We start from the raw sequence: 217,055 nt of genomic DNA, 5'->3' as shown, positions 1-217,055 counted from the left end.
CCAGACCCAGACCAAGTTGGGTGGAATGCTGAATTGACAGTATACAGGGAGCAGAAGGACAAAAAGAGAGGACTGCAGACTTCCTCTAAGGAAGGAGGGTCCCCTGGGGCTGGCGGGGCAGGGGGGAGGAGAGAGGGGTGGGCTGGGATGGGGGAAGATAGGTTCTGAGTTGTGCTAACACCTAGAAACAGACCCATTAGCTAAAAAGACTTGTTTTTCTTTAAGCAAACTTGCTCTGTCAAGGTCTGGAGTCATGGCAAAGGAATTACCCTTTCATTTAAAAAAAAAAAAAATTGTTCTTTCAATGCTGTTATCCATGAGTGTGTTTGGAGTAGGATTATGTTAAATAAATTAAAAAAAAAAGTTCACGTACAAACTGGCTGGGTCTGGCCTGCCTTATGAGATGTAGATAAGACTGTTTGGATTTCACAAATAGGCATTTTGGATAAGTGCAACACCTCTCCTTTGATTTCTGCAAGCTCTCAGGGGCTGGTATTTTCCTGACCCCCTCACTCTCTAGACTTTAGAGCTTTTGAGCATGTTTCTGTTTTATATCCCTTAATCACCTAGATTATATGCAGACCTTCCCTTGACATCGATGATCATACAATGCATTCCAGAGTGATGTGGGAGAAGATGGGAAAGGGATGGACAACATTCCAAGCAAGAAATCTCAAACGTAACGTTGGGTGTCCTCTGGCTAACCCACTGGCCAGCCTCCCAGTGGGAATACTTCATGTGGTCCTAGCCCATCTCTTTGGCTCAACTTCTCCTTGCCCTTTTTTGGCCTCCTATTCTGACTTCCCAGCTCTCTATCAATGGAGAACACATTTCTACTATTTCTATTTGCACTTGTTTAAACATTCTCTGTGTGCTTGGTCTCCTGCAGGGCCTGGATCTCAGCTCACCTTTTACCTCCCCCCAAAAAAGAATTTCCATACCAGCTGGCAGATATTTAAATTCTCCTTATTACCGTTGTAAAATGCCAAACGCTCAAACAAGCAATGGTGGAACCTAAGGGTTAGCCCTCAGACCTGAGTACTGTCTGTTATAGGAAGAAAAAAAGCTGAGGGTCAAGGAAATAGGACTTCAGTATGTATTTTTTTTCCCCTTTTTTTTTTTTTTCAGTATGTATTTTTGAATAAATGAGTAAATGAACCAATGAGCTGGGGGGACAGATGTTAATTGTAGTTCATTTATTTAATAAATAGATTCATGCTATTTGTCACTTCATTCCTTCGTTGAACAATCATTTCTTGCACCCCTACTTTGGGCCAGGTTACTTGAGGATTTGGGAATACAAAGGTGAACAAATGCATGTGCCATCTCTGCATTTACAGGACATAGAGTCTGGCCAGAGCAATAGAGGTAACCAAAAACTCCACAGTTCAAAGTTTAACTATAGACAGTGCTTCTAAGGAGCATGAGCTATTGCAGGATGTTCAGCACATCTCCCTGAACCAAGGCTGAGCCCAAAGAGCAGTCCACGGGAGCAGAGACAACTGAGATGAGAGCTGGAGGATAAGGAAGGGTTAACTGGGGGAAAGGTAAAGTTGTAGGGGAAGAAAGTCCAGATAGAGGGTCCTGGATGGGGAGAAAGCTTGGGACCCTGGGGGAAGGCTTTTGCAAGGGTAGAGAGGGGGAGATAAGGCTAGAGGGCTGGATGGGGGCAAGACCCTGTGGGGAAGAGGTGGGCCAAGTTAATGATTTTGATTTTGATTCTAAAAGAATTAAGTAGACCTTGGAGGATTTTAAGGAGGAGGAGGACATGGTCAGATTAACACTGAAAAATTCCTGAGAGATGTGGCCAGGTGGCAAGTAGAAAGACCTTGAGCTCACCTCCACCCTGGGGCACACTAAAATTACTATTACATTATTACAATAATATTATTATTACTATTTACAGAGCAACTATCTATGAGTACAACCTGAAGACTAGCAGAAAAGATTTTCCGAAACTAAAAATATAAGAAGGAGCAATGACATGGGTGTGAGGGCAGAGATGAGTATAGTTAAGACTCACATCTCTGGATAGGTGACCCACAAATGGAGGGGTGATAATCACAATTGCTGAGGTTCTCCCCAAGTTGTGAGGGGTTCAAGTCCCACACTGGGCTCCCCAATTCAACCCTAAATTGGGAAAACAAGAATGTCTGACTTTGAAGGCCAGTGGGGCTGGCCTAGGGGAGAGCCAGAGGACTGTAGAAAACAGAGACTCCACTCTTAAAAGGTGCGCATAAAATCTTATATGATTTGAGTCTCAGCACAGAGGCAGTCATTTGAAAAGACCCTGGAGCAGACCCACTTGCTGAGCTTAAAGAGCCTCCTAGAGAGGCAGGAGGCCACTTGGACTTCCCCTTGAGATTGAAATGATGGCAACAACCATTGTTGTGAGTTTGTCCTACTGCAAAAACACTGGCACTTGCAAGCACCATTTTGGAGTGCTCTACCCGGCTTGGGTAAGTGCTGGGAGCTTACCCACCAGCAGGACAAGGCCCCATCCACTGGGGGCTGGCAACAACCCCAAGATCTCACTGAGTCACGCAGCTAACTGCCCTAGGACCTGGCCCTGCCCATCAGCAGGCTGGTCGCCACCATGCAAGGCAGATCCTTGCAGTCAACTGGCTACCAGAGTCCAGACAAGCCAACCAGCTTGCCCATGGTAGTTGATCCCACCACAAAGAAGGGTCCACACAGCACACATGGGGGGCATCCCTACAGCATCTAGCTCTGGTGACTAGAGGGGAGCGTGGTGCTTAGCCGCAGAGGCCATCTCCTACAGAAAGCTCCTTCTCCAAGATTGGGAAGCATAGCTGACCTGTTTAATACGTAGAAATAAGCACAGAGAGTTAGGCAAAGTGAAGGGACTGAGGGATATGTTCCCAATAAATTAATAAGGTGAAACCACAGAATAACATAGCAAAGTGGAGATAATCTGATATCTCCACATATCTGATAAAGAGTTTCAAGTAAAAACTAAAAATGCTCAGTGAACTTGGGAGAAAAATGGGTAAGCCGTGAAAACTTTAACAGAATTAGAAAATATAAAGAAGAACCAAACAGAGCTGAAGAATATAATAACTGGAATAAAAATATACTAGAAGAAATCAGAAGTACATTAGATGATATAGAGGAGTGGATCAGTGAACTGGAAGACAGAGCAGTGGAAATCATTCATACTGAACAGGAAAAAGAAAAAGAATTTTTAAAAACGTGAAGGTAGTTTAAGAGACCTATGAGATAACATCAAGCATGCTGACTTTATAGGGGTTCCAGAAGGAGACGAGAGCAAGTGACAGATAACTGGAAGAAATAACACTTCCATACGCTGTGAAAGGGAACATACATTCAGTTCCAGGAAATACAGAGAGTCCTAAACAAGAAGAATCTAAAGGGGTCCACATCAAGATACATTATAATTAAAATGGCAAAAATTAAAGAGGGAATCTTAAAAGAAGCAAGAGAAAAACAATTAATTATGTACAAGGGAACCCCCATAACACAGCCTTTTCAACAGAAACATTACACCCCCAAATAAGTGGCATAATATATTAAAGCAGTGAAAGGAAAAAACTCTACAACCAAGAACAGTCTACCTAGCAAGGCTTTCATTTAGTTTTGAAGGAGAGAGAGATTTCTACAGATCAACAAAAGCTTAAGAGTTCAGTACCACTAAGCCAGCTTTGCAAGAAATGTTAAACCATGTTCATGCATGCTCAATTATGTCCAGCTCTGTGACTCCATGGACTGTAACCCACTGGGATCCTCTGTCCATGGAATTTTCCAGGCAAGAATACAGGAGTATTCTTACCTGGAAAGACAAGACTCCAGGGAATCTTCCCAACCCAGGGATTGAACCCCCATCTCTTGCATCTCCCGGGTGGGCAGGTGGATTCTTTACCACGGTGTCATAAGAGATGTTGAAGGGGCTTTTTTAAGCAGAAAAGAAAAGACTACAAGAAATATAAAAATTATGAAAGAAAAAATTCCATTGGTCTCATTGGTGAAAGCAAACAAACAGTATAGATAGTAAATCAATCCCTTATAAAGCAAGTAAAATGATCTAAAAACAAAAGTAATAGGATAATCTATATCCACAATAAGTAGTTAAGGGATATGCAAAACCAAAATTATAAAATATAACATCAAAATAATTAAACATGGAAGGGAGTATAACAGTAGGGTTGTTAGAATGTGTTACAACTAAAGAACTCAGTAACTTAAAATAACTATATATTAATATATATGATCAGTATCTATTTCTATTATCTGTTTATCTAACTATCTATCTACCTACCTATCTATGTTGTTGTATATGAACCACAGACCATGGTAACCACAAACCAAAAACTTAAAATAGATACACAAAAAAAGAAAGGAATATAAACGTAACACTAAAGGTAGTCATCAGATTCCAAGAGAAGAGAACAAAATGAGAAGAAAGGGAAAACTATAAAAACAACCCTAAAACAATGAACAAAATAGCAATAAAAACATCTCTCTCAATAATTACTTTAAATATAAATGGACTAAATGCTTCAATAGAGAGACATAGAGTGGCTGAATGGATACCAAAAAATCCTACCCTATTCCATCCAAAGCAACAGGATACAGAGATGTGCTCTAAGGGGTTTTGCCCTTGACAATGGGTGTGTATGTGCTTTTTGATCAGGTCAGGAAGAAGAGTGGTTGGAAATGGTGTGGGTTGGAGCCACCTTGGCTGGAGAATGGGGGGCGGGGGGGAGGTGGACTTGGAGATGGGGTGAGGAGGAGAGAGTCTGCAGGCCTGAAGGAGGGATTAGGATTGGGGGTGACATGACCTGATTCATTCGTAAGTAAAATCCCTCGGGCTGATCTGAGCAGTGTGGATGTGGGGAATGGGGGCAGAGAGCAGGAGTGGGGACAGAGTTTGCCTAAAACGTCCGCAGGAACATTTCAGTGAAGCAGGAAAACCACCGATCTCATATCACTCCATCACCCGCCCTGCTCCCAGAATAGGAGGTGGTTCATTTTGAGACACAGACCAGCTGGTACCCCGAATGAGAAATCAGGGACACGTGGTGGGTAGGGGGCCATGGGAGGGGCCAGGGCTGCCAGAAGGAGCACTCCTCTTCTTGCACTTGTGTATGCTCTGCACCCTCAACACACACTTATAATTCACTCATTCACTCACTGTTGCTTGAGTCGTGTTCAAGCAACTCTGGATAGGCACTGAGGATACACAGGACCTCCTGGGAAGGATCTGTGTCTGGTGGAAGAGAGAAGGCATTGGGCAAGATTGAGTTTTTGCCCTCATTCTCAGCCCACACTGTGTCCACACACTTTGTTATGTAACTTTACAGCCCTGGACACTGGGCTCAGACATGTGCATTGTTTTGTTTGGCCAAAGATGTTAGCAGATGTGATGCAAGTAAAGGCCTCAAGTGCATTTGCCTTGTCAGGGTGGCCCTCCTGCCCTTTGATCATGGCCGTGAGAAGAGAGTTCCCTGGGCAGCTGGACCCATATAGGGTAGGCCTGTCCTAACTACGTTCAGCCGGTCCTGTAGCTGAATGCAGAGCTGAAGTTGAGACCAGTGTAGATGTTACCCCAGTTGAGCCACAGACATGTGAGATAAAATGCTCGTGCCACTGAGATTTTTGTGGTTGCTGTGTAGCAAGAGCGGACTGGTATCGAGATGCAGACTTCAGCCCGTGTCAGAGTGGACGAGGGCTTTCACAAGGAGGGCACCAGGCATGTTAGAAAACAGAACTTAAGTTTAACTGTAACTCGGGTTTCCTGAGAGGGAGGTTGGGTCAGATTACAGAGGACCTCCACCGTCAGCTCCAGGAGCTCCAATCCCATTAACACCAAGGACATTTGTTATTCTTTTGGCAACCCCACATCTGAATGCCCTTCCAAAGTTTGAGGAGAGCACAGCTCCCAGTGTAAGAGTTGAAAACGCCAAATCCTCATTTTCCCAGCCTCCTTTCCAGCAAGGTGTGGGCACACACTTAGGCTCAGCCCATCAGATGTACAAGCCCCAGACTCTGAATTGGCACAAGATGGCAGTGTCCATTGTGGCCCAGAATCAGTGCCAGTGGGGTCCTTACCCCGCCACAGGACCTCAGGCATCCTTCCAGGGTGCGGCCCCTAAGCATGGGTCTTAGCCCTCTGGAAAATCCTGAAACTCCTCCACCCCCTTTTGCTTTCACATAAATAATTTTTTCACCTTAAACTAGCCAGTGTTGATTTCTATTGCTTGCAGTCCCGCATCCTGGCTGATTAAATTTGGCTGCACTCAGATGTAACTGAGGTTTTTGAACTGGACAGTGACATGACCAAAGACAAGCTTTAGAATTGATTCAGCCAGCAGGGGGATATACTTGAAAGGGGAGGCGCCTGGAGCAATGAGATCATTTTGCATGTGTGTGAGAGCATGTGTGTGCAAGCATCATTTGTGCACACGTGCCAGGGGTCAATGGGATAAACAGGCACCTACTTTATTCAGATGGAGAAGGAAATGGCAACCCACTCCAGTATCCTTGCCTGGAAAATCCCATGGACAGAGGAGACTGGTGGGCTGCAGTCCATGGGGTTGCAAAGAGTCGGGCACGACTGAGTGACTAGCACACTTTAATCAGAAGTCCCAACAATCACCCTGTCTGCCCTGCGTGTCAGCTTTCTGAATTAGAGTGCGGATGTACAAGACCATGTTCAGGGCCTCATGCTAAGCCTAGGTTGGAGGAGGTGACTGGCACTGACCCTGGTTCTGCCTGGGATGGAAGGGGGGTCTGCGCATCATGCCCTGAGCACTTTTTCCATCAATCACGTGCAGGTCCTCCCACCAAAGGGCCTGGCGTTGAGTCAGTAGCCAAAACTGCACCACATAAGCTTTCATAGTGGAAGACAGCAGACAAGGCTGGCCGGTGAGAGACACAGTGGAGTCTGAAGCCAAACACTGCCCCCTCATCCTCCCTTCCAGTCAATGCCTTCCCCTCATGCCTGCCCCCTACAACCACTGGGCTAGTTTCACCACTTCTAGAAGGTTGAGTGCAAATGATCAGACAGCATGTAGTTCATTCTGACCGGTTTCTTTCACTCTGAATAATGCTTTCAAGACTCATCCATATTGCGGCATGTGTCACCTCGTCTTCCTTTATTTTAATGGCTGAATAGTCTTGGCCAGTCATTGGGCATCTGAGTTGTTTCTAATTATTATCAATAAAACTTCTTTGAATGTTCAAATGCAGCTTGTTTGGACATATATTTTCACTTCTCTTAGGTAGATATCCATAAGTGGAAATTTTGGGTTGTGTGGGAAGTGTCTTTACAAGAAAGTGTCAAACTCTTTTGCAAAGGGATGGTACCATTTCACACTGCCACCAGCAGCGTGAGAATTCCAGGTGCTTCACACTCCCGTCAACACTTGGTATTGTTTCAGATTCTGCTCCCTTAGTCATTATATTCTAGGGACATGGGATGCTCTAAAAATATTTGATTTCAGTTTTTTGAAAAAAATTCCAATAAAAATTTATTTTTTCTTGAATGGGCCCTCAGGCAAAATGAACACTTGGTTTCATTTTTTTTTTTCTCTGAATGGATCCTCATGCAAAATGATATTTCCCTAGTAATTTCCCAGTAATCTTTAAGGTCCCAAAGACCTCCTAAAGAACCCAATAGGAAATTAACAACAGAGGTCAAACCACACAGTGCCAGCAGGGGGCGTGCGTCACCTACACTTAAACTCCACTCCTCTTTCTCATTCAGATTTTGAGGTGACTCAAGGGCCGTCCTACAGCAGAACTAAGGTGGAAGAAAAGTTGATCTTTCTTGAGTGATAATGTTTAGGGCCAGAGATGCCTTCCTGTGGTAAGGACGTGTTGTTCAGTTGCTAAGTTGTGCCTGACTCTTTTGCAACCCCATAGACTGTAGCCCACCAGGCTCCTCTGTCCATGGGATTTTCCAGGCGTTAATACTGGAATGGGTTGCTATTTCCTTCTCCAGGGGATTTTCCCCACCCAGGGATTAAACCTGTGTCTCTTGCTTGGCAGGTGGATTTTTTACCACGTGAGCCACTTGTGTGTGTGTGTGTGTGTGTGTGTGTGCGTGCTTAATTGATCAGTCGTGTCCAACTCTTTGGAATCCCATGAACTGTAGCCCACCAGGCTCCTCTGTCCACGGGGATTCTCCAGGCAAGAATACTGGAGTGGGTTGCCATGCCCTCCTCCAGGGGATCTTCCCGACCCAGGGATGGAACCCAGGTCTCCCACATTGCAGGCGGATTCTTTACCAGCTGAGCCTCCAGGGAAACAAGCATTTATTTATTTTCTTTTGATCACGCCAGCACATGTGGGATCTTAGTTCCCCAACTAGGAATGGAACCTGTATCCTTTGCATTGGAGGCCCAGAGTCTTAACCACTGAACCACCTGGAAAGTCCCCTTGAGCCACTTGGGTGGCTCCAAAGCACAAAGCCGTCTCAGGGTCTGGTTAGGGATGTGTGTGCTGACTGCTGTCGGATGTCCTGCGTCACCCGGGAGCTTTGAGGACTCGACTGCCCAGGCTCTGCCCCAGGCTGAGTAAATCAGGGGCTCTGGGACAACCAGGCAGCAGTCTTTAAAAACTCTCCAGGTGACTCCAGCGTGCCGTGGGGGCTGAGCGCCCCTGGGCTGGAAGCTTGTTAAACCTAGCTGGGTGGCCTGGCGTGGCTCCTCCACACCCACAGGCACCTGCCACTCCGTGTCACAGAACGTCGCAGCTACTGGGCTGAGAGTCTGCCAGTCCAAACCCCCAAGGCTCCTGGAGTGCCCCCTGCTGTCGGTAGACGAGCAATGCCAGCCTGCCCTCACATCTCTGCGACTGTCGCCCCAGGCCGCACTCAGCGTCCCATCCTTCTTTCTGGATTGAGTTGAAACCCGTCTTTAATCACCACCTGCACTTGTAAGACCGCCCTTTCAGCCTTAGTCTAGACAATCACTCACATTTGTAGAACCTCAAAATGTCCTCTTCTCCAGGCCAAACGTGCTCTCAGAACGGTATTGGTTCTGGAACACCCACTTTACCAATATGTCATGTAAAGTGTGTTTTCTTTTCAGCCTGTTCGGTTTTCCTCATAGCTGCTTTGTAGATCTGCCTGCTCTTTGTCCATTCATGCACTGAACATCCATTCATTCAGCGAGCAAGCGGGTACCAAAGCCGGTAGTGTGCCAGGCATCTTATAGGTACTGGGAGCCCAACAGTGAGCAAGGGGGCATGAACCCTGCCCCCACAGAGCTCAAGGCTGGGAGGGGCAGGGGAGGGGCATCAAGTAGACAGGGCCTTGCAGGACGGTCTTCAGGAAACCGGCTGTTTCATCTGTTCGTTTAGTGTCTCTGATGTGTTACTGTGGGCCGGGACCCACAGAGGAAGGAGGACACTGGGGTTCGTCCTTGCATACGGGACCTGAAGGAGAGTTTCTGGGACAATCTGAGATGATAACGAAGCATTACTGAAACCCCCACTCCCCACCCCCATTCCTGCCATGCAAAATAAGAGAGAATTCCTGAGTCATGAATGTTTATTAAGCTTCTACTGTGTTCCAGAGGCTTCTGCTGAGTGAGCACTTTCCCCAAGTATTCGATAGATTTTAATGAGACATGCTCCCCTTTTTACAGATGGGGAGACCGGCTTGTCCAAGCCGCACAGCCAGGAGGTGGTAGGGAGACCAGTTTTGTCTGATGACCTCAGTTTTATCTGATGACCTCACACAGCCAGAGAAAGGGATGGAAGTTCCCAGTGGACTGAAAACTTCTAGCATTTCAGGATTTACGTAGACACTTTACAATTCAGGCTGTAAGAAATCTTAATAAAATCTTAATAAAATCAGCAAGGAAGAGGAGTCTAGTGGCCCTTAAGGAAAATTTTCTTGCTGACCAAGGGTGGGGAGGGGCCTCTGGTCCTCTTGCGCTGACTCAGAATCCCCACATGGGGCTGCAGGGAAGGTAAAGGCTGAGTGGGGCGGGCATCTGAGTGGGTGCTCAGGGTTTCTACTGTTTCACTGCAAAGCGCAGAGGGCGATATGGGCAAATGGAAAGCTCTTGTTAGAACAGATGCTGGTTAACTTTACTGGCCTGTCGGGGCGCAGTGGGGTCACCTAGGACTCTGTGGGCTTCCCCAGCATCCTTGGCTTCAGCTGTAGGAAGTCAGGACTCAGGAAGCACCTTGCGGGTGGTCTGAGTGTTCGTCAGAGCAGCAGCTCTCTCCTGGCTGAATGGCCTCTTGCAGAGTCTCAGGGAGATGGAAGCGGAGAGGTTGAGAAGGACCCAGTTAGAACCTTGCCTGCCTCGTAAGGTGAGCAGAGGTCATAAATAATAGAGAGAAACTGAGTCCTCTGAGTCTGGGGGCCCAGCTTATTTGGGGCCCTGGGTGCCTCGGGAAGGTCCCAGGTCCTGGGGGGCATCTTTTCACAGCCCTCGAGGCTGTGAGGCTGGGGCATCTTTAGGGCGGAGGCCCCACCTGTCCCTGGGGTGAGGGGGGGCCCTACTGTGAGGCCAGGTAGGAAACAGATGCCAAGGGCTCATGTCACCTGATTCTCCATGAAAGGAAGAGAGGGGGGCGGGCAGGGAGAGGAGGGGTAAGGAGGACAGCCTGTCCTCGGTCCCCGTGAATAAGTCATGAGGCTCAAGGAGAACCCACGGCAGGTACAAAGGAGGTGGAGGGGGAGAGGGAGCCAGAGACAGGGGCTGGGGGCAGGAAGGGCTGGGATAAAGCCCCGAGGTCCTGCTCAGGGGCCAGCGAGGAGAAAGGAGTGGTAGGGCTCTGGACACGTGGGCTTTGACCCACCCGAACGTACACACGCGTGCAGGAGCACAAGGAGAGGGGGGTCCCAGGAGGGGCCGGGGAGTGGGCACGCTGAGCCAGGAAGGACCAGGAAGGTGCAGCCGGCGCAATGATGCCCCAGAAGAAAAAGAGGAGAAAGAAAGACATTGACTTTCTAGCCCTGTATGAGCAGGAGCTGCTGAACTACGCCTCAGGAGACGACGAGGAGGAGCTGGAACACGAGTACTACAAGGCCAGAGGTCTGCCGGGTCCTGGCTGTGGGGTGGGGGGCCCGGGCAGGGGCAGAGGGGCCCATCCGATCCTATCCCTCACTTCGAGAGAGGAGTGTAAGGTTCCGATTTGACCCCTTTCCCATGGACTATCCTGTTGGGTCTGTACTGCATCCTCTTGGGGGTACACGAGGGCCCCACTGTACTGAGGGTCACAGGGTCGCAGTGGGCCAGAACAGACGAGAACAGAAGCACCCACCCTCTCCAGCTCCTGGGCCTTGAGGGAGCCACGCTCCAGCCTGCTCTCCGAGGATCAGCCGCCTGAGGCTGTGAAGGAACTGTGGAAGGAGACCTGGGTGCTCATCACATGCTCAGCAGGGGCTTGGGGCTGCTGCCCGCTGTGGCCGATGGAGAGGTGGCCCTGGGGCTTTGCTAGGCGATGCTGTAGTCCTCGGGGAGGGCAGTTGGTGCTTTGGACCCAGGGCCCTAGCCTTTAACCTTACTTTCCTCTGGGGTGCGTGGCAGCTGCTTGGAAATACTGTACCTTCATGTCAAGTAAACCAGAGAAGGGGTGAACTAGGGACCCAGGAGCCAGTTTTGGCTTAAAGGGGGCTTTTGTTTGCTTTGGTGTTTTTTTGTTTTTTTGTTTTGCTTTGCTTTTACAATTTAAAAAAATGTTTGACTGTGAATGCCTCTATGCAGTGGACTTTATCACTCGTGTGTGTGTGTGTTCGCTCAGGCGTGTCTGATTTTTTGCAGCCCCATGGACTGTAGCTTGCCAGGTTCCTCTGTCCATGGAATGTTCTAGGCAAGAATGTTGGAGTGGGTTCCAGTTCCTTTTCCGGGAGATATTCCTGACCAAGGGATCTAACCCACCTCTCTTGCATCTCCTGCATTGGCAAGCAGATTTTTTTTTTTTTACCATTGTGCCATCTGGGTTTCACGCATCAGTGTTGCCTACCGGGTCCCTGAAGACATTAAATTCTCAGTGCTTCCTCTAAACTGGCTCACTACCCCCTGTAAGCACCAGATTCACCCATTCATTCACCAAAGAAGTACTGAATGCAGGCTTTGTGCCTGCTGTGGGCTTCTGCTCCTCCTTAATCCCTGTCTGCTGGGAGTTCCTTGATTATACCACATCTGTAGAGCTTGTTCCCCAGCCAAACCTGACCTCTGTGTGGGTGGGCCCTCTATTTTTCTGACTCCTCACCCCACTCCCAGCGCAGACCCAAGCTTAGAGAAGGAGGTCACCACCGTGGCACCATGAAGGCTGTGGCTCGCCTGGGGCCCCTTTCCCGGCTCCGTGTCCCAGGCACCTCCTGGGGTGGAGGCGGGGGTTGTGGGGAGGGAAGAGGAGCCTAGAATGAGTGAAGCATTGCAGTCTTTTCTCAGGACGTGTGGTCCAAGCTCTGACTGTCCAGTGGCGGGGAGGAGCATTGAGGCTAGGTGTTAGGGCAGCACTCTTGGTAAGTACTCTTAGCTTTGGGGTGATTCACCCTGGCCAGCACAACTGCTGGTGAGAACATTTGAGAACCTTTCATAGCTGCCACAGTGTCCGCTTCTGTTCATGGGCTCTGCCTGCCTCAGTGTGACTGTCTTCCCTCTTCTCTTTATCCTTCTCAAAGCGTTTTCACTCCCATTCTCACTTTTAATCCTTGCGATCCCTGAGCACAGTCCAGGCAGGTGTGATTAGTCTCAGGGTAACGACAGAGGCTCCGAGAACTGAAGTGATTTCAGCAAGGTCACAGGCAGGAAGGACAAGAGCTTCAACCATTCCCAAGACAAGTCCCCACTTCCGGTCAGGATGCTGTTCAACAGAATCATGGATTTAAAGCATCAGGCACCATGCTGAACACTTTACTCACCTGGATTGGTTTCATCTTCACAACAACCCAAGGATCTGGGCTGGATTCTCAAAACCTTCTTTTTCAGATGCGTCAAGTGAGGCACAATGAAGCTAAATAACATGCCTAAGATCACACATCTATTAAGTAGCAGAGTTGGGATTTGAATCTTGCTGGTTTGGCTGGTCCTTGCCCTTGTACTGCCCCATCTTACTGAGCTAAAAATAGCTGGAGAAGAGAAAGCCAAGGTGAGGGCCCCGGTGACATTCCTAAGAGACACGGACCCACTGACTCTGCAGTCAGCCGCAGGACGGGATGATAAATGTGGATGGTTCTGACCGTAGGCACATTCTGAGCTTTGCCCGCACTGTCATGGTTACCCTCTCAGCTTTAGAACAATGTGTCACCTACGCCCTTTGAGCACTGGGTTTCTCCATTATGCGGAGAATCTTGCTGAGTGTGATGGGGAAGAAGAATAAGGAGGGGGAGAAAGGCCTAGGTTTCCTTCTCTGTTCCTCGGGTTGCCTCCAGGCTACCCTGAAATTCACCAACAGCTAGAGGAAGCAGAGCAGCTCTCTTGATGCTCTGAGGGTACAGGCTGAGCCTGGTGCACTGGTCTACCCCCTGACCGACCGACCTAGGGCCCATGAGGACAAGAGAGTGACTCCTCCAGAATCTGGGTTTCAAAGAGACCTCAGAGGCCGTCTTGCCCACGCTTCCAGCCCCGGGGCCCTTTGTCTCTCCTGTGTCTCAGACAGGGGGCTGCCCAGCATCTGTGGGAACACAATTTCCCAAGGCGGCCTTCTTGGGGATGTTGTTAATGAAGTCGATGGTAGTCATGTTGAAGATGATATTGATGTCGATGATGACAACAATGGAGATGATGATGGTAGTGATGTGATGAGGATAACAGTTTATCACTCATGGAATGCATATCTTTCATCCAACTGAGGGAGTATCTGTAAGATAAATTCCCAAAAGTGGAAATAGGCCAGGTCAACGAGTATGAAAGTTGAAGATTGTTTTATTTGGTTTAGTCCTTATAATCATCCTTCAGAGAAGAAATTATCTCTACTTCAGCGATGAGGAAAATGAAGCTCAGTAAGAAATTTGCTTGAAATCATAGAGGCAGTGATGGTAGAATTGAGATTACATACTGGTCAATTTATTTCATAGTCCACATTCATTTCATTGATTGTTTCATTCATTAATTTGTCTTTCCATTCATTCATCCGTGTAATTATTTATTGAGCACCTTCCATTTCTCATGTTCTGTGCTAGGAGAAGCCTTGTTGCTGTTGACAGTTCTTCTTTGTGCTGATCAGGGGATTTTACTGTTTGGGATCCTCCCTCCAGACCAAACAGAATTTTGTGTCTTCCATGAGATATTTGTCTTCTCTAAGACAGTTCTTCAGCTGTTTGAAGAACTTTTAAATTAAAATTTTTAAATTGAGGAAACACACACATACATATGGGCTTCCCAGATAGATCAGTGTCAATGGTAAAGAATCTGCTTGCCAATGCGGGAGCCTCAGGAGACGCGGGTTCAATCCCTGGGTCAGGAAGATTCCCTGGAGAAGGAAATGGCAACCCAATCCAGTATTCTTTGCCTGGAAATCCCATGGACAGAGGAGCCTGGCAAGCTATAGTCCCTAGGGTCGCAAAGAGTTGGACATGGCTAAGCACACACACACACACACATAGAATATTATATATATATTCTATATATATAGCACAAAACTCATAAAGGTATAGCATGTTGAATTTTTACAAATGTGCATGCTTGTGTAACCACCATTCAGAACAGGACATGGAACATTTCTAACCTCCAGAAAGTTCCTTCACTCTCCTTCTCAGAGGTAATAGCCCTCCTAATTCTATCTCCATACTTTAGTTTTTTGCTCTTGAACTTCAAAGAAATGGAATTATATAACACATTTTTGTGTGTCTAACTTCTATTTCACTCAACATTATATCCAAGAGATTTACCTATTTGTGACTTGTTACATAGTTTGTTCGTTTTTATTATTTGTGTATTATTGCATTTTATAAATATATCACTCTTTGTTTAACCATTCTATTGTTGATGGACTTTGGCGTTATTTCAGTTATTATGGATAAAGATGCTACAGATCTTGTACATATCTTTAGATGAACACATGCGCTCATTTCTCTTGGATTTATAACTGAAAGTAGAATGACTGAGTCATAAGGTGGGCTTATGTTTAGTTACTAGGGCTTGTACCAATTTACACTCTCAGCAGCAATGTATGGGGCTTCCCTGGTGGCCTAGTGGTAAAGAATCGCTTACAATGCAGATCGCCTGCAATGCAGTAGACCCAGTTTCGATTCCTGGGTCAGGAAGATATGCTGAAAGGGCAGCCCACTCCAGTATTCTTGCCTGGAAAATCCCATGGACAGAGGAGCCTGGCGGGCTCTAGTCTATGGGGTTGCAAGAGTTGGACAAAACTTAGTGACTAAACTACCACCACCACCAGTAATGATGAGAGTGCCAATGGCTCCACTTCTTGAAAATACTGAGTATTTGTCCATCCTTTTAATTTTAGGCATTCTGGTGCATATATGGTAGTGTCTCATTGTACTTTAATTTGCATTTCTCTTATGAATAATGACCTTGAGTCTTTTTCCATTTGGATATCCTCATTTATGACATGCCTATTTAAGTGTTTTGTCCATTTTTCAACTTGTTCAGTTCAGTTCAGTTTGGTCGCTTAGTCGTGTCCGGCTCTTTGTGACCCCACGAATGGCAGCACACCAGGCCTCCCTGTCCATCACCAACTCCCGGAGTTCACCCAAACCCAGGTCCATCGAGTCGGTGATGCCATCCAACCATCTCATCCCCTGTCATCCCCTTCTCCTCCTGCCCTCAATCTTTCCCAGCATCAGAGTCTTTTCAAATGAATCAGCTCTTCACATCAGGTGGCCAAAGTATTGGAGTTTCAGCTTCAACATCAGTCCTTCCAATGAACACCCAGGGCTGATCTCCTTTATGATTGACTGGTTGGATCTCCTTGCAGTCCAAGGGACTCTCAAGAGTCTTCTCCAACATCACAGTTCAAAAACATCAATTCTTTGGTGCTCAGCTTTCTTTAGAGTCCAACTCTCACATCCATACATGACCATTGGAAAAACTATAGCCTTGACCAGACGGACCTTTGTTGGCAAAGTAATGTCTCTGCTTTTTAATGTGCTGTCTAGGTTGGTCATAAATTTCCTTTCAAGGAGTAAGCGTCTTTTAATTTCATGGCTTCAATCATTATCTGCAGTGATTTTGGAGCCCAGAAAAATAAAGTCAGCCACTGTTTCCCCATCTATTTGCCATGAAGTGATGGGACCAGATGCCATGATCTTAGTTTTCTGAATGTTGAGCTTTAAACCAACTTTTTCACTCTCCTCTTTCACTTTCATCAAGAGGCTTTTTAGTTCCTCTTCACTTTCTGCCATAAAGGTGGTGTCATCTGCATATCTGAGGTTATTGATATTTCTCCTGGCAATCTTGATTCCAGCTTGTACTTCCTCCAGCCCAGCATTTCTCATGATGTACTCTGCATTTAAGTTAAATAAGCAGGGTGACAATATACAGCCTTGACGTATTCCTTTTCCCATTTGGAACCAGTCTGTTGTTCCATGTTCAACTTGATTGAGACGTCATTAACAATAAAATGAATATACTTTACGTGTGTTGTTTGATGCATATTGACAAATGTATACATCCCTGTAACCTCTTGCAACATTCATATACAGGGTATTTAAATTATCCTACAAAAGTTCCATATACCCCTTCCCAGGGAGTTCCCCCTAACTTCAACCCTAGACAACCAAGATCTGCTTTCTGTTAGAACAGATTAGAGTTCGCATAACTGTCATTACTTACTGTGTAGTAATTTTTGTCTGATTTCTTTTGCTCAGCATTATGTGCTTGAGATTCTTCAGCATTGCATGTCAGTTGTTCATTCCTTTTTATTGCTATCACAGAGTAAGATTTCACTGTAGAGACATACCACATTTTTAAAAATCCATTCACTTTTTGAGGTATTTAGGTTGTTTCTAGTTTAGGGTTATTATGCATATAGTTGCTGGGACCATTTGTGTGCAGGTCTTTGTATGGACATGTTCTTATTTCTCTTGAGTGAATATCTAAAAGTTGAATTTCTGGGTCTTATGGTAAGTGTATGTTTACTTTTAAAATGAATTGTTGCCCATTAGAACAATCGTGTGGTCTTTCTTTTTCTTATTAATTTGTGTAATTCTTTACATCTTCTGAACATCTGTTCTTTGTTGGCTACAGGTAAACTTCAGAGATATAGTGGATTTGATTTCAGAGCCCAGCAATGAAGCAAATATCACAGTAAAACAAGTCAAACCAGGTTAATGGTTTCCCAGTGCCTATAAGTTACATTTACCACTATAGAGTCTGTTAAGTGTACAATAACGTTATGTCTAAAAAAAGTGCACATACCTTAGTTTAGAAATACATTTTGCTAAAAAAAAATTGCTAGCCATCAACTGAGTCTTTGGCAAGTCAAAATTTTTTTGCAATAGTAACATCAGAGATTACTGATCATAGATTATCATAACAAATATAATAATAATGAAAAACATTTGAAATATTTTGAGAATTACCAAAATGTGACACAGAGATGAGAGTGAGCAAATGCTGTTGGGAAAATGGTGCCAAAAGACTTGCTTGAAGCAGGGTTGCCACAAAGCTTCCATTTGTAAGGAAGAAAATATCTGTAAAGCACAATAAAGCAAATTATTATAAAAACAAGGTATTATGGTGGCATGCCCGTGTGTGGATTCCAAACATCTTCTAGTCTGTGGCTTGCCTTTTCATCTTCATGATGGCCTTAATTTTTTATGTTTTTGAAATTTTTATTTGCTTATTTTTACTTATTTATTTATTTTGGGCTGTGCTCATTTCTCTAAACCAGGCAACTCGAGGCCTTTACGTCATCTCTCATGAGGTGTGGTTCTAGAATTTCACTGTGCTCCTCATTTTCCTATTGACTCAGTTTGAAAACATCCTTGCATAAGTGCAAACCATACGGGCAATACTTCAGGTCCTGGAGTTATCTCGGGAGGGGTCTAGGAGCCGTTTGCAGATCAGAAATCCCTGTGGTGTAGACTGTGAAGAGTGAAGGCTTTGGTTATCACAAAAGACAGGGGGTCACACAAATGTACTGCTTCCTTTCTCCCCATCACGGGGATTTTCATCAGAACCAGGAACATCAAAAGAAACCACATCAACAGCAAAGAGAACAAGCTTCAATGGCACAAAGAGAGGCGACATCAGTGTCTCTGCCTGAAGGGACTCACTGGCAATTCTGCTTCCCCCATCCCTAGGATGGGTTAGCCTGAGATCGCCATGGCAATGCCCAGGGGGTCCCAGGAAGTGAGGACTGCGATGCAGGTGTAGAGGGCAGAGAGGAAGATGAGAAATAGGGGCAGGCTCTGAAGAAGATCTTGGCTAGGAGGGCATCCATGTACTGTCTTGGAAAGATCACAGATGGGCGTTGGGAGCCTGGGGCTGGGCTCTGGTGCTGGCATTGTGTAGTGTGTGACCGGGGCTTGTCCCTTTGCCTGCAGGTTCCTCGCCTAAAATGAGCATGCAGCATCAAGTGGGAGACTGCGGTTTCATGGCAGGATTTGATGTGGGTCTGACCCTGGCTTGGAGTCTCGGGGGTTGCAGCAAGTGTTCCGAGAGTCCTCTGCGCTGGGTATCCCTGGTGGAGTTAGCAGGAACCAGGCTTCTCCGAGCCCAAGTAGGATTCAGGATTCTCTTCTGAGCCTGCCCCCAACTTCTCCTTTCTTCCTCCAGTGTACGAGGTGGTCACAGCCACGGGGGATGTTCGTGGTGCAGGAACAGACGCCAATGTCTTCATCACCATTTTTGGAGAGAACGGGCTCTCTCCCAAGCTCCATCTCACCAGCAAGTGAGTACTGACTCAGCCTTGGTGGGGTCCCGGGTTGGTACTTGGGGTTGATGCAGTCCTGGAACCCATGAAGGAAGACACATGTGTCCACAGGTATATGAAGTGGCGTGGGCCTTGCTAATGACAGACCATGTGCCAGCCAGGTCTCAACCAGGGAAGCTTCTCTGTTGATTTTTGTGTGTATAGTCATGCTTACTTTGGACCCCAGAATTCCAAGTATTCATATCAGCTGTCCTTTGGTGTGGGAGAATAAATACTCAGGACCAAGAAAGAAGGTCTAGGTCCAGCTTTACCATTTAGTTGCCATATAAGTTTGGCTAAATATCTTTGCAACCAAAGCCTTGACTTCCTCATATAGCATCCGGAAATGATAATCCACCTTTTACCAAACTCATAGGACTTTTGGGAAGAGAAGAGAAGGTCATGCATGAAGGTCATGCATGAGCTTAAATGCTCTACCTATGTCTCAACCAGGACCAATATCATACCAAACCTTGCCCACTAACGCACACTCAAGTCAGTGCGTGTGTTTATATAAATGTGTGTGTGTGTGTGGGGCGGGGTGATTGTGCTTGTGTCCTCCATGTCATTGTGGCCCACTGACAGCAGAGACTGCTGTATCTTTTCCCTCCTCTCCCCACACCACGCAAGGGCACACAGGGTTACTACACACGGTAACACTAGAGTGGAATCATGGAATTCCAGAGATGGGCGGGCCTTACCTGGGCAATTGGTTTTCACGCTGTGCTAAATGGAGCAGGGTATGGGTGAGCTGGTTTGGGGCTCCCAATACCCTATCCCCCCTTTCTTTGGAGCAGCTTGGCTTATGCTTCTCTTATCTGCTGAGTTTCTCAGTCAGATTCTATTTATACCAAGGATGCTATAGCCAAGAAAGATTTGAAAGTCACTAAATCTATTCCACCCTGCTCCTGGGAAATCTGGGGTCTAAAGGAGAGAGGTGAGCAGCTTTGGATCATGGAGCTTTTGATGGTAAAGCTGGCCTCGAACCCCAGGGTCCTGATGCAGATATTCCCTCAAAAGCACATGACCCCGTGGCCCTGGAGGGTGTCCGGGAGTCTCCCCCCGCAGTCCTCCTGGGGCTCCAGTGTGTGATCTCTGGGCTTCGGGGCACCACACCTCCAGGTGTGGTGGGGAAAGCGATAAAAGAATGGGGTCCACAGGCCAGGAGATCCATAGACTCTGTACTTAGCAGACCGGCCAGGTCCAGCAGAACACATTCACCCTGAAGGCTGACCTGGGTGTAAATGCGACTGTGTCGAGGCAGGCGTAACGTGCTATTTTGTCCATTTCCGCAGAACAGGGTACCGCCTCCTTGTACTGCTTACCCTGCTGAGTGGCTCGCTTGTGGAAGCCCTTTGCTGCAGTGCTGTGGGCACGGTAAAGAGAATACATGAAAATTCCATCCTTTCTGCCACGTGTCCACCCGGAACGCAGCCCTCTAGGGAGAAGCTGCTGGACCCTGGGGAGTGGGCTAGCTTGGCTTCTAGAGTCCCCAGCCTGTCTTTTTCTAAACAAAGAGAATCAGCCCCCTTTTGTGGCGGTTCCTCACCATCTTTCCTCCTCTCATGCTTCTGCATCCTCAGACTCTCCCCTCTCACATTTTTCCTTTGTCAAAACGCCCTCTCAGGAAGGTCCCTGGAGTCAGCTTTTATAGCCGTGTGAAGGTTTGTCACCCTCTCCCTGGGAATCTGAGTTCCAGCCTTCCTTCTCAATGGGGAAGACAGACCGCATCATGGGAGAGGGTCTCGGGTAGCACCAAGCCGGCAGGACCAGCAGGTCTCAAAGCAGTGCTGAAACTGCAGGAAGGCAGCCAGCTTTTCTGGGATAGCCCTGCATGTAGGAAGCAACGTCCCCCCACTACTATGTGGGTCTGCTGGTGGGGGGGGGTGTCCCTCCTGTATCTGTGTCCTGATCCAGGCTGGGCACTGGGGGCAGAGATTAGACCAGGACCCCAATCTGGCTGGGGCAGAGGGTTCTTCAGGAGCTCACGGGAAGTGGGTGGTTTCTGGGATACAGACACTTTTTGCAGCATCAGCTGTTTGTCTTTGGAGAGGCTAGAGAGGTGATGCCTAGAGGGATGCTAGCTGGAACCGGAGGATGATGGGAGATCTGCCTTGTACCTCCAGCATCTATTGCAGTTCTTTGTAAAGAGAGGTCCCTCGATGATTTGGTATCAGTGTGGCTAGATTAGGACTTTACAGGGAAGGACATGTAATCTGGACCTCAAGGGGTGAAAAGGACTCTGATGAAAAAGGATCAGAAAGAGGGTGCTTTGGATGAGGGGGGACAGCTTGCAGAAGTATGGAGGCCACAAGGGGAACTGCAGGCCAGTGGGGACTGCATGGAGGGGCAGGGAGGAAGGAGGCAGGAAAGGCAGGGGAGGACTAGACGGGAGAAGGCCTTGCCTGAAAGTCAGTTAGTGGAGATTTGACGTACTGTGCAGCCAAGAAGGATGAATCTGACCATAGTGAGCAGGATAAATGGGGAAGTAGGAGACCAGAGTCTGGCAGCTTTGCAAGGGTGCTTTCAGAGTTTGCAAGACCTGAAAACTTGTCTACAAAGAAAATTGCAAAGACACAATCCTCACCATCTGAAACCCTTCTGATTCAAGATGGAGAGCTCAAGTCCGGGTGGGAGCGTTGCTTTCCAAGGAAGTCAGGTTGCCATGTGACCCAGATGCAGGTGGCTGCAGAGGTCACAAGCTCTGCGAGGTTCAGATGCAGCTAAGTCCTGCCCGGCTCGGCCCTCCCCTTCCACCATCCCTAGGGTCTGGATCAGAATGCCTGCTGGTCTCAAAACTCTCTCCTTTCATTGTCTAGGGCTATTCTCTCCTCTTCACACTGTGTCACCCAAAACCCACATGCACACCCACTTGTCACCTAGAACTGATCTCTTTTTCCTTGTTTTATGCCCACAAGCACACACACATATGTGCACACATTTGCACATGCACACATACGGACAAAGTACAAAGCTTCCCTGATAGCTCAGTTGGTTAAGAATCCGCCTACAGTGCAGGAGACCCCGGTTCGATTCCTGGGTCAGGAAGATCCCCTGGAGAAGGGAAGGGCTACCCACTCCAGTATTCTGGCCTGGAGAATTCCGTGGACTGTATAGTCCATGGGGTTGCAAAGAGTCGGACACGACTGAGCCACTTTCACTTCACGAGGCATCTTGGGGTGCATCAGACTTCACTGATAGTTTGGGGCACAAGAGTTCACATGGAGGGAACATGAACAACTTAAAACAGAACATTAGACAGACCCGCCCCCCAGTTTTAAAACTAAGCCACCACCCTTCCTGGAATTTCTCCTCGAACCCTTTCTCTGCAGCCTCTGGCCACATCCCTCACCCCACCTGCTTCTCCTTCATCCTCTTCTCTCTCTCCTCAGTTCTGCTCTTTTCTATGGCTTTTCTCCTCTGCCCCAGGCCTTACCTTCTACTCTCCTGTGGCTTATCAGGATTTTTTCATCTCCAGTACAAAGTAATTCCTGCAGCAGGAAGAACCTTGCTGCCTATTGTTAACACGCTGGTTGTTCTCACCCTCACGGTCTGGGGTCTAAATTCCTCGGCACACATCAGACCCTCTCTTAGGCAGCCAAGAGTGTGACACCCTCACTCCGATTCCCCTGCTAGCTGACCTCTGCCCTGCCCTCCACACCAGGAAAGTGACAGCAGCTCTGGACCCCAGAGGAAGCCCCCTTCTCTGTCACCCAGGACCACCCCCCAGCACGGGGTCCCATGTTCAGGATACGGCAAAAGGATGGAAATCTCATGTATCTTCTGGAACACGGTTCTCTTGTTGAGAATTCACCACCCGAGAGTGTGGGAGAATCCTGGCATCTTAGCCTGCCCGGCAGTTAGCTAAAATGCCCTGTGCGCGGCTGGAAAGGGTGGGTTCCCTGCAGAACAGCAGGCGCAGGTGGGGGGCTGTGTTGGGCTTTATCTGAGGATCGACCAGCAACCGTGAAAAACATGTCATCTCCCACAAGGAAATGTGAAGAGGTCTCTATTGTTTCTGATGTTTCCTTTGACCAGGGACCCTCTGCCCTTTGCTGTCTCCCCTCCACCTTCAGTCAGATTTCTGACTTATTGGAAGCAGGGGATTTGGAGTCTGATTCCAAGTGGGTTGGGGTTGGGGCTCATCTGGGATTGTCCCGGCCCCTCCCTGAGAGGAGGGTGTCCATGTAGCCCAGTCTCTACAATCCTCTGTTCCCCCTCCTCTGAACAGACTCCAGCAATACAGAAGGCCTTGCTCTTTTTTTTTTTTTTATTCTTGGTTGCACTGTGTGATTTGCAAAATCTTAGTTCCCCAACCAGGGATTGAATCCAGGCCCCCCTTGCAGTGTAAGTGCAGAGTCACAACTGCTGAACAGCCAGGGAATTCCCCAGAAGGCCTCGCTCTTGTCTGCCAGGATGCTGGTCTCCGTTCTGTAAACACTGTGGGTGATTGAGTCACATCCTGCCATGCCCTAGATGCTCCAGTGTGGTCCAGGGACAGCGAGGAGGGTGCCCTCTGCTTACCCCAGCAGATCTTTCTCTCCTTGTTTCCCTTCTTCTATCTCCATTTTTAAATTTTGTCTTTTGAGCGACTGTAAAGCAGCAAGGAAAAGTATAAACACGCTGGAAAGTACGAATCCACCTTCCACCTGGTTGTATGCACAGGCCCTTTCTGAAGACGCAGAGCTCTCTGTGCTGGATGCAGCTGCTGGGGCCAGAACACTGTGAGAAGCACCCCGGAAAGCCAGCCACTTTCTTTCCAAATCACCCTCCTCTTCCCCTGCTAATCGGCACTGGTTGTTCCCCAAATTCCATGTACCCTTAGCAGATGACACTCGGCAATCTTCAAATTCATTCCAAAGAATTTACCATGGGCAGCTAAAATAGGGACTGTGCTTTTTTCATAATTGCAAAAACAAGATGTGCTCCCTTCAGGAAACTGAAAAAAAATACAGACAAGAATAAGTAACCAACACTTCATAACAGTCTTATTATGCAATGTTTTTGGATAAATCTTCCCCCTCTATTGTTTTTAAATTAACTTGGTGTTCCTTATGGATTGGTTGTTCTGTTTGTATATTCTATTTTTAAACTGTTCTTCCTTTTATGCCCATTTCATAAACCTGTTTCTGCTTCATTAAATATTTTTCACAATAGAATTTTTGATGGCTGCCTAGTATTCCATCATATAGCTTCCCAGGGTGACTGTTTCATGGGATATTTATATGATGTGGAGACTCCTGTCTAGTCAAAAAATCAATTTCTTTGTCTCATATACTGAAACAGAAAATACCTCTTATTTCCTTGTTTTTCATTCACACAGTCCTGATGCCCAGAATCAATATTCACAGAATGCGGGTGGTGTTACTATTCACCCTTGGAGGTGAGATTCCAACAGGTTCAAGCCGCCAGCCTGGGGACAAACCATTTCACTCCAGCACAACCCAGAGTTCCCACCTCTCTCTCCTCCTCTGGCCCCGTGCCCAGAGTAAACCCCTTGGGCTCTTCTCCCTGACAAGGTGACCTCGGTGTACATTTTCACCTGATTTTGTGACCTTTGCACTGCTTTAGGAGGGCCCCGTGTCTCACAACATGCCCACCGAAAGGAATTTTCTCCCCAGACCAGACTGTTTGCCAACTGGGTCTGTGTGCAGAACCACAGCTTCTTTGTCTCTAGAATCTTAAAAGCTTTTGGTTACTGAGAGAGTCTGAGCCTTGTTGCCTTGGGAAGAAGGCCCTTCACCTCCCTTTTTATTTTGAAACAGGTGATGGCCAATAAAAAGGCATGTCTTCTTTATTTTTCATTTCCCATGGGCTGTATGCTGCTGCTGAGAGCCCTGGCTGGGGGCACTGAGGGAGATCCACAGCTCTCAGTCCTGCAAGGCCTTCACCCTGGGGGCAGGAAGAGAGCTGCGAGCAGGCCTGGACTCAAGCAGAGGGGGTCCTGGCCCACACAGAAGACAGAGCAGATGTCCACGTGAGATTCCGGCTTCCACTCCTGGAGGACTCGGTTCCTGTGTCTAAGCTGATGGATGCTAGGATGCTCCCAAGTCTGGACTTGTTTGGGCACCTCATTGAGAAACATCTCAGGTGTACTTGCTTCTGTTTGCACCGTCTGTGGGATGCCAAATATGCATTCCCTCATTGCCTCCACTTCCTTGATTGCTGGTTTGGGTCAAGTGTTTCCTTTCTTGTTGGAATAGCAGGACTGTGGGCCACCACCCAAGGTTTGCATCCGCTTGGGGCTGCCTTTGCAACTGTTTCAGCAAGAGCAAGGCAGGTGGGGAGGAGGGGCCAGGAGGCCTGCAGATCCAAGAGCACCATGGCATTATCACACATTCCTTCCTCCTCCATTCTCCCAACCCAGAGCAACCACAGAGGATTGGATCATAACTTTGGAAAGCCAGTTTCTAGTCCCAGCTTTACAACCAACTAGCAATTTACTTGTTTGTGAAGTGGGGCTAAAGTTGCTCACCATCCTTGCCTTACTGACACGCAGCGAAGATCCCATGAGAACCTGGGTGTGAAAGCAAGGAATGAATACTAACCATCCTTGCCTTCCACCTCTCCAAACCATGTCAGAAAGGAATCTCAGAATGGAACTGACTGCCAGCAGCACTTCCTGGAGTGGGACGGTGGAGGAAGTAGGGTATGCCAGCCCTTGGCTCTCCTCCTGGGACTCTGAGCCAAGTGCTGACCTGTGTTAACTGTCACACCATTGCAGGAGTGAATCTGCCTTTGAGAAAGCCAACGTTGATGTGTTCCGAGTAAGAACCAACAACGTGGGCCTCATCTACAAAATCAGGTGAGAGTTTGGCCTCTGACAGGGCGGGGTGAGATGAAGGCAAGTAGAATAGGAACTGCTTTCATTATTGACACTTTTGGGTGTTGACTGCTTTCCTGGGGTCATCTGAGTGGTGACCAAAGGTGACCACATCTTCCCCTCTCACCCTGAGTCATGGTGCTTGTAAACTTGCCCGTTAGAGATTCACTTCTTTGGGTTGAGACAACCTGAGACAATTTTTCACACACTTGGGGGAAATAAGCTCCGAGAAATTCTAGCACAGTGGTTAGTAGACTCTGCATCCAGATTGCCTTGGTTTTCAAATTTCTGCCCTGCCATTTACCAGCTGTGGAACTTCAGGGAGATTTCCTCTCCAAGCTTCAGTTTCTGCATCTGTAATAATGGTGCCCAGCTCCTAGGGCACCATCAGGGTTAGTGAGGACTCAAGAGTCTGTGTTTAGAACAGTAACTGGTACACAGTAAGCACCCAGTGAGTGTTAGCAATGCCAGGTCATATTGCAGGGTGCCTTTTGACAGAGATCTCCCCTGACTTTGTTCTCCGGGAGAATTTTTATGAATGTTTGGGGAGGGATAAGTCTGCCAGCCTGGTTGCTGAGCAAGAGCTTCAATTGCCCTCTTTTGCCCCCCTCTACCTATTACCCATCCCCAATCAAGTTCATGCCCATCTGTCAGCATGTCAAGATCATCTATGGTCTGACTGTACCCAGACTAGAAGGCTTGGACAGGAGTGAAATGCTCCAATCACTCCTTGTTTTTCTTCTTCCCACTGGGAAATATAGGACCGTGAACTCTTTTTACTGGGAAAATAAGAGATGTATAATAGGTTCTGGCACTGGTTGTGTCAGGGGAAAGGGGTTATGAGCAGGAAAGGGGTTCTTACAGGGGAAGACTGGGAAGAATGTGTCAGCGTGTGGGAAAGACAATCACTAAGCTGAAGTCCTACTGTGTGCTGGGCCCCGTACCAGACAGAGGCACAAATTCTGTGTATATCATGTGTGTTAGGGGCTTTCCAGGTGGCACTAGTGGTAAAGAACCCACTTGCCAATGTGGGAGACACAGGAGACACAGGTTCGATCCCTGGGTCAGGTAGATCCCCTGGAGGAGGGCATGGCAACCCATTCCAATGTTCTTGCCTGGAGAGTCCCATGGACAGGGGAACCTGGCAGGCTATAGTCCATGGGGTCACAAAGAGTCAGACACGATTTAGTGACTGAGCGTGCGCGCGCGCGCACACACACACACACACACACACACACACACACACACCATCTGTTGGGGTGTGTGCTGTCTTGAGCTGTGGTTGTCCTGTTGAGATCTGCAAGTGTAAGGCCTGACAGTAATGGAATGCTTGGTGCAGAGTGAGGTCACCCAAGGATCAAGTTCTGGGGAAGAAACTGAGCCTCAAAGAGGAAAACTAGACTGCCAAGGATGGAGCGGACTACAGGAAGTGGAAGATGATAGGGGCCAGATTTTGAACATTCTGGATCTCTACAGTAGCCCCTGCCCCACGTAGTATTGATTACTTAAAACATGGATAACCCAAAGCAGCTGCAAAACCAGGTGCAAAAACACTTCAGATCTTCGAAAAGCTAGCGCAAGATAAAGAATGTAAGATATCTCATTAATAAATGTTTACACGGTTACCCACTGAAATGATAAATGGATTAAATGAAATATATTATTAAAATTAATTTCACCTCCCCTTTGTTTTCAGTGTGGCTACTAAAAAATCTAAATTACCTATCCGGCTTGCGCATGAAGCTCATGTGGGGCAACACCAGTCTATGTGGCCATGGGGGCTCCTCTGGGTGGTAGGACTGAGTAGCTGAGTGAAGGGTGTGTTTTGGGAGTCATGGTGAGAGGGAAAGTTCCAGACAGTCCTTCTGCAAGCCTTGGTGATCCTCAATTTTCCATGGAAGGCAATATTTCCTTATGGGCAATGTAGCAATCCACATTCATCAATAAGCACGTCCACCTTGCAAGGAATCCCAGTTTTTCAGATGAGGAAACTGAAGCCTCAGAGATAAAGAAATAACAGAATCACAACGGTTGAGCCTCTGTTCTGAGAAAACATGGGGGGTGTGTCAGTATGGAAGGGGCATTGTCTCTGTCTTACCAGTGATGGTGTGGGTGTCTGCCTCTGGCCCAGGATCGAGCATGACAACACAGGCTTGAACGCCAGCTGGTACCTGGACCGTGTGATTGTGACCGACATGAAGCGGCCTCACCTCCGTTACTACTTCAACTGCAACAACTGGCTGAGCAAAGTGGAGGGTGATCGCCAGTGGTGTCGTGACCTGCTGGCCAGCTTCAACCCCATGGACATGCCTCGAGGTCAGTGTCCACAGGCTGACTTGCCTGCCATCCCTCCCTGCCTGCGCTGGGCTCGCTCAGGCTTCTGCCTTGTTCTGGGTGGCCCCATCGCTCCTTGCAACCTCTCCAGGGTCTTCCTGTTGGCTGGGGCACAGGTGAGGCCCCAGAACTTCCTGGTGACCTTTTCGAGAGCAAGTTCTGGGGGCTCATAGAAGCGGAAGATGCAGGAGGCCCTGAAGGCACGGTGGAGGAACAGGCACAGACCTGAGCATACCCTGTGTTTTCTTGGTCTTGGTGGTTTGTTTAGTCTCTAAGACGTGTCTGACTCTTGCAACCCTATAGACTGTAGCCCACTAGGCTCCTCTGTCCATGGGATTTTCCAGGCAAGAATACTGGAGTGGGTTGCTGTTTCCTCCTCTAGGGGATCTTCCTGACCCAGGAATCAAACCCAGGTCTCCTGCATTGCAGGCAGATTCTTTACTGAGTTACGATCAGCTCCTACCTATGGGAAGTTCCCTCTGAGTTCAAAAGCAGCTCTCCCTGGCTTCCTATTCCATAGTTTTTCTTCCAACTCTTGAGGAAGATGAGTTCAAGCCAGGGCATGATGGATCTGGATCACAGCCTGCCGCTTCCAGAGTTCCCCAACTCCTTCCGGTTTTATGAGGAGTGAGGCAACTTATGTCAAATGCATTTCTGGCCCAAAGAGTTAATTCAGTCATTTTAGCTCTGCAGGAACAATGAGAGGCAGGGAAACAAAGCGTGTAAAAACACATCTGTATTCTCTGTCCTATTTTATCATCCCTTTGTCTCCTAAAATCCTGACCTCCTCCCCAACCCCGTCATTGATATATATATGCCCTCCTTTCCAAAAAAGGAGACCTCACCTGTGGGTACCATCATCAGAGTATCCTGCCTACATAGAGTCAAGGGCCACCAGAGGGAAAAGGAACTTGATGGCCAAAGAAAGAGAAGTGACTTTCCCACGGTCACTCAGTAGAACAGCAGAAGGCTAACACACTCCTCCCTCCAGCATGTCCCCAGTGGTTTCCAAGTGCCACCGGCTCTTGCAACTCAGCTGGGCACGTAAACATATCTGTTATTCTAATGATGATCTCGCAGCTTGAAAACTCCCTCTTCCTGTGTAGCTCTCATCATAATAACTTGCAACTTTGATTCTTTTTTTAAAAAAGATATGTTATCCATCTTTTATTACAAAATAAAAATTTGATCATTGCAGAAAATTTAGAAAATACAGACATACAAAAAAAAGAATACCTATAATTCCTATAAATATCACTGGTGACATTTTTGAGCACTTATTTCTGGTCTTTTCAGTGTATGTAGTTTGAGAGGATGTGCTGGTACAACACCCCCTGTTTTAGAGCATGTTTATTTCTAAGCCATTAAATGTCACTCAACCCCCCTACTTATAATGGCTGTGTAGCATTTTGGTGTAGGGAGATACATACCATCATTTATTCATTGAATACTTTATAGTTGGATATTTATATTGTCTTTCCCCTCTAGATTTTTTGTTATTATGAAGAATACTGTTATAAAGAGTATATCTAAGTCTTGCCACAGATAAATTATTCTTTCCCTAAGATCATTTCCTAGGTGGAATTTCTAGGTCAAATAGAGTACATATGGTGAAGACTTTTGATGGGCATTCCCGAAGTGTCCTACAAAGGACCCATCAGTGCACAGTCCCACCAGTTGTGAAGAGCACCCAGTCAACTTGTCCGTACAACAGCTGGAAGTAGTGATTCGTTTCCCAATTGGATAGGAAAAAGGGCTTTTCAATGTTCTCTCTTTGGTTAATGGTGGGGTTGAATATTTTCATACGTTTTATTGGTCATTTGAAGTGTGTGTGTGTGTGTGTGTGTGTATAAATTGTCTACCTCATGGTCCTTGTGTCTGTCTTTTTGATTGAGGTGAATTTCCCCAATTCTCCCATAGACCTAAAGCACTCTTAATTCTTGATCCAGTGTCATTATCAGGATCAATCCTTAGCAAATTGTCAAGCTTGCCATCTTTCTTTTTTGTTCTAAGTTACCCCTTTCTTGGCCTTTCCCCTCCTTTTAGCTCATAATCCAACTTCTGCTCTGGTCACATGAAAAATCAGTGTTCTGCTGTTAGGAGAAGAGCTTCTGAAAATCACTGTTGAGAAAGAATGAATGTAACTCAGTGATTCCTCAACTTTCCATGAGAACTATCCCAGGTAGTGTTTCCTTAAAGTTTCTGAGTTAGGTGCCTGACTGGGCCCTCTGTCCTTACATGGGTTGGAGGGCATTGGGATTTTTAGTTTTTCCAGGCTAGATTCTGGGAGAAGGAATGAAAAACATGATCCTCAAATAGTCAAGGGACTGCACTGGTAAACAAAAGGTTAAGTTTCTTCTATTTTCACCTGGAATTATATTAATTTGGTGTTTAGAGGTCTTTAATCATCAAAATGGGGAAGATAATTATTTCCTTATTCATGCAAGTTTTCCGGTAAAAATATTTAAAAACATGGGATGAAGGGTATAAAAGAGGAGGAGAGAGGAAAGGGGACATTTCCTGTGTATAACCCATGCACCCATCTTTGTTCCCCTCTCTCAAACCCCTTTTGTCCATTTTTTAAAAATGATTTAAAATTTATTTTTAATTGGAGGATAATTGCTTTACAATGTCATACTTGTTTCTGTCATACAACATTGTGAATCCGCCATAAGTATACATATATCCCCTCTCTCCTACCCCTCACCCACTCCTCTAGATTGTCACAAAGTCCCTGGCTGAGCTTCCTGGGTTATACAACAATGATAGCTATCTATTTTACATATGGTAATATACATGTTTCAATGCTACTCCCTCAATTTGTCCCACCCTCTCCTTTCCCTGCTGGGTCCACAAGTCCACTCTCTATGTCTGCATCTCCATTCCTGCCCTGCAAATAGGTTCTTCAGTACCATTTTCCTAGATTTCAGGTATATTCATTAATACATGATACTTGTTTTTCTCTTTCTGACTTACTTCATTCTGTCTTGTAACAGGCTCTAGGTTCATCCACCTTTCAGCTGACTCACATTCATTACTTTTTATGACTGAGTACTATTCTGTTGTATATGTGTACCACAACTTCTTTATCCGTTCATCTGTCGATGGACATCTAGGTTGCTTCCATGTCTTAGCTCTCTTAAATAGTGCTACAATGAACTTTGGGGTACATGTGTCTTTTTCAATTATGGTTTTCTCAGGGTATATACCCCATAGAGGGATTGTTGAATCATATAGTAGTTTTATTCATAGTTTGTTAAGGAATCTCCATACCTGTCTTCCATAGTGTCTGTATCTATTTACATTTCCAGCAATAGTGCAAGAGGATTCCCTTTTCTCCACACTCTCTTCAGCATTTATTGTTTGTAGATTTTTTTTTGGATAATGCTCATTCTGACTGTTGTGAGGTGATATCTCATTGTAGTTTTGATTTGTATTTCTCTAATAAATAAATAGCACATTGAGCATCTTTTCATATGTTTATTATCCATCTATATATCTTTGGAGAAATGTCTGTTTAGGTCTTCTGCCCACTTTTTGATTGGGTTGTTTGTATTACTGGTATTGAGTTGCATGAGCCACTTGTATATTTTGGAAATCAATCCTTTGTTATTTCATTGGCCATTATTGGAGAAGGAAATGGCAACCCACTCCAGTGGGTTGCCTGGAGAATCCCAGGGATGGCGGAGCCTGGTGGGCTGCCATCTATGGGGTTGCACAGAGTTGGACATGACTGAAGCGACTTAACATGCATGCATTTCCTCCCATTCTGAGTGTTGTCTTTTCACCTTGTTTATAGTTTCCTTTGCTGTGCAAAAGCTTTTAAGTTTAATTAGGTCCCACTTGTTTATTTTTGTTTTTATTTTCTTTACTCCAGGAGATGGGTCATAAAGGATCTTGTGATTTATGTCATAGAATATTCTGCCTATGTTTTCCTCTAAGAGTTTTGTAGTTTCTGGATTACACTTAGGTCTTGAATCCATTTTGAGTTTATCTTTGTGTATGGTGTTAGGAAGTGTTCTAATTTCATTCTTTTACATGTAGCTGTCCAGTTTTCTAAGCACAGCTTATTGAAGAAGTTTTCTTTTCTCTGTTGTATATTCTTACCTCCTTTGTCAAAGATAAGGTGCCCATAAGATGAGGTATGTGGGTTTATCTCTAGGCTTTCTATCTTGCTCCACTGATCTATATTTCTGTTTTTGTGCCAGTGCCATACTGTCTTGATGACTGTAGCTTTGTAGTCTGAAGTCAGGACGGCTGATTGCTCTAGCTTCATTTTCTTTCTCAAGATTGCTTTGGCTATTCAGGGTCTTTTGTGTTTCCATACAAGTTGTAAAATTTTTTGTTCTAGTTCTATGAAAAATGCCATTGGTAATTTGATAGGGATTGCATTGAATCTGTAGATTACTTTGGTAGTATAGTCATTTTTACAATATTGATTCTTTCAATCTAAGAACTGGAGAAGGAAATGGCAACCCACTCTAGTATTCTTGCCTGGAGAATCCTGTGGACAGAGGAGCCTGGTGGGCTGCCGTCTATGGGGTTGCACAGAGTCAGATAGGACTGAAGCAACTTAGCATGCATGCATGCATTGGAGAAAGAAATGGCAACCCACTCCAGTATTCTTGCCTGGAGAATCCCAGGGACAGAGGAGCCTGGTGGGCTGGCATCTATGGGGTCGCACAGAGTTGGACATGACTGAAGCGACTTAGCAGCAGCAGCAGCAGCAATCCAAGAACATGTTATATCTCTTCATCTATTTGTGTTGTTTTTTATTTCTTTGATCATTGTCTTCTAGTCTTCTGCATACAGGTCTTTCGTCTCCTTAAGTAAACTTATTCCTAGGTATTTTTATTCATTTTGTTGCAATGGTGAATGGGATTGTTTCCTTAATTTCTCTTTGAGTTTTCATTGTTATTATATAGGGATACAAGGGATTTCTGTGTACTAATTTTGCATCCTTTGACTTTACTAAATTCATTGATTAGCTCTAGGAGTTTTCTGTTGGTATCTTTAGGATTTTTCTATGTATAGTATGATGTCATCTACAAACAGTGAGAATTTTACTACTTCTTTTCCAACCTGAATTCCTTTTATTTTTTTTTTTCTTCTTTGATGGCCATGGGCTTCCAAAACTATGTTAAATAACAGTGCTTTGCTTATTTTAAAATCAGGTTGTTTGTTGTGGAGTTGTAAGAGTCTATCCAGAATATGTTTCTGAATATAAACCTCTAATCAGAATTGATTTACAAATATTTTCTCCATTCCATGGGAGGGCTGCCTTTTGTACTGTTTGTGTCTGCTGGTGCACAAACTATTTCAATTTTATGAAGTCTAATTTATCTAGTTTTCCTTTTGTTGTTATGCTTTTGTGTCATATCCAAGTCATTGCCAAACCCTATGTCATGAAGTTTTTGTCCCATGTTTTCTTCAAAGAATGCTGTATCTTTAGCTTTTACATTTTGTTGTTGATTCATTTTGAACTAACTTTTGTATATGATGAAATGTAAGGGTCCAGTTTCATTCTTTTGCATATGGATATTCAGTTTTCTCAGCACCATTTGTGGAAAATACTGTGCTTTCTCCATTGAATGGTCTTAGCACCCTTGTTGAAAATCATGTGACCATACATACAAAGGTTTATTTCTGGGCTCTCTGTTCTGTTGGTCTAAATGCCTATCCTTATGTCAGTATCACATCGTTTTGATTACTGTAATTTTGTAGAAGTTTTAAACCAGGATGTGGTAGACCTCCAACTTTGTTCTTGTTAAAGATTGTTTTGGCTATTCAGAGTCCCTTGATATCCTGCTTCTTTTAATGCACCTTAAATTCTCATTAACTGTTTTTAACAGTGACACTATGCCATATTGACTTTGCTGTCAAAGGGCTTTTATTTACTTGGAAAAAATTATGAATAGTCTCTCTCAATCCCAAGTCCTCAGTCCTTGCCCAGGACTTCAAGATTGCTGGGGAAACCTCAGAGATTCTCCTGACTCATCCCCTACGTGAGTCAGCAGGTGTGGGTGTCCCAGTCTTGGCTGGCTCTCCACCACATCTCAACAAAATGATCCAGGCAGACATCGCACCTCCTAATTAAGCATCTCAGTCATACATGCAGCCTGAACAGGGAGTTAGCAGCCATCTCTATGCTCATTTCCTTCCTGGAATGGGTGTCAGGGGTCCTGGCGCTTTCTGGGGCCTGGGGAAAGCCGGCAGCCACTTTTTCAGCGTATCTGTGTTGATTATCCCTGGAAACACAGTCTTGACTATCAAATCGCTCTAGAAATTTGGCGAATTTTCCCTCCTGCCATCTGCCTTTTTGTATCCCTGCCTCATTGCCTTGGACATCTGACTCACTTCCTGGAGGATTTCTTTCATCCTGTCTGTAATGGCTCACCCTCTTGACACCCAGAACCCAGAGGAGACATTGACATTTACAACTGATGAAAGCCCTTGGCCAGGATCTAAGTACAGTCTTCCAGGCTTTGAACCAAAGCATCATCATTAAAAACTAACAGCTTCCATCAGTGATGCCCTCTGAGCTACTGTTAGATTCTCCAGGTAGAGGTAAAGACACAGTCTTTGCCCACAAGGTGCTCACAGTCCAACGGAGGACAGAGATTGCCATAGTGCAAATACCCACATAGAGGATGGAGGGCACAGTGGTCCAGAATGCCAGTCTCAAGTCACAGAGTTCTAGGTTCAGATCCCAACAATGCTACCTACTGTATATGGACAAAATCCTATGGTAGCCTGTGTCTTCATGGGCTCACACCTTACAATTAGAATCTTATTTAAAATTCACAGCACCCTGAGAAGGGAAGTTCTATTATCTGCAAAGAAGGTGGAGCTGAGCATCCATGACCTTGAATAGCCCCCTCCTCTGTTTCTTGGTCTCAGGCTAGCAGCTCCCCTTTCTCAACCTGCTTGCTCAGACTGTGTTGGCTCTAGTGTCTGGCAGGCAGTGCTCTGAAAGCTGTTCTCTCCGGCACTAATAAATCATGAGGAGGTTTCAAGGGACCCACACAAAATGGGGATGAAGCCTGAGGGACAGGATGAGACATCATCTCCCCACCTGCTCCCACAGTCTGGGATGGAAGCCAGACAATGTACAGCAGTCTTTAGAGTTCAGTCTGCACCCTATCCACCCCAACAAGGACCCAATAGGACTGCTCTCCTTGGAGCCCCCATGCCTGCCTGCCTGGGATGGTGGGAGGTTCTCCGTGCTTCCAGACTGCTGTCTCAAGTTGGTTAGACAGAAAATTCTGAATCTCCCACTGAAACATATAGCAGGGTCAGAGGAAATGTTAGGGCCCACACCTCTGCCCCCTCATCGCTCTTCTACCTTCTCCTTCAGTTTTCTCCAGGCCACCTAAACACCGTTGCATCTAAAGCCCCAGCCTCTCCGGAAAGGATTACCTGTTCCCTGGCCTTGGGTTTTTCTCTCCCTGCAAACTCTGGAGAAATTGAAGTCTGTACCTTCCACTGTAGTGCAATGATTCTCAGTGGAGTCCCGCCAGTCCATCAGCAGTTAGGGGATGTGTAGGGAATCCTATGGGCTTCCCAGGTGGCTCAATGGTAAAGAACTCTGCCTGCCAAGCAGGAGATCTGGGTTTGATCCCTGGGTCTGAAAGATTCCGCTGGAGAAGAAATGGCAACCTGCTCTACTAGTCTTGCCTGGGAAATCCCATGGACAGAGGAGCCTGGTGGGCTACAGTCCAAAGGGTTGCAAAAGAGTCGGACACAACTTAGGGACTAAACAGTAACAGCAAGGAATCATGGGGAGAGAGGAAGGAATTTCTACCTGTTCCCAGAGAGTCAGATACCTCCTGGCCAAATAGCAGAAGGAAACACTGTGGCTACTGGGGCTGGGGTGAAGCCCTTGGATACATGGCTGAGAAACAGCATATCTCAGAGACTGCTATTTGCCTCTTTGGACCCTAAATCCTTAATCTGCTTCAATCTGGTCTCTCCAGCTCAGCTTGGGTTTCTCTGAGGGTAACACTTTCACTTGTGCCTGGACACTTGTCCTGGGACTTAGGGGCCTGAGTGAAGGTCACTGGGACACGGGCTCATGTGTGCAAACACATGTACTCACGAAGACCAGCAGCAGAGACGGGGGCAAAGAGCTCTAGTGGCGGGAAGAGAGCGGGCTGCTAGGCTTGCCCTCAGTAACGGCGCAGCTTGGGCAAGTTACTTGTCCCCTGGGCTGCCTGCTCATCTTATCAGAGGTCCCCTGTGCCTCTGGCTTCCTCTGCTAGCTCTGGCTTTACTCTGCTAGCTAAGCGTCTCTCAGCTCCCTCAACTGGCTCCAGGCGTCTGTCCACCCCTCCACCTGCCAACCTTGATGTCATTTTCGGTGTCACACTCATGGGGCACAGTGCCCAAATGCAGTTGATAAACACACTGCAGAGTTACACAGGCTGAGAACACGGGGCTACCTACCCATGCCTTGCTGGCCCCAGGGAGGCTCGGGGTGCATCCCTGCGGCTGGAGCTGAGATGGGGGCAGCACTGAAAGATCGAGGGTGGTGACAGAGGTGGACAAGGCAGGACATGATGGAGTAGAGTTGGAGCGACGCGGTGCTGGGTCTTGAAGGAGCGTGGGCTGAGGGCTGTCACCAGTAGGGAAGCGCGGGTATGACCTGTTTAGAGCAGACATAGCTTTCTCACTGCCAATATGATGTCATTTCCTGCTTTCTGGCCAAGCAATTGTCCCCATCCCGGTGCCAACCCACAAATCCTCCCACCTTGCAAAGCACTGAGTTGATCACATGGCTTAAATCAGTACCGAGCCCACATCGCATTAGGAGAGCCTGCCAGCTTGGCAGTGAGACAAGCCTGTGAAGCCAGGATCTGAGTTCCAGCTGGCCTGGGGGCTGCACACACCCTGGGGCTGGTAGAGCCCAGGCCCAACAGCGCATCAGGGTTTCAGACCCAGGCCTCGCTGACAGCTGACAGGACCCCTGCTTTCAGAAGGGACCCCTTGCTCCCAGCTGGGACCAGTTCATTAGGGACAAGCCTACTTCTAAGGAGCATTTAGTCTTTGGTGGAATAATAATAAACATGACTGCAACCGGTTCTGTGTTGTGCTTCAAGACTGAGGGGCTGGTTGTTGGAGGAAAGAGAGCCCGCAAGGAGAATCGACAGCTTGGGCAGGTGGGCTGGAGCAGGCAGGCGGCAGAGAGGGTGGAAGACAGTCTCCCGTTTCCAGTCTGGAGCAAGGACTGGCTTTTCTCCCCCCTATACCAAATGGCACAGCAAGCGCAGTGCTGGGAGCCCAAAGCTGCCCAGAGCTGGGGACTGGGTAGAATGGTGCTGGGTTTGTCTGGCACGGTCACTGTTTCCACTCCTGGTTATTTCATCAGGTTAGATCATGCTGTGCTCAGTCGTGTCTGACTCTTTGTGACCCTTTTGGACTATAGCCCTTCAGGCTTTTCCGTCCATGGGATTTTTCAGGCCAGAATACTGGAGTGGGTTGCCATTTCCTCCTCTAGGTGATCTTCCTGACCCAGGGATCAAGCCCACATCTCCTGTGTCTCCTGCATTGCAGGCAGATTCTTAACTTGCTGAGCCATCGGGAAAGCCCATTTCATCAGGTAACGGGGTTGTAATTTTCAGCCCATGCCGGGCTTCACAATAATTATCACACAGCTCCAAATGCTCACCTGGTCTTGGGAAGATAGTGTGGGGCACAGTGCCCAGGGCACCTTTGAAGAAGGGATGGGGCAAAAAGGGATCGTGATTAATGTCTTAGGGGCATATGGAGGTCATGCTGACCTGCAGTGGATTCCAGACCAGCCGGAGAACCACATGGTGGAGGAGAAAATGCAAGCAGCCTGGGTGACTGATGCAAAACACCGCCATCATGAGAGCTCTGCCAATAAACCCGAGGTCCTAACCTACTCCCAGATTCTCATGGAATCATGCAGTAGTTAAATCTTTAATGTTAACATACAACTCTCTGGATCAGAAAGCATACAGGGCTGTGTACCGAGTCCTCACTCTGGCTCTGCCCTCAGCAGTCATAGGACTTGGGCCAGAGCTCAGTTCCTCTCCTTGGGGGGGCACTAGTTGGCCTCTTGGGTTTTTTCAGGACTGTTGTTGTTTAGCCGCTAACTTGTGTATGACTCTTTAGCGACCCCATGGACTGTAGCCCACTGGGCTCCTCTGTCCATTGGTATTTCCCAGGCAAGAATACTGGAGTGGGTTGAGACCCCATGGACTATAGCCTGCCATTTCCTCCTCTATGGGGTTTTCCAGACCCAGGGATCGAACCTGCATCTTCTGCTTGGCAGGTGGATTCTTTACCACTGAGCCACCTGGGAAGCCCCTTTTCAGAACTAGAAGAGGGTTTCCCTTCACAACCCAACAGAGACGGATGGCCCAGGGCTAGCCCTCTTCTACGGCAGCAGGAGGAGATTGACTTTTGGCCCCTCCCTTCTGCAGCGGATACCTCTTCCCCATTTCATGCCCCTCCCCTGACCTTCTATTCTGCCCATGCCAGTCTTCCCATCACAAGGTCAATCTCTGGACTTCCACTCTCTGTGGTCAAACCTGGCTCTGCCTCTCTACCAATTAAGCATGAACAGATGCCTTAAGCTCTGTACCTCTATTTCCTCTTCTATAAAATGGGGATAATGTGAATTCCCACTTCAGGAAGTGGTTGAGCTAGTTAACTGGGGGAATGAACATTAAAGGACTTAGGGCAGTGAGTGAGTGTCCAACTCTTTTCAACCCCATGGACTGTAAGTAGCCAGGCTCCTCTGGTCCATGGAATTCTCCAGGCAAGAATACCGGAGTGGGTTGCCATTTCCTTCTCCAGTGCAGTGCAGAACATAGAATAAATTGCTCAGTCAACGAGGCAAGTCTGGTTGCTGCTATTGTTACAAAGCAGTTTCTCCCCCTGCGTCTTCCTCCGTGTCTAGGCTTGTTCTGACTCTGAGATGCACAGACTCAAGATTCTGGCCTCGAGCTCAGAAAGGACTTTGGAGCCATGAAGTGCCTGAATCCCCTTTAGAATCCGACAGGCTCATCTAGACCGCTGGGTATAGGCTCATGACCTCGACCACAGCAGAAACCTTTGGGGAGCACTGCTCTTCCCAACCCCCTTCCCTCTCCCTGACCTTCCCCTTTAACCCAGCTCAAGTGTTACTCAGGGTCCCCTAGCTCTATTTGCTGTGGCTGCAGCATGGGAGTCGTGGTTCTTTGAAACCCTGTGGAGGTGATCCTGGGCCCCAGGACTCACAGCCTTGAGGGCTTCCGGGTGGGGAGGGCAGGGCCAGCCCCGCAGCCCTCTCCTCCTCTGAACTTCACAGCAGCTTCCCACCCACCCCATCTGCTGCCTCCTAGCATTGCAGAAAATCATCTCCGGAAAGAGTGGGAAGAAGAGAACTGCTTTGAGTGAGGCCCCAGTGAAGAGTCTCAGATAATTTGGGGGCCATAAAGGACCTTATCTACCCTCCTCCGTATTATAGAGAGGAGAACAGAAGCTCAGGGAAGCTGAGCCACCTGGTTGTGGTCACACTGTAACTACAGGCAGAGCCAGATCCCTGGGGACAGGACACCAGCTCATCTCCTCCTGTCATTCAGGGATCCAGTGGGCAGTGGCAACTTATTGGCCTTCTCTGCACCAGATCCTGGACTCAGGGTAAATACGTAAGGGCTTTTCTCTAGGAGCTTAGAGTCTAGAGGGAGGAGAGTCAGGCCAGTAAATAACCACAGTACAAAGAGATAGAATGTTCTAGGGAGGGGGATAGAATATTCTTGGGCCCTAGGCCCAAGGAAGCATTGAGGAAGAGGGAACCAGGAGGGTTCATAGAGGAGGTGATGATGTTCAAGCTGTGACTTCATGGGTGAGAAGGAATTCACCAGGCTTTCAAACAGAATGAGGGCGCTTTAGGAGCCGATGGGTCCTAATGGCGCAGTGTCTCATTCACAAAGCTGGGGGTAGACCCTCAAATTCACAGCCTCACTGTGGCCCGAGTTTCCCGGGACCACTGCCAGCCATACTCTCTTTCAACCAAGCAGACCGAACCTTTGGGGGAATGCATAGAATTGTATATTTGCCCCATGCTTGGTTATTTTGATTCTCAAATAGGTGTTTGTGATAACCTTTGTAATTTGGAAACTATACTTTTTGGAGCCGCATCCGGTATTTGTGAACTTATGAACAATGATACAGTTATTGCTTGGGCCATGATCCTGGTCTGGGTGTCCCTTCCAGCCACCATGGTCTCCTGCTGGGTCCCTGCTGAGAGATCCAAGTGCTTTTTGGATCCTTTTCCATTACAGGTTATTACAAAATATTGAATATAGTTTCCTGTGCTATATAGTAGGTCTTTGTTTTTCGTCTATTTTACATACATAGTAGTGTGTTCATCAGTTAATCCCAAATTGCAAATTTATGTCTCCTCCTCTTTCCCCTTTGGTAACCATTTGTTTGTTTTCTGTGTCAATAAGTCTATTTCTGTTTTTTAATTAAGTTCATTTGTATCATTTTTTTTCAGATTCTGAATATAAGTGACATCATATGATATTTGCCTTTCTCTGTCCTACTTCACTTAACATGATAATCTCTAGGTTAATCCATGCTGCTGCAAATGGCATTATCTCATTCTTTTTATCTGGCTAAGTAATATTTCATTTTAGATATATACCACATCTTTATTATCCGTTCATCTGTTGATGGATATTTAGGTTGCTTCTATGTCTTGGCTACTACAAATAGTGCTGCTATGAACACTGGGGGGCATGTATCTTCAAATTAGAGTTTTCATCTTTTCTGGATATATGCCCAGGAGTGGGATTGCTGGATCATATGGTAACACTATTTTTGTTTTTTTTTAAGGAAACTCCATACTGTTTTCCATAGTGACTATTCCAATTTACCTTCCCATCACTAGTGCAAGAGGGTTCCCTTCTCTACACACACTCTCCTGCATTTGTGATTTGTAGACTTTTTTTTAATGGGGCTTCCCAGGTGGCACTAGTGGTAAAGAATCCACCTGCAATGCAGGAGCCGAAGGAGATGTGGGTTCGATCCCTGGGTTGGGAAGATCCCCTGGAGGAGGGCATGGCAGCCCACTTCAGTATTCTTGCCTGGAGGATCCCATGGACAGAGGAGCCTGGTGGGCTACAAATCCATAGGATTGCAAGGAGTCAGACATGACTGTAGTGATTTAGCATGCACAAGTGGACTTTTTGATGATGACTATTTTGACTGGAACGAGGTGATACCTCATTGTAGTTCTGATTTGCATTTCTTCAATAATTGGCAATGTTGAGCATCTTTCATGTGCCTATTGACTTCATATGCCTGCATGTCTTCTTAGGAGAAAAGTCTATTTAGGTCTTCTGCCCGTTTTTTGATTGAATTCTTTGTCTATATATATAGGCTTCCATCGTAGCTCAGTCGGTAAAGATTCTGCCTGTAGTGCAGGAGATCCAGGTTCGATTCCTGGGTTGGGAAAATCACCTGGAAAAGGAAATGGCAACCCACTCCAGAGTTCTTGCCTGGAGAATTGCATGGACAGAGGAGCCTGGCTGGCTATAGTCCATGGAGTTGTGAGAGTCAGACATGACTTGGCAACTAAATCATCATATATATGTATGTGTGTTTTTGTGTGTGTGTATGTATATATAGTGAGCTATATAAGCTTTTTGTATGTTTTGGAAATATACTCCCATTTTGAGGATGAAGGAAACAGAGGCACAAAGAGGTTAAACAATTTGCTTATAAGCAATGGAGCCAAAAGTGAACCTAGATGGACTTGAACTTAATCACTGCGTAGGACAGCCTTAGAGACACCTCTGTTAACATTTTGGTGAATTCCGTTTCTATTCTTCTTTTGTGCATGAATGTATTAAAGACTATATATTGATGAAAATGGTATTGTATTTTGGTCAAATTTATAACCTGTTTTTTTTTTCCAGTTAATAGCATTCACTAATATTCTAAATCATTATTTTTAATGGCTGCATGGTATTCTATGAATTGGTGAATACTATAATTCACTCCTAACAATCCCTTGTTTTGGATGTTTTTAAGTTGTTCTCACTTTCTCATTATTACTAACAGTGCTATGATAGACATCTTTTTAGGTGGTCTGTGAACACAAGGATTTCCTAGCATTAACTAGTTGCTATGCACAGGGATGGAATTGTTGGTCCAGGGGGTTGCAGAACGATAAGTCTTTGACGCACATTCCTCACCTCCAGCAGCACCTGAGAAGTGCTGGCTTCCCAGCCCTGTGGGGAATAAACTCTGGCAGTGGAGTGGAATCCGGGTTGGAAAGAGAAGAAACGGAGCAACAGTTGCTGAGTGCGTGGGTAGAAGGGAAGGACCTTCTGCAGACAGCCAGAGAGGGGGGCTGAGTCTGTGGAAGTAGCTCCGCGGGGCTTGGCAATGAGGGAGGTGAGCATTCAGAGCAGTAAACCCTTCTCTACACCATACTGTTAAAACACCCCATGGTATTCAGGCTGACATCACAGTTTCTTAGGAAATATACAGGTTGTATATTTTTTTGTGGAGGATGAAAAGAGCAGAGTGTTTTTCTTGATTACCACCCAGGAGTGCCTATTAATGACTGAGTGATATTTCAGTGCCGGTGTGTAACCAGCTCAGCTGGGTTCAGCCCAGGGCCTGTGTTCCAGCACGTGGGAAGTGCCGACAAAGTGATACAGACCCCAGAAGTTCTGGAGTGCAGGACTGAGGGCTCGGAGATGGGGGCCTTGGGAGAGAGTCTGGGGTTTAAGCTAGGCTGGGCAGGGAGCGTGGAACCACAACTAAGAGACAGCCTTCTTGCCCAGGTCCCTTGAGTTCACATCTGGGATTCAGTCCTTTCCGACTGTGAAAGCTTGATTAAGTATCTCAGCCTCCTGCTTCCACTGATCACCTCATCAGTGAATGGTGACAATAGCCATTGTGAGGATTATCTGAGATAAGAGGTGTGCTGCCCCATCTAGGTTCTCAGCAAGCCCTGGGTGCTCTTACTTCTTGATTAGTGGGTGTGCCGGCGAGGGCAGAGAGGTTGAGGGCCCTCTGTAGAAAGCAGAGATATTCCAGTCCTGATTAAAGAATAGGGTGAATCTGGGTGAGAAATTTGGGCCTCTGGACCTGAGGGTAGAAAGAGGAAACCGTCTGGGGTCAGGAATGGGGAAGGACCACTCGAGTCCATGGGCTTGGGAGGCCATCCACTGGTCAGTGGCCGTGACCCAGCGTGGAGCCTTGCTGCCCATCCTCGGGTTCTATGGACGATGTCCTCCCCACACCCATGCGGGCTGGAGTAGTTAGGGGTGTTCCCTGGAGAGGGGAGAATGTTCTTCCTCGGCTCCCACCCCCAAGGCAGCTTCCCCCAACCCCTGCCATCTTCCGCTCCCACACAGCCCCTGTGAGATCTCACTTCTGCATCTTGGCATCTTGGCTCTGGGTGAGCGGAAGTGCTGGGTGTCAGGGTGTGAGGCTGGCAGATGCGGTTGGGGGTGGGGTAACATCAGGTCCAACCATCCCCCTTCTAACCCTCCTCCCCAGTCTCACCTGTGGGAACAAATAAAGCCACGTTCTAATTAGACAGGATCTGGGGATGGGCAAAAGCTCCGTTCCCTCAGCTCATCCTCAGCTCATTCATGATTCTCTGCTTCCTGAGAAAGCCTGGACCACGTGAGCCTCTCCGAGGCTCACACCACGCTGGGCGTGGGATGGTCTCTTCCTTGGCAAGCGGGACAGAGGCTTCCTTATGGGGTCTTTTGCTAGGCTTCTGCTGTCGGGCACATTGACGAGCAGCTTCGCCCGCTCAGCTGGTCACCGGGCACCAGGACGTGGGGCTTCCGGCCCCCTCAGGGCTGTGCCTCCTCCTCCTGCCGCCCAGGATTGCTCTCGGGAGATGTGTCCCGTCACTGCTGTGTGCCGACTGTTCCAGACGGCACGCCGGGGAGGCTGCGGGGGCAGCTGGCGCACCCGGCGGAGCAGGAGGCAGCTGGGGCTTGCCAGTGCCTGCCTTTTCTGGAAGCCCACGCAGGCAGCTTCCGGCTGGTCTGCAGGGCACATACTTCCTGTTTGGAAGGAGCAGCCTTGTGCCTCTGCCAGGAGCGGGTGCAGAGGGGGAAAAAGGGCAAGGGCCAGGCTGGACTTGTGCATCCCCTACGATGTGACCTTGAGGCAGCCAACTGTCTTTTAAGCTACAAATAAAATTCTCTGTGCAAGACCCCGGCTCAATGCGGTTGGGTTTTGGAAGGCGTGATGGGATCAGCACCCTAATCTGTAGCTGTGGTGTATTTGTTCAGGTCAATGTTTCAATTAGTCTGTTCTCCTTGAGCTCATGCTGACCTTTGGAGGAAGGAGGTTACTACCTGGTTTCAGGTGTGCGGGCTGTACCCGGCTCCAGGGTGACTATGTAAAAGAGAGCCCTTTCACAGCATAGGGACTGTGGGTTTATGCATTTATTATGACAGTTATCCAACAGATGGCAGTCAAGTGTCTTGAGGAAAGGCTCCCTTTATCTCATCTGCACACAGGCACTGTGTGGGCTAATGGTAACCCTGATGAAAGGTCAGAGAGAAATAGTTCTAGGGAAAATTTTATAACAGATAATATGCCAAACAGGTAAACCACAGGCCAACTCCAGGGCTGGGGCAGGCCATCTCTAGTCCCCATTTCTCCCATGCTGCTCAGGAAGAGCGATGAACTCAGCTTGCCAGCTCCTCCTCCACCTTGACCTTCCCCTTTCTTCTCATCTCTACTCCTTGCTCGTTCACAACCAGGCAATGAGCTGAAAGGCACGAGGCCTAAGTTTGCAGAACTGGACCTGCTATTGTCCCCACCTTCAGGAATCCCCAGATTAGACTAGCCCCTCTTCTCAATCGGACTCAAAGGAATGGCAGCTTCTGCCCAGTCACACAGCACTGTGAGGGGCAGGGAAAACGGAGCACCGTTCATGGTCCTTTTCATTCCCCACCCCGGCAGAGAAAGGGCAGTCATTCCCCAACCTTTAGAGCCCTGAGCTGCTTAGCTAGTGGTGAAAGTGAAAGTGAAGTCACTCAGTCATGTCCGACTCTTTGTGACCCCATGGTCTGCAGCTTACGAGGCTCCCCCATCCATGGAATTTTGTAGGCAAGAGTACTGGAATGGGTTGCCATTTCCTTCTCCAGGGGATCTTCCCCACCCAGGGATCGAACCCGGGTCTCCCACATTGCAAGCAGACGCTTTTACCATCTGAGCCACCAGGGAAGCTAGCAGTGAGGATGCCCTATGATCATCCTGTAAATAACTGACTCCCCTGGGCTAGGTAGCACTGCTCCCATCCAGGCCCCAGAGAGCAGAGGGGTCTGCAGTCCTCTGTCCAGAAACACACAGGATGGTGCACAAGATAACATAGAGCAGGGGATGGCCACACCTGGCCTGTCACCTGTCTTTGTGTGGACTCTGAGTCTAGAAAGGCATTTACATATTTGGAAGACTGAGAAGAAATCAAAACAAGAAGAGTATTTCATGACACAGGAAAGTTCTGTGAAGTTCAAGTGTCCATGTCCATAAATAAAGTTTCCTTGGAACGCAGCTGGGCCCATTTGCTCATGTAGCATTGACATAGGACTGTGGGCCGCTGCTTGGTGCTACAGTAGCCGAGCTCAGGAATTGCAGCAGAGACCGGGAGGCCTGCAAGGCCGAGAATATTTAATATCAGGTACTCAAAGAATAACGTTGCCAGCCCCTGGTCAAGAGCCTGAGAGCCCATGAAGTATTCTGGAAGCAGCCCTGGATTTGGAGACAAAAGACCTGGTTTGAGCCTTGCTGGCAACATTTAGCAGCTGTGTGTCCTTGCTCTCTGAGCCTCAGTTTCCTCATCTGTCAGCGAGAATGTCCTCGCTACCTGCCCACCTCATGTGGCCCTTGCATGGATCACAAGGACAGGCAAGTGCCTTGTGAACTGCAAGGCCCATATGAATGTTTAGTATTATTTGCCCAAGAAGGTGGGTCATTCTGGCCCCTTCTTTCCACCTTTCTTCTCATTGTCTTTCTCCAGGCCGCCTTGCTCCCTTGGCCTCTGGGGTGGGGGTTTTTATTGGCTCTTCCCCTTTCCCCCTGGCTGAAACACCCACCTGTAACCAGAATGGAAAGCCTGTGCTTGTTGAAACTCTGATTGCAGGAAGTTGGGGGGCTCTCATGCGACCACTGAAGAGGAAGTCTAGCTGTACCACACTGGCCGTTTGCCACCTGTGAGGGGATGAAGGCCTGCTTTTATACTTTTATCACAACTCAGGATGGACGCTGGGCCCTGGGCTTTGCTTGGAAAATGGGTAATCAGATACTAAGGGCTTCTGCTTGAAGAGGAAATATGGGGAAAAGAGAACAGTAATAAAATAAGCTTCATTGTCTGTCTATGGGGCCTTTAAAGAATGGATTTAAAAAGCAGTTCTTGGCCCCTCCTCAGTGTGATCAAAGGCCACAGGCTCTCCATTCAGCCAACTGCATGGGGGCCCCGGGTCTCATTCTGCTGCAGAAGTCCCACAGAGTTTAGGACAGTCTAGCAGTCCATGAGGTCGCTAAGAGTCGGACACGATTGCGCGACTTCACTTTCACTTTTCACTTTCATGCGCTGGAGAAGGAAATGGCAACCCACTCCAGTGTTCTTGCCTGGAGAATCCCAGGGCCGGGGGAGCCTGGTGGGCTGCCGTCTATGGGGTCGCACAGAGTCGGACACGACTGAAGTGACTTAGCAGCAGCAGCAGCAGTTTTGTTTCAGAATTGACTTCCCCCTGCATCCTGTTCATCTGGCTTCCTGACCCCTGGGCATTAGCCCCTGGTCGCCTCACCTGGAAAGGCCTGGAAGCTTTCTCTGGCCTATTGGTCCCTGACCCTTGGCTTGCCGCCCCTGTTGCCTCACTTCAGCCCTGGTTCTCTGCTTCCCTGGGCTTTCCCAGGACTAGGATGTGTGTTCCCTAAGCCCTTGGTGGGTTCCTGCTTCCCTGGCCTCATCTTTGTGGGTCCTGGTTACCTCTCCCACCCTCTGAGACGCCTCCCTGTTCTCCTGGCTTCCCTCCACAGTCTGCAAGGCTGCCACTCCTTGTCAAACGTCACGGACTTGCAGACCACAGAGGACCCAGTGTTCTCACATCCCTCACCTCTGCCATTTTCTCCAGAGTCCCTGACATACTCAGTGAGATGCTCATATGTGCCCAGCACTATGCAAGGAGCTGTGAGATGTCTCCTCACTGTGTGCTTGGCACAGAGTGAGCGCCTAGGGGTCTCTGGGGATGGGAACTCACTTCCTCCAAGGGTATCCCAGTCCTTGTTGACGAGCCCTAGAAACTAGAAAATGTTTCTTTTGGTGAGCTACAATATCCCTCTTTATACTTCATCCCACTAATTCAAATTCTGCCTTCTGGAATGACTCAGAGTGTCTGTACTCCTTCAACAAACATCCCCCAGTCCCCTCGTCCTTTCTCCTGCTTCACTGTGCCCAGTTCCCTTTGGGGTCCTGTTGCCCCTCTGATGCTCAGCAGAGGCCTTCAGAGCCTCTCCCTGTCCCCACACCATCGTGGTACCTCCAGCCCAGCAGAGGGGTCTTGTCTCTTTGTGAGCTCTGACTGCACCTGAGAAAGGATGTGAACCAAAGCGAGTGACTCTCAGAGGCCCTCCCAGCCAGAGGAGGAAAGAACCACCCCTGAGGGAGGCCTCTGGCCCTGGAGGATGACCAAGAGCAGGATCTGCTGATGACCCACGTGATGAAGGGTGCCTGGAAGGCAGCCATGTAAACAGGCTCCCCAGGGAGCCCAAATGTGGCCCAAGTTTCAAGTCACTGAGCCAGGGTTTGCATGTCTGAAGGCTTGGCTCGGTTCCCATCTCAGAAGTATCTTTGTGGTGAAGCAAGAGGGGGTGGGAATCTGAGAACAACTGTCCTACTGGAGCCTACATGTGGGGACGAGGATTGGAGGGTCTTCTCTCCCCTGGATGGGTTTTGCCAAGTAGAGATTGAGGAGAAAAAGAGAAGACATTGCTCCCTCTGAGCTCAAGGTCCTCAGCCGGTCAAAGCTCAGCCTTCAGGACTGTGTGGGTGGGGAGTCCTCCACGGATCCGCTGCAGAATTCTGCACTGTGCCCTCTTAGAGGGCAGCCCTGTACTGCTGGGCAGGCCTCAAGGTGTGAAGGGAGAAAACTGGCTTTGTTCTCACCTCCACACCTCAGTCCTTTGCCCTGAGCAACTTCACCAGACTTTGAGATTTAGGAAATTCAATGAGCTTTTCAATATACTCAGTGAGACAAATAAGTGCCCAGCACTGTGCTAGGAGCTATGAGAGAAATCATATGAGAGAAGGAAGTCCTGCTCCCAGTCCTCTTTTAAGTTCTTAAGGAACTTACAAGCCTCACCTGCGGGAAACAGCAAACAGAACAGGGAGGAGATGGTGAAACTGGGAAATCATTGTCACCGACTACATGGCAGAGCCAAGGAGCACAGGGAGAAAGACCTCTGGGGCCTGGGACACTGAGGAAAGCTCTAGGGAGGAGGCAGGCAGAGGGGCTAGGATTCGGGCCTCAGTTAAATACCTTTTATTGGCTTCATATACTAGGCATGTTCATGTGTATGTGCTAAGGTGCTTCAGTAATGTCCAACTCTTTGCAAACCCTAGGGAGTATAGCCCGCCAGGCTCCTCTCTCCATGGGATTTTCCAGGCAAGAATACTGGAGTGGGTTGCTATTCTCTCCTTCAGGGGATCTTCCCAACCCAGGGATCGAACCCATGTCTCTTATGTCTCCTGCATTGGCAGATGGCTTCTTTCCACTAGTGCCAACCGGGAACCCCATATATTGGGCATAAGACATCTAAAAAAAGATTCTGGAACATAAAAATAGAAAGCTATGGCAGCAAGGGGAAAGATAAGGGAAAGTTGCCTCAGCCCTTAGAATTGTTGGCCCACAAAGAAAATCTAGAGGAATCTCCCTTTTGCAGCACATAGAAACTCCTGGCTTTTGCTCCCCACTCTAAGGCAAGATCTGGTTGGGAAGATTTAGGTATGGCTTAACATGCTGTCAAGTTTACATTGAACACCACCCCCTCTTGAGGCCATGGCGAAAACTGAAGCATTTTGGGGTTACAGAGAATGGATTTCTGTTTAAAAAAATGGAGCAAGATACAGGAAGCAGATATAGGTCTTTAAATGAAATGATGCCAAAATGTGTATTTGTTGGCTCTTATTGGTTCCACTGGTCTTTGCATTGGTTATGGCCTTGACAATTTATATATAAATTTGGTTTTTATTTGCATAATCAGTTTTCTCCAATGAATTTTTATAACCTGAGGCAGTGTAGAGAACAGATTGGCAAAAATAGCATAGAGGCAGTGGGCCCAGCTGGAGTCATTTCAGTATCCAGGGGAGATATGCTGGTGGGCTAGTTGCATTTGGATTGACTCATGCATCCCAAGGCAACAAGTTAGTAGGTGAAAACAGAAGTCCCCTCTCCCCCTGATTTGTGCTCTGCATGCACATATCAGCAATGTTGAGCAATGACCACTTGAAACCCAGTCAGGTGACTTGAGTCTTGCTCAGTTATTGACAGTAACCGTGACAATTCATGTGCTGCTGGAAAGAAGGGTGGATGGTGTGGTAGCTACTTTGAGGCCTCTGTTCTTCTCTGCTCAGGATCGGAACGAGCTGACACTTTCTCTGTCTTCATTTCCAGGTAACAAGTATGAAGTCAAAGTGTACACTGGTGATGTCATCGGTGCAGGGACTGATGCTGACGTCTTCATCAATATCTTTGGAGAGTATGGAGACACAGGTAATAGATTTAAACTCTTCTCAAGCCACTCCCAGAACTTCTTCTTAAGTGGGCTGTTTCCCACCCTCCTGGCAGAGGAAGGCAACTCCAGGCTCCTCTAGGCTCTTCTCTTGAGCCTCTCTCTTCTTCTTGTGATACGCGTTGTCATGGCCTTCCTCGGGCAGCATGGTGCCCTTTGGGTCAAGTTTATGTGAATGATGTGTTTTCAGAATAAGCTGCGCTTGGCTTTTGAATTGATTTTAAGCCTTCCTGTATCCTAGAATAGACCCAAGCTCCACATTTCCAGGGGATTCATTCTCACTCACTCTATCTCCCTAAGCTCCATGCCCATCTTGAATTATATTTTGGGATGTGACTGGGCACGGCCTGACTCACTGCAGCAGTTTGGGGCAGGTAAGAATGGGGCAGGGGGAATATTGCTCTTGGCCTCATAGGTGGACCAGGAACTGAGGGCACAGACCCAGCTGTAGGTGTTGGAAGGAGGTTCAGGCCAGTAGAACTACTGAGACAGGTGGTTCGCTCCTGCTTCTGCCAATTTAAAGGAATACTATAGGAATCAGAAAAGCTTCAGAGACACGAATTTTGGACATAATCTATTAAATAATTTAAAATGCATTGCTGGAATTATAAGAAAAAAAAGAGAAATCTCCAAGTGTCAGAAATGAGAGAATTTAAAACCAAAATATTAGCTACAAATGGATGCTCTGAATCTTGGAAGAAGGAAACCTTCATGTTTAACAATCTATAGGATAAATTTCCATACACATTTGGGGTCAGAAATTATATTCTGGCTCTGTATGAGGCAAAATATACAAAAGAGCCAGGATCCCTAGAAGTTCACAGGAACATCTTCAGTGAAACAATAGACTAGGAAAAAAAAATTGCTCCTCAGTACAGTAAGCATATCTCTGTAAGAACTGTATATTAAAAAGACAATTGCTGGGGAATTGATAACTTAGGCTTATATATAGGTGGGCTTGAGGTGTCATTTTACACTGCAAATGTGACTTGGGAACTCTACCCCTCAGGTAGAGAAAATTTGTTCCATGCCAGTGGTTTAGTTGCTAAGTCATGTCCAACTCTTGTGATCCCACGGACTGTAGACTGCATTGGCAGGCAGATTCTTTACCTTGAGCCACATGGGAAGCCCCCATGACCAATATAGGAAGCAAAAATACAGGAACTGAAAATACAGTTACTAAATATAAACACTTAGTGGATGGGTTAAACAACACAATTAGAAATTGTTGAATAGATAATTAGCGAACTGTAGAAAAATATAAACAAAATATACAGATGTGTCAGAGACATAAAAGGTTGGAAAAATACCAGTAAGAGGTCATGAGATGTGGAGGAGGGAATACGCCTTGACGTGCTGAACAGGAGTTTCAGAAACAGAATACACAGAATAGGTGAGAGGAAATATTTGAAGAGATAATGGCTGATCATGATTTTTTCAGAATTAAGCAAAGATATGAATCTTCAGATTAAAGTAACAAAAGACACTGACCAGAATAAATAAGAACAGATCTTCATTTAGATACGTTATGGTGACCCCAAAGGTCAAGAGAAAGATCTTAAAAGTAACCAGATTTGGTGGATTATCTTCTATAAAGACAATTAGATTGATATCAAATTCCTATCAGCAGCCTATTGAGGATATAAGTTCATGGGATAATATTTTCAATCCTCTGGGAATTCCCTGGGGTCCAGTAGTTAGGACTCCATGCCCTTACTGCTGAGGGCCTGGGTTCAATCCCTGGTCAAGGAACTAAGATTTCTTACAATCCCACAAGCTGTATGGTGTAGCCAAACCTAGAATTCTATACTCAACTATTCCAGAATGAGGGCAAAATTAATGGATTTCCAAGCAAACAAAGAGAAATAAGACTTACCACTCATAGACACATGCTTAAACATGAGTTTTTCATAGACTCATGCTTAAACTCCTGAAGAATATACTTTAAGAAAAAGAAAATTGTACCCAGAAGAAGTGTGTGAGATCTAAGAAATAAAGGTGAGCCAAAAAATGATAATTATGTAACAAATTTAAGGAAGCAATAACTGTACAAAATGATACTATTAATAATAACTATTATCAAGACATGAGAAAATGTGGATGTGGACCCTAAACACTAAAACACAGTGATATTTGAGAAAGAAAGGAGATAATAAGAATTAAAGCATATCTTGGTTGCTGTCCATTCACTAACTTCAAAGAATAATTAACTTTAGACTTTGATACATCAAGTATGCATATTAAAATTGTAAAACTAAGCACCCCAAAGAGAAATGCATAAGTTCTAAACTAGGAGAGGAAATAAAAGGGGATAAAGACTCAATCAATCCAATAGAAGTCAGGAAATGAAGAAAGAAAAAGCATGCTAATGGCAAAAAGTAAGATAAATGTGTAAATAATACAATAAATAGAAATAAACTAAATTCATCCACTAAAGAATAAATGTTCTCATATTAAATTAAAAGAAATAAAATCCAGCTTAAATATATGAGACACAAATTTCTGAGAATACATAAAATGAAAGTATACCAAGAACATACCGTCTACAGGAAAGAAGCTGGTGTAGCTATATTAATACCCATCAAATTAAACTTTCAGACAAAACACTTCATTAGAAATAAGTATCAGAATGACAAAAAGAGCAATTAACCTGGAAGATAGGATAATTCTGAACTTGTATAGATTTAGCAACATATTTTCAATACATGTGAAGCAAAAAGTAATAAAATTCTTGGAGAAACTTGACAAGTACATAATCATAGTGGGAGATTTTAATACAACACTCTCAGTAATTGATAAGTCAAATAGATAAAAATTTAGTATGGTTGCAGATTTTAACAATGGTTAATAACCTTGGTCTGATGAAAGTATGTAGATTCCTAAATCCAGTGGGTAGAGAATATACATTCTTTTCAATTGCATAAAGACAAATGCAAATGAATCAATAACAGAGAGACAACATTCTTTGATCATAAATCAATAAAATCAGAAGAAACTCAAACCTTTTACCCCATTTAGAAACATTTAATTTTCAAAAAAATTAATGATCACCTATAAAATCCAAGAGAATTTAAAAAATCATTAGAACCATGAGAAAGTTTAATAAAGGTTCTGGATATAATTAATACAAAAATATTAATAAAAACAGTAAGCAAACATATTATTTAAAAATATGTGATTTATACTAGCAATTTGGTATCTAATAAAAACTCTGGAAAAAATAAAAATTTCTACTTAATAACATGCAAGAATACCTAAAAAAATGGAAAAATATATTATACTTAGGGATGAGAAAAGACTTAAACTCAGTAAGATGTCCAAATTTCTCAAGTTATTCTATAAATGCAATGCAGTTTCAGTCAAATTCCCAAAAGGCAATATTCCATGGCTTAAACTGCTATTAAATTCATGTCCACAAGGGCTAAGTGTTGCCAGGACAATTTTGAATAATGAAAATAATATTGACAATATTAATAATATGAAGATATTTGCCCTCCAAATGCTAAAATATTCAAATCTCCAAAAACTATAACAATGTGATATGTATAGAAGGATAAACAAATAAACCAATAGAATAAAGAGTCTAGAAATACACAGACAGTGTCATTATAAATCTGAGCAGAAAGGATGAAATATTAAATTACTGGTGTTAAAACAGTTGTCTAGCCATATGAGGAAAGATAAAAGTCAATCTTTTTACCTTTCACCACACACAAAAATAAGTTCCAGATGCGCTAGAGATTTAAATGTGAAAAAGCAAACTATGACTTTTTAGAAGAAACTTTAAGAGTGTGTCTTTTAAAAATCTCAGTTTAGGATAGAGTTTCTTGAACAATTCAGGAAAAGTACAAACAAGAAAAGGAAATATTGATAAAGTCCATTAAAACAAGAAAATGTCTGTATGAAAAAAGGACGGACAAAAACAATAGACAAAGACAAAGAAAAGGAAAGACCACAGACAAAGGAAAGACAATAGAAAAATATAATAAAGTAAATGAACAGAAAAATTATGGACAAGCAAAGCCTGAATGGCCAATATATATATGAACCAATCTCAAAATATATGTATATATATGAACATCTTTCAATCTTTTCAAATAGTGAAAGGAATGCAAACTAAAACCGTAATTAGACACCATTGTCCACACATGAAACAGAGGTTTAAATACATATGTTAACAATGATTACGGGGAATGGGAACCCTCAAGGGCTGCTGGTGATAACTGATGTAATACAACCATCTCTGAAGGTGCTTTTGCAATAGCTAATACACTGAAGATGAGCACATCTCAATATCCAGAAACTCTGTAGATGTCCAGTCAGATCAGTTCTTACAAATGTACGGCAGAAGTTTAGTACTAGAGAGTCCATTTCAGTGCTATTTACAATAGCAATCAAATAGAAACAACCCAAATGTGAAAGAATGAACACAGAAGTGTGTTTTCTTCATTCAATGACTGTTATACAGCAGTTGGATGAATTCGGTTACTAGCATCAACAGAATAATCTCAAGGAGTGATATTCTTAAGAAAAGTAAGTTGCACAAGGGTGTGTGAGGATAGGATGATGGTAACACGAGCAACAGTAAGAATCCCAGCTCCTAACATGGCACCTACCTGCCACACTCCGGGCACTACCCTAAGGGCTTTGCACACCTTCATTCAGTTAATCCTCGAAACAGCTCCTATGAGGTGGAGTCCTTATCATTCCTACAGTACAGACAAGGAACTTGTCAAGACAGAACGATGTTCACTGTGATGTTATTCATGTAACATTCTAAAACATGCAAAAATAGCATATGTTCTTTATGGATACATACATGCACAAACAAAAATTCATGAAAATAATGGATGCCAGTTGATGATATGTTTGCTTGTGGCAGGGTGTGGCAGGTGAAGGGATGGGCCATGAGGCTTTAGACCTACCTGTTGTGTTTAATTTCCTTTAAAAAAGAGAAAGGCCTATGTTAATTACACAAAATGTTAATATCTGTTATACCTCTTATATCTGAGTGGGGAGTACATGAATGTCTAATATTTTCTATATGTGTGAGTTGTGGCAATCTAAAATTTAGAAAAATTTAAGGAATCAACTTCTGGAAAAGAAAGAAAACAGGATGGAGAAGCAAAAATCTGGTGCTTAAATGGGCTTGTAAGGGTTAACATGACTGGTAGACTTGGGAAGGTGATCATGGAAAACTCAAAACTAGAAGGAACAGGTTAGCTCAAGCCCTAACTATGTGCTTAATACCTGTGTGACTTCTGGCAAGTTGTTTCACTTCTCCAAGTTTCAGTTTCATCATCTGCAAGACAGAGTTAATAATACTTCCCTCTTAGATTGTGAGAAGGAGCAAGTGAGGGGGAAAAGAAAAAGTTAAACACGCAGCAGAGTCTGGTGATAGTTCTCACTGCCGTTTTCCAGAGGAGTCAAGCCTAAGGCAGCCTGCTGGCTGATGTTAGGGTCCCAGCCACAGCCCGTGGACCAATGACCATGGTTGTGCTCCTTGTTCAGGTAAACCAAGGCAAGGCCTCAGGTCCAGGGGCTGGGGTGCAGATGGGTTTGCTAGGGTGGGGAGCCAGGCTAAGGCAGAACTCAGAAACCCAGTTATGGGTCCTGGGCACAGGCCACACGCAAGGTGAGCCTCGGCCTTGACTGGCAGCTGGAGGGATTTAAGGAGTCTGTAGATCTCGGGGTGAAGCTACCCTTTTAAAAAAATTAATAAACTCTATTCTTTAGAGTAGTTTTAGGTTCACAGCCAAATCGAGTGGAGTACAGAGAGTGTCCACATACTGCCTGTCCCCACCCACAGCCGCCCACATGGTGACTTTTGAGACCATTCTGCAGTGGGCGGCCCATTAAAGTTTGGAGCCGGTTCTCTCTCCTCCTCTGGTCTCCTTCATACAAATAACTTTCTTGTGTGTCTGTGCATACAGGTGAGCGTAGGCTGGAGAATGAAAAGGACAACTTTGAAAAGGGGGCTGAAGACAAGTTCATGTTGGATGCCCCCGATCTGGGGCAGCTCATAAAGATCAATGTTGGCCACAACAACAAGGGGGCGTCTGCAGGCTGGTTCCTGTCCAAGGTGGGTTCAGCTGCCTGTTTGCAGTCCCTTGGCCTGGGAAGGGGGAGTTCTGGCTCCTCAGAGGCTGTACTTCAGACCTAGATTCCCTCCTTAGGTCCATCAGCCTCCACCCTTCTACCTAAGCCCCCGGTCAGCCATGCTGCTCTCCCCACAGCCTCCCAGGCTTTGCCTGTGTTATCTATCACCTTCCCAGAAGGACCGCTTCTCTCATCTGCACCCATCCAGGGTCTGATCCTCCTGCAGGGCTCTGTCACTAAGCCTTCCCTGACTCTGACCACCAGAACCTCTCCCTCCCACGAGTGTCTATAACCCTGCTGGCTTGTAGCATTCATTTCACCTTAATCATAAGCTACCTTGTAACTTATCTTGGGTCATTGCTTTGTACCTCAAACTTCTGGATCTCAGGTCCTCATAATTTTACCTAACCAGGACAAAGTTAAGAGTCAAGAAGAAAACAAAAAGGCTTCTGAGAAGCTGAGATCTATCTGGCTTAAATTTCACAAGAAGAGCTCATGCCCCAGGTACTACCTTACCCTGCCCTGACTTTGAAAGCAAGACCCCTCAGATTCTCACTCAGTCTAATGCTTGCTTATAATCCCTTCTAGCAAATTGCTACTCGTAATTTTAAATCTATATAGCAGAATATTAGAGGTAAAAAGAGACACTGAAATTGGTGGGATTATTGAGAACTGCAGTGGAGAGACAGAGAAGACAGAAAAAGTCAAAAGAATATTGAACGATCATGGAAGTCTGAGGTCATTTAGAAAATTGGCTACCAGCCTTTGCATGTGTTTTCCTTAGTCATGAGGCTATCCACATCTTTCAGCTCATCATAGAATGATAGGAAAAAATGGATGTGTGACGTATTTTGAAAAATATTTTGAAAAGGTCTTACTGCTTAAAAACATAACACTCTTGGATTTATAATAATCTGACTACTGAGAATGAGGCTGTCTGAATAGTTGAGGTTTTGTTACTCCTTAATTTCGTATACCATGCTGTGGCAGTTAGGAATGTGCTTGGCTGCAAAGATCAGAAATTGAGGTGCAATCAAGGGCTTATTTTTCTCATCTCACGTGAAATCCAGATGTGGCCAGCTCAGGGCTGGTGCAGCAGCTTTCTGAGACCTGCTCTCTCGCTGGGTCACCATCCTCAGCACAGTGGCTTTCATTCTCCAACTTGTCTCACGATCACATGTTGGCTGTTGAACCTCTAGGCATCTTATCTGTGTTCCAGGCAGGAAAAAAAGAGAAGACCAAAGGGGAAGGACTTTTTTTTGGTGGCATGCCTTGCCTTATTTTGAGAGAAACATAACCCTGTTTGGAACCTCTGCATGTGTCATGGGCGACCCTAACTGTACTGGAAATTGGGACTTCAAGTAGGTTTTCCAGCCGTTATGGCAGAAGTAGGCTAAGAAGGTGATTGGAAAGGGTGTTGAGTAAGAATCCTTGCGTGTCTGCCACATGTCTCTCCATAACTAGCCTGAAATTTCCTTGAGGGCACCTCCCCAGCTCTTGGCATGGGACAGGGTGCTGAATCAGCAAAGCAAGGAATGGCCAAGTTTCTTTTGGAAAGAGGGGGCTTCCTGGCTGTAAGAGCAGCCAGCCTGATGCTGAATAGGGTTCCCGCAGGTTAAGTGGAGCTGCTGCTTGGATTGGAGAAGAAAGGGGGCAGGAATCCAGAACCTAGAGAGCCAATGTCCAGGCAGAAGTGTGTCCTCAGCACAGAGGAGGCAGTGTGCTTTATGACCTCAGCCAGAATGGGGCACAGAGAGATACCTTGATGAGTCCCTTCATCCTGGGAAAGAAGATTGTCAAAGTGAAAACGCAGGAGTAGCTGAGGGAGCTGCAAAGTGCACCCAAGGGCCTGAGGGTGACCTTGACATAGTCGTTCAGCTGTACCTCGTGAGGTCAGGTTCCTCCTTGGTCACCTGGACCCTAATCCCTTGTGCTTTCCTTTGAAACATGTCCTTTTGTCATCTTCATGCTCAAAGGAAAGGGCAGCACAACAACGTGTGAGATACAGGGTAAGAACACTTTTCCTTTCAAACGCTGAAAATCTTGTTCCATTACCTTTTGAAATTCGATATGGAAGTCGCACAGACTTTTGTTTCTTTCTGGACAGCCTCTTTTGTGGGGTGTTTGTTTCAGCTAGGATGCTTGTAGGATTTTTTCTTTTTATTTATAATTTAAAATTCTTGCCAGATAATGTCTAGGAGTAAGGTCTTTGTTAGTTCATTCATCTCCCCCCACCCCCTCTCCCTTCCCTTCCCTTCCTTCCCTCCTTCCTTTGTTTTTAAAAGATAAGTGAAGTCTCTCAGTTGTGTCCGACTCTTTGGGATCCCATGGACTATAGCCTGCCAGGCTCCTCTGTCCATGGCATGTCCCAGGCAAGAATATTGGAGTGGGTTGCCATTTCCTTCTCCAGGGGATCTTCCTGACCCAGGGATCGAACTTGGGTCTCCCGCATTGCAGGCAGACTCTTTATTGTCTGAGGCACCAGGGAATCCTTTTTAACTTCTCTATAACGTAAGTCTTTTATATGATGCCTAGGATATTTTTTGTTTGTTTGTTTACAGCTCAGAAAAGAGATCTAGTAAATATACTAAGAGGTCAGAAAATATACTAGATTCTTTCTTGGCTGGCTTTATTCTGATCTCTTCTTCAGGAAACAATTATCCATTTACTGGATCTCCACTCTCTGTTTTCAAAAGCTCTCAGCTTCCCTTTTATTCTTTCATCTCTATTTTCTTTGCATTCCATAAGAACTTGTCAAATTCCCTCCCACCTATTATTGACTTGCTTTTTCATACCACCAGTTCCATTTCTTTCTCCTATTAATATGCATTTTAGTTTTGAATATTTCTTCAAATTATTTTTTCTTCTCACAAAAGTAATATATATATTCATTGTTAAAAGTTTAGGAAATACAAATAAGCAAAAATGAAATAATCTGAACCACCATAATTTCACCACCCAAAGGTAACCAATGTTAATGTTTTCATACCTATCCTCCAGGCATTTTTCTGTGAACTAATACACATATGTCATTTAAAATAATGGGGTCATAATAAGCACAATGTCTTACAAACTGCTTTGTCTTCATTTTCAAGTGTAATATACATACTTCCTCATGCTATTTAAATAGAATAATATTGATATTTCACAATGCAGTTTTTAATGACTATAATACTTCACTACCCAGATATACCATGAAATATTAAACCAATTCCTGTTTGTTGAACATTTCAATCTTTTCCCTCAAACTTATTGAGGAAATAAACTGTGCTATGACAGACATTCTCATAGCTTATCTGCACACACATTTATGATTACTTCCTACAAATAATTCCTAGGAAATACTTAAAGGTCATGCAGAATTGTAAGAGCACTGATGAATTTGCGGCTACGCAGTTTTGCTTTCCTTGATATGTTTCCTCATGTGATCTGGTTCTCTTTTCATATCATCTTACTGCCTTTTTGCTGCAGCCCCTCCTATCCTTAAAGATGTTCACTCCTATTTAATAAAGACTGTATTTTGTTGTATTCTATTAAGCAAATCAGTTTCTTGTAGGGCTTCCCTGGTGGCTTAGATGGTAATGAATCCGCCTGCAATGCAGGAGACCTGAGTTTGATCCCTGGGTTGGGAAGATCCCCTGGAGGAGGGCATGGCAACCCACTCCAGTATTCTTGACTGGAGAATCCCTGTGGACGGAAGATCCTGGTGGGTTACAGTCCACAGGGTCACACAGAGTCAGACACAACTGAGCAATTAAGCACAGTTTCTTGTCTTCTTTTTCTGTATCCTTTATCCTTTATTATACTTTATACTTTTTTTGTATTCTTTATCCTTTATTCAGTCTTTTCCAGATTCCCGCTCTTCTTTTCATTCTTCAGAACGATTTTTCCTTCTTCCCACTCTCCTTCCTTCCTTTGCTTCTTTTTCTCTTCTTTCTGTTTGCTCCTCAGACACTGTTTTAAACCAGAAGCCAAGCAGGCTACTTTCAGTGTGAGGTAGGTTATTCTCTTTGGGGCCAGTATTATGTGTAGGGGTGAGTTCAGGGCCTGGCAGGCAGGTCCTCAAGGGAAGTGTGCCTCCAAATGTTCACTGGCTTCTGAAGAGCTCCTAACAGTCTGTTCCTTTAACTTAAGCCAAACCGAAATACTCCTTGGGAATAAGACATAAAAATAAGTCTAGTATTTTGTAGGTCGGAACACCTGGATTTACTAGGTATTTTCTTGAAGGAGGAATTCTGGTGAGGAAGGAAGAAGAGGATTTTAGGTCCCAGGCAGAGTGAGTGCAACCTGAAAATCAGAGGCTACCTCTCATCACTGTGACTACACAGTGCGTAGCCAGCCCTAGCCTCCTGCCTCCCCATGGAGACTGGGTCTCCACACTGCCCTTCCTCACCTCACCTCCACAGAGACACCAGTTAAAGTGCCGTGAGATTGCCATCATCTCCACATTCGACAACTGTACAGCAAGTGCTCCCATTCTAGAAGTGGCCTGGTTGATTGCCTTGGACATCACGTGACAACTGCTCCTTTGGTATTTCTGTGTAGGGGCTTGGAGGGATAAATCTGACAGCCTTCATAGGTCGCCTCCCTCCTCTTCTTCGTTAGTCAGTTGTCCACGTGTGCTCCTCATCCCCCCGTTCTTCATTCCTTCCCTGAGGCTGGCATCTCCCTCCCACAGGCTTTGAACATGGCTTGGGTCCCCACGTCTGCTTAGTCCAACAGTTGTGATTAATTCAGATGATCAGTTCAGCTCAACCACCAGCTCCAAAGAACAAGAGTCACAAGATGGAACATCACACTGCCAGTGGGCGTTGCCTTTGGCCCATCTGCTTCGGGAGAGGATTTGCCCAAGGTCCTGTAGCTCTTTGGGACAGGGGTGGGACCTGTTCCCAGTCCTCTGGACTCCAAGTCTGGATTCTCTCCACTGGCCATGCATTAGAAAATCCAGAATTGGGTAGGTCCCCTGCCACATGCCTTAGGGAGCTTAAGTTCAACCAGTACCACTGACTCTGACAGGAAGCGGAGACAGAGACTCATGGAGCAGATTTCAGGGACCTCAAGGAACTCAATGTGGCCTCATGTCACCAATTTATACTTGACATTCAACAAACATTTACTGAGTGACTATTACATCCTAGGCCCTATGTTATGAATGACTGTTACAATGGACATGGTTCTGCCTCTAAAAGAGATAAGACAAGTTCCTGAATACTTACAGTAAGGTAGGTTATTTACTGTAAAGCAGGTTACTTACTGAAACCTTATATCCCAAAACTTTAGGGAAAGTCCAGCTTTCAGTGAATGAACATTCTGTCCTAAGGGTCCTACAAGTGTTGATCAATCCAAATGTCCTGGTTTATAAATCAGAAAACAGAATCACCCCAACTTTAATACAAAGCTGGATGAGGCAAGCATCTTTCATGAGGTGCAAACAAATGTTGGGGTGAGTAGCGCCTGACTGGGCGTCAGAGGAGGCTCCAGGGAGGGTCTGTTGGATCTGGGCCATGAACACGGGCAGGGCTTTGCCAGGGAGGGCAGGGAGGAGGAGGACAGATGAGGGGCAGTTGGAAGGTGGCCCCGGAATACTGAACAACTCAGGGCCAGGGCACAGGGCTCAGAGAACTGAAGCACGTCAGGGGGTAACTGAGGGCAGGACCACTGCAGGCATGATCAGAAGAAGCCACTGAAAGTCTTTATTGAATGAGGCAGCCTGAGGCAGTAATGAAGGAATGGGTACGTGGACGGGCTCAGAAGAGAGGAATGAAATGTAGAGGAAGGGGTCAGAGCGTTGGAGGTGATGCCACTCAAATGCTGTTGCCTGCAGTTACTCGCGTTGGTGGTATGTTACCTAGCAATTGGCACAGTACTGCAGTGTGATGAGTGAGGCATAGGGCGCAGGGGGCAGCAGGAGGCCACCAACCCCTCTTCCTTTGCTGAACTTCAATTTCTCTCGTAGACCATTCCCTCTTTCTTCCGTGAGCCCAGGTCTCCCTTACTAACCCCTGGAAGCTGAGATTTATTTCCAAGTGGGTTCATAAGCTCCAAAGTCTTCATCTTTTTTTTTCTCTCCTGTGCTAAAACTTACCTGTCCCTTGCCCTATGATCTAAGAGTTAGAGATGTAAACCACAGTTCAATAGTGGATCTTAGGGAGTGCTCTGGTGGCCCAGTGGTTAAGAATCTGCCTTGTAATGGAGAGGATGCAGGTTTGACCCCTGTTTGGGGAACAAAGATCCCATATACCATGGGGCAACTAGCCCACGTGCTCCAGAGCCCCCATGCCACGACTAGAGAGTCCATGTGTGGAAATGAAGATCTCAAGTGCTGCAGCTAAGACCCAGTGCAAACAAAAAGAAAAAATAATGGTTCTTGGAATGTGGCATGGCTGCTTATGAGTCAAGCAAGTCACCTTGACTGGATAACAGATGTGCATTTTCAAACAGAAAATTGGAAACACGGGTAGGTCTTATGTTCATTTCCTGCTCCATGACTGGTGCAGAGAGGGAGCATTGTGGATCACCCAGACTGTCTGCATCTCAGGCACCTTGGCATGTGGGCAGGAGGAAGAAGACCCTTCAGTCTCCCTGGATTGCCCTGCGTGTGGAGGTTTCATCTCTTCTGCCCAAAACAGGCCTCTTCTCCAACCAGGCTATGTCAGGTTGGTGGATGTTATTCCCACGTCAAGGAGGAGGGCTGCTCTGGGTCATGGTTGACTCTCTACATCCACCTACAACGTACTGACTCTAAGACCAGCTCCATGTGCTTGCACTGAGATGTCTAACCCAGGCCGGAGGAAATCAGGCCCCTAGGCTCTGGGTTGTGTAGGGGTGTCTGTGAACAGTCTGGAAAGATCCAGAAAGAAAGAAACCCTTCTTGTCAGCTTCATCTTTGGCGCCCCATTTTTTGTGGGTGGTTTATCCTCTTTGCTTCCTTTGTGGCTCAGATGGTAAAGAATCTGTCTGCAATGTGGGAGACCCAGGTTCGATCCTGGGGTTGAGAAGATGCCCTGGAAAAGGGAATGGCAATCCACTCCAGTATTCTTGCCTAGAAAATTCCATGGACAGAGGAGCCTGATGGGCTACAGTTCAAGGGATCACAAAGAGTCAGTTACAACTGAGTGACTACGCTTGCAGGCTTTCACGTTTTTATCCTTTGTGGGGCTTCCCAGGTCATGCTAGTGGTAAAGAACGTGCCTGCTAATGCAGGAGACATAAGAGACATGGGTTCAAACCCTGGGTTGGGAAGATCCCCTGGAGGGGGGCATGGCAACCCACCCCAGTATTCTTGCCTGGAGAATCCTATGGACAGAGGAGCCTGGCGGGCTAGGGTCCACAGGGTCACACAGAGTTAGACACGACTGAGGTGACTTAGCACTAACCCCTTTGGGTTTTTGTAATGGGTGGTTTCATTGTAACTTCTTGCAAGACAGAGTGGGCCCCGCCGTGGACAGACCCCTTTCTCTAGCTGCCATCTCGCCTCCCAAGGCTCATGACCCCTGGTTTCCCACTTGCTTCTTGGAAGGTCAGCCCAGCCTGTAGACTTGTCTGCAGGTGGAGAATATTCCTCCAGGAGATAATGGTTCTTGTTTGCCATTAGGTTATTGCTTCTGTCTTTCACACACACTCATGTGTGTGCTTCTTTATCATTCATGGTAAGGTTGCTTCTATCTTTACAGTCTTATTTTACTGTTGTCTCTGCTAAAACAACAGTGGTCTGGAGGGAGCACCACCATTTCATTCTGTTAGCAAAAACCACTCCTGAGCTGTCTTGAATTCTTAAAAGGAACGTTATGGAAACGCAGGCATGTCTGGGCAACTCATGAACTGAAGTGGGAAAGCTGTTTGTTCTTCTCCAGAGAGGCCCTCAGTAATGTCCCTTGAGCAACCAGGCTCATGGGTCCCGGGCCACAGGACCCTTATTAGCAGAGACCAGAACGCCTTTGGGAGAACCGTCAGCCCCATCTCGGGGACAGTCTTCCTGCGGAAGTGCTGGCATCAGCTCCTTCTATATCTCACTTCTCTACTCCTTCCCACCATGCTCACCACTTGCTACCAGATATGTTCCAAAATGTTCTACCCTCTGGGAGCCAGCTTCCTCTAGCCTCATCCTGCAGACTAAATAATTGTCTACATTTTTCAATATATTGTGTTAGCCGAAAAGTTCATGATGGAAAAACCTGAACAAATTTTTTGGTCAACTCAGTATATCTGGAAGTTTTCTAGACCTATCCATAGGCTTTCATCCTTTCTACACCAGTGTTTAAGTCTTGGCAGTTACTCAAACACTCATTCATATGTTGTCTCTTTCCTTTGTGGTTCAGCTGTGCAAGCTAGTTTTACTCTATATAGATGTTCAATGGCAACACATTCTGTTTTTCAGATTAGCTAAGCTTATTAAGCCAGGAATTTCCATCAGACACCAGGTCAGGAGAAGGCCCTTTATTGATGGCATCTCTGTGAACTGCGAGGGTGGCTGTCATTTGCTCTTGGAATCATGGCTGGCACTCCATTCTGTGAACGTTTGAAGACAGAAATGGTCAATCGGTACATCTAGATTTATGAGTAGACTTGACAGCTTATCTGATAAGCTAAGTCCTTTCTTTCTTCACCTTGCTTTTCCAACCTTGTAAAAGTCAGCATGAAGCCAGTTAAGAGGTATAGCCCAGATTCTTGGCTCCCCAATCTCCCCCAACCCCAGTCCTCGGAGATAAAAGCAAAAGCAGAGAAATGCACAGATAGATGAATCGATAGAGTCTAGACTTTCTTCAGTGGCAGAACCTGCTCTGGACAGACCACAGTGGTCATTAAGCATTCACCTCTGTAAGTACAGATACTTGATAAAATCAGCAAGCTCTGAAGGGTGACTCTTACCAACCAAACTTACAAGGCACTGATTTATAAACCTGAGCTTGAATGCCAATTTACTTGGGGAGAGAAGGCTGGTCACTGGCTCAGGCCACTGCCGCCCCCTGGTGGGTAGTATCCTCAGGAGGCCAGTCGTGAGCCCAGAAGTTTCCTGAATGAACACTGGGTTAGAACTAGGTGAGGTGCCCTTAGGTAGGTCAAGACGTGCCCTGTTTCCACATTACAGGTACTTTGATCTTAGGAAGTGAGTTTTTCACTAAAAATCAGCCCTATTCTGTCAGGCAGCCCTGGGAACACTCACCCTGTCTGTCACCAGGTATGTCTACCTTCTCATTATGATGGAAGACTCGACCTGGTTATTGACGATCACAACTGACAATCACAATTACCTTAGAGTGAGTTTTCAGTTGGATGTTTCTGGGACATTTTGAGAGGGCCTCTCAGCATCTTGGTGAGCTTGAGAAGACACATTTATCTCAGCCTTGCTAACCTAGCTCACGTGTGAGTCTCCCCAGGGGCTTCGTGAACGCCCAGTTCCCCTACCGTCACTGTCCGTGGCTGACATTTTCTGACCAGCTCACCAGATCCCAGGATTCAGTGCGCCAGAATCAGGGCTTCTAGCTCCCTTTGCATGGACTCTCCTTCTCAGTAAGAAGGCCAGAATCCCAAGCTTCAACAGGTGAGGAAGATGATGATCTTGGTGCTGTCTGCAAATCCAAGCTTCCAGTTCTGGCTCCCCAGTCTCACTGGGCACCTCCTGCCAAGTTTCTTGCATTGCATTTTTAAATGGTCATCAACAGAAGAGGGAATAAAAGCTCAGTAATTCAAGAAGGAGGTAACTCTCAGTCATGCCCGTGTGACTCTTAGCGCTTTGCAAGGTTTTCCTGACAACAGGTGTGTCCTTGTGATAAGCTCTCCTTGGGCCACTAAGAAGATGAGAACATATCCTTAGAGTTCACTCAAGTGATGGAGGAATGGATTCGGTCACCGCGTGTGACCTCCATGACGTTTAACATTCCCTCTCACTGTCTCTTTCCCAGATTGTCATTGAAGATATTGGGAACAAAAGAAAATATGATTTTCCTCTTAACCGCTGGCTGGCCTTGGATGAAGATGATGGCAAAATCCAGAGGGATATCTTAGTGGGTGGAGCTGAGACCACAGGTAGGACTGAAGAAAGGGGAGGTGCAAATTAGCTAATATTTCACTTTCTGTCTGAGGGTCGGTGTTCTCATCTGTGGACCTAGAGACTTTCAGTCAAGAGGGAAGCAGTTGTGTCTTCAGACAACATTCCTCCTGCCCCTGAAAGTGCTCTCCGCTCCTCTGGGCTGAAGTCTGGGCTCTGCTGACGCCAGAGGAGATGGGGAAGCGCCCTTGAGTAGATGCTGACTTCCCAGGGAGAAGAAATTATCCATAGGATGGAGCCAGGATGTGAACATGTGTCCATTTACCAGGATCTTGACTCACTCTTCCCTCCTCCTACTATGAGTGTTTTCTATAAGTCAGGCTTTCTCTAGGCACCTGACCCATGTCATCTCCTCTAGTCTTCACAGCACCCCTACAGTATGGAACAGTTGTTCCCATTTCACAATAGAGGGAAACTGAGTCACAAGTTAAGGCACCTGTTCAAGGTCACACAGCTGGTAAGTGACAGATCCGGGATTTGGTCTGCTTCCTAAATCTCTGCCTTGTAGCATTGCCATGCACAACTTGAAACTCCCAGCACGGAAGTTCATAGATGTTCCCGAAGATTGATGTTGGTGAATACGCGCAGCTGAGAATGTGCTCTGGGGCAGACCTTCCCATGGCTCCCGCTGCTCACAGGATGGGGCCAAGTTCTGGGGTATCAGGCAAAAATTGCTCCACGGCTGGGCTCCAGTTGACTGTTTCAGCAGCATCTTTCAACACCTTCTCCCACCACTCCTACACACGCTCCCTCTCCCCGCCCCATCTGCCCACCGTCCACTCTGTCCTGCACCTACAACCCTACATCTCATCCACATGCCTTCCCTCTCCCTCCTCTGAGCTGCCGGCCTTCCTCTTTCTCTGCCTCTCTCTTTGGAACATGCTTTCTCCTCAGCCCGTGAGGCCATTTCTCTTCCTTCTTCTCAGATTCCTGCTTCCAGTCACTTCCTCTGAACCCCACCCTCCACCCCTCTAAGTGGGACCATTTCTCCTTCTTTTGCTCCAGACATTTTGAGTAGAACTTGATGGCTACTGTTTAGGAAGCCACATATGCTCCTCTGCTCTAGTGCTTTTCTATTTTTCTTCTTTTCATAAAAATATTTTTATTTGTTTATTGGTTGTGCCTGGTCTTCATTGCTGCTCGGGGGCTGCTCTCAGTTGTGGTACGGGGTCCTCTCACCGTGGTGGCTTTTCTTGTTGCAGGGCATGGGTTCTACAGCGTGTGGGCTTCAGTGGGCCCCTGGCTCTAGAGCACAGGCTCAATAGTTGTGACACTCGGGGTTAGCGGCTCCATGGCACGTGGGGTCTTCTTGGACCAGGGATCCAACCCTTGTCTCCTGCGTTGGCAGGTGGACTCTTTGCCACTGAACCACCAGGGGAACCCTCCAATGTTTTTCAACCTTGGCATTGCGGTGCCTTGTCCTTACCTGACCATTGTTGGGTGTGTCGTAAGTGTATTACTAGAGTTTGCCAATCATTTACTTAAAAACATACACTAGGGTTTCCCAGGTGGGTCAGTGGTAATGAATCCACCTGTCGAGGCAGGAGACATGGGTTCGATCCCTGATCTGGGAAGATCCCACATGCCACGGAGCAACGAAGCCAGAGTGCCACAATTATTGAGTCTGTGCCCTAGAGCCTGGAAACCACAACTACTGAAGCCCACGTGCCCTAGAGCCAGTGCTCCGCAACAAGAGAAGCCGTCGCAATGAGCAGCCCGTGGTCACAACTAGAGAGTAGTCCCCCGCTCAAGGCAACTAGAGAAAAGCCCAGGCAGCAACGAAGACCCAGCACAACCAAGAGTAAAAACAAATAAATAAAAAATCACTGAGTTTTATGCTTGAAGTGGGCATGCATAAAATATACCGCAATAAAGTTGTTAAAAAAAACATCCATGAGAGTAGATTTAACATGTCCCCTTTACCTGTGTTACTATTACTTGCTTGCAGTGGCAGAGGAGGAGGAGACTGGGATGAGTCAGACACTGGGATTGCTCACAGCCTAGGCCATGGCAGTCTGTCTAGAGTGAGAACCTCTCTGGCCACACGTTGTAAAGCTGGAGGCCCACTCTTTGAGGGTGGTAGCTATTCCTTTTTATCGTCACATTCTCCCAAGGCCTATTATATAGTAAGCATTCAGTAAATGTTTGTTGAGCAAGGGAAGGTGCAAATGTATGAATGAATAATGAGCTATCTTCCCAGAGATGTTTTATTTCTCTGAGACGAGGAGATGAAGTTAGGATGAAAGGGAGGTGGAGGACTAGCAAGGTTCAAAGTACCACTTAGACTCCTGGACAGAGTGAAAAAAATGCAGACCCAACCTTAACAGAATTTCCTGTAGTTTCCTGTTCAAATGTTTGTCTTTGGTGTTCTCCTTTACCCTCTCTCATCTCGAGTTTAATCCCCCTTGCTGAGTCTTCTCCAGAACTCTGTGTCCTCACATTGCCTCTGACCAAACCCCAAATGGCCCAGGTCCCTCCTCAGTCTTCTGACATCGCACCAAGAAGGCCATCGGTGCCCTCTATTAGAGTTATACTTTTAAGTTATGAGCAAAAGAGCAAGCTCCATGAGTCAGAGAGCCCCGAATATAAATCTCTATTAATCGAGTTGACTATTATAATTAAATGAGACATAATAGAATTCATCCGGCAGCTATTAATAATATGCACATGGTAATTAGCATTCATAATAAGCACTATTCTGAGCCAACCCAAGCTCTTCCTTCTCTTTGTTAGTTTCCTATAATCATGCCTGACAGCTTCCTATAACCTGCAGTTTGTTCCTAAAGTCAGAGGCCCTGGCACACCCCAACTCTGAAAAAGATAAAGTGAAGGGCCTGAATTCCAGCAACAACCCAATGAGCAGGAAATGTTTCCTCCCCTACAGCTTCCAGAAAGGACAATTGATGTTACTCAAATTTTAAAATTATAAAAATAATAATCAAGTTCAGATAAATAAAGGCCTATATCAGCAACAGTAATGAAAATATAATTCTTTCACATTCTTTGGACAGAATTTTTTGTTTGGACATAAGGTTTAACCCAATAAAAAATTATGATTCTTCAAAAAAAAAAAAAAGAAAAAGATAAAGTGAGGTGGAGAGGGCACTGGATGTCATCCAGAGGAGGAGGATTTGGGTGTATGGCAGAGGTATGGCTAGGTGCGGGAGGAGGTGGGTAGGACATCGTTACCAGCCTGCACTGATCCCTCTCCCTCCCCCTGTTGTTTCCATACCAGCCATCTCATACGTTGTCACCGTCTTCACTGGGGATGCCCGGGGGGCCGGGACCAAATCCAAAATCTACTTGGTCATGTATGGGGCCAGAGGGAATAAGAACAGCGGGAAGATCTTCCTGGAGGGCGGTGTGTTTGACCGTGGCCGCACAGATATCTTCAACATTGAGTTGGCTGTCCTCCTCAGCCCCCTGAGCCGGGTCTCCATTGGACACGGCAATGTGGGCGTCAACAGAGGCTGGTACTGTGAGAAGGTAAGGGAGACCCTGGCCTGATTCAGACACTCTCTTTACTTTGCAGGCTGTTGTTTTGTTGTTTTAGTCACCAAGACGTGTCTGACTCTTTTGTGACCCCATGGAATGTAGCCCACCAGGCTCCTCTGTCCATGGGGTTTCCCAGGCAAGAATACCGGAGTGGGTGGCCATTTCCTTCTCCAAGGGATCTTCCCAGCCCAGGGATTGAACCAGAGTCTCCTAAATTGGCAGGCAGCTTCTTCACTGCTGACCCTTAACACAGTAAGATGCACTTTACCACTGAGCCACCAGGGAAACCCCTCACTTGCAGCTACAAACTCTACTGTGAATCCTATTTCCTACTGCCTTTGGACGAGTTACAAAACACATGGGAAATCCCTTTCATGGGTCGCTGGGATGGTAACATGACCATCTGATGTCTAGCTGATGGTCGGGAATGGGGGCTGCTCTGTACATGCAACCAGGGACCCGACACAGGGTAAGTGATCCGGGTGTTCAGCTCATGGTTATAGTCTGTCCTGATTCCTGATGCAGTGTTCCACTTTAGTTTTTAAATGGCTCCATAACAAGTATTTTTAAATACATGATTTTAATTGTGGAATACTTATGCTTTAAAGAGTATACATAATAAAAGTAAGATATAGAGAATGATTTAAAAGCTCAAATGTTAATTTTGCCTACCACTTAACTTAAAAGAACATTTCCAATGCTTCTGAAACTCCTCTGTGTCTTTCCCCAATCATATAATTCTCTCTCTCTCAAAGAACATATACTACTAAGAACTTTGTCTAGGTGTATATTGTTGGTTACTGGCAGTTTTCACTCAACATTATGCTTTAGAGATCATCTGAATTGACAGCAGAAGCTGTAGACCATCCTTTTCCCATCTACTCCACTGCATGATTCGATTTCAACTTATTTGTCTTTTCTTCTACTGATGGACATTTTGGGGTTGTTTCTTGATTTTTGCTACTATAAACAATACTTCCATGAAATTGTTGTATGTACATCTTTGTACAAATATGCAGGAGTTTCTCAGGATGGAAGTTCTAGGCTGTAAGGTAAGTGAATCTTCAGTTCTGAAGCTTAATTGTTTCCGAAGAATTCCAGTTTGTTTTCCAAAGTAGTTGCACCATTTTATTCTATCAGCCATTTATATGACACATTTTGTTCCAGACATCCTTGTCAATGCTAGATATTGCCTGAATTTTAAATTTACACCATTTAGGGTGTATAAACTGGTCTTCATGTGGTTTTAATTTTTATTTTCATGATTACTACTGAAGTTGAACATCTCTTCATTTCTTTACTGTCCATTCATATTTTTTTAATGGAAAATGCCTGTTCATGTCTTTTGCTGATTTTTCTGTTGAGTAATCTATTGCTGGATTTATTTTTAGGAGTTCTTTATTAAATCCAGATAGTAATTCTTTATTGATAGTATTGTTGTTGTTGTTCAGTCACCAAGTCATGTCCAGCTCTCTGTGACCCCATGAACTGCAGCATACCAGAATTCCCTGTCCTTCACTATCTTCCTGAGCTTGCTCAAACTCATGTCCATTGAGTCAGTGATGCTATCCAACCATCTTATCCTCTGTTGCCTCCTTCTTCTCTTCCCCTCAATCTTTCCCAGCATCAGTGTCTTTTCCAATGAATCAACTCTTCACATCAGGTGGCCAAAGTACTGAAGCTTCAGCTTCAGCATCAGTCCTTCCAATGAATATTCAGGGTTGATTTCCTTAAGGATTGACTGGTTTGATCTCCTTGCTGTCCAATGGACTCCCAAGAGTCTTCTCCAGCACCACATTTTGAAATCATCAATTCTTTGGTGCTCAGCTTTCTTTATGGTTCAACTCTCACATCTGTATATAACTACTGGGAAAACCACACCTTTCACTCTGTGGACTTTTGTTGGTAGATTGATGTCTCTGTTTTTTACTACACTGTCTAGGTTTGTCATAGCTTTTCTTCCAAGGAGCAAATGTCTTTTAATTTCATGGCTGCACTTGCCATCTGCAGTGATTTTGGAGCCCAAGCAAATAAAATCTGTCACTGTTTCCACTTTCTCACCTTCTATTTGCCATAAAGTGATGGGACTGGATGCCAAGATCTTTGTTTTTTTAATGTGGGATTAAGCCAGCTTTTTCACTCTTCTCTTTCACCCTCATCAAGAGGCTCTTTAGTTCCTCTTCGCTTTCTGCCTTTAGGGTGGTGTCATCTGCGTATCTGAGGTTATTGATATTTCTTCCAGCAATCTTGATTCCAGCTTGTGCTTCATCCAGTCTGACATTTCACATGATGTACTCTGCATATAAGTTAAATAAGCAGGGTGACAATATACAGCCTTGACATACTCCTTTCCCAATTTGGAACCAGTCTGCTGTTCCATGTCCAGTACTAACTGTTGTTTCTTGTCCTGAATACAGGTTTCTCAGGAGGCAGGTAAGGTGGTCTAGTATTGATAGTATTGTTGATAGTATATGTTCAAATATCTTTTTGTAGTTTGCCATGTTTTTTGAAGGAGAGGAGATTTAAATTAAAAGTAATCTGTCTTATCTTTTCCTTTATGGTTAATGCATTTTGAAAGAAATTTTACTTCTCCTAAAGTTCTAAAGACATTTTCCTACATCCTCTTCTAAAATTTGTAGAGTTTGGTTTTCTTGTTTATATGTTTACATCTTTAATATATCAGGCATTGGTATTTGAATGAGTGGGGATCCAACTTTCTCTTTTTCTATATAGATATTTAAATGCCCCACCAACATTTATTGAAGGACTTCAAGAATCACTTGGAATTATTTTTAAAAATAGAATCTTGGGCTCAAACCCAAACCTACTGAGTCAGAATTTCCAGGTAATCTGGGTATTTATACATGCTTTAGGTAATTGTTATCATTAAAGAAGTCTAGGAAGCCCTGGATAACTAAATAATAATCCTTTCCCCACTATTCTGAAAGAGCAACTGTCACATGTCAAATTCCCCAAATGTATGATTTGTTCTGAGCTTTCTAGGCTGTTCCATTTATTGATTTAGTTTATTCCTGCACTAATGCATTACTCACTATCTTCACTTTACACCTTTACGCTAAGTCTTGGTATCTGCTAGGGAAAATTTGCCCACTTTATTCTTCTTTCTCAGGTATATATTGACCTATCCATGAACCTTTATCTTCCATAATTTTAGAATTTTTTTTGCCAAGTTCCATGAAGAACTGTTGAATAGAATGCAACTGGGTCTGTAGACTTATTTGGAAGAACTGACATTGTTACTTTACTAACTTTTCCTACTTATGATCATATAGTACCCCTTAAAATTTAGGTCTTTAATAATTCTCAGCGTAGTTTTATATTTTTCTTAATAAAGGTCTTGTGTGTCTTTGTAAATATATTCATAGAGACATTTGTTGCTATTGTAAGTGATATCTCTTTAAAAACTGCTTATATTTTTTTTTGCTGGGGTAGACAGATATAGAAGTACTTTTGTATATTAAGTTTATATATAGTTATCTTGCTAAACTCTGTTATTAAGACTGATCATTTGTCTATAGTTTTATCGTTAAGAGTTTTTATTCTGAGTTGGTGTTAAACTTTATCTACTGCTTTTTATGTACTTAATTAGATTGTCAAATGGTTTTTCTTTTTTATTTATTATGGTGAATTACCAGTTCTTATGGTAGACCAACTCTGAATTTCTATAAGCCAAACTTGGTCATAATGAATTTTAATTTTACGTTTCTGAAATTGATTATCCAACATTTTATATAGAATGTATTATGTATTAATGTCCATGAGTGACATTAGCCCTTGATTTTCCTTTCTCGTACAGTCCTTGTGAGGTAAGATCTTAGAATAAAATGAGAAGCATTTTTTTCTCCTGAAAGAAGGTATAAAAAAATCCAGTGATCTGGTCAAGATAGTGTGGGATTGTGTGTGCACACCTGTGAGAGAGAGAGAATAATTACTGATTTAAAAAAAGAAAGTTGTGTTTTTGTTTTCTTAGTTATAAAATTGGGGCTTCTGCAGTGGCTTAGTGGTAAAAGAACCTGTCTGCAATGCAGGAGATATATGAGTCACAAGTTCGATCCCGGGTTGGGAAGATCCCCTCAAGGAGGAAATGACAACCCACTCCAGTGTTCTTGCTGGGAAAAATCTCGTGGACAGAGAAGCCTGGCTGTTATAGAATTATTCAAGTTTTCCATTTTCTGTTGAATCTGAATGAGCTATATTTTTCTTGGAATGCGTGTATTTGTAGACTTCAAATGTCCTGATATAAAGTCATGTACAGTATTCTCTTACCTTTTAACCTCCACTACATCTGTAATTATAATCTTATTTTCATTCCTAACATCATCTATTCAGATATTCTTGCTTTTTTAAAATATAATTCTCATAAAAGTATATTTAGTCCTTTCATATAACCAACATTTTTCTTTGTTTACATTCTACTATATCTTTATTTTCTATTTTATTGTTCTTTATTAGCTCTTCTAAGTTTCTCTGGGTTTCAGCTGTTGCTATTTTTTAAATAAATTCTTAAATTGTATTCTTAGTTTATTCAATTTCAGCCTTCTTCTTTTCTCATAGTATAAATGTTGATACTATAATTTTCTCTCAAAGTAGTGCTGTACCTGTGCCCCTCATGTTATATTTCTGCTATCATTCAGTTTGATTGTATTGTTTCACTTTAAAATTCAACTTTGTTGAGTTATAACTAGCATAAATAAAAACGCATTATTCTGAACTGTACTGCTCTGAGTTTTGAATACTCTATGAGTACATGAATTCATGTATACTCATGTAACCATTACCAGAATTAATATATGAAATATTTCCATTACCCAACATGTTCCTTGTTCTCCCTCCCAGTCAGTTTCCACAATTCCACCAATCCCATTTCAGTCATTAAAGATTAAATTTGTCTTTTCTAGCATTGTCTCATGTATTAGTACTTCTTTCTTTTTATTGTTAAGTAGTATTCCATTGTAAGGGTATACAACATTTTGTTTATTTATTCAATTATTCATGCATGTTTAGGTCATTTCCAGGTTTTTTGTTGTTGTTGTTATTATGAATAAAGTGCTATGAACATTCACGTCCAAGTCTTTTTATGGGCATGTTTGTAATTTTGTTGGGTAAATACGTAAGAGTGGAATTTCTGTATTCTATGGTAAATATACATTTAACTTACAAAAGTCTTTTAGAGTATTTTCAAAGTGGCTATACAATTTTGTATGCCCACCAGCATTGTATGAAAATCCCAGTTGTTTTATAGCCTCACCATCATTTAGTAATGCCATCTTTAAAATTTTTAGATATTCTTACAGATATTTAATGGAATTTAATTTTGTTTTAATCTACATGCCTCTGATGACCAATTACATTGAACATTATTTTTTCATATGCTTATTGATCATTTGTATATCTTCTTTTCCTTTTACCGCTTTTAAATTTTTTATCTTTTTATTGTTGAATTGTGAGTTCTTTCTGTATTCTTGATACAAGTTCTATGACAGAACTATCTATAGCTATGTATGAATATGTAAATGTAATATATAATTGTGATAAATAATATGTATCTTATATATGATGTTCAACTCTTTGGGATCCCATGGACAGTAGCCTACCGGGCTCCTGTGTCCATGAAATTCTCCAGGCAAGAATACTGGAGTGGGTGGACATTCCCTTCTCCAGGGGATCTTCCCGACCCAGGGATCAAACCTGGGTCTCCTGCATTGAAGCCAGATTCATTATTATCTGAGCCACCAGGGAAGCCCATGATATATATTATATATAAACAATCTCCCAGTATGTGAGTTGCCTTATCATTTTCTTTTTTTTTAATTTATTTTTTAATTGAAGCCAAATTGCTTTATAATGTGTTGGTTTCTGCCATACAACAACACTAATCAGTCATAATTATATATGTGTGTGCTCAGTTGCTCAGTTGTGTCCAACTCTTTGCAACCCTATGGACTGTAACCTGCCAGGTTCCTCTGTCCATGAGATTCTCCAGGCAAGAATCCTGGAGAGGGTTGCCATGCTCTCCTCCAGGGGATCTTCCCAACCCATGGATCAAACCCACATCTCCTGCACTGTAGGCGTATTCTTTACCACTGAGCCACCGGGGAAGACCCAGTTTTATATATATATACCCCCTCTCTTTGGAGCCTCCTTCCCTTCCCCCACTCCCACCCCTCTAGGTCAGGCTGGGCTCCCTGTATTTTACTGCAGCTTCCCACTAGCTAGCTATTTTACATATGGTAGTATATACATGTTTAAGCTACTCTCTCAACTCAACCCACCAGCTCCTTCCCCTGCTGCATCCACAAGTCCATTCTCTACATCTGTGTCTTCATTCCTTCTCTGCAAATAGGTTCATCCGTCCCATTTTCCTAGATTCCATATATATGAGTTAATATACAATACTTGTTTTTTCTCTTTCTGACTTACTTTACTCTGTATGAGAGGCTCAAGTTTCATCCAACTCATCACAACTGACTCAAATTCATTCCTTTTCATGGCTGAGTAACATTTCATTGTATATACGTACCACAGCTTCTTTATCCATTCACCCATTGATGGACATCTAGGTTGCTTCCATGCCCTGGTTATTGTAAATAGTACTGTAGTGAACATTGGGCTACATGTGTCTTTTTTTTCATTATGATTTTCTTATGGTATATGCCCAGTAGTGGGGTTGCTGGGTCATATGGTAGATTTATTCCTAGCTTTTAAAGGAATCTCCATACTGTTCATAATTTGCCTTTTCATTTTCTTAATGTTTTAGAAGAGCAGAAAATTTTAGTATTGATGAAAGTCAATTTATCGATTTTTTCTTCTATAATTTGTGCTTTTTTGGTTCTTCTTTGTCATTCCATTTGAAATTCTTTCATTACCCATTATTTGTTTTGAAATGTAATTTTTAGGTTCCAAATACATATTGCTTTCTATGTTTTTGTTATTTATTTCAATATTGTTTTAATCAGGAAACATTAATGATGCTATTTAAATTTTTGAGATTTACTTTACAATGCATTTCAACCTATGCACATGTTCCAAGAGCTGAATTTAATTTTGATTTTAATTTAATTTTAATTTTAATTTAATTTAATTTTGATTTTTTTTATAAATTCAGTTTGCTACTTTTGTTATTTGAATCTTCTGTCTCCTTAATAGCATTTTGTCTGTTTGATTTATTAACTACTAAGACAGATGTGTTGAAATTTCCAATGTCAATGATAGATACTTAAATTTCTTACTATAGAACTAACAATTTTCGCTGTATATGGTTTGAAGCTACATTATGAAATATAGAGTTATTTTAACCTTCTGGTGAATTGGATCTATGCCACAATCCAATCTGATACTATCTTTTTCATAAATTTAGTCCACTTGTATTTATTATAATGACTGACATGTCCGTTTGTCCTGCTTTTACTTTTCTTCCCTTTTTTTGATAAATTGATTGGTTTCCTTGATAGTGATTTGGAAACTATACACTATTTCTGGTTTTTTAGTGGTTACTATTGAAATTTTAGCATACATACTTACTGTGAAAAGACCTAAATTTAATCACCGTTTCTGTTTCTCTCTTAGACAATTCAAGAATCTCAGAAATTTCTAATGATAATAATCCTGCATCTAGGTTGTATGCTATTTTTGCCTAGTATTTTAGTTCTATTTTAAATTATTTTTAAATCCACACATTATATGTTGTTTTGTAGAGTCATTATTTGCTCAGATTTGCCAGTGTGTTTGCTTGCCAATTCTTCTTGCACTGAAGACCTCTTTTCTGGTGTCAGTTTTCTTCTTCCTGCTAAACTTCCTTTAGAAGTTCCTTTGGTTAAATAAGGTCTATCAGTGGTAAACTCCGTTTTAGTTAATCTGAAAATTACTTTCTTTCATTTTCATTCCTGAAAGAAGTTTTGGAATATAGAACTCTAGACTGAATTCTAATTCCCTTATCCCCTAATATCATCTGGCTTCTGTTAGTCCAGTTGTCATCTGTTTTTTTTCTCTTGATGTTCCTAAGATCCCTGTCTTTGGCATTCTGATGCTTCTCTTCAAAGCATCTAGGTGTGTCTGGGTTAGATAGACTGGCATGTTCTAAACCTATGATTTCAGAATGTGAGTAGAGATGGACAAGGCGTGGGGGAGAAGGTTGAATAAGGATCAAGCCCTGAAGAGGGTAGTTCGTTTTTGTATTAAATTATAGATATTAATTATCTTTTATGTGATTGACTTTTTCCACAAGACAAATGTAGGGTATTATTTTAGTATTCTAGTTGTTTGGTTCAGACTGAGATTTTAGGATGCACATAAGGAAATATGGTGTTCAAAAACAGTGTGTGTATAGAGAAAAATGTTTGATATTTGTGCTAGTAAATTGGAACATGGATGATACCTACTTGGGAAGATTTCCTAGAGGAGGTATTTCTTGATCCAAAATTTAACGAGATAGGCTATATGACCCTAAAGGTGGGGCTAAGGAGGCTGTTGAACGTTGCAAGGAAGTCCCGATCAGGGGACTTGCTGCAGAAGATGTCATCCTCTCCCCCAGGTGGTGATTCTGTGCCCCTTCACTGGCATCCAGCAGACCTTCCCTTGCAGCAACTGGCTGGATGAAAAGAAGGCGGATGGACTGATCGAGAGGCAGCTCTATGAGATGGTGTCTCTCAGGAAGAAGAGACTGAAAAGTAGGTGGAGGGGCCTGGAGCCAACAAAGGCCAGGATGTCAAACCAATGGGTACTCCTGCTTCTCAATTTTCTTCTGGAAAGGAAAGGGTCCCCCAGGGAGCTCAGTTCTCCAAGGTACAGGCCACACAGAGTTATATTCATGGCACGGAGGCTGATACTCCAGCAGCCCCAAATTGATACGCTGCTGTGATGGGCTAGTTGTTGAACTGAATGGTCGAACAGAGAGCTCTCTGAATGTACTGGCCACAGTCTGGGTGGAGTCTATTCTTTCCCCTACTTAAAACTTACTAACTGACTCTCACCAGGAGACACAGACATAAAGAGCAGACTTTTGGACTCAGTGGGAGAAGGCGAGGGTGGGATGATTTGAGAGAATAACATTGAAACATATTCATTACCATATGTGAAATAGATGACCAGTGCAAGTTCAATACACAAAGCAGGGCACCCAAAGCTGGTGCTCTGGAACAAGCTAGAGGGATAGGGTGGGGAGGGACACGCGAAGGGGGTTCAGGATGAGGGGGGCACAGGTATACCGATGGCTGATTCATGCTGATGTATGGCAAAAACCACCACAATATTGCAAAGTTTTAATCTTCCAATTAAATTAATTAACTTTAAAGAAAGGAACATTAAGGCATACACTTTCAAATAGCAAGGAACCCTTCATTTCCCAAATTTGGTACTTGCTATTATATAATGGGAGAGTGAGACACAACTGCATTTCAGTCTTGATCACCTTTGATGTGCTCATTTTCCCCACTGGAAGCATGAAAATCTTTTCACTTTTTTAAGTTTATGATGCAATTGGACCTATCTCTGCAGAATTCCCATGGTCCCTGTGGGTCTGGACGACCGACTTGAAGAAAGCTGGTTCCAACTCTCCTATCTTCATCCAGATTTATGGGCAGAAGGGGCGGACAGACGAGATCCTTCTGAATCCCAACAACAAGTGGTTCAAACCCGGCATAATTGAGAAATTTAGGGTAGGAAGGAAGTGTGATGGGGTGGGATGGAGGAAGGATGAAGGGGTGTAAGACGCATTTGTCATGGGATTCTGGTTTTCGAACCCAGGTTTGGATCAAGTTTGAAGACGAAAAGGTGAAATAGAGTCCCCAGACCCTTGCAGGAGTGCCACATTTAGTCTACAGGCAATGCACTGGGGTGCAAAGATCTGGCCCTTTATCTGAATCAAACAGTTCCAAACCAAGCACGGGAGAAGAAGCAAGTATGGAATGGCTTTGGACATCCAGGAGCCTGGTGACTTGGGGAATCATTGTGGAACAGAGACCCTGAGCACAGTTAGGGTCAAAGAGCCCAACCTGGACTGAAATAGAGTGAGCAGCCAATTTAAGGGAAAGTATACATTTTAGAACATTTAAAAATAAGTTCAGCTTTAAATTTTCGATATGTATATAAGTAGAGCAAGGCTTGTTTGCCAATGGAAGTGCTGCTCTGACCTTTAGGTAAGAATAATTTTGTAATTTGCGGCTCTCTTTTCGGAGCACCCTGTTGGAGCTTCTATTATACCTTCAGTTCATTGCTCGTTATGTATTTGTCTTCTCAGTTAGACTTTGAGCCCCTGGGAGAGGGCATGACCACCTTATTGATCTTTTTGTCTGTTTCAGTGCCCAGCAGAGTCCTGGGGCTGTGGGCCTGTGTTAATTTGCAGGGCTGCCATATAGATTTTGTAACTGAAAGCTTATCATTTGGAAGATTTCCTTTAGTCAGGATCCTACTGTGGGTCAGTTATTTTTGTTCAGTTTCACCGGCCCCGGCTGAACCCTAGATCTGCAGCTGTCTCTCCCTCATGTGCCATTGGTTAAAGGAGCACAAGAAGATAGAGTATATGAGGGTGGTTTGAAGTAAACCCTACCTTGATGCTGAAAAAACAACTCAAAGCAGATGCCCTCCTGGCAGGGGCTCAGCTATGAGGATAAATTCATTTCACTTGATTCTGTCCATTCAAACCTTGTTATTTCTCACCATAGATTGAGCTCCCAGACCTTGGCAGGTTTTATAAGATTCGGGCATGGCATGATAAAAGGAATCCTGGTTCTGGATGGCATTTAGAAAAGGTGAGATGACCATTTTGGGGTTGGACGGTGATTGGGAGAGGAATCAACATGGTTTCTTTCTAATGACCTTGTCTTATTAGTTTGCCTTTATCTGTTGGGAGTGTGGATGGGGAAGGGTTACAGTGAGACCTAAAATTGGACACATGACTCATGGAATTCCTGATGAGGACAGGACTTCCAAAGTAGGCTAAAAAAATGCTTAGGTTTCAAGAGACTTGCCTTGTGTCCCAGTCACCTAGCTGCCAGGCAACTGTGGGTCTCCGGGGACCAGAGGGATAAATATTAATCTGGCACTCCATCTTCCACAAGAGTCTTCTCTCGGGGGATGGCCTTGTCCTCCTTGAGATGACCTAGCAGAACAGGAACCTCAAGGCATGGATGAATATCTCTAGTACACCCACTTGCTCACCCTAGGACTTCATTCCAGATGACCCTGATGAACACTCTGACCAAGGACAAGTATAACTTCAATTGCAATCGCTGGCTGGATGCCAATGAAGATGACAATGAGATCGTTAGGGAAATGACTGCTGAAGGCCCAACAGTACGGAGGATAATGGGCAGTAAGTACTGACGGGCTCTTTTCCTGGGGGAGGTAGTGGAACGGGGGTGTGTGTGCCAATAGGAGTCTGACTCATGAGTTGTAGTCTTGTCCGCTATGCATCATCAGGCTCCCTCGGAATGAGGAATGAGTTTATAAGATCCTATACTCAATATAGGCTTGTAGGAACCATCTCCAAGACATGAAGCTAAAGCTCTATGAGGATGGGTATGGGTGAGAAGGGGGAGATTTCTGCATCTTCAGGTTGGCTATGAGACGACGTGAAGAATCCACACTGAACAATATTTCTCCAGACACTCCCTGAAATTAAAGGAAGCATCCTCTTCAAATTATTCATGAGATGCTCTTCAAAAAAGGAAGGCTGGACCTGGGTTCTTACAGCCATACTTGGCTGCTCCCTTGTGACCCTCTATTTCTATTTGAAGCTAGTAGGAGAGAGCGGAGCTTTTAATCTGGAGTCATCCACAGTCAAAGAGGTAAGCGAGACCATTTTGCCTCTAGGTTGTACCACCAGAATGCTGGCAAATACATGGCATATGTCCTATCCTTTTTCCTTGGCAGACATTACTGAGCAATCACATCATTCTTTCCCATTGAGTCTGAAGCGAGCTTTATGGCCCTCAATATGGCACTGCAAGCAAATATTAGCAATTGGTCAGAATTAGCACTTAAGATAATTAAGTGCAAAATTAATTTGAAAAATCATAGAAAGTTAAGACTATATAGAAAACAACATCACCCATCGTTCCTGAAGTCCTTCTAAGTATTTGGATAATGTCACTTCTCAGGCATCTGCACATCCAGTAGAAGCTCTCTGTCTCTCTATATACATGTAAAGAGGGATCACCCTGTTAGTTCAATTAGGCAATGCTTGTAATTAGTACTATTTTAGGATTCTTCTTCAATTTTAATTAAAATATATGACTATGGAATATTTGTGTTCAAAGGTCCTTAGAATAGCTTGATGCAGATAAGGAAACTGAGGCAGTTCTTACCCCGATTATACAGTTAGAGGCAGAGTGGGAGCTAGAACAAGATCTCTTACCTTGTCAGTGACCATACTTGGCCTTTTCACATTCAGTAGTATTTTCTTTGGCAGCAAGGCAGTCATCTCCCTGAAAATATGATAAATAACATGATCCCTGCTCAGCCCCCAATTAGGACTTTATATAAAATGTAGCCCAAGGCAGAAATACACCGACTGTTACCTGGCCTGCCCTCTTTATGTGCCAGAATTGAGCCTGTAGATATGAACAATTGAGGACAGGGTCTTGAGATCTGTTTTCTAAATCCTTCCAACCAGTCCTCATGAGATTAGCTCCTCACTCCCTATTTCTGAAGTTACCTGGTGCTGTCATTCCTGAGACTTTTTGCAAGGTTGCTTCGTGAATTTCACAACTGACTGCTCTAATCAATTCTCTCCGTCTGTTAAGTCATGGGATCTCAAACTTCAGCATTATCACCTAGAGGGCTTCTTGAAACACAGATTGCTGTGCCTCACCCATGGATTTTCTAATTCAGTAGGTCTGGGGTGGGGAGCTCAGGAATTTGTTTATCCAACAAATTGCTAGGGGTCCTGGTGAGGACCCCCTGTGCTAAGGCATCAGTCACTTTTCTAGCTGTGCTCCAGCTTCTGAGATTTGGTTGCTGTTGTCTATATGCAACCCTCTCCTCAGGCTTTCTTGGTGACAATTTTGTGTTTGGTTAAATCTTTAAAATACCAGTGTGCTGTCATTCTAGTGAGATATTTTTTTCAGAAAGAAAGCTGCCACTTTTACTTAAATGCCCAGGCTGTTCTTTTACCTCCATCTCTTCCTTACCTTGACTAAAGCATGACTCCCCTTCTCCCAAAGCCCAGTTTTCTGTCCTCACAGCTGTGGGGCTAGCGAGAGGGGGCGTTCTCCTGACTCTCTCTGCACTTCCAGCCTCAAAGCTCACACTGCTCATAGGGGGCCTCTGTCCCAGCTCATTTGCATCTTCTGTTGCCTCTGTTCACGCTCCTCTTTTGCACTGTGTCCCCTAGTCACTCTCTAGATCCCCCACTTCTACCATTGCTCTAGAATAGCAATTAGTCTGCTTGGGCTGCTGTAACAAAATACCATAGACTGGGATTTTGAAACAATGGAAATTTATTTTCTCATAGTTCTGGAAGCTGAAGTTCAGGATCAAGGTGTTGGCAGGTTGGCTTTCTCCTGAGACCTCTCTCCTTGCCTTGGAATTGACCATCTTCTCACATGAACTTTTCTCTGTTTGTGCTCCTATCTGTGTCCTAGTCTCTTCTTAAAAGGACACCCATCATACTGGATGAAGGTCCACACATATGACTCATTTTATCTTGTTTACCTCTTTAAACATCCAACCTCCAAAAACAATCACATTCTGAGGTCCTGGGGGTTGTGACTTTGTCTTATTGATCCTGTTCATTGTCTTGATGTATCTCACCGTGCACACTGTTCGCTGAACCCAGGATAGGCAAGGCTCGAGCTAAGAGACTGGAGAAGACTCGAGGAACTGTAGGAACTGGAGACATGTTTATTCTCTCCTGGCTGGCATGGCAGCTGTAGCAACAGATACAACATAACCCAATATAACCACACCCAACCCTTCAGGGCCTTTCCTGGTGAAGCTCATATAGGCCTACCGCACGAAGTAGCCTGTGACCAAGTTGAGTACCTCATGACGCACATTCACAGTGCTATCAATGGTCTCGGATGTTACAAAGCCGTGCAAAGTCATTGTTTACAGAACATGGGGCCAGAGGGCATGAGAGCCTGGCGGGGGGAGGGGAAAAATGAGACAGCCTGACTGGCGCCATCTTGTTTATTCCCCAACAGACTTCAACATATGGATTTGAGGGGGACACAGTTCAGCCTGCATCAGATAGTATCTCTCAAAGTGTGGTCAACGGCCCATTTATATCAAAATTGCCCAGAGTGTTTGTTAAAACGAAGATTCCTGGGCCCAATCTCAGATAATACCGACTAGACTCTCTGAGGACTATGCCTGGTAATCTGTATTTTTATCAAGCACACCAAGTAATTTTTGCACATATCAAAACTTGTTCCACTTCATCAATGTCCAAATGGAAAATCCATTCATCCACATGCCAGTCCTCGTCCACTTTGCTGCCCTTCACCTCCCTCCCATGCCACTAGCCACTCCTCAGTACCTCACTCGGGCTCATCCCACAAAGCTGCTCCTCTGAGCTCTGACTCAGTCTCCACCTCCAGCTCGGGCTCCTGAGCTCCTCAGCTGCTCATGGCCTTGAGGACACACACACCACCCTTCAACTCGAACTCCACCCAGCCCCTTCTTCCCTACATTTCTCCTGCTCTGTCAAGGACTTGTGGGTGTGTGGAGGATATGTTTTAGGGACAGGCCTTTAAGAAATTATCCAGTGGGAAGAAGAAGCGATCTTGAAATTGGGCAAGGACCAAGTTGACTACAGAGGAGAACATAAATTCAAGAAATACTTCGCAGGTGGAACCAGCAGGATCTGAATGAATGCTGTGGACACAGTGGGGAGATGAGCTTCCTGCTGAGGAAGCTGGGAGTTGGAAGTAGGGATTTGAAACATTAGAAGAGATCATGGTAGGAGGGGTGGGGAGGAAGAGCATTTTCATAGGTTACATACAAAAACACACTTGTTTGTTTTTGCCTTCTGCGATACTATTACAAGACAATGGCAATTAAAAAAATTCTCTGTTGACTAGTATTGGATTGAAGTGAACTAAGTCGAGACCTGGCACCCTTCACTGGCGCGCTTGCACCTGTAGCAACATGATACAAGGAAGCTACAAGGGACTAAAAATAACTGCACAGATACAGCAGTTGGGGCAATTATGAACCATAGATACAAAAGGGCCACAAACCAACTGCCATTTCTGAATCGCAGGGAGCAAAAGCAGGATGCTGCGTGTGACCCCTGCACACAGCACCACCAAGGGGGTGGGCAGACCACCGAAGCCACTCCTCCAATCAGAGCCATGAATCTGCCACTACCCTCATCCCGCTTAAGGAACCAGTTGCCCTCCTCGAGAGCGAGCAAGGGCACTTGTAAAGCCTTGCCTGAATTTCTTTTCTGGCCTCTCACCAATTTCTATTGATTAAAGAGTCCCAGGACCTGGGTTTGTAACAGAAGAGCTGTTTGTTCTGGCTATAAAGGCATTTTAATGTCGTCTGGGGGTCCTGGGCAGTACTTTGGAGCCCATACCAACTTGAATTTCTTTCCCTCAACAGTTCTTTTCGGCCCACATAAATTTCTCTTGTTCTTGGAACATACCCATGTCCTCATTCACCTCTACAGGAACTCAGATCTCCTCTTCTGGTCTGGATGCTTCTTTGTAACAGTAAACAGAGGTGGTGGCAATGTCTCACTCCCCCAGTTGGTACCCTGATCTTGTGCATGATATGCAGGGTTTCCTGGAAATCCCTTGGGGAGAGCCTTGGGCTCATGTAAGATGAGTAAATACCAATTTAAAACCAATTCTCTAGGTTTGAATCTATGTGCTCCAAGTTTACTTAAAAAACAAGGGCCAGTCAAACAAGAAATTAACACCATGTCTGAGAGCCAGGATGCCACCAGGGGTGATCGCACTGATTAATGCAGACCAGGAAACACGGACAAAACACTCACCAGCCCACAATTTATTTCCACCTTGCCTTTCCCCCAGGAGCTATGTGAGATAGTAAAACTGATGAGATTAGCATTCTCCAGTGCGTGCCCAGCAGAAGTGATTTTGTACCACTGATGAGCGGGCAAGAGACCACTGGACTCAAGTGCTGAAAATTGTAGCTTCTTGCTAATCAGGCTGAGCTGTAATTTTAAAATTAAAGTACAAGAGGCTCCAGTACTTACTGTCTGTTTGAAGTCTTTCACTGCTGATAACTCACAGTTAAAATCATCTTTAATTGCCCACAGGCTTCTCGCCAGGAAAGAGCTTGAAACCTTAGTGGCAGGTGGGCTGGGAGGGCCCCCTCCCCTAGAGAGGATTGGGACCCCTGACAATGTCCAGGCAAACAGACCTTTGAGCTCCTGAATAGAGGGGACTGGAATTCCCAGGCACAGGGATTTCTGAATTCCCTTATCAGCTTGCTTCTGGGAAGGGCCTAATATACAACCGGAAAAGGCAAAACGACCTTCATCAAAATTTAGAATGAAGTGAGGCACGCCCCCTCCCCTTTTCTGCTTCCACGTTTCGTTACTCAATCCAGTCACCGCTATTTGTTCTGATCACTGTTAACAACACCTATCGTTGGGAGCTTAACACAAAAGCATCAGCTTCGTTTATATGAAGGCTGAAAGTTTAAAACACGTAGCTTCTGTATTTTAGCAGAGTTGATTGGAGAGACAGCAATGGTTGAATGCCAGGTGCTGTCCCCCAAAAAGGCAGTGTTGGAGGCAAGACCTTTCCCCCTCGTTGGCTTCAGTGGCTGCCTCTGCCAGCCCCAGTCAGGCAGGTCTTCAGATAAGCTTCTGTCCTTGACCTTTTCTTCTAACAAGTGCTTTTGCTCAGACACTGTATCTTCAGATTCATATATTTAAAGGTCAAATTTAATTTTCAGATGTCTTCATATTGCCAAGTAAAATTGGTATATGACCAAAAAAAAAATCGTGCGTTGAAATCAACTTACTGGTACATCATTCCTGATGTACTTTATCTTCATTTTAGATGGACCACGGATGAGTGGTGTTCATTTTAAAAAAACAACAGCTATATTGAGGCATGATACATGTTCATACAAATCATCTATTTAAAGTATTGAGTGGCTTTTAGTATATCGATAGAATCATGCTTCATGACCACTATCAACTTTCAGAACATTTTCATTGCCCCAGAAGGAAACCACATGCCCAATAGAAGTCACACCCCCGCACCTCACTCCTTAGCTCTGTACTTACCCATCTGTTTAAACCAATAATCTATTTTTTGTCCCTAGATCTGCCTGTTCCGGACATTTCATATAAGTGGGATCACTTAATATAAGGCTTTTTGTGCCTGTTTCTTTCACTTTGTGGTTTAGTTACTACATCGTATCCAACTCTTTGAGACCCCAATGGACTGCAGCACTTCAGACTTCCTTCTCCTTCACTGTCCCCTGGAGTTTGCTCAAATTCACGTCCATTGAGTTGGTGATGCTATCTAACCATCTCATCCTCTGCCGTCCTCTTCTCTTACCTTCAATCTTTGCCAGCATCAGGGTCTTTTCCAATGATTTGTTTCTTCACATCAGGTGGCCAAAGTATTGGAGCTTCAGCTTCAGCATCAGTCCTTCCAACGAATATACAGGCTTGATTTTCTTTGACTGGTTTGATCTCCTTGCAGTCCAAGGAACTCTTAAGATTCTTCTCCAGCACTACAATGCAAAAGCACCAGATATTCGGTGCTCAGTCTTCTGTCACTTAGCATAATGTTTTTAACATCAGTTCACCTTGTACCAAGTATCAACATTTCATTTATTTTAATTACTGAATAGTATTTCGTTGTGTAGATAGACTACATTCAATTGTTGATGGACATTTGCATTGTTTCCACTTTTTGGCTATTATGAATAACGTGACTATGAACATTCATGTGCAAGTTTTTGTGTGGACATATGTTTTCAATCCTCTTGGATATATATCCATGAGTCAAACTGCTGCTATGTGGCAATTCTGTTTTGAGAAACTATCATACTGTTTTTCAAAACAGCTGCACTTTTTGCATTTCCATCAGCAATGTATGAGAGTTTTAATTTCTCTACATTCTTGCCAACACTTGTTCTTCTTCTTTAATATTCTTTTTCAGTATTGTTTTTGGCTATTCTGGGTCCCTTGAAATTCTATATGCATTTTAGAGATGGCTTGTCAGTTTCTACAAAGAAGTCAACTAAGACTGATAGAGATTCGTTTTTATCTGTAGGTCAGTTTGAGAAGTATTGCCTTAATGATGCAATTGGAGCTTAATGGTGAGACCCCAATGGACTGCAGCGATGTTAAGTTTTAATGATGTTAAGTCTTCCAATTCGAGAACATGGGATGCTTTTCCACTTATTTAAAACATCTTTAATTTCTTTCAACTGTTTTTTAGTTTTCAGAGTGTAAGTTTTACACATTTCCTTCTTTTTTATTGAGGCATAATTGACTCACAAAGTTATATTTAGTTTCAGGTATACAACATAATGATTCAATATTGGTATATATTGTGAAATGATCACCACAGTAAGTCTAGTTAACATCCATCACCATATGTTGCTACATAATTTTTTCCTTGTGATGAGAACTTTTAGGATGTACTGTCTTCTTATTGTTTAGTTGCTAAGTCGTGTCTGCCTCTTCGTGACGGCATGGTCTGCAGCACGCCAGGCTTACCTGTCCTCCACCACCTCCCAGAGTTTGCTCAAGTTCATGTCCATTAAGTCAGTGATGCTATCTAACCTCATCCTCTGCTGCCCTCTTTTCCTTTTGCCTTCTACTGTCTTCACAATTTTCAAATATGCAGTACAGTATTATTAACCTTAGTTGCCAAACTGTACATCTCCATGACTTATTAATTTGTTTTCACTTGATTTCTTAAATTATCTGTTAAGGGACTTCCCTGGTGGTCCAGCGGCTAAGACTCCACACTCCCAATGCAGGGGCCCTGAGTTTGATCCCTAGTCAGGGAATTAGATTCCACATGCCACACATAAGACCCAGCACAGACAAATAAATATTTAAAAAATAATTATCTGTTAAGTATTTAATCTTTTTGGGCTTCCCTGGTGGTTCAGCTGGTAAAGAATCCACCTGCAATGCGGGAAAGCTGGGTTCAATCCCTGGGTTGGGAAGATACCCTGGAGAAGAGAACAGCTCCCCACTCCAATATTCTGACCTGGAGAATTCCATGGACTGCAGAGTCCCTGGGGCTGCAAAGAGTTGGACACGACTGAGCAACTTTCACTTTCATTTATTCTTTTTAATACTATTTTGAATGGAAATGTTTTATTAATTTTATTTTCAGATTATTCATTGCAAGGTAATAGAAACACAGTTGATTTTGCTATCTTGATCTTGTACGCCATGACTTGGCTGAACTCATTTATTGGTTCTGATCATTTTTAGTAGATTCTTTGTGATTTTCATTATACAATGTCATGTTGTCCATGAACAGAGATAGTTTTACTTCTTCCCAACCTGCCTGTTCCCAAAGACACATGTACCCCAGTGTTCACTGAAGCACTATTTACAATAGTGAGGACATGAAAGCAACCTAAATGTCCATAGTCAGATGAATGGATAAAGAAGACGTGGTTCATATATACTATCGAATATTATTCAGCCATAAAAAGGGACAAAATTGGGTCACTTGTAGTGATGTGCATGAACCTAGAGTCTGTCATTCAGAGTGTCTGTCTCTTCCTGAGCCATCCTTTTATTCTCAACCTATTTGTGTCTTTGAATCTAAAGTGTGTCTCTTCCACATGTCAGATAGTAAGATCCATTATTCATTCTGTCAATCTCTGTGTAATAAGGAGCATGAATTAGTTTTGATGTTTGACTTCTGACAGCTTTCCAGCTACATCAATCTCTCTCATTTTCTGCCTGATACCTGGGCAATTTGGTGAGAAAGCCTGGATGCTCCCTTCCTTCACACTGGTGGAAAGTTCAAGCCATACAAGGACCCATGTGAAGAAATTCCCACCTCCTAACCACTATACCCCAAGCCAGTCATCCCCCCCGCTATCTCAAGCCATTTTTGGACGTGCTTGAGGTTTATCATGCTCTCCCCAGAACTCCTCATTATATGAAAAATCATCTTATGTTCACTCTTGGTACATATGTGGCATCATTAACCTAGATTTCTGATCAAATGTGGAGTAGGGGGATCCATCCTATCTCTGTCAGATTATCATCACATTTTGCCTTTGGATTAAAATATTTAGTCCATTTACACTTAAGGTAATTACTAATAAGGCAGGATTTAAGTTTGTCATTTTGCTATTTGCTTTTTATATATCATAAGTTTTTTTTGTTGTCCCTTTATTATTCTTTCCTTTGTATTAGTTTCTAAAATATCATTTTAGTTCCCTTGTTTCTTTCTATTTATATAAATTATTTTCTTATTGGAAAGAATTATACTTGGGGAATTATACCAGGGAATTACAATTAACATCTTAACTTACAACATTCTAGTTCAGATTAATACCAACTTATTTTCAATAATATACAAAAGCTCTGCTCTGGTGTAGGTTTGTTTCTTTCTCCTCCTTCATGCTATATTGCCATACAAATTAAATTTTCATACATTATAAACCCACCAATGCAATTTTATATATATATTGCTTTATGCAGTTGTCTTTTATATAAAATATGAGAAGAAAAGGGTACAAACAAAAACTAAAATATACTGTCTATAAATATACCTCTATCATTGCTTTTCCTCATTCTCTTTATGTCTGAGTGAGTTCAAGTTACTGTTTAGTGTCCAATATGAAGGACTCCTTTTTTTAAAATTTTTTCATTTATTTTTATTAGTTGGAGGCTAATTACTTTACAATATTGTAGTGGGTTTTGTCATACATTGACATGAATCAGCCATGGATTTACATGTGTTCCCCATCCCGATCCCCCCTCCCACCTCCCTCTCCACCCGATTCCTCTGGGTCTTCCCAGTGCACCAGGCCCGAGCACTTGTCTCATGCCTCCAACCTGGGCTGGTGATCTGTTTCACTATAGATAATATACATGCTGTTCTCTCGAAACATCCCACCCTCGCCTTCTCCCACAGAGTCCAAAAGTCTGTTCTGTACATCTGTGTCTCTTTTTCTGTTTTGCATATAGGGTTATCATTACCATCTTTCTAAATTCCATATATATGTGTTAGTATGCTGTAATGGTCTTTATCTTTCTGGCATACTTCACTCTGTATAATGGGCTCCAGTTTCATCCATCTCATTAGAACTGATTCAAACGAATTCTTTTTAATGGCTGAGTAATATTCCATGGTGTATATGTACCACAGCTTCCTCATCCATTCGTCTGCTGATGGGCATCTAGGTTGCTTCCACGTCCTGGCTGTTATAAACAGTGCTGCGATGAACATTGGGGTGCACGTGTCTCTTTCAGATCTGGTTTCCTCAGTGTGTATGCCCAGAAGTGGGATTGCTGGGTGAGGGACTCCTTTTAATAGTTCTTTTAGAGCAGGTCTGCTAGTGATGAATCTTTTTAGTTTTTGTTTATATGAGAATGCCTTAATAGCCCCTTCATTTAAAAAGAAATAGACTTTTTAGAGCAGTCTTAGATTCAGAGCAAAATCCCTCTGCTTCACTGGCTGCTGCTTCTCATCTGAGTTTCTAGCTTCTGGGCTTGACCTCTAAAGTGGGCATTCCTCTACAGTCCTCATCTGCATCCTCTCCACAGAGGACCTCATCTGGCACTGTGACTTTCAGTGGAATCTACATGTCTATGATGACGAAAGTCATGTCAACAGTCCTGACCCTCCACACATATTCAACCTACATCTTGACCTCTCTTTATGATTGTCAAATGCAGCAGTCCCCATCCATTTTGGGAGCAGGGACTGATTTCAAGGAAGACAGTTTTTCCTTGGACTGGGGTGGAGATGGTTTGGGGATTATTTAAGCATATGGGTACATAGTACATTTACTGTGCACTTTATTTCTGTTATTATCACATTGTGATATATAATGAGATAACTATACAACTCACTACAATGCAGAATCAGTGAGCCTTAAACTTGTTTTTCTACAGCTAGTTGGTCCCATCTGGGGGTAATGGGAGAAAGTGACACCCAAAGTGTGTTGGCGATGTCCAGTCTACCCTGTAATTTTCATTTTGATTGCTGTCACTGCAGAAAACCCTGCTTCACAAAGATAGGATGTTGGAAATGGAAGCAGGCTTTTCAGTGCTTTTTTGGCAATCTCGTGATATTCCACCTTGACTTTAATCCAGAGTGTATGGAGATTTGAAGTTGTCCCAAGCACACTTTTAAGGCCACTGTCATTTGTGATCTCAAGTAGTTGATCCTCTTGTAGCACAGACAAAGTCAACTCACCTGGCTTATTCACAAATGGTTTACGGATCAGTTCCTTCCCAGTTTGTGAGTCTTTTGTGGTTGGAAAGTAATGCTCCAAGTCTTTTGAAAGCTGAGATAGGTGATCATGCACAAGCTAGGAGAAAGAAGGTGCTGGCTCAGTCTCTTTCAAAATCTCTGCTGATGTTTGAAACATGTCAAAAATCCCAATGTTCACTCATCAGCAGCATAATTCCAGTTTGGCTTTGAATGCAGCCACTTTATCTGCTGACTTGGAAACAGTGTCATTTTCCCATGTGACAGACTGAGTTTGTTGAGCAGGTTGAATATGTCACGCAGTAAGCAAGTTTTGCAACCAATTCTGTGTCACTAAAATATGCTGGCCGATAGTGACTGCTTTCCTAAAAGAAATCTCTGGAGTGGCCCTTGTAACCAAAGCCCTCTGGTCCGTGATCTTCCTTTAGAAAGCCATCTCATTTCTGTGTATAAGAGAAGGCATGTGATCTCTGTGTCCATCTCCTCACAGAGCTGCGTAAACAGACATGAATTAAGGTCACGTGCTTCAATGTGGTTGATAATTTTAATCACAACCTGCAAAACATTGTTAAGTTCAGGTGACATTTTTCAGCTAACTGGCATTTCTCTGTGGATGACACAGTGTGTAGGTTTACAGTCAGAAGCAACCTCTTTTACCTGAGTAGTGAAACTAGAAAGCTGTCCAGTCACGGCAGCTGCTCCACCCATGCATTTACTGACACAGAATGACCAGTTCAGTTTTCCTGATATGTAGTCATTCAAAGACTTGAGCTCTGGTGTTGTTTGGCAACAAAAGGGCACAGAACATACCCTCATGCACATCCTCCTGAAAAATATATCGCACAAAAACAAGCATTGTTGCCTTGTTGTCATCATCGGTAGACTCATCAACCTGAGTTCCGTATCATGGTGACTCTTTAATCCTAACAGTTGCGCTTCAATGTCCCCTGCTGTTTCATCCTCATCTAGTTCAGGTGCTGGCCACAGGAGGAACGTGTGCCACCTTCTGAGCTGCAGTCTCTCCTTAAAGCTCACAGCAGTGTCCTGAGTAACAGGCAGGATCAGCTCGTCACCAATATTAAAGGGCTTCTAGCTCCAGCAATGCGATAGGTGCTAAGAATGATGCTCTCAGTGCAGACATGTTCGATAAAGTGGTGGCCTTCAGTAATTGCTTCTGTTCTTCGTGTTCACATTTCTTTTTTCTTCTGAAAAACTCCAAGGGCTTATCTTTTAATGCAGGGTGCTTGATATCCATGAGGTGAAGAAGTTTAGAAGGTTTCATGGCTTGTTGGATAGCTGGTTGCCACATATTTTACCAAACGGGCTTGGAGAAGTTGAATCACCTGTTGAAATGAATGTGCAGTTTAAGTAGGACTCTTGGTATTTTCTTTGAAGTGCAGCCTACTTTTTGTGAAATGAAGTGAAAGTCGCTCAATCGTGCCCGACTCTTTGCAACCCCACAGACTATAGCCTGCCAGGCTCCTTTGTCCTTGGGGATTCTCAAGCAAGAATACTGGAGTGGGTAGCTGTTCCCTCCTCTAGGGGATCTTTCTAACCCAAGGATCGAACCCAGGTCTCCCGCATCGCAGGCAGATTCTTTACCAGTTGAACCACCAGGCAGCCTTAGAGTCTTCTGCTGTCTCATCACTGGGTCTTCACCCATTTCCAAAGAAACTCCCCAGTGATGTTTATTTTTTACTCATTTTGGCTAGGATTAGCTTGTGGGCCTGCCGAAACTGTGACTGAGAAAAGCGTGCAGGGTGAGAAAGAGGCATGGATGGAAGTGGTAAATAAAATAATGGGTGGGCCATGCATGGACTAAAGTTAAGTGTTGGATTCTGACTTAAAGCCTGCCACCAGATGCAGCTTGTTATTTTCCACTCACTGATAGGGTTTAGATATGAGTCTGCGAGCAATTGATTTTTTACGGTCTCTGTTCAGTCAACCTCTCTGCTAATGTTCATCTGATCTGCAGCCTCTCCCAAGGACTAGCTTCACTGCCTCAGTTCCACCTCAGATCATCAAGCATTAGATTTTCATAAGGAGTGCACAATCTAGATTCCTCGCATGCTCAGTTCACAGTAGGGTTTGCACTCCTACGAGACTCTAATGCCATCTCTTATCTAACAGGAGACAGAATTCAGGTGGCAATGCAAAGCAAGGGTGAGTGGCTGTAAATACAGATGAAGTTTCGCTTGCTCATCTACCACTCACCTCCTGCTGTGTGGCCCAGTTCCTAACAGGGTACAGACAGGTACCAGTCTTTGGCCTAGGGATTGAGGACCCCTGATCTAATAGGCATCTCAGATTTATAATGAACAAACAGAACTATTGAATTTTTACCTCCAAACTTATCCTTCTTCCCAAATGTTCCTACTTCTTGGCAATGCTATTTACCTCTTTGCCCAAGCCAAAAACCCAGGAATCATCCCTGGTTTCTCTTTCCCTTAATTACCTATCTACTCTATCACCGAGTCTTTTATTTCTACCTCAAAAATTTATCTCTAATCTACCAATTTCTCCCCATCTCCACTGCACCCCCCACCTTTTCTAGACTACCGTAATTATTCCACTAACTATCCTCTCTGATTCTCTCCTTCATCCCCTACAACTGGCTCTCCACATAGCAACCAGCTGCTCTTTAAAACATAGATCAGGCCAAGTTACTTCCTTGCTTAAACCCTATAATGGCTTTCTGTAGTACTAAAAACAATAAGCAAAGGAAGCCACATGTCTTACCTTGACCTGTCACTCATCATGGGCCCCTTTCTGGCCCCTGTTCAGTTCTGGACCTCACATCATCCCCTCCTGCTTCCTTCACTCCAGCCACACCAGCCTTATTCTCTCTGCTCCTGGAACATAGCTGCTCATCCCCACTTTATAGTCTCCGTACCCACACTGGGGCTTCACAGTTAGCAGCACCCTCTTCTTTCACAGCACCAGCGGCTGGCTCCTATCACTAATATCTTAGTCCAAGCCTTGCCTCCTCACAGCAAGCTTTTCTGCATCTCTAAATCATTTTCATCCCTCACTGCCCTTCTCTTCACTTCTAGCACACTATGTGGCATCACTTCAAGGTATTATCTTTGTTGTAGATATAACTCAGAAATTTCCCTGTTCTCAATTTATGATTTTACTGTCCATCTCTCCTCCCCAGTTTTCCATTCTCAACTCTAATGCAAGTGCCACAGAGCAAGAGTTTGTCTGTCTTGCTCATTACACCTGTCATAATGCCTTCCACCTACTAGGCTTAGGTTAACAGATAGGGGACAAATGAATTAATGAATTTCACTTTGAAGCTTATTTTAAGTGGAAGCAAGGCTGTGATGTGCAGGATGTGGGCTGCCCCCCACAGTATATTTTCAATGTGGGAAGAAGCTTCTGCCCTTTCCTGAGCGGCTGCACTTTGTGGCTTTCTTTCTGCTTCTCTTCCTGGCATGTCCTTGGCACTGGGGAGTTCTGAAGAGAAGAGGAGGCTCAGTTCTTGTTCAAAAGAAAAGCTATCTTACTTTTCTTAGGAAGACAGGGCACATATGAATTGGAGAACAACCTAAGGCAAAATAAAGTCTAGTGGGCTGGAATGGAATCAAGTGCCAAAATGTTTGAATTAGACCCATGGTCCCCAAACACTGCCAGCTTCACCGGAGTCCCCTGGGGGAGCTTGTGAACAATGCAGTTTTAGGGGTCCAGCTCAAGAACTAAGATTTGAGAAGTCTGAGGCAGGGCCCAGGAATCGGAATTCTTATAAACATTTCCCATGGAGTTCTGATGATTAGCCAGGAGCAGGAACCTCTGAACTGTCTGGGACAGAGATTCGCAGCTGAGCTGGCCCTTCATTGTCCTGAGGCAGCCGAGGGAAGGAGCAAGGTCAGCCCTGGATGAGAGCTGGATGGAGGAGGGGAAAGCAGTGCTTAAGAGTGGGGAGCAGCAGGGCCAGCGCTGGGAGCAGGGGGCTGGCAGTCAATGGGCTCCCCGTCTCTACCTGCCAGTGGCCCGGTACCGCGTGACTGTGTGCACTGGGGAACTCGAAGGTGCGGGAACGGATGCCAACGTCTACCTCTGCCTTTACGGTGACGTGGGGGACACAGGGGAGCGGCTGCTCTACAACTGCAGAAATAACACCGACCTGTTTGAGAAGGGCAATGTAAGTTGCAGCGATGCGACGCCCCCTCCCGGTCCCACCAGTTCTTCCTTGGTCTTCCCTGCTCTGGGTAGAGCTGCCCGCTGGTACTGGGGCCTCGGCCATCAGAGGGGCTGGCTCTGGGGGAGGGAACCGGGAACCACATGCCTGCCACCCACCAGGTTTCTAGGACTGGTAGCTGGAGAGCTACCCTAAAGGGATCACAGTCCTCTTCCCACCCCTGAGCTTTGAGAAGAGGGCAGAGCAGGAGGACTTCGGGGCGGGCAGGCTGGGCACCTTACGGTGACCTGGAGATCCCAGACCTACAGGAAGCTGGGGCGTCTGAGGGCCCGCTAGAGAACACTGCCTTCTCCACTAGGCGTGACCACTGGAGGCACCTTGTTGATTTCCTTTTTAAGAGAAAAACCAAGAAAGATACTAAACGTGGAAGTGGGAGAACTAGGTTCTCCTGTCAGCCACATGACCATGTGCTGGGCATTTCCTTTGGTTTCCCCAGCCATCAGCTGGGTTTACTGGGGAGGCTGTGTGAAACAGGTGGGAAAGAGTCAGGCAGACTGGGTTCAGTCCCTCCGTTCCCTGAGCCTCTAAAGCGGGTGAAGGGAGTCTACCTGTGGCCGGCTGTTGGGAGGATGTCGGGTGCACTGCCCTAGCCGATCTGGCCTGCAGTGCAGCGTGTGTGTGTGTGCTAAGTCACTTTAGTCGTGTCTGACTCGTTGCGACCCTACAGACTGTAGCCCGCCAGGATCCTCTGTCCATGGGGTTCTCCAGGCAAGAATACTAGAGTGGGTTGCCATGCCCTCCTCTGTAAAGAGCTGTGTGGCTGCAAAACTGTGAGGCCAAGGTTGGTCATCAGATGCAGACTTGATAAGCCTTGGTCCTCTCTTTCCTCTGCCATCCCTTCCTCAGCGAGGGCAGGGCAAGCCCCAGAATGTGAGTGGAGGTCTCCTTCCATCCTTTCTCATTCTTTTCTTGCTACATCTTCTGACGCCTGCCATGAATCCTACCCTCGAGTTCCTGTCCCCAGGGTATGCTCCTATAGACTTGGCGACTTTGTAGCCCCTGCTGCGTTGGAGAGAAAAAACTGAAGTTAACAAGACCACTGGTTCCCCCCAATCATTCCCTTTCTCAAAAGGGCCCAGTGTCTTTCTGCAGCAAAGCGCTAGAGGAGATTAGCCAAGGAATGAATTCACAGTGAATGGTTAGTCACTGATGACAGCTTGATGTGTTAATCCTCCTGGGGGATTTGCCTTTTCAAAGGAGATGACAGGGAATGGCTATTGCTCAGCCAAGAAATGCAGATCTCAGTTGTTGAGAACTTGACATCAGATGATGTTTCAGTGGGAGAAATTGGGGTGCAGTGCAACCTGTTCTTTATGGGTAGCTCCTGGCCCACCAGGGAAAGACCAATAGCCCAACCCATCAGCTATGGCTTGTAGGATTTCTGGGCCTGTATCTTCCCTTGGGGTTTGGGTCCCAGGGGAGTCACCGTCCATCTGGCCCTGCTGTCTCCCCTGTAGGCCGATGAGTTCACCATCGAGTCTGTCACCATGCGGAAGGTGAGGCGGGTGAGGATCAGACACGACGGCAAAGGCAGCGGCAGCGGCTGGTTCCTGGAGCGGGTGCTGGTGAGAGAGGAAGGGCAGCCGGAGAGCGACAACGTGGAGTTCCCGTGTCTCAGGTACACCAGACCCGCCAGCTTTGATCTTCCCCAGCTCAGATTATAGGCCTTGGATTCTCTGTCTTGCTGAGGTGTGGAGTTATGGCATCTGCTGTCAGAACTTCTCTGCCAGGATCAGGGAGTGGTGAACGTCTTAGCTATGGTAGATGTGTGTGTTTATGGGTGAGTGTGTATATGTGTGTACATGTGTGTGCATAGTTGCACACTTTTGTGAGCCCGGAGAAAGAGTAATAAAAGCTCCAGCAGACTGGCTTATCTATTTCACAACATCTCACCCTGAAACTGGGTTGAAGTGTCTGAAGCTGAAAGAAAGCGGCTATATTTGGAAATACGTGTTAATATCCTGCAAGCATTTAGGTGGAAACTGAAATGACAAGTCACGGTTTCCTGTGCCGCTGGGGAGGGCCTGGGGATGGAGAAGTGGTGGAGGGCAAGAAGGGAGAGAGATGGGGCTTTGCGATGGCTGAGGATGGCTGAGGATGGTGGTCCACCCTCCCGGTTCGTCCCCATGAGCGCTTGGCCAGGGCTGCCCCGCAGCGGTCTCCAGGTCTGTGGGAAATGCCGCAGTGACCTCAGCAGGACAGTCAGAGGTTGATTGAGGGGCTCTGACCAGCACTGCTCACTCCCCCAAGTTTCTCCTTTCCTGTCATCAAAGCCAAGAGTTTGTATCTTCATGTCTTAGATTCACAGTGTGAAAGCTCATGGGAGGCATAACAACTTAGTGGTCAGCTAATTTTTTCTTAATTGAAGTATAGTTGATTTAAAATAGTGTGTTAATTTCAGGTGGAGAGCAGTGATTCAGTTATATTCTTTCAGATTATTTTCCATTATAGGTTATCAAATATAGTTCCTTGTGTTATACAGTAGATTCTTGTTGCTTATCTATTTTACATGTTGTAGTTGATGCTAGCTAACAGCCAACTGATAGCAAGGTCCTAGAGGTCATGTGCTTGGGGAGGCAGGGCTTGAGAGAGGGATGGGAGAGACCACAGGGTCACCCGCATTGACTCGGGAGAGGGGGCAGTGTATTGATAGAGCGGACCATGGTTTAGGGAAGCCTGAGCTCCATGTCAGGAGAGCTGGGGAGAAGGCAGTGCCTTGGCTTCATTTGAGGTTATCTGAGGTTATTGATGTTTCTCCCTGCAATCTTGATTGCAGTGTGTGCTTCCTCCAGCCCAGCATTTGTCATGATGTACTCTGCATATAAATTAAATAAGCAGGGTGACAATATACAGCCTTAACGTACTCCTTTTCCTATTTGGAACCAGTCTGTTGTTCCATGTTCAGTTCTAACTGTTGCTTCCTGACCTGCATGCAGGTTTCTCAAGAGGCAGGTCAGGTGGTCTGGTATTCCCATCTCTTTCAGAATTTTCCACAGTTTGTTGTGATCCACACAGTCAAAGGCTTTGGCATAGTCAATAAAGCAGAAATAGATGTTTTTCTGGAACTCTCTTGCTTTTTCAATGATCCAGCAGATGTTGGCAATTTGATCTCTGGTTCCTCTGCCTTTTCTAAAACCAGCTTTAACATCTGGAAGTTCACGGTTCATGTTTTGCTGAAGCCTGACTTGGAGAATTTTAAGCATTACTTTACTAGCGTGTGAGATGAGTGCAATTGTGTGGTAGTTTAAGCATTCTTTGGGATTGGAATGAAAACTGACCTTTTCCAGTTCTGTGGCCACTGCTGAGTTTTCCAAATTTGCTGACATACTGAGTGCAGCACTTTCACAGCATCATCTTTCAGGATTTGAAATAGCTCAACTGGAATTCCGTCATTTCCACTAGCTTTGTTCATAGTGATGCTTCCTAAGGCCCACTTGACTTCACATTCCAGGATGTCTGGCTCTAGATAAGTGATCACACCATTATGATTATCTGGGTGGTGAAGATCTTTTTTGTACAGTTCTTCTGTGTATTCTTGCCACCTCTTCTTAATATCTTCTGCTACTGTTAGGTCCCTACCATTTCTGTCCTTTATTGTGCCCATCTTTGCATGAAATGAAATATCAATAACCTCAGATATGCAGATGACACCACCCTTATGGCAGAAAGTGAAGAAGAACCAAAGAGCCTCTTGATGAAAGTAAAAGAGGGAGTGAAAAAGTTGGCTTAAAGCTCAACATTCAGAAAACTAAGATCATGGCATCCAGTACCATCATTTCATGGCAAATAGATGGGGTAACAGTGGAAACAGTGGCTGACTTTATTTTTCTGGGCTCCAAAATCACTGCAGATGGTGGCTGCAGCCATGAAATTAAAAGATGCTTACTCCTTGAAAGGAAAGTTATGACCAACCTAGATAGCATATTAAAAAGCAGAGACATTACTTTGCCAACAAAGGTCCATGTAGTCAAGGCTATGGTTTTTCCAGTGGTCATGTATGGATGTGAGAGTTGGACTCTAAAGAAAGCTGAGTGCCGAAGAATTGATGCTTTTGAACTGTGGTGTTGGAGAAGACTCTTGAGAGTCCCTTGCATTGCAAGGAGATCCAACCAGTCCATCCTAAAGGAGATCAGTCCTGGAGATCAGTTCATTGGAAGGACTGATGTTGAAGCTGAAGCTCCAATACTTTGGCCACCTGATGTGAAGAGCTGACTCATTTGAAAAGACCCTGATGCTGGGAAAGATTGAGGGCAGGAGGAGAAGGGGTGGCATCACCGACTCGATGGACATGGGTTTGGGTGAACTTCAGGAGTTGGTGATGGACAAGGAGGCCCGGCGTGCTGCAGTTAATGGGGTCGCAAAGAGTTGGACACGACTGAGAGACTGAACTGAACTGAACTGGCTTCCTTTGATAGGTTCTGTGGCCGGGAGTTACCTCCCTCTTGGGAGTATAATAGGAATGACTGCAAAGATAAGCACCAAGACACAGACATATGTGGTGACATCCTGGACAAGAAGCAAGTATCTTGGTTTCCCTGTTGCCCTGGAGAACATAGAGAGTGTCTCTTCTGTTGCCATCAGCCCAATATCACAGACCATGTTGAGTACTGGGGCCTGGATCACTCCTACTTGCACAACTGTCTGATTTCTCAGGCTGGGTCTCTGTGCTCAGTGGAAACAGTGCTTTTCAGGCAAATTGGTCCAATGTCTTTCCTGCTGGCATCTACTGTGGCTCACTCCAATGTACTGATGAGTCATAGCCATCAATCCCCCTCCCTTCAGGGTGCAGACCCAGCTTCTCCTTGTTGGCAAATCTCATTCATCCTTGAGAAGTCAGATCAGAGTCTCTTCACATGAGCCTTTCTCATTTCTCTAAACTTCTGTTGCACTTGATTTGGTCCAACATTCGTCCTTGTCTTGGTCTCCATCCAGTACCTTGGCCAGTCTGTCCTGCCTTCTTCTTTTCTTTTAGATTAATTTTTATTGGGGTGTAGTTGCTTTACAATGGTGTGTTAGTTTCTACTGTACAGCCAAGTGAAATATATATAAATGTATCTCCCCATTTTTTGTGTTTCCTTCTCATTAAGGTCACCATGGAGACTGAGTTGAGTTCCCTGAGCTAGACAGTAGGTTCTCACTAGTTCTCACTAGTGTACATATGTCAATCCCAATAAAGTCACTCAAGCCTTTTTGGACTCTTCCAAATGCCTAGCCTTGGACTAGGTGTGATGGAGACACTGTCCTCAAAAATTTCATTGTCTAGTGGGTGATGTAGTCACAAAGAGTCAGACACGACTTAGTGACTGAACAACAAGTAGGTAATACCAATTTATAGATAGACAACTATAAAAATAAGCTAGTTAAGTGATGCCCAAGAAAGAGTTATTTATCCAATAGAATTAGTACTTATTCTATGCCCTGTCTCCTTAACTAGACTGCAGGTTCTCTAGGGCCTGGGCTATCTCTTATTCATCATAGTATATCTTTTCTGCTCCCCCCCCCCAACACCACAGAGCGCCCTCAGCACAGTGCCATGCACATGATGACCTTTTAGAAAAAGAGGTAGGGTTTTCTTTTTATGATAATGACAGGTGTTCAAGGCTTTTAGGACAGACTCTTTACCATGACAACTGAGGTCACATCAAGTGACCCTGCCCCTTCTCCAGCCTCATCTGCCAACCCTGCAACATCTGCTCGCTCCATTCCATTCCACACTTGCCTTCGGTCTGCTCCTGGAGGCTCTGTTCTGTCCCAGCATAATGTTCACTCCGAATGCACCTCCCTCCTCTCCTGGTTAACTCCTCATCACCCTCCCAGACTTACCCAGTTATCACCTCCGCAGGGCAGCCCTCCCTCCCAGTCTGGGTTGAGATCCTTTCTTCTGAGCTCTGGTAGAACCATTTTCTTTTGCTGAGTTCAGAGCTCCGGCCTCCCGGTGAATTGTGTGATGGTTGGTTGTCAGGCTGCCCCACTCAGGGAGCTAACGGCCCTCGTTTGCCCACAGGTGGCTGGACAAGGATAAGGATGATGGGCAGTTGGTCCGGGAGTTGCTGCCCAGCGACAGCAACGCGACATTGAAGAGTGAGTGGTTCAGAGGACAAGTGGTGGGTTGGCCTGGGTGGGACTTCCCTGGCTACCTAGAAACCAGCCCTTGGAGAAAGCACACACCCTTCACTTCTCTCCGTGAAGGCAGCACTGCAGAGGGTGGGGAGGAAGAGGCTCTGAGAGAGTGTCTGGAACCCTCTGTCTGAGCTGTGCACTGCCTCTTTACGGGCCTGGATGTGGGGCCCTGGACGCCTGTGAACTTCTGTCAAGAGTAACAAGGGTAGTAACACTGGCTAATGCTGCCCGGCCCCGGGGTGGGTACCTGTCATTCAGGACCTGGAGAGGATAAACACGTTTGGCAGGGGCTGTACAATGAGGACCCTGTTTTTCGATGCTGATAATTATCCTAGAGATCTTACAATTTTCCTTACTGGTATTATTTCTTCAAAAACCTTGACTTGTTCATGAGTCTTAGACAAAATTTAAAAGAAATATATCCAGAATCCTCAATAATACCAACTCCTGGTTTCTTTTCCAAGGCTTCATAAAACTGTTAATCTCCCAGCCATGTCTGACTCTTTGAGACCCCATGGGCTGTAGCCCACCATGCCACTCTGTCCAAGAGTACTGGAATGGGTTGCCATTTCCTTCCCTAAGGGATCTTCCCGACCCGGGGATCGAAACTGAGTCTCCCTCATTGCAGGCAGTTTCTTTACCGTCTGAGTCACCAGGAAAGCCCCTAAGACCTCATATTTATCACTTATTATCTACAATTTGCTATCTGACCTCAGGAAGATACTTAGCTCCACCAGATCTGCATCCTCACCTGACAAATGGGCATAATGACATCAGCTCCGCCGACCTTCCAAAGTTATTTCTGGGCTCACATGAATAATAAGACCTCATACTTATCACTTTTTATCTCATGTGAGCCCAGAAAGAACCCTGGAAATCAGCAGAGCTAATGTTGTTATGCCAGTTTGTCTGGGGGGACCCACATCTGGTGGAGCTAAATATCTTCCTGAAGTCAGATAGCAAATTGCAAAATTGGAATTCTGCATTCTGAGAACACTGAATTACAGAATTTAAGAGCTGGAGCAGTTCTTAAGAGATGAAAAAATGCCTCCATTGGACACAAGTCTCATGCTTGTGGCAAGGGGTGCCCCTAGGATAGCCAGGTCTGCAGTCAGCCATGGAGCTGGGCCCAGCGCCCAGGCGTCTCCATCTTCCTGCCCATCCTTCCTACTCCAGCAAGCCCTGCTGTTCCACAGGGACGGGGTCCTTCAGGCTCCCTCTTCCCCAAGTCAGAGCTTTTGAAAGGATTTAGATGAAAATGGCATAAGGCAGTGGTCTTTTTCTCAGGTCCTGCTGTATCCTTACAGCCAGGACAGAAGCCACCTCTTCAGGGCCTTCAGGTGTGCCCAGGGGAGCTGACCTGGACTGTACCCACAGGTCTGGCCTCCTCCAGGGCCTGACTGGTCTGTGGGGTTGTCACCCAAGAGCTGTGCTTAGCTGCCTCTCTCCGAGTCTTTCTTGCCAGCACCAGAAGGCCCTGAGATGGCTGTGAACCGCAGGCCTTGGAACTAGCATCACTTGACTTTCCAGTGCTTCCCTTCTCATTCCCAAGACTCATGCCCTGGAACAAAGCTATCGGACCTGGGCTCATGGCTCAGACTATCCTAGGCCTTGCCTTTTATCCTCCCTTGTGGACAGATGACACAGACCTTTCTGGGTCATAAGACAGAGTAACATCTGCATGGCATTTTGGGTGAGAACAAGACTTCGGGTTCACATTAGGGATTTACTCATAGCTGATTCTTTTTTTTAATATCTCCAACTATTTTACTTTAATATATAAACCTTAATACATAATAGTTCAGAGAAAGCAATTGTGATTATTTCAATATCATGCCAGAAATATTATTTGATAAAACTCAGCTTCAATTTCTCAACTAAAAAAAATGTATACAAGCTTACTTTATTAAATGATTATGTGAAAACACCACTCTCAAATTTAAGGACTAGTATTTAAGGATGACTGCCTAGTGTTTAATGGTAGGCTGGCTCCTTCTGAACTGTTGCCATCTTGGGCCAAAAACATCATCTTCTGAGGCTCAGATTCCTCACCTGTAAAACCGAGGTCAGAACACCCAGCAATAACACCATGTAGGTAACGTGCTATATGTTTTCTGCCAGGCGGTAGAGGCTTCCTTTGCCTTGGTTTCTTCATCCATCAGACAAGAAATTGAATGCGTATTTGCTTTAAATCCTCGTCTCTTACATTTTAGTATTCTTTGCATGCCTTCCTGTTCTCAGCGCATTCACACCCTATGGGGCAGATGAAGCAGGAATCAGAATTCTGATTTTGAGATGAGGGGACTCCAAAAGATGGTAGGAGCACCACCCCACACCCCAGTCTCAGGGCTATGTGAGGAGAGCAAGAGCCTGGGCCCCCGACCTCCAGCTGAGCATCCAGCCCTGGCCGTCGACCTCCTGCCTCGAGCTCCCTGCAAGCTCACCCACGCTAACCCCTCCCTTCCCGCCTCCTTCCCTGGACTGTTCAGACTTCCGCTATCACATCAGCTTGAAGACGGGGGACGTCCCTGGGGCCAGCACAGATTCCAGAGTCTACATCAAGCTCTACGGGGACAAATCTGACACCATTAAGCAAGTTCTTCTAGTCTCTGACAACAACCTGAAAGACTATTTTGAACGTAGCCGAGTGGATGATTTCACCCTGGAGACCCTCAACATTGGAAACGTAAGTCTCTTTCCCAAGACCGTGTGAAGGTGTCTCACCTCTTTCCCTGTGTGTATCTCCACTTGGGTGCACACACACACACACACTTGTGCACACACACTCACACATACACACACATGCACACACACATACACAGACACACACTCAAGTACACACACACTCACATACATGCACACACACACACTTGCATGCACGCACACACTTGCATACACACATACATGCACACACATACACACACACTCACATGCACACACACATATACACATAGACACACTCACACACACACACATACATGTACACACACATATACACACTCTCACGTACACAGGTGAACCCATTTGAAGGGGAAAAGCGCGCACTTGGCTAGTGCAGTACACTGTTTTCCAGCTATGACCTAGAGCAGCAGGAGGCATGTGAGCAGTGGTCAGGCTTCCAGACTCTCTCTGGGGCTGGAACTCATGTTCTTAGTCTGGTGTTTCCTTTCCCTCCGAAGCCAGGATCAGAGGGACCTGGGCCCTAGACACTGGTGTGCAGGAAAGGAGGAAGAAGGAAGGAGGGAGGGCTGTAAGGAGGGGCTGAAAATGCTTCCCCGTTCCAAACTGGCGTGTCTGTCATGGTGACACCCAGAAAGCCTGTTTCAGTGTGAATTCCCAGGCCACACCTGAGAGATTCTGCCTTAGAGAAGAGATGGGTCCCCACCATCACCTCTCGGGCTGACTGTGCTCTGAGGGGCCTAAGCATTCACCTGGAGAAGTGTGGGTCTGACCGCCTGCACTCAAGTGCTGGAAACTTTTCTAGAAGTGTCTGAGCAGGGCTTCGTGTTACCACCTGTCCCTCTCGGGGTGACTTGTGGAAACCGAGAGGGTTACAAGCTCCCCTTTGCCGACCCCTCCCCTCTTGGTGAGCCTCACCTGATTTCAGGGGCTCTGGGGAATGATTTCATGTCAGTCATTTACATCTTGAAGCTCCTTAGCTTAAATCAAGATTTTCCTTGATCAAGCTGTATTTACATTTTAAGCTGAATTAATAATTGTAGACTGAAATGCTGCTTCCTTAACTAAGGATTTCTGGCAGCAGCCAGCAGATAAATGAGACATCTGAGTGGTGGGGAAGGGCATTTGGGTCCTTCTTGTGTTTCTGAAACGTGCTCAACAAGCAGTGTGGCCAAAAGTTGGGGAGTGTGGGCTTGGGCTCCTGACTGCCTGGTCTGAGGCCCAGTGTTTCCACTTACCTGCCATGTGCAAGTTACTTCGTCTCTGTTTGCGTTGGTTTTCTCATGACTGTCGAAAGGGATCCCAGTGGGACTGTTGTTAGCCTTAACCGTGTTAGTAACACCCACACGCAGGTATGCACTCAGTAAGCTCCAGCCTTAGTGACTGAACGATTGCCCAGGTCAGGTTCTGGCCGCTTCGCGACTGACAGATGATCCCTGCTTTCGTGGCATCTTCTGTCACATCAGGCAGAAAACACCTGTTCCTGTCTTTCCTCTGTCACAGCGCCAGCCCCACAGAAAGATGACGAAGCTCTCCCGTGCTCCTTGGCCCACATCGTAAAGGCTCTCAGACTGTGTCTGTAGACGTAGCTGGATTCCAGGGGACTGGCCTCCAGGCGCTCAGCTGTGATAGGTTTTCATTAGTAGCAGCAAACAGGAGCTCAGGATGCAGAAGAGTGAGAGCAAGGCTTACAGGAATAATTTTCTAAATCTGGCCTTTGGGCAACAGACTCACAACTAGCACCACCCCTCCAAACCATCACAGAGAGAATCCAGGGGGCTGGAAGGGATCTCAAAGGCCATCTGAGAATTCCATCTGATGTTAGAATTGGCCTGGATGTAGCATGTCAAAAAAACAAAAACATAAATGTCATTCAAACACTGAAGAACGAGGTACATTTAAGGATGATAACGTGCACATTTATGTGCTCATCTATGACATCTGTGGGCAAAGATTAACATAAAATATAAAATAGCAAAGCAACTGAACTATAGCGTTATTGAGAAAAATACACCTTGATTCTAAGAGTGGGAGGAGGCACTGGACACAGAATGACAGAGCCCCAAAAGGTTGTCTGCATATTGTCACCTGTAGGATGGCTGTGCCAGAGGAGACGTGCAAAAACATGTACAACCGTGTATGTTGTAAGACAGAACAATGCCAAATCACCGACATGGCCACCAGAAGCCGATGGTTAATAGTTTGAACGTTTGCTTTCTTGTGCAGCCCCCACATTCTTAGGACGTCCACTGCCTAGCATTCAGTACATACTGGAGCTTTCAAAGCTCCGCTCACACCTGTCCCCCCACTTGCTTCTCACCACGTCCCTGGGAGGTGGGCTGAACTAAAGACAAAAGGACAGAGGCTCCAGGCTGGAGAGGTGGGGCCCTGGTCTCCTGGCTTGTTGAGGGCAGGCCGACCTGGGACCCAGCCCTTCCTGCTGAGCCTGTATCTTCTCAAGAGCTGGAGACCCGGCTGAGGGGAGCCACTTGCCCTGGTGTTTTGGGGGCGTAAGGATGGAGGCTTCTACACCGGCCCCTTGCTCACATGTATCGCGTGTTTCCTTCCAGATCAACCGGCTGGTGATCGGGCACGACAGCACAGGCATGCATGCCAGTTGGTTCCTGGGCAGTGTCCAGATTCGCGTGCCCCGCCAAGGCAAGATGTACACCTTCCCTGCCAACCGCTGGCTGGACAAGGACCAGGCTGACGGGCGCCTGGAGGTGGAGCTCTACCCCAGCGAGGTGGTCGACATCCAGAAATGTATGGAGGCAGCCGTGACGGGACTGTCAACACTGCTCCCCATGGGGTGGGGCAGCGGGGAAGGAAAAGGGATTGTGGGTGACTTGGATCTTGTCTCAAAGTGGGAAGCTTCCAGTTGCCCCTGGTAGGGTTCTGGGAGGGAAAGGAGGCTCCTTCTACAGATGGGGAACCTGAGGACTCGGTGGATGAACCATTGTTTTCTGGGAGAAAGGCAGCAGATGACTTTATTGAGAAATATACCTTCTTGGCCTTGAGTACAAGAGGAACTTGAGAAATAGTTTTCCCCCTGGGAAGACTAGTGAAGAGATAAGCTGTTTGTGCATTCATTTATTCAATATGTGTACGTTGACTGTCTCTCTGTGCCGACACTGCCTTAGGCTTTGTAGAGACAATCATGAGAAAAACAGATCAAAGCCTTTTCCTCATGGACTTCACGCTCCATGATGGGAGACAAAAAATAAATCCATAGTATAATGTCAAGTAAGAGCTAGGAAGAAAAGGAAGCAAGATAAGGGGTTAAAGCAAAATAGGGAAGAGGGAACTATGTGGACAGGGTGGTGACCTCTCTGAGTGGAGGTGAAATTCAGTGTGATCTGGCTACCTATTGTACATGATGTGAGAGCCATCGATTAAGTAGGGGTTAAAGAAACAAGAGGTTATCTACAGGATCATCAGTCCAAACCTGGTACAGATAATGTCCCTTCCTTCACCTCTGCATTTTTGTGTCTGTCCTGAAAGCAGCCATCCTAGACTCGCTGCCACAGGAAGCTGCTCTGAGAAAGAACCCACTATGAACTCTCTGCTTCCTCTTCCAGAAAGCCTTGTGTCTTCTCACTGTGTCCGTCCTCTCTCCCCACGTAACCTGTAAATTCTCTGAGGACTGTGTCACATACACAGGCTTTGTAGTGGTACCCGCTAGTGTGCAGAATCAAATCCTTCCCTCTTTTTATGAGTTAAAACTTGATTTCCATCAGAGCAATACAGGTACTGGGCTTCCCTGTTGGCTCAGATGGTAAGGAATCTGCCTGCAATGTAGAAGACCCAGGTTCAATCTCTGAACCCAGATTGAACCCAGGTTCAATCTCCAGGAAGATCCCCTGGAGAAGGGAATGGCAACCCACTACAGTATCCTTGCCTGGAGAATCCCCATGGACAGAGGAGCCTGGTGGGCTACAATCCATGGGGTTGCAAAGAGCCAGACACGACTGAGCAACTAAGCCCAGCACAATACAGGTACTACAAGATAAAGATTAAAAAGGCAGCAGTTCCCTTACCTACCTCTTTCCCCAACCCATCTCCCTTCTTCAGAGGTAACACATTTTTAATAACTTTAGCTTTTTCTTCAGAAATCTATCTCCATATTTTCAGTAATATACTTATCAATTGCTTGATTTTTTTTCAGTCATTAAGTTGTGGTTCAGTCGCTCAGTCCTGTCCGACTCTTTGTGACCCCATGGACCGCAGCATGCAAGGCCTCCCTGTCCTTCACCATCTCCTGGAGGCTGTTCAAACTCAGGTCCATTGAGTTGGTGATGCCATCCAACCATCTCACCCTCTGTCATACCCTTCTCCTCCCTCCTTCAGTCTTTCCCAGCATCAGGGTCTTTTCCAATGAGTCAGCTCTTCACACCAGGTGACCAAAGTATTAGAGCTTCAACTTCAGCATCAGTTCTTCCAATGAATATTCAGGACTGATTTCCTTTAAGATTGACTGGTTTGATCTCCATGCAGTCCAAGGGACTCTCAAGAGTCTTCTCCAACACCACAGCTCAAAAGCATCAATTCTTTGGCACTCAGCTTTCTTAATAATCCAACTCTCACATCCATACATGATTACTGGAAGAACAATAGCTTTGACTAGATGGACCTTTGTTGGCAAAGTTATCTCTGCTTTTTAATATGCTGTCTAGGTTGGTCATAGCTTTTCTTCCAAGGAGCAAACGTCTTTTAATTTCATGGCTGTAGTCACCATCTGCAGTGATTTTGGAGCCCAGTCTATCACTGTTTCCGTTGTTTCCCATCTATTTGCCATGAAGTGATGGGACCAGATGCCATGATCTTCGTTTTTTGAATGTTGAGGCTTAAGCCAGTTTGTTCACTGTCCTCTTTCACTTTCATCAAGAGGCTCTCTAGTTTCTCTTCACTTTCTGCTATATGGGTGATGTCATCTGCATATCTGAGGTTATTGACATTTCTCCCAGTAATCTTGATCTGGTTTGTGCTTCATCCATCCCAGCTTTTCCCATGATATACTGCGCATATAAGTTAAATAAGCAGGGTGACAATATATAGCCTTGACGTACTCCTTTCCCAATTTTGAACCAGTTCATTGTTGTATGTATGGTTCTAACTGTTGCTTCTTGACCTGCATACAGGTTTCTCAGGAAGCAGGTAAGGAGTTCTGGTATTCCCATCCCTTTAAGAATTTTCCACAGCTTGTTGTGATCCACACAGTCAAAGGCTTTGGCATAGTTCATGAAGCAGAAGTAGGTATTTTTCTGGAATTCTCTGGCTTTTTTGATGATCCAGCAGATGTTGCCAATCTGATCTCTTGTTCCTCTGCCTTTTCTAAATCCAGCTTGAACATCTGGAAGTTCTCGATTCATGTACTGTTGAAGCCTTGCTTGGAGAATTTTGAGCTTTACTTGGCTAGCATGTGAAATGAGTGCAATTGTGGGGTAGTTTGAACATTCTTTGGCATTGCCCTTCTCTGGCATTGGAATGAAAACTGACTTTTTTCAATCCTGTGGCCACTGCTGAATTTTCCAAATTTGCTGGTCATAGACATTAACTATTTTCAGTCATAGACATTAACTATTAACTTCCTACTATGGAATAGGAGGATTTAGCTTTTTTAACACATGCACACATACATTTATACACACACACATATATGCCCTCCCTCCAACCGTCAATAATCAACATTTGATTTTTACATTATTATAACCATGTAAATATTATTATTCACTGCTGAGATACCGACTCATAAAAATTATGCCTCATTTTTTATACAACTTGTTTTTTCTGGAGTTAATAATAACCTCATTTATTCGTTAGTAGAGTTTTCAATATACACATATATATTTCTATATACCTATCTGTATACCCACCTATCTGTATTAGTCTGCTAGGGCTACCATAACAAATTACCACAGACTAAGTGGCCTAAGCAACAAAACTTTGTGTTCTCCCAGTTCTGGAGTCTGCAAATCTAAGCTGAAGAGTCAACAAGTTGGGTTTCTTCTGTGATCTATGTCCTGGGCTTGCAGAAGGCCACTGTCTCACTGTCCCTTACAAAGTCTTCCTATAAGCATGGGCATATCTGTGTCCCAATCTCTCTTTGTAAGGATATGAGTCATATTGGATGGGGACCCACCTTAATGGCCTCATTTTAACTTAATCACCTCTGTGAAGGCCCTGTCACATTCTGAGATACTAGGGACTAGGGTTTCAACATACGAATTTTGGGAGGACACTGTTATTCCATAACACCATCTTATCTCCCTCTCTCCAACAGAACTAAAGTTCTTTTCATAGCTTCAAATCCAACAGGAACTCTATTTCCTTCTCTCCAACTCCTGTCACAAGGGAAACTCTTGTCTTGTTCTCTGGGCTGCAATGAAGCTTTCCTTTTGAGACTTCCTTTCTACCATCTTTTGGACATTCCAGTCTTTCTCCTCTGGGTTAGATCTCCTGTTTTCTGAATGTCATGTCTTCCTCTTCTTTGGTTCATTGTCCACTGCAATGGAGAATTAGAATGTGTGCAAATGTCTCTGGTCTACTCTCTCCATTGATCCATAATGTGGCTTGCTAGAGAATTCTGATCTAGAACTCATTTTCTCTTAGAGTTTATAAGGGATTTTCCTACCACCTTCTGGCTCCTAGGGTTACAGCTGGGAAGTCTGATGCCATTCTGCTACCCAAACCTTTGGGTTTTTCCTCTCTAAGACCTGCAGGATCCTATTTTTATTCCTAGCATTCTGAAATTTCATGATGTCTTCAGTATCTTTTGTGATTTTGGTTTCATCCAGTCTTCTGGGAACTCAAGAGCTCCTTGAATTTAGAAGTGTTTTTTTTAGCTCTGGGACCTTTTTTTTGTGTGTGTGTGTGTTTATTTATTTGACAATTTCCAACTCTCTGTGTCTGCTGTTTTCTTTAGAACTGAGATTTGCTAAGCTTCCTCTGATTTTCTTATCTTTCTATCATTTTGTTCTTGGGAATTTTCCTTTTTGTTCTTCCGTGCTGTCCTTGACTTTACCCTTTCTTTGGAATACTTTATTTCAGCGACCACATGTTCATTTCCAATAGCTGGCTCTTGTTCTTTGCATGCTAATTTTTATCTCTCCTAATTTTGTTTAATCCTGGTTGTTATTGAAACCAGAGAGAGGGAACAGAGACTGGGGTTCTCCCCATTAAGAATGCTGGCTTTTACTGGGTCTCCTTTCTGTTCATCAGCTTGCCCAACCTCACCCCCAGCTAAAGCTATATCTCTAGTTCAACTTCTTTCGGCTCTCAGCCAGTCCCGTCGGTTTCAGCAGCCAATTTCTCACATTGCTGTGGTAATGGGAGACCCCTTATCTTGTTGAAAATAAGTCTTAACTTGAAAAAATTATGATTTCACCTTACAGCATTGCTGAGAGGACAAGTCTTGTAATAGCCACTCAGAAAAAAAAAATATGGTCCCATAGTTCTTGGAGACATTTTGCTCTCCTATAAGAAGCGCCCTCTAATGGTGAATACTTATAACACATTTCCACCCTCTAACAACTTAACAGTATTTCTTCAACATAGAGACAAATTCTTTCTGTGTAGCTCTGTTGGTATCATCTGAAAGATGCCTATATTTAAATGAAGATTACCATTTCAACCATCCTCCTTTACTGAAAATAAGGGAAAAAGACAAACACATAGCCTTTTGCTTCTTTCTGCCCCACAGTATCTACCCAGGGGTAGGCACACAGCAGAGGGTGCCAGCTGGTGTGCTGACCTCATTCCTGGTTCCAGAGGACACATGCGGCACAGAGGAGAACTGAGCTTGAGCTTTGGAGTCTGCTTAGGTTTGCCATTTCCACAACCGACTCAAGTCCTCAAAGCCTCAGTGTGTCAATCTGCAAAATGGCAATAATACTGCTTATGATACTGAAGGGAGGATTGGACGAGATAATGCCTAAGAAGCAGCAGACACATGGCATAGGTTTGGGAAATGTTTGCTTTGTAACCATGGTTACTGCTGTTGCCATTACTGAATGTCCTGCTTCTCCTCCGTGTGCCCGCCCAGTGACCCACTACGAGGTTGAGGTTTGGACCGGGGATGTAGGCGGAGCAAGCTCCACTGCCCGAGTTTTCATGCAGATTTATGGCGAGGAAGGCAAGACAGAAGCGCTCTTCCTCTCCAGCCGCGCGAAGGTGTTTGAACGGGCGTCCAAGGACACATTCCAGGTGTGTGGGGGTAAAGCCATGGTGGTGGAGGGAGGGCCAAGAGAGGGCTCAGCATATGTCTGAACACAGAGGGATTGGTTCTCGGCCCTGGCTTCTTATTAGAACCGTCTGAGGAGCTTTAAGAAACGAGTGCCGCCTAGTCTACACCTGGATCGATGAAATGAGAACCTCTATGGTTGGATATGTTTTCTGTGTGTGTGTATGTGTGTGCCCAGTTGTGTCTGACTCTTTGTGGCCTCATGGACTGTAGCCTGCCAGGCTCTTCTATCCAGGAAATTTTCCAGGCAAGAATACTGGGGTATGTTTCTAAAATCTCTACCAGTGATACTAACATGCTGCCAATTCTGAGAACGGCTGGAGGGTTGATTCTAATTTAGCAAAATATGGCGCTAGCCTTGGTCACTGCATTCATTTCCAGCCTTGTCCTCTGATTCGACAGCTCACTCAGCCTAAGAGTAGGGCCATGCCTCCCAACCAGGATACTGGGAGGCTCGGGGTCTCGTGGCTCTGTTCTGAGTGCCCCAGGCCACCTCACTTCCCTTTGAGTAGCAGAGAAAAAGAGGTGAGAATGTGCGCATGCTGTTGGCAGGAGAGGAGGACCCAGGTTGGTGCCTTTTAAAGGGCACGTGAAGGTTTTATGTGGGACACAAGTGCATGCGTGCATATGTGTACGTCTGCAGATCCGTTCTGCAGTAGCATCTTCATGCTGGCTGCTCTGCGTGTGTGCCATAAATAGCCTGGCCTTCAGCAAAGAGTCCTAACCCAGTGCCCAGCAGAGAGGGTCCTGGCTGAGCTGGGCCCGGGTCATGGGTGTCTGGAGTGTCAGCGGTGGAGGAGGCCTCCTGGAGTCCAACCCTCTCCTGACACGGCTGAGAGTGCAGAGGCCTGATCGGTTCACCTCCCTGAGCCTCAGCTTCTGTATCAGCTCAAACCTAGTTTTACAGTAACTACCTGGCCTGCTTCACAGCCCCTGGAAGGATGAAAATGGCCAGTGTCAGGGAAAGTTCTTAGGAAACTGTGACCAGTCATGGAGGTGTTAGGAGCAGAGCGTCTTCTGGATGTGAGTGGACTGCGTGGCTGGGTGTGGTGGTGGCCTCCTTCATAGCTGGGCAGGTTGATGGGGGAGCAGAGACGGCGACGGAGCCAGACTGCGAGGGTGCTGTGACCTGGAAAATACTGGAGAGGAGGAGATGGGGGAGAGAGATGGCAAGTGAGCCAGACTGCGAGGGTGCTGTGACCAGGAACCACTGGAATGTGCTGAAGAAGGAACTTCCCATATCCAGAGCCCATCCCTACAAAGCTGAGAATACACTCCTCTTTCAGGGGGTCCTGGGCTCCATTTTGGCTGCTCATTTTCTCACAGAGGAGTTCTGGCTACATTGTGGCTTCATGAACAGTGAGTCAGGAGGCCCGATCTCTCCTGCAGGTCTGAGCTCCACTTGTGGGGGGACACTGAACAGCTCATGGGGCAGCCCTGGGCCTCGGTCTTCTCAGCATGGGGGCCGTCCCCTGAGCCGGGGCCAGACCTCCCCTCAATGTCAGGCTCAGACCAGAGTGGCAGATGGCAGGTCGAGGACCCATTTCTCTGAAGCAGAGCTAAATCCCTGCCCTTTGAGCCGGCCGTGTGCTAGGCCCAGTGCGGGAGAGAGCTGAGTGCACAGACAGTAGTGCCCGTGGGCAGAGAGGGCATCCAGGCTAGGCCGAGACCTTGCCAACCTCCGGGACCCCCCTGAGCACTCGGGGAGGGGAGGGCTGGGTGTGGAGGGGGGGTGCTGGGGCCTCTTGGGGGTGTGGGGGAGACTTCTGTCTTTGACAAACAGCACATTTTTTTTTTCCTTCTTGGAAAAGTTTTATATGATTAATTCTGGGGAAAAAATAATGCTCAGAAAGAGAGCACAGAAAGTCACAACACTAAAAAAAAAAGGTAATAATAAAGCTCAGGAACTGGAATGAATAGGTTTAGTTAGAGGCAGAGGAGGGAATAAAAACATTCTGCAGGAGGGAGCAAAGATACAGAAATAAGAAAAACAGGAGTGATTGTGACGTGCCGTGTGTGTGTGTGTGTGTGTGTGTGTGTGTTTAAAGTGGAGAATGAGAAAGAGAGGGGGAAGAAGCCCATCTTGACCCACTGTACCAGGGGTTCAGAAGACATCAGTTTGGGTGGAGGGGGGTCCTGCAGGGAAACCAGCCTTGGGCGGGCGGGGGGTGGGCGAGGAGGTGCGCGGGCAGCTTTGACTCAGAGGCCCCAGCCCCTGGCTCCGCAGAGCCCTGGGGAGGATGCCGAGGGCGCCCCCCCCAAGCCACTGTCCCCGTGCTTCGTGCAGCTGGAGGCGGCGGACGTGGGCCAGGTCTTCAAGATCCGACTTGGCCACACGGGCGAGGGCTTCAGCCCCAGCTGGTACGTGGACACCGTGTGGCTGCGGCACCTGGTGGTGCGGGAGGAGGACCTCACGCCCGAGGAGGAGGCGCGCAGGAAGAAGGAGAAGGACAGGCTGCGGCAGCTGCTCCGGAAGGAACGTCTGAAGGCCAAGCTGCAGAGGAAGAAGAAAAAGAAGAAGAAGAAGGAGGAGGAGGGCAGCGACGAGGGGGACGAGGAGGAGGAGTCCTCATCGGAGGAGGAGTCCTCCTCCGAGGAAGAGGAGGAGGAGACCGAGGAGGAAGAAGAGGAGGAGGAGCTGGAGCCCGGGATGCAGGAGGTGATCCAGGAGTACAAGTTCGATGCCCACCGCTGGCTGGCCCGGGGCAAGGAGGACAACGAGCTGGTGGTGGAGCTGGTGCCCGCGGGCCAAGAGGGTCCTGAGCGTAAGCCTGCAGAGGGGTCACTCAGCCCCCAGGGTTGGGGGGGTGCCGAGAGGGGAGGATGCCCAGCCCACCTTGCAGGTGGGGCCCCCCACGGCTCTCCTGACCTGGGCTGTGCTGAAATGTCACCACGGACTGTTCTTTGCTGGGGCTGGCATTGCCCTTGCTCTGAGACTCTTGGGAGGAGCCCTGGTATAATGCGCCGTGACTCATCATGGGGACATCAGCAGGAGGGTTGCTGAGGACCAGCGCCTTGCCAGAACTCTCAGCTTCTTGGCCTTCGTGGTGAAGGGAAGTCTTGGGTAGGGAGGAGGAACCGGTTTGCCTCCATGTCAGTGTAGACGTGGGTGTACCCCGAGGTCTTTCCTGCTTCCACCATCTGGCTAGATCTGATGGGCTGAGCCTCAGGTCCACCCCGAGGCCCAGGTGTCTTCAACACTGTGCCTTTCTGTGTCCCCCAGCCAACACCTACGAGGTACAGGTGATCACGGGAAATGTGCCCAAGGCTGGCACTGATGCCAACGTCTTCCTGACCATCTATGGGGAGGAGTACGGGGACACCGGCGAGCGGCCCCTGAAGAAGTCAGACAAGTCCAACAAGTTTGAGCAGGGACAGGTAGGGTGTGGGCTCCCCCAGGGGGGGCTGGTGGGTCCCAGATGGAGGGAGCCCTCTGCTGATTCCCAAGGCAGGCCCAGCCTGCACGGCAACTGCTGTGTCCAGCCCTATGCCCTGTCCAGTCCAGCCGGGTAGAAGGGAAGCACCTCGTCCACAGCACCGGGGCTTTGTGGTGGGGACATAAGGAAAGGCACAGGTGGGGTCTGGTGCCAGGAAGCGCCCAGGAACTAACTGGAGGCGGCATAGGTACCAGACCCTCAGGTGCTGAGTGGGGTCACGGGGTTCGGGGAGGAAGTGCTGACCAGAAGATGGGCTTTGGAGGAAACTTGGAGGGGAGGAGGCGTGTGAGCTGGGCCATGGTGGAGGAATATGGTATTGATCTGACGATGACAGTGAGAGGTGTTCCCTGAAGACGGAACCACACGAGGGAGGTGTGGGGTGGAAGTGCGGAAGGCCAGTTGGAGGACATTGGACGGTGGGTCTTCTCACTCTGCTGTGGTTACTGCCAAGCCATGGTGGGTGCTGCCTCTGAGAAGCTTGACATGACCAACTGAAGGGGTGGGGGCGTGAGAGCCTTAAATGACAGCTGAGAAGCTCAACCTACATCCTGAGGCAGTGATGCCACAACGGCATTTGAGCATTTAGAGAAATGCAGGATCCTCTCCTTCCAGGTGTAGTAGTAAAAGCATGGAAAAATGCAACTGTCATTCTTGTCCCTTGAGATTTTACAGGGTCCTCTGGCTAGAAGACTGTCTCTCATGTCACCTTTCCCATTTCTGCCAGCATCCCAAAGCCAGCTTCCCTCGTCAACAGAGGAGAACCAGAAATGTACAAATCCATTAAAAATATTTCTGGGCTCATTGCTTGATCTATTTTGGATGTCCCTGCTTTTTTCTTCAACACCACCTTCCCATGACTTGAAGATCAGGATTTATTTCTGTGTTTCCTTTAAAACTTGCAGCCACTATGATGACTAGAATTGGAAGGAAATTGCTGCAGAGGATGTAATTGGTACAACTGATGAAATTTGAATGTAGACTACATGTTAAATAATATTGTGTTGACTTTGTTTCCTGAATTTGGTAATTGTACTGTCATTGTATGGGCCTCCTTGGTGGCTCAGTGGTAAAGAATCCATCCACCTACAATGCAGGAGCTGCAGGAGACGCAGGTTCAATCCCTGGATCGGGAAGACTCCCTGGAGGAGAGCATGGCAACCCACTCCAGTATTCTTGCCTGGAGAATCCCATAGACAGAGGAGCCTGGCAGGCTACAGTCCATAGGATCGCAAAGAGTCAGACATGACTTGTTACTGAGCACACAAGCACTGAGATTATATGAGAATATTATTCTTAGAAAATCCATGCTGAAGAATTCAAAAGTAGAGGATCACGATATCTGCCAAATAGTTTCAAATAATTCAGGCAAAAAATAGAGAAAGGGCAAGAGAGAGTGAGAGAGAAAACAAGATCTAAGGGTATACAAAATTTCATTGCTCTGTTTCTGCAAATTTTCTGTAAATTTAGAATGCTTTTCAATAAGTAGTTTAAAAGTTATAGTCAAGAAGATCTCATTCACTTATCGGGTTCACTTCTCTGGCCCTAGTGTCATCTGCTTCCTCCAGTGCATATACGTACACTGGTATCATATATGTACAGTAGTATCATATACGCACACTGGTATCATATATGTAAAGTGGTATCATATATGTACACTGGTATCATGTACGTACACTGGTATCATATACGTGCACTGGTATCATATACGTGCACTGGTATCGTATACATACACTGGTATCGTATACGTACACTGGTATTGTATATGTACACTGGTATCGTATACATACACTGGTATCGTATACGTACACTGGTATCATATATGTATACTGGTATCATATAAGGCTTCTCTAGTGGTCTCTCTTCCCACTTGAATGGTGAGCAGTCTAGGTCTTACACTTTACCTTCTGTCAATTACTTCGGATTTGCACTTTGACTCATAGTAGATACTTAATCAGAATTTGTGGTTGAAGGAGTTTATGCACATACGTACACACACAGCATGTAGTATCTGCATACATACATGCAAGCAACAGGTCCTAAACATACACACACATCCCCCACAACACAAATGCGGGCATTCAGTCAACCCATTTTCCCTACCCCTCTCTCACAGTCACTTCTATCACCCTCTTACCTCCCTCCACCTTCCGGACACAGTGAAAATGAGAAGACCTCCCTGGCAGGGGCAGGTGAAAAGACAGTAGCGCAGTAGGTGAAGGGAATGAAGAGGTGGAGACTTCCAGCTATAAAATAAATAAGTCTCAGGGATGTAATGTACACGTAGGGAACATAGTCAATAATGTTATAATGACTTTGTATGGTGATGGATGATAATTGGTCTTTAACTGGTCATCGTTTCATAATGTATAAAAATATTGAACCACTATGTTGTACACCTGAAACTAATTTAATGTTGTATATTAATGATAATTCAATAAACAGAAGCCGGTAGTGCAGACCAAACCCCAGATGGCTGGCTACATTTTCCATGCCCCCTCCTTCCTGATGCTTTGGATCTAACAATTGGCCTCAGGCTGCCCCAGGTCCTGGGAGGGTGAAGCTGATGGCGAGGTGGGGAGGGCTGCCCCCACCCCATGAATGCTACTCTGATCTTTCCCAGACAGATACCTTCACCATCTATGCCATTGACCTGGGGCCCCTGACCAAGATTCGGATTCGCCATGACAACTCAGGCAACAGACCGGGCTGGTTCCTGGACAGAATCGACATCACTGACGTGAACAATGAGATCACGTGAGTGGGACTGGAGGGGAGGGAGGGGAGGTCGTGCCTGCCACTAAGACAGTCATGGAAGGAAGGGTAGGGCGGGCTGGCTGTGATGCGTGAGGAGGGCGGGGCTGGGATGCGGGTCTGGCCCGAGGAGCTGGCTAGGTGGGCATTGCCTCCTAGAGACTCGGGCTGCCCCTCAGCTGCCTGGCTTGTCAGGTGGGCACTCTAGTAGAAGATCTAATCCAGTTCTTTATGTCCATCATTTCAGGAAGTCAGGTTTTCTATTCCTGCCATGGCCCAATCTCTGTGCCCAGACTTACTATTCATAAGTCTCTCCATGTATAAAGTGACTTCCAGGACATGACTTTAACATTCTAGACCAGGAATAAGGAAACTTATTCTGTGCAGGCCAGATAGCAAATATTTTAGGCCATTTGGTCTCTGTTTCAATTATTTGGCTTTGCGTTTGCTGCAGAAAAGTAGCCATAGGTGATACCTAAGTCAATGGATTTTATTTAAGCTATTTTTTTTTAAGTTAGAGTAGTCAGGAACTGGACCTTCCTGGTGGGCTCAGCAGCTAAGAATTTTTCTGCCAATGCAGGAGATGTGAGTTTGATCCCTTGGTTGGGAAGATCCTCTGGAGGAGGAAATGGCAACCCTCTCCAGTATTTTTGCCTGGGAAATCCCATGGACAGAGGAGACTGGCGGTTCTACAGTCCATAGAGTTGCAAAGAGTTGGACACGACTTAGCAACTCAACAACCACAACAACAAAGTAAATGGATGTGTCTGTGTTCCATGAAAACTTCATTCATGGGCACTGAAGCTTGAATTCCATGTAATTTTCACATGTCACAAAAGCTATTTTTCTTTAGACTGTTTTCAACCATTTAAAGATGTAAAACCTTTGCTTGGGTTGTGGGATGTACATAAGTGGGTGGTGGGCCAGATTTGGCCCACAGGCCATTGCTTGCTGGCCCTGCTCCAGATTCATAGCTACCCCCGGGAGCTAGAGTGGGAAGGGGGTCTTGTCCTTCTGACAGGTGAAGGGACCACACCCCAGGGAGGTGAGGCTGTAGCCCCAGCACCAGTTCGTGCCAGAGTCAGGACCAGAACTCCAGACCATCAGAGATGAATCTGGTGTGTTTCCACCATGAGGCCACATTGCCTTTTGGGCAAGAGGAGTCAAGGGGCAATAGACATGAAAGAAGGCCTGGAGCTGTTGGGGGCGGGGACGCAGAGGTGGACAGAGAAGGAAGCAGGCAAGATCTTGAGGGGTTTGTGGAGCTGCTGAGGGCCTGCCAGTGCCCAGAATGTCGAGGGCACTTAAGAAATAAATGTTTGAATTAAACAACATCTTGGCCTGCAGGCTGGTGTCTCTTGAAACATTCCCCTCTCTGTGCAAGGTAGGGGTTGATGGAGGTCACCCCATCTTCCACCTCAACCCTGCCCCACCAGCCCAAGAGATTACTCCAGATGGGGACACTAAGGGACAGCTCACATATAGCCCAGTGTCATGGATATCTGTGAAGTCACATGAGGTCCCTGTGATGGCACAGAAGGGCTGTGGGACAAGCCCACGCTGGGAACCAGGGTCCTCAGCTGGGGTAGGTGCTCTGCCAGAAACTCACCAGGTCACCCTGGACAAGTTACTACACCATCTTTACAGAAACTTTTAATTTTATATTGCAGTATAGTTGATTAGCAATGATGTAGTCATTACAGGTGTACAACAAAGTGATTTTGTTATACCCATACAACTATCCATTCTTTTTCAAATTCTTTTCCCATTCAGGTTAGTAGACTGAGTTTCCTGTGCTATACAGTAGCTCCTTATTGGTTATCTATTTTAAATATAGTAGTGTGTACATGTCAATCCCAAACTCCAACTTTATGAGCTTTCATTTGCTCTTCTGATAAATGGGTTTAAAGATAATAGCCCACCTTACATCTCAAGATGGTCTCAAAATCTAAAGAAAACATTTAATCTTGACAAGGATAAAGTGCTCCAAAAAAATGTAAGGACAGGGACAAACTGTGAACATCCCATGCAGCCTGGTTAGGGTCGGTGAACTCTGTTCAGTTGATTTGGCATCTCTGGGCCAGCCCAACAACTTGAAAATTATTGCAGCTCTATAATCTGTTTTAATTTCTGTCCATACTTGTCTTCTTTCATTATTAAAAATATTAGTTGTTCTTACCTTTTCAAATCAAGACATTAGGTGACTTTTTAAAAAACCCTGTTGGAATTATGATCGTTTTGCTGTTAAATGTATGTGCAGAGAATTGCACATTTAGACCATGAAGTGCTCCCCCAGGCACTCATTTCTGTCTATCCAGGTGCTCCTTGAGTATCTCAGTCAGGCCATTTTCTACACATTTTCTACACTTACTACACACAGGCTACACGTCCCTGTTACATTTGCTCAAGTGTCTTATATCTTGATCACTCTTGTGACTGGAACCTTCTCATCACTCCCCTCTCCTTTTCCCCGCCCTTTCTCTCTCCTTCCTCCACTCCACACTCCGCTCGTCTCCCCCTCTCGCCCCGCCATCCTTCCCTGTTGGTGTTTCATGGTTTCTTTACTTTGTTTCGTTGCTACTGAAGCAGCAGTAAGGGCTCTGTGCTCAGCTGGCTCCAACCAGGGGCAGGCAGAGAGCGACTCTGAGCAAAGCCTGCCCTGGGAGAGAGATGCAAAACCGTGGCCGTTCGTTGGAAGCAGAATGAGAGCAGTGAATCTTTCTCTCAGAGAGGCACTGTCTTCTCAACAGTGCCACGACCTTCTATGACCTTTGTTAGCTCAGGAATAAGACCTTTGCAGCCAGAAGGGTGAATATACCCTGAGCTGTCCCGGATGCAGTCACTGGTCTCCTTGCAAACTGGGTGCCCTTAACTCCTCTCTGCCCTTAACTCCCCCCCGTCCATTGGGCCTTCTGTCAGAAAAGCTGTCAGACGCCCCTCCCCATCTTCAGCACCTCCTGGTCAAACCTCCTGGCTGGCCCCTCTGCCTCACCCAGGCCCTGCCTGTGTCTGCAGCTGTCCAGACCCTCAGGCCATGTGTCTCCTCTGCTCACACCATGCAGAGGCTCCCGGGTCTGTCAGAGTACGAGCGAGAGCACTTCCAGGGGCCGGTCCCACCCCTTTTGCTCCCTCCTTGCTATTCCTTGAAGCCAGCAGACGCGGTCCCACCTCAGGGCCTTTGCACGTGCCGTCCCCTCCTGCTAGCACTCCTACCCAGATGGCTTGCTCATCCTTTGTCTAGGTAGGTCTCTGCTTAGGTCCCGTCTGCCTAGCAAGACCCCACTCCCAGCCCTGGACCTTTTATTCCTCCTCCTCTGTTTACTGTCCCCACATCACTGACTTACATAAACTGCTCTATTTAGTCATTCTTCCTCTCCCTGATGTAGAATATGAGGTCCCCTGAATGAGGAAATGACTGCTTCCATTTTGTTCACTGCTGTGTCTGCCCCCTCACCACCCAGTCCCTAGAAGAGGGCCCGGCACATAATAGGCATACCATAGATACTTATTAAGTCAACTAATAGATAAAATTATGCTTGATGTGTTGATTCATTCATTAATTCAACAAACACAAGCCATGCTAAGTGCTACCAGCTAAACAACTCGCTCAGACACCACCTTTGAAGAGCAGAAACCTACGATGGTCTGGGAGGTAGTTCCGGTTCAGTTCCTTTCTCTTCCACTCTTTGCCTGTGTGGCCTGGGCAGTCACCTCATCTCTCGAGTCTCAGTTCTTCCATCCATACAATGGGCATAAAGAAACTCTTACACAAAATCATAGCAAGGAAAACAAACAAACAAAACAAAACAAAAATCATAGCAAGGACTAAGTGAGGTGCTGTGTGTCAGGGGGCCCAACACCCAGTAAAAGGCAGCATCAGTTCTTTCCCTGGGCAGAAAGGTTCCAGTGAGTCAACATCTAAAAGTGGCCGGACAGCTAGGAAATGGGGCAAGAAAATGTGCAGGGTGGTTGAGGAGCTGACAGCCAGGGAGGCAGGGAGAGCACAGGGATTGCAGGGTGAGCAGGTGCTGGTGGTCTCCGCGTGGTAACGTAGAACACTGAGGGGACCAGGGAGGAAGGTGTGATGGTAGGTGATCAGGCTGCTCTTTTGTCCAAGGTGGCATCGAGATGTGCCTTTATGAACAGGCAGCCCTTGGATGTTTGAGTGCTTGAAACAGAGAGCATTAAAAGCAGTTGAAAAATGTGATTCAGGTGGCACAGAGGTGGAGAGCCAGGGGGCACATACGGGATGCAGTGGGTCACTGGGTTTTTCTTGGGCATGAAGATCATGGAGGATAGGAAACAGGAAAAGAACACTGGAGAGGGTGGTGAGACAGGGTGAAGGGGCTCCAAAGCCACATTGCAAACACATCCAGGCTCCTGACTGGCTGCATTTCATGGGCACCCTTCCAGCTGAGCATGGAAGATGGGGAGGAACAGGGAGATGTCAGCTGCTGTCAGGCCCCCTCGGGAGATGCTGTCTGAGTAGAAAGGCTCAGGAGAGGGTGTGATACCCAGAGTCCCTGCCATCGCCATGTCACCCAGACAGAGCCACAGTGGCCCCAGGGTTCGGATGTCCAGAGCTGGACAGATTCAGCAGCACCTCAAGCAGGACCCCTTGGAGCCCTTCTGGCCTCTGAGACAGTTGCTCTAGAGGGCAGCTGAGTCTGAACTCGAAACCCCAGGAGGAGGGGACTGGGGGGAGTGGGGACCGAAGATTTATTGATCTGCAACTCAATTGCAGAAAAAAAAGGATTAATTATTTTCCAAATAGAGAGTGCTTGAGGTCTTTTAGAGGAGTCTCAAGCTGTCAGGGTCCGTGATCGAATGATGTGGAAAGTCTTTTTAATGGTGGTTTGCAGCTGTGAGTGGCTCTGAGTGCATTGTCCTGGGGTCTGAGGTCTCCCGTGGGTTGACCAGGCTCTACCCACAGACTTACATCCTCTCATATAAGGAGGCCGCTAGTCCCTTGGGCAGGGAGAAAATTGTGAAGTTGAGACAGTTTGTCTGGGGACTCTAGCCTGGGAGGCTCCACCACTGGCCTCTCTGGAAAAAAAACGCTTTAAAAGTGTCAGGTTGATGTTCACGTTGACAGCCCTGTCACACTTGGGATGAGGAGAGCTGGTCCTCTCCTCTCACCGGCTCTGCTCAGACAGTTCCTGGAGCCTTGGAGTGACGTCAGGCACCACATTCTAAGGGGGCTGATGGAAAAGAGAAAATGCATCTTCAAGAAAAGAATAGTGGCTGATTAAGAAACCTAGGAGTTGTGGCAGGAATTCTGAAGGAGGAATTAAGAACGTGTCACCTGAAGAGGGCACGATGCCTTTTGATTCCATTGATTCCTGTGGTGCCCATGTATGCCAGGGACTGTGGATGGCAGCGGGCAAGGAGACTCTGAGCTCGTGGGGTGTGCAGTTTGCCTGACTTCTGGCAGAGACACTTTAAATACATGCTTCTGGGCAACCTCTTCCTTCCTCATCACTTCAGCGACCATTTATTTGACAATCATGTCCAAGTGGTATCCCAAGTTGTATCAGTCAGAACAGGCTAAGTTCTGCTAAATAACAAGTAGCCCTAAAATGTCAGTGGCCTCACACAATGGAAGCTTAGTTCTTGCTCATAACATATGACGTGGGCGGAGGGTGGACATCAGGGGGGTATATGTTGAGAATCATTGTGATCTCTCAGGCATCCAAGCTGATGGAGGCTTTTCCTCAGTGTATGTTTCCATGCTCTTCCTTGCAGTGGAAGGAGATGTGACAAATTGTGCACTGGCTCTTAAAGACCCCTTACAGCCCAGAGATCCCAAGTACATTAGCAAGGACTTAAAAATTCAAAGTCCTCCTCACCTCTAAAGCTATGAATCTCTGATGTTTTAGTTTCTGAATACATAACAGAAATGGGCGGACATTTGGGAGTGTGTTGTCTTGAATTAGTGTGTCTTTGTTAAGTCCTTCTCTCTGCTGCTTCCTCGCCCCCGTCCTTGTTGACTAAATGAGGTTTGCCACATCTTCCTTCCTCCCTTAATACTTTAGCTATCTTTTTATATAGATCTGCAATAAAATCGAATCACTCAACTTCAGAGAGGAAGAAGCAAATGCCACACAAGTTAGGAATATATTTAGTGTTCTGAGCTCTGTCCACACTCAATCAGGTAGCCTTTCTCCACCTCTGTTTCCAGTCCTAAGACATAGATTCCTGTTCTGATTGATGCGGGTCTCTTAAGACCCTGAATCGTGACAGACAGATGTTATTCTTGAATTCCATTACAGGTGGCAAATGTGTTGGGTGGGCTTTCCAGCAAGGGTTGAACAAAAAGTTTCTTGAATTATTTTTCCCTGTAAGTTTCACCTAACAGGAAGATATTCTCTGAAACCCCTCACTCCTCCAGGATTTGGGGGGGAGGGCGGTTATCACAGAATGTTGAGACAGAAAAGACCTGACAGATGATTTCATCCAGCCTCAATGCGACGAAACTTGGGGTGCAGGGGCCATCTTGCGTGTTAGGGGAAGAGCAGAGGCACAAGCCCAGAGTCCCTGAGACCCAGACCCACTCTGGTCACACCACTCTTCCCGTACCACCGGTGGGCATGAGCTTCAGCCTTTACGCAAAAAATGGGAAAGGCCATGCATTAAACACATTTTACAGCTTTCAGTATGCAATCTGCTCGTTCCAGTTTTACTTTCAAGTGAAACTCATCCTTTTGGCAGCCCGAGTTTTGTTTCCCATGCTGAGTTTAAACCTCCTGCTGACCCCAGCCCTGCCGCTTCCTTCCACTGCCCTGGCAGGAGTGGTGGACACCCGGCCAGAGCACCTGCCTGCCTCTCCTCCGCTCCTGAGGAACAGCCACCTAGCCCCCTCCCCAGGCCTCCTGGAGCAGGATTTACTCCCGTGGGAGGAAGGGGAGGGTACTGGCCCAGAGGCCCAGTCCTCCGCTAGACCTCCTGTGGTGCTTGTTGGCACTGTTGGGGATGGAGGCTAAATGCCCGGCGCTCAGGCCCGTCCAGCCTCTGCCTCCGGTTCTCCACCGCCAGGGAGCGGGATCCGGGGGCTCGGGGCCCGCGACACTGCCGCAGTGGGAGTGCTGAGGACCTCTAACTTCCCCGAGCAGGTATCTCAGGGACCACATGGGTGGTGCACCCAGAAGACAGGCGCTGATGCCTTGCGCATGCGCTCTTCGCGGGTGTGGGAGCGCTTGCGCCCTCCCTTTCTGTCTCGCTGACGGTTCTGTCTCCCAGTATTAGGCTCTCCAGCTCCTTATACCTCTCTCTCCTCCCGTCTCTGTCCTCCTCCAGCCGCCCACACTCTGATTACTCCTCCGCGGCCCCAACCCCGCTCTTTTATTTCCGTCTCTCTCCCTTAATTGGCCATAATTTAGAACTAAAAGCCTATTATTCATAAATTATTTGGTTGAAGAAAAATTTAACTTTTCCATTCATACATTTTAAAGGCTTAAAAGTGGAACAATATGCATTTTTCACTTAAACACTAATTTCAAAGCAGTCTAGTTTGTCTCTCTCAAGGCTGAGGTCCTCCCACCCGTTAAATCCATGTTCCTCGGTACACAGATATGGGGGAGCTTCCCTCATAGCTCGGTTGGTAAAGAATCTGCCTGCAATGGGGGAGACCTGGGTTCGAGCCCTGGGTTGGGAAGATCCCCTGGAGAAGGGAAAGGCTACCCACTGGCCTGGAGAATTCCATGGACTGAGTAGTCCATGGGGTCGCAAAGAGTCGGACAGGACTGAGTGACTTTCACTTTCGATGCACAGTTGCACCTCCATGCCCCTGGCCCTGCTCCTCTCCCATGCTGATGGGAGGCAGTAAGGACTGCAGGAGGGTGTGGGGCCCAGAAAGGGATGAGACCCTCGGTCTGCACTGTTCCCAGCATCTCCAGACTTTGACCCATCTCTGAATACATCTTATGCACCTGGACGGCAGTAGGGGTGGGGTTCACCAGCCCCAACTTAGAGATGGTCTGTCCCCAAACCCTCTGAGTTGTTCTGGGAGCCCAGGAGCCCAACGGTGAACTGTCCAGCCCATGGCCTCCAAAAATCCCAGGCTTGGGGCTGAAGACAAAGAAAGGAAGTATCACCATCACTGTCATCATCATCACCACTACCAAAGTATTAGTGAATTTTTAACCAAGAATTTACCAAGAGCCAGGCAATTTAAGCACTTAAAAATGTTTAATTCATGTAATTCTCACCACTGCCTTTGAAATAGGCAGCATTATCCTCATTCTATAGAGGGTTTTGCCAAATAAAATGTAGAATGGCCGCTTAAATTTGAAAGTCAGATAAGCAAAGAATAATATTTTAGTATAAGTGTGTCCCAAATATTATTCCTTGCTTTTCTAAAATTCCGATTTAACTGGGAGTTCTGTGATTCTGCAGGCTAAATCTGGCAACTCTCGCAGAGAGTTGTAAAGAGACTTGTTCAGTCTCACAGGACTGTAGGTGGTAGAGCCAGGATTCAAACCCAGTCTGGATCTAGAGACGAGTCCTTAGTCCCCACTCTCTGCTGCTTCTCCTGGCCCTCGTCCTGTCTTCCCTTCCATCCCGGCTCCTCCCTTGCCCTGGGTTCAGCCTCTCCGCTGGGGAGTCTGACTTGGACCTCCCTTCCCTGGATGGTGTCTGCTGTCTGCTGTGCCAGCTCCTTAAAGGTCATACTCTTTGTATCTTCCAGAAGCTTAAGTGGGTCATTCCATTTCAATCCCTTAGGTATGAAGCACCTCCTATGTACAATATTCTCTGCCAAAGTGACTCTGGCTAATAGATTGATTCTAGAAAAGGCCAAAACAATCCCCAGAAACACCTCTTTCTCTAGATTCCTCCTATGTGACCCTGATTCCAGGCACTGTTAACACAGCCTTTTTCCATGGGGTGTATGGAAACCACATCCCATATTTGTTGTCTACTCCAGGCAAGCGTAGACTTCCAGGCAAACTGGATTCCCTCGTAGCTCAATTGGTAAAGAATCTGCCTGCAAAGCAGGAGAGCTGAGTTCGATCCCTGGGTCGGGAAGATCCCCTGGAGAAGGAAATGGCAACCCACCCAGTATTCTTGCCTGGGAGATCCCATAGACAGAGGAGCCTGGCAGGCTACAGTCCATGGGGTCACAAGAGTTGGACAGGACTTAGCGGCTAAACCACCACCAGGCCAGCAACTAGTGGGGTGATTCCGAGCCTAGGTAGGATGGGAGGGCGGTGCTGGGGGGTGGGGACAGACAGGGGAGCATTTGGGCCCCATGAGGGCCTCTAGTGTCTCCGCCATGACTGCTCTCTCATGAGACCTTCTCAAAGAGACATTCCCAAACTCTCGCCATTCCCCTCCCGCACAGGTACTTCTTTCCCTGCCAACGTTGGCTGGCCGTGGAGGAGGACGATGGCCAGCTGTCCAGGGAGCTGCTGCCAGTGGACGAGTCCTATGTGCTGCCACCAAGCGCGGAGGAGGGCGGGGGAGGTGGTGACAGCAACCCCCTCGACAACCTGGCCCTGGAGCAGAAAGGTTTCCTAGACTAGAGCTGATTTCTTCCCCCGGGCAGCCCTCTCCTCTGTCTTTCCCCAACTAGGTCTCCATCTTCCTCTCCACTCTGGACTCTGAGCACGTCCTTCTCTGGGAATCTAGCTGTGCTACCCTCTCAGTCTTCCGTGGCAAGAATGGGGAGGTGACAGGGGTGTGTTCTCACATGTCTAGCGTATGGCTGGCTGTAAAGTACATGGCTTAGCATGGAGTTATTGTCAGGAATGGAATGGAATAGAACAGAATAGTTACAGCTGGTTTTGACTTGGTCTTGTGTCCTCCCCTCCAGGCTCGTTATAGACTCCCAATGTGAATATTTTTGTCAAGGGGAAGAATGAACTTTCACAATTCCTGTGATGCTTGTGCTCCCTTCCCTGAAACTCGCATCCCTCAAATTTCCCAACCTGGAGGAGTCAGACCAGGGTTCCCGGCTGAAGAACCTTTGAACGTCACAGTCACCCCAAGTCTTCCTTAGGCATCCTACAACTTTATTGGTTGAGGGTTTCCTGTGTGAGTTGGAAGTAGGGGTGGCGAGCCTCGTCTCTGCCTTCTGGAAGTTTCCAGATTAAAGGCAACTACAGAACAACACGTACTGCAAGGAAAGTGACTCATAGAAATAGTCAACCTAAGCAGAGAAACGTGCTTAGTATGTTGTCTCCCTCCTCCCTTCATGGGAGGTGCAATCTACCACTCACTTCTCCACACTCTTCTCCTGGCAGATAAATCTACCACATTTTCAGTGACCATAAAGACTGGGGACAAGAAGAACGCTGGCACCGATGCCAATGTCTTCATCACACTCTTTGGCACTCAAGATGACACTGGTAAGAGAGCAATGTAAGGCCACATTCACCCGTATTCCTCTCGAGGGAGACCGGAAGAGGCAGTGGAACTTTCCAAAGACATCCTGGTCATGTCTCTCACTTTCTTTTTTAAGAAATCATTTTAAAAATTTTCTTTACTGTTTTATTGTATTGTGGGAAGACTACTTAACATGCAATCTGTTTTCCTACCAAATTTTAAATGTACATTATTGTTGACTATTGGTTCATGGTGTACAACAGATCTCTAGAGATTGTTCATCTTACTAAACTGAAACTATATGCCTATTGATTAATAACTCCCTATTTCCTCCTATGCCTTGCTTCTGGTAACTACCAATCTGATCTTTGTTTTTATGAATTTGACCTTGATATCTCATTTCAGTCGAGTCATGCTGTATTAGTCTTTCTGTGCCTGGCTTATCTCACTTAGCATAATATCCTCAAGAACCATCCACATTGTTGCATATTGGAGAATCTCCATTTACAAGGCTGAGTAATATTCCGTTACATGTATATACCATATCTTCTTTATCCATTCATCTGTCAATGGACATTTAGGACTTTTATCCCATGTCTTAGCTATTGTGAATAGTGCTGCAGCAAATATAGGAGTGCTAATATCTTTTCAAGAACCTGATTTCATTCTTTTCAATATATACCCAGAAGTGAGACGGCAGGTTCTTATGGTAGTTATATTTTCAACTTTTTGAGGAACTTTCATACTATTTTCCAGAGCAACTACATCATTTTGGATTCCTACCCACTGTATGTAAGGATTCCAATTTCTCTACATCCTCACCAACACTTGTTGTCTTTTGTGTTTTTTTTTTGATAGTAACCTCCTGACAGGTATGAGATGGTATCTCATTGTAGTTTTGATTTGCGTTTCCCTAATAATTAGCTGGGAGGGATTGGGGGCAGGAGGAGAAGGGGACAACAGAAGATGAGATGGCTGGATGGCATCACCAACTCAATGGGCATGAGTTTGAGTAAACTCCGGGAGTTGGTGATGGACAGGGAGGCCTGGTGTGCTGCGATTCATGGGGTTGCAAAGAGTCAGACACGACTGAGTGACTGAACTGAACTGAACTGAATAATTAGTGACAATGAATACTTTTTTCATATATTATTGGCCATTTTTACGTCTTCTCTGGAGAAATGTCTATTTAAGTCTTTAGCCCATTTTTAATTGGGTTATTAGATTTTCTTTGTTATTGAGTCATATATTTCTTTATATATCTTGGTGATTAACCCCTTATAGATACACGATTTGCAAATATGTTTTCCCATTCTACAGAATTCTGTTTCTTTTGCTGTGCTTTTAGTTTAACGTAATCCCACTTGTTAATTTTAGTTTTGTTGCCTGTGTTTTTGGTTTCATATTCATGAAATCATTACCAAGACCAATGTCATAAAGTGTTTTCCTTATGTTTTTTTTCTGGGAGTTTTACAGTTTCAGGTCTTACATTTAAATTTGTAATCCATTTTGAGCTGATTTTTGTGTATGATGTGAGAGAAGGGTCCAAATGAATTATTTTACTGTAGACATCCATTTTCCTAACACCATTGATTGGAGAGGCTTTCCTGTCCCTATTTTGCACACTTGCATGCCTCTGACTCTTGAAAGATTACATGCAACTGACCCCAACAGAGAAAGGCAATTCCTTGTTCTTTTAAAATTCTTTTTATATCCTTCTAAGTCCTCTCTCGGGCCTCATTGCTGCCTCTACACCCTACAAGTGTTTGGAAGCTGTGAGAATCATCTTCCCTGCAGCATCATCTCCCCAGGTAATGGTGCCCAAGTCTTTGTCCCCCCTTCCTGAAAGGTGTTTTTTTTTTTTTTTTACCATTTCCTGCACCCTTCTTTGAGGCGTCACTATGGTGGCTTTCAAAACTACAGTGAAGGAGCTCCTCAGTCCACACAGTGAGAAGTCTCTGCTCTCTGTCTTTTGCCAGCTTTTCCCTGCTATTCTAAATGCAGAGGTAGCTCTAACTCTATCTCAATAACAATCTGGGAAATGGTGGCTCTTCCCAACCTCCAATAAGATTCAGCCAGTGGGTTCCGTGGTACTCTTGATATGAGATGCTCAGAGAATCCTGGAGTCATTCTGGAGCCTCTGTCAAGGCCATCACAGAAGGTGGCATATGCACTGGAGTCAGCTGTCCACTTGGGCCACCTGTCCAGCCATTCTGAGATCAGAGAGGAACCAGTTCCTCAAATATGTAGTCATCACATATTTTCTCATTATCCCTAAAGCTCTATTCCAAGCATTGCTGCAGAATGAAGAGGTAATCCCTGACTTTGCAATCACTGACCTTGAGATGCTCATCTTCTAATTCAGTCATGTGTACTCGAGCTTGACTAATTGGTTTAAATTTCTCCTATACCACTTACTAGCTGCATGACCTTGGGAAAGGTGCTTAATCTCTCTTTGCTTTAGTTTCCCCCATTTGTAACATATTCTGATGGCGCAGTTGGTAAAGAGTCTGCCTCTCAGTGCAGGAGGCACAAGAGACATGGGTTTGATCCCTGGGTTGGGAAGATTCCCTGGAGTAGGAAACGGCAACCCACCACAAAATTATTGCCTGGAAAATTTCATGAACAAAGGAGCCTGGTGGGGTACAGTCCATGGGGTCACAAAGAGTTGGATATGACTGAGCACACACAAGCACTTTTGTAAAATGGAGATTAAACTAGTAGATACCCCCTAGAGTTGTGGATTTAATGAAATTGAACATGTAAAATATTTGAGACAAAATGACAATAAAGCATTTATTATTAGTATTATTATTACTTAATAAGTTAAATAATGCAAATATAATGAATGAATCAGGTTGAAACTTACAAATGTATGTCATTGCAATAGTTACTGAACCATGGTCAATGAAATTGAGGGGACCTAATGGAGTGCTTTTATTTGCCAAGGGATTTCTATGTGTTTGGCACATTCTTCAACACTGAACAGTCATCATCTTATTAAATAGTCACAACTTTTCTATGGGAAAGGCACCAAAGCCACCCCTTTTGACATTTGAGGAAACCAGATCCAGAGAATTAAGTAATTTGCCCAAGGCCACTCAGACAGTAACCAAGGTCTGTCTGATTCTTTGTGCACTTAAATCATTTGCAATAAGTCTGTGATTATCAAAAGACTTCCTACATGAGGCAGGACTTACAGGGATAAGGAGACGTGAAGGCTGAGGCAGGAGGGGATTGTGATGACCCTGGGACCACCTTAAATTTCAGACCGACACTGCAGTCAGAGCCCTAGGACAGAGCATGTATGTGAAGTGGCTGGTGAAGGGCGCTGGAATCCAACCCTCCTTCTGTCATCCAGAGAAGAGGGTCCGGAGAATTGCCACATGCCCCATCCTGCAGGGATGCCCCTGTTTCCCCACTCCAGGGAACATGGGAGGGTGGCCTCCTCCCCACGTGGAGAAACCTGAGGGGTGTGTCTTAGGGCCCTAATGCTTTCTCCCCGGTGATCTTGGATAAGGTCCTTAATTTGTGGTTGTGTCTCCTTTTCTTCAGCAAAACTGGTAATAAAAATACATATGTCAGGCTGATTCATGTTAATGTATGACAAAACCCACTGCAATGTTGTGAAGTAATTAGCCTCCAACTAATAAAAATAAATGAAAAAAAAATACATATGTCAAAGGGTTATTGCAAAGCTCCATAAAAGGACATACATACACACACACACATACAAAATGCCAAAAATGCCCCATGGATGGTAACTGTATAGTCCAAATTTGATAGAAGTTCAGAAATTTGCTCATTAGGAGAAGAGACTGAAAGGGGTAGTTAGACTAGGTTTGAAGGTCTCAGGCCTAGCCAGTCATGTTGGGGCCATTTGGTTGCAGGAATGACCCTCCTGAAATCCTCCAAGACCAACAGCGACAAGTTTGAGAGGGATAGTATTGAAATCTTCACAGTGGAGACCCTGGACCTGGGAGATCTGTGGAAAGTCAGGATCGGTCATGACAACACAGGTCTGGCTTCCCTCCCTTCTGTTCCTGGCTGAGAACATGAAGACCATGGGCAGGTTCCCATGGGTGACTAGGAAAGACTCTAGGGTAGACTTGGATGTCATCTGCTTTCCATAATGACACAGCTTCCTTAGTCCCTTCACGGCTGCACAGAGATTCTGGTCTAATTGATCAGCGTGGGGCCCGGACACTGGTGATTTTTAAAGCTTTCTCCCCAAACCCCACAGTCAGAAATTTCAGTGTGCAGCCAGTCTTTGATTTAGTAGGCCTGGGATGGGACCCAAGAGTTTTTATATCTCACAGGTGATGCTGAGGCTGTTGTTCTGGGAGCTCCACTTAGAACCACGGATGGAGCCAGTTCTTCCCAGAACCCCCTAATACTGTGTCCAAGTTTGTTCTCTCAGTAAAGCAGGACTCATTTTCTTGGTCTTCAAACCATATCCTGTGAGCCTGAGGAAGGAGGCCTTTCTCCTTGCCTCTGGGACTGAGGGACAAGGTCTCTGCCTGGCTGGCTTCCATTTCCTTATTTAAACCTGAGCACTCATTTTCCCAGGGAGAAGCATCAATCCTTCACTGGCTTCCCTTCCCTTCATGCATCATAAACTGAGGCCAGGGAGCCCAGCATGTTACCCTGCCCCTGGATGAAAGTGTGGAGTCCTCATTAACACAGGCTCTCTCTGGGATCTGGGTTCCCTTTTTGGAATACCTTCCACCCTGGATGGTTCTTTGCTTCCCTCCTCTCAGACTCTGCCTCCTGTCATTTCTCCCCCATGTCCCTTCACTCTTGTTCATTTCACTGACAGCAGCCCAGAGTAGGATCTGGTAAGATACACAGGAATCAGTCCACACTGCTGTAAGCAAAAGGGATGATGAGTCCACGCTGGTGCCTATGGCTAGGGAAGGATGCTTGGAGTCCCTGAAGTTGTATACAGGAAGCCATCTGTGTAGAGGTCCTTGAGAGGTTCTGTGTCTCCTTCCCTCCAGGCAAGGCTCCAGGCTGGTTTGTGGACTGGGTAGAGGTGGACGCCCCATCCCTTGGAAAGTGCATGACGTTCCCCTGTGGCCGCTGGTTGGCCAAGAATGAAGATGACGGCACCATCGTCAGGGACCTTTTCCACGCGGAGCTTCAGACAAGGCGGTACACACCATGTAGGAGTCCTGCAGGGCAAGGCTGGGCCTCCTCCTAGACCTCTTCATCCACCTGCCAACTCCCAGTCCCTCATCTGGGGTTGACCCTTGGCCAGGCCTACTTTGGGAATTCCCTGGGCCCTGTGCTGTCTGTGGACAGAGCTCTAGATCCAGGGAAAGGAAATATAGGATGTATTTCTACTCCAAACTAGCTGGTGACAACAGGCAGAGAACCTGACTTCTCTGGAGTTCAGTTTCCTTGTCTGCAAAATAGAGATAATAGTGTAGGGTGGCTGTAAGACCCAAAAAGGAGAAAAGATAAGGGCTAACATTTGTGGTTGTTTCGTTGTTGCTCAGTTGTCCGACTCTTTGCAACCCCATGGACTGTAGCCTGCCAGTCTCCTCTGTCCATGGGATTTCCCAGGCAAAAGTACTGGACTGGGTTGCCATTTCCTTCTCCAAAGTCTAACAGTGAAGGGTCATTATCAACCCCTTAACCAGTCCTCACTCCAGTCATTAACACACCCAAGAAATCACTGTTGTCTTGATTGGGGGGGGTGGGGGGAGAACTTGAAAAGAAGCTAAATGTAATTCCTTTCCCAGCTAAAGAAAAGGAGAAAATGGAACAATTAGGTGGATTTTTGACACTTCATTTCCTCTATCATCATCTGAAAGTCTGTGTTGCTGGGGAGGGGCAGGGCAGTGTGGAGCCAGTGGATGAGTAGTAGAAGGGGTGAGAAGAGAAGAGAAAGGACTCTTGCCACTGTAGACTGGCTGATCTGATTGGCAGTTGTCCCCTGAAACATAATGCTCCTGTGTATAGGGTGTCTGCAGCCAAGGACTGCATTGAGGATGCTGTAACAAGTGAGGAAACCAAGGCTCCTCTAGGTGACTTGCACAGGTCACACAGTCAGGCTAGATAGAGTCTGTGCTTTCACCCAATCTGTTGTACTAGCTCTGTGATGGGAGAGGCATGGAGACCCTAGTCTGAGGTGACAGCGGTTTTTGATGGACACTAGGCATGTTGGGATACCTCCCTCCACCCTGGGTTGCTAGGCAACCACATGAAGGTTCAGGCCCCTGGGTAGCAGCTCCCAGTGAAGGGACAGATCCAGAGTGGTGGTGCTGGTGAAGAACTTGACCTGCCTGCATTTATTTCCTGTTTTCACTTCCCCTCTGACTTTGCCCTCTGTCCCCTCCCCTCAGTTGTCCCTTATGAAATCACTCTCTACACCAGTGATGTCTTTGCCGCTGGGACAGACGCCAACATCTTCATCGTCATCTATGGCTGTGATGCCGTGTGTACCCAGCAGAAGTACCTGTGCACCAACAAGAGGGAACAGAAGCTGTTCTTTGAGAGGAAGTCTGCCTCCCGCTTCATAATGGAGGTACCAGCATCCAGCAGGCTTCCGGGGAGCCAGGACAGGGGTGCGGGCTGGACCAGAAGGCAAGGAGATGGAGTCCTTGTCCAGAGTCTGGCATGTGCCTTTCATTTGATGGGCTGTTATGAGTGAGGGAGATGGCAGTTCATCCAAGCTCTCTGAACCTCAGTACCTCTGAGGAGCCAGGAGGACAGTGACCCTCCCTCTCCGGGACCAGTGTCTGAGTCAAAGGTGATAATGAGTGGACAGGGTTTAAGGAAGCTAGAGGCACAATTCCACTGGGGCCATCTCCAGTGCCACCAACAGCAGAGCCACAGAGAGAGCTGGCTTCCAGACTTCCTCATCACATTATTGTCTCCTGCTTATCTGTCAAGCTACAGCCAATACAAAAGAGCATCCCATGTATTCCTTGGTTCCCCCTCGGCTCCGGCCTGAGAGTTTTGCTGTCCGATGCTTATTGTGGATGTATGTCACCACGTCCACACCTGGGTATTCTGTACACCCATCCCGTGCCTCCTTGTGCACCCCACTCTGTGCCAGGTGGGGTGGGAGAGACCAGGGACGCAGAGGACCCAGATCATGCCTGCAAGGGGCTTGCAGTCCAATTGGGGAACCCCAGATCTCACACGAGGCTAAGGAGAGGGTCTAGTGATCATCATCATAGCTGCTCCTGGGGGTAAGAAGGCGCTGTCATAGGGTCACTTAGCCCCCGGAGCAACTCTGCACTGTGATTATCCATGTTTAAGTACGGGGAAACCAGGCACAGAGAGTTTAGTAGCTTCCATGAAATCACACAGCCAAGGCAGAGTGGAAGCAGGATTCAAAGCCAGAAGGATTGGCTCAGAATATGTGCCCTTAGCCCCTGCTGTCCACTAGCCTATGAGAGCAAACGGTGGGGCTGGCTGAGTGTGCTATAGGTATTCAGAGACCAAAGAGGGCTCCCTGGAAGTGGTAGCTTTGAGCTGGACCTGAAAGTGGGCATATGAGGGACCAAGGAGGGAAGGCCTTCCTAGCAAGGGGGACATCATGGCTGTGGGCCAGAGGTGGAAGGGAACACAGCGTGTGGCTTGAGGTTTGACAAGAGGGAATAGGAGATTGATGTAACTTGGCTATAGGATGTGTGGAACAGGATTTAAAGGGGATGACTCTGAAGGACAAGGGGTAGGGGCTTGGGCTCTCCAGGTAGTAGGGACCTTGGGAGATGTGCCCCTCATTTTCTGGTGGGAGACAAAGCACAGAGCCCCATCTTGCTTCCTCGGGTCGTGTCTGCCCCAGGGAACTCCCTTTCCCTTCCCCACCTTCTCCGGGAGCAGTCAGCACTTGTGGGAAGGTTCCCACCTTGGTGGAGATTTTTTAACATGGAGAATTCAAGGGTGATTCATCTACCCACAAGAAGCAGCATCTCACCCACAGAGATGTCCCGGTGTGTGCGTCATCCCAGCCGGATGCTGTCAGAGGCCTGAGTGTGATCACACCTTGGCTTCCGGGAAGTTCCATCAATGAAGTCTGCCTAATAGGCAGCTATAATTTGCCAGTGATTTGTTGCAATTTTTTTTCTTTCCAAATCTACCTGGGTGTTGGGGGGAGTATGAGAGCTTAGACACAAATGAGCTCGCGTTGTGTCCCTGTCTCTCCATTTCTCTTTTCCCACTGATCTTCGGGTAAGAGGAGGAGTGCTGGACTGTGCGTGAGCCCATAACCCTGGATTCTGGCTCTGCTCAGCCTCTGACTCAGGGGCAAGCCCACCCTCTCTGTGGCCTCATCCTCAGACACACGGATCTGCTGGGAAAATAACAATAGCTAATATTTACTGGGCACTCCCCATGTGTCAGCCTTGTTCTTGGCACTTGGGGTGTATCACCTCATTTAATCCTCATCACCATTCCAAGAGTCAGATGGTGTCATTGTCCCCTTTGCCAGCTGCCTGGCAGCTCAGTGTCCTTGAGTGCAGATCCTGTAAGTCACGATCTCGCCCAGAGCTTCCTGTTTCTCGTACTGTGAAAGGGTGAGGCCCCGTGCATTCATTGGTCTCTGTTTAATGATTCAGAAAGTCCAGGAGCTCGTGGGGGACACCACGTCTCTGATGAAGTGTGGGTGAGCTGGCTGGTGGGGAGTTTGTTAACTCAAGGTGTCTCCGGCAAAGTGACGCCATATTGGTCACTTGGAAGGAGAGAATTGGTGACAAAAAGAAGCACGTTATCTTAGACCCAGAAGTGACCTTGAAGGGTTGTCCTGCCCATGTCCCTGCCTTCGGCTGAGCAATCTCCCCATTTGATAGATGAGGCCTTTAAGGCCTAGAAGGTCAAGAGACTTGTCTAGATCATGCAGCTTGTAGGATCCTGTAGGATCCTTCCTACAGCTGGGAAGGATGGAGGTGGGTGGGAGCAGGGGGACATTCCTCAGGCGGTGCTGATGGGCTTGCCCATGGCTGTCAATGGTGGGGGTGTGTGTGTGTGGAGGGTGTGCAGTGCTGGGAGCTCTTCCAGTTCATCCCCAGGTCATATCTGTCTAGGCTTATAGAGGTTCCATGTTTGGTGAATGCTCAATCACTCATTCAGATGCCATTCACTCATCAGGAGTCTTCATCCACCCTGGAGCTGACTGTGCCATCTCCTTGTAGCTCTGAGTCCTTGATGGAGCAGGCCAGGCAGAAAGCTCTGCAGAGGGGCTGCCAGGAAGCTCAAGTCTGCACACCCTCCTTAACCTCGACCTGTCAATGCCAAGGGCATGAGTTGCATGGACCAAGCATGAGCCAGCATCTGGGTATTACTGTGTTTCCCGGCCCTCTCTTCCCTTTACCCGGACTTCCTTGTCTGTTTCCACCTGTGATTGCCCAGATCCCCACTGGGATGAGGCAGGGCGTGAACTGACACATACAGCACCATTTCAGGGGAGTACATGACACATGAGACGTGGGAGAGGCCCCTGAGGCTCCCAGAGCCCTGGAGTGGGACCTGGTGGAGGGCAGCCTGACAGAGAGAGCCAAGGAGGCAGGTGCCAACTGTGTGGATGCCTTGCCTTGTGTCTGGCCACCTTGCTGCCTCTTTCGAAGACTCCAAGGAAAGGATCAGGGAGTCAGTCACTCCTAGCTGAGTCCCACTCTGGCCCTGTGTGCCCATAGGCTCCAGGCAGGAGAGATGAGAGATGGCACCTCCTGAATTTCAGGGACTCACCATGTCTGCACGGATTGCTGTTTCATTCAAGGTGACTTTCATGCACACCTTGGTGGCTGAGGTGTGAGAGAGCCCAGCTGACTTTGTCATACTCATTTCACAGATGAGGAAGCAGTCTTCCATCCTTTCTGCCATTAGGTATTGAGTACTGAGGTCAAGGGCTCTGTTCTGGGTTTTGGGGATGCCGTGATGAGCAAAACAGACGTGGTGCCTACCCTTATGACTTTCAGTGATGGAAGAGAAGGTTTCACACAAGTCAATGCAAACTTCTGACTGTGAGAAGTGCTGGTGTGTTTGTGTGTGTGTGTGCATGTGTGTGTGATAGGATGCTGTCAGACCCTATCATGAAGAGATTTGAACTTTTTAAGGTGATCAGGTCCTTATCGATCAGTTGATAAAGAATCTGCCTGCAGTGCAGGAGACCTGGGTTCAATTCCTGGGTCTGGAAGATCTCCTGAAGAAGGAAATGGCAGCCCACTCCAGTATTCTTGTCTGGAGAATCCCATGGATAGAGGAGCCTGGCAGGCTACAGTCCGTGGAGTCGCCAGAGTCAGACATGACTTAGTGTCTAAACCACCAAGGTGATCAGGGGCTTTCCCTGAGTAAATATCCTTGAGCTGAGTGAGACCTGAATGATGAGGTTGGGCAAACACTAGTTGGGCAAACCTAGGTAAACACTTTACCTAATTTAGGTAAAGAAGAAAGGGAAGGGGCAGGCAAAGCTGATGCAGAGGCCCTGTGGCAAGAAAATGTCAGGCTTGAGGAACTGGAATTTGACACAGAAGAGGAGTGGCTGGAGATGGAAGCAGCCCTTAGGGGTCTAGGAGAAGGTCAGACTAGCAAGACAGGGCTTGGGCAGAACCAGAACGCATCTTCAGGTCTCAAGCCTCTGCTAGTAGCAGAAGACTGCAGGCTGGGCTTCACCATGAAAAGGGGGAACAGCCTCCCAGAGCTTGATTGAACTGAGTTCTGGAGTCTAGGCTGGTGTTAAGTCGGGGGGAGGAAGGGAGGTGTCAGCACAGCGTGTGTAATGAAGGGAAAGCAGGGGCTGGTTTGACCAAACAGGAAGGACTGACTGGGAGAAAGTGACCCCTGGAAGTTCAAGGGGATTCTAAGGTAGATGCCCTCAGGAGGCAGGGTTCTGCTGAGGTTGTACTTTCCTGGGCTGTTCAGCCAACATCTGGTGTGTTTTCTCCTTCCCCAAGTTAGAAGACGTGGGAGAAATCATTGAAAAAATCCGGATTGGCCATGATAATACGGGCATGAATCCTGGCTGGCACTGCTCCCACGTGGACATCCGCAGGCTCCTCCCAGATAAAGATGTGAGTTTCTGACTCGTCCGTCCTGCTGTTTCTTTTGTCCTTTTTCAGAAGAGATTCAAGTCAGATTTCTTATAAGAAACTGCAGCCTTTTTAAGTTGAGATAAAAATCATCTAAGGAAAATTCAGCTAGTTCACGCCAAGTGCAGGAACTAAAGCAGGCCCAAGGCACAATCTTTTAAAACCTTCAAGAAGAAGGGTCTGGGCAGCCGTGTCTCTGCTCCTCACCCCCAAAGCCATGCTACTAGTGAGTGACCAAGTGTGTCTTTCCTGCAACTCAAGGTCAACTCAGAGAAAGAAAGCCATCCACACAACTTGGAGAACATTCCTGAAACCACAGAATTCTAAAGCTAGGAGGCAGTGGTCAGTCATGGCTGTGGTATGAGTGAGCTGGGAGAAGTTTAAAATACAGACTCTCCTCCGACGGCCAGCTGAGTCTTAGTCTCTGGGATGGGGTTTGGGTATCCATTTTCAAGTGACCTGGGGAATTCCACCTTCCAGAGCCTCCCCCTGACATGGTTTGGAAGTGCTTTAAGTAAGACTGGATCTGCTGGAATTGGGGCAGGGCTGGGGGCCTCCCCTGGGGCTTTAGCATTATCAGCGGGGCTCCATCACCCTCGGGCTTGGTCCCCGTGAGTGTTGACCCGGGTGATGAATGACTGAAGTTGGCAGTTTCCACATGAAGGGCTCAGTTTCCTCCTTTCTCCTCACCCCAGGGTACAGAGACCTTGACTTTCCCTTGTGATCGATGGCTTGCCACTTCAGAGGATGACAAGAAGACCATTCGAGAACTGGTCCCTTATGACATCTTCACCGAGAAATACATGAGAGATGGGTCTTTAAGGCAAGTCTACAAGGAAGTGGAGGAGCCTCTGGACAGTAAGTGTGGGGCGATCACCCTCATCACCATCGGCAGAACCCCCGCTTGTTGGACACTTGCCCTGTGCGGGGCGGAGCCTTTGCACCTCAGAGGCAGAGTCTGTAATTACCTTCACTCCATATCGAGGGCAACTGAGGCTCACAGAGGTTACACAACCTGCCAGAGTTCACTCAGCTAATAAATGGCATGGCTGTTCTTCAAAGTCGCAGCGCCCTCACCCTGAGTCTTGTGCTCAAACCCTCCCTGGTCTGACAGTGTGATCAGACATCCACATATGTGCTCTCCTGTGGCTGGGCTCAACTGGTCCTCGTTCTCTCCCTTTGCTTAGTTAATTTGGCTTCTAATCCGCAGGACTTGGTCCTCTCTGCTCTTGCTGGATCCAGCTGTCCCTACTGAGTGTGAATCAGATAGCTTTCCGGCTTTGTATGGAACTGTAACTCTGGTGTTTGTTCTCCGGGGCTGGGTGTAGCTTGCGCGGCCAAGGCCATGGGTTTCTTTTCTGTGTGTGCCAGCCACCTTTTCCTCATTGATGAGGCTCTTTCCTGCAGAATTTGCACCAGCCTGAGCACACACTTTCCTTTGCTTTGGAACCACCATTTTCTTTCCTTTATTTATTTGTTTTTTTTAATGGAAGGATAATTGTTTTACAGAATTTTGTTGTTCTCTGCCAAATATCAACACGAATTAGCCATAGGCATCCACATGTCCCCTCCCTCCCGAACCTCCCTCCCACCTCCCTCCCCATCCCACCCCTCTAGGCTGTTACAGAGCCCCTGTTTGAGTTCCCCGTCACACAGCAAATTCCCATGGGCTATCTATTTTACATATGCTAATGTAAATTTCCATGTGACTCTCTCCAAACATCTTCTTACCTCTCTGACTGGTCTCTGAATGCTCTTCTCCCTTCCCTTACTGGGTGGCATTGCTCCAGGCTCAGACCTCAACCTAAACTGAGCCTCTGCTGTAGCTGTGACATTTCTTTTCTTCTGAGTTGCCACTTGCTTCGAGATAAAAACAAGTGTTACCTCAATGACATGCCTTTCCCTGCCCACATCCCTTTCTCTGAATGTGTTTTACTTTGAATCTGGGGGATCATTTGCTTTTCTACTTGGATCCCAGAGGACGTGCTGGAAAGCTGTCCTCATGGCACCCTTGGCTGTTCTACGTTAAAAGCATGCCACGAACCCCTCTGCGCTGGGTGGTGTTTCTAGGGAAACATCTTTTCACGGAGAGCTGGGTGGCCTTGGTGGGATGGGGAGGGAGGAGGATCCGGAAATAGCAGGATTTGACTGCACGACCGCACTGCTCAGCACCCAGAAGCTGAGTCGGTTTTGCTAATTCCCAAAAGGACTGGAGAGAGCAGTGAGGGGCAGGAAGTCCATTTAAATCACAGCCCTGGGGACATCACACTCCACTCTGGGACAAGGGCCGCCTTTGAAAAGGTTCCGCCCAGGTGTGGAGCAGGTCTGAATGAACAACCAGGAAATAGGTGGGGAGGACAAGTGAGGAGGGTGGGGACAGTCAACTGCTGTGTCCAAACTCCGGCAAGATTCCTAGTGTTACCTCATGTCATATCAGCCAGCCAGGTGTGGATCACGTTGACTCCTTTAGACAAAAGAAGATGTTATTAATGTGTATGTGAAGTGCTGACTGGATTCTGCGCCGAACTGAGCAAGTTGGGGGCCAGGGGGTCAGGGTTCAAGTGTGGCCAGTGCTGGATCCTGCTCTCAGAGGGGACAAGCATCTAGGAGCAGATCTCCTGGTGCACCAAGGAGGTGTGGCCAGCAGATGCTGGGTGGGGTGATGGAGAGGGGAGGATGGGAAAGGGGGCGGAGTTCAGGACTGGATGTGAACTTGTGGCCTGTGGTCCAGTCCAGGTGGACACAGGGATGTGGGTTCAGAGCGCAGAAGGGACCTGGGCTGGAGATACAGCCTGGGGAACTCACAGGCGAGAGCTGTGGGAAGCAGACAGAACTGGAAGACATGGGCATCTAGGGCAAGGCAGATGTTTAGGAACCTGTAAGGCTGCTCAAGGAGCAGAGAGAGGCAGAAGAAGAGCAGGGAAGAATAACGCTATGGATCCAAGGGAAAATGAGGATAATAATAGGAACCATGTTGTGGGCGTGAGTGTTTTCCATACCCACGGGTAGAGCAGCTCACATCACCTGACTCTCCTGCATTTAGTTACATGTGGTTCTGAGCCCACTAGCATGGGCTGGTAAGAAAGTCCATCTCAATCACTGCAGGGAGGGGGCATCCCCTTTTCTAGGGTCTTATAAAAATCCTGAGGCTCACAGCAGGGACCTGGCCTTCAGTTCAGAGTGAGAACAACCTTTACTTGTGGCCTCCTGCTGTCTGGTGAGACTGTGGCTGCTGGCTGTGGGCCAGCACACAAGTTTCATTTCTCTGGGAGCCAGAAAGGCTTCTCCAGGGAGCCCGGCTTTGTCAAAAGACCCTGTCTTCACCCTGAAGGCCTCCTTGCTTCAAGGCTTCAGACAGGCTTGGCAGCTGTCTCCTTGGGTCCCTGTGGGCAGGTGGGGAGTTCCTACCACCATAGGCACTCTCAAACCCACACCTGCTCCCAGGCTGGAGAAACTGAACTTCTTCCCAGTTGGGCCATTTTCACCTTCACCTCAAAGCCACAACTTCCATCCATCCCCTTGGGGATAATCCAGCTAAGTCCCCTCTTCCTTGGCCTGAAACTCCAAAGCTCCTGGCACAAAGGACTGTGGAGAGGGGACACAAAATGCTTAACCATCATAGAAACAGATGCATCTTCCCCCCACCCAGGGTGGGGGGTTGTGTGAGTGACTACTTTATTCTTCCCTGATGAATGCTTAGCAGCAAAACAAAAAACAAGACAGCGTTTGGTTTTATTTTCCTTAATAATCTGTAATAATTGTCACACCAAGTATTTTTTGAGCCCTTTAAAGGCCGTGGGAGACCAAAGAGTTGGTGACAGTGATTGCGGCTTTGGTGGGGGGTGGTTCCCTGGAGCATTGGGGCAGCTTGGTTGAAGAGTAAATGCAAATAAGAGAAGAGACACTGAGGGGAAGCTATTCTTTTAAATATACTTTTTTCCTATAAACTGTTTAGAAGGATTTGGCATTGATACTGGTCACCCTCCAATGGGAAGGCACATTTTTGTCAATGTGTCACGCCAGGTGCATTTAGTGACCATGGTGTGCATGCGTGGCAGGCAGTTTCCTGGGGGTGGTGATGGGTGTTTTGAGGGATGCTGGAAAAGTCTCCATCCCCTGAGTCTCTTAGAGGCAAACGTCCCACTGCTGAATCCAGCCGGACTTGTAGCAGAGCATGCATAATGGAGCAGACAAGAAGGACACAGAGTTCTCCTGGAGGACTGGGCCACAAGCTGAACTCCGCCTACAAATCCAGTTCCCCCAAACTAAACAATGCCGTCCCTTTCTTCCCTTTGTCTGTGTGTCTGTCCGACTGCCCACCCAGTTGTGCTGTACTCGGTGCAGATCTTCACAGGAAACGTTCCTGGGGCTGGGACGGACGCCAAGGTCTACATCACCATCTATGGGGACCTCGGGGACACCGGGGAGCGGTACCTGGGCAAGTCAGAGAACCGCACCAACAAGTTCGAGAGAGGAACGGTAGGTGGGGCCCCCAAGCTACCGCACCCCTCTCCTCTGGTTCTCTGTTCCGGGGGCCAGCTCCTCTTGGTCCCTGAGGCTGTCTGGGACCTTTGTGGGGTGTCATTGACCCTTGGGGTGGCATCTGCCTCATGCATCCCCCAAGGGCATCTGGTCCCCATCTCTCAGCCTATGCCCGAGCCCTGGGTCCTGTATGTGCAGTGGGGGTGGGACTTGAGCAGGCAAGAGGCTGTGTGAGACCCAGGTTGCTGGCTATATGGAGCTGGGTCGTCTTCAGAGAATGCAGCTCACTGCCCAGGGGCTCATGAGTGTGGAGGTGAGCACCGCAGAGTTGGGGGGCTGCCTCGACAGAGGCTTGAACGAGACAGAGGTCTGGAGGGCTGGGTCTGCCATCCACTCCGTCTATGGCTGAGCATCTCTGGACTCAGTTTCCTCATCTGTGAAAGAAGGATCCTGATGTGAATCAGCTCAGCTGTGTTGTGCAGAACTCTAGACAGCATGGAGGCCCGAGGGAGCCATGGAAGAGTGGGGGTAGCAGATGGGCATCCCCCTCCTCCCACATGGGACCACTCTGACCTGGCCTATCTACTATCAAGCAAGCCTTGATTTAATCAAGGGGCTCTGTGGCTACCAAAAAAGCTTGAAAACCATCCAATTGGATAGTGGGATCCGAGGCCCTACCAGCTCTGACCTAACAGTGGTTTTACCAAAGGAAGATTTCTGTTCACACTTGCTTCCCATCGGCCTGGCCCCTCTCCCTGCCAGAGCACCCCTCTGTCTGCCACCTTGCCCCTTCCTTGCTTCTCAGGCTCCCTTCTTCCTCTCCATTCACCTAACTCTGCTAGAAGCCCCACAGGCCAGGCTACAGCCTGGGGAGGAGAGCCAGGCAGCTGGCTCCTAACCCGTCTGCGGTCCTCCTCGTAGCCGCATGTCTGGGGAGATAGATTCCCACATCAACCAGCTTGTGTTCACTGGGGTTTCCTTAAGCCCAAGCCTCAGCCAGGCATGACCTTTAGTGCTGAAACGTCCGCTACTTGGTGAACAGGAAAGTAACTCCGGGCTAAGGACAGCAGGTGTCAGCTAAGCGGGTCTGCAGCTGGCTGGTGACTCCAGCAGCCAGGCTGCGGGAAGGAGCCCTAGCCTGGACTCGAGATCCCAGGGGAGTCGGGCCCCAGGGCTCTCTGAGAAGGTGGGAAGGGGAAAGGGAGTCCCCTGGAGCAGGTTCGACCTGAGGAAGAACGAAGGGGCTCTTGACTTCGTTTCCCACCAGAAATCTGTTGAATGAATAAATGAGTGAAAGTATAAATGAAGGTGATGCAATCCATTCTCCTCGGTGTTTAGGTTCAGATTTTTTCTCTGTTAGTAATTATGACATTGCAAGAGAAGTCTTTGCCCCATTCTGTCTCGTACTTCTCCTCCTTCCCTCCCGTGTTGACATCCCGTTGGGGAGGCTGGAGCTTTTGGCTTAGTCACTGATGATTTCGGACTTTGTTCACTGCTGAGTATGTGAAAGCTCCCACTTCTCTAATCGTTTGCTCCAAATCTAGGAGTCACCTTGACACCCCTCTCCCTGTCAGCACTCCCTCCCACCCATATCCAGTCAGTCACCTGGTCTTGGAGAGTCTCTCTCTAAATGACCCTCAGATCAGCTCGGTCAGCTTTGTCACACCTTCCTTATCGCACCTTGCTTAGCGAACCCTGTGCCAGACCTCTGAAATCCAATCTACCCTCCAGGCTTCCCCAGTTAACCCATCCAAAGATGGCAGAGTCACTCTCTCACTTGGACTCATCAAGGCTCCCCTCCGACCCCAGATCTGGCCTGAACCTTTCATGGGATTCCCAGATCTTCACTGCCTGCCTCGCCAGCCTGCATAGAAGTTCTCTTGGGCCCCAGTTTCTAGAATGGTCCACACTCTCTCCTGTGTCCAAGTCTTTACAAGCCTTTTCTCTGCATCCATGTACATATGCCCATAGGAAATACATAACACTGCACTGAAGTTTTGACTTTTTACATAAAAGGTATCATTCTATATGGGTGCTTTTTGCAGACAATGGGGTACCTTTGACATCTTTCTGTCAAGATAGTCAGACCTGGGTGTCGTTGGCCTGTTCTTTGTAACCACTGCACACATAACATTCCACCTACAACATTGCCATGGTTATTTACTGTAGCCCCAACACTGGACACCTAGGTGGGTCCTAACTTTCCACTGTAAACAATTACCTGCAGTAAGCATCCTTGTGTACACATGAAGGTGTCCCCCCAGGACAGATGCAAAGTGGAATTGCCATGTTGTAGGGTGTGGGTTCAGCCACTTGCCAGCACTCTAAGGACTGACAGGTCCACACCTGCTGTCAGCATCACACCATTCACCTGCACTTGCCTCAGCCCGCAGTCTGACCTGCCCTGGCTGCTTAGAAGGCCCAGCTTCAGCTTAATGCCACCACCAAGCAAGTCTTGCCAGCCCCGGCCCTAGTCCTCACGCAGGTGGCTGCTACCACCACCTGGGCTGTCCTGAGGAGGGGCACAGGGCATCCTATTACCCCTGGGTTCCCAGGTCTCAGTACAGTGACTTAGCATATCTTTTGGAAGGAAAGTGGTTGTCATTGGGGTCACCTCTCCCACCTCTCCTTCCCCAAGCTCCTGCCAGCTGTTTTGACCTCAGTTCACCCGAAACCTAGACCTCCACATCTCACTGAGCAATCCTAAAGGAATGCAAGCACTCAAGAATACAATGTCACATCACGAAAGGTATAATCAGGGACACAGAGGAGGGCCTATGTCACACCCCCCACAAAATCCCTCATGAACCCACAGTCCAGGTGTTGGGCCTTGTGCATCGCCTGACCTGCACCATATCCTTTCCCCTCTCTGCTTTCCTGCAGCCCGGACTGGCTCCTCCAACTGCCAGCTTTCCCCTGGGAATTTCAAGCCCTCTCTCATTATTCAGAAAGATTTCAGCTCTTCCATAGCTCCTACCATCCAGCCTCCTAGCTGACCTCAAGCCAATACTCTGCATAACTCAGCATGTCCAGAATGTCCTCTTATCCCAAGAGGAGCTAGACTGCAAAACAGGGCAATTGTGAAAGCAAGGCCTTGGAACATCAAACTCTCTGTGCTAGGGATTTGGGCCTGGAGGGCTCCGACCTGGAAGGTCTGTTCAGCCCAGCAATTAAGGGGGATGAAAGGTACTAGATGGATGGGGTGGGAGCAGGTGGAGGCGGGGAGGGGCCCCCACCCCAATTCACCAATCTGGACTCCCAGGCCGACACCTTCATTATCGAGGCTGCGGACCTGGGCGTCATCTACAAGATCAAGCTCCGCCACGACAATACCAAGTGGTGTGCAGACTGGTACGTGGAGAAGGTAGAGATCTGGAACGACACCAATGAGGATGAGTTCCTGTTCCTGTGTGGACGCTGGCTGTCCCTGAAGAAGGAGGACGGGCGGCTGGAGAGGCTCTTTTATGAGAAGGTGCGTGAAAGGCAGGTGGGGCACCCGGGGTGATTCCATGGAAAACAAGGTGCCAGAGGCGTAACTGGCCTGGGTTGTGCTCCTCCTGACAGGAGTACACCGGGGACCGGAGCAGCAACTGCAGCAGCCCCGCTGACTTCTGGGAGATCACCCTGAGCTCCAAGATGGCCGACATCGACATCGCCACCGTGACGGGGCCCATGGCTGACTATGTTCAGGAGGGCCCAGGTAAGCCAAGCAGAGAGCTCATCAAAGCGTTGGCAGGCACATGGAAATGTGTTTAAACTATTCCTGGACAGGCCGTGTATTAACCTCACCATCATTTCACTTACATGTTAACACTTTGTAGTTTACACACAAGTTCCTCACATGCTATTTCCATCCCCACAACAGCTCTGTGAACTGAGAGACATTGACCAAAAAAACAAATAGACTGCAAGTTATTTCTCTAGTGAAAATGAGCTTATTCGGGATCAGCAGAGAGTTGCAGCTTGGAGTCTACAACCAGGTCAAGCTACATGCAAGTCCCCACAGAGCAAGGGAAGGAGAACTCTTTCATAGAGGAGAAAAGGAAGTTGGGAAGGCTGGAGTAAAGCAAGAGTCCACAGCTTTTCATTGGCTGAGTTGTCGCCAGGAGAGAAGAGTCTTTCCTGGGCTCTGTCTGTTGTCACACCCCCCCTTCTGGTCTCCTGACTATTTAATTGAAGTTTCTAGTTTTTTGTTTGTTTGTTTTTGTTTTTTTATTTTCTCCTCTTGACGGAGTTCTTTTTATGAAAGCATCACTGATGAGTCAGGTTTTCACTTCTCAGCAGCTTTTTGTCCCTCAGTGCAGGAGGGACATTTCCTGGGTATAGTGTCCCATGTTGGAGAGAAAGTGCACAGATTGGAAACCTAATAAGATCGCATTTGAGTAACAAGGAAGAAGGGAGAAATCTCAGGCATTTTTTAAATCCAAAGTCCATGTTACCAAGATAATAGACTCTGGAGTTTACCTGAAACTTTATATCTCCATCAGAGGTTTGGAAGCACACTTCTGACAGGCCTGATCTGGATATCTTGGGAAAGCTGTTTCATCAGATGTTGTATGCTTCAGTTCCAGGAAATATTTTCTTTCATGTGACTGGATGATGTATGCGTCCAATTGGGATTTAACTGCCTTCTTTGTCATATGAATCCAAGAGTCTATTCCTTGGAGTTTGATAGCACAAGTGTTGGTTAGCAGTACTTCCCAGGAGCTTTTCCAGCATGATTGAAGATAGTCTTTCCCAATAAATAAAATATCCAGGCCGCAAGGCATAATGCTTAAGATCTTTGTCTCCAAAGAGTGTACCAGGAAAAGATTGCTCTACAAATAACATGATTATTTTCAGTAGAAATTGTATTAGAGTATCTCTCCTTTTATCAGTTGTGGAGCAGAAAAAGCAGAAGCCAAGTACTTTGGGTGTACTGTGACTATCTTAAAGGGTATGTGTTGGTGAGTTCCAAAAGGAGTGGTTCTAAGATTTAGAAGAATCAATGGCAGTGCTTTTTGCTAAGGTATTTGGAGGTTTTCTACAGAAATTGCCATTGAGTCTTAATAATACTGTTAATGCATTTGACTAAACCAGAGGATTGAGGGTGGTTAGCACAATGAAAGTGTATTAAAACCAACCAAATAATGCAGACTTGTCAAAGTACCTGGGCTTCCCTGGTGGCTCAGGTGGTAAAGGAAGCTGCCTGCGGTGCAGGAGACCTGGGTTCAATTCCTAGGTTGGGAATAGCCTCTGGAGAAGGGAATGACTACCCACTCCAGTATTTTTGCCTGGAGAATTCCATAGACAGAGGAGCCTGGTGGGCCACAGTCCGTGGGGTTGCAGAGTCAGAAACAGCTGAGCAACTTAGCATTCACTCCCATCAAAGTACCTGACTAGTGAAATTAGTTCTTCAATCACTATGAAGTTTGAGAGGAGTTTCTCAAGTAGGTATAATCTTTTCCAAAAGGGCTTTGTCCAGAGAAGAGGCAGTAGTCTGTCAATAAGGAAAGGCTTCCTTTCAGTGTGAAAACATACAGACCATGACTGAAAGATATTTATCTCCATGAGACATAGGAAGTTGTATTAAATCCATTTACCAGACCTCAAATGGTCCATTAGTAAGTTTACAGTGTCCAGGAGCAGTGCAAGCAGATTTTCCTGAGCTGTGTTTCAGAGAAGTGGAATAGTGAGGTAAGCACTTTTGTGGCCTTGCTAATGTTTCCTCACTAATATTGATTCATGGATGCTATCATCCATGAATAGACCAATGGTTTGATGCAGGTACAGTGGTGAGGAGTGGGGATTTTACTCTCTGGTAAGACTGGGTAGTTGTTTGGTGCAAACCAAATGGCTTTCTCTTTTTTATCAAACCAAGAATTGTTGAATTTCCAATCTTGTTTTTCTTTTTTCTGAGGCCAATTGTTGGGCTTTTCTAGCTAGTTTTGCCAAGTAATCATTTGGGGGAAATATCCCTTTGGACCGTGACAGAAGTCTGACTGCTATCAGTTCCTTTAAGGTCAGCATTCCTTGCAGAAATGTCAGCAAGGTGATTTCCCTTAGCTTCCAGGGAGTCAAGTTTAGAATGCCTCAGAATCTTATTAATAGCTAAAACTGTAAGTGAAAACATTGCATCCTATAATTCCTGAACATAGAAGCCGTTTAAAATTTTATTTCCACTGGAAGTAAAGAAGCTGTGCTGTTTCCACAACATTCCAGAATCATGAGCTATTCCAAAAGCTTATCTACCATCAGTATAAATATTGGCAGTTTTGTCTTTGGCTGAAGTATGAGTCTGTGTAGGACTGGAAACCTCTTGAGATCACTCGTGTAACCATGTTTACCACGGGGCTGAAGTAACAACATCAAAGGAGCTACAGTAGCATACCCAGCAAAATATTTCTCATTGTCACCTTTTGAATAGGAACCATCAGTGAGCCATGAGAAGTCAACATTACCCAGAAGAGTTTCCTGAAGATCATCAGGAGAGTTAGGAGGTGACCATCAGCGTTAATTGGTAGGGAGGGACTTCATCATGGAGAGAAAAGTAGCCTGGTTAAGAATATTACAATGTAAAAGAGTTCTCTAAGGAGAAGTTAACAAAAGGACTTCATGGGAAGTGAGGCAACTGACTGAGAAATGTTGAGTGTGATGAGAATTCAGGAGGGCTTCTACTGCATGAGGCACAAAAATGGTTCAAGATCTCATAAGGATTTTTTTTGGTAGCCCTTACCCAAAAGGGCAGTAGCTACAATGGCAAAGGGTGTATCCCATTGGCACAGGCTCCAGTTACTGGCTGTCATACCCTGTGGGCTGATGGTTCTCACCATGTTTTAGGGCATGTACCCCAAGGTATACACATGCCTCTTCCTTTTCATATGCCAAAAGGGAAAAGGAAATATGATCTTTGAGATGCCCAAGGACAGGTGGATTCATCAAACTCTCCTTTAAGGCCTTAAAAGCTGTGTCATCTACTTCTTCCAATAATATTAGGTCAGTGTTATTATTGTTTAGTAAAACATACACAAGTTTGACCATAAGAGAGAAATTTGGAATTCAATTTTTGCAATAACAAAGTAACTCTAGAAAACCTAGCAGTCAGCCCTTAGTTTGGGGTTTGGGGAAATTTAGGATACCATGAAGTCTATCTGGAACTAGGTATAACTCTTGTTCTGATATCAGATGCCCTACATGTGGAAACTAGGGATTGGGGCAAGCTGCAACTTTTCTTTGTCAGTCTTATGTCCCTTCAAGGTTAAAAGCTTTAGCGAGTGGATACTGTCTTTTTATAAGGAAGCTTGAAAAGGAGGGCAAAGAAACAAATCCTCCACATAGTACACCAAAGTAATCCCTAGGGAAATTTTTATCATCCAGATCAGGCTTCAGGATTTGTGAGAAATAGGGAGGACTCCTAGTAAAATCCTGAAGCATTACTGTTCAGGTGAATTTTTTTTCTTCCAGAATGAATGCATAAAGGTACTGACTAGCTTCGTCTACTGGAATACTAATTGAATGAACTGCATAAATAAGCTACAGTAAAGAATTTGCTCCAATTGAGGTTGGATAGTAGTAACACGTGAGGGTTAGGAACAATAGGGTGTTGAGGGATAGCATTGTTTTTATTGCTTGAGGTTCAGGAGAAACCTCTCTACCTTTGGCTCTTACATTGTCTCATGGCAAAAATGAGAGAGTTACAGGAGCCAGTACAAGAGATAATGAAGCCTTGAGCCTTGTAATCTTCTGTTATTAACTTTGTGCCTGGAAGGATTCTTCATTTACAGGACATTGATTAATTCTGAGAAGATATTTTGAGAATCTATTTGAATCTTGGTTGGAGGTGCACTGTGAATTTTGCCAGTATTGGTTAAGGATTTTGCTCTTAAGGCGGGTAGTAGCTGATTCAACTGGGACAAAGAATCAGTGTTTCCAGAACCATCTCTAGTACTGTCAGACACAGAGCAAATAAAAGATGTCATTTAACTCATCTGGTGGGCTGCTTTGTGACTACTGTCAAGTCCTAGAATTAGTTCTCCTTTGGGGGAGAAAGAAATTCCAACATGATACTTCTGTAAGAAGTCTTGGCCTAATCAATGGATAGGGACAAAGTGGAACTAAGAAGAAAAAGACACGTATCTCTCAAAGGGCCTAAACAAAAGGAAATAGGTTCATTAGCAATCTCCGCTATTTGAACTGATTAGTACTGTGGAGCAGGAGCTGTTTCAGTAGTGGGGTTGAGCCTTGGGAGTGTGGCTCTGGTAACATTTAGGACTGGGAGAGATTCATTCCCAACCTGGGGGGATATTTCTCCAAGACCATTAAGAGGGAGGATTGGGAAGAGCCCCTGTATTTTCTGTGAGCCCTGCCCTAGAGAATTGGGAGGACACTGGAGAGGCTATTTGGGCTTCCCTGGTGGCTCAGATAGTAAAGACTCTGCCTGCAATGCAGGAAACCTGGGTTCAATCCTGGGTTGAGAAGATCCCTTGGAGAATGAAATGGCAACCCACTCAAGTATTCTTGCCTGGAGAATTCCACGGACAGAGGAGTCTGGAGGGCTACAGTCCATAGGGTTGAAAAGAGTCAGACATGGTTGAGTGATATCACTTGGAGAGGTTATTTGGAGGGCTGAGGGTGTCTAAAGCACTTAAAATTTGTAGCAATTTCTTTTCCAGTGTCTTGGCTCTTTGCACTAACAGCAGAAACTAAAGGGTTTAGGTTTTGTTTAGGGGCCTTCAGTTACTAGAGATGAAGAATAAGAATTTTGGCCATCTTTCTTTTAGGTGACTCATCTAGAGTACAAGAGAGGTGGTATGCCAAGTTAAATAACCTGGAGTAGACCTAGTTTCCCATTCCATCCTGGCCTTTTTTTCTGCCAGAAGGAAACGGTCCATGTTAACAATTAATAAACATACAATTAAAAGTTAGCCAGGGGGATTCAATCATCTGAAATCAATTGTAATAGTTATGAGCAGGTTTATTAGATTTTTGTGTGCAAGCCTGAATTTTGTTCCAATCAACAGGCTTTGGAAAAGCCTTAGGAATTGCCCAATGAAGTCACCTAGTGATTGCCTGAGGCTGATGGTATACAAGCATACCTCGTTTTGTTTTTTATTTTTTTCTTTGCACTTCATTTTATTGTGCTTCTGCGCTTCCCTGGTGGCTTAGATGGTTAAAAAAATCTATCTGCCAGGTTCAAACCCTAAGTTGGGAAGATCCCTTGAAGAAGGGTATGGCAACCCACTCCAGTATTCTTGCCTGGAGAATTCCATGGACAGAGGAACCTGGTGAGGTATAGTCCATGGGGTCGCAAAGAGTCAGCCACATCTTAGCAACTAATATACTTATAGTGCTTCACAGATTTTTTTTTTAACATATTGAAGGTTTGTGGTAACCCTGCATGGGGCAAGTCTATCAGTGCCATTTTTCCAACAGTATTTGCTCACTTCCTGTCTTTGTGTCACATTTTGGTAATCATGCAGTATTTCAAGCTTCCCCTTTTTTGCTATATGATATATTTCAGTTATAAAACTTGACTCATATACATGATTTGATATCATGGCTTTCTAAAAATTTGATTGCAGTGTAGTTACTTTACAGTGTTGTGTTAATTTCTGCTGCATAGCACAACATAGACATATATCCCCTCTCTTTTGGGCTGCCCTCCCTTTGAGGACACCACAGTGCTTTAGTAGAGTTCCCTGTGTTCTACAGTATGCTCCCATCAGTTGTCTGCTTTATACATAGTATCAATAGTGGGTATGTGTCAATCCCAATCTCCCAATTCATCCCATCCCACCCCTTCCCCCTTGGGAAAGATTCCTTTCAAAATATTACTACTAATTGACAAGGCACCTGGTCACCCAAGAGATCTGATAGAGATATACAATGAGATTAATGTTTTCATACCTGCTAACAAAATATTCATTCTGTGTCGCATGGATCCGGGAGTCATTTTGACTGTCAAGTCTTATTCTTTAACAAATACAGTTCATCAGGTTATAGTTTCTATAGATAGTGATTCCTCTAATGAATCTGGGAAATGTAAAATGGAAACCTCTAGAATGTACCATTCTAGATGCCACTAAAAGTGTTTGTGGTTCATGGGAAGAGGTTCAAAATATGAGCATTAAGAGGAGTCTGAAAGAAGCTGACTCCAGCCCTCATGGATGACTTTGAGTGGTTCAAGACTTCAGTAGTGGAAGTTACTGTAGATATGCTGGAATAGCAAGAGAACTAGACTTAGAAGTGGAGCCTGAAGATGTGACTGAATTGCTGCCATCTCATGATAAAACTTTAACAGATGAAAAGTTGCTTATGGATGAGCAAAAAAAGTGGTTTCTTGAAAAAGAATCTTCTCCTGGTGAAGATACTGTGAAGATTGTTGCAATGACAACAAAAGATTTAGAATATTACTTAAACTTAGTGGATAAAGCAGTGACAGGGTCTGAGAAAACTGACTCCAATTTCGAAAGAAGTTCTACTATGGGTAAAATGCTATCAAAGAACATTGTACGCTATAGAGAAATTGTTCATGAAAGGAAGAGTCAGTTGATGTAGCAAACTTCATTGTTGTCTTATTTTAAGAAATTGCCACAGCCACCTCAGCCTGGAGCAACAACCACCTTGGTCAGTCAGCAGTCATCAACATAGAAGCAAGATCATCCACTGGGGGAAAAAATATGACTCACTGAAGGCTCAGATGGTGGTTAGCATTTTTTAGCAATAAAGTATTTTTAAATTAAGACATGTACATTTTTTAGATATAATGCTATTGCACACTTCATAAATTACAGTTTGTTGTTGTTGTTTGGTCACCAAGTCGGGTCCAACCTTCTGCAACGCCATGGACTGCAGCATGCCAGGCTTCCCTGTCCCTCACCATGTCCTGGAGTTTGCCCAAATTCATGTCCATTGAATTGGTGATGCCATCCAACCGTCTCATCGTCTGTCGCCCTCTTCCCCTTGTGCCTTCAATCTTTCCCAGCATCAGAGTCTTTTCCAATGAGTCGGCTGTTTGCATCAGGTGGCATATCCACTGGGCAGCCGAAAAATTTATGTGACTCACTTTATTACAATATTTGCCTTATTGCTGTGGTCCAAAATTGAACCTGCAATATCTTCAGGGTATTTCTATAGTGAGATAACAGGATGGACTCCCAGTTGTGAATCTAGACATCTTTTAGGATTTTCCCAATTAATAGTTTGCATTCAGTGCTGGGCCTGGCCTTTACCACTAAGCACATGAACTAGCTGATGTGTTAGAGAAGCCAGGTTGATGAGTTTGAATGACTATATTAAATCCCTCCTCAGATCTCTAAGGATCTTTGGTTGCTTTGGGAAAATCTTTGACTTTGGCTCACAGTTCAGCTTTAGTCCAGGGAATTTAAGAAATTAAGGATTTAGGAGGGAGGAGATCGAGATGATAGAGTAGAAGACCAAGCTCACCTCCCACTATGAACACATCTAATACATCTACATGTGAAACCGTTCCCACTCAAAACAAACTGGATACTGGCAGAGAGAAAGATCACGTGGAGTCAGGTAGGAAGGGAAGAGAAGCGATTGGGTTGGGACTGGTGCCCCTAGGAAGGAACATAGAAGAGTTGGGGATCACACAGGTTAGGCGATTCTCCCTGGGGAGTAAGCAGTTTGGACCACATATTGGGCACCCCTGCCCTGGGGTCTGATACTGAGGAGATGACTCTCCATAACTGGTTTGAAAATCTGTGGGACTTACAGGAGGGCTGTAAGAAACCTAGATTCCATACACAGGCATGCTTACTCCTGGGGTCAAGTCAGAAGAAGCAGACTGAAACTGCCCAGGACCTGGCCCACTTCCCACATCGACTGCCCACTCCACCACTCTAGCTCCAGCGCAGCTCCACTAGGGTGAAGTCTGTCATAGCTGAGGAGAGTGTGCGACTGTGGGGAACAGAGACCACTGGGACCTGGAATTCATCTGAATGGAGTGAGCATGGCCATTTCTGGCACTTGCAAAGATGATGCATCAAAAGCGCACTGAAGCTCTAATTGATATACCAGGACCGCCCCAGTGCTTGCCCCTGGCCACCCCAGGTGTCCACTCTGACCTCTCTTGCTTCAACAGTATTCCCTTCTAGGATGAAAGTGTTGGGGAAGTACACACACTTAGAGGAAATAGAACCAATTTGAACTTGACCCTCAGGACTTCTGCCTTAGCACGCTGAACCTCTGGGAGTGCAAACTCCAGGAGACGGTGAAGGACAGGGAAGCCTGGCGTGCTGCAGTCCAAGGGGCTGAAAAGTTGGATATGACTGAGCAATGAATAGCAACAACCACCCTGGACCTGACCCCAACCCCAGTAGGGCAGTGTTGGCCGCTGAGCACAGCAGAGGCCCTGTCTCACACCTGGCTCTGGCTCTAGCCTTTCCACCTCCTGCCCCACTTCCCACCCCAGTGAGAGTTGCCAGCATACCCGAGGGGAAGATGTAACCTGTGCTGACTCCAGATCCAGCTGTCTCGCCAAAGCCACTGGGCACACACAGACTGATAGGGTTGCTCCCACACAAGGAAACCCCTTCAAGACTGGGACAGGTAGCTGGGTTTGTTTGTTTGTTTGTTTTTACCTAATTTGATAGAGACAGAGAAAGCTAAGCAAAACAAGAAGGCAGAGGAATTTGTTTCTAATGAAAGAACAAGACAAAAGTGTCTGAAAAATGACTAATAAAACAGAGATAAATAATTTACCAGATGAAGAGTTCAAAGCATTAATTATAAAAATGCTAACTGAACTAGGGAAGAGCAAAGACAAACACAGTGAGAATTTTAACAAGGAACTAGAAAATATAAAAAAGAACCAATCAGAGTTGAAGAACACAATAAGTGAAATGAAAAATACACTAGAAGGAATTAACAGCGTGAAGTGCTACCAAAAAAGATGTCATTTTCATCATAGGCATTGGAGTGCAAAAGTAGGAATTCAAGAGATACCTGGAATAACAGGCAGGTTTGGCCTTGAAGTACAAAATGAAGCAAGGCAAAGGCTAACAGAGTTTAGCCAAGAGAACCTCCTCTTCCAACAACACAAGCGATGACTCTACACATGGTCATCACCAGATGGCCAGTACCAAAATAAGACTGATGATATTCTTTGCAGCCAAAGATGGAGAAGCTCTCTACAGTCAGCAGAAGCAAGACTGGGAGCTGACTGTGGTTCAAATCATGAACTCCTTATTGCCAAATTCAGACTTAAATTGAAGAAAGTAGGGAAAACCACTAGATCATTCAGGTATGATCTAAATCAAGTCCCTTACAATTATAAAGTGGAAATGAGAAATAGATTCAAGGGATTAGCTCTGAAGAATTATGGATGGAGGTTCATGACTGTACAGGAGGCAATGATCAAGACCATCCCCAAGAAAAAGAAATACACAAGGCAAAATGGTTGTCTGAAGAAGCCTTACAAATAGCTGAGAGAAGAAGAGAAGCTAAAGACAAAGGAGAAGAGGAATTATATACCCATCTGAATGCAGAGTTCCAAAGAATAGCAAAGAGAGATAAGAAAGCCTCCCTAAGTGATCAATGCAAAGAAATAGAGGGAAACGATAGAATGGTAAAGACCAGAGATCTCTTCAAGAATATCAGAGATACCAAAGGAACATTTCATGCAAAGATGGGTACAATAAAGACAGAAACAATGTGGACCTAACAGAAGCAGAAGATATTAAGAAAAGGTGGCAAGAATACACAGAAGAACTGTACAAAAAAGATCTTAATGACCCAGATAACCATGATGGTGTGATTACTCACCTAGAGTCAGAGTCTGCGGCCAAGTGAGCCTCAGGAAGCATCACTACAAACAAAGCTAGTGGAGGTGATGGAATTCCAGTTGAGCTATTTCAAGTCCTAAAAGATGATGCTGTTAAAGTGCTTTGCTCAATATGGCAGCAAATTTGGAAAACTCAGCAGTGGCCACAGGCCTGGAAAAGGTCAGTTTTCATTCCAATCCCAAAGAAAAGCAATGCCAAAAAATGTTCAAGCTACTGCACAATTGCATTCATCTCACACACTAGCAAAATAATGCTCAAAATTCTCCAAGTGAAGCTTCAATAGTACGTGAACTGAGAACTTTCAAGCTGGATTTAGAAAAGTCAGAGGAACCAGATATCAAATTGCCAACATCTGTTGGATCATCAAAAGAGCAGGAGAGTTCAGAAAAACATCTACTTCTGCTTTATTGACTATGCCAAAGCCTTTGACTGTGTGGATCACAACAAACTGTGGAAAATTCTTTAAGAGATGGAAATACCAGACCACATTACCTGCCTCCTGAGAAACCTGTATGCAGGTTAAAAAGCAACAGCTAGAACTGGACATGAAACAATGGACTGGTTCCAAACTGGGAAAGGAGTATGTCAAGGCTGTATATTGTCACCCTGCTTATTTGACTTATATGCAGAGTACATCAAACACAACTGAGCCACTGAACTGAACTAAACTGAATTAAGCACTATGATCAACTGTGGACTGGCCAGTGGGCTTCTTTTTGTAAAGATGAAATACAGCCATGGGCCGAAAACAATGCAGGTGATTCCAGCCAGGAATATCTAGTCTGGAAAATTTTCAAAGGGCTATAGGTTGCGTAACCTAACATCCGCTTTATCAGGACAGTGTCTCCCAAGCTATTTAGGAAGGTCAGTTGAGAGAAGGTTTTTGTTTGTTTGTTTGCTTTTTAATTTATTTATTTATTTTAATTGGAGGCTAATTACTGTGGTGGTTTTCACCATACATCAACATGAATCAGCCATGGGTGTACAGATGTCCCCCATCCTGAATCCTCCACTCACCTCCCTCCCCACCTCATCCCTCTGCATTGTCCCATGAAGCTTTGCGTGCCCTGTTTCATGCATTGAACTTGCACTGGACATCTAGTTTACATATGGTAATTAGGAGAAGGTTTTCCAACCTGTTTCAGTTAGTAACTATAAGTAACAAACATGAAGTGTTTCTTTTCTTACTCATAAAAGTTCAAAGAGAAACATAGGACTAACACAGCAGCTCCAGTGAATTCAGGGTCCTAGGCTCTTTCAACCTGACCAATCTAGCAATCCTCCAAGTGGCTTCCATCTTAAAAGTTGCCCATGGTTCCAAGATGACTGCCGGAGCTCCAGATATCACATTCACATTCCAAGCAGAATGAATGGAAGGGTAAGGAGCAAAAAAGGTGTTCCTCCCAATTGAGTCGGACCCTCTAAAAGAAAATTTCCCAACATCTTATATATCATGACCACCCCTAGCTGTAAGGAGAATAGATACTGGCTGGGCAACTAGAACTCTCTCTATGCATATTTTCTGAGCAGGTTTTTATGCTGTTTAAAACCTGCTTTGGAAATGAATGCCTTCTAGAACTTTCATTTACCATGTTACACATATAAATACCATTTTATTTTTCTTCTCTAAACTCCTACTTTTCATGAGAACTCGCTTTTGCCAACCTCATTTTTTTTTTTTTTTGCCAACCTCATTTTTACGTCCATAGTGTGCTTGTCAGGCGTCTACCCCTGTCCTTGGGTAGCAGTTATTGCTCTTGCCCCATCTCGCATGGGAGTGCTGGGTGCAGCTAGGCTAATTGGTCAACGGGGCTTTTAGATGTCACAGTGATGCTCTCTTTGATCTTCATTTGAGGGTTACCAACTCCCTCACTCCGTGGAAGGTGCATGCTAAGTTGTTTTAGTCATGTCTGACTCCTTGCGACCCTATGGACCATAGCCCACCAGGCTCCTCTGTCCATGGAATTCTGCAGGCAAGAATACTGGAGTGGGCTGCCATGCCCTCCTCCAGGGGATCTTCATGACCCAGGGATCCAATCCACGTCTCTTACATCTCCTGCATCAGCAGGTGTGTTCTTTACCATTCGTGCCACGTGGGAAGCCCCCTTGGAGGGTAGACACTCCCCATAGATAGCTCACCAGTCTGAAAAGCTCTGTTATACTTTGTCTCAGAGACAGAGAGCTGAGATCAGTGCCTCCAGAGGTCATTTCCAAGTCTCCAAGCCCGCCCTGGTGCCCCCCGGCCCGTGATGAGGCTGGGCTCCCACGATCTCTTGCAGTTATTCCCTACTACGTGTCAGTCACCACGGGGAAGCACAGGGACGCAGCCACCGAGAGCCGGGCCTACGTCATCCTCATTGGGCAGGAGGACGAGCGCAGTAACCGCATCTGGCTGGACTGTCCCCGGGGGAAGAAGGGCTTCAGCTGCGGCTCCGTGGAGGAGTTCTATGTTGCCGGCTTGGATGTGGGCATCATCAAGAAAATAGAGGTGCTGGGCTCTAGGGCCTCAGGGCGGTGGCCCCCAGGGAAGGAAGGAGCTGACCTGTACTCGGGTGGGAGGCTGAGTGGGCCTGACCTGAGCCCCGCTCAGAACACGTAGCATAGGAAGAGCTCCTGGCCTCTGTCATCAACTGGCTGGGTGACCTTGGATGCCTCACCTGCCCCTTCAGGTCCTTTCTCCACCCACCCAGAGGGGATGTCTATGTATTAGTTTTTTTTTAAATTGCTCTGTAACAAGTCACTACAAACTTAGTAAGCTAAGGCCACACAAATGTATGGCCAGGAGTCCAGGCCTGGGTTAGCTGTGTCTTCTTCTGAAGGTCTTACTGGGTTGAAGTCAAAGTTGCTGCCAGGGCTGTGGTCTCGTCTGAGACTTGGGGTCCTGTCCTAAGCTCAGTGGTTGTGGGAGGAAGTCAGTTCCCTTGTGGTCGTAGGACCAAGGCCAGGGGCTGCCTGCCTTCTCTGCCCTGTGGCCCACTCCAAGGCTGGGCAGCGTGTTTCCTCAAAGCCATTCAGAGAGGATCTCTTCTGTTTCAAATCTCTGTGACATCTTCCATCTCTGATGTCTACACCCGCTTTTGAAGGGCTTGCCTAATTAGGTCAGGCCCACCTAGAATAATCTTTTGATGAGCTCAGAGTCATCTGATAAGAGACCTTCATTGCATCTACAAAATCTTCCACCTTCCCTCCTTCACAGGAGGGACTTGGATCAGTGAGTGCAGGGCACGCTGGAAGGCAGCACTGAAGATGGGGATGGGTGGGGGGTGGCTAACAAATGGGAGAGGGGATGCTGAGCAGGGAGGGCTTCTTGGGTCAGTGGTGCCCCATCCTCACAGCGCCGGTGTGTCCCCTCCTAGCTGGGCCATGACGGGGCCTCTCCCGAGAGCTGCTGGCTGGTGGAGGAGCTGTGCTTGGCCGTGCCCACCCAGGGGACCAAATACATACTGCGCTGCAATTGCTGGCTCGCCAAGGACCGAGGCGATGGCGTCACCTCCCGTGTCTTCGACCTCCTGGATGCCATGGTGGTGAACATTGGGGTGAAGGTATAAAGGGCACCTGGGTGTGGGGATGGTGGGGCATGGCAAAGGGAGTGCTGGGTGAAGGACGCGAGCACAGGGGAGACAGAAGTGAGAGAAGGAGCAGACCCATCCCTGGGGCATTGGCCGGGGCTGCAGCCCTTTGTACCAGCCAGACCCACTTTGGTGGGAGCCAGGAGACGCAAGTGTCTTCTTGTCTGCAGCTGTGTGACCTTGGGCAGGTCATCTGGCCTCTCTGGGCCTTGGTCTTCTCACGTGTGTGTGTTTATTAGGTGCTTAGTTGTGTCTGACTCTTTGCAACCCCATAGACTGTAGCCCACCAGACCCCTCTGCCCATGGGCTTCTCCAGGCAAGAGTACTGGAGTGGGTTGCCATTTCCTTCTCCAAAAGGACCTATAGAAAGAAAGAAAGTGAAGTCGCTCAGTCGTGTCCGACTCTTTGTGACCCCATGGACTGCAGCCTACCAGGCTCCCGCATGCATGGAATTTTCCAGGCAAGAGTACTGGAGTGGTTTGCCATTTCCTTCTCCAGGTCTTCTCACATAGCACATGGAAATAATGCTTCCTCTCCTCTCCCATGTAAGGTATTGATGAGAACTAATGAGACCATGAACAGGCCGTGGAAAGCATGCTCTACGTAGATGTATGGAGTCATTTTCTCCAAAGGATGTTCCGTTGACACCAGTAGGCCAGTGATGGGGACAGATGGCATTTGGGGTGCTGTGAGCCCCTGGGTCTCAGTGCGGGGAGTGCTGTCTGCCCAAGACCCCCCTTAAGTGGAAAAGGCTGGAAGGCAGGTGCTCCGAGTGCCTGTCCCGGGTCCACCTCTACCTGGCCAAATGACCTGGGCTGAGTTGTATGAAGTTACAAGTTGGTGCCAGGCAGGAAGCAGAGTGCCTGGGTGCTGGACCCTAGGACATATGGTCAGCTGATGGCCCAGAGGCTTCTGTGTCACGTGACCTTGCAGACTTCTCTTTCTCTGAAAAACTGTGGGGGTCAACAGAAGGTCCCAGCCCTCATCTCTGTTGCTGAATCCAAATCAGTGGGCTACTAGATTTAGGTCGGAAGCTGTCGCACAAAGGTAAGAAGACATTGCCCTGGACCTGAGCGTGCAGTGCCTGTATTGTATGTGGAAACAAGGAAGGACTGAGTTTTCAGCTCTAAACTCTATTTGGGTAGGAGTGTGGATGCCTGCCCCTCTCCTTCCTGCTGGAGAGCCGAACTTCCTGCAGCACAGACACCCCCTCCCTTGCTCAGCCATCTGCGTCTATGGCAGACGGTCAGTGGGGGAGAGCACAGAGTTCTTCCGGGGACCTCTGTCCTGACCCAGTTCCCGGCATGCATGTGGGCGTGTGTGTGTGTGTGTGTGCGCGCGCGCGCATGTGTGCCACCCCCAGTGCACATTCACACCCCGTCTCGGTACAGCTCACCTCCCTCTGGGCTCTTTAGTCTGTGGAAATCCAAACCCTCACACCCCAGTTATTCATGTTACAAAAGAACACAGGTTTGTCACTTCACAAAGAACCCGAGGGCTCTTTGGACTGGCCACCTCCCCAGGACATCTGATATCAGACCGGAATTACAAAAGCCTGTTTCTGTGTCTCTTTCTGGAAACACATCTATGGCATAAAAAGAGATAGGTCTGTGTAAAGAAGAGAAAAAAGATGGACCCAGAGAAGACAGGAGTCTGGTGAGCCCAGTCTTAAGGGGCCAGTCTCCACAGGGCCACAAGCGCTTGCTTTGATCGTTTTGTTTCTGAGTCTGCTGGGTAAGAGCCGAGCAGTCAGGCTTCTGCTTTCATTCCCGTAGCTCTGTGCCCACCACACACGCCCTTGTTCCGTGGTCTAAGAGGATTTTCCTGGGAAAGCAAAGTGTAGTTCAGTTATTCCCCTGGCAAACATGTCCTCCTGGCCAGGCCCAAAATACTGCTTCTAACCTTGCAATGTGGTGGTGAAGGTTCTCAGTGCTGCCTGAAAAGGACAACGTCAGGGGTGTGATCACTGACATGAATAACTTGGGTTCTGAATCTGAAGGCAACTGGTGGTGGGAATCCGGCATCTGCGACAGTGATATTGCGGTGATATTGGGAGCCCCTGGGGAAAGGAGGGGCTGGCTATGGGTACACGCAAGGAGATGGTCAGCATGGCGTGTCCTTGGCCGTGGGTGCAGGCCTCTCCTGAACCTTTGAGACCTCACTGGGCACACTGCAAGAGGCTGTGGCGTAAGAGGCCAGGGGCCAGAGGACACTCCAGGTCAGGCTTGAAGATGGCCTCTCTTGCCCTGAGGCCACCCCTCAAAGAAAGAACCGAGCCAGGGGCCTCGGGGAAGGCACCATGCTGAAGGGAGCGAGCTGTTCTCGCCTCCTCTGGCAGAGACAAAGAGAACACACCCTCTTTGGAGCAAACCTCAGGCCAAAGGGCAAAACTCCAGTCTAAAGTGAAAAGCATCTACCGTAGGTGGCTGGCCCACCTCACAAGCAAAAGGAGGCAGAGGTCCCTCAACCATCAGCCCCAACACAGTCCCCATCACCGATGTGCAGGGTGTGAGCTGGCTGCAACACATAGGAGGGACAGTCCCCCAGAACTGCTGCAGCCCCTTGATGCCAGGTCCAGAGTGGGCACCAAGGCGAGGTGTCCGTAGCTCTCACAGCTCTGCATCATGCGTATCTCTGTTTACGGAGCGGAGGCAGAGGCTGGAGAGGGTGGGACATCTGCCCAGGTTCCCCAGCTAGCAGGGGATGGCCCTGGGGTTCCAGTGGCGCCCTGCATGGCCCCAAAAGCCACTGTCCAGCCAACACACGCTGCTGGCATGAACATACTTAGGTCAGGCTTCTACGAACAAGGAGATCGGTTAATGCTGGGGCGATCGGTCACGTTCCTACTCCACACATGTTCTCTCTCAGAAACTGAACTCCTCTCCAGCCCTGAGCTGGGCACAGCTGGGGACAGGGACAGTGACACGGCCTGGCTCTTGCTTTCCAGACACGGTTGGTTAGAGGGAGGGATCTTTTCAGAGCTGTGGAGCTTGGAGGACGTGTTCTTTTCCCGCGGTGAGAATGAAGTATAATAAATTTCCGGGGGTGGTGGTTGAGGCCAAAGCCCAGGATTTGCATCCCTCTCGTGACAGGTACTCTACGAAATGACGGTGTGGACAGGGGACGTGGTGGGCGGTGGCACCGACTCCAACATCTTTATGACCCTCTATGGCATCAACGGCAGCACAGAGGAAGTGCAGCTGGACAAGAAGAAGGCCAGGTATCTGGACGTGGCCTGTGCCCCTTGCCCCTTTGCCCCTCCACACACCCAATCCTTCACCCTCCAGCCCCATCCTGCCTTCAACCAGACTATCCTCTGATTCTCCCCTCATCCGCTGGAGACTTCCAGCCTCCACTCTTCTGTGTGATTCCTCCCTCCTAGAATGCCTTTCATCTACTTTCTCTGTTGCAAGATCGTTCTATTCCAAAGGCTAGTGCAAATCTACCTTCTCCAGGAAGCCCTCCTTGATCACCTCAGCTCATAGCGCTCTTTCCTTCCCTCCTTCTGTCACTGTAAAATGTTTATTGTAAGGTCTGGAGGTTTGTGGATAGCACTGTGTCATGGTGAATCTCCTGCTTTCATTCTTTTTACTGTAGTAATGTAACCTGTTCACATTAGGGGGAGCTGGCTGAAGGGAACACAGAAACCTACTCTATTTTTGTAACTTGCCTACAAGTTCAAAATGATTGCATAAAAGTGAAAAAAAATTCAAATATTAAAAAACAATTGAACACCCATATCAGGCACTGTCTCAGACACTGGAGAGACAGTACAACCAGGAAGAAAAGATGCTCAAACTCGTGAAGTTTAACACCTGAGGAGACCACAACAACATGGACCCTGATATGGGCTTATTTAGTGTTGGACGTTTTTCTAAGCCCCTTGAATGTATTGACACACTTAGTCCTACCTACAACTTTATGAGGACTGTTATTATCATCCCCATTTTACAGATGAGAAAACTGAGACACAGCAGAGTCAAGTCATGCTGTTCAAGATCCCATAGCCTGTAAGCTTTGGCCCTGGGCAGTGCACTCAGGTGGCCCCAGTCTTAAGCCTTAGGTTCTACTTCCTCTTAAGATAGTTATTAGTAATGACAGTACTGGTGGACCTCTTATAGTGCTTCCTGTCTGCGCCTTTCATTAAATCCCCAACTTAGTCCTAGGTTTTTTTGGTTTTCTGTGTTCAGCCATTGTCCCGCAAACCATCCCTGACCCCTGATATCTTAAGCCTCAGAGGGCAGAGACCCAGAACCCAAGCGTAAGGCTTGTACAACCCACCCACAGCCACTCACCTCTGAACCCACATTGCTGCCTCCCATAGATCTTGCCCAGCTTCTTAGCAATGTCTAACACCCTTCCATTAAAGCTGGAGGGCAGGATCCTTTCTGAGCTCTCCCAGCTCCTGCCTCTGGCCTTGCATGTGTCGGCCACTCAATAAGTACGTCTGGAGGGTGGCGGAGGTAGGGATGGGAGGGATGGTGCTTGGGGAGATGAAGTTGCTGAAGCTCTTGGGGGCCAGCTAGAGGCTTCTTCTCATGGACAGAGCAGTCCGTGAGAGTGGGAACTCTGCTTATCTTATGCCGCTTGTGTCTGGGGGAATCCGATGAGAAGAGTTTTGGTGTCTCTTCTCTTAACACTCGTATGCTCTTATTATGCAACTCCTGTTTCCTCCTGGAATTCTCTCCTGAGCAGGTCTCCCCTGATAGTGATTGTAATAATGGTTAACATTCAGTGAGCACCTACTCCCTGCCAGACTCCATTGTAAGTGCTCTCTGTCTCTATCTCTCTCTATACAGAGACAGAGCGAGTTAATATATACATATAATGATATTTATATTAACTATAATAATAATGCAATTATATGTATTAACTCACAACAAATAAAGTGCCTGAGGCATAGAAAGGTGAAGTAACTAACGCCCCAAGATCACTCAGGTAGTCAGCAGGGAAGCTGGGATTTGAACTCATGTAATTGTGAAAATAAAATGGAGGTCAAATGAGAACAGAGGCTGTATCTTTCCAGCTTGCTACAGCAAGAGTGTGAGCACCATCACTTGGTTTGGCAGAGGCCCAAGGCTCTCAGGAGCCTGGAAAAGCTTTAGAGTGCAGCATTATTGGAGGCCTGGGAGAACTGGAGGAGAGCTAACTAGAATCGAGGCAGCTCATGTGATTGGATTCAGTTCAGTCACTCAGTCGTGTCCGATTCTTTGCGACCCCATGGACTGCAGCACTGCAGGTTTCCCTGTCCATCACCAGCTCCTGGAGTTTACTCAAACTCATGTCCATCGGGTCACTGATGTCATCCAACCATCTCATCCTCTGTCTCCTCATCCCCCTCCTCATCCCCTTCTCCTCTCGCCCTCAATCTTTCCAGCATCAGGACCTTTTCCGATGAATCAGTTCTTCACATCAGGTGGCCAAAGTATTGGAGTTTCAGCTTCAGCATCAGTCCTTCCAATGAATATTCAGGACTGATTTCGTTGAGAATTGACTGGTTGGATCTCCTTGCAGTCCAAGGAACTATCAAGAGTCTTCTCCAACACCACAATTTGAAAGCATCAATTTTTTGGTGCTCAGCTTTCTTTATAGTCCAATTCTCACATCCATACATGACTACTGGAAAAACCATAGCTTTGACTAGACGGACCTTTGTTGATAAAGTAATGTCTCTGCTTTTTAGTATGCTGTCTAGGTTGGTCATAGCTTTTCTTCCAAGGAGCAAGTGTCTTTTAATTTCATGGCTGCAGTCACCATCTGCAGTGATTTTGGAGCCCAAAAAGTCTCTTACTATTTCCATTGTTTCCCCATTTATTTGCCATGAAGTGATGGGACCGGATGCCATGCTCATAGTTTTCTGAATGTTGAGTGATTGGATAGGGGAGTGTCTTTGGATTTCTCTAGTTGGTCTTGAGTCGGGAGTGGGGGAAAATCAGGAAGGCAGATTTGACTGAGTCCTGAGCGTCGTGGGCCCACTGCTGGCAAGGCTGCAGTCTGGCGGCCTGGGGTGGCTGCTGCAGAGCCAGTGGGCAGGGCTCTGTTATCCTCTCGGGTCTGTCTGTGGTCAGCCTCCTCACTCTCTCACAGTCTTCACCTCTGTGCTTTGACCTAATCTCCAACCCAGCCCCAAATCCTTGGAATTTCTCGGGTTAATTATCCCACGCCGACATTCCACCTTCCTTTAGAGATGTACATAATTGCTGGTGGGAGAGATAGACACTTCTTTTCTGGTAGTATCTAAACTCCAAAAATGTTTCTGAAAGTCACACCATTCTATAAATGCTTTGAGGCACCTTGTGAAAGAATTTTGTTTTTCTGAATTAAGATTTATTCTGTGAGAAGAGCCATCATTTCTTAAATACACTGGTTTGCAAGCTCAAGTCTCTTACCCAAAATATAGCCTGCTTTATTTCATTTGCAAGTGGCCCAGTGTTTGGCCTGTGTCTTGGAATCCTTGTTACAGATGTCAGCCTCTCAACCTGGGGACTCGGACAGGGAGACCGTCTGGGTTTGTGTCATTCTCTCGGCTTAGTGCTGTGCAAAGAGGTCCTCCCAAGAAATGGCACATGGCCAGAGTGGAGGTGGGAATGGGTGTGTGTCACACAGAAGGCATTGGGTGGGTTTGCCTGCTGCAGCGCCCCTGTTGTAAAATACTGCACCCCAGAGGTTAAACTTGATAGCCATTCCCTCAACCCCTCTCCCCAGTTGAAGTCCCCAACTTGTCATCTTGCCAGTTTGGGGGAAACTGTTCACAACTAATTCACTTTGAGATGGTGGTGAATTGATGTGGCATTCAAAGAAAGAAAAAAAAAAGATACCCTCAAAAGGAAATGCTTAAACCTAAGGAATATGTCTCTAACAGTGGAATTTGAGGCAATCTCTAATGGAGATAGGGATTACTTTTAGGCAAAGAGATGTTTTTCTCTAGAGGAAATTAAGTGCCTGTAAGGAATCACCCCGAGGCCCAGTGGAAACCCCATGAACTAGGAAATTTTTTGGTCTGGAAGCAAACCAGATTCTCAGAGCTCTGTTGGGTTTGCCCTTCAGAATGGCCCCTGGCTTCCACTACCTACAAATCCTCCCAGCTTCTTGGCAATGTCTAAAACTCTTCCATTAAAAACTTGCCCTTGCAGCCTAAGGCTTTGGGCCTGGTTAGCCTCAGGCTGTCCTCCGTCACGGAGACCACTGAGTGAGTGGCTGCTGGGCCCTTTCCCAAGGACATTCTTTGATGGGTGGAGAACAGAAGGAAAGCAGAACAGGGAGGGAGGGAGAGGCAGCGAGAGCTGCTGAGCTCCTTGGGGTGGGAGAGCAGGGCACAGCCTGGGCCACTTCAGCAGCCCGTCCTTCTGAGCCAGAGGCAAGGGCACGTGGCTCAGGGGTGGGCCACTTGTCCAGCAGTGGCCCCTCAACGTGGGAGCCCTCCCGCATGTCAATGGCGTTGTCTTGAGAGGGTGTGGGGAAGCAGGAAAGAGCTGGCTGGTGAGTCGTAGAGGGATGAAGTTCCCTTGAGGGGGGTTCCCTTTAGGATGTGGGCCTTTTACTCTGAGGAGACAGGGTCTACCGGGTGTAATCAGGATTTAGCCTGCAATGAAGGATTAGGGGGAAAGTATAACCCAGGCTTCAGTTTTCTAAAAGAAAAAGTTTATTTCTCTCCCCCTTTTCCTTACACCTGCTCAACCATAAAATCTCCATAAAGGGGAGATTGTTGGTTAAATTCAAATGGTGACAATTAAAGAAAAAGACGAAGTGAAGAATTCTAACGTTCCTTTGGTCTCCAACATTACACACCAGCAAGAGTAAGGAATGAATGAGTTGAAAGATTATTTGACAGAACCTCCACTTTGTGAGATGAGCTTGAGGGGAGTTTCTGAGAACTGCCTTCTAGTTTCCACATGACCGGGAGACAGATAATTTGAACTAGAGCAGGAGGAATTTAGGCCAGACTTCTGGGAGAGTGTTTTTACTTCTAATAGCCACAAAGTACACAAAGCAAGTTATCAGAAGGGATTAGGCCTCTGTTCCACTGCCTTGAAGACAAGGAGTAGTTAGTTTTCAGTTTGTAGCATTTGCAGTTCTAGCTCCCACTGGCTGTGGCCTCTGTTTTTAAAAAATATGTTTTGCTCAAGGAAGCATAAAATTGCCATGCAGCATCATATCTTCAGTGATACCTGTGTTACCCCCAGGGGCTTATCAGTAGCAGCATCTGGAATCAGTGAGCAGCCAAGCAGTGTCAGCACTGAAGGTCGCATTATGCATGCAGCGCTGTGAGAAGAGCAGTAGAAATAAAGATAGAGCATCTCTGAGATGATGCGGTCATTTTCGGGAGAAAAGCAGTAATAGCAGCAAAAGCAATGTCACCTGCTGTTTTACAGTTATTAGTAGTGTTATCCAACCAAGGGCCAATGCATTCAATTGTGCATATCACTTCAGTTCAGTTCAGTCGCTCAGTCGCATCCAACTCTTTGCAACCCCATGGACTGCAGCATGCCAGGCTTCCCTGTCCGTCACCAACTCCCAGAGCTTGCTCAAACTCATGTCGATCAAGTCAGTGATGCCATCCAACCATCTCATCCTCTGTTATCCCCTTCTTCTCCTGCCCTCAATCTTTCCCAGCATCAGGATCTTTTCCGATGAGTCAGTTCTTCGCATCAGGTGGCCAAAGTACTGGAGTTTCAGCTTCAGCATCAGTCCTTCCAATGAATATTCAGGACTGATTTCCTTTAGGATGGACTGGTTGGATCTCCTTGCAGTCCAAGGGACTCTCAAGAGTCTTCTTCAACACCACAGTTCAAAAGCATCAATTTTTTGGTGCTCAGCTTTCTTTATTGTCCAAATCTCACATCCATACATGACCACTGGAAAAACCATAGCTTTGACCAGACAGATGTTTGTTGGCAAACTAATGTCTCTGCTTTTTAGTATGCTGTCTAGGTTGGTCATAGCTTTTCTTCCAAGGAGCAAGCATCTTATAATTTCATGGCTGCAGTCACCATCTGCAGTGATTTTGGAGTCCAAAAATTCTCTTACTGTTTCCATCATTTCCCCATCTATTTGCCGTGAAGTGATGGGATGCCATGAAGTGAAGATGCCATGATTTTCATTTTTTGAATGTTGAGTTTTAAGCCAACTTTTTCATTCTCCTCTTTCACTTTCATCAAGAGGCTCTTTAGTTCTTCTTCACTTTCTGAAAGGCGGTGTCATCTGTGTATCTGAAGTTATTGATATTTCTCCCAGCAATCTTGATTCCAGCTTGTGCCTCCTCCAGCACTGTGCATATTGTATACAAAAAGAAAAATGTGAATGGTTCTGCCTAGAGTTGTGCAGTGCACAGCCTGCCCCACCATTCATGGCAGCCACGTCACTCATAGAGTCACATTGCAAGCTTTGCAAGTGTGGAATTCTTTTCACATTTTAAATTGATTTCACATCCGTTTGGTCCTCGTAACAGTTTTATGAGATTGCAGGGACAGTGTTATTTTCCCCAGACTACAAATGAGGAGACCTAGTCCCAGAGAGGAACTGGGACTGTTCTACCTCATTAACACTATGAGATTAGGACCCAGAACTGGTAGCTCTTGATTCAGGGCCATTTCTACCAGCAATTCACTCAACCCAGCCTTTCGAGGACACCTCTGGGTGCAAGAGACAGGCTACTGGGGAGTCACTGGGAGCTGAGAGGCCTCTTCTCTCCTTACCCCAAATCTGTCCTTACCATGGCCTCCCCCCCTCACCATGGCCAGCCTCCCTCCTTCGTGCCCCTCCTCTCCACCCCCAGATTTGAGCGGGAGCAGAATGACACCTTCATCATGGAGATCCTGGACATTGCCCCATTCACCAAGATGAGGATCCGAATTGATGGCCTGGGCAGCCGGCCCGAGTGGTTCCTAGAGAGGGTAACACGGCTGGACCTTCACCCTCCCTTCCTCCCACTGCCCACCCCTACTTCCTCTCCTTTGGGTTGTCAGTGGGGCTTGTTAACATGCAAATGTCACCTTAGAAGGTTGTTACCTGAGTCTGCCCCAGATAATATGCCCCTAGGTGTGAATTAATCAGGGAACGTAGTTTTATTTATTTGTATCCAGTCAAAACTGAATGAACTGCCAGGGAATACAGCCTGCCTGGTCAGTGTAATGTGGACAGAGACCGATGTGAGCTTCCTGGAGGGAGCGAGCTGGGAGGAGTGAGAGGAGGAGCAGCAGGACCTGGGAGCGAGGTTCCCACGGTGGGAACCTGAGGCAGACGGCGGGTTCCCCCATGGTCTCAGTGAGCGGGCTGCCTCTTCTTCTCTGAGCCGCCCTCTCATCCCTTATCCATCAAAGGCCATCTGTCCCAAGTCCCCTGAGGCTCTGCTCCCCTGTTCAGTCTTTAGCAGACTTTACTTGAGCCAATAATACAGTGTTCCCTCCAAGGACAATCTGGCGACCTTGGGTCCACAATGCTGGGGGAGTCTGTGGCTGAACTCGGGTCCACAGTGCTGGGGGAGTCAGTGGCTGAAGGTGGTTTGGTTGGTCTATTTTTATGTCGTTAACTCAGCAGACATTCCTGGTGCACAGTGATAGGCCCTCCTTGGAAACATATTTACATGAATTGCCCACTTCCAGCTTGCCAAGTAAAGCAAGTCACGGCAGGAGCTTCAGACTCTGTGCCAGGCCCGAGGGGTAGGGTCTTGTCCTGGAGAGGACCCTTTCCTCGTGTCTCGAGTCTAAGTCAGAAGTTGTCTCAGGCCTGGGATAGTGGGTTCCAGGGTCCAGACGAGGGGGCCGCCTTAGTGGGCAGGCGGTCGGTGGAGGTGAGGGAGGTGTTCACACCCTGGCCACTCCCCCACACCCAGATCCTCCTGAAGAACATGAACACGGGAGACCTGACCATGTTCTACTATGGAGACTGGCTGTCCCAGCGGAAGGGCAAGAAGACGCTGGTGTGCGAGATGTGTGCCGTCATCGATGGGGAGGAGATGATGGAGTGGACGTCCTACACCGTCTCAGTGAAGACCAGTGACGTCCTGGGTGAGTCGGGGGTGGGGCACTCCCTTCTGTGTTCACTGCCCACTCACCCTGCCCTTCTCAGATTCTGTCTCAGGTCCTGAGCTCGGGTCAAGGCATTTTTCTTTGGTTAGCCTTTCAAAAGTAAGGCCAACTCATTTCTGCAGTGTCACCTTCTACAAAGTATCCCTCCCCGTGACTGATGTGGCTCTGTCCTTTCTACATCAGGAAAATGGGAGAAAACTGCAGGCGTTTGGCTCAGAGGCCGTCAGTCCTCTGCTGCCTCCTGAAACCCCTCACCCAGGTGCTGCCCAGCATGGTGCCCTTGGGCCCCCTCCCACGTCCCTGTGCTTGGCCACCATCTTCTGTGCCGGCTTTGGCCTGGGGTCTTAGGATACGATAAGTCCCTGAGCCCACGTGTGAGTGACATTCGAGTGAGCAGTGACAGCGAGGCTGTGACAGAGGCTGGCACCTTCCCTAGCCGGAGATCAGGGGCAAAAACCAGGGAGGGCTTCCCAGAGGTGGTGCCAAAGTGCAGCCAGAAAGACAAACAGAAGCCAGTGAGGCAGATGGGACACCAGAGGAAGGGCCTTCCAAGCAAAAGCACCAAGGCATGCAGAGGCCTGCAGCTGCCTCCCTCTCCTCAACCAGTTCTGTCCCCTGGGAGCTGGTGCAAGGACCCTGCAAACTCACTCACACTACCTGTAAGTGGTAGTGATGGATCCTTGGTTGGTGTTGCTAGCTCACACTTTCAACAGGGAAGCTCTCCCAGCACAGTGATAGGCATCTCTTGCAAATGAAGCCAAAGAAATGAAGCTTTCCTAAATTGGCAGCTCAGGCATACATGTTGGGTCAAAACAGCTGGCAAGGCACCAGATTTGTGGTACTTCCTTTCTTCCTAAGAAAGAAGACTTTGCCCTCTTTGCTCAAAGTTCCAAGTGTTCACTCATTTTCAAGTCCCTCATCCCTTCATGATATGCTCTCAGAAAGTAATAAGCTCATTGATAACCACGGGGTATGTATCAGAAAAGTTTCAAGGGGTCACATCTCCCAGAAGCCTTTTCTTTCCAACTGGGTCACTGCTTTTCTTTGGCTTAACCAGAGAATGTGTAGCTCTAGCATAGAATGTCAACCAGAGGCAGATGTGGGAACAAGGAACTTTCACATTGTACAGGAAGGAGTTTATTTCTAAACTGTAAAGCCAGTCTACATGGCATGCCTTTAAGGATGGGTATATTTCTGCAGAATACATGAGTTCTTGTACCAAACCATCCACGCTTGCTAACCAGGACCGCAGTTAACCCAACAGCATTTACAAGGCTCAAATGTAAGACAAAGGATAGAGTTGTAGACCTGGAGCCCCAGGACACTAACCAGCCCTTTCTGACCTGATCCCTGGCCTTGATGACTCTGAACTTGCCCACGTGCACCCCTGGCTCCTCCCAGGATCCCAAGAGTGAGACCAGAGCAAGAGGGCTGTGAGTCAGAGAGGCCAGAGCCCTTGTCTTGTGCACCCCAGGAGCTGGCACCGATGCCAACGTGTTCATCATTATCTTCGGGGAGAACGGGGACAGCGGGACCCTGGCCCTGAAGCAGTCGGCCAACTGGAACAAGTTCGAGCGGAACAGCACTGACACGTTCAACTTCTCTGACATGCTGAGCCTGGGCCACCTCTGCAAGCTGAGAGTTTGGCATGACAACAAAGGTAGCTCAAGGTCAGGGTGGAGGGAGGGCAGGCCTCAGCTCTTCACCTAAGCCCCTGCCCATCTCTCTGGCAGCACGTGGACCCTTCCACCCCAGGGTGGCAGGAAACCACAAACAGTAGATTGCTACCATTTTGATGTTTCCATCAGTTAGAAGAGCCAGTGTTTCGGGACAAATTGCAGTTCCTCCTGCTCCACACCCCCCACCCCAGGGTAATGAGTAGCTCTTACTTTTTCTGTGATATCAGGGCATTAATTCTTCTTAGCTCAGACATTAAAATTAAGAGGAGGGGGGGAAAGGGCTATATCACCAAAGTCCCTTCACATGAATTTTCCATAAAGGATTATGCTTGTTTAATTATATTAGCAAATCTAAACTTAGTCAAATTCGCTTATAAATATGAATGATGGGATAGGATATAAGCCAAACAAGAAATTTATCTTCAAAATGCCGAAGGAATACTTTGTTACATCTGTAGTTGTGATGAAGCTCATGTTCAATATTTCTTTCGTTACCACTTTGTTGTCTTCAGGCCACTATGAACATTTTTTTTCTGGCTTTGAGCCATTATGTTATACATTATATAATTGGAACAGAGTTGTTAACTACTAAATGTCACCCCCTTAAGACACATTATTTTCTTGATTTATGCCATTCTAACTCACCCTCTTGTCTTCCATTGAAACTGGCTTTGACAAGGCAATTCACTCAAATCCTTCTCCAGTCTTCTCTGAGTCCCCCCGCCCCCCATGAGTGGCCCAGAGGTGTCCTGAGTGTTGTATTGTCCTTACTTCTTTAGATTCTGGCAGAGAACCAATATATCTGTCATGGTGATGATGAAGCCTAATTTGGCAGCTTTAATATGCACTAAATAATTTAAAATGTTTTCCATAACATGGGATAAGCTCTGATTAAGCACAGAGAAAGTTCTCATTCTTAAGAGCAATAAAATAATGAAGATTTGCACAACCCTCAACTTTCACATCTCAGTGTACCCACTCAGTCATTCATTGAGGGAACATCTACAGCATTCGCTATGTGCCTAGTGCTCTGTTAAGTATAAAAGATACAAACATTTGACCTTTGTGACCGTCTTATGGATTCTTGCTCTTTTCTACAACTAAGGAATATTGAGGCCCTGTGAGGTTTGAACAACTTACTCAGAAACACGCAGCAAGAAATAGATATAACCGAAACTCAAATCCAGGTCTTCTGAGGCCTATTCTAGTAGACTATGCTGTGGGCCAGCCCATCCTGCTGGTTCCCTTCTGCCCAGCCAGTGGGCTGAAGGGTCAGAAAAGAAAAGATGCGGAGATGAGGGCAATTTCTCCTACCTCTGGTCACTATGTCCCCCATACACGTTGTCAGGGCAGCGGGAGGGTGTCTTCTCCAGAGAAGTGAGAGGAGACGCTTGTTCCTCTCCTGTCCATTCATTGTCCTTACAAGTCTATGGAAAGAAACATATTTGCAAAGTATTCTCAGAATATCCCTAATGAATCTCTACTCTTTCCTAACAAAGAAACAAAACAAGATCCCTGAATTCTTTCTCACCCTCTCATTATCCGTTATGATTATCTTAGAATTAGTAGGAGGTGGGCTGGTAGCTGAAAGTCTGACAATTATGAGTCAGATTTATTAAGATCATCTTTTGCCCCAGAGAATTCAAAAGATCAGGATAAGCCGCTGCCCATGCCACTCAACAAATGAGTGTCAGGACAATCACTTCAGTGTTTGATCAGGCTGCCATTGGCTCGGTAAAAGCACTGAGCCCCATTGTGTGTCTAATTAGAGTGATTTGACAGACCAGATTGATGAGGGTGGGTAGAGATGAGGTCTGTCTACCCTAACATCCATGCATACAGTTTTCTGTTGCAGTGTCCACACCAGAGGCAAACCACTGTTTAGAAAGTTTATTCCCAGGAAGTGTGCCCCTTCCCTAATCGGAAAGAAGCACATTTTACTTCTGCACTAATACACTTACTGGCAAGGCATTACTTTTGAGGGCAGGGGCCTTGCCTCATTCATATTCATCTTCATAAAAGTGCCGATGGCAGAGTGGAAACTCATTTAAATCTTAACTTAGTGGAAACTCCATGCCTTCCCATCCCCAGGAGAGAGCTGTGAAATACCAAGACCACAGCCCCTACCTCAGAAGCAACAGAGAAGCAAAGAGACTAGAACCTTGAGAAGGAAGAAATATTATTCCCAATGAGACTGAACAATCCCCTCAAGGTTTAACCACAAGATGGGATCAGAGGTCAAGCAGCTCTTTGATCACCTCCTGGTCAGGTCAGAGAACTGGGTAGGGGAGAATATCATGTAGACCATGATGACCTCCCTCACTTTTCTAAGAAGGGAAGACAATGTTAGGGCCATTTTTGTTTAGGGCCACTTTTAATATGAAGATTTCACTCTTCATATTAAAGTGAGGGTGAAGGGATGACCAGAAAGACTGAGAATGCCCTTATTAAAGATCACAGTTCCAACTAAACACTCTATAGTCTTTGGACTCATGTATCTGCCCAGGGTACTGACTTCTCTCCAGCTTCTCTCAACTCTGGACTCGGTCACTTGTTTCTAGGGTCTCCATCTTGGAGACTGACTATTTTCAAATTGGACTGTTATAGATTTCTCTCAAGCTTGGCAAAATGGTTCAAACTGCCATACATTTCATCTTCAAGTCACAGCAATTAAAGGCGGATAATTGTTGATCCAAGATAAAAGTTCATCTCTGTCTCCTCCTTCAAAAGCTGCTATCTCGAACTCCACGTTATCTAACTCCACCTGACTAAACACCTGACAGCCTACTGGTTCTCTGTCGCTTGGATGACTGTTCCTGTTGCTGCCCACACCTTCAAAATCTGCCTTATTCCTTCTCAATCTGTTTCTCATCACAGACTTTCCAGAGTTCTCTTGGGCACTTGTGTTCTATGTTGTATCCCTCCTTCTATACTATCTAGGAAAGCAAAGACTGACATATTTGAGAAAAATGTTCCAGAAATTCAAGCAGTAACATTTCATGAGTCAGGGATAATGTTTGTTTTTAGTTATGTCTATGTATCCCTCCTTTGGGGCTTCCCAGGTGGCTCAGTGGTAAAGAATCCACCTGTCAATGCAGAAAACACAGATGACATGGGTTTGATCCCTGGGTTGGGAAGATCTCCTGGAGTAGGAAATGGCAACCTGTTCCAGTATTCTTGCCTGGAAATTTCCGTGGACAGAAGAGCCTAGTGCACTATAGTCCATGGGGTCCCAAAGAGTCAGACATGACTGAGCATGCACACCACCCATTGTCCATTCATCATAGCTTTGCTGTATAAAGTTGCTGTAAACACTGAACCACTGCTGCTAAGAAAAACACAAGGTTAGATTCCTGCAATCCTCTGGTCACGCATTTCCATCAGCCAATCAATACATAACCTTGTTTTGTGTTAGGGAAGGGGCTTTCCTTGTGGCTCAGACAGTAAAGTATCTGCCTGCAATACAGGAGGCCCAGGTTCGATCCCTGGGTTGGGAAGATCCCCCAAAGAAGGGAATGGCAACCCACTCACTATTCTTGCCTGGAGAATCCCATGGACAGAAGATCCTGGCGGGTTACAGTTCATGGGGTCACAAAGAGTCAGAGCAACAAACACACACTGTTTAAAGACACTTCATATGGTATATATTGTTGATTTATTAACAGTGAACTCATGGCCATCAACACTATTGATGAAGATAAAGGAAAGTTATGTGGCAAATCTATTTTCTCTGTAAGGCACATCACAGCCTTCTTACACTTAGAAACACTAGACAGTTCTTTAGCACTATAACATAAAAAAGTAAAAAAAAAAAACACTCACAGCACTAAGTAGATGACAAAAACACTTGTTCATAGTGTGAGAGCTGAAAGAGGAGTCAGAGCACCATCTTGTTTAACTTCAACTGGCAACATGTGAATCAGACAGTGCAGGTCTTTTGCTGCTCTGCGCATGTCTGTGAATAACTGTGAAAGGACTGTGAGCATTGATTTAGAGCTACACATAAATTTTATCAAGTAGGTAAATTTGCAAATATGGATACAGAAATAATAAGGTTCAAGTTGATCTGTTTTTGAAAAGACAATATTTGAGCTAAGGCCTAAATAATTTATAGGAGTAGACATTTGGTGAGGTGTGGTATTTATCAAAAATGAAGTGTGTTTGAGGCAGAATGAACAGAAAACATAAAGGCCCTAAAATATAGGAAAGACTGATATGTTTCAGAAATGAAAGCATAGTTCAGAATGATGACAAAATAAGGAATGGGAGTGGGATCTAGAAAGTAGACAAGAATTGGGCCATGCAAGGTATTATAAGCCTTGTCAAGGACTGGGTCTTTATCCTAATTGTCCTGAGAAGCCATCAAAGGATCTCAGAACAGTAGTCATGTGGGGAAGATTATCATAGTGTCTGTGGGGGATAGGTTAGATGGAAAAGAAAACAAACTTCAAAAGATTGACTAACAGATGATGGGAGATAACTATGTCCTGCACAATGATGGTAGCAGTGGGGAATAAAATGTAGAAAAATCTGAGAAATGCTTAAGGCAGAGGGCTTATTGAAGGATTGGCTAAGAAGGAAAGTTGAGGCAAGAATGGTAAGGCTGCTGGAGGAGCTGCTTCATCCTGACATGTTTAATTTAAAGTCAAAATTTAAATTTAAAGTCAAAATTTAGATGTCTGGGAGACATCTAGGAGTGATGGCTAGTAACAGTTGGATCTGGAGCTCAGGAATCAAACTAGTTGGGAGATACTGATCTGAGATATGAATGCAGAGGAATTACTGAAGCCATGATAGTGAGGAAATGAAGCTTCAGAAAAACAAGAGTGACTAACCAAGAGCAGATTCCTGAGAATCCCTATGTTTGAGGTTAGAGAATAGAAGGGAAGGCAGAGGAGAAGGAGGAGGAAAGGGGGAGGAAAATGGGTTGCCTCAACATTTTTTTTACTTCCTAAAGGAACGTGTTGGGGGAGATGGACCCTACTTATGGAACTATTGAGGACTGTTCACTGACCATGAAACCCCAAAATGTGGTGTCTTGGTTCATGATGCCATAATTTCCTGGGCATAAATTTAATAAAGAAGCTATGAAACCACACTTGTTTTCAAATAACAAAGCAATTTAAACTATTTTAAATGTTTATTTCTTCTTAGCAAATTCCCAGAATCCCTTGTTGAGAAATTTTGTTATGCAGCCAAACATTTAAGTCACCGTAACAGGGAGAAAAGAGGGGAAGATAAACAGTCTTCTGTCATTTGTGGATTCATGTTTATAAGATACAAATGTTCATCATTGCCTCCTAAGTACTCCTCCTCCTCACCTCCCACACACAAAATGTCAGGGAAACTTTCTCACCAATCTCACTGTCTTTGTTTGCTGGTCCTTTTTGAAATGTGTAATTGCCTTTTTATTCCTGATTCTTCCAGTCCATCCAGTGAATGGTATGATACATATGAATTTGAAGCAATGAGAAGTCTCCAAGATGAACATCCATTTAAAAAAGTTTTCTTTTCACTCTCTTCTCTTTCCTAGCTCTGCCATGATTACATCTCCCTGTTGACGATGAACAAACTCTTTGATGTACTAACCTCCTCACTGAAAGTTCTTCCTATTGCTTTACCTTGCTTAAGCCCTCTCCCAGAATAGTCATCGTATTTGTAACTACATGCTCAGTCTGGCTCCTTTACTTAACTAGTAGCTCCATGAGTACCATTGTCATATTCTTTACTTTTCCCCAATGCCCCTCACACTGCCTGTAACGCAGTGGGGTCTTAATATAGAATTTATTTAATACCTCTATTTCAAGCCCTCATATACCAACCCTGTTTTCTTATGCCTCTACCACAGGGAACCCACATTTCTTCTGGATTAAGGTTTTTCCTTACGTCTTAATACTTTCAAAAAGTGGGTCCTGGTCATGAATTTCAGGGTCATCACTAGATCCTCTAATAATGGCTTCTCCCACTCCTTGGACACTATGCATATATCTAGACTTTCTCAGTTTTCTACTTTCATTTTCCTTCTTTGCAAAAACTCTACACTCAAATTTATCTCATCCATGTCAAAACCCTGAAAGGAAAGGGGGGCAGTTCAGCACCTTGGACAGCTCTAAAGCTATCCACCCATCATTTCTTGCTACTACTTTGGTTTAGTTTGGCCTTGAAGTACAGAATGAAGCAGGGTTTTGTCAACAGAACACACTGGCCATAGCAAACACCCCCTTCCAACAACACAAGAGACAACTCTACACATGAACATCACCAGATAGTCAATACTGAAACCAAATTGATTATATTTTTTGCAGCTGAAGATGGAGAAGCTCTATACAGTCAGCAAAAACAAGACCTGGACCTGACTGTGACTCAGATCATGAGCTCCTTTTTGCAAAATTCAGACTTAAATTGAAGAAAGTAGGGAAAAACACTAGACCATTCATGTATGACTTAAATCAAATCCCTATGATTATACAGTGGAGGTGACAAATAGATTCAAGGGATTAGATCTGGTACACAGAGTGCCTGAAGAACTATGGGCAGAGGTTCATAACACTGTAAAGGGGGTGGTGACCAAAACCATCCACAAGAAAAAGAAATACAAGGCAAAGTGGTTGTCTGAAGAGGCTTTACAAATAGCTGAGAAAAGAAGAGATGTGATAGGCAAGGGAGAAAGGGAAAGATACCCAACTGAATGCAGAGTTCCAAAAAACAGCAAGGAGAGATAAGAAAGCCTTCTTAAGTGAACAAAGCAAAGAAATAGAGGGAAACGATAGAATAGGAAACACTGGAGATCTCTTCAAGAAAATCGGAGATATCAAGGGAACATTTCAGGCAAGGATGGGCACAATAAAGGACAGAAACAGTAAGGACCTTACAGAAAGAGAAAAGATTAAGAAGAACTGGTAAGAATACACAGAAGAATGATATAAAAAATTCTTAATGACCCAGATAACCATGATAGTGTGGTCACTAATCTAGAGTCAGACATGCTGGAGTGTGAAGTCAAGTGGGCCTTCGGAAGCATTACTACGAACAAAGCTAGTGGAGGTGATGGAATTCCAGCAGATCTATTTCAAATCCTAAAAGATGATGCTGTTACAGTGCTGCACTTGATATGTTGGCAAATTTGGAAAACTCATTAGTGGCCACAGGACTGGAAAAGCTCAGTTTTCATTTCAATCCCAAAGAAGGGTGATGCCAAAGAATGTTCAAACTACTGCACGATTACTCTCATTTCACATGCTAGCAAGCTTATATTCAAAATCCTTCAAGCTAGCCTTCAGCAGTGGGTGAACTGAGAACTTCCAGATGTACAAACTGAGTTAAGAAAAGGCAGAGGAACCAGAGATCAAATTGCCAACATCGCTGGATCATAGAGAAAGCAAGGGAGTTCCAGGAAGACATTTACATCTGCTTTATTGGTTATGCTAAAGCCTTTGCCTGTGTAGATCACAACAAACCATGGAAAATTCTGATGGGAATACTGTAACACCTTACTTGTCTCCTGAGATACCTGTATGCAGGTCAAGAAGCAACAGTTAGAACGGGACATGGAACAGCGGACTGGTTCAAAATTCAGGAAGGATTATGACAAGGCTGTATATTGTCACGCTGCTTATTTAATTTGTGTGAAGGTTGTGCATGCCTACCAAGTTACTTCAGTCATGTCTGACTCTTTGTGACCCTGGACTGTAGCCTGCCAGGCTCCTCTGTCTGTGCGACTCTTCAGGCAAGAATACTGGAGTGGGTCGCTGGCCCTCCTTCAGGGGATCTTCCCAACCCAGGGATCAAACCCGAGTCTCCTGTGGCTCCTGCATTGCAGGTCGATTCTTTCCCTGCTGAGCCACCACGGAAGCTCTATATGCAGATTACATCATACAATGCCAGGCTGGATTTATCACAAGCTAGAATCAAAATTGCTGGGAGAAATATCAGCAACCTCAGATATGCAGATGATACCACTCTAGTGGCAGAAAGTGGAGAGGAACTAAAGAGACTCTTGATGAGAGTGAAAGAGGAGAATGAAAAGGCTGGCTTAAAGCTCAACATTCAAAAAAAACTAAGATCATGACATCCAGTCCATTTACTTCATGGCAAATAGAAGGGGGAAAAGTGGAAACAGTGACAGATTTTATTTTCTTGGGCTCCAGAATTACTGCAGACAGTGACTGCAGCGATGAAATTAAAAGACATTTGCTCCTTGGAAGGAAAGCTATGACAAACCTAGACAGTGTATTAAAAAATCTGAGACATCACTGTGCCAGCAAAGATCCATATGGTCAAAGTTATGGTTTTTCCAGTAGTCATGTATGAATGTGAGAATTGGGCCATAAAGAAGCCTGAGTGCCAAAGAATTGATGCTTTTGAACTGTGGTGCTGGAGAAGACTCTTGAGAGTCCATTGGACAGCAAGGAGATCAAATCAGTCAATCCTAAAGGAAATCAATCCTGAATATTCATTGGAAGGACTGATGCTGGAGCTGAAGCTCCAATACTTTGGCCACCTGATGCAAAGAGCCAACTCATTAGAAGAGACCCCGATGCTGGGAAAGATTGAAGGCAAGCGGAGAAAAGGGCAGCAAAGGATGAGATAGTTAGGTAGCATCACTGACTCAATGGACTTGAACTTGAGCAAACTCCAGGAGATACTGAAGGACAGGGAAGCCTGGCATGCTGCAGTCCATGGGGTCACAAAGAGTGGGACACGACTTAGCAACTGAACAACAACAACTTTGGTGTAGATGCCAGGATCTTCTAAGAGCCTGGTTCCTCCCTTAGATAGCCCAAGACTATCTGATTACCTTTGGTCTCCTCATCGCTCTTGGACTTAAAGAAATTCCAAGTCACAGGCTGGAATCAAGATTGCTGGGAGAAATATCAATAACCTCAGATATGCAGATGACACCACCCTTATGGCAGAAAGTGAAGAGGAACTAAAAAGCCTCTTGATGAAAGTGAAAGAGGAGAGTGAAAAAGTTGGCTTAAAGCTCAACATTCAGAAAACTAAGATCATGGCATCTGGTCCCATCACCTCATGGGAAATAGATGGGGAGACAGTGGAAACAGTGTCAGACTTTATTTTTTTGGGCTCCAAAAGCACTGCAGATGGTGACTGCAGCCATGAAATTAAAAGACGCTTACTCCTTGAAGGAAAGTTATGACCAACATAGATAGCATATGAAAAAGCAGAGACATTACTTTGCCAACCAAGGTCCATCTGGTCAAGGCTATGGTTTTTCCAGTGGTCATGTATGGATGTGAGAGTTGGACTGTGAAGAAAGCTGAGCGCCAAAAAATTGATGCTTTTGAACTGTGGTGTTGGAGAAGACTCTTGAGAGTCCCTTGGACTGCAAGGAGATCCAACCAGTCCATCCTGAAGGAGATAAGTCCTGGGTGTTCATTGGAAGGACTGATGCTGAGGCTGAAACTCCAATACTTTGGCCAACTCATGCGAAGAGTTGACTCATTGGAAAAGACCCTGAAGCTGGGAGGGATTGGGGGCAGGAGGAGAAGGGGCCGACAGAGGATGAGATGGCTGGATGGCATCACTGACTCGATGGGCATGAGTTTGAGTGAACTCCAGGAGTTTGTGATGGACAGGGAGGCCTGGCATACTGCGATTCATGGGGTCGACATGACTGAGTGACTGAACTGACTGACTGACTGATGTCATCTTCTTCCCTTTGTAAGCAGAGAAGTGAACTCCTCCTCACCAACCAGACTTTGGGTCTGAAAGCAGGATCCTGTCATTGGCAAGAACAGAAAGGTTTTTGTGTCTTCAATGAGCCCAAGTGGTTGGATACTAGGGTCAGAAGAGGACCAAGATTCTCTTTATAGTAACTTTTTCTCTTTATAGTCAAATTTCCTCTTTATAGTAACTTTCTCCTCCAGAGATGAAAGTTTAAATGTATAATACAGAGCCATACCTAATCCCTTTATTTTTTCATGCCATTGACTTTTGGAGGAACAGGGCCCACTGATCTATAAAATTTGCACAGTCTGGGCCTGTCTGCTTGCTTCATTATGGTGTCATTACTTTCTTGTTCCCCATATTTCCTACAATCTGAAAGTCAGCTGTAAAGACTTGATTAGATCCAGGTTCGATATTACTTGGCAAGAAGCTGTAAAGACTTGATTAGATCCAGGTTCGATATTACTTGGCAAGAATACTGTATATGTAGTATGAGGGCTGCTTTAAAATGGGTCTTGTGTACTTCATATTGTATCACAGCCATCTCATACTTACTGACGCCCACGTCCAATGGTGAGTCCAGGGCCGATGGCTTGATTCCTCCGTTGTAAACTCTCTCCCGTCACTCTTCATCTAATGGCTTCTCAGTGGTGATCAGTTAGAGTTATAAATGCTTTTCTAATTGTTATCTCTTATCCACTTATTAGCTAGAATTCTTCTGTAAAAAAAAAAAAAAAAAATTGTCCCTCAGGCTATTTGATTACCGTGAAATGTAGTTCATAGATGAAAATCAAGATAAATGATTAATTCTTCCCCTTAATTCCAATTACCCAGATAACTTTTTAATACTGAACAAATTATAACAAGAGTGTTTATTTTCTTGTTTTTCCTCTTGCTTTCTTCTGAAATGAAAACTCTAATGAATATATTTTCTTGTGAATGATATAAATTCATAGAAATGCATAGGATCTGAGAAATCATGTGTTTTAACCCAGTTAGGTTGCTCAGATGAGGAAGCTGGGGCATAGAGGTGCTGTAATATGTCCAGTTTGGTCGGTGTGCTGAGAGTCGAGTCTGCAGATCTCCCAGATCCAGATGTGTCACTCTGGGCATCCTATCTTGGATGATCTGTGAAGAGACACTAGCTAGATTCCGTATTCTTTAATAGCTAGGACTCTGTGATGGCTCCATATCTCATTTCAAACAATCTATTTACCCTTTTAAAGATAAATTTTGTTTACCCACATGGACTTTAGCTTGCCAAAGTTATTTTTTAAAGAAATTACTTGAAAAAATAAATCATCTATTCAAGCAATATTTTAAGGGCTTGCACTGAAATTTTTAAAACTGAGAGATCACTATAGAAAGTAAACGTAATTTATCAATTCTGTGTTTATTGAGCACTAAGTCAATACACCTGTGATATAATCAAGAAGTTTAAGACGTAGCTTCCACACCTTAAAATCAAACTGGAGAAGTCTCTCTCTCTCTCTCTCACACACACACACACACACATAATCACTATTAAAGAGTTCATGTTCATGATCTCACTAGAAAACATTTATTTCCCAAGCCATCTTGGGCAAGTGTTCATGGGCAAGTGAATAAATAGATGATGAATGCCATGGGGCTGGGGAGTTTGGAAGGTCTCATGGAGGAAGTGAGACCTAAGTTGTCCAGAGGGTAGGTGGGAATTTAGGGCAGGGAAATAGCCTTAATGAAGATGAAAGATACAGCTAAGTGATGCTGAATAAATCTATCTCACTGGGATGAAGGAGTTGCCTTAGGAGTCTCCCTTACTGAGGCAGGAAATGAGGTGGATGGAGTCAGGATGAAGAAGGCCCTGTATATGTAAACATAGGATTGGACCCTTTTCCCCATCAGATGTGAAAGGCCACTGAGGAATCACAAGTAGCAGATAGCATGATGAAATCCGGGAAGTATCTGGCAGTCAGTCTCCCTCCTATTTGGAGTCTGCCTTCTCTTGACTGGAAAGATTGGGGCCCTATGCTCATTCAACTTTTTTTTTTTTTTTGATTTGTGGAAAATTGCTTTACAATTTTGTATTGGTTTCCGCCATACAGCAATGCGAATCAGTCATAATTATACATATACCCCTTCCCTCCTGGGCCTCCCTCCCCAGCCCCATCCCACCCTCTCCACACCAGCGTCCCCACCCCAGGTCATCACGGAGTGCCAGGCTGGGCTCCCTGTGTTGTTTAGCAACTTCTTGCTATCTATTTTACACTTCATTCAGTTTTCAAACTTTTTTTCTTATAGTAAATCTTAGAACCTTTGGGATAAAATGATTTCACTAGGACAAGCCATTGCTCCCTGGCGGGGCTTTGAATTATTTTTCCCTTCCATTCATAGAATGTTGCCACCAGTGTCCTTCCTTATTCCTCCCTATTTAATAATGGTGCACTCATCCATTCAATAAACATTTATTGAATAATGTGCTAAGCATTGCTCTAGGCACTAGAATATAGTGGTGGATATCAGGCAAGACTCCTGCTCTCTAGGCTGTAACAGACAGTATACGCAATGTGCAAGGAAATAAAACCGAAATTATTTCAGACTATGAAATGGGTATACGTTAATGTGATAGCAAGTAATTAGGGATGGGCAAGTCTCCGCAAATTGGAAAGGTTTTCCCAAAGACAGGACATTTGATTTGATACCTCAGTGATGAAACACTGTGGATATTCAGAGCCTAGGGTATATTGTTGCAGGCAGACAGAAAAGGTATGTGCAACATTTCCATAGACAAGACTAGATTTCATATGTTAAGGTACTAAAAGGTGTACGTGAAATATAGTAAGTAAAAATGCAAGTAGTATGAGATGAAATCAAAATGGAAAGGGGCCAAGTCATGTCAGTTTTTATAGTTGTTAGTGAGCTGTTTGCAGTTATTCTGAGAGTAATGGGAAGCCATTGAACAGTTTTCCATGACAAGTGACAAAATCAAATCTGATTTATGATTTCAAAAGATCACTATGATGCATGTAGAAGGATAGTAATTATAGCATTGCATGTAGAAGTAAAAGTTTGGATAACAACTAATTATCCATCAGTTAGGACAAAGCAGAAATTGTCTTGTGTGTGCATACAATGGAATACCATGCAACTATGAAAAGGGATGGGCAGATATTTATGTACTGATATAGATTGTGAGTGAAAAGCTAAGATGCCAGACAGTGTGGGATGTTTGCTATCTTTGTGTAAAAAGACGAGTAGGACTCTGAAAGAGGAGATTCTGTAAAGAAATGGATTCTCTAGTGGTGGGATTAACTTGGTTCCCTATTGATCTATGGTGGTAGTGCTGCCACACAACTAGCCATTCTGTAACTGTGGTCTGTCTATTTCTCCGGTGTCCTCACCAGCAGAACCCAGTCATATGACTTCAGCCTTCCCAGAGCTGCCTCTTCTAGTGTTTGATAGGTTCTTAGTATAGAAAGTCACGGTAGGATCCCTGTTAATCCCTTCCAACATTTCCAAAACAAGGCAATTAAATAATCAGCGGGCATGAAGCTAAGAGTAAAGCTTATTTATCTTACAGTGGGTGGGGTTAGTCTGCTATTCACCATGGAAGGAGTTCCTTTGCAGAATCAAACTTGAAAAGAGAGTTGAAGATGGTGTGAGACAGTGCCATGCCTTCAGAGGAGAGAGGGAAGGGGGATTGCAGAGGGAAGAGAGCAACCTGCTAGCACCCACCAGGGCAGCCCGGGTCAGGCTGCCTCCTCCTCTGGTTGTCTTCACCCGCACACTAGGGCCCTGAACTGCCTGTGGATAAAGTTAAAGGCAGCCCAGAATCCACCCTTTCCATCATCCCGCTGCTTTCCTCTGTTACCACCATGCCTGGAGCTTTGGAAGTGCATTCAGGAGTGAAACCTGCCCAGGATATGGAGCAGAGTGCGTCTGTTATTTCCACTTAACACTGTGCTGGGCTTAGTTGCTTAGTCATGTCCAACTCTACGTGACCCCATGGACTGTAGCCCACCAGGCTCCTCTGTCCATGGGGATTCTCCAAGCAAGAATACTGGAGTAGGTTACCATGCCCTCCTCCAGGGGATCTTCCCAGCCCAGCGATCGAACCCAGGTCTCCTGCATTGCAGGCAGATTCTTTACCAGCTGAGCTACCAAGGGAAGCCCCCACTTAATACTAACCATTTGTTATTTACATTTTGAATTTAAATAAAACTTAAAATATGCATGCAAAACAAAAACTTTATTGATAAAATAACACCGCTTTTGAACTCAACAGAACCATTGTAAAATTTAACTTGTTCTAGGACAGGCTGATTTCCACTTTCAGTAAAGACTTATCTTTTAAAACATATGAAATACCTTTTACACCAGGAATGAAGCTATACGAGGACTGCCAGTATGTATGCTCTACCCGTGAGCCTTAATGTCTGCTCCCTGTGGACCGGGTGACTGGAGGCATGCGCCCATCTTTGTGTGCCTCTGTGCTTATAACCCTTGAGACCAATGGCAAGATCTAGGGATGTCACTTTGAGCAGTGTCTGATCCTCCCTCACCATTATTGAAATGGCTTTTTGTTGGAGACTCTTGGACCGCCCTTCCAACCCCAAGTGGCATGAGAAGGCAAGATGTGAAAGTAAAACATATACATGCCCCCCTTGCAGCCTTCTGCACGTACTATGGACACACAGATCCTCTAAGAGTTCCTGAACCCAAGTTAAGGATTTTGGAAAGAGAATTATTGGTTTGGTCAATAATATCTTATGGAAAAACCTAAACAAACTTTTTGGCCAACCCAGTCTATCCTCTGGGCTAGAGGTATCTCAGAGATCATCTAACCCAACCCCTCATTTCATCAACATGGAGACAAAGGCCCAGAGAGGACAGAGAACTTGTCCAGGGCCACACAGCCAGCAGATGTAGGGAGCAGAAGTCTGAAAGCGGAGGAAGAGCCCATTCAGCCTCCATGTCTCTATTCTCAGGGATATTTCCCGGCTGGCACCTGAGCCATGTCGACGTGAAGGACAACTCCCGCGACGAGACCTTCCGCTTCCAGTGTGACTGCTGGCTCTCCAAGAGTGAGGGCGACAGGCAGACGGTCCGCGACTTCGCCTGCGCCAACAATGAGATCCAGGACGAGCTGGAGGAGACCAGTATGTGGGGACACCGGTGGGCCCTGCTTAGATGCAGCCTAGGCAGAGGGAGGGGGGAACAATGTTGGAAAATCTAAAGGAAGCTCTCTCATAGCTGGAGGGGAATCAGATGCCCAATGAAAGAAATAATATAGGAGCAGTGCGTAAGCACCCTAAGTGTTGCTTCGTGAACCTGAGACAGCCAAGATTCTGGTGCCAGCTCATGGCCCCAGATCACAGGGACTTATTAGGTAGCAGAAAACCCACAGGGGACAAGCTTACCCTGGGCAGTTTGATGTGATGCTCTCTCTGATTTACTTTTTTGTCGTAGACTCTCTCCAACTGATGTCTATGGCAACAGCCACCAACTCAGGCCTTCCTGAAAACAGAATGTGTAGGGGAGCCAGCATCTCCACCAACAGCTTTCTCTTTGGTTCCTTCCTCAGGGCATGTGTAAAGGGTCCTTGGTCCCTAAGGTGGATGGCCATAAAGGACCAGGGAGGTGTCTCTTTAATACAGATGCCAGTATCTGCGTCCGACAGATTTGATGAAGGCTTATCAATAACGGAGCCTGATGTAAAGAAAGGATTTTCCAACCTTTTCTTACTGCAGCTATCTAGTTACTGTAACACTAGCTGCAGTAAGACTTAAACCCACAAATCTCAATAGCTAAATACAATAAAATCTGTTTCTTACTGATGTAATCAGTCCAGTGTGGGTGTTTGGCAAGAGGCCTTCCATGCTGTGATTCAGGGGCCCAAGCTCTTCTCACCTGCCATTTTCAACATGTGGCTCACACATTTCTTGAAGAGGGAAAAGAGAGCTGGGAGAAGGCACATTCCATACTTTCTCAACACATTAACTCATATTCTAGGAGTCATGTGGCTCCACCTAGATGCAAGGGCACCTGGGATTGTAGTACCTGGCTGGACAGTTGCCCCGGGCAAGCTCTAACATCACAAAAGAGAAGCATGGATCCTTGGTGAAAAGCCACTACGCCTTCTGCACCATGCCATCCAAACTGCCCAGTGATGACTCAGCTGCTTGGAGAGGAGTGATCACTGATGGTACTGGGAGCTTTCAGACAAGGGCCAACCACTCATCCGTTAGCCTCAACGTATGGGGATAACTGCCCTAATTCAGAGGGTGAACTCCCAGCTTCTTTAATTGTACTTACTGGGGGCCCACTTTTATTTTAGATGCTATGAACCATGCACACTGCTTTGTTCTTATTAGTTTCCTTGTACTGAACTGTGCCCATCTGTTGATGTCCCTATGCAACTATAATCTCCCAGAGGTCAAGGACAGAATCACTCTGCAGGCCTTGGGACTTAGTAGGTGCACACATCATTAGAGCTCAGCAAATGAAGGTTGTTTTTCCTTGGGGCCTCACAATCTCATTAGTGGTGGAGGCTAATGCATAATTGCTAACATGAGCAATAAAGGCTCCTGGGGCCCTTGGCGTTCAGGGGAGGAGAGATTTGTGAGGCTGGGAGCATAACCACGGAGTTTCCTTCACAGATTTCCTGCCAAACAGCTTGCTAAGACCTGTGGAATCGGGGTTGGTAGGGAGCTTGGTAGAGGGGAAGCAGTACTTGCATTAATTCCAGAAGGATGTGTGTGAGACAGAGATAGAAGGGCAGGGACACCAAGCCCAGGAATGGTCTGGATCGATCTGTCATTACGAGGAGCCTGCAGAGGGCAGGGTGCCCAAAGGCCAGTGACACCCATGTCCTCAGATGGAGGCTCATCCTAGGGAGAGTCAGGGGATACAATTTAAGCCAATCATTCCAACCTCAGCTGTCTTTAACCAAGTGACACAGCCTGGTGTGGGTTCCGGGACACACTAATGAATAGGGCAGAGATCCTGCCCTCATGGCATTTACATTCCATGTCTGTGGCCCCAGGGGCATCTCTGAGCACTTGACTTGTGAGAATAAACACCCTCTCATATCTGAACAGAGCTCCACACATCCCCTGTCCTCACTGGATCCTCGCCACCCTACACTGACCCTATGAGCTGGATAAGGGCAAATTCCCCTCTCTATATCCTAGGTATGGAAAACCAAAAACCAAAAAAGTGAAGCAACACATTTAAGACCTAGCCAGAGCCAGTAGGACGCGTATGACCTGATTCCTAGATCAGGACTCATCATACCATGGCCTCTGTGTCATTATTGGGCCTGGTGGATACTCCAGATTGATCAACTACCCCACCTTGTTTAGCATCCTGTTTGCTGCCTTCACCTCCAATTCTTGTTAGCAATTTCAGAAGCTGCTCCCCATCCTCTGTAAGCCTCAGCCTCTGTAGGTGATTCCAATGTGCAGGCAAAGCAGAAAACCATTGGCAACTTTTAAATAATACTGATATTTGGGTCTCACCCCAGAGAGTCTGCGTTAAGTCCTGGACAGTAAGATCATGTGCTTTTGTGTGCATATGCATGGACACAGCACACACACACATACATGACACCTAGGAGGGGAGAAAAATCTCTCTCTAGGGCGTGCTGTGTGGGTGCTAAGTCACTTCAGTCATGTCCAACTTTTTGCCGCCCCATGGACTGTAACCCACCAGACTCCTCTGTCCATGGAATTCTCCAGGCAAGAATACTGGAGTGGGTTGTCATGCCCTCCTCCAGGGGATCTTCCCGAGCCAGGAATTGAACCCACATCTCCTGCATTGGCAGGCGGGTCCTGAGCCTCCTGGGAAGCCCCCTCTCTGCGACATTCTCCAGCAAGACCAATGCCTCCCTGCTCTACAGCCCCCTTCCTTCTTACTCACCCCTACTTGAAGCCTTCTCAGGCTGCTCAGTCAGCCTTATCTGCAGCATTTCCAGTTCCGATACAATCAAGCTTCATGACCAACTCCTCAGGTTGGAGGACTCACTGCTCCACCAGGCAGCTCTGTTTAAAACTTCATCTTTATGATTTTGTTCTTGAAGCTGCTGTCCTCTGGCAGTCCCAATGGAGGCAAACAGAAAACTTCAGGAGTAGTCAGGACTAGGTTGTACATGCCTAAACCCCAGCCCTAAGCTGGCTCTAGGAAAAAGGGAGCATGTTGGTGCCCAGAACTTGGAAGTTTCAGGTGGAGCTGGCTGGGGCTTGTTTGTCTCCAGAGGCTCCAGTGGTTTCAGTTTGTCCCCTTTTCTTCTCAACTGTTTCTTTCTCTACATCGTGGGAAGATGGTGGCTGGTATCCCCAACCCCATAGCCTTCTAATTGACCAACTTTGGTGGAAGGGAAGAGAGCATCTCTTAAGGAATAATTCTGATTGTCCAAGTCTGGGACTCTGATGCAAAACCACATGGGAGGAACATCCAGAGCCAACAAGGGTCCTGGCAACATAAGATGGGGGAGGTGACGTGGAGCAATAAGCTGCAGGTGCCCGCTGGATGCCCATCTGTCCTCTGGCGGTGCTCCTCGGTGCCTGGTGCCCCTGCTGTCCTGGCCTCAAAGCAAACACCTATCTGTTCAGGAGCTACTCACGTGAGATGTGTTGGATCCGCTCGGCGCATCCTGGGCTTCTGGTTCATCTCTGTCTGCAGATGCCACGCCCAGAGCACAGGCAAGATGTCAAGGGCAGACAGCTCTGCACTCCCCTGTCCTGCCACATTCATGCCCGCTGAGCCCACAGTATCTTTGTCAGTGGCCCCTTCATGTGAATGAATTGCACGGTGGCTACGGAGCCACTTTCTCCAGCTGGACTCCTCCCATGGGGGTGTTGGCCCCGGGGTGAGCCTCACGTGGATCCCTGCTAGGCTGGGTTCCTACCCGCCCCGCTCTGTCAGGTCCCTGGTCCTCCTCTTTCCTTGCCTTCCAGCAACCTATAAACAAAGCTGAGAGTCATGCCTTCCACATTTTTATCAAGTCATTGATGAAATGACTTTTCCAAGGTGGAAACAGGCTGATTGAAAGACCGTTGATGCAACTAGCCACGTTTGTTTTTAATCCATCTGAATGTCCTCACTTACACACCTTCCTTCTCTGCCTTGTCCTTGGGGCCGTGAGGAGAGGGTTGGTTACAATCCACACGCATGTCCTCCTTGAGCTGATCGTAGGAAGCAAGTAGGTTCCTGGTGCTCCCTGCTTTCTTCCCTGGGCACTGACAGTCCATTTCCTTACAAGGCAGGATCCACTTTGAATTCACAGGTATCTGGTTTGCAGAAATACCTTACCCTCCCTGTGTTGGCTTTGAGCCCCCAGCCATGGCTCAGCTATCTCCTGTCCTGGTGCTGCGAACGGTTGGGCCTGCAGAGACGGATTCTTCTTCCAGGGCTGTGCTCGCTGTGGATCTCCTCCCCTATCCTGGGATCTGTGCCCAGATTCATTCTACATGTGACTTCAGAGAAGTCACAAAGGCAACAGGTCACTGAGAGGTTACATTGAGCTGTAGACACAGCCAGCCCTTCTAATTGTCTTTATCACATTTCTGAGATAAAAGCACAGAGATCAAACTATCTCTTTGGATCTAGAATTCCAAATCCTCAGTGACTCACTAACGGCAGGAAGACAAATATTGTGTCTTCCTGTGTGCCAGCTCCATCCCAGCTGGTCCTCGGGGAGTGGGGCAGGATCTCATGGATCTCGTGGATCTCAAGCCCCTCCCCTGCCCTCCAGTATCTTTGCTTATGCTCCTTCCCCTTCCGCCCTCCTAGAGCATCCTTCAGTTCTCCGTTGATCACAATCATGACTCTTCTTTGAGGCCAAGCTCACACACTGCCTTCTTCATGGAGCTTACTGCGATGAGCCCAGTCATTCATTATTTGCTCAAGAAATATTTATTGAGTGTCTATGTGCCAGGCACCGTTCTGCGCACTTGGGATTTACAAGGAGCAAAACAAAGACCCTTGCCCTCATGGAGCTAACATTCAGGTGGGAGGGGGTCATACAATAAACATTAAAATGATAAGTAACTGCTTAGCATATTAGAAGGTACTAGGTAAGAGAAGATGGAGAAGGAAATGGCAACCCACTCCAGTATTCTTGCCTGGAGAATCCCAGGGACAGAGGAGCCTGGTGGGCTGCCATCTGTGGGGTCGCACAGAGTCAGACACGACTGAAGCAACTTAGCAGCAGCAGCAGGTAAAAGAAGATGATAGAGCTCAGTAGAACAGGCTGGAGACCTGGGAAAAATGGGTTGGAATTTGATTAGGGTGGTCCCTGAGAAGGGGACGTCTGAGTAGGACAGGAAGGAGTGAGCCAGGCCAACATGGGTGGAGGTGGGGAGAGAACGAGGATGAGCCGCAGACAGAGCTCTAAGGCAGGAGCAGGCCTTGTGCAGAGCAGAGCGAGCAAGGGGGGGGGGGGGGGGGGGGGAAGTGCTGGAAGGTGAAGTTGAAGATGTAACGGGAGCCAGAGCCACCCTCCCCCCCTTGGTACTTGCGCCCTTTGCCGCAGGTTATTCTGTTCTGCGGTGTCATCAGTGTTTCCGTCTGGTGCCAGAGATGAGTGCTAGGGTCACCCAGAGTTTAGCCCAGTCCTGACACTAGACACCCGCTTAACAAATGAAACAATGCTGACCTGCTTGTGGAAACTTCAGGGGAGGGAGGTTGTGATGCTGAGCTTGACACCAAAGTGAGAGCCGAGACAGGACAGAGGCTGTTTGCCAGAGAAAGTTCCAGGCTCTTCTGGAGTCTCTCCTGCCTGGATCTTCCCCTCCCCTTTCTGTAGCTGGGCCCTGCCTCTCCTTCCTTCTCTTTGCTCCTGATCTTCATTTTGCATCTCAGAGACTCCTCCATCCCTGAGAGCCAGGCCCCAGCATCCCTCGGGAAACTTATCCCCACCTTGTGGTTTGCCCCCAAATCGAGGCAGGTTCTGTTTATGGTGCCTCGATCCTAAAGATTTTAACCTGCGCCCCAGCCCCCGCACTTGAGGCTGTGGTCTACGACCAGATGCAGGACCTGAAGGGAGAGGCGGGTTGGCTTCTGCCCCAGTGGTGGGTGCCGCTTCCCCTCTGCTGACCGTCTCCCACCTTCTCCACCACAGCCTACGAGATCGTCATAGAAACCGGCAACGGAGGCGAAACCAGGGAGAACGTCTGGCTCATCCTGGAGGGCAGGAAGAATCGATCCAAAGAGTTTCTCGTGGAGAATTCTTCCAGACAGCGGGCCTTCAGGAAGTAGGAAGAGGGGGTGCCCACAGGGGAACGGGGATAAGTGGGGTGGGTAAGAGGGGACCCCCAAGAACCAACCCTTTTAGTTGGGGCCATAAATGTACAAATGGGCCTAAGCAGCAAGGACTTACTGAGTACCTACTGTGTACCAACGCCATTCCAGCTCTAGGGTCACAACAGGAGCTTTAGAAAAGGGAAGGGAGAGGACTATCATTTAAAGACAGCCCCCCTCTGAGAGACTAGAATCTAATTGTTTCAACGACTAGAAAAAAAGGATAATTATGTAATATGATAGAAGTGCTAATTATGGCCACAATGGCAATCATAGTACAATATAAAAATGTTTCAGATTCATATGTTCTACACCTTAAATTCACACAATGGTATATGTCAAATGTATTTCAATTTTTTAAAACTTAATGCAAAACTACAACAAAAATCACTTAATTAATTACAGCAAGTCCAGTATGTGGCAGGACTGGAAATCACACAGATGTTATTCCACATCTGTGCAAATGAGGAGCTCGCAGTCTACTTGGAAAGGGAGACAGTCACCCATAAAAACGCAAATAAGACAGCATGGAATTCAGTTCTAGTGAGAAGTAGGGAGGGAGGGGAGAGCCTCTAAGATGCTTCATAGGAAAAATCAAAATTAGGTCTCGTGTAACAGCACCCCCGCTTAGCACTCCCGGCTGCCCGCCACGCCCCAGAGAATCTCACGTCTTCCTGTACATCAGAGCTGCTTCTGAAATGCCCAGATGCCCACTTCATCTCCCTGCTGCCTCCAGAATCTCTTAAATAGAGCCTCCTCCTCCCATAACCTCACTTCACCCTCTTTTCAACCCCCCTCTGCGTGAAGATGGGCTGAGCTGCCCCACTCCCAAAAGGCAGCCCACCCCACTTCTTTTCCATTGCCCCTTCCCTCCCTGAGCCCAAACTCCAGCCAAGCCAGCCCTCCTTCCAGAAATGACCGCACCTCCAACCACATGACTTTGCCAAATCAAGTCCTCATCAGAAGATGCTTCCCTTCCCCTTCCTTCTGCTCCCTGAATCTCACCTCCCTCCTCAGCCCAGTGCTGAGGGCCCAGGGCCTCACCCTCCTCCAACACCATCCACTATTACCAATCACTGATTCTGGGAACAGGCAGCTGGAAGGGCTTTTTAATGGTTCCAATTGTCTTGTTCCAAAACTAGACTGAACCCCTCAAGCAATGGAGGCCTGATATCAGGTCTCGCTTGCCAGTCTATCCCTGTCCCTCAGACCAGCACTTAGGATACAGTGGGCACTGGATAAATGCTTACTTCCTTCAGTGGGCATGAGCAGCGCTCACTGATGGTACCTTTGTGTCCTGCAGGGGGACCACAGACACATTTGAGTTCGACAGCGTCTACTTAGGGGACATTGCCTCTCTCTGCGTGGGCCACCTCGCCAGGGAGGACCGGTTCATCCCCAAAAGAGAGCTGGTCTGGCACGTCAAAACCATCACCATCACCGAGATGGAGTATGGCAACGTGTACGTGCTGGGCCTCCACCCTCTTCCCCCGGGAGGCCTGCAGCCAGACCGTGGACAAGACGGCAGGGGGTGGGGAGGTGTCCCTTGCGAGGCATCTGAGTCAGAGAGGAAGGAGGCAGCTGTGGTGGTTCTTGAGTTTTCTGAACCAGAGGATTACCCTGGAGGCAGGGGCCTAGACTCAATGACCTTGGGTGCTCCAGCCTTTTTATCCAGTGATGCTTCTTTGGAAGGAGAGAAGAGCCAGCCAGGCAGTGCCAGACAGCTGAGTCTTTCCTTGCCTGCCCCCGTGATCACTGTGTGATGGCGAAGAGATGCAGCTTTGAAGCCTGCTGCTCCACAGTCAAAGGGAATGCCCGTCATCTCTGTGGGCAGAGCGGGGACCAGCAGAGAAATCCCACGCCCACCGCCCCAAGGACCCCAGATAAGGAGCTTTACATTTCCCCCTCCAGGGCCTTCTGAGGACATTTCTAGAGGATTAGGGGTCTTAGTTACCTGGGTAACAGTTCGCAGCCATCAGTTTTTCTAATTAAAACCACTTGGTAACCGTGTTGGAAGCCAGAAAGAGCCCTGAGGCTCTAGAAGGCAGAAAAGACACTAAAAAGGAACCAGGAGAGGATGATGGGGAAGCAGAGGGCAGCGTGTGCCTCAGGGAGGGTAAGCCCAAGGAGAGGCTAAGACAGCAGGGCCACCCCCAGAACCACTGTCCGCCCCTCCGGGCCCCCCCCATCGTGCCCCTCCCGGGCTGGCCCTGCTCTTGGCAGCATCTTTCACACGAACTGCAGCAGACAGAAGCAGCAGCCCTGCCTTTCCAGGCGGGTCCCAGCTTCAGGCTCCAGCCTTCAGGGCCCGAGCCTCTCAGGCAATGTCTGTCCACACTCTACCTGCACCCGCCGGCTCCCTGGAACTGGCTGTCTCTGAGCAAGACTCCCCTTGGGGAATGGAGCAGGAAAGGGTTCTGACATGTGAGCTTGTCTCTTAGCTATCTCAGGCTGCTGTGACCAAATCCCTGGACTGGGTGGCTCAGACAGCGGGCATTCTTTCCTCATACCTTGGAGCCCGGAAGTCAGAGGTCAGGGTGCCAGCAGGGTTGAGTTCCCCTGAGGCCTCCCTTGCTAGCTCAGTGTGTGTGCACATGGCAGAGAGAAGGAGATGTGGTGTCTCTTCTTCTCTTCACTAGGTGGCCCTAGTGAGCAAACCTGCCAATGCAGGAGACATAAGAGACATGGGTTCCATCCCTGGGTTGAGAGGAAACCCTGGAGGAGGGCCTTGCAACCCACTCCAGTATTCTTGCCTGGAGAATCCCATAGACAGAGGAGCCCAGCAGGCTATGGTCTATGGGGTGGCAAAGAGTCAGACACGGCTGAAGCAACTTCACACACACACACACACTTCTTCCCAAGGGCACTAATCCCATCATGGGTCCCCATCCTAATGACTTCATTTAAACCTGATGACCTCCCAAAGCCCCATGCACAAATGCCATCACATTGGGGTAAGAATTTGGGGAAAGAGAATTCAGTTCATAGCAGTTCCCTCTCAGGCTGCAATATTATATTGTTGTTCTTTGGGGAAAAACCAGCTGGGGTACAGGAAACACTGTAGAAATCACTGGGTGAAGCTGTGATGAGGACTTGGGAGCTGGATTAGAGGGTTGGGGAGCGTTCCAGCCCACCAGCAAGCCAACCTACTGTACTGCCTCCCAACTGCAAGGAACATGGCTGCTCATACTTTGCTACAAATGCCCCAAGTAAACAAGACAATACAATACAATAACAGAAGAGTCACCACATAAGTTAGCTTTAAACACACAGTGTCAGCTCTGAGAGAGTCAAAGGTCTCAACGCCACCCGGCACCTTCCAGTCTCAGGAGGGAGGGGAGTGAAGAACTTCCCAACCCACAGTCCTCAGCTGAGCTGTAGAATTCCTTGTCCAGTAGAAAGAATCTACCACTCCCAGTGAAGCAGCTTTTCCTACACTCTCAAAAGTGTGGCCTTTTGTCAGCTGGGCTGGGAGGTGAGGAAGGGATGTCCACGGGCTGGACATCAAAGGGGGTGTAGGGAGTCCAGACTCCAGATGCTCCAGCCATCACCCAGTCAGCCCGTGGCTTTAGGCCATCGCCCAGCTCCTCTCTGGGAGGAGACATGGATGCTCTTTAGAGTCTGGCGGGAGGGGAAAGATGGCAGGAGTACAGCCTGAGAGGCTCTCAGAAGTCATACTCCAGCCTGCCTACCATGCTGGTCTCAAGTCTGTGATTTCTGGTGGCTGACCACCTCCCTCCCTCTCTGCCAAATATCAGCTCTATCCAGAGTGAGGACGGGGCAGGGCTGTGTGTCACTGTGGCTATTTACATGTCACCATCCTGTGTGTGTATTTGTCGCTCAGTCGTGTCCAACTCTTCATAACCTCTTGGACTATAGCCCACCAGGCTTCTCTGTCCGTGGAATTCTCCAGGCAGGAATACTGGAGTGGGTTCCCATTCTCTTCTCCAGGGGATCTTCCCAACCCAAGGATTGAACCCAGATCTCTTGCATTGCAGGCAGATTCTTTACTATCTGAGCCTATTTACATGTCACCGTGCTCAGTTCAGTTCAGTTCAGTTCAGTCTCTCGGTCATGTCTGACTCTTTGTGACCCCATGGACTATAGCATGCCAGGCTTCCCTGTCCATCACCAACTCCTGGAGCTTGCTCAAACTCATGTCCATCAAGTTGGTGGCGCCATCCAACAATCTTATCCTCTGTTGTCCCCTTCTCCTCCTGCCCTCAATCTTTCCCAGCATCAGGGTCTTTTCCAGTGAGTCAGCTCTTCACATCAGGTGGCCAAAGTCACTGTTCTAGAACACATTTAAATCTTACCATGTAAAGACCACCTACATAACACTGTATATAGATCCATGGTTCCTTTCTAACCAGCATGTTTGGCCATAATATCTGGATTTTCATGAAATACAAAATAATTCTATCTCAATCTCTTATGAAAATAAATTTTCACCTTCCAACTGATTCCAGTCCTGAATCTCGCAGCATTTCTGACCAGCTCTTTGTTGTTAATATCCTCAGGACTTCAGTGGAAGGACACACAGAGAGGCTTTTGTTTCTTTTTTTTTTAAAACCCAAAAAGAAATCGTTGTTTTATCTCATTATCACGTATAATACATAATCATTTTAAAATTCAAATAAGGCAAAAAAATGTGTATGAAAGAAAGAAAAAAAATCCCTTTCGTAAAACAAAGTAAAATTCCCTGAAGTGCTATCCATCAGAGAAGGTCACCATGAACATTTGGTGACCCCATTCTCTCTGGTCATTTTTTGATGTCTCACACACACACACTGTTCAGAGAAGGATGATCATATTCAACATATTTCTAACATATTCACTTGTGTTCATTATTCTCTACTTTGTCTTTATTCTTGTTCACGAGCCTATTGCAAGTGAGAACAGCCTGGCATGTTCTTCCACAGCTGGAGTCTTGACTCCACAGAGCCCTGAGGTCCCACATTTTGGTGATCTTATAATTATGTCTATTAGGAAACGTTTCCTTATAACTACACCAGGGACTATTCTTCAGCCATTAAAAACAATGAATTAAATATGTACCAGAACACTTGGAGCCATTCCCAGGAAGCATTGTTGAGTGAGAAAAGCAAGATATGGGGAAGCATGTTATTATATGATGCCATTTTGTAAAGGGAACACTGATGTCCCACATGTGTGTGGGTCTATGTGCGTTCTGTGCAAGGTTGGGCGAAACGGAGGGAAATTTGGCAAGATACATCCACAACTGTTACATGAGTTATCTGAGGTGAAGGCAGGATGCAGGAGGGGAAAGGAGGGGGAAAGGGAGACAGAGCCAAGCATAAAAGAAAAGAGTGCATTTAGAAAACCACATATGATCACAGGATTTGTGCATTTATATAGAATTATGTATATTAGTGGACATTTGCATAAAGAAATACATTTTAAGTGAATGTTTAAGCAAAGAAGGCAAATATATCTCCCTCTAAGAAAGTGTGGTATGTAACAACAACCCAGATTTATCAAGTGACAAGTTGGAGGAAGAGAGCTCTCCAGACAGAATTCGAATTTCCTGCCAAGTGTCTTTAAACGGCTGGCTCTGGTGGTGGCCGGGCAGGCTGGCTCTGGGCCCCGGCTCTGGGTCACTTTGTACAATGACTTCTCTTCTCCAAGCCTTTGTTTCCCTTCTGTGGAACTGGAGGAGACGAACTCTATGACCCGGGGAGTTGACGAAATGCAAGAATGCCAAACCCAGGCATTTAGTGAGCATGCAGAAAACCAAGTTCTTTTTGCTGTTATAGATTTTCAGCTAAAAATTAATTTTTCATCATTGGGCACACCCTTTCAGGGCTACGTTTCTGAAATCATTAGCCAGTACCAGAATTGCTTATTTCCAAAACTGTTAAAGTGTTAGGAATTTGGATGGGGGGAAAAAACAAGGACATTTGTTCAGTCCAAACCTCTAGCATTGCCAGCGGGAAAACGAAGGTCACATAGGTGGGAGGCGGCAGGGCTGGGGCAGACCCCAGCCCCGTTATGCCCTATGCAGTGCTTTCCCACGGCTCTGACTTCTTCCTATAATTATTGGACTCACTGTCATTACCCAGAGGCTAATATTGGGGATGGGGTTAGAGAAGGGACTTTTTGGTCCAAGACCATTTCTCTTGGCCCTGGACTTGCTTCTGCATATGGTAGCTTCTTCAGCACTTTGCTCCCCTTTGTACTGTGTCACCCATGAGCACATGCATGTGTGTGCAGACACACAACACGCATACACACACACACACCCATGGTTCAACTCAGCCAAGTGCAAGGGATTTGGGAGCATACATCTATCTCGTAGTTACTTTTCCCCTTGACTTGGCCTGGGATTGTCGTTCTGGTCCCATAGCTCCTCTGAAGGTGACAACAGTGGGTAAAAGCATTCATCAGTCCCTTGGGATGAGCAAGGGGATCAGCCTGGAGGGTGTGCAGTGAGCTTAGAGAAGGGGAGGAACAGGTCAGAGAGGTAAACCCTGGGCGGAGGATCAGATCGTGTAAGGTCTTGCAGGCCTTTGTAAGGTGGTGGCTTTTACTAATACTTATTCTAAGTATTACTCCATCACCAGTTCACTGGACATGAGTTTGAGCAAGCTCCGGGAGATACTGAAGGAATCCTGGCGTGCTGTATGTAGTCCATAGGGTTGCAAAGAGTCAGACACGACTGAGCGACTGAACAACAAAAATTCTGGGAAGAAGGATGAAAAAGAAAAGGAGAATCAAGGGGCAGTTTAAATTCTGAGCAAAAGGATAACATTCTCGGGCTTACATCTCAGCAGGATCACTTGGATGCTGTGCAGAGAATTCACTGTAGTAGGTATTGAGAAGCAGGGAGACCAGTTAGGAGGCTGACACATTCCAGATAGAAGATGGTGGTGACTTGGATGAGAGGGGTGGCAGGGCAGTTAGTGAGACTGTAATGATTCTGGACTTATTAGATTGTATTTTAAAGACGGGGTCAGTGGGAATTGCTGGTGGATCAGATGTGGAGTGGCTCCGCAGGTAATGAATCCACCTGCAATGCAGGAGACACAGGAGATGCAGGTTCGATTCCTGTGTCAGGAAGATCCCCTGCCGGAGGAAATGGCAACCCACTCCAGTATTCTGGCCTAAAAAATCCTAAGGACAGGGAGCCTGGTGGGCTACAGTCCATGGAGTCTCAAAGAGTCAGACACAACTAAACATAGAGAGACTAAACATAGATGTGGAGTGTGAGAGGAAAAAGCAAAGGAGAATCAAGGGGCAGTTTAAAAGATGGTGATGTCAGGCACTGTCAATTTTCAGATGAACGAGGCCTATCCTCACTTTTGACGCAGACAGTTCTCGCCCTGAGATCTTGTCGTCTGGGACAGGATCTCTGGTGGATGCCCAGGATCCCGGAGGGGAGGGTGTAAGCCCTCACAAACCCCCTTCATTCCCGCCGGCAGGTATTTCTTCAACTGCGACAGCCTCATCCCCCTCAAGAGGAAGAGGAAGTACTTCAAGGTCTTCGAGGTCACCAAGACTACGGAGAGCTTTGCCAGCAAGGTCCAGAGCCTGGTACCGGTCAAGTACGAGGTCATCGTGACGACCGGCTACGAGCCCGGGGCGGGCACTGACGCCAACGTCTTCGTGACCATCTTTGGGTCCAACGGCGACACGGGCAAGCGGGAGCTGAAGCAGAAGATGCGCAACCTGTTTGAGCGGGGCAGCACCGACCGCTTCTTCCTGGAGACGCTGGAGCTGGGCGAGCTGCGCAAGGTGCGCCTGGAGCACGACGGCAGTGGCTGCCGCCCGGGCTGGCTGGTGGACAGGGTGGAGGTCACCAATACCAGCTCCGGGGTGGCCACCGTCTTCACCTGCGGCAGGTGGCTGGACAAGAAGCGGGGCGACGGGCTCACCTGGAGGGACCTCTTCCCTTCCGTCTGAGGGCTGCAGGCCCGCCCTCTCCCTTCGCACCAGCTCGCCCCGACCACACCTGCCACCCTCCCCCAGGGCTTTCCGGAGTCCTTTCCTGAAAGCCTCCCGGAGCTGGGATTAGGGGGCCAGAGCTCCCTGGCCCTTCGGAGGTCACTGTGGGTGATGGCTGGTACGGTCCTGCCCTCTCCCGGGTCTCCTGAATCTATAGGAATCCATCATGTGTGTCGTAATCTGTGGCTGCCCAAAAATAACTTTTGTCATTTTCTTTTTCAGTAACAGTAGTGACCAGGCTGAGACTTGCGGCTGGGTGTGGATGGGAAATTGGGGCTTTACCCAGGGGATAGAAGTGGGGAAGAAGAGGTCTTCAATGTGATGTATTTTAAGCAAGAACTAATTAACACTTCCCCCCCCCAAAAAAAACCTGAGCTAATTAAATTATTACCAACCACACCCTGCAATGAATTCATCTTGGCATCTGCTCACTTAGAAACACATTCCCAGTTTCAATAAATCCAGTGGCCAATGGAGAAAAACATCAGGAGGAAGAATTTTAGCTGAAAGGATTTATGAGCCTGTGAACAGATACCTGATTCTTTCCATCACTTTTCAAAGAATGCATTGCCAAGTGCCCGCGGCTGCCCCAGCCAGAGATAACACAGTTGAGACACAGAGACCTGAGCAGGTGATGAGTTGCGGGCAGTAGAAGGGAGAGGTCGCCTGGAACAGCCTGGTCCCTGCGCATGGGTCCTGGGAGGACAGGGGGACATCTGTGGTGCTTAGCACTTGTCATCTGTGGCTCGCTGTGGGCAATGTGGACGGACAGCTGAGAGGGACTGGAAGAAGATAAAGGTGTGGTCTCTGCCCTTGACGGGGATGACCCTGATGGAGAGGCAGCCGGAGAGCCCCATATCTGTGTGGCCCTCCGGCTGTGTGTGGCGCACACACACACACACGCATGTGCACACACACACACACACACACACACACACTCCCTGATCAACCATCACAAGAGTGCAGCAGAACTCAGCCCCTGACTTCTCATTTTCCTGCAGAGGGCGGGGTGGGACTGAGCAGAAAGGTGCATCAGGCCAGGAAGTCTTCCTGTAGGAGGCACCCCATATCAGCATTTCTGCCATGTCACCACAGGCCCTCTAACCCAGACAGGTGTAAACTTGGTGAGGCTTCCTGGCTCTGCACTCTCAGAGACCCTTGGAGAGAGGCCGCCACAGTAAGCACAGGTCCAGAAGCAGCAAGAAGCAGACCTGAGTCCCAGCTCTTCCTTTTCCCTGTTGGGAGAGATTGGGCACATTATCTCATGTCTCAGGCCTCAGTTTTCTCATCTGTTAAATAGGAAGAATAACACCAACTTCGTAGATTATTATGAAGACTAAGTGAGTTAAAATGCAGACCAGTTAATTCAGCACTTGCAATGAAGCGTTTGTCCATCATATTGAATAAGCAGGACTCAAGGGGCTGGGGTAGGATCGGGGAGCAGTAATCATTAAACAGCTTTCTCTGTGTCTTTTTCTGGAGCTGGTTCTTCCCCTGTCCCTGGACGAAAATTAAGGCAAGCCTCATAACTCTTCTGGACTCTCGTAGGTAATAAAACGTCCAACAGCCTCTTTAAAGCCACAAAGTCCATCTCAGTTCTGTAATTTAAATGTTTGGCTCCAGTACAAAGACCAAAGCATTCCACTTAGAGTAGAGTCTCCTCCCATCCCCCAGCTCAGTCCAGTCCCAAGCGGGAACCGAAGTGAGAAAACAGGAGTGTGTGTGTGTGTGTGTGTGTGTGTGTGTGTGAGTGTGCACACGTATGTGTATGAGTATGGAGTCAGCCTCACCTCCCGTCCCCACCTTGCACTTTTACTCCTGACCCTGATACCCCACCCTTGGGGGAGGGAGGAGAGGTGAAGAGGGCAGCTTTCTGTTGGGGGCCCCAGTGTGGTCAGCATCCTTCTTCCTGGACTGGCGGCGTCTGGAGCCTTCCTCCCACGAGCACTTGTGTGGGCTCTTTCTCAGGCCCCTCACCTCCCTCTCCCACTGTGTCTGCTTAGAATCTAAGACACCCAAAAGGAGGTTCTCTGGCATCCTCTGCTCTAACAAATCCTGGGCACTCAGGCCACCCTGCCATCAGCAGTCGGTTAGCCCATCTTTCACGCCCACAATCTCTCTGGATGCAGCAGGGCCCTGTGTCCTCAGCTGAGATGGACACATCCCCCTCTCCAAATAGCCCCATTGAAACCCCAGTCATAGCCTTGAGCAAAAGGGCAGCCAAAAGGAGGGAAGGGGTACTCCAGGCCCACCCTCATCTCTTTCTGAAAGTCCTGCCCTCGTATCCGTGCCCACCTCCTTCTCAGGATCTCCGTCCGTCTGTCCTCTGTCATACCTGGAGGGTGATGCTCAGCTCAAAGTTAAAAGTGCTTTCTGCCATGTCCTCTGGCAAGCGCTACGCCATCTGAGCATGGAATGTAGCATCCACTGTTGATCCAGCCAACACTGGGAAGGGAAAGGCCCTGTGTTCTTTTCAGTTGCTGATATGCTCAATAAATGTGGGCTTACTCTTACTGCAAAGGGCTGGACTGGTTTGGGAATATACCCCATGATCTGCGTCAACTTTCTTTCCGTCTCTTCTTGGCCTGGGCTCTTCTCCCTCCTCACCAGGGACTTGTGAAGATGGGATGAAACTACTGCCGTGAAAGCTATCAAAACTGTTATCCCTTCTGTTCATCGGGCTGTACTTCATCTCCCGCAGGGCACCTCCTACCCGCCTGGTTTCCCCAAGTCCCTGGGGACCTGGGCCAGTTACCCCGGCTGTGTGTCCAGCAATGCCACGCACTGTCCGTCTGCTGAGCCTCTGGTTGGAGCCATTCCTCGGGCTCCAAGTCTCCTCCCCACCATCCAGCCCTCCCTCCCATCCTGTTCTGAGGCTGCAGGCCAGTCCGGCCTCCCTGCTTCAGAGGGGCAGGACCTGAGGACTAGAACAGGCCTCTGACTCACCAAGGCTCCCAGAGGGACAAGGCTGCGCTTGCGGAGGACGCCCTTGGCGCTCCCAGAGGAGGTGGGGTGGAGATGTGCAGCGCAGTGGACAGGGGAGTCTTGCGGAACCCTCCTGCATCAGGTCCCCTCCCCACGGATCTGCTTCTTCGGGCTGGGCACTGCCCTTCCCTTGGGGCCCTGAAGTTCCCCTTCCCCCTCCCAGGCTGCAGGTGACCCCACTTAGCAGGGTACTGGGGAGAAGGGCAGCGAAAGGAGGGGCCCCTGCTGACCCTGCTCACACCTGCTGTGCCCTCTCTGCCCTGAGGAGGAAATGCAGGGCCCCTCCCGCAGAAGCCTCCCAGAGTGGGCACACTCCAAATCTACCCCCCCCCCAGCTCCACCAGCCCCTGGGCTGGGCTCCACCGGTCAATTCCTGGAAGGGCAGCAAGAAAAGCTGGGATTGGGAAAAGTAAGCAGGCAGCCCAGGATGTAAATGTTAAGGAGGCACTCAACCTCAGCCTTGTGCGAAGGCAGGGCTGGCACCCAAGAGTGGGACTTCCTTAAACATTGCACCCAGGGCACCTTGCTTGCCTCTTCATCCCTAGTCCTGGCCCTAGAAGAAAGACATTCTTCTACCCAAAGGCCCCACAAAGCTCTGTATCCCAATAGTCCTAATCACAAGACTGAGACTCAACAGCCAGCAGTGGGGAAGGTGATCAGCCCCTTCTCTATGGAAGGTGTCTCCTGAACCCTTCTCACCTCCAGGTCCCTGCTGCTGACATGGCCCCTGGTCACTGCTGGGGCATCAGCCTTGGCCAGTGGCACTGGATAGTCCCTTTCCTCCAACCAAGACAAAATCTCTTAAAAGTGAAAGTCGCTCAGTTATGTCTCACTCTTTGCGACCCCATGGACTGTAGCTGGCCAGTCTCCTCTGTCCATGGAATTCTCCAGGCCAGAATACTGGAGTGGGTTGCCATTCCCTTCTCCAGGGGATCTTCCCAACCCAGGGATCAAACCCAGGTCTCCCACATTGCAGGCAGATTCTTTACCATCTGAATCACCAGGGAAGCCCCAAAACCCCTTAAAGTGAAGAAAACAAAACAAGGAATAGTCTTGTCCTCCTCTTTTCCTCTGTTCTATTTCCTACCGTCTTCTCCAGACCTGCTCATTCCTTCCCCAACCCCACCCCTCTCCCGCATTGACAGCTCATATTGCTAGAAAATTCTTTTTTATAAGGATGGCTTCTTGAGTGCCAAGGTTTATATCAGCACCATCTTTCCTCATTTGATTCTGAGACAGTTTGCATTAAAGAATATTTGGAGAGAATCTTAAATGTAAAGCTATAACTACAAACAAAGTATTTCCAAATAAAAGCCTACATGTGTGCATGTGTGCTAATTCGCTTCAGTCGTATCCGACCCTGTGCAACCCTATGGACTCCCAGGATCCTCTACCCACAGGGATTCTCCAGGCAAGAATACTGGGTGGATTGCCATGCCCTCCTCCAGAGGATCTTCCGAACCCAGGGATCAAACCTGCATTAGCAGGCAGGTTCTTTACCCCAAGCACCACCTGGGAAGCCCAAATACCCCGGGGTCCACATTAAAGAAAAAGACTCATTTGCAATTAGCACAAGTTATTTACACAGGAAATGTTACACCAAAGTCTAAGAAACACTTTTGCTCTGAAGCAGGTTAAACAAAAGCCTTCAATCATATTTTCTCAGCTCTTTGAGCAACACTCTCCTTCCAAGATTTTGTTATAAGTAAATACAACTCACTTCAGATATACCCCTTCTGAATTCTGATTACGTGGGCTCCAAATGGAATAAGGTCAGATGCCCACTTCAGGAGGACCCTTGGTGCTATATCTTTGTACTGAGCATGGACCCCCATTGCTCTCAGCCCCTTGGCAGATGTTGACACTGGGCGTCACCCACCTGCAAACAGCCAAATGCCCTCAGTGAGGGCAAGAGAAGTCTTCTGGGGACCTCAGCCTTGGACAAAGGGAGTATGGGCAAGGACATTTGACATTTCTAGTCCTAAATTCAAAAGGAGAAGGTTGGGTAGCATCACTGGAATGGGAGGAGGGGGGCAGTGATGCTAATGAGCTGGAGGGAGGGTGGGTTCTGTGCTTCTAGCCTCAAGGCCTCAATGTAGCTTTTCTTTTAGACTTTCCAGCTGAATGTGGAAGAGACTTTTAATCAAGCAGTTGTTCCCGGTGTCTTGATTTTAAGGCCTCAGTCACCAGCCCTTCTGCTGGACAGACATTACTGGTGGCTGACCATGGCCTGGAATGGCCAGAGAGGAAGAGTGGACATTGATGGGGCCTCGGAAACTCTCCAGAGAAAGGAGAGGGAGGGGAGGAAGAGAGGAGAAAGACTATGAAAGGAAGGGATTAAAAGTAAAAAAAACACGCACACACCATCACCGTCATCATCTTTGTCATGGCTATTATTTATACAGCGCTGACTATATTCCAGACAGTGCCTTACCCGCGTGAGTTCATTGAAGCCTCAGAAAGATCTTTGAGACAGGTGCTATTGTTTCTCCTATTTCATAGATAAAGAAACAGAAGCACAGAAAGTGTAAGCAACTTGCCCAAAGTCACACAGCTAACAGGTGCCACAGAAGGGCAGGGGTTTTCCTCAAATAGAATATTAGACGGAAGCTCAAAGGTAGAAGAACTTCAGCTGTGGCTGGTTGCGGGCAGGGAGGGTTCTGAGATGGAAAGCGCTTGGGAAGGGCAGGTCCCGTGGGCAGGAGCCCTGCTGGCAGGTGAGGCTGCTCACAGAGCAAAGCTAAGTGTGGAAGGACAGTGCCTGGTGGGGAAGGCTCTGGTGTGTCCCCCTTCCGGGGAATGGGGAGTGGGGGGCAGAATCAGGGCCAGAGGTCCGGCGTCATCTGGGGGCCACGGGGTGTGTGCCGAGTGCAGCGGCTGGGGAGGCCTGAGGGGGAGGTGGGGCCGGGGTGTTGGTTAACCTTCGGGGTCACCTGACTGTGCATGGAACATGATTCCCAGGTGTTTCTGGGGTCGGGGGGTGGTTCAGATGAGATGAGCATTTGAGTCAGTGGACGAGGCAGAGTAACCGGCCCTCCCCTGTGTGCGTGGGCCTCATCCAATACCTGGAGTGTCTCAAGAGAACCAAAAGCAGAGGAAGGGAGGATGTATCCCCTTGCTTCCTGCCAGAGGGCCTGGGAATTTCCCCATCGGCTCCCTGGTTCTCAGGCCTTCTGGACTCAGACTGAATTACCCTGTTGGCTTTCCTGGGTCTCCAGCTTACAGAGGGCAGATGTAGGACAACTCAGGCTCCAGAATCCCGTGAGCCAATTCTTCCTCAAAATAAATCTCCATATCTATAAATAACATATCATATCCTGTATTATATCATATTAACCCTACTGATTCTGCTTCCTGAAAGAGCCCTGACAATCACAGCCAGACTCCATCCTCCTTAACCTCCTGAGGGTTATGGAGACTGGGAGTCACAGGCAGAGCCGGGGTGTTTTCTGAGAAGTCTGCCCTCCTGGGCACTGTGATAGGAGGTGGGAGAGGGGTGGAGATTCGGAAGGCTACCCACCAGCCCCCGTGTTGGGTGGGCACAGAATCCAAGGAAATAGAGCCACTCTCCCAACCCCATAAGGCTGTGCCCCAACAGAGATTAAGTAGCCAGAGATGACAGACGGGGCCTGTGGGATGTTGGGGGAAGGAGTTTGGCCTCCTATCCGAGTGCTTACAGCTGGCAAACAGGGATAGCGGGGTGTGGCGGAGCGAAGACTAAGGAGCCCAGGTTCCCAGAGCAACAGATACAGGTGGAACTGTGGGGAAAAAGACAGACAGCGTTTTGGATCATCTGACTCGATGAGAGCTAGAGATTTAAACGTTCATTTTGTTTGTGTGTGTCTTAGTCACTCAGTCGTGTCTGACTCTGCAACCCCATGCACTGTAGCCCGCCAGGCTCCTCTGTAGATGGAGTTCTCCAGGCAAGAGTACTGGAGGGGGTTGCCATTCCCTTCTCCAGGGGATCTTGCCAACCCAGGGATTAAACCCCAGTCTCTTGCCTTGCAGGCAGATACTTTACCATCTGAGCCACCAGGGAAGCCCATTTAACATTCATTTAAATGTATGAAATTACATACAAAATGAGTGAAAGCGATGGACCTTAGTTAATAATAAGGTAACAATTTTGGCTCCTCCACTACAGCAAATGCATCTACCAAGGCAAGATGCTAATGGGTGGCCACGAGGGAGCATATGGGAGCTCTCTACTTTTTTTTCAATTTTCTGTACACCTAAAACTGTTCTAAAAAATAAAGTCTGTGACTGAGGGGGAAAAAAGTTCATTCACATGGGCTCTGCTTGTAATTTCTGAGAGAAAGTCATCTTCCAGGTCACTGACCCACACTTTTCTGAGAATAGACTCTAGACACCGCAGAGTGTCTGAATTTGGGCTCTTATGAAGGAATAAAAAATCCAAGCCCCAACTTTCAAAAATCAAATCTTTCTCTCCTATGGAGAAACTGAGGAGCCTCCAGATCAAAACATAAGAGGTTACATTTGAAAATGATAAAAAAAAAAAAAAAAAAAGGAACTTTCTGCCTTAAGATCCATAAGCTAAAGTTTAGGAAAACAGGTTAATTAGATGGTTGGTTCAGAGAATAGAACAGATTCTTGGAGAGATAAAGAGGAAAGAGAAAATAATAGATAAGAGAGGAGGAGGAGGGAGGGAGTTGGGAGCAGCAGAAGTGGGGAAGCTGAGGGAGGAAGAGGAAAAAGGGAAACACGTGAAGGACAGGCAGAGGATGAGGAGAGGGCGAGGTGAGGAAGAGACAGCAAACACTGCCAGGTGTTCCGATGAACACAGGTCTGTCTTGGAGCACTTTTCTCCAGGCATGCCCTGGGTAAGCACAGAAATAAACACCCTGCACAAGTGAGGTGTAGTTAGCAATGCAGTTCATTTTTATTAGTTATAAATAAAGTACAAAAAATCCACCAAAAGTGAATCTAAGCATTTACACAATTCCTAATGTCTCCGCCTTTTCATTGATGCACTATTGCTTTAATATTCATAATAAATATTCTTCTAGCTTTCTGCTATAAAATAGTCTATGTAGCAAAATGTTGCACAGCACAACAGAACAGAACAGCAGGAGGATTACAAAAAAAGGACAATCAACACTGAGGATAAGCCTTTCACTTACCAGGGGCAACCAAATTACCCCCTTGCGGGCCTGGGGTCGCTGGCTCCAGAGCTGAGAAACGAGCCACGGCCAAGGCCAGGGGTGGGACTGGGGAAGGGGAAGGCTGGGATGAGGAGGGGTGGGGGACAGGCCAGCCCGGGCAAAGGGCACTTCCCACCCTGACCCCCCCACCAGAGCAGCATAAGGCGTGTCCATCCAGGAGCCCTGCCAAGGGGCAGCATCTGCCAGGCCCTGCAGTTGGCAGTCGCGCTCCAGTGGGCAACTCCACAGGCTGCCTTCATAGGAGTCAGGTCCGCATGGCTCCAGGGTGGAAGCAGAGGCAAGCTGGACAGGCAGCAGGCAGGAAGCCCAGGGAAGGGGACCCATAGTCCAGCCAGAGCCAAGTGGGGCCGAAAGGGCCCAGCCACTCTCACAAGTCGGCCAGGCAGTGTGGCAACTTTGGGCCTCCGCTCCCTCCCCAGTCAGCACCATCCCACGGCGCCTCATGTGGAGGGTGGATCTCTCCACCAGGCAAAGGCAGTGATGTCAAGAGGCAAGAAGGAAGGATGAGCTGGAAAGAAAGGGGAGGAAGCAGACAGGTAGAGAGCCAGAGCCGCTCAGAGGGGACAGGGACCTCTTCTCTCTCTCTGGCTCAAAAGCAGCTGGGCTCACCGCTGTGCCAGGCTTCAAAGCTATTGAGCCTGCAGCTCTCCCCTCCCGCCCCTCCTGGGGGCAGTGAGATCGGAGGCCCCCAGCTGTCCCCCCACAGCAGCCCCTTCAGCCCACAGGCCCCTTGAAGCAAGGACAGAGGGCGAAGGAGATGCTGGGAGGAGACACTGTGGGTCTCAAACCTGTGTCCTGATCTGCTGTCAAGGGCAAGGCCTCAACAGCAAAGGCTCCGGGAGATGACAGGGTGGCCAATCCCAAATGCCAGAGTCTGGCACTTATATCCTGCCGACCCCATCCCCATATCTAAGAAAGCATGGGTGGCAGCTCACTCTCCAAATGCCCACCAAACCTTGTGAAAGCCCATGTCCAAGGATGCATCTGCCTGTCTTGCCCCCTGTCCCCTGCAGGACACTGCATGTCAAAGGACAGACATCCTTCCACTGGATAAGTTCTCAGTCCACTCTCTTCCTCTCCTTCCCTCCACACTCCCTTTCTTCTCTCCTAAGAGGATGGGAGAGCACAGCATGGTGGGCTCCCGCCGGCTCTGTGTCATATCCTATTTGAGCCTGAGGGACACTAGATAAATCCTCTTGTTTAGCTTCCTCACCCTAGCCCGGAAAACTGAGACTTGGGAGGCCAAGTGACTTGCTCAAGGTCACGGGGAAGTTTGCAGGAGAGCTGGTCTGAAAAACCCAGCCTCCTGACCCCAGGTCCCGAGCTCATTCTAATAAATCAGGATTTGGCTCTCAGATGCTCCTGCTGGTAATGTCCAAAGGGCTTAGTTCTCGAACTAAGAGGGCCCCCCCCCATCCCCCCCTACCCCCGACCTTCCCCAGAGGATGGGGTCAGGGTGGGCAGAGGTTGTGGAAAAGGGGAAGAGGAAGAAAAATGGGGTGGTTAATGATGGGGGATGGGGGGGGGGCAAGGATAGCAAGTGAAAGGCTTACCCCAGTCTGCTGACGAGTGCAAATTATATTTATATATGTGCTAAATACAGTCACTATATTGGAGTTTTTCACTAGGATCACAGCATACAGAATCAAAGGTTTGCATTTCGTATGGAATGTATCCAAAGAGGCCAGCACCACAGTAGGACAGCTTGCAATCACACACCCTGATAGTTTGGACGAAATAAAGTTCGCGGAATTTTTATTTTTTTTTTGTTTTTTTGTATTCGTAGTTGTTTGTCATCGTACCAATGCATGCAAAGCATTCCACTCCCAGAAACAACGCCAAAATGAGGTAATAGGAGTAATAAAAAAAATTAGTATCCTTTCTAAATAAATAAATTATAATTAAAAATGCAAAACAACTATAAAAATAATTAAATAAGAACCCACGATATCTACAAGTTAGTCATAAATTATGATTGTTAAATATAAGGCATTTAAACTCACAAAACCCTGTAAACTAGCAACGTGCCATGTTTTTTGTTTTTTGTGGTTTTTTTTTCATGTTTGTTTTTCTATCAGCTGAAATCGCTCTAGCATTTGCTCTACGCGCGCGCAGGAGATGAAACACGAGGGGAGGACCTGACAGACGTTGCTACAGCCCCACGCGGGGAGTGTCTGTCCCGCCGGCAGGCGGGGGGCTGGGTGGGGGGGGATTTCTTCAGGAAGAAGAAAAAAAAAAATCTGGTGCTTTTTCTTCACCATTGAAAAAACTGTGCTTGTTCAACATTAGGCGTAAAGAGTTAAGAATACTTGCACGGAGGCTGGAAAGATTTGCAGAAGAGGAGCTCGGAGTCCCGGAGTCCCGCCACGGGTGAGGGGCGAGGGCTGGGCGGGGCCGCAGGAGGAGTCGCCTGGGCCCCGCCCCGCCGCGCCGGGTGGCCGGGCTTCGTGGGGTTGGTTCGTGGGTTGGTGTCCCGGCGGCCCGGGCTGCGCTGTGGCTGGAGGCCCAACTGGAATCCTGGGGCCGCTGTCGCCCCAGAAGGCACTCATGCGTCTCGGTCAAGGAAGGGTCTGAGTCCCTTGAGTTGAGCAGAAGGAGGACGACCAGGGGTCTCCCCTCCCGGAGGTGGTAGGTGTGAGATGCTGAGGCCCAAACCTGCCTCTTCTCCAGTCTTCCCAGGCTCCTGGACGGTGGGGAGGGCGGCAGGAGGGGGCTTCCACGAAGAAGACACACAGACCCCCTCTCCTCACTTCTCACGCTTCTCACCCCTCTGCAGGTCTGGGAGGTGCCCATCTGCAGGGTGTGAGAGCCCCAGAGAGATGGGCGTGGGGGTGGGCTCTAGGATCTACCCCCCAAACCAGTGCTGAGCTCTCCCCTCTGGGTGGTCCTCACCCCAGTTAGTGCCTCATGTTAGCCTGGGGGCCTGCAGAGAAGTGGGGGGGAGAAGGGGACTTGTCCCACTCTCAGCCTGTGATACAGATGGTGGTGCCCCTGGGGAGAATCGTTGTCAACAGCTCGATGGGCACACAGCTCTCCCAACTTGAAAAAAGTGTGTTGATGTTAGGGAGGATCAGAGAATGTGAGTGTTGGAAGGAAATTTAGCAAGCATCCAATGCGAGCTCCTTGTGGGCAGCCGAGGAAGCTGAGGTCCCGGGAGCAGAGGGCAGGTTCTAGGGCTGCCACGTTGTCAGTGAAGAGCCCGGACAGAAGCCAGACACCGGCTCCCCACCAGCCTCCCACCTGCCGGCCTTTCAAACCAGCCTGGGAGGGAAGAACAAAGACTGAGTAAATGGGCAGGGACCTGCCCTGGACCGCCCCACCCATCTCAGGTCAAAGCAGGATAGGGGGCGAAGTTCCCAACTTCCTGGGGCTACTAGTCACTAGCTCTGTCCAAAATCCTGACAAGTACTTTCCCACTCGTGGGATCTCCAGCCACTGGCCCTGGAGACCAGGTTCACACACTGGAACCACCGAATGGGACGGGATCATGCCCTGGCCATTAACCTTGACTCAGACTAGTCACCCTGCACTATCCCCCTGGCTCCTCACCTGGACTGTAAGCTTCCCGGAGGCCAGGACATTGCCTCCCTGGCTGCTGCCTCTCCCAGCATCTGCCCTGGCAGCACTCAGGATAGACGGCCTTGGTCTGAGTGAGAGCCTCGAGGATTCCTCCAACCAGAAGCCATGACCCCTGCTCTCTGCCCGCAGGTGTCCAGACTGTGTCCCTCTACTTGACAGCTCCACATGTGCCAGAAGGTTCTATCTCAAGCCAAAATCTGCTTCCCCATCATTTTCACTCATTGATCCTGGTTCTACCCTTTGCAGCAACAATGCAGACTCAAAAATTTTCATAACCTTAAGGATGATCTTCATATATCTGATAAATATCTGTCCCCCTTAGTCCTATCTCACTGATATAAAGGCATGGAGACTGAGGCATGGGGTAAGTAAGGGGAGCGGGAGGCTGGAAGGGCAGTACCCATGAGGGAGAGGAGCCAGAGGTGGGGGCAGAGGAAGGGAGCAGAATTCCAGCTGAGCTGGTATTTTCCACATATGGACAAAGAAAGTTGGCTTGGGATTGGAAGTTGGTGGACTCTCCCATCTCCATTCTCCTGTCCTCCTTTCTCTCTGCTCCCTTTGAAATTCAGAAAGGAAAATTAAAAAATGTGGAGCAGTTCAGAAAGACAGCAGCCAGGGAGGCAACATCCTGGCCTCGGGGAGCTTACAGTCCAGGGATGATGTCACTTGGAACTTCCACGTCTTGTCTCCCACTACCCCCATCCCTCAACCCCGAGGAGGTTCCCAGGAGAGAGCACAGAAGTCGTTGGGTGGATGGTCGTACTCCTCGCAACACCTCAGTGAGGTAGAGGAAGTAGAAACGGATGCACTGTTGCTTCTCCCCACTGTAAGAAGAAGGAAACCGAGGCACAGAAAAAGAAAGAGACTTGCCCAAGGTTATCAAAGAGTCAGAGAAAGAGCTAGAGACAAGGGACACAGGGCCTCCCAAACCCACCAAGGTGGTGTCAGGGCCAGGGTCCTCTCTGAGGGACTCGATCAGGATTCAAGACATCCCTGAAGAAGCTCAAGGTCCTCCCCAAGGTCTGCATGTTTGACCTCAGCCTGCGCGTGCTAGCTGAGAGCACTTTGGCCAAGACTACTTTAACATCTGATTAATTCTTTGCATTAGGGAGGCAGTGGTCCCATTGCCTCTGTGTGGCAGGGTCTGAGCACAGCCAAAGGAAGAAGCTGGCGTGAGCAGGGCTATCCTGGCTTCGAGGAACCTGGGGCAGCTCTAGCTGAACCCCTCCTGGTTCCGTGTGGAAC

General features: G+C 46.7%; 1 protein-coding gene across 4 annotated transcripts; it reads left to right on the top strand.

Annotated features, from left to right (window-relative positions):
• The first annotated feature begins 10,906 nt into the window (after positions 1 to 10,906).
• Positions 10,907 to 204,595, top strand: LOXHD1 (lipoxygenase homology PLAT domains 1). 4 transcript variants are annotated; one of them, XM_043889513.1, is made up of 41 exons: positions 10,907 to 11,036; positions 18,693 to 18,807; positions 25,553 to 25,633; positions 27,783 to 27,967; positions 49,660 to 49,758; positions 55,711 to 55,859; positions 65,779 to 65,902; positions 69,160 to 69,410; positions 77,971 to 78,106; positions 78,933 to 79,093; positions 80,099 to 80,185; positions 80,613 to 80,748; positions 95,788 to 95,942; positions 97,457 to 97,617; positions 102,004 to 102,080; positions 104,609 to 104,805; positions 107,369 to 107,561; positions 112,840 to 113,000; positions 115,325 to 115,802; positions 116,261 to 116,415; positions 119,095 to 119,228; positions 128,566 to 128,732; positions 129,467 to 129,571; positions 133,439 to 133,567; positions 134,549 to 134,713; positions 135,899 to 136,080; positions 140,453 to 140,569; positions 141,283 to 141,445; positions 144,912 to 145,066; positions 148,332 to 148,541; positions 148,634 to 148,769; positions 161,136 to 161,344; positions 162,213 to 162,398; positions 165,518 to 165,645; positions 172,201 to 172,318; positions 173,257 to 173,431; positions 174,927 to 175,112; positions 189,786 to 189,956; positions 195,920 to 196,052; positions 197,402 to 197,560; positions 203,541 to 204,595. In XM_043889513.1, the coding sequence occupies exons 1-41, from the start codon at positions 10,907 to 10,909 to the stop codon at positions 204,019 to 204,021; spliced, it is 6,840 nt and encodes a 2,279-aa protein (XP_043745448.1). In that variant the 3' UTR covers positions 204,022 to 204,595. The 4 variants fall into 4 exon arrangements, with proteins under 4 accessions (XP_043745448.1, XP_043745449.1, XP_043745450.1 ...); XM_043889514.1 differs by lacking the exon at positions 162,213 to 162,398; XM_043889515.1 differs by lacking the exons at positions 10,907 to 11,036; positions 18,693 to 18,807; positions 25,553 to 25,633; ... (18 more) ...; positions 128,566 to 128,732; positions 129,467 to 129,571 and adding an exon at positions 130,710 to 131,359.
• Positions 204,596 to 217,055: the final 12,460 nt, after the last annotated feature.

This window comes from Cervus elaphus, chromosome 27, assembly GCF_910594005.1.
Source record: "Cervus elaphus chromosome 27, mCerEla1.1, whole genome shotgun sequence".
Taxonomy (NCBI): domain Eukaryota; kingdom Metazoa; phylum Chordata; class Mammalia; order Artiodactyla; family Cervidae; genus Cervus; species Cervus elaphus.
The sequence above is the reverse complement of the archived record's forward strand: the minus strand, read 5'-3'. Positions and strand labels throughout refer to the sequence as shown.

What these genes read in the sequence shown, in the direction of transcription:
- LOXHD1 (XM_043889513.1), top strand. Translation starts at nt 10,907, where the DNA reads ATGATGCCCCAGAAGAAAAAGAGGAGAAAGAAAGACATTGACTTTCTA. An exon ending in CAGGAAGAAGAGACTGAAAA is followed by an intron (nt 78,107 to 78,932) that starts GTAGGTGGAGGG and finishes CTATCTCTGCAG; the next exon opens with AATTCCCATGGTCCCTGTGG. An exon ending in AGACAGCGGGCCTTCAGGAA is followed by an intron (nt 196,053 to 197,401) that starts GTAGGAAGAGGG and finishes TGTGTCCTGCAG; the next exon opens with GGGGACCACAGACACATTTG.